Source organism: Podarcis cretensis, assembly GCF_951804945.1.
Source record: "Podarcis cretensis genome assembly, chromosome: 13".
NCBI classification, from domain to species: domain Eukaryota; kingdom Metazoa; phylum Chordata; class Lepidosauria; order Squamata; family Lacertidae; genus Podarcis; species Podarcis cretensis.
This window is the reverse complement of record NC_137182.1, coordinates 50,355,589-50,580,027: the sequence shown is the minus strand read 5'-3', so window position 1 is coordinate 50,580,027 and position 224,439 is coordinate 50,355,589. Positions and strand designations below refer to the sequence as shown.

Sequence of the window (224,439 nt, the reverse complement as noted above, 5' to 3'; positions counted from 1 at the left end):
GTAGGGCTGGGCTGAGAGGCAGTGACTGGCCCCAAGGCCCACCCAGCGAAGCTTCATGGCTGAACTGTGGGTCTCCCAAGACCCTAGCAGTGTGACACGCTAACCAATGCACCATACTGCCTCCCTGCTTCTTCTCTGTTTTGTGCAAGACAAACCAGCCTGCTCCCAGCTTTCTTTCTGATCCTTCCGCCCCATGAAAATCTCCTGCAGATGGGTCTCTCCCACCCTCCCTTCACAAGATGGAAAGAAAAACACAAGAAATCTTTTTTGTTTGACAGGGAAAAGAGAAACGAGCGCTTGAGCTTTATTGTTACCAAATCTAATGGATGTGAAAAATCCCGAGATATTGGGGGTTGCAGAGATCGGTCCCAAGTACTGTGAGGGGGTTATCGCCTCTTGCGGAAACCTGGGATGGAGTAGAATGAGAAAGAGAAAGAGAGAAAAAAAGAGTGAGTTAGTATAGAGGAGAGGACAGGATTTAGCACGTGTACATGGGTTATCTCATGCAGCTAGACCTCTGTGAGGAACTGGCATCAAGAAGGGTGACATGGGTGAGGGGGAAGACTCAGGTGCTACAGAACAGCTTCCAGAAAAGTTTTTTTTGTACCCTCCAGGTACAAATTTTGCCAACCTGCTTTTCATCCGGCCACATCAAGCAGCATGCGTTTAAAGCAGTACCCCCAGAACTTTATAAACAGTTACGGCTTCCCCCAAAGACTCCTGGGAATTGTAGTTTAAGGGAGCTGAGGGTTGCTGGGAAACCCCTACTCCCCCCCTGCCCCACAGAGCTACAATTCCCAGAGTTCCCTTGAAAGAGGGACTGAATGTTAGAGAACACTGGGAATTGTAGTTCCTGGAAAGGAATAATTCTCAGCACGCTTGACAAACAACATTTCCCAGGAGTCCTTCAAGGAAATTCCTGGCTGCCCAAGAGTGGTATCATAGAGCTTTAAGTGTAGAGTACGATAGGGCCTCTGTGCGGACGAGGGTGAGCTTCGCTTTGCCAAGAAAACCAGAATCTTTCAATGGCACTCACCTCTTTTCTGCTTTCCTCGTTTCATGCCGACTTTTTTCTTCTTCCTCTGGGGGCCTGAATCCTGAAAGGCGGGAATGCGAGGAAAGAAAACATGAAAACCTTACACGGAACTGCAGGCTGTCATCGAAAGGCATTTTAAATCGCATATTCTGAGGCGCAGCCAGAGATTTTTGAATTGGCTGTTAGCTGCATAAGCAGACCATCAAGTGACCCTTAGCTTTGTGGTTCACCTACACAAAGCAGGCCTAGCCAAATGTCATTTGAAAAGTGAATGGCGGGAACATTTTATGGCACCACTTCTCCAGCAACCAAGCGGGACAGAACACTGGTTCCATCTCCAGCATGCAAATCAGCACAATACTACTTTCTTATTTACAACTAATCCAGAATGCTGCAGCTAGACTGGTGACTGGGAGCGGCCACCGAGACCACACAACACCGGTCCTGAAAGACCTACACTGGCTCCCAGTACGTTTCCGAGCACAATTCAAAGTGTTGGTGCTGACCTTGAAAGCCCTAAACGGCCTCGGTCCTGTATACCTGAAGGAGTGTCTCCACCCCCATCGTTCTGCCCGGACACTGAGGTCCAGCTCTGAGGGCCTTCTGGCAGTTCCCTCCCTGCGAGAAGCGAAGTTACAGGGAACCAGGCAGAGGGCCTTCTCGGTGGTGACACCCGCCCTGTGGAACGCCCTCCCATCAGATGTCAAGGAAATAAACAACTACCTGACTTTTAGAAGACATCTGAAGGCAGCCCTATTTAGGGAAGTTTTTTTATGTTTGATGTTTTATCGTATTTTTAATATTTTGCTGGAAGCCTCCCAGAGTGAGTGGGGTTTAAGTATTATTACTATTATTATTATTAATAATAATAATAGTGAGTTGTTAGGAGGCCCCTATTCGCCTCTCCGAGCTACAATTCCCAGAGTTCCCACAGTCGGAAACGCACTAGAAATTTCCTCATGGGAATCAATGGAAACCATCAATCCGCTATGCAAAAACTCGCATCACAAACAATTTCCAGCGAATGCACTGAGTTCAGAAAGTGGGACTTGAATGAATACCTTCCAAATTTCTACTTTGTGTGATTCAGGCCAGAGCCGCCCACCCACCCACCCACGGCTCACCTCTCCCGATGGGGCCGCTGCGCCGGTCAACGCGGTGATGTCCCCAAAGTGGGTGAGGGAGCTGAGCTGCGAGCCCAGGTCCCCCACTCGTCGACGACGCGCCTTCTCCTTCCGGGTCACGTTGAGACGGACCATCATGCTCTCCTCGTAGTTCGTTCTGCAGAATGAAGCCACGGGGAAGGCAGGGAAAATTGTTACCAAAACTCAAGGCTTTAGCAGGTACAATGCCTCTGAATGTGGCTGCTCCACCAGCCGCTGTGGACCAATAGAAAGATCTCTCTTGGACACACACACACCCACTGCTCATTTTGAACATGGCCGGAAGAGCATCTCAGAGGCGGGACCAGTGGCTGTGGGAAGCACAAGCCTCTCCCCTGATAAGAGATATCCAGAGACCCTCTGAGGGGGCACTTCTGGCAGTTCCCAGCACCCCTGAGGTCCGGTCAGCCTTCACTAGGGATTGCGCCTTTAGTGCCCTGTGGAACTCCCTGCCACTAGGGGGTTTGGCAGGAATCAACCCTGCCTACTTTCAGACATCTTCTGAAAACTGCTTCAAAATGTGATTTTTTTCTTAAAGCAGCCAGCAGCTACGGAGGCTCAAACTGCAGAATCCCTGCACTCAACAGGGGCTGGATTAGACTGGCTAACAAGACCCCCCATCCTATGCTTTGAAAGGCAGTCTCTCCAACCTTCCCACAGGGCCTGTGGCTTTTACAGGTCTGGCGTGGAGCCCGGAAGCTCGATCTCCCAGCATGCACCACCCTCTGCCTGAAAACAGCCCCCAGAATCCCTTGCAACACCCACACTCCGCTCTGAGAAAACCCAAAACCACCAGACACTGAAGGGGGGGAGGGACCAGAAGAAGTGCGGAAAATTAGGCGTTGTGTGGAGGGAAGATTCTCTTCCCTCTCTTTTCATACCAGAATCCATGGTTAAACTATGGAATTCACCACAAGATGTAGCAGAGTCCAAACAGGCTACAGTGGTACCTTGGTTCTCAAACTTAATCCGTTCCAGAAGTCCATTACAAAAACAAAGCGTTCCAAAACCAAGGTGCACTTTCCCACAGAAAGCAACACAAAATGGATCAATCCATTCCAGACTTTTAAAAGCAACCCCTAAAACAGCAATTTAACATGAATTTTACTATCTAACGAGACCACTGATCCATAAAATGAAAGCAATAAACAATGTACTGCAGTCACACAATCAATCGGTCAGTAGCTGAACTGGGTTCAACACAGTCACAAAAACAAAACAAAACAAAACAGAGCCGCAGGAGCAAAAACGCAAAATAAATAGCATAAACCGGCAGACCTCAGCGTAACACTCAAAACAGAAGCGTGGCACTCAAAACGGAGCACATTCAGCTCCCGAAAAAAGTTCACAAACCGGAACACTTCCGGATTTGCAGTGTTTGGGTTCCAAGTTGTTTTGAGTGCCAAGGCGTTTGAGAACCAAGGGACCACTGTATTTCTTACCCCCGCTGTGCCTCAAAGTAATAGTTCTTGGGATTCACAAGTGAGGACAGCACGTTCGCGGGGTTTCCCATTTGCTGGACCACAGTGAGAACAGGCTGCTGGACTGAGACGGGCCTTGGCTTCACCCAGCCCCAGAACTCTTCCTGGCTTCTCACAGCGCTTCCACTTGCCAAGACACCCCCGACTTCTGCCCCTCTCTTCCCCAGGACTCCCCACCCCTCCAAACTAACCGGTGCTCATCCTCTCGGCTCTGCCGGCTGGCGTGAGCGTAGCGCCCTTCGCGGACCTCCTCCGGGGCATCCGAGTACTGCTCCTTCAGCTCCCGGATGATGGAGCTGCTGAGCGCTCGCTTTTTGGCCTGATCCAGAAGCTTCTTCTCTCTCTCAGCTTCCGTTTCATCTGAGGCAAAGAGAAGCAACAGTCTGACACGGCCTGACCATAGCTGTCAACTTACAGATTTGAAAGTAAGGGACCTGCAGCCTCGAAAATAAGGGATCAGCAGCCAAAATAAGGGATCAACAATTACTTTGATAAAATACATATTTTGTTGCGTGCAAATGGCTTTAGATACCTATTAGGTCCATAAATTACCATATAGCATATATTCAACACAAAAAAACAGCAACAATTTGTTGTTGACAAAGGACACCTGGACGTAGAAAGGGCCCCATTACCTTCAGTAGCTTATTTAAGGGACATCATCAATAAGGGACAGCAGCGGGACATGGCGCTGGCATAAGGGACTGTCCCACCAAATAAGGGACGCTTGACAGCTATGGGCCTGACTAAGCCAACTACCAGCTGCTCAATTGCAGCCACTTCTGGGGTGGGGCAAGGGCAAATTTGCCAGCACTGCGTCCCTGCTCTGCTCAGCAATGCCAGGCCAACCTTCCTCCACCGCCACCCAAATTGCATACCATAATATACAGGAACCAGGCGGGGTGGGACGTATTTCCTGCTCCCTCCTTTGGACGCCCCTTTCCGAGAATTCTTTGCGCCGCCAGCGGCTTCTTCATCTTCGCTCTCCTCCGAGTCGTCGAGCTGCGATTAAGAGAGGAAAATCACAAGGATCAAGCATTTTTTTTAGTTATTACTGTGGTACCTCAGGTTACATACGCTTCAGGTTACATACTCCGCTAACCCAGAAATAGCACTTCAGGTTAAGAACTTTGCTTCAGGATGAGAACAGAAATCGGGCTCCAGTGACATGGCAGCAGCAGGAGGCCCCATTAGCTAAAGTGGTGCTTCAGGTTAAGAACAGTTTCAGGTTAAGAACAGACCTCCGGAATGAATTAAGTAAACCCAAGGTACCACTGTAAATGCCTTCTGACAGGACCTCAATTGGTTCAATCCCAGGCAAGGCCCCAACCAGCCACATCGACATTTGTTTGCCGGGATTCTTCCCTTTTTAAAATAAACGTTTGGTTGCTGGGATTCTTGAATACATAAGCCTTGGCCTGGTCCACCGAGGAGTTATAAAATCTTTATTTATATGGTTCGTATCTAGCATCTGCTGGGGAGGCACTGTGCAGATGCAACAAGGAGGGCAGAATATAATTATTCAGTGCCCAGTGTCTCACAATCTAAAAATGACACAACCCTCTTCATGCCAAGCTGGCATAGCCAATGGCCAGGGGTGATGGGAGGCTGCTGTTCAACAACATACAGAACCCAAGGTGGGCAGGGCTGATCTTAAAATACATCAAACCCCAAAAAATGGAGCTTGAAGGAAGTGGGAAACTTTTTCACAGGCCACAGAGTAAGAGAGGGGAAGAGTGCCAACAAATACAAGAATTAATGTAGGAACAGGAAAGACCAAATAAACAAACAAACAAATAATGACGCTTTTAAGTAGTTTCTTAAAAGGGAAGCTCAGTCGGTAGAGCACGGGACTCTTAATCTCGGGGTGGTGGGTTCGAGTTCCACATTAGGCAAAAGATTACTTCATTGCAGAAGGTTGGGTTCCATGAACCTTGTGGTCCCTCCCAACTATGATTCTATGAATTGAGACGAGGCACACCTTAACCACTTGGAAATCTTGAAGTTTGTCACATTTTCATAAGGGCTCATTTAAAAGTGATGCAGTCACGCACACATCAAAGTCAGTAATGACGTAAGAAGAAATTGCATTTTTTAAAAATTCCTTAATTCTAAACTAAGAACAAAAAACCCTGCTAAATTACAGAACCTTATTGAGATGTAAAGTCCCACTGTAGACAAAGGCTGCTGGTAAAAGTATTGCGTTTGGTTGATGTCAGAAAATATACGGAGAGGCAAGCTCTCATGCTCCCCGAAAAGGAAACTCCAGAGAAACGGTGCCACCACCAATAAGGCCCCGCCAAACAACAGGCCCTGAACAGGCCCTTCTATTTTGTGTATCTAAAAATGAACAAGGACATGCCACTCCAGACCAATGCCAGCCCACCGATACCTCTGGCAAACCCAGAAGGCCTTGCTCCTGAACCAAAGCCGCCCACAGCACCCGTTTGTCATACCTTGCTCATCAGGTTGCCAGGATTCGGCTTGAATCGCAGCGGGTCGTTTTCGCCTGGAAAGAAAACAACGTCCCGGGATTGCAGATTAGGCTGCACCCTCGGAAGAGCCCCAGGATTGCCTCCCTCCTCCCCACTCTGAAGCTGCAAATGTCCGCATGTCTCACCCAGTGCCCCTGTGACAGCTGCCTTCACAAGTTTGTCCACCTGGTACTTCAACTTCTGGTCAATGGGACGCATCTTCTCCAAGACCTGCCAAGATGTCAAGGAGAGGGAGGGGTCAGCCTACAGGCTGATCAAAGACAGACCCACAACTCGTCTAGCTCGGCAGTGGGAACAGCGAGGGTCAAATATGCAAACAGTCACCCTTAATCTGGAGGTGCTGGTGACCGAAGCAGAGATGTTCCACGCAGAACAAGTGTCTTAACACTGCACTGCAGACCCTACAACTCGGCCACGCAGGTGGAAAGACCAACAGGTATCCCGCATGCAGGTAAGATCAAGGCACCGTTAGCAGGAGGGACATTAGACTGGAAGGATGGGAGCTTCCCTGCTCTTGATGGGGTTACGCTCCCTCTGAAGGAGTGGGTACACAGCTTGTGGGTACTTCTGGGTCCACTCCTGTCCCTTGAGGCTCAGGTGGTCAAAGTGCCTTTCATCAGCTTCAGCTGGTGGCCCAGCTGTGCCCTTCCTCTGGGCAAGGATAGACTAACTTCTGCTGTCTATGCTCTGGTAACCTCCAGGCTACATTACTGCAATGTGTTATACATAGGGCTGCCCCTGAAGATGGTTCGGAAATAATAGGTAAAGGTAAAGGGACCCCTGACCGTTAGGTCCAGTCACGGACGACTCTGGGGTTGCAGCACTCATCTTGCTTTATTGGCCGAGGAAGCTGGTGTACAGCTTCCGGGTCATGTGGCCAGCATGACTAAGCCGCTTCTGGTGAACCAGAACAGCGCACGCAAACGCCGTTTACCTTCCCGCCAGAGCAGTACCTATTTATCTACTTTGACATGCTTTCGAATTGCTAGGTTGGCAGGAGCAGGGACCGAGCAATGGGAGCTCACCCTGTTGCGGGGATTTGAACCGCCAACCTTCTGATTGGCAAGCCCTAAACTCTGTGGTTTAGACCACAGCACCACCTGAGTCCCTCTCAGAAATAATAATAATAATAATAATAATAATAATAATAATAATTTATTTCCCTAGCCACTCTGGGCGGCTTTCAACGAACATTAAAAGCAGAATAAAACTTCAAACGTTAAAAATTTCCCTAAACAGGGCTGCCTTCAGATATCTTCAAGCAAGTTGGATAGTTGTTTATTTCCTTGACATCTGATGGGAGGGTGTTCCACAGGGTGGGCGCCACCACTGAAAAGGCTGTCTGCCTGGAAACTTAAGTAGTGCAGAATTCCGCGACCAGGTTGCTCACCGGGACAAGACGGTTTGAGGATTATAAAGCCAATCCTGGCCTGACAGCATTGGCTACCAATTAGTTTCCGGGCCCAATTCAAAGTGCTGGTTTTGACCGATAAGGCCTTCGTTGGCTCAGGACCGCAATGCCTCAAGGAGCACCTCTCCTCATAGGAACCAACCCAGACCCTGCGATCAGCATCTGAGGCCCTTCGTCATGTGCCTCAATCACAAGAAGTTTGGAGGGTGGCAACACGAGAAAGGGCCTTTTCTGTGGTGGCTCCCCGTTTGTGGAATACTCTCCCCAGGCACCGTCATTACATTCCTCTTCCCGGAGGCCTTTAACGATCTGTGGCCTTTAGAAGTATATGGGATGTTTCTAATGTATTTCTTTTTTCCTATGTTATCTATGTGAGCTTTTTTTATTACCTGTCTGGTTGGTTGGTTTTAAGATGCTTTGGGTCGCCCTGGGCAAAATAAAGCAACTAACCAATTCAGTAAGGAATCATCACTGCAAAGGTTTTCCCTATTCCAGGCCTCCTCCCCCCGCCTACCGTTCTGGTTTCCACTAAGCGCAGCAAGGCAGGGTTGTCAGCCACAGAGTTCCCCGAAGTTTTTTCCAGGATCAGGTGAGAGAGGTCTTGGAGATAGAGGAGCAACAGCTGGTCTTTCACTTCCAAGAAACTGAGGCCCTGGGAGTGAGAAAGAGTAAGGGATGGTTTTGGAAGCACATGGGAAATCTGGTGTGGGACGGATTCTGGCCATGACAGAAAAGCTAATGCATTAAAGTTCATTCACACAGAGATATCAAGGAAAGACACACGTTATTCAATTTGGTTTGACTTGGTTAAATATATAAATGGGGAGCAGAGCCCCCTCCCCCCAATACACCAGCAAAAGAAATAATGGGACATTTTTAACTGGAAAGAAAGACTTTAAGTTAATCAGTGGCCAGTACCTTGGGAATTCAATGGTATTTTCTTTAAGAGAGCCTTCTCCCATGTAGGTGCCCCTCCCAGATGTTTCGGACTACAACTCCCATCATCCCTCAGGAGACGCCATGATGGCTGGGACAGGTGGGAGTTGCGAGTCCCATAATACTCAGTTCGTACATGTAAGAAACCAACATTTGGAACTCCCTGCCTATTGATTCCAGGCAGGGGCCTTTCCTGTACTGCCTCCAGCTCTTGCTAAAAACATTTTTTAGGCAAGGCTATCCAGACATGCAGAATGTTGATGTGTATTTTAATCTGCTTTTCCATTTAGAATTGATTCTGGTTATTTCTTGAATTTTTTATCACCTTTAACATTTATTTAAACTGAAATTTTCATTTTTATTCTTTCTGAAAAAGGCTTTGAGGTGTTTGCAAAAAATAATAATAAAGTGGTATAGGATTGTTTTTGAAAGAAAATTAAGTAGAAAAGTTTTGTCCATATAGATAGGCAGCTTATTTACTGTATTTTTCGCCCTACAGGATGCACTTTTTCCCCTCCAAAAATGAAGGGAAAATGTGTGTGCGTCCTATGGGGCAAATGCAGGCTTTCGCTGAAGCCTGGAGAGTGAGAGGCGTCGGTGCGCACCAACCCCTCTCACTCTCCAGGCTTCAGGAAGCTATCCGCAAGCCTTGCGAGCCCGGCAGGAGTTCCCATGGGCTCGCAAGGCTTGTGGGCAGCAGCCTGCAGCCCGAAGCACGGGGCGCCCTCTGGAGGACGCCCCGTGCTTCGTGCAGGTGTCCGCAAGCCTTGCGCGCCCGGCGTGAGTTGCCGCCGGGCTCGCACGGCTTGTGGATAGCAGTCTGGGGGTTGAGGCCTACCCCAGAGCAGAAGCACAGTAATGGGAAGGATACTCTTCACGTGCTCAGAGGCGCTTGCCTTTTTTGTTTGTTTCACATTACCAAACCAAGAAATGGAGCAGTCACTGAGAAGCCAGGGCCAGGTGCGAATTAGGCTCCCCACCCCAAATTCCTCCAAGAACAACTCACCTTCTCAGTGGGGTAGGCCCCTGCCCGAACCTTCTGCGCCAGAGTCTGTACATGATGGGTCACCGCAACCACCTGTATTTTGCAAGAGGCAAAATAAGAAAGAGGGTGAAGCTTAAAGAGGGATGGGAGATGGGATGTCTGCAGGGAAAGGGAAGAGGAAGGTGTCCTCACCTGGTCTTGGAGGGATTTCAAGAGGCCGAGGGCTGCCGGCAGATCCGCTTCCACTCTCTCCTGGAGCAAGGAGGAAAACAGAAATGAGGGGAAATTTTCAAAATATGCACCTCTCCCCTCCCAAAGCAAGGGGGGGAAGCAAACTGGCCATAAAAATGGTGAACAACCCCAGAACGCTCTGCCACAGCTTTTAACAAACCAGAAAGAGCCAGGGTTTTTTAAACAAACCTCAACTAGAGCCAGGGCTTTTTCGGCTGTGGCTCCGATCTGGTGGAATGCTCTGTCACAAGAGACTGGGGCCGTGCGGGTCTTGACATCTTTCTGCAGAGCCTGCAAGACAGAGCTGTTCCACCAAGCCTTTGGCCAGGGCACAGCCTGACTCCCTCCTTTGGCAATCTTTACAGAACTCTAGCCCAATGGTTGCCATTAATCTGATTGGAATTAATTTTATAATGAAATGATTTTAGAATGTTGTATCATTTTACTGTTGCTAGCTGCTCTGAGCCCGGCTTCGGCTGGGGAGGGCAGGATATATAAAATTTATTATTATTAAAGCCCTCCAGATATGGAAGACAAACCCAACCAGGAACAGTCAGCGGCCAGGAACGATGGAGGTTTTGTTCCAAAATCTCTGGAGCGCAGAAGGTCAGTCTTCTCTCCCCCACCAACCTCTCCCCCACCTCACAGCTCCCAACAGCAAAATGCACAATTTCCTCATATAAAAGGCCTCTCTGTTAGAACCTCACCCCAAAATCCCTTGGTAAATCATATCCGGCCACCATGGCCCCATCCAGACAAGGGCCCCATCCACACAATGCTTTTAAATCGCTAACAGTAGTTTGTTAAGGGTGCTGCAAGGGGTTAGGGGGTTTCCAATTCCCCTCTTGGAGCTACAATTCCCAGAGTTATTTCAGGGAAAAGCGTGAACGGCTGTTTAAAGCGGCGTCATCGTACTTTAAATGTGTGGTGTGAACACGGCTTAGATTAACGCAACACGTTCCATGCCTTAAAAAATGGTTCTGAAACCATTTTGAAATGGGTCTAAAAATAATATATAGCTGCAAACGCTTGCCAATCATTTAAATGATTTCTACGCAATTTTACACACGATTTACTTACCGAGCAAAACTTAATTATATCAACTCAACCAAACTATATTTTGAATTCCGAAGTCATGTTACAACATCTCAGCACCCCTGATTTTGGGAAGCTGAAATTCTACAAGTCCCAGTAAAGCGTGCACAGAGCTGCACTGCTCATTTCTAAAGCGAGAATACAGAAGTTCTGGTTTTTAAAATTACGTTTGCTATTTAGTTACAAACCAACAAAATTAGCTTTAAGCAGGTTATTCTGGGTATGAGAGGTTACTTAACAGCTTATTATCACATCTGTATAAAATCCCCTTTCCCTTCAAAATAGTCCTTAGGATTTCAAATCCTTCATTAAAAAAACATACCAATAGAAAAAATAAGGAACTTAGATGCTACTTTTTTTTTTTTAACACACACACACAAACGCCTCGTAGAGATAACGGAGAGATAAATCAAATGAGAACCCAAAAGGTTTTCAAAAGGCAGGACAGAAGAAAAAAAGAAGAGAAAACTGGACTCATTCTAGCCTACAGGATATCCTAATATCCTCCATCCTAGAAGCCAGCCAGAACCCCATTTGTTGGGATCAGCAGTTGGTAATGGCTTAAACCCTGCATGGCATTCTTTAATCAAAAGCATCTGTAAACCACTCTTTTAATATTTAAAGTCTCTAAGAGGAGCTACTAAGGTACAACACTAAAAAATAAAACCAACGTAAAATCAAGAGCTACGGCATAAAGACCGACAAGAAGAGCGTTGTAAAAACAGGACATAACATTTTAAATGTTTTTTTTTTTTGTGGATGGGTGTGCTGGTAAATGGTTTGTTTTGTTCTTACTGCGTATTTTGCGTTTTCATTTTGCACTTTTATGCCGTGAGCCACCCCGAGAGATCCGGTCTACAAACTTAATAAATAAACAAACAAATGCACATACAATAAACAACAAATGCACAAATGTGCATACAATAAACAATAAACAGGCCAAACCTTACGCCAAAGGATAAACGGACATAAATCTGACATCAGGAATCACAAGACAGAGAAACCAGTAGAACACTTCAGTCTCCCAGGACATTCTATACAAGATCTCAAATTAGCTGTTCTATTACAAAGGAATTTCAGAAATAGACTGGAAAGAGAAGCTGCTGAATTGCAACTTATTACCAAACTTAAAACCATGGAGAGACCTGGTCTGAACAAAGACATTGGATTCTTATCTCATTATACACGACAAAGCCATTTTTCACCTTCTCACCCCTTGCTTTTTCCTGTAAGACCTATTGCAGTCGTTAAGAGTCGTCAACAGGCTCATCACAGCTATCTGCCAATCACCCAATCCCACCACCCTTCTGAGTAATACCCCTCCCCACCTTCTCACTATATAGAAAGGTCTGGTGACTTCTGTTTCAGTGTATCTGAAGAAGTGTGCATGCACACGAAAGCTCATACCAAGAACTAACTTAGTTGGTCTTTAAGGTGCTACTGGAAGGATTTTTTTTATTTTGAATAAACAACAGGGTTCAATAATCTTATGGGGCTGGACAAAAAGGGGGGGGGAAGTTACATACTGGCATCATGAAGCAACTGAGCTGGTGTAAATTCAGGAAGGTGCCTGCAAGAACTGAGAGATCAAAGCAAGGCCCTCTGCACATGCCCAGGGGCACCCTTGCCTCGATTCCCGCCCCTCCCTCGCCCTTTCCCCTCCTTACCCCCAGGTCCGGAGAGGCAGGCGGCCCAGGCTGACTCTCCGCCATGGCCATCGCTCCTACTCCCACGTGGAAAGGAAGGAGCCTCCAATCATCTGGGGTGGAACACCCCGCCTTCTTTGAGGGCGCGGACCAATCAAAACGTAGCCTCCGCCTCCTTCGCGAGAGTTCGGGCCAATGGCCGGAAGGCTTCCGCCCCGCGGGAGACCCTTCCAGCCAATCGCGCGGAGGATTAGGTTCAAGGCGGAGCCGCGAATGTCCGTGTGCGAAGGGGCCTCGTCGACTTCCGCCTCTTTACAAAGAGGAACGCCCCGTTGCTATAGAAATGACCAATAGCGCCCGAAAGGCCGCCTCCTGCGGGGAAGGTTTGGCCAATGAGGCGACAAGGTTTGGGCCTCTTAGGCAACGCTGGCCAATCAGAGGCACGGAGAGGGGCTTGCGAAGCGAAACAGAGAAAAGAGGGGCGAGCAGGATTCTATTGAAGAGGGGCGGGGGAGGAGCAGGAGGCGGGGATTCTGAGTGCAGCAGCCAATTGGAGCTTGAAACCCGCCCCGCGGGAAACACGTAGCCCAATCAGCGGGACCTCCGATTTACAACTCCAATTCATCAAAGAGTTTTGCTTTGAGAATCGGAGTGCTTGGAATTCACGTGCGTTGCCGGGGGTTGGGCTAGATGCGCTTTGGGGGGTCCCTTCCAAGTCTTCAATTCCATGAGGGTCGTGCAGTCCTCTGGAGGTCCGCCAAAACTCTAGCCTAAGCATTTATTTTGTTAATGCTGTATTTTAATACTGTTTAAAATGGAAATCCGTGTCGCTCTTAGCATGCTGGGCTGGATTTGTTCAGTTGTTGCTTTTATTGAGGGGGGAGGTGTCTTCAAAATAAGTTTTCGAATGTTTCTTTTTTCAAGAGCTACGGTAAAAACCAACCAACCAGTAGGATGCAACGTATCGAAAATGGACGGTAAGAATGTGATCCTTTGCCGGTGGGACCTCACTGCGACACTCTGCTTTTCGGTGTGCAGTGCTCCTGGTCTGGGTTCCAGCCAGCCTGGTCCCTTCCCCGTTTGCTCCATATGATTCCTCCTCTTCTTTTTGTTTGCCCACCCCACTTTTTAGGATCCCCCCTATGGTTTTTTGGGGCGGGAGGGGGCGGCATATTTCCCCAAACCTGGTAGCCCTCTCTCTCGGGGGGTGTGGATGGCACCACCTGAGTAGCTCTATCTAAGCGGTTTTTTGGAGTGTGGGGAATCTAATATCCAAATTGCTGATTAAAATCAGATGTTAGAAAACAACTGATATTCCATATATAATTAAAACCAGCAGTTCTAAACACATACGCTATAAAATAAAATTACATGTTAAAAATCTGTCTGCATTTGCATGCCTGGTTTGCCGCTGACACTACATGGTGAGGTTTGGCTCGGCTGAGACTGGATTGAACACCCACTTAAGTCAGTCTGTCCCTGGATACGGATGAAATCTGAGGGATTTCTGAATGCTGGGGGTCCTGTTAGTGCGACTGGTGATCCTGCCGAAGGTCCATCAATGTTCCTACATACCCTGCTGGCCACAAGGAGTCCAGGGGATTCTTTGAAACAAAATAAAAAAATTCCTTCCAGTAGCACCTTAAAGACCAACTAAGTTAGTTCTAGGTATGAGCTTTCGTGTGCATGCACACTTCTTCAGATACACTGAAACAGAAGTCACCAGACCCTTCTAAATAGTGGGAAGGTGGGGAGGGGTATTACTCAGAAGGGTGGTGGGATTGGGTGATTGGCAGATAGCTGTGATGAGCCTGTTGACGACTCTTAACGACTGCAATAGGTCTTACAGGAAAAAGCAAGGGGTGAGAAGGTGAAAAATGGCTTTGTCATGTATAATGAGATAAGAATCCAATGTCTTTGTTCAGACCAGGTCTCTCCATGGTTTTAAGTTTGGTAATAAGAAGGGGATTCTTTGGTTTACTAAGAATCTCCAGGAGCAAGCTGGCTGATGTGGTCCAAAGAAATCAGAACAATACGTTTGGCACCAGCTTTGCTGCAGGAGATGCTGGAACAAGGTATACCAGGAACCATGCAACCATCTTAGGGACTCCACTGCGGATTTGTGTAGGGTTTACTCCTGAGCCTTTTCTTGAAGTAAATCAAAGAAGGCAGCAGAGGTTTAGCACTGGAGCTTCCCTTCTCCTAGAGGGGCTGCCTTCCCAGGCGGACGAGCCCCATCTGCCCCTCTCTGTTGATAACAGCACTGCGACCACCAGTACAGTCACACAGTTTGTTGCATATGTCAGGTGAAGACATGGCTGGTCATTCGTCGACAGCAAAGGTCATAGATATGACTTTTTAAGGAGTGACACTGATTGTGGCACGAGCTTTTGTGGACCGGAGCGCATTTCACCCAACTGCAACTGTACAGCAAAGAACGCCATGCAGAGTTTAATCCAGGGGTCGGCAGCCTTTTTCATTCGTGGGCCGGTCCACTGTCCCTTATAGCTTGTGGGGGGCCGGGCTATATTTTTTGGGGGGAAATGAACAAATTCCTATGCCCCACAAATAAGCCAGAGATGCATTTTAAATAAAAGCACACTTTCTACTCATGTAAAAACACCAGGCAGGCCCCATAAATAACCCAGAGATGCATTTTAACTAAAAGGACACATTCTACTCATGTAAAAATATGCTGATTCCCAGACCATGCGCGGGCCGGATTTAGAAGGCGATTGGGCTGCATCCGGCCCCCGGGCCTTAGGTTGCCTACATAGCTGTCAACGTTTTCCTTTTTTTAAGGGAAATTCCATTATTCTGAATAGGATTCCTTGCAAGAAAAGGGAAAAGTTATGGTTGCCTACCCCTGGATTAATCCATTGCCAACTACTGTTCTGTTTCATTAGCACAGGCAATTGAACTCTATTCTGGGTTCCTTCAACCCCCAAATTTTATATATTTGCAAGTCTTCACTCACCATTTATTACTGGTGAGACATTTTTATTCCGCCGTTCAAACAAGGTGGCATCTATGATGCGTGCCTTCTGCACCCCATTTGACTTCGCAACCACCCTGTGCAGTAGGCCCAACAAGAACAAACACAACTATTCCGTTCTTCGTTTTACCTTGGTCTGGAAAAACGTACCACCGACAGACCTCTCTTGACACTTCTACAGCCGCCATTAAGAAACCCTTGAGTGGAGCAAGCGAACAACCATTTTTTTGCGCTCAGAAACTCTGGGATAATTACAGCATAGCAAGACCCTGGTCTGTTGTATGTTTAGCACGATGTTTAAATCTAGGGCCAAGCTGGCAGCGCAACTGGTCCTCGGTGCCAGGCCTGCACCCGCGAGGACAATGGGCAGGTACCACCCGAAGGCCCAGCTGAGAATGTGCCTGGCAAGGGCTGGCGGTGTGGAGACCCCCATCTCTGGCAGAGTCTCTTCTGAAGCAGCGAGCGAGTGATGTCATGGCAGCTAGTAAAAAGTCAGAGAGAGAGAGAGACAATGGGATGCCAGGCATTCCTTCCCCTCACCTCCTGCTTCCAGGAATCTGCATTGCTATTGTTCGAATGCTAAATTTGCTGCCAAGAACCCCACTACCCTGTCTCTCTTCCAGGCTGTTCATAATGTCCCCCTCTTGCGCCTTTCCAGAGGCTGCTTGCGCACTCTACATTTAAAGCACACACCCCAAAAATACAATAATGGGAACGGTAGTTTTCCCCCTCACAGAAATACAACTCCCAAAATGCATTTCCCATGATTTAAAGCTATGTATGTCCTTTAAAGAAGGCTGATCGCCGAAGAATTGATGCTTTTGAATTCTGGTGCTGGAGGAGACTCTTGAGAGTCCCATGGACTGCAAGAAGATCCAGCCTCTCCATTCTGAAGGAAATCAGCCCTGAGTGCTCACTGGAAGGACAGATCCTGAAGCTGAGGCTCCAATACTTTGGCCACCTCATGAGAAGAGAAGAAGACTCCCTGGAAAAGACCCTGATGTGGGGAAAGATGGAGGGCACAAGGAGAAGGGGGCGACAGAGGACGAGATGGTGGGACAGGGTTCTCGAAGCTACCAGCATGAGTCTGACCAAACTGGGGGAGGCAGTGGAAGACAGGAGGGCCTGGTGTGCTCTGGTTCAGGGGGTCACGACTAAACAACAACAACAACATGTCCTTTAAATGTACGGTGTGTGTGCAGAGCCCAGTCCTTGCCCTAGAAACCCTCCCCCCAAAAAACTTTTGGCTCATTCTTCGATGGATTTATCATTATAATAAGTCAGTTTTAGTTGCTTGCTGTATATGACGTCTCCAATCGCCTTGCAAAATGTTAAGAGCATTAAGCGTAACCTAAAATCCGGGGTGGGGGGAAGTAACCTTAGAGGCCAAATCCAATAAAACAGCAGCAGGCTTGATTTAAAAATAAATAAATGTCCCCACCTTCCGTTTGGCTGTTTCCCACTTTCATGGGTTTAGACTCCTACGTGAAAAATAACAATTGCGGCCGTGCATTAAAATAGGGAGAGGGGTTTCCAATGTGGAAGGAAAGTTTGAGAGAGGTGGATCAGAGCATTCGCAGAGAGTTAGCCTTGTCGTTGTTTCAGCTCTCTGCTCCTATAATATGCAACAACGACGCAACACCAATGATTGAGAACCTTAATAAACCACTGATAGCTAGGTGGAAGCTGCAAGTATTTAAGTATTTCTCAGCAAGGGCAAAAATGTAGAGGGTATCACAGCCATCCCCATTTAGGGTCCTCGCAATATTTCATTACCTCTCGACCAACTGCCCTGCGTCCGCCACCCCCAATATTCCTCCTTCCCTCTGGCCGTTTCATTCCCCCCATTCTTTCCTCCCCCCTGAGCTCCCCCAGAACTTGGCCCCCTCCCAGCAAATAACATCCCTTTGGCCAACCAGAAGATGACATTACTGCTGTTCGCAACCCTGGCGTGCTTTATCTGCCTGATATTTTCGAAACAAGCACACCGGGGCTAAAAGAGGCGAATGACGGTCGCCTACGCCTTATACCAATTTAGACAGTCATCTGGCTTCTCCCCAAAAGATCCCTGGGAAGCATCCTCCTGGTCCTTTCTGCTGGGCCCTTCTGCAAGCAAAGCAGCTGTGCTCCCCCAGAGCCATTACCCATCTCAGGAGGTTGCTCTGGGTACTGTTGGGTAGATCTTTCAGCTGGTGCCAACTGAATTTCATGGGTACAGTGGTACCTCGGGTTAAGAACTTAATTCCTTCTGGAGGTCTGTTCTTAACCTGAAGCACCACTTTAACTAATGGGGCCTCCTGCTGCCGCCGCGCCACCGCACGATTTCTGTTCTCATCCTGAAGCAAAGTTCTTAACCTGAAGCACTATTTCTGGGTTAGCGGAGTCTGTAACCTGAAGCGTATGTAACCCAAGGTACCACTGTATAAGCTTTCGTGTGCATGCACACTTCTTCAGATATCTGAAGAAGTATGCATGCACACGAAAGCTTATATCCAGAACAAACTTAGTTGGTCTCTAAGGTGCTACTGGACAATGTTTTAATTTCTTAATTTATTTCGACTGCGTCAGACCAACACAGCTACCTACCTGAATCTGGATTTCATGGGTTGATCTGTGGTCTGGGTGATAGGGAGATGGGCCGAGGTGGCTCGCGACCCTGTCCGGACCCTGAGATTGTCACGCGAGGCCCTCCTCTGGGAGAGGTCTGGAGGGTGGCAACCAGAGCCTCTGCCCCACTGAGCTGCCAGTCTTCAAACTCTCCACCAAACTAGCTTTCTCCCTAGTGGCAGCTTTCATGAGGGATTGTCTCCCCAAGGAGACCCGCCTGGTGCCAGCCTTGCCATCGTTTTGCCGCCAGGCAAAGACTTAAAAAAAAAAAAGTTGGGCAGCTCCAGGGATATGCTCTATTACAGCTAAGTCTGCACTGTTGTAAACAAAATCAACCTGTCCTTTTTCCCTTATGGGGTATCCAAGAGCCTGTATAGAGTTCTTACGTGGGTTCCCTATTGGTTCTACGGTAGGAGAAAATAATAGAGGCCAACCACAAAATATTGTGAAGCAAAGCAGCTGGTAAGCCTGATCTTTATTGATCTGTTGCAACAGGGTGCTCCCCTCACACGCAGGAAAGGAGGAGGACCCCGAACAATGGCGCGCAAGGCCTTATATAGAGATAGATTAGATAGATTAGATAGATTAGATAGATAGATGATAGATAGATGATAGACATTGCTCCAGACCACCCCTCTATACATCATACATACATCATACATACATCACAGAAAAGGCGGTCTACAGCAGAAATCTGAGTGCGTTGTTTATCTTGTCTGACAGGTTACCTGTTAATGCTCACTTGATTGGATACCCTGGGAAGCCTGGGCAGTCTTTTGTAACGATAAATACTTATTTCCTGAGCCAGGTCACAGGCTCACCTTATTCAAACACAGACATACCCTTAAGACAGGATTTGTGAAGGAAAAGATAATGGGGAGGCTTTTCCATTTTCCTTTGACCTTGCAGAGAGAACATTTGGTCAATTTGGGAATCAAAAATGGTTTCAGGTCGGTCTTCCTGTGCTGATCTATGTATGTACTTTGGTTGGTTGGTTGGTACATTTATGAACATTTATTATATATCTAAGACTTTAAAATTCTTATCACAGAATGTAATAACTTTTACATGATCTAGATTTCATGGTTAAAAAAAAAAAAACTTTGGTTGCAAATAGATTTGGGACTTTGTTGAGCAGAAAGCGACACCAGTTGCCGGGGTTTGCAAGAGGGGGAAGCGCTCTTGCGTTCGAATCCTGCTTGCCGGCAACTGCCTGGCCACTGTGAAAACAGGAAGCTGTACTACAGGGGCCATTGGCCCGATCCTCTTATTTTCCTAAGATGTGCATAAACCTTACTGTTTCGCTTTGCAGGCGGATTAATTGGCGGGTACCTAAGTTGCTTCTTGCCCGCGAACGTAACCCAGGTGCATTTTAGCGGCGGTCTGTGCTGGCTCTGTTGACATCCACAAATACCCCGAGTGCTAGCCTTGTCTTGGCCGCCATGCCGCGCGGGTGGCGCAGTTGTGCGGTGGCGCAACGTTCCCTCCCGCTGACCTCTCGATCTTTTCCTGTCCTGTCGAGGCCTCTGTGCTATCCTGGCTCGGGAACAATAGCCAGGCGCATAGTGCCAGGGTGCGCCAGGAATCCCATTGTCGTCTCTCCAGCCCACGTTTGGCCTTTGTTTCACCTGCCTATTGTTTTCGAAGGCAATGGGGGGCATCTTGCCAGGGCTGCCCCCCCCCTCTTCCCCATCCCTCCTGTTAGCTGGGGACTCCCTTAAGCTGCTTCTGTTTGGTTTTCTTTTTTTGCATGGCTTTCGTGCCAATTACATTCCCAGCTGGGCTCCTGAAACAACCTTTCCTATTATCCTCGCAGCTGGAATTCTGGCTCCAAAAAGTCATCAGTGCCCATCAGGCAGGGGAGAGAAATGGCTCATTTGGGGGGAAGCCGGGAAAATTGGCTTGTCGGAAGTGTGAGCGTGCGTTACAAACTGCCGAGTCCTGCGTTCAGATTTCAAAATGGGGACCGTAAGGCCTAGTGGTCTGAGCAGAATGTGCGAGGAACGCTGAAGGCTAGGACTTCAGGGGTCTGTCGGAAGAAAACTGGGGTGCCTAAGGGTAAAGGATGGGGGTCAGGAGCCAGGACTCCTGGGTTCTTTCCTCTCTCCTCTCTGACGGAACCAGCAAAGCAAAGCAAAGCCTGAAGAGCAGGTTCAGGAGGCGAGGCAATTGGGCAGCAAGCCTTGTGGTTAGAGCAAGCTTGCGGAGATTCCTCCTTTTTTAGCTCAGCTTGGGATGACGATGCGAACTCCTGAGATAAATTTTGCGGTTCGGGGCTGTGTTTCTCAAGCTCCCCTGCCCTCTGTGGGTCACTTCACAATGACATACAGTGGTAACTCAGGTTACATATGCCTCAGGTTACATACACTTCAGGTTACAGACTCTGCTAACCTCGAAATAGTGCTTCAGGTTAAGAACTTTGCTTCAGGATGAGAACAGCGGGGCAGCGGCAGGGGCAGGAGGCCCCATTAGCTAAAGTGGTGCTTCAGGTTAAGAACAGTTTCAGGTTAAGAACGGACCTCCGGAACAAATTAAGTACTTAACCCGAGGTGCCACTGTATTCCTGCTTGTTGTGGCAACTGAATTGCTAGGCCCTGAACGACTCCTAATTGCGTCTTTATGGTCAGCTGAGTGATGCTCATACATCGCTGGTGTTCAGGGTGCACGGAGATGGAGCCCTCTTCCCGGTTAGGAGGCAGGGCGAGAGGGTAGCCGGGTGTAGTGGTTAGAGGAGGAAAGGCAACTCAACACAAAAACACAATTTCCAGAAACGGAAGACTAAGAAGCAGGGCCAGTTCTTCAGAGGCACCCGGTGTTTATCCCTCCCGCTTCTGCTAAGCTGGCCGGGGCTGTGTGGAAAAAAGAGAGCACCTTGGAAAGGCTATATTTGTGCTGCGCATTTGGACAGACAATGGACACATGGGAGCAGAGGGTGGGGGGTCCCGGGCGAGAGACAAAGAAGGGAGCAGGTGCGAGGGGGAGGCCGGAGCCAATTCATAATCCGGGGCAGGGCACAACGCCAGCAAACAGGGCGGCACCGTGCCAGGAGCTGCCACCTTCCGGCCATTAACTCCATGCAGGCCTCCCTTCGGCGTTGTCTGTGGGCATTTTCTGCCCTTTTGGCTTTTGGCCTCCTTTCTGCCTTCCAGGACACGGCCTGCCCCCCTCCCCCATATCTCACAGCATTCCCTCCCCAAATGTCAGGCCCTCGCCTCCCCTCTCGGCTTGCCGGCGGCCCCGCCAGGCCGTCACTCGATCCGACGGGTGACGTCCGCCGATGGCCCCCCTTGGCCCAGAACAAAAGGCAGGAATGGCATTGAGGCAGCCTGACCTTCGCGGCCGGCTCCTCTGGCGGCCCTTATATAGCAACCTCGCCACAAAGGCTCCTTATTATAGCCTCTCATCGGGGAGACGGGAATAGAACCCAAGAGTCCTGCCTCCCGGCCTGGGGACAAAGGAGTCCAGGATCCCAGCCGTCCCCTCGGCTAGGCTATGGAAAAACCCAGATTCGGGCTCAGAGATGGGCTAAAAGGCCTAGGCTTTTTTGGGGGGCAGGTTGTAATGAAAAGCAGTTTTTTTTTCTTTTCAAACTTCTCACGTTTAAAAACCAAGAAAGGGGGGACAGAAAACCCAGGTTCGGAAGCTCTTATCATAGCTGTCAACGTTTTTTCCCTTTTTTAAAGGGAAATTCCCTTATTCCGAATAGGATTCCTCGCAAGAAAAGGCGAAAAGTTGACAGCTATGGCTCTCATGCGTGCGGCCTCATGTGGTGGCAAAATGGCAAAGGAAAGCCACTCTGTGCATGCTCAGAGGTACACTCGCCTTGCCTTTCCAGAACGGAGCCCCGGTGGTTTGAAACTGGCTCTGCAGCTAAGCCCAGGGAAGGCTGGGTTTAGCATAGATCCCATGCTTTCCTCGCAACCCTGCAAATTCTGGATCCAAATTTTGAAATCGAAATCTTGTTGCATTTTGCAAAAAAACGGGTTGGGTGGGTGGGTGGAGAAGAATGCCAGTTCTGTTATTACTGTTTTTATGTCACTACATTGTAGCTCTAGATAGTTTTTGCAAGGATTTTTAAGCCCTTCCAGAGAGACAGAGGATTTCTCTAAAAAGAAGAAAAGACTTGGTTAAAACTTACTTGCTGGGGGAAAAGACATCTGGATTTTGCTGCCTATTAGCTCTCTCCCCTCAAATGAAAAGCCTCCTTTTTAGTATTAAAAAATGGCTGCCGTGCAGCTCTCCACATATTACTTAGCTGAGGTTTTGCCTAAGTCCTTCTCTGAGGGATTTTGTACCGTTTGAGAGATCACCCTCTTAACTTACATAAGTTTAAACGGGTTCATGTTTTTGCCTTGGGGCAATCGAAATATGAATCGAAAGACAACCAGAATGTGGTTTGGCTGTCAGCTGGACTTTTTGAGTCTCGTATACATAAACTTTCTCCACCTGAGTGAAAGAAGAGGAAAAGGCAAGTTTGTCCATTCAGGTAAACAACCCTCTGCTGCAGACCGAACGTGCGGCATTGCACAAGTTGTTTCTTCTGGCCTCAGTTCTCCAGCTGTAAAATGGGACTAGCGGTGCCATTCCCCGTGAAAGTGAGAGCAAGACAGCTGCTACATGTGAGATGGGCTATCAGATCTGCTGCTGCCTTCACAGTTGGGGGAAATAACGCTTTTCCTGCTGGAAACGACAGGAAGGGAGAAGGCTCTTATGCCTGAATCCTGCTTGTGAGTTTTCCACAGGCATCTGGGTGGTATAGTTCAATTTTGTGGCTAGCTTGGCATTGCTTACACTGGCTGGCAGCAGCTGTCCAGGGTTCCAAGCAGGGATCTCTGCCATTCTTACCTGGAGATGTCAGGATTTGAATTCGGGACCTTCTGCATGCAGAGTGAATGCTCTTATCACTGAGCTAGGGCAGCGTTCAACCTTCTCTGCCTCTTTCCCCCACCCCAAATCCCACTACCTGGAAGCTGCTTTTAGTCTCTCTGGGGGAGAAATGAAGTACCTCTATCACGCCTGTGTTTCTCCCACTCCTGAGTGGGTGGAAGTTTCAAGCACTGCTTAATCTTTCAGGAGCGGCCCTCCTTTCAACCAAATCATGTCCCTCTGCAACAGCTTTCAAATAATAATTTTTAAAATGGGAAAATATATATCCCTCTCTCAATAGAAACCCTCTTACGATATTTTCCAGGGAACGAGTCTGCACAGGGAAAGTGGCCAGGGGAGAAATGGGCAAACTTCGTATCGAAATGGACGCCTCCTCCTGTGATTATTCAGACAGTGAAAGCACAATGTGGGAATATCTAAAGTTGTTTCCCCGAGGCCCGAGGCCTGAAAATGGTTTGTGCTTACGAAAGGTGTGTCTTGGTCGCCTGGGGGGGAGCAAAAGACCTCAGGAGAAGGCAAACGAAAGCTTCACCCGAGGTGAGGCTCCCGTAATCGGCTTCACGTTGCCTAATTCTGTTTACCAGATTAAGGGAAGAATGGAGGATGGTGACAACTTTCAAGTGGGGTTGCTGAGCCCCCCTAAGCAACTCAGGGCTCTGGACATAAATCAGTTACACCTTCAAAACCAGGGGTCAGCAAACTTCTTCAACAGGGGGTCGGTCCACTGTCCCTCAGACCTAGTGGGGGGCCGGAATATATTTTGGGGGGGAAAAGTGAACGAATTCCTATGCCCCACAAATAACCCAGAGATGCACTTTAAATAAAAACACACATTCTACTCATGTAAAAACACGTCTGCGGGCCGGATTTAAAACGTGATTGGGCCAGATCCGGCCCCCGGGCCTTAGTTTGCCTACCCATGTTCAAAACCATCCCCAGACCCTCTGAGTTGCATCTTGGAGCTTGGGTTGCAGCGAAATCAACGGCACTTAATAACGCGATGCCTCGACGCAACATTTTCCTTTCTCTGGATTCTTCCCGTTACGTTTCTGCCAGGTGGGGTAACAGTAAACTATGGCTAAGGGTTGGGGTTTTTTTGGGGGGGGGGTTCAATAAACTATGGGTGAGGGTGTGCAAGAGATTACATGTGGAAACAGAGCATTGCGGAGGGCAGTGGAATATTCCTAGGTTGCCAAAAGTATGTGCAGCTTCTTTCTCTCATCTCCCCTGAGACCCCCACCTCTCCCCCCACTGGAATCTCAACCCTGTTGTTCCAAGATATTTTGATGTCCACTCCCCCCCCCTCCCTGAACCTGTTCTTATTCTTCATACCACAACAATGACGACTTGTTCCAATTGTTCCAGGGGAAGCACGATAGGATTGGGGTGGTGGGGAGGGAAGTGGTGGGGGGGGGAGAGAGAAGAATGGGTCCGTGTGCCCATATGAGGCTGGCCGGTGGGAGGGAGCGGGGGGAGCAGGGGTTTATAACCAGGGTGCTGGCCAACCACCCAGCTTACAACCCCGCCCATCTTGCACTGGTCTCAGGTAAGGCCCAACGCCAGCTGTTCCACATTGGAGGGTTTGAGGGCGGCTAAGAAGGTATTGTGTTTGCCAGTGACTGGGCTCTGGCCATCTGAGCATGGGAAAATATAGACAGGGAGTTTGCACCCATGGAAGGAACTCTGAAGGACATCTAATCCAACCCCCTGCTCGAACCCACGAACCTGAGATTAAGAGTCTTATGATCTACCAGCTAATCTATCCTGGGGGCAGGGAATGAAATCCAAGCTGCCAGGTGCGCTTTCAATGTACCTGGTGGTTCGTGATATTTACAATTTTTTTTGCACATTTGCAATGCAGGCAAATGGTAGAATGCTGCCTTTATCACCCACCTTTTTCTCCCAAGGGGCTCAAGCTGGAATACCTAGTTCTTCTCCCCCTCCCTCCTCATTTTAATTTCCACAACAACCCGGCGAGGTAGGCTAGGCTGACCGGCCCAGGGTCACCCAGTCGTGAGCTTTGTGGATTTGAACCCTGGTCTCTCCCAGCTCTTAATCCTGATGCTAGCAGCTCACAAGACAGTGGCTGGAATTGGGAATCGGCTGCGGTGTTTGCAAATATTTGCAGGCGGGTATGTTTGGGCTGGGGTCTCTGTGCAAAATTGGGGCTTTGTGCGTGCCCGTTGGTGGGTCGTGTGTTTGGAGAGAGATTTGCACGCGTGTAACGAACAGTATATGCAAATAAGCACACTTCCTAAGTGGGGCTTGTAAGGACTGGACGCGGCTCTCCAAAATGTGTTGCACGAAGGGGCTAGGATTGTGTCCCATCCGCACAGAGCCCTGCCTGTGTTTTCGTGAGTGTGTAAGAATGTGAGTTTGTAGTAGTGAGTGTGCCTGGTTGTGCATTTCCAGTAAATTCAAGAAGTGTATGTTAATTCTGCAAATCCTGAGATCTGAGAATTTCATCTGGATGCTGGTGGTTACACCATTAAATACCTCATCCATCCTTCTGAGAATGGTTACATCCTGAGAATGGGTGGTGTAAAGGCATTTCTTGTTTGAATTTTGAAGACAACATTCCGCTCTTTCCTTCCCCCCCCACCTCAAGTATTTCCATTAGATTTCCCCTACCAGCTGAATATTAAAACTTAAGTTCGAAATTTAGGCGTTGAAATCTTTCGGGATTTCTCTTGCCTACATGCGGCTTTGAGAATCGGGTGAGAATTTCCATGGGCCGTATGTTGAGAAACGAAGGACTTTCCTCCCGGGTTTGCTTCTGATAAACAGTGTGGCCCAAGGAGAGAATTCTGGAAAAAAATTTATAATAACGAATCGTCGTTCCGTTTTTGTGCTAGCCATAAGTCTAGCTTGTTTTCCCTCTGGAAGGAAAACTGGTGAGCTGATTGTATTGCCTCAAGAACCCATAGCTGTTCAGCCCCCCCTTTAGAAGTGGTTGTGCAAAATCACAACCTTGGCGCGAGACAAATCGCACAGGGAGCTTAGCAGTTTTCAGATTGCACGTAGTTGAGCTGTGGAACTCGCTGCCACAAGGCATAGTGATGGCCGCAGCCTTGAATGGCTTTAAGGGGTTTAGACAAATTCATGGACGGTAAATCTGCCTGCCATAATGGTTATGTGCTACTGGTTGCTTGGAATCGCAGGTGAGGAGCGAGTGCTGTTGAGCTTAAGCCCTGCTTACAGGCTTCTGATATGCATCCAGTTGGCTCTTATGAAAACAGGATGCTCGAACAGGTGGACCTGTGTTCAGATCCAGCTGGGCTCATCTTATGCTCTTATCTAGGCAGCCCCACAGCACAGTGATGGTTAGAGCATCACAGCTCAACAACCAAGCACATGAATCGCTGGCAGAAGATTCAGGGTTCCCTGGCATCTCCCATCAAAACAATATTTTAACTCGGATGGCGGCTGGGAAAGCCTCTACTTGAGGTTCTTGACTCTTTTTCAGACCAGGGATCTATCTAACTTTAGCCCAAAATTGCACGTGGGGACTGACACTTTCAAGGTGGTATTGCTTCTGCTGTGACTCATTACGGGGCAGGCTGTAACCCAGGAGTGTAGCCTTTTGTCGGTAGTTTGTTGAACTACAAAGCCCAGCATCTCCGGTGACCAGGGATGATGATGGGAGTTGTAGTCCAACAACAAGTTTCTTATGTCCGTATGCAGGCATGGGGCTAATTATATGTATTATTGCAGAACTGGGCGTGAGATGCTCAGCTCAGTTCAAGTTTCCTCTCAGCCGCAAACCCTGCAGGGTGACCTTGGGCCAGTCTCCCTCTCCCTGCCCCAGCTTCCTAGGTGGACACACCTCGCAGGGTTGTTGTACGATGATAAAATGTGTGTGGAGAACCGTGTATGCTGCCCCGAACTCCTCGGACGAAGGCAAACGTTTCACAAAGATTTATGTGCAAGGGCAACATGTACATAAATGTTTGTCTGGGGCTTTCGCTCCTCCAGGCCCACCATTCGCAATCACAGGAAATTCTATCCCTGGAGCCGCCTCCCTGCTGCTGGGGCCCACTGGGAATGGTGGGACTGGTGGGAGGCAGGGACGCAAGGCAGGAGGTCAGCAGTAGGTGGCGCCACAGCCAACAGCCGTTGCAACCGCAGCCAATGCTAGGTAGAGACCCTGAATTTTAGGTTTGCTCTTGCCTTCCTCCCTGTTGAGATGAAGGAGAAGGGAGCTGACAGGCAAGGTCACTCGCTTGACAGGGTATAAGTGAGAAGGCCGTCAGATGGGCTGGCTGATGGCAGACCGAAATCAGTCACAAAATCTGAGGTCACAAGATTTGGCAAGGTGCGAATTTAAAGGATTTTGTTCACATATTGGCTCAGGAACTGCAAATCAGGGAAATTCTCAGGAAACTGCAAGCAGAAGAGAATTATAGATATCGTATATGTTTGTGATGGGCAGGCCAGGGAGGATAAACATGCCTACATTTTGTGTTTTTCACCTACAGTCATCCGGCCCCAGGTAGCCGATCTCCTGTGGAACCCTAGGAAAATAAAAAAGGTAAATATGGGGTGCTTCTGTCCAGGAGCAGTTGCTTTTGCGGGCAGGTGTTTTATTCACAGCTTGCTTTTAGCTGGCATCCAGATTGCAGCCTCTTCTGTTTCTGAGGGGTGTTTTTTTTTTTTTTTTTTTGAAAGCCCACAAGAGGGCAGAATACTTGCACAGGAGGCAGCGGCGTTAAGCATGGCGCAGTCCTCCCAATGTCCACTTGGGGGCAGCAGCACCACAGCTTCCCTTTTGGAGAGGCGTGTTGGGCAACATGGAGCTCTCCCCCATGGGCATTTTGTGTACTGCATATATTGCATACCTCCTCCTGATGGGGTGATGGTCCCCCCTGGTGGCTGCTTGGCAAATTGCACCATCCCCAACCGCCGGGCCTTGGAGTCCTGGGTTCGAATCCCACGAGACCCGGGCTCCTGTTCACTGCTGCGAGGGCGCCCCTGCTTGCTGCATGGTTGTTACCTTTGGAAATGTTCCCGTTCCAGCTCCAGCCATGTCTTCAGATGCTGAGATGGCCGACTTTGGCCCCGCAGCCCCTTACCTGCGCATGTCAGAGAAGCAGAGGATCGAGGCGCAGAACCGGCCTTTCGACATGAAGAAGGATGTGTTCGTGCCGGATGAGAAGCTGGAGTTCGTCAAGGCCAAGATCACGTCCAGGGATGGTGGCAAAGTCACCGCGGACACAGAGAATGGCAAGGTGCTGGGCTGTTTCTCGTGCTCTCATGCCCATCCCATCGTATAATAATAATTTATTATTTGTACCCCGCTCATCTGGCTGGGTTTCCCCAGCCACTCTGGGCTGCTTCTAACAAAGATTAAAAATACATTAAAATGTCACACATTAAAAACTTCCCTGAACAGGGCTGCCTTCAGATGTCTTCTGAATGTCAGGTAGTTGTTTATCTCTTTGACATCTGGTGGGATGGCATTCCACAGGGCGGGCGCCACCACAGAGAAGGCCCTCTGCCTGGTTCCCTGTAGCTTTGCTTCTTGCAGTGAGGGAACCAGCAGAAGGCCCTCAACGCTGGACCTCAGTGTCTGGGCAGAACGATGGGGGTGGAGACACTCCTCCAGGTCTACTGGGCCTATGAGGCCGTTTAGGGCTTTAAAGGTCAACACCAACACTTGGAATTGTGCTCGGAAACGCACTGGGAGCCAATGTAGTAGCTCTTCTGAGTGTAGTGCTCCAAAAGTTCTGAAACTTTGGCATTAAAAAAATGCTTCCCACTCTCCCACAACCATCTTCCCTTCTGCCCGACACCGTGCCCCCATGATCTCTCCTCTGTCTTTTTATAAATGCTGTTCCGGCCACCCACCTCCCCAGTGAGGCGAGGTGCCAGCTGCCATGCCCTGACTGGGGGCTTCTAGTGCGGCTGCCCCTGTTCTGTCGAGCGGGCATCCCTGTTGTGTCCCTCCCATTTTTCATCTATGACTTCCTTCTATCCTTTCCCTGCTACCTAAGTAAAAAAAGAGGTGGTGCCCAATGCTAGTCCTACTCAGAGTAGACACCATTGGAATCCATGAACCTGAGTGGTGCCCGTTAACTTCATTGCATCTGCTCCGAGGAGGGCATTGGATGCAACCCGATGGGTTCAATTTGGGGGGCTGTTGGGAGGAAGAGGTTCCCCGTCCTTTGGGCGCTGGCTGCAGTGGCGTAGCATGGGTTGTCAGCCCCCGGGGGCAAGGCAAGTAATTGGACCCCCTAACCCATGGATTTGCGCCCCCTAACCCGTGGATTTGCGCCCCCTAACCCTAACCCCCAGATGTTGCGCCCGGTGCAGCCGGCCCCCCCTGCACCCCCCACGCTACGCCACTGGCTGGCTGTCCTGCTGGCCTGAGGCTGGTTGCCTTCTCTCCACAGACGGTGACAGTGAAGGAAGACCAGATCATGCAGCAGAACCCGCCCAAGTTTGACAAGATCGAGGACATGGCCATGCTGACCTTCCTACACGAACCTGCCGTCCTCTACAACCTCAAGGAGCGCTACGCCGCCTGGATGATCTATGTAAGTGGGCACAATCCTTCCTGGCACCCAGCAATCTGCCTTATCTCAAGCCAGGCCATTTTGGGTCCGTGTAGCTCAGTATCAAAAGGGACGCGGGTGGCGCTGTGGGTTAAACCACAGAGCCTAGGACTTGCCGATCAGAAGGTTGGCGGTTCGAATCCCCGTGACGGGGTGAGCTCCTGTTGCTCGGTCCCTGCTCCTGCCAACCTAGCAGTTCGAAAGCACACCAGTGCAAGTAGATACTGTATTTTTCGCTCTATAACACGCACCCGACCATAACACGCACGTAGTTTTTAGAGGAGGAAAATCCGTAGGCATGCCACCCGTAGGCATTTCCTCCATAACACGCACAGACATTTCCCCTTACTTTTTAGGAGGAAAAAAGTGAGTGTTATGGTGCAAAAAATACGGTAAATAGGTACCGCTCCGGCAGGAAGGTAAACGGCATTTCCATGCGCTGCTCTGGTTTGCCAGAAGCGGCTTAGTCATGTACACCGGCTCCCTCGGCCAATAAAGCGAGATGAGCGCCGCAACCCCAGAGTCGTCCACGACTGGACCTAATGGTCAGGGGTCCCTTTACCTTTAGCTCAGTATCGCCAGCACTGGCTGGCAGCAGTGGCTCTCCAGGGTGTCAGGCAGGGATCTTGAACCTGGGACAGTCTGCATGCAAAGCAGGTGTCCTCTCCCAGAGCTACAGCCCTTCCTTGTAGGAAACTTGCAGGCCTCCAGGTGACACTGGACGACTCTTCCTCCCGTCCATCAGGACAGCTGCTGGGCTGAGAGGCAGAGCAGACATTCCCCCTTACCTGGCACCTGAACATTATCCAGAATCTGCAATATTTCCACCTCGCTGGAGTGGACTTGTTGGGAACTGATAGTTAAGAGTGTCAAGAGAGCCCTGCAGGATTGAACCAAAATTCCACCTACCCCAGCTTTCAGCTTCCAACAGTGGACAGTCGTCGGGTTTCCTGGAAACCTGCAGGGAGGGTTAAAAAGTAATAATTCCAGGCCTCCTGAGGTTCTCGGCTTCCTTCCACAACCCACACCACCCTTCTTCTTTCCCTTTTAATTCCCCACAAGACATTTTCTTACAGAACGCCCTTCCTCCTCGCTCTCTCCTCTATAGACCTATTCCGGGCTCTTCTGCGTGACTGTCAACCCCTACAAGTGGTTGCCGGTCTACAATGCGGAAGTGGTTGCTGCCTACCGGGGGAAGAAGCGAAGCGAAGCCCCTCCCCACATCTTCTCCATCTCTGACAACGCCTATCAGTATATGCTGACAGGTAAGGAAAAGGGGGAAGGGATGAGGGTGGCGCTGTGGTCTAAACCACAGAGCCTAGGGCTTGCCGATCAGAAAGTCAGTGGTTTGAATCCCCGTGACGGGGTGAGCTCCCGTTGCTCGGTCGCTGCTCCTGCCAACCTAGCAGTTCGAAAGCACGTCAAAGTGCAAGTAGATAAATAGGTACCGCTCTGGCAGGAAGGGAAACGGTGTTTCCGTGCGCTGCTCTGGTTCGCCAGAAGCGGCTTAGTCATGCTGGCCACAGGACCCGGAAGCTGTACGCTGGCTCCCTCGGCCAATAAAGCAAGATGAGCGCCGCAACCCCAGAGTCGGCCATGATTGGACCTACCGTAACGGTCAGGGGTCCCTTTACCCTTTACCTTTTAAGGAAAAGGGGGAGGGTGCATAAACTGTGTGTGTGTGTGTGTGTGTGTGTGTGTTGGCAAGAAACTGGGGAGCAAAAATCCTGCTTTGCTATTTTCGACTTCCTATTTCTTCTGCGTTTTCTCCCCTTCCATTTTCCCCTCCTCTCTTCCCTTTCAACTCTTCTCTCTCTCTCTAGATCGTGAGAATCAGTCTATCCTGATCACGTAAGTCCTCCCTTCCCTTCCCCTCTCCTTTCTGTTTCTCCCTACAAAGTCTCCAGAACACTCTCAGGTGCAGAGGAAGCTGCCTTTGCCCGAGTCAGACCTAGCTCCATATTGCATGCACTGACTGGCAACAGCTCCTCAGCATTTTCCAACAGGGTTCTTTCCCAGCCGGGGAATGAACCTGGGATCCCCTGGATGGTAGAGCGTGAGACTCTTCATCTCAGGTGGCTTCGAGGCCCACGTTAGGCAAAAGATTCCTGGACTGCAGTGGGTTGGACTAGATGACCCTCGGGGTCCCTTCCAACACTACAATTCTATGATTCTGTGAATGCAAAGCAGATGTTATGGCCCTTCCACCCTAAAACCTGCCATTCTATCTAAGTCTGCCTCTTGGTCTATTCATTTTATTTCATAAAATTTACATGCTGCTTGATTTTATTTTTAAACCCTCCAAGTGGTTGGGCCATCAACTCTTGACACTGCTATTTTGGCTGTCTCCATCAAAATAATAATAATAATAATAATAATAATAATAATAATAATAATAATAATAATAATTTATACCCTGCCCATCTGGCTGGGTTTCCCCAGCCACTCTGGGCGGCTCCCAACAGAATATAAAAAATATGATAAAACATCAAACATTTAAAAATTCCCTAAACAGGTCTTCCCTAAAACCCATCGACACCATGGCAAACCTCTTTTCCCCCCTTTTCTCATTTGCCCTGTTCTGTCTCTGGACAGAAGGGAACAATAGCTTCCTCACCTGGTCTCCTGGGGTGAGCAGCAAGAATTGGCCAGGCGACCATCGGAGCAAGGAAGATTCACAAAATTGGGTGGTTCTCCCTCCCCGCTGCTGTCGTTTGTGCCACAGACTTAACTATTAAAAATCAGGTTCCTTGTCTTTGTTGTTTCTCTGCAAAGCTGCAATACTATTCCTTGTTTGCAACACAAAACGGCTGATGCTGTAGTGGCAGTCCATGAGGCCTGTATTCTTAAGAACAGCCATAGTATATTAGAAGAATAAATTACATTTTTTAAAAATACCCTTGATTTTGGGGTGGGGAGGATCACTCGTGAGCCACTGGAAGTGGGATGAAGATGTAGCTGATCGATCGGTTGATCAGTCTACAAACACACCCGCTCTTCAGCCTCGTTTTTCTGCCCCGCAGCGGAGAATCCGGGGCAGGGAAGACTGTCAACACCAAGCGTGTCATCCAGTACTTCGCAGTGATCGCTGCCATCGGCGACCGGACCAAGAAGGAGCAAGCCGCGGCTACCGGCAAGGTGACCGTTTTGTCAGCCTCTGGCTTCTTGTAGTGGTAGCTGGCCTCCTCCAGGGCTGGTAGGGCAGAAGGACAGGAGATGAACACCAGGTGGCGCCAGAGAAAATGATACGCGGAACTACCCAACCCCTGATTGACTAGAGGTGAAGCAGACAGGCAGGCGAGGGCTAGTGGAGAGCCTAAAGGCCCGGACACGTGAAAAGCAGCCCGACCACGGCTACCCAGAGCTACTAGCAGGCAAGGAAAGCCAGAGGGGCAAGGAAGAAGGAGCTGCCACTGTCCACCGACTTCTGTCGTCGTATCTTTCCCACTGCTAACCACGTTCCCTTCTCCTCCTGCTCCTCCGGCCTCTAAGCTGTTTGCTGATATTATATTCATATCCCACCTTTGCTCCAAGATGTTCCTCTCCACATTTTACCCCTGTGAGGTAGGCTCGGCTGACAGGTGGTGACTGGCCCAAGATCACACAGCGAGCTTTCTGGCCCAGAGGGGAGTTGAACCCTGGTCTCCCAAGTCCTAGTCTGGCACTCTAACCATGAAACCACACTGGTCCTCACGTGTTTAAACAGGCATTTCTCGAATCTGATAACTCAAACCTCCTTCTTCCATTGTTTTGGTTGCTATTCTAAATGGGCTTCCTTTACTGTACATTGCAATTATGGATTTTATTCAAGTCTGCTATACAGTGGTACCTCGGGTTACAGACACTTCAGGTTACATACTCCGTCAACCCAGAAATAGTACCTCGGGTTAAGAACTTTGCTTCAGGATAAGAACAGAAATCGCACGGCGGCAGCGGGAGGCCCCATTAGCTAAAGTGGTACCTCAGGTTAAGAACAGTTTCAGGTTAAGAACGGACCTCCAGAACGAATTAAGTTCTTAACCTGAGGTACCACTGTATCTGTGTGTCTACACACACACACACACACACACACAAATATATTGGTTTTAGACTTGTAAGCCACTTTGGGCGATGAAGAGGCATGCAAATGAATAAGGAATAATAATGAGCTGGTAGAGAGAATGTTTCTAACCTTTCGCTGTACCGACAGGGGACTCTGGAAGATCAAATCATCCAGGCCAACCCTGCGCTGGAGGCCTTTGGGAATGCCAAGACCGTCCGGAACGACAACTCGTCCCGATTTGTGAGTGTCGCTCGAGAGGGAATTTGAGGCAGGGGCGAGGGGGGGGGAACTACACTGCCAAAATAACTGCCTACGAGGTTGCATAATCCCATATAGGCCCACTCAAGTCGCTTCCACCTGCAGAACTGGCACTGCTACAGGGGCCCAATCATCCTCGTTCTGCGATGGTGAGAAACAGATATTATAGTGCTTCATCTTCTAACCTTTGGAACTCCCTGCCTCTTGACACCAGAGGACTCGTTTCAGCATCTGCTAAATGCATTTCTGTCTAGGCAAGACTCCCCAGAGATTTAGAACATTGCCGTGTGTTTTCATACGTTCTTGTCTTATCATTTGTACTTATTTTTTTGAATGTTTTAGATAGCTTGGTTAGAGCTGATTGTTCCAAGGTTGCAGGTTAAATTCCCGTATGGGATAGCTGCATATTCCTTCTCTCTGGGTCCCTTCCAACTTTATATGATTCTTTGAAATAGCTGTTCCAAACTGTTTTTACTGATAATTTCGTTGTTCTATTCTTTTTTGTAAACTTCTGTGAAGGTTTCCTCTGCCATCAAGCGGTATATAATTGGGGAGGGGAGAATAAAACCAATAGATAATTATTATTTTTGCTCCCCGCCCTGCCTGCACCTCCTGCTCAGTTTCTTCTTTTCTCTTCCAGGGCAAATTTATTCGGATCCATTTTGGGGCGACGGGGAAGCTGGCTTCAGCCGACATAGAGACGTGTGAGTTTCCCGAAGGCCTGTCCTTCTTTACTTCTCCTGATCTCTGGCCCTCCTCCCTGAATTAACGTAAGGACACAAGTAAGGCCCTGCCGGCCGGATCAGGCCAATGGCCCTCCTAGTCCACCCCTTCTTCTCACCTGTGGGAAGCCCCCAAAATGCAGAACCTGAGTGAAAGAGCATCTTCACCTCTTGCGATTCCCAGCTGCTCATTATTCCCTCCAACAGTGGAGACGGAAGTTTGGCTAGAAGCCTTTATCCTCCATTAATTTTTTAGAAGTACTGTTTTTTTAGAAGTACTGTTTTTGGGGGACAGGAGGCGGGCAGGTGTGGAGGATTCCCTGGTCCTGAATGGGGTAACCGTGCCCCTGAAGGACCTGGTGCGCAGCCTGGGAGTCATTTTGGATTCACAGCTGTCCATGGAGGCACAGGTCAAATCTGTGTCCAGGGCAGCTGTTTACCAGCTCCATCTGGTACGTAGGCTGAGACCCTATCTGCCTGCGGACTGTCTCGCCAGAGTGGTGCATGCTCTGGTTATCTCCCGCTTGGACTACTGCAATGCACTCTACGTGGGGCTACCTTTGAAGATGACCCGGAAACTACAACTAATCCAGAATGCGGCAGCTAGACTGGTGACTGGGGGCGGCCGCCGAGACCATATAACACCGGTCTTGAAAGACCTACATTGGCTCCCAGTACGTTTCCGAGCACAATTCAAAGTGTTGGTGCTGACCTTTAAAGCCCTAAACGGCCTCGGTCCAGTATACATGAAGGAGCGTCTCCACCCCCATCGTTCTTCCCGGACGCTGAGGTCCAGCACCGAGGGCCTTCTGGCGGTTCCCTCATTGCGAGAAGCAAAGCTACAGGGAACCAGGCAGAGGGCCTTCTCGGTAGTGGCGCCCTCCCTGTGGAACGCCCTTCCAGCAGATGTCAAAGCGATAAACAACTACCTGACATTCAGAAGACATCTCAAGGCAGCCCTGTTCAGGGAAGTTTTTAACGTGTGATATTTTACTGTATTTTTGGTTTCTATGGAAGCCGCCCAGAGTGGCTGGGGAAACTCAGCCAGATGGGCGGGGTATAAATAATAAATTATTATTATTATATTATTATTCCTTTCGTCATTGCTCCTCCATTTCAACTGCCCCACCTTCTCTTCCTCGTAATTCCTCAGACCTCCTGGAAAAGTCCCGGGTCATCAATCAGCTGAAAGCTGAAAGGAACTACCACATCTACTACCAGATCTTGTCCAACAAGAAGCCGGAGCTCCTGGGTGAGTTGTTGCAAAGGCGAGCCAGTCTTGCCCGGGTCTGAGATCTTGCTGAGATGTTCTTCTGTACGCGGAACAAATCTAAGCCTGTGCTAGAACGGCAGTAGGGCACCTGATCTGCGGGCAGAAGGTCCTAGGGTCATGTGCATAGTAGGGATGAGAGAGATTCCCTGCCTGAAAGGCTGCCAGTCAGAGTAGACAATGCTGAGCTACAGCATAGGTCGGCAAAAGAAGGTGCAGTGGTGCCCCGCAAGACGAATGCCTCGCAAGACGAAAAACTCGCTAGACGAAAGGGTTTTCCGTTTTTCGAGCTGCTTCGCAAGACGAACTTCCCTATGGGCTTGCTTCGCAAGACAAAAACGTCTTGCGGGTTTGCTTCCTTTTTCTTAAAGCCGTTAATACCCGGGGAATCCGCGCTCCGCAACACGAAAAAATCGCAAGACGAAAAAACTCGCGGAACGAATTAATTTCGTCTTGCGAGGCACCACTGTAACTGGATGCAAAAAAATAGGGGGAAATTGGAAATTTTTTAAAAAATGAATTATCATTTTTTAAAGAAAAGGGACAATCTTCCTTTTGCCTTATTCCCTGCCCAATGCCTTTCCTTCCCAGACATGATGCTGGTAACCAATAATCCGTACGACTACGCCTTCATCTCCCAAGGAGAGACCACAGTGCCGTCCATCGATGACGCTGAGGAGCTGCTGGCCACTGACGTGAGTAGCTGGGGGGGGGGCAGAAGCCGTATCCAGGCGAGTCACCCACCCCTTGCGGCCGTGCAGGCAGCAACAGCCAACCCTCCCTTTGCTTCCTCCGCCCGCAGAGCGCCTTTGACGTCTTAGGCTTCACCCAGGAAGAGAAGAACTCCATCTACAAGCTGACGGGCGCCATCATGCACTACGGAAACATGAAGTTCAAACAGAAGCAGCGCGAGGAGCAGGCAGAGCCCGACGGCACAGAAGGTGAGGGAGGATGCTCGCGATGAACCGCGAACGAGGCAAATGAATGCTGGGTCGCAGGGCAGGATACTCTATCCCAGCCTTCCCCAACCTGATGCCTCCTTTGCGTCAAGAAAACAGAACCCCACAACTTGTGTAAATTATAGATACATGTATATGCATATAGGGACACGGGTGGTGCTGTGGGTTAAACCACAGAGCCTAGGGCTTGCCGATCAGAAGGTCAGCGGTTCAAATCCCCGCGACGGGGTGAGCTCCCGTTGCTCGGTCCCTGCTCCTGCCACCCTAGCAGTTCGAAAGCACGTCAAAGTGCAAGCAGATAAGTAGGTACTGCTCCGGCGGGAAGGTAAACAGCGTTTCCGTGTGCTGCTCTGGTTCGCCAGAAGTGGCTTAGTCATGCTGGCCACATGACCCGGAAGCTGTACGCCGGCTCCCTCGGCCAGTAAAGCGAGATGAGCGCCACAACCCCAGAGTCGGTCACCTTTTGTTTTGGGCTTTACCTTTTGTTTTGGCAAATCCTGGGCAGGAGTCACGTGGGGCAATGAAACCCTCCTGCAGATGGAGAAATTCCAGCTGCCTCTCTTATTCATTCATTCATTCATTCATTCATTCATTCATTCATCCAAATAATAATAATAATAATATTTTCTACCCCGCCCATCTGGCTGTGTTTCTCCAGCCACTCTGGGCGGCTTTCAACAGAACATTAAAAACTGGATAAAACATCAAACATCAAGAACTTTCCTAAAGATTTCATCATGCCTTGCCTGCTGCCTCTGCCCTGTTGATAATTTTAATAATTTTAAATGGAATTTAAATGAAAGGAGGCTCTCTCGGTTTCCTGACACGTAGCAGAAGTCGGTAGCAGAATGCTGTGCATACTCAGAGCGCCCCCAAGTTTGGGAGAGGTGGGCCCGCTTCCCTCACGGGGTCCGCCTTTGACACTACCTCGCTTTGGAAGCCCTTCTGTCTTTTCTACTGCCGTTCCTCAACCAAGGTGAGCCATGGTGTAACCGAGTGGTTTCCTCCCCACCCACCCCCTGCCCCAATTCTGAATTTCCAGAAGCCGACAAGTCTGCCTACCTGATGGGCCTGAACTCGGCCGACCTGCTCAAAGGTCTCTGCCACCCGAGGGTCAAAGTTGGAAACGAGTACGTCACCAAAGGGCAAAATGTCCAGCAGGTGAGATGCAGTCCTGGGTGTGAAATGTCAGAGTGTGGGGGCATTCTTTTGAGGTTTTGAAGGCCGCAGGTTGGCCCCTCAACCTTCCCAGATTTGTTTTAGCTGGTTAATGAGATGTACCTCTCTCTCTCTCCCCCCCCCTTTTAAAAAAACAAACCCAGGTGTACTACTCGACTGGAGCCCTGGCCAAGTCTGTATATGAGAAAATGTTCAACTGGATGGTGACCAGAATCAATGTCACGCTGGAAACCAAGCTTCCACGACAGTATTTCATCGGGGTGCTAGACATCGCTGGTTTTGAGATCTTCGATGTAAGTGGTTCTCTTCCAAGGAGAATCCATTTTGAGTACCGTATTTTTCGCTCATAAGACGCACCAGACCACAAGACGCACCTAGTTTTTGGAGGAGGAAAACAAGAAAAAAAATATTCTGAATCTCAGAAGCCAGAACAGCAAGAGGGATCGCTGCGCAGTGAAAGCAGCAATCCCTCTTGCTGTTCTGGCTTATGGGATAGCTGCGCAGCCTGCATTCGCTCTATAGGACGCACACACATTTCCCCTTACTTTTTAGGAGGGAAAAAGTGAGTCTTATAGAGCCAAAAATACGGTAAATAACTGGGTGGTCCAGCTTGGCTTTGCCAGGTGGAAACCAGGAAGGACGAATGGGTGGTCCAGCGTGACCGACAAATAACCGCCTGGTCCCCATTTCTGCTGGCATTATTATTATTATTACTACTACTACTACCACCCACTCATGAATCTATGCAAAAGAGTTCATGGGGTAATTTTCAAAAGGCTTCCTGCAAAGACTGGCAGCCTTTGACATCGCTCCTGGCTAGTGAGCCAGTATGCTGGAGCAGTTAGAGTGCCAGACTAGGACCTGGGAGACCAGGGTTCAAATCCCCGCTCAGCTATGGAGCTCACTGAGTGCGCCCATCACTGCCTCTCAGCCTAACCTACCTCACAGGGTTGTTGCAGGGATGGATTGAAAAGGAGGGGGAGACCTGTATGCACCACTTTGGCTCCTTATGAGGAAAAAGGTGGGATAAGACACATACGTAGAGGGAGATAACCTGGAAGGGAGGATAGATTGCCAGTCCTTGATTTCCTTTCCCCCGTCTCTCTGCCCAGTTCAACAGCTTTGAGCAGCTGTGCATCAACTTCACCAACGAGAAGCTGCAGCAGTTCTTCAACCACCACATGTTTGTGCTGGAGCAGGAAGAGTACAAGAAAGAAGGGATCGAGTGGGTCTTCATCGATTTCGGCATGGACCTCCAGGCCTGCATCGACCTCATCGAGAAGGTGCCTCCTTGCCTCCGGCACGCCCTCCTTAGTCTCCAAAGGGCAACTTGCATCCATTTACGCCTAAGTTGGGGCAATTGCCTCCCAGAGTGGGCAAGGTTGTCGAAAGGTAGGGCAGTAAGAGATTGTAGGGTAAAGGGACCCCTGACCATTAGGTCCAGTCTTGGCCGACTCTGGGGTTGCAGCACTCATCTCGCTTTATTGGCCGAGGGAGCCGGCGTACAGCTTCCGGGTCATGTGGCCAGCATGACTAAGCCGCTTCTGGCGAACCAGAGCAGCGCACAGAAATGCCATCTGCCTTCCCACCAGAGCGGTACCTACTAATCTGCTCGCACTGGTGTGCTTTTGAAGTGCTAGGTTGGCAGGAGCAGGGACCGAGCAATGGGAGCTCACCCCGTCACAGGGATTCGAACCGCGACCTTCTGATCGGCAAGTCCTAGGCTCTGTGGTTTAACCCACAGCGCCAGCCGCATCCCATGATTGTAGAATCATGGAATTGTGGGGTTGAGACCCTCAAGAGTCATCCATTCCAACTGCCTGAGGTACAGCTAAAGAATCCTTTTCAGGGGGTCATCCAACCTCTGTTTAGAAACCTCCAATGATTACTAGATCTGTCTATTTCTCTTCCATCTCAGTTTCACATGTGCCACAATCATAGGCCCGTTCCATACCATGGATTTTTCAAAAGAATGCATCAGAAATTTGCATTTGTCCACCTTTCATGCATAATTCTTCCCCCAGAAATGTGCGGTTTTGCATCCTCTTCAGCACCCAGCTCCAAAATATGCATTCCCCCCCCCCCCCCATTTTAAAAATGTAAAATGCATTCAGTGGTACCTTGGTTCTCAAACTTAATTCGTTCCGGAAGTCCATTCCAAAACCAAAGCGTTCCAAAACCAAGGTGCGTTTTCCCATAGAAAGTAATGCAAAATGGATTAATCCGTTCCAGACTTTTAAAAACAACCCCTAAAACAGCAATTTAACATGAATTTTACTATTTAACGAGACCACTGATCCATAAAATGAAAGCAATAATCAATGTACTGTAGTATTAAATAAATAAGACAGTACTGTAGATGATAAAAATGAAAATTTTTAAATTAATAATTTTTTTTCTTACCTGCACTGATGATAGTCATTGCTTTTATCCATTTCTGCAGTCACAGGATCATTAGCTGAACTGGGTTCCACACAGTCACAAAAACAAATTAACCGAAAAAGCCTCAAAAACAAAAACGCAAAATAAATAGCAAAAACAAAAGCGCCAAACTTAATCAGTTCCGGAAGTCCATTTGACTTCCGAAATGTTTGAAAACCAAGGCTCAGCTTATGATTGGTGCAGTTGCACCGGAAACAATAGTTGACAACTGCATCAGACGTTCGGCTTCCAAAAAATGTTCGAAAACCAGAACACTTCCAGGTTTTCGGCGTTGGGAACCAAGGTGTTTGAGAACCAAGGTACCACCGTATTTTTGTATACATTTATTGGTGCTGAGAATGCATGGTGACGTTTGGACTTCTGCAAAATCCACTTAATAGTTGTGTTCCAATCTGCACATTCAGTCTGGAACCGGCAAATCAAGCTGGACCTTTTCCAAAAGCAGCACTGACAAATTTGACCTCCATCCCTAAATGAGGGGAACCACCTGAGGTCGTCTGGATGCCCTGGACATATGAACCTGTTGCCTCCACAATCTGCACAGTCAGAGCATTCCTTTCTCAGTGTTAGGAGGTTTTTAAGCGGAGCTTGGATTACCCGCTGCCAGGGATTCTTCCTGTGTTGCAGCGGGCTGGACTAGATGGTCCTTCCGACTCTACCATTCTTCGATTACATGCTGCTGCTGCTCTTTATGGCGAATGCCATAAAGAGAAGCGCCGTGGCTCAGTGGTGGAATACCTGTTTTGCATTCAGAAGGTCCAATCCCTGGCCTCTCTCTGTGCTGGGCCTGGGGGTAACCCGTGAAACACGGTCCAGGACCGGTCCAGAATCCGAAGGTTCTGCTGGGAGACAGTCTGACAGGGCCAAGGCAGGACATGAGGCAGGAAACCAGGCAAGGACGGGTACAGGATCTCAGGCAGGATCTAGCATACAGCAATATTGCTCCCGCAACCTGGGGCAGCGTCCGACAGCCTTTTATCTTCGTCGGGGTAGCGGCCGGTCCTGATCCCCTGGCGACTCACCTCCCTGTTTCACCCGAAGGCAAGCACTCCTCCTGCGAGTACTCAGGTCTCTCCTTCTCTCCGACCTTAGTCTCTGCAGCTTGGGAGACGTCGGTGGGTTACTAGACCCAGGGCTGCCTCAGCCTCCCCTGACCAAACTGGTAGTGGAGCAGCTGTAAGTGATGGCCCAGCTGGAGGCAACGAGGGAATCCCCGCATCTGGAGCCAGGGCAGGCTCAGGCCCCTGACTCGGCCCAGCTGGTGTTTGTTGCAGGGGAACCTGTACAGACTCTTCAGGATCCAGCCCCAGACTTGGTTCAGATGATGCCTGAGGCAAAGGATCAGGTGCAGACTGAGACTCCTCTGGTTCCAGGTCTGAGCCCGAGTCCCAGGCCATCACACTCTCCCTGCTCAGCCTCTGTGTGATCAAAATCCTGGGGGCCACTGCCAGTCCGTGTAGGCAGTATTGAGTTAGGTGGACCCAATGGCCTAGCTCAGCATAAGGCAGCTTTCTCCGTCCATAGCAAATGGCCATGGGGCGGAGCTGCCTGCTGGTGCCTCGTCCTCGCCCTCCATCCCCTGACGCCTGGTCCTCTTCCACAGCCCATGGGCATCATGTCCATACTGGAGGAGGAGTGTATGTTCCCGAAAGCCTCCGACATGACCTTCAAGGCCAAGCTGTACGACAACCACCTGGGCAAGTCGGCCAATTTTGGGAAGCCGCGCAACATCAAGGGCAAGCCGGAGGCCCATTTCTCCCTCATGCACTATGCCGGCACCGTCGACTACAACATCAACCACTGGCTGCAGAAGAACAAGGACCCCCTCAACGAAACCGTGGTGGGGCTCTACCAGAAGTCGTCCCTCAAGCTCCTGGCTCATCTCTTCGCCAACTACACCGGATCGGACGCACGTAAGGGAGGGAACGGAAGGGGGCAAGTCCGGGCTGTCCGCATCCCAAACTCCATTCCGGTCCGTGAGATTGGATCTACAGAAAACCAAAGGCTCTGGTTTGGAGTCATTTGCTTTGATACTATGGCAGCCCAGTGACTCTCAGTCATCGCAGCCGTTGGAGTGTGGGACTAGGACCTGGGAGGCTGGGGTTCGAGATTGGATCTACAGAAAACCAAAGGCTCTGGTTTGGAGTCATTTGCTTTGATACTATGGCAGCCCAGTGACTCTCAGTCATCGCAGCCGTTGGAGTGTGGGACTAGGACCTGGGAGGCTGGGGTTCGAATTCCCACTCTGCTGCAAGGCTTCCTGGGCGACATTGGGCCTGTCGCTCACTCTCAGCCTCACCTACCAGGGCACGCGAACAAAAGCAAAACGCAAACTCGTGCCTGCCCACAAACACCGGCATTGCGATGCAAACAAAACAGAGTTATGTATTTGCAATAAAAATCAGCAGCCCTTCGTCAGCCTCGTGCACTGCCCTTGTCTCAGCGCATATAGTTTCAAGCTAGCCGCCAGTAATAATAATAATAATAATAATAATAATAATAATAATAATAATAATAATTTATACCCCGCCCTCCCCAGCCAAGACCAGGCTAACAACCAATAATAAAAACAAGTTGAATAAAATACAACTTAAAAAACAAGATTAAAATGCAACATTAAAACATTAAGATGCAGCCTCTTCACAGGAGGAGAAAGGAAAAAAGAAAGAGGGGGAGGGAATCAAATTGGTTCTAAGCCAAAGGCCAGGCGGAACAACTCTGTCTTACAGGCCCTGCAGAAAGAAATCGGATCTCGCAGGGCCCTGGTCTCATGAGACAGAGCGTTCCACCAGGCAGGAGCCAGTGTTGAAAAGGCCCTGCCTCTGGTTGAGGCTAATCTGACTTCCTTAGGGCCCGGGACCTCTAGGGTGTTGCTATTTATAGACCTTAAGGTCCTCCGTGGGGCATACTAGGGGAGGGTTCCCGTAGGTACGAGGGTTCTAGGCCGTGAAGGGCTTTAAATTCATGGGAGTCCTCTCCAACCTTGTAGATATTTGAGCTGTAGCAGGGAAAGCCTGTGACCCTCTCCCGTTGGATCCCATGCCTTCCTGATTAATGCATTCCGGTATTTCTGCACATATCCTCACCCTTTAGGCTGCATCTTGAATCCCCGTTTTTCTCTCTCCAAACAGCTCCTGATTCCAAGGGGAAAACGACCCACAAAAAGAAGGGCTCTTCCTTCCAGACTGTGTCTGCTCTGCACCGGGTGAGGATATCCTGAGGCCTGCTTCCTTGGAGAGTCTGGCAGCACCATCCTTAGGCGGGAGCCCTTGGGCTGCGCTCCTTCCTTACTCCTGGGGCTCCTCTGCTTCCTTGCACCCCTTTCCCCAGAGGAGGATGAGCTTCTGTGGTGGGCTTCCTCTGGTTACAGCGCTCTCCTTAGGTCTACTTGCCCCATCAACACCAACCTGGTTGGCTGTCTGGAAACAAAAAGGGTTGCAAGGACGTTATTTGGGGACCCAGCGAGGGCTGAGCCAAGCTTGCCATGTTGCTCCCATCGCCCAAACTTCTCTTCAGTGGAGGCCAATGAGAGTTCCCACAACGAGGACCAAGTGGACAAACACATCTCTTCTCCCCAGCCACTGACTTATGTCCATCTCGATCTTTTCTTATTTCTTTTCATCCCATCCCAGCCTCTTCTATATTATGTTTTGGACTTTTTCTTTTTTCTCCTCTTTGGCGGTCCCTCGTAGCCGAGTAAGATTGTCTTCCACAAACAAGGTCTTAACAGTGAGTCTGTAAGAGACTGTGGAAGCCAATTCTGGATCCACATGTCCTTCCACAGTGGGGACATAGGTTTCCGGGCGGGAGCTGATAACAGTGAGGATTTGCCAAATGTGCCTTCCTCTTAGCACATTTCTCCCTTTCTTCCTGAGTTTGAGCGTCTTCAAAGTCCTTGACACCTTTGATAGACGCTGTTCTCCAACTGGAGCGCTTGCTGTATTTCCCAGTTCTCAGTGTTTATACTACATTTTTTAAGATTTGCCTTGAGAGAGTCTTTAAACCTCTTTTGTGACCAACATTACGCTCTCCATTTTTAAGTTCGGAATAGAGTAATTGCTTTGGAAGACAATAATCAGACATCCTGATTATTTCGGACTGCATCTTGGCTGGCTGGGGCTGATGGAATTTGTAGTCCAAAGCATCTAGAGCAGGCATGGCCAAACTTGGCCCTCCGGATGTTCTGGGACTACAATTCCCATCACCCCTGACCACTGCTCCTGTTAGCTAGGGATGATGGGAGTTGTAGTCCCAAAACATCTGGAGGGCCAAGTTTGGCCATGCCTGATCTAGAGGTTGGCCAAGCCTGCCTTGTGGCCTCCAATCCCTTTTTCTTGTCTCCAGCAAAACTATAACTCCTTTTCTCTGCCTGCTTTCCTTCCCCATCAATCAAATCCATCTACCCATCCTCTGCCTTGCCTGCCTGGACACCTCTCCTTCTGGCCTCTTTCATAAAACTCGTTCCATCTCAACTACCTGCCTGCCTTCTCCAGTTGTCCTTCCTCGCCTCTCACCTTTCTCCATCCCATCTCAACTCACCTGCTCTTCCTTTCCCACCCAGGAGAACCTCAACAAGCTGATGACCAACCTGCGCTCCACCCACCCTCACTTTGTGCGCTGCATCATCCCCAACGAGACCAAGTCTCCAGGTGAGATCCCAGGTCCTTCTTGTATGATGTGTCTTTGGGGCCCTAGCGCTCTCACGCTCTCCTGGACTCCCATCAGTCCAAGCCAGCACAGCCAATGGTCAGGGGTGGTGAGAGCCATAGTCCTTGCACAAGGCCTGTAGCTGAGTGGTAGAGCCACCTGCCTTGCACGCTGAAGGTCACAGGTTCAATCCCTGGTGTCTCCAATTAGGGTTTCCATTGTAACTGGGGTAACCCCAGCGAGAGAGATTTTTGAAGTCTTTTAAGTGGTTTAGAAATGCTTTTAAATCACTACATTTAAAGTGCTTACGTGGTAGGGACCGATTTCCCCCTTTCTTTTCTTTCTTTAAAATTAAATCTTTATTGGTGTAAAATACAAAGATACAAACATACAACGAAGGTAAGTATTTCAGAGTTAAATACAAAGAAAAGAAAAGAAGGGGGGGGAAGAGAAAATTTTGAAGCAAAGACAAAAAAATGATAAAAGGGGGGGGGGGAGAGAGACCAAAGATTTACACAACATTATATCTATCAAATAAATATTTTTTTTGCAAAAAAGTTCCAATCTTTCTCGTCATACTTTTTCTGTTGTCATGGTATTATCATGCAGTTTTGTTTTATATCCTTTCTTGTACATTCCACTATAACGTTTATATCATTTATCTATTATTCGTAAGTATCATTCCAATTCTGCTAAGACGGTATCATTTTTGCAATATAATCTTATATATTCCTTAAATATTTTCTCCGTATGTTTCCTGGTTTAAAACTCCCCTGACTTTTCCCGTCAGCTTTGCCAGTTGGAAATACTCTATCACTTCCACGCTCCCATCCCCTTTCTCCTGCTCTCTCAGGTGTGATGGACAACCCCTTGGTCATGCACCAGCTGCGCTGTAACGGGGTACTGGAGGGGATTCGGATCTGCCGGAAGGGGTTCCCCAACCGGATCCTCTACGGGGACTTCAGGCAAAGGTAGGCTTAACTCTCAAGTGGTGAAGATGGAGGATGCTTCAGAGCAGCTGAGAGTGTCACTGGGGGAAGGTACATGAATATGGGGGTGCCCCAAGCGAAATAGGGCAACACCGGAGGGAAGTTGCCTGCATGGCAGTTCACTGTCAGGGTTATGTCTGCTCAGTTCAAAAAGAAAATGCATTCTGCCTTCTATAGAATCCTAGAATTGTAGATGCGGGTGGCGCTATGGGTTAAACCACAGAGCCTAGGACTTGCCGATCAGAAGGTCGGCGGTTCGAATCCCCTTGACGGGGTGAGTTCCCGTTGCTCGGTCCCAGCTCCTGCCAACCTAGCAGTTCAAAAGCACGTCAAAGTGCAAGTAGATAAATAGGTACCACTCCGGCGGGAAGGTAATCGGAGTGCTGCTCTGGTTCACCAGAAGCGGCTTAGTCATGCTGGCCACATGACCTGGAAGCTGTACGCCGGCTCCCTTGGCCTATAGAGCGAGATGAGCGCCGCAACCCCAGAGTCTGTCACAACTGGACCTAATGGTCAGGGGTCCCTCTACCTTTACCTTAGAATTGTAGAGTTGGAAGGGGTCCAGATGACCATCTAGTCTAACCCCCTGCAGTACAGAAATCATAGCTACATATACAGTCGTGCCTTGCTTGTCAAACGCCCTGGAACTCGGACGTTTTGGCTCCCAAACGCCACAAACCCGGAAGTGATTGTTCCGGTTTGCAAACATTCTTTTGGAACCCGAATGTCCAACGGAGCTTCCGCGGCTTCTGATTGGCTGCAGGAGCTTCTTGCAACCAACCAGAAGCCGCGGTTTGGTTTTCAAACGTTTTGGAAGTCAAACAGACTTCTGGAACGGATTCCGTTCGACTTCCAAGGCACGACCGTAAAGACATTTATATACCGCTCGATCATCAACATTTTATCCAAATGTAAAAGGTACTCACGGTACAGTCCTTAAATGATTTTAGAGTTGGAAGAATTGACCGCTAATGCCTCACAGTCTCACAGCTTCATATCAGCAAAGGAAGCGTTCCGTTGCGTCGCAGCTCCAACCCCCTTGCACTCGGAGCTCAAAACAGAGCTTGCCGGGGAGGTGGGGAGCCTGCTTTTGACCCCCGCTGGATCCCACAACCTCAAAATGCTCGATTTGAGGTTTTTCCTGGGGGTCTGCTACGCTGGAGTGGTTTTCCCTGCCTTTGATGTACCGAGATCTCCTCCGACGAAGAGACCTCCGACTGTGATGGCGCACAATCAACCGGAAGCCCCTGATCATCAACATTTTCAGGTGGTTCTGTGGGGAACTTTGAAGTCCTCTTGAACATTCCTACCCAAATCTCTGGTTTCTTGAGATTTAGGCATGGGCCACACCTTTCCAAACTTGCTTTCACAGTTGTGAGGACTAGATGAGAGAGAGAAAGATGAGATTCTCCGGGCCCCAAGTATTCTGCCACAATTTAGTTGTGAAATATACACGGTCCTGGCCTTTGATCTGGGCATCTGCCCATGTTGAGAGGATAAAGCCCAGGGAAGGGAAGCTGTCAGGGGTCATCTAGCGCTGCTTCCTTTCCTCTTTCCCAGGTACCGCATCCTGAACCCAGCCGCCATCCCCGAAGGCCAGTTCATCGACAGCAGGAAGGGGGCAGAGAAGCTGTTGAGCTCCCTCGATATCGACCACAACCAGTACAAATTTGGGCACACTAAGGTGAGAGGCCGGATGAGCCACTTCCTCACCGGGAAAAGGCGGTGACATCATCATTCCGGGCCGCGCTGTAGATTGGCTCTTCACAACAGAGGAGGCTAGGGCTAATCCTGGGTTGGGGTATGTGTTTTCTCCACTGTCAAGGTTCCTGGTGAGGTTTGGCTTGGCTATGACATACAAACATAGGCGCAGGATCCAAGCTCCAACATGTACAGAGCAGGGTGACCAAGATCATATAGGCCCAGTAGCAACCTGGTAATAACCTGTGTAGGGACCTGGGCACAGGTTGTTTTTCTGAAAAATAGAAAACCCCCACAATGCTCTCTTTTTTTGCCCAGGTGTTCTTCAAGGCTGGTCTCCTGGGTCTGCTGGAGGAGATGAGGGACGAGCGTCTCTCTCGCATCATCACCCGCATCCAGGCCCAGTCCCGCGGAGTCCTCGCCAGGATAGAAGTCAGGAAGATCATGGAAAGGAAGTAAGTCCCTGAGTGGATTTTTCCGGGATTTGTAGGTGTGGTTAGATGGGGAACGGCTTGGGCATGTTGGAGCCCTCTGGTTAGAATTAGAGATTGGGGAGAAATCCAGTCCAGTTCTCATTTAAAAGTGAACCTGCCCAATTCACGGAAACTGAAACTGAAAGCTGGTCATTCTTCAAGATTCACAGCTGCCTGAATTTTGCAAATGCCATTCTCTAGGCAAGTAATGTGCCCCAAAATGCGTATAGCAGGGTGAAGTGTGCAGAGAAACGCACGCATTAGTGGAAATAAATACATTAACAAGAAGCTATGCATAAAAAGGGGGTGCAGTAGGCAAAATTGCATACTCTCAGGGTAAACACTCACTGGTGAATTTTTGCGAGGAATTTTCTAAAAAAAGAATTGCAAACTAATGTGGAGGATTGAACAAGGGGAAATTGGGAAGCTGAGAGACACCAAAATGGACAGACTCACTCCTCCCTTAGTCAGAACTAGGTGGACCCAGGAAAATGCTCGCATACAAACTAAGCCTATCTGTATAATCATGAGGACTATAAAATTTATGGAAGGTTACATTCTCAGGAGAGGACGCGGGTTAAACCACAGAGCCTAGGGCTTGCCGATCAGAAGGTTGGCCGTTCGAATCCCCGTGATGGGGTGAGCTCCCGTTGCTCGGTCCCTGCTCCTGCCAACCTAGCAGTTGGAAAGCACGTCAAATTTAAGTAGATAAATAGGTACCGCTCTGGCGGGAAGGTAAACGGCATTTCCATGCGCTGCTCTGGTTCGCCAGAAGTGGCTTAGTCCTGCTGGCCACATGACCCGGAAACTGTACGCCGGCTTCCTCGGCCAATAAAGCGAGATGAGCGTCGTAACCCCAGAGTTGGCCACGACTGGACCTAATGGTCAGGGGTCCCTTTACCCTTTACCTTACCTTCTCAGGATGCAGAATTCTGTGCTTCCTGCACTGAATGCAACTGCAAAATGTTGGAATAATTCCAACCTTGCTTGTTGCAAGTGAGCCTCCTGTTTCAGGCAGGGCTGCGTGGTCTCCCACTTGCCGAAGTGGCCTTTTCCGTATTCTTTACCCTGATGTGTCCTCCCTCACCATGCCACCCCAAACTCTCCCCTTCTCTGATTTGCAGGGAATCGCTGCTGGTGATCCAGTATAACATCCGGTCCTTCATGGTGGTCAAGAACTGGCCCTGGATGAGGCTCTACTTCAAGATCAAGCCTCTCCTGAAGAGCGCGGAGACCGAGAAGGAGATGTTGGCCATGAAAGAGGAGTTTGCCAAGCTGAAGGAGGCTCTGGAGAAGTCGGAGGCCCGGAGGAAGGAGCTGGAGGAGAAGATGGTCTCCCTGCTCCAAGAGAAGAACGACCTCCAGCTGCAAGTGCAGGCTGTAAGTTGGGACGATGGGGCAATATTATTATTAATGATGATGATAATAATAATAATAATAATAATAATAATAATAATAATAATAATAATTTATTATTTATACCCCACCCATCTGGCTGGGCTTCCCCAGCCACTTTGGGACTTTGGGCGGCTTCCAAAAAAAATATTAAAATACTGTAATACATCAAACAGTAACAGCTTCCCTAAACAGGGCTGCCTTCAGATGTCTTCTAAAAGTCTGGTAGTTGTTGTTCTCTTTGACATCTGGTGGGAGGGCATTCTACAGGGCGGGCGCCACTACCGAGAAGGCCCTCTGCCTGGTTCCCTGTAACTTGGCTTCTCGCAGTGAGGGAACTGCCAGAAGGCCCTTGGCGCTGGACCTCAGTGTCCGGGCTAAACGATGGGGGTGGAGACGCTCCTTCAGATATACTGGACCGAGGCCGTTTAGGGCTTTCAAGGTCAGCACCAACACATTGAATTGTGCTCGGAAACGTACTGGGAGCCAATGTAGGTGTTTCAAGACCGGTGTTATATGGTCTCGGCGGCCGTTCCCAGTCACCAGTCTAGCTGCCGCATCCAACAAAGATATTATTTGACCTTCTCGCTTAACTGTGAAAGGCAAAGTGGCTGAAAAGCACCATGAACTCAGGGTTTCATTGTAAAGCCTTGGGCATGTCTTCTTCCTTCGCCAGGAGCAAGACAACCTTGCAGACGCAGAAGAGCGCTGTGACCAGCTGATCAAGAACAAGATTCAGCTGGAGGCCAAGGTGAAGGAGCAGACGGAGAGGCTGGAGGACGAGGAGGAGATGAACGCTGAGCTGACGGCCAAGAAGCGGAAGCTGGAGGACGAGTGTTCGGAGCTCAAGAAGGACATTGATGACCTGGAGCTGACCCTGGCCAAAGTGGAGAAGGAGAAGCACGCCACGGAGAACAAGGTGAGCGGGGATGGAAGCGAAATCTCTCTTCGCTATGTAGTCCAAGGAGCTTTTGCTACTATCAGTTGGGTCTGGATTAAGGTTGGCAGCCGGGAGAGTTGATTCTCCATGAGATTCCTGCACTGGGTGGACTTAAGAGTTTTCTTTTGGGAGCCTCCAACCTTTGTTGTGTGCCACCTTGAATTTTGCCTACATCCACCTTCTTCTTTGGAGATCACTTGTAGCCGAGTAAGATTGACTTCCATTGAGAGCCAGTGTGGTGTAGTGGTTAAGAGCGGTAGATTCATAATCTGGGGAACCGGGTTCGCGTCTCCACTCCTCCACATGCACCTGCTGGGTGACCTTGGGCCAGTCACACTTCTCTGAAGTCTCTCAGCCCCACTCACCTCACAGAGTGTTTGTTGTGGGGGAGGAAGGGAAAGGAGAATGTTAGCTGCTTTGAGACTCCTTCGGGTAGTGATAAAGCGGGATATCAAATCCAAACTCTTCTTCTTCTTCCATAAACACGGTTTTAACAATGAGTCCGTAAGTGACTGTGGAGGCCAATTCTGGATCCACACATCCTTCCACAGCGGGGACAAAGGTTTCCAAGCAGGACTTGAACACGGTGAGGGTTTGCCAAATGCACCTTCCTCTTAGCACGTTTCTCCCTTTCGTCCTGAGTTCGAGCATCTTCAAAGCCCATGATACCTTTGGCAAAGGCTGTTCTCCAGTTGGAGGCCAGTGTTTCCCAATTGTTGGTGTTTAAACTACATTTTTAAAGATTTGCCTTGAGAGAGTCTTTAAACCTCTTTTGTTGATCACCAGCTTTACGGTTTCCATTTTTAAGTTGGGAATAAGTAGTTGCTTTGGAAGACAATAATCAGGCATACGCACAACATGACCAGTCTGACGAGGTTGATGTTGAAAAATCTTTGCTTCAACACTGGTGATCTTTGCTTCTTCCAGTACACTAGCATTAGTTCACCTGTCTGCCCAAGTTATGTGTAAAAATTTTCTGAGACACTGTTGATGGAATCTTTCGAGGATTCCATCTAATAACTCAAAATTATAATATGCCCATAGGCTAAGAACCTCACAGAGGAGATGGCTGGCCTGGATGAGATCATCGTGAAGCTAACTAAGGAAAAGAAAGCTCTCCAGGAGGCCCACCAGCAAGCTTTGGATGACCTACAGGCCGAGGAAGACAAGGTCAACACCCTTACGAAAGCCAAGGTCAAGTTGGAACAGCAAGTGGACGATGTAAGTGCATCGACTGCAGCACTCGCAGGGGAGACGGCCTGTTATTTTTCGCACCTTCCTTGAAGTAGTCGGAGGCATTCAGTGTAGTAAAAAAGCCCCACACACAAGTACCGTATTTTTTGCTCTATAAGACTCACTTTTTCCCTCCTAAAAAGTAAGGGGAAATTTGTGTGCATCTTATGGAGCGAATGCAGGCTATCCCAGAAGCCAGAACAGCAAGAGGGATTGCTGCTTTCACTGCGCAGAGATCCCTCTTGCTGTTCTGGCTTCTGAGAGTCAGAATATTTTTTTTCTTGTTTTCCTCCTCCAAAAACTAGGTGCGTCTTGTGGTCTGGTGCGTCTTATAGAGTGAAAAATACGGTACACTGTTGATCTTAGGAGTAGCAATTCCTTTCTCAGTTTCTGGATTCAGGGTCTCACTGTCTTTGCTCAACAGCTGGAAGGATCGCTGGAGCAAGAGAAGAAAATCCGTATGGACCTGGAACGAGCCAAGAGGAAGTTGGAAGGGGACTTGAAGCTGACCCAAGAAAGCATCATGGATCTGGAGAACGACAAGCAGCAGTTGGACGAGAAGCTGAAGAAGTAGGGGTGCTTTAGTTTATTGCCAACTCCCCGCCTCCCTTTTGTTGTGGATATTTGTTCTACTGCTGCCTGCCTCTCTGTGGTTGGATGTAGCAAGTTGGTTCTTGTCTTCCCCAGGAAAGACTTTGAGCTCAACGCACTCAATGCTAGAATTGAAGATGAACAATCTTTGGCCATCCAGTTGCAGAAGAAGCTCAAAGAGCTACAGGTAAAAGGTTGATGACAGGGGTGTGTGCATTGCAGCCAACTTCACTGATGTGGTCTCTCTCCCCCTCTGTCTGTCTCCCTCCCTCTCTATAACCCAGGACCAAAATGAGGCATATTTTTGGGCAGAGGATAGCTGCATCCAACAGAGCAATAACTTTCGAGAAATTCTGTACCTCCAATACCTGCTGTGAGGAATGGGGATGTTATTAGCAACCATGTTAGCTTTACATTCTGCTCAGTTTTCTGCCATTTTTTTTTAAAACCCACAAACCTCTCGCATTTAAATTATATGCATTTCCCTCTAAAATATACACGTTTGCATGCACTTTCCTACGAAATGCATTTCTGGATGCAAACTTACGAGCTGAGAATTGCATCGTTCATTCACTCCAAAGGATACAGTCCTACCTTGGATCCTGAACGCTCTGGAACTTGGATGTTTTGGCTCCCAACCACTGCAAACCCGGAAGTGATTGTTCTGGTTTACGAACGTTCTTTAGGAACCTGAACATCCAACGGGGCTTCCGGGGCTTCTGATTGGCTGCAGCCAATCAGAAGCCACAATTTGGTTTTTGAACGTTTTGGAAGTCAGAACGGACTCTGTTTGACTTCCAAGGTACGACTGTAACTGTATTCCGATCCATGTATTAGTCTAGGAAGTGCAAATTGGGTCAGTCCACTTAAAGATTCAGATTGAATGGAATCCTCCAGTGCCCCTAGATGTTACTGATCTTTGAACCTCCATGGAAGCTTCACGAATCTGGATCTAGGCCTGGGCTTTTGAAATGGAGGCCGCCGACAGAATTCCTGGAGCGTGCTTTTCTGGATCTTGCTGACCGAATGTCTCCCTCCTTCCCTGGTCCAGGCGCGGATTGAGGAGCTGGAAGAGGAGCTGGAGGCGGAGCGCACAGCCCGGGCCAAGGTGGAGAAGCAGCGCTCTGACCTCTCGCGGGAGCTGGAGGAGATCAGCGAGCGGCTGGAGGAGGCCGGCGGGGCCACGTCCGTGCAGATCGAGCTGAACAAGAAGCGGGAGGCGGAATTCCAGAAGATGCGCCGCGACCTGGAGGAGGCGACTCTGCAGCACGAGGCCACGGCGGCCACGCTCCGCAAGAAGCATGCCGACTCAGCGGCAGAGCTGGGGGAGCAGATTGACAACCTGCAGCGCGTGAAGCAGAAGCTGGAGAAGGAGAAGAGCGAGTTGAAGCTGGAGCTGGACGATGTTGCCTCCAACATGGAGCAGCTGCTGAAAGCCAAGGTTCTAAGCCAAAGAATGGGGGCGGGGTTTGTTTGGGGTGGGGCAAGGCAGGTGATGTCATGGTCTGAGGGCGGAGTCACGGTTTGTGGCAGGGTTGTAGCACGGCGGGAGAACAACCTGGAGACATCGAACCGGTTGATTTGGACTGGGATACAAAGATAGGGAGGGGGTGAGATTCAGAGGGAGCACCCTTCATTCCAGAATTAAAATTAAAATTGTTCCCTCCTCTGACCGGATGCTGCTACTCTCCATTCACCGCTACATTTATTCCCCAACAACTCCTCTCGCCGTTGGGTTTCAGGCCAACCTGGAGAAAATGTGCCGCACCTTTGAGGACCAAATGAACGAGCACCGGGCCAAGTCTGAGGAGAGTCAGCGAATGGTCCACGACCTCACCTCTCAGCGAGCTAAGCTCCAGACTGAGAATGGTGAGTCGAGAAGGCTGATGCACGTTCATACGACGTCTTTTTCATGGAGATTGAATTTAGGACATTTTGCATGTGAGGCTGGTGCTCTACCACTGAGCTAAAGCCCGTCTCCCATAGCTTGATGGCTGGCTCTTCTTGACAGTTTTCTGCTCTAGCCATTTCTCCTCCATCTTTCCTCAGATGCAACCAGGTTTCCACTTACCTAAACTTACATCCATCCATCCATTCAAAGTTTTCTTTCTTTTCTTCCTTCCTGCCACGCCCTACTTTCATCACCCCTCCCTCTTTCCCCCTTCTTTCAAAATGATTGCTCGTACAGTGGTTCCTCGGTTCTCGAACGTAATCCATTCTGGAAGACCGTTCGGGTTCCGAAACGTTTGACAACCGAGGCACAAAGGGCGGTCTGCAAATTCAATTGAGAAAATTGAAAAACACGCAGCGGAAGCCGTTCGACTTCCGAGGTGCATCCAAAAACGGAAGCATTTAGTTCCGGGTTTTTGGCGTTCAGGTTCCGAAACATTCGTCAACGGAGACATTCGAGAAACGAGGTACCACTGTACCATTTTCATTTACAGTGGTACCTCGGGTTACAGACGCTTCAGGTTACATACGCTTCAGGTTACGGACTCTGCTAACCCATAAATAGTACCTCGGGTTAAGAACTTTGCTTCAGGATGAGAACAGAAATCGTGCAGCAGCAGCGCACTGGCAGCGGGAGGCCACATTAGCTAAAGTGGTACCTCAGGTTAAGAACAGTTTCAGGTTAAGAACGGACTTCTGGAATGAATTAAGTTCTTAACCAGAGGTACCACTGTACTTTCCAAGCTTAAAAATCAACATTCTGATGCTCCTCTCCACTCCAAAAGAAACCCTGAATACATAAATGACCCAAGCTATCCTTCTTGCCTCAACTCCTGACCCTGCAGAGGGGAGGGGGAACCAGCTAGCCACTAACTTCTATTTTTTAAAAAAATAATAATCCTAGTCCACCTAATTTGGTGTTCATCTTCGATGGCACCCTCTGCAGAACATTTTCTGAAGAGAAGCGTGTAGAAACAGACACAGTCAGCCTGTGGGGTCCCTGTTCAATATGGCTGCCAATTCCGCTGACAACAAAACTCTTGGAGATAATGGATTCCTCCGCCCCAACTCTTCTTCCTAGGTGAATTATCCCGCCAGATGGATGAGAAGGACGCTTTAATCAACCAACTGACGCGAGGGAAGCTGACGTACACCCAGCAACTGGAAGATCTGAAGAGGCAACTGGAAGAAGAAGCTAAGGTAAGGGGGACCCAAAGAGCTTTGGGAAGGAAGTCCACAGGACTCAACGCAAAGGGTAGATACTGGTCCTGTCAGGACTGACGGTCACCGAGACCACGTGGCTGTTCCCTTCCCCTCAGGCCAAGAATGCTCTGGCACATGCGCTGCAGTCGGCCCGCCATGACTGCGACCTTATGAGGGAGCAGTATGAGGAAGAAACGGAGGCCAAAGCAGAGCTTCAGCGCTCGCTGTCGAAGGCCAACTCTGAGGTGGCACAGTGGAGGACCAAGTATGAGACCGACGCCATTCAAAGGACGGAGGAGCTGGAGGAAGCCAAGTAAGTGGGGCGGAGGGCAATGAGACCCACAACTTGCCTCAGCTCACAACCACAGGCCTGTTGCGCCAACCACCCTTTCTCACCCTTGTATGTTCAAGTTGAAACAATGCAATAGCCAATACAGTGGGACCTCTGGTTGCGAACGGGATCCGTTCCAGAGCCCCGTTCGCAACATGAGCAGAATGCAACCTGCGTCTGCACGGGTCGCGATTCGTTGCTTCTGCGCATGCATGTGGCATCACTTTGAGCGCATGCGCGAGCGGCGAAACCCGGAAGTAACCCTTTCCGGTACTTCCGGGATGCCGCGGGACGCAACCTGAAAATATTTAACCTGAAGCAAATGTAACAAGAGGTATGACTGCAAAGGGGGAAAATGCAATTGAAACAACAAAAACACGTAGAACAGTAAAACCGTCCCAGCCAAAAACAGGACAGTCGTTTCAGCAAAAGAAATGGGTCTCGTAAAACAAAACAGGTGAAAGTAAAGAGGTGTGTACAGCAGAAGCTGTACAATGAAGATGCTGGGCTCTGTGAGGAGGGAATTCAATGGTTTAACGGCTGCCACAGAGAAAGTTCTTGCCCTGCGTTTTAGAGGGTAGACCAAGTACCAAGGGGTCTGCCGATCTCAACACCTGAGAGAGTCCTTAGGGACGGAGGCCATCTTCCTTGAGACCTAAGTGGCCTAGGGTTTTAAATGGCACTATGAGCTCCTTGGGCCTGGACTCCAACACTTTTAACTCCAGCCCAAATTTAATTCCCCCAGATGAGTTGTGGTTTTAAGCAAAGCAGGAGGGGTGAGCCCCTTCTGATTATCTCCTTTCATTAAGCCCTGGAGGTGCCCTTCCTTGTCATGGATTTGGGCTCCTTCCATTGGCTCATGGTGCCTGTCACCTTGACCCGTCTGTGTGTCAGGAAGAAGCTGGCGCAGCGCCTGCAGGACGCCGAGGAGGCGGTGGAGGCCGTGAACGCCAAGTGCTCCTCCCTGGAGAAGACCAAGCACCGCCTGCAGAACGAGATCGAAGACCTGATGGTGGACGTGGAGCGCTCAAACGCGGCCGCAGCTGCCCTGGACAAGAAGCAGAGGAACTTCGACAAAGTACGGCGGGAAAAGCGGAGGGAATGATCCGGAAGGGATGGGTAGGGGACAGCTGTGGGTACCCCAGTTCTGCTTAGTGGGGATACTGGGCCCTACTGGACGCTTGTGAAGCTCAGCTCATGTCTGCGCCACATGCTCTTAACTCACTTTAATCAGTATGCCACAATGGCTTGGCTTCAAGGGTGTCCATTTGCTCACTGTGGAAGCAGTGGGTCTAGGCGTGCCTCAAAAAATAGCTATTCTCAAGCCTTACTCTCTCCGCTTCTCCATCACCCACCGCAGCTCTTGTCAGAGTGGAAGCAGAAGTACGAGGAGTCCCAGACGGAGCTGGAGTCGTCGCAGAAGGAGGCCCGTTCTCTCAGCACCGAGCTCTTCAAGCTGAAGAACGCCTACGAGGAGTCTCTGGAGCACCTGGAGACCTTCAAGAGGGAGAACAAGAACTTGCAAGGTGAGCCTTTTTCTCCCTCAGGGGCCAATCTGTTGGCTTCCGCTCTCTTCACTGTGCAGCGAAATGCTTGTCACAAGACAATGTTTACGTTCCAGTCAGAGTTGCTGTTGGAGTTTCTCACGGGAAAGGAGACTGGATGTGACGTACACTGGTTTCCTGTTTTTCACTGTTCACACAGTGTTCTCTCCGTGCTTTAGAGGAGAGAGGTTGCTTTCTCTGCTCCGGCAGAGGCAAGATGTTTTTCTGTAATCTACCAGCTTTGAAGTGTAAATAAAGTAATATAGAGTATGTGGCACGTACTCCTCATCATTCCGCTGTGCATGGGCTACTGCAATATCAACACAATCACCCTGTGCCCCGAACGAAACGCGTTCCTGTAAGATGCCACCTGACTCCCTACCATTTTGCTGTTCCCGGCAGAGGAGATTTCCGACCTCACGGAGCAGCTTGGATCCAGCGGCAAGACCATCCACGAGCTTGAGAAAGTGCGTAAGCAACTCGATGCGGAGAAGATGGAGTTGCAGGCGGCTCTGGAGGAGGCTGAGGTGAGGAGGGCCTTTGGCTGTGATCCTAAAGCGACACCGCGGCCATCTTGTTTTTCAGTTGGCCTTTCCATCTTCCTCTTTCCGTTCCCTCAGATTCTTTTCATCCTCCCCTCACGATCTTTTGCCTACAGATGTACAAATGTCCTTTTTGTCAGGCCTTTCTCTCCTCGCTCCTATTGTCATCTGAGGAATGTGGGAGGGCATGGCATGACCTTGTTCCTTTACCCAATATCTCCCTCCATGATCCAGGCCTCTCTGGAGCACGAGGAAGGCAAGATCCTGCGGGCCCAGCTGGAGTTCAACCAGATCAAGGCCGACATTGAGCGCAAGCTGGCCGAGAAGGACGAGGAGATGGAGCAGGCCAAGCGCAACCACTTGAGGATGGTAGACTCGCTCCAGGCCTCCCTCGACGCCGAGACCCGCAGCCGCAACGAGGCGCTGAGGGTCAAGAAGAAGATGGAGGGCGACCTCAATGAGATGGAGATCCAGCTCAGCCACGCCAACCGCATCGCGGCCGAGGCACAGAAGCAAGTCAAAACCTTGCAGGGATACCTCAAGGTAACACCAGAAAGTTCAGTCTTCTTGTCCCCCCGTCCCCCCCCCCGGCAATGTTGCAATGGGGTGAAGCTCCCTTCAGTTTGTACCTCATCTCTCCCTCCCCACAACCCCTGGCTACATCTTGCCTCCCTTCTTCTTTTTCTATAACTTTTATTAAATTTTCTGTTTTACATTTTATAATATTCATTTAAACAACCTTAAAATATCAGTGACTTCCCTTCTTCTCTTTCCACGGCTCATTGCACATAACACAAATCCTTGCATATTTTATATAAACTATTCAGTATTCCATTATTACATCCATCAAAACTTATTTACACCATTCAATTTATCTTAATGCCCACGTTTTCAAATATACACAATTTCCCCCATATACTCAATATCGTTTTCCAAACTTTTATAAATGTATGTTCTTCTTGTTCTCTTATTCTATAGGTTAAGTCTGCAAGCTGCGCATATTCCATCAGTTTAAGTTGCCATTCTTCTTTAGTTAGAACCTCGCTCATTTTCCATTTTGGGGCTAACAAAACACAGGCCGCCGTAGTGGCATACATAAATAACCTTTTTTGACACCTGGGAATTTCCATCTGAATTATCCCCAACAAAAAGGACTCTGGTTTCTTCGGGGTTTTTTTTTTTTTTTAAAAGTACTTTTAAACATTTTTTTCAATTCATTATGAATTATTTCCCAATGCTCTTTTGCCCTTTTACAGGTCCACCACACATGATGGACTGCAGCCTCAGTCTCATTTCATCTCCAGCACTTAACTCGGCTCTCTCCTTTTCCCTCCCAGGACACCCAGATACAGTTGGACGACGCCGTCCGAGCCAACGAGGACCTGAAAGAGAACATCGCCATTGTGGAGCGGAGGAACAACCTGCTGCAGGCGGAGCTGGAGGAGCTGCGTGCCGTGGTGGAGCAGACAGAGCGGGCCCGAAAGCTGGCGGAGCAGGAGCTGATAGAAACCAGTGAGAGAGTCCAGCTCCTTCACACACAAGTAAGAGCAGCCTCAGAAGCAAGGCTGTTACTAAACCTTCTGGATTGGTATCAGCCAGGAAACAGAAAATTTCTGCCCTCAGACATCCCTTCCTATTATGTACATTTTCGCTATACCCCTGTATATTGGCATTCGCAGGAGTGACTTAATTCTGATCCCGCATTTGTACTTTAGTGTGGCAGCACCTTATGCTTCAGAACTCCCTGCTGACTGACACCAGGGTGCGGCCTTCCCTGTGCTCTTTCCCAGTGCCTGCTTAGAATCATTTTTCTTTAGACAAGCCTACTCAGTTATGGGGACGCAGGTGGCGCTGTGGGTTAAAGCCTCAGCGCCTAGGGCTTGCCGATCGAAAGGTCGGCGGTTCGAATCCCTGCGGCGGGGTGCGCTCCCGCTGCTCGGTCCCAGCGCCTGCCAACCTAGCAGTTCGAAAGCACCTCCGGGTGCAAGTAGATAAATAGGGACCGCTTACCAGCAGGAAGGTAAACGGCGTTTCCGTGTGCGGCTCTGGCTCTGGCCAGAGCAGCGATGTCACGCTGGCCACGTGACCCGGAAGTGTCTCCGGACAGCGCTGGCCCCTGGCCTCTTAAGTGAGATGGGCGCACAACCCCAGAGTCTGTCAAGACTGGCCCGTACGGGCAGGGGTACCTTTACCTTTACCTTTTACTCTAACTGAGTAAACTGGAGCATGTTAATTGTTTTTGTTTGTTTGTTTTGTTTTAGCTTACAGCTGATTTTAATTAATAGTAGGGTTTTTTAAAATAAAAAATAGCTGTTTTAAACTCTTTATGACTGATAATTTTATGGTTTTATTGTTTTTGCAAACTGCTCTGAGGTGTTGTTTTTTTTAATCAAGCAGTGCATAACTTTTTAAAAATGAAACAAATACCGTATTTTTCCATGTATAAGACTAGGTCCCCCCCCCTCAAAAATAATGTACAAAATTTGGGGGCATCTTATACACGGATAAATCTCCCTCATTTTCTTAAACCGGAGTCCCCAAACCGGAGTCTTATACATGGGGGCATCTTATAGACAGGAAAATACAGTAACTTCTCAGCGATCGAGTCGCCTTATTGGGAGGCAGAGGCATCGGGGCATACAATCTGGGGCCCTCCCCAGTGCGGCCACGCAGCCCTGACCTCACCGACACCTCGGCAGTGATGCCACCTCTGTTGCTGCAGCTCTTCCCTGCCCGGTGAGCTGCTCCTGGGCTTTCTAGAACATTCTGAGCAGAGACCAGCATTCACCGTATAATCCTAATGTTTTTACCACTGCCTCAGGAGTGGTGTGGGGCAATGGATTTATGGTGTGACCTGCAGCAGAAGCTTGGTATGCCACAAGCATGGACCGGAGTCGGGAGATGATTTCTTAGCTGGGGGAGATGGTAGCAGTGCCACAGGCACTGGGTTGTGGCGCAGGACCTCAGAAATGAAGTAGCACCTAAGAAGGTCCTCTTTCCCCACGACTCTGGTCGGCCACTCTTGCCTCTGGTGTGGGGGCATGGACTTTCTGTCCATAGAAGATTCCAGAAAGCATGGGGACCAGCATGCTGTGGGATTCCTTAGGATGGTTCAGAAATTGGGGGTGGGGGCTACGAGGTCTAGAAAGAGTTGCTGCCTATGCCTCAGGCTATGAAGGCCGATGGAGCCGTTTTCTGAGGTCATATTTCGGCAGGTCCTCCTATTTCTCCCTGGAGGCCAGCAGCCCTAGATAAAAAAAAAAAAACCCACGGTGTATTTGTTTCACAGAACACCAGCCTCATCAACCAGAAAAAGAAGATGGAGTCCGACCTGTCCCAGCTGCAGACGGAGGTGGAGGAGGCAATTCAGGAGTGCAGGAACGCTGAAGAGAAGGCCAAGAAGGCCATCACGGACGTGAGTGGAATGAGAGATGCGCTCTTCTTCTTCCCCACGGAAGCAGTGGCTCCCACCTGCAAGGGTTCCTTATGAACATGGAAACCTGCCTCAAACCACTGGTCCATTGAGCTCAGTGTTGTCGACACTGACCGGCAGGGTTTAAACAGATGAGAAGCATTTGCTACTAAGGTTATTTAGGAGGAGCTGCCTCAGCTGCACACTACAACATGGGTGGGTGACCTGCGGCCCTGACCTCATTATGTGCGGCCCCCAACACCTCCCAAAAGTTGACCCATCTTCCCTTCTTTCCTGTTAACGTCCTCCGTGCTTTTCCTAGGTTCTTTCTACCGTGCTTCCCCCCTTTCTGTGTAGTTTCAAAACAGCTGGAAGGCGCAGTGTTTTATTTGATTAAAATAACTTGATGGGATCTTTTAAAAAAAACCATTACCTGTTTTATACGGCAAAGGTTTATTTTGGCCCATCAGTCTGAGAACAAGCATATAGGCTTCAGTCATCTGTGTGCGCGCGTCTGCTGAAGCACACTAAAGTACGAAAGGAATTTTGTTCATTTGCTGTAATTCTGCTGTATAGTTAATTACCTGAGAGTAGCAACATTTAACTCAGTGGCGCTTTGTTCTGAGTTGAATTTTCGCAGGACCAGGAATTCTAATCTGAGGTAGCCATGGTGAAAATTGAAGCAGAACAGGTTTTTTTCTTTTCTTTTCTGGATTAATAAACCAAAAAGAAAACTATTTTCATTGCTGGCTCCACCCACCAGCAGCTCTGCCCACTGCCAGCATGTAGACCCTGAGGGTTTACTCCTGAAGGAATGCAGCCCTGACAGAAAAAAATGTTGCCCCCCTGCCCAGAACAATGTATTCTTCCCTTCCCCATCCCCTTCACGTTTAGTGAAGATAATGTGAGCATATCCCAGAATTCGCTTTTTCCTTTGATTTATTGAGAGGAGGAGGGAGCCATCCTCTCTGTGGTGGAAAATGAGGAGAGGCCTGTTAGTCACATTGACGAGAATACAGTGGTACCTCAGTTTTCGAATGCAATCTGTTCTGGAAGACCGTTCGAGTTCTGAAACGTTTGAAAACAGAAAACTCAATAACCGACAGCTAGGCCTCAGGATCTTACATTCAGTGGAAGCCGCATGGCATGTTCGACTTCCGAGCATAGCTGTCAACTTTTCCCTTTTATTGCGAGGAATCCTATTCGGAATAAGGGAATTTCCCTTTAAAAAAAGGGAAACATTGACAGCTATGCTTCTGAGGCGTGTTTGAAAACCGAAGTATTTACTTCCGGGTTTACGGCTTTCGTAAACCTAAATGTTCATCAACGGAGACGTTCGAAAACCGAGGTACCACTGTAAGTGGTTCAGGGATATAAAGAGGAGTATGGGCTTCTGCCAAGAAGGCCATCACGGATGTGAGTACAAATCAGATCATGGAAAGGTGGGATCCACAACTGGCGACCCTTCACCAATTGCCTGTCCTCGCAAGTATTGACCCTCTAGCCGTCTATCTTGTTCTGCTGGGATTTGCACAAGCCCAGTTAGGTTCAGGACCATAGACAGCTCCCAGTGGGCCCTGTTGGCTGAGCCATGAAAGATGATGTTGTCTCAGCAAAGGACCGCCAACACCTGAAGGCTGAAGGGTCAGGGGTTTGGTGTAGCAGCGCCTGTTTAAGAGAGGAGTATGGGCTCCTGTCCTCATCACCTCCTCCCCTCAGGATTTTTAAGGCCTGCATTGGGTTTTCCAGACTGAGGTAGTTCTCTGCATTCTCTCTGCTTCCTCCAGGCGGCCATGATGGCGGAGGAGCTGAAGAAGGAGCAGGACACCAGCGCTCACCTGGAGAGGATGAAGAAGAACATGGAGCAGACCATCAAGGACCTGCAGCTGCGGCTGGACGAGGCTGAGCAGCTAGCCCTGAAGGGGGGCAAGAAGCAGCTGCAGAAGCTGGAGGCCCGAGTGCGGGAGCTGGAGAACGAGCTGGAGATGGAGCAGAAGCGCAACGCCGAGAACGTCAAGGGAATGCGCAAGTGCGAGAGGCGCATCAAGGAGCTCACCTACCAGGTGCGGGGGCTCAGAGACCTCCTTTCTATGCAGAACAGCATCTAGCTGAGCCAAGATCGAACATGGTTCAATTTAACTGCATTCCGAGCAAGTAGCCTCCAGAACACATTGTCAGCGCCATCTCGAACCCAGCTCAGCCTCTCCCCCACCCCGATTGCTAGTGGCTTTGCCCAGGGATCTGGAAAGATCTAGAATCAGGATGGTGATCTCACCAAGCTTAAGATCACCCAATCGAACTGGTGGCATACAAAATCTAATGAAGAGCTGCGTTGCTCTGTGATTTTCGAATAACAGGGAGAGTTGAAACTAGTTGAGAATTCAGAGGTACAGTGGTACCTTGGGTTAAGTACTTAATTCATTCCAGAGGTCCGTTCTTAACCTGAAACTGTTCTTAACCTGAAGCACCACTTTAGTTAATGGGGCCTCCTGCTGCCGCCGCGCCACCGGAGCACGATTTCTGTTCTCACCCTGAAGCAAAGTTCTTAACCCGAGGTACTATTTCTGGGTTAGCGGAGTCTGTAACCTGAAGCGTATGTAACCTGAAGCGTATGTAACCCGAGGTACCACTGTATATTGTATTTAATTAAGGGGTATCAGAGTTTTTAGGGGGCTAACCAGGGTGAGATAGCTGGGATAGCAGGCTTGTTGGTTTTTGAATGTCTGGTGTAGATTTTTTCAATTTTGTTGTTCTGTATGGGACAATGCCAATAAAGATTATCGTATCGTATCTGCCACCTGAGGCAAATGCTGATTGCTGCCTAATGGTAGGGCCAGCTCTAGGACGCAGTGTGAGCAGGAACGAAAGTCATTTAGGAATGGTTGTATGGGGGAGGAATCAATTCTGGGTGAACCCAGCAGGGAAAGGAAGCTAAGAAGGCCCGACTTGTTCCGCTTTTTGAATAGTTTGGTAGCCGTCTAGGGCTGCTGGGTAAAGTTTGTTCCTTCTAATCCAGCCTCCGTGGACCATTTGCAGTCCTGCAAATACTACATGGGAGGTGGCAAAGCTGTCAACCCAGCACAGTGTGTCAGTTTCCTTCTTCAGCTAAATAACCTGCCTGTTTCTCCTTTTTTTCCTTTTGTGCTGTAGACGGAGGAGGACCGGAAAAACCTCGTCCGTCTCCAAGATCTGGTGGATAAACTCCAGTTGAAAGTCAAGGCTTACAAGAGGCAGGCTGAAGAAGCGGTAAGCACGCAACCTTCGGGGCTAGCGTCCTTCAGCCCTGGGTCGTCGTCCCCAGGCGGTGTTGGACTACAACTCCCATCAGCCCTAGCCAGTTTAGGTCAGGGATGATGGGAGATGTAGTCAAAGCAACATCTGGGGGACCCAAGGCTGAGGAACACTCGCCTAGGCTTCCTCTTCCTCCTTGACACCTGGGAGAACTCATCATGACCTGCCTCCTACGGGGCCCACTTAGGAACACAGAAAACTGTCTTATACTGGTACTGAGATCAGTAATGCCTGCAATTTCTGGCAGCAGCTCTCAAGGGTTTCAGACAAACGTCTCTGCCAGCCCACCCAGAGATGCTGAGGAGCACAAGGCAGGTGCTCTAACCACTAAGCTCTGCATCCACTCCTCGCTTCTCCATTCCCCGTCATTATTGCCATTTACGCGCCTGAATAAATGGACCTGCAGGTGAGCATTTTGCGGTCACTGTGGGCGACTGCGGAGAGCACTTCCATCTTCCCTAGATTCCCCCCTCGCGCTACACGCACTCAGAAGTATTATCTTATTTCTTGTTTACGCCTCTCCCCACCCCGTCCCCGCCGACAGGGCAGCCGAACGGAAAAAAATGACAACAGAAGCAAATGAAAATCCAATATCCAATTCTATTAGAATCAGAACTTGTAAGCGGCGTAAAATCAAATAAAACCACATGTCAGCAGGATGTAAAATGACAAGATTAAAAACAGCCAGACTGTTAAAATCAACCGTCACCTGCTTTAACGCCTGTTGGGGGGAAGAAAAGAAAAAGAAGGAAAGAGGTTTTTGTTTTGTTTCTGTTAGTCAGGACAGAGGTGGTTTTTAACAATCTTTCCAGAGGAGGAAATCCCATTCTAGGGGCGCCCATGCCGATAAGGCCCTGCTCCCCGTTTGAGGTCTGTCTCAAAGTTCTGACAGAAAGGAGGAGCAAGGCTCATCTAAAGGTCTTTACTGTAGGGCCAGGGTAGGCAACATTTTTATTTCCCTGTTGAGGGCTGAATTCCCTTGAGGATAATGTGTCAGGGACTGCACTTTGGCAGTGGCCGGGGCTATGACAACAGTGGGCGGGGCTGGAGAAAAATGGGGCGGGGCCTCCCCTTCCATCCCTTTTCCTCCCTCTTCCTCCTCATCCAGCAACCTGCAGTTTCTCCCCACTGGCGATCCCAGCAGCCAGCAATACTGCCTTTGACAGCGAAGGTAGAACCTAAGCCTTTCGTCTCCGGTAGACGCAGACAGCCTTACCCTCCGTGAATTTTCCAGTCCTCTTCTAAAGCCATCTAAGTTGGTGGCCTCCGCTAACCCCTTGTGGCAGGGAGTTCCGCGGTCTGCACCGTGCGAAGAAGTTTCCTTCGTTTTGTCTCGGATCTCCCAACATTCGGCTTCGTTCGCTGCCCCCTGGTAGGACGAACTAGCTTTAATACACCACCCCATTGTGATTTCACCCCATCTCTTTCTCTCCCCCCCCCCAACCCCAATGCAGGAGCAGCAGGCCAACAGCAACCTGGCCAAATTCCGGAAGGTTCAGCACGAGCTGGATGAGGCCGAGGAGCGGGCGGACATCGCCGAGTCCCAGGTCAACAAGTTGAGGGCCAAGAGCCGTGATATCGGGGCAAAGGTGAGAAACCTCTGGTGCGTTCTCTCTCCTCACCAACTCCTATAATTTCGGTTCCCCCCCCCCCCCGCCTGATATCTGCATTTCTCCGCTGACTCCTCCTTCCTCTCTCCCTGTTCCCTTGCAGAAAGGTCTGAATGAGGAGTAACTCCTTTTGAAGATCAGACGCCAACCATCCCCGAATCACACGTATGCCCCCCGCCCCCGCTCCACACCTGAAAGGCAGTGGAAGACGCTTCCCCCCCCCCCCCGCTCTGTATATCAGCATGGCCCCCGAAATGTAGAATAAAGGCTATCAAACAGCTATTGCGTTCCGTGTGTCTCTGTACGTGTCAGGCGCTGTTTGCCAGAGTGGTATATGATATAAAGGCTCGTAGGGTACATGCGAACGAATGCCAGTTGCTGGAGGCAAGCCAAGAGAGGAGGTGTTTTGCTAAATCACTACGCTAGAGTAAGAGGAGCCTTTCGGTCTGGTGCTGCAGGATCACTTAAGTGAAACCGAACTGGGAGCTGCAATAAAATGTTGCAGCATGAAGTGCTCCAGCTCTGTCCTCCAACCAGCTGAGCTCGCCCCCCCCGCCCCGGAAACACCATTCCATTCCCTCTTTAGTAGTTTCCCCCCTCCCCTAAAGATTTTCTGTTGCCCTTTTGCAAATTTGCGGTTCCCCCTAAACATTATGATACTGCCTGGTTTTTGTGTGTGTGTGGTTTTGTTTGGGCTTCAGAAACAATGGCACTCATAGCCTGAACATCAGAATTATAAGGAATAATGATGATTTTACTAAGCATTTAGTGGCACGAAAGGTGCCTTGCTGCATAATAATAATAATAATAATAATAATAATAATAATAATAATATTTTTTTTTAAAAAAAATTGTACCCCGCTCATCTGGTTGGGTTTCCCCTTGGTACAAGGGGGTGAAAATCTGTGCTCTGAGGAAAAGACAAAATCTCTGGGCTCATCCAGGCGACCTGTTTATACCCCATTCCTCCTGTTCTCTTCTTGCACAAAGCTTACACAGCTGTCAGGCTATTCCTGGTCTTTACTGAGTGTTGCTTCTGATCTGTTTGTGGGGTATTTACCGGTATATGTATTCCCATCCGTCATTCGTTCGCCCCACACTTTCCAACGTATGTTCCCATCACTGCAAGAAGCCCTTTCCCTTTTTAAGAGGATTTGTGGCACTAGGGGGACAGAGCCCTTAAATCCATCATAATTGTGCAAACCCGAGTTTCCGGATATGTGTCTGAATCTCTCCATGCAAAATGCAATCTGGAGACGCCCTCTCTGTTGCAACCCTGGTCCTCTCAGGACAGCACTCTCGACCAAACCCTTCTCCCTGGGCGAGCCTACCTCTCCACTGATGCAGAAGCACAAAATTCACAGTAAAAGGCAAAGTTCCCTATTGTCCAAAGTATCCAGAGTTGGCGTTTTGCCCAGTTTTCTGGCAGTATCTCAAGCCCCTTCCTGAACAACGGCTGCCACCTTGTGGCTTTCACCTGTTACTGGCTAATTGGGCCTAATCTCTTTCCTTGTAAGGAAGAGAGATTTGCTAAAAGGATGCTTTTGAATTATGGTGCTGGAGGAGACTCTTGAGAGTCCCATGGACTGCAAGAAGATCAAACCTCTCCATTCTGAAGGAAATCAGCCCTGAGTGCTCACTGGAAGGACAGATCCTGAAGCTGAGGCTCCAAGACTTTGGCCACCATGAGAATAGAAGAAGACCCCCTGGAAAAGACCCTGATGTTGGGAAAGATGGAGGGCTCAAGGAGAAGGGGACGACAGAGGACGAGATGGTTGGATAGTGTTCTCGAAGCTACCAGCATGAGTTTGACCAAACTGCGGGAGGCAGTGGAAGACAGAAGTGCCTGGCGTGCTCTGGTCCATGGGGTCATGAAGAGTCGGACACGGCTAAACGACTCAACAACAACAACAGGGTCACAATCACACCATACAGAATTCCGGGAGCTGTAGTTTGTTAAAGGAGCTGAGAGTTGTTGGGGGCCCCCTCTTCCCCTCCTAGAGCTACAATTAGCAAAGTGGTTTAACGATAAAGCACTCTGGGAACTGTAGCTCTGTGAGGTGAATGAGGGGTCTCCAAGCAGCTCTCAGCACCCTTAACAAACTACAGTTCCCAGAATTATTGGGGGGCGGGGAGAGCCACGACAGTTTAAAGTGGTATCATAGCACTTTAAATGTGTAGCATGAATGTGGCCTGAATTCTACTCAGAGTTAGACCCATTGGAATCAACAGACCTTAGTCACATTCATTCTTTTTAGTGGATTTACTCAGTGGGGCACTAATATTGGTTATAACCCTGACTCTGAGGCTCAGCTTTCGATTAAATTTGTGTGTTGTGTGTCACTAAAAAGTCCTGAATTGATTTACAGTGGTACCTTGGGTTACATACACTTCAGGTTACAGATGCTTCAGATTACAGACGCTTCAGGTTACAGACTCAACTAACCCAGAAATAATACCTCGGGTTAAGAACTTGGCTTCAGGATGAGAACAGAAATCGTGCTCCAGCAGCACGGCGGCAGCAGCAGGAGGCCCCATTAGCTAAAGTGGTGCTTCAGGTTAAGAACAGTTTCAGGTTAAGAACGGACCTCCAGAACGAATTAAGTACTTAACCCGAGGTACCACTGTACAAGCAAGTAAAAAAGAATAATGCAGAAATTAAAAAAGATCTAACAGTATAATTGTGGCAGCCCCTAAATTTGTGGAATTCCCTCCTCTAAGTGGTGTGTTTTGCATCATTATGTAGTCTCCCTCACATGCTGAAAGCCCACATCTTTACTCTCCCTGGACTTGGATATCTAAGATTTAGATTTTCTTTGCAATTGTTTTAAGCTCTGGACTGTAACTCTGGGACCTTAAAGCAAAAGGTGGGTAAGAAATCAGATAACTGATAATTTCAGGTGCACTATTTGAATGTCTAGAGCAGGCGTCGGCAAGGCTTACCGGGCATGGGCCAGATCACTCCCGCGGAGAACTTCCGTGGGCTGGACTGGTGAAGCGCGATGCCAGAAATCACGTCTGCACATGCCCAGATGCTGAAAATCACTTCTGCGCATGCCCAGACACCAAAAATCGCTTCTGAGCAGCAGTGATTTTCGGTGTCTGGGCAAGCGCAGAAGCGATTTCCGGAGCCACAGAAGAGAGTTGCACTGTGCCAGTTTAGCGCAGTGCGCGGGGACTCGCCAAGCGGGCGGCTCAGTTTGGGGGCAGTTTATGAGCTGCTTCTGGCCCATGGGCCTTAGGTTGCCAACCTCTGGTCTAGAGCAGGGTTCCAAAGGCCAGTCTTGGCCTTCCAGGGCACCTCGTTTGGCCCACGAGGCATTTCCCCCCAAATTACACCCACCCACCAGCTGATGTCAGCTGAGGACAGGGTGAAATCGCGCAGGAAACAGGCTGGCTCAGACAAGGCAGCAGACATTATTATTGTTTAAAAAATTGTGTACTGCTCTTCATCTAGGGTCACAGAGCGGTTCATGTCATAATAATAGAAAATGAGAATGCAAAGTACATAATAAAACAGAAACAATCTGCAAGCACAATTAAACGGCCATAGAATGTTAATCAGTCAAAGGTCTGGTTAGAGAGAAAAGTTTACGCCTGGCGCCTAAAGATATGTAATGAAGACGCCAGATGAGCCCCCCTGGGGACAGTCAAAAGCGAAACTAAACTCTGCAAAAGTCCCTGTCCTGGTCTTATGGGGATACCTGGTGCATTGGACCTCAGCATCCCAAGCATCACAGATTTAATCCCTACTTGTCAGCTGATTAACGGGGGTTAAATCCTGCTCAGCCCAGCATTCCTCTTTGAGCTAGGGAGGCTCACGCAGGAGCCTGGCAGGGTTGCCAGGAAGCCCTTTGGCAAAAGCACTTCCAAGCAGTTTGGCATTCCTGATTGAGCCTCCAAAAACAGCAGCTGTGGGGCTTTGCGAGAGCCCTTTGCAAAAGGGCTTTCAAGCAGCCTGGCGTTCCTCTCTGAGCCTCGGTTCTCAGAGCTTCAGGCGGGAGCAGTGGGTGAATGAGTTCTGCAGCCAAGCGACACCCAGAGACCCGCAAGTGCCCACCCCAGCTATAAACCTGCGCCTGTGATTCCTGCGGTGTTTTGCCCCCAAGTCACAGCCCTTTGTGCAGAAAGCCTATAAGTCCCATGCTGTATCCAAAGCGCAGATAAATGATAGATCGGTGCCAGCCTTGTGACAGCAGGAATAGCCTTTCGCCAAATCACAGAGGTGGAAGGGTCTCAAAGGCCATTTAGCCTAGCCTTGTTGGCCAACACAGGAAATCCTCTGCAAGGCACACTTTCTGCTTAAAAAAACTCAGTGAAGAAGAACACCACCTTCCAACACAGTCTGGGTGGAGAGGGACATTTATGTGCATTTCTGCTCTCCAATATGCACCAGTTTCAGATACATCCATGCCATACATTTAAAGCACACAGCTCCCCCCCCACCCAAGAATCTTGGGAACTATAGTTTGTTGAGGATGCTGGGAATTGGAGCTCTGTGAGGGGTGGACTACAGTTCTCTCTCGCCACAGTCATAATGGATGTTGACTTTTCATACATTGCTGAACTACAACTCCCATCAGCCCCAGCAAGAATGGCCAATGGCCAGGGTCGATGGGAGTTGTAGTTCAGGAATACCTGAAAGGCCAAAGGTTCCCCACCCCTAGTGGGTTGATTGTACCACTTGTAATTAGCTTAGTCAGTGAAATCTGCACGTATTCACAGCAGAATGAACACAGAAGCCCCCCCCCCCCCGCTTCTCTCACCATAGCTGAACTTGCTGTAAAGTTTGGTGGCAGTGGTGATAAAGCGGTTGCTTTACACACACACATACACACACCACAGAATTAACTTGTGGAACTGCCTGCCACATGAAGCTGGTGGTGGGTGCTAGCATGGGTGTCTTTTGAAGGGGATTAGGCAAATTCATGGACTACAGGTGTGCTGATGGCTGTTATCCATGATAGCTAGCTAGATGAACTTCCATGTTTAGACGCAGTGTACCTCTGAATTTATAGGGACGCGAGTGGTGCTGTGGGTTAAACCACAGAGCGTAGGGCTTGCCGATCAGAAGGTCGGTGCTTCAAATCCCTGCAATGGGTGAGCTCCCGTTGCTCAGTCCCTGCTCCTGCCAACCTAGCAGTTCGAAAGCACGTCAAAATGCAAGTAGATAAGTAGGTACTGCTCCGGCGGGAAGGTAAATGGCGTTTCCGTGCACTGCTCTGGTTCGCCAGAAGTGGCTTAGTCCTGCTGGCCACATGACTCGGAAGCTGTACGCCGGCTCCCTTGGCCAATAAAGCGAGATGAGCACCGCAACCCCAGAGTCGGTCACGACTGGACCTAATGGTCAGGGGTCCCTTTTTACCTCTGAATTTCAGTTTCAGGGGTGCAACAGCAGGGGAGGACCCCCTTGTGTGCCTCCTGGAGGCATCCAATCTGCCCCAGTGAAAAGAAAAATGCGACCTTTGATCTAGCAGGACCCTGATATGAACAAAAAACAGGCACCCTCTTAGAAGACACATAATGTTAAGACAGGCACTGCTATTCACAGCTCTTTCAAACATTTGCATTCAAAACAATTCACACTTTTCTTTTTAAAACAATCAGATGCTAAGCTTGTCAAGTATCATAGCTATCTGTACTGTTCCTGTAATTGCTGGTTTGCGACATTTGTATCTACGGTATATATTTTTGTTTGTGCTGAGAACTGAAACCATGAAAATAGAAATAAAAGACAGCTGCTTGGTTAATCCAGGGCATTCCCCCCCTTTAATCGATCCAAATGACAATCAATCAATCAATCAGTCAATCAGATTGAAGGAATAAACTGAATAATGGAATAAGATAGCCTCACCAATTGTCTGGGAAAGTCCTGATTTGGGGAGTGTCAGTAGAGAGAACTGGAGGTTTTCCCCTAATGTAAATGAGACTCGCCATCCTGTTTCACACCCAGCAGAAAATTCCCATCGAAAAATTTGTTGGGGATGCAAAAGGAAAGGCGAGGGGGTGTCAGCTGCTGAACAAAAGGCAGATTAAAATATGCATATGTGCAAATGAGATTAGGCCAGGCTGGTAGGTGCCTAAAAGGGATCAGAGGCATTAAGCCCAATATTCAGGGAGATTAGAAGAGATGAAAGCACGCAGATGTATAGATTAGGCTGTCTTACGCCGGATCCCTTGATTAAACTGATTAAAATAGGTCAGCACTATTAAAATAGACTTGGGAGGATTAGAAGGGGGCTATTGATAGATATTGTTTTTAACAACAACCAAAAAAAAATACCCACGACGAGGCCATTCCTGGGCAAGTTGATCTGACTTCCTGCCTGAAACAGCTACGAAAATTGCACTGAAACATTCCTCTCTGGGAAAATGCCCAGGCAGTCCCTTGCATCCTGGAGCAGCTCTGTTTCTGCAAGGGAGAAGGGGTGCCTTTGGGCTCTTCGCTCCGAGAAAGAAAATGGAGAGCAAAGTGCTCCGCGCAGCTCGAGCGAGCGAGCCAAGCTACACATAAAGGCGGGGTGCATTTTCCAGGGGGGATCTGATCAGATCCCAGCCTTGCAAAGCGGCTCGGGGAAGGGCAGTGTGAGAAGGACGCCAATATGCCCTTAAATCGCAGTCTTGCCCCCTACCCCAAAACAACCCCCTCTCATGAACAGGTGCCCACCTCTTCCACTTCTATTAGCTGAGATTTCTGCATTGCAGGGGGGTTGGGCTGGATGACCCTCGGGGTCCCTTCGGACTCCATTCGTGTCATTCAGAGCCCGCAATATTTCAGGCTGCCTGGGACCCTGCGACAAGGAGAAGTACCGTATTTTTCGCTCTATAAGACGCACCAGACCACAAGTTTTTGGAGGAGGAATTTATTTTAATCTTATTTTAAAGTTGTATTTTAATCAATTTGTTTTTATATCGGGTGTTAGCCATTCTGAGCCCGGTGTAGGCTGGGGAGGGCGGGATATAAATAAAATGTATTATTATTTATTATTATTATTATTGACCTCTTTTGGGAGCAGGATGCTAGGCTAGAGGGACATTTGGTCCGAACCTGCTCTTCTTGCATATTATTTCTTATCAATCTGCCAGTTCCATTGCTAAGAGAAGGGACCACAGACGGACTTAATCCATACGGTGGATAACGTTCTTGTTCCCGGAGATTGGGATTAACTCCTGGACTTACCTCAGCCATCCAAGCAGTGTCTGTCGTACTCCTTCAGGGTGCTGTGGGGACGCAGGTGGTTCCTTGGTCTTGCCGAACGGCTGTGTGGCCTAGTTTTCCCTCACCAATGCTGCCACCTTTACCTCCACCTGCCAAAAGTCAACAATGAGGGACAGGCCTTTTCCTGCTTCCTCCACCCTCTCAGGTTGCAGGGGGTTGGACTAGATGACTCCCTTCCAACTCTATGACTGTTGTTACGGGACTTATGGTCTCTGTGTGTGGTTTGGGAGCTGCACGGTCAGGGGAAAAACAATGCTGTCCAGGGTTGTAAAGACTGCGGAGAGAATAATTGGGTGCACTCTTCTCACCTTCGATCAAATCTATGCTTCCAGGTGTCATAGGAAAGCTGCAGAGATAGCGCAGGACAGGGCGCACCCCGGAAATGATCTCTTTCAGCTTCTGCCTTCTGGAAGAAGGTAAAGGGTTATAAAGACTAGGACTAGCCGCCTGAGAAACAGTTTCTATCTAAATGCGATTTTGGTTTTAAACACATTGTAAGGAGCCTAGGAGGATGCGGGTGGCGCTGTGGGTTAAACCACAGAACCTAGGACTTGCCAATCAGAAGGTCGGCGGTTTGAATCCCCGCGATGGGGTGAGCTCCCATTGCTCGGTTCCTGCTCCTGCCAACCTAGCAGTTTGAAAGCACATCAAAGTGCAAGTAGATAAATAGGCACCACTCCAGTGGGAAGGTAAACGGTGTTTCCGTGCACTGCTCTGGTTCGCCAGAAGCGTCTTAGTCATGCTGGCCACATGACCCGGAAGCTGTATGCCGGCTCCCTCGGCCAGTAAAGCGAGATGAGCGTCGCAACCCCAGAGTTGGCCACGACTGGACCTAATAGTCAGGGGTCCCTTTACTTTTAAGGAGCCTAGGACTTGCCGATCAGAAGGTTGGCGGTTCAAATCTCTGCGACGGGGTGAGCTCCCGTTGCTCGGTCCCTGCTCCTGCCAACCTAGCAGTTCAAAAGCACGCCAATGCAAGTAGATAAATAGGTACCACTGTGGCAGGAAGGTAAACGGCATTTCCGTGCACTGCTCTGGTTCGCCAGAAGCGACTTAGTGGCCACGACTGGACCCAAGGGTCAGGGGTCCCTTTACCTTTACCTTTAAGGAGTCTGTATGGGAGTATATTGTATTTAAAAATGGGGTACCAGAGTTTTTACGGGGCTCACCAGGTTGGGATAGCTGGAATAGCAGGCTTGTTGGTTTTTGAATGTCTGATGTAGATTTTTCAATTTTGTTGTTCTGTATGGGACAATGACAATAAAGATTATCGTATCATCGTATCGTATCGTACCCGGTGGGAGGGAGCTGTCGGGGAACTCCCTGTTCAAAACTGCCTCCAAACAGCTCCCCAGGAAGACCCCTTGGTTATAAATGCAGACATCATTAACTTCAGGCAGAAAGATAACAGCCTAATCACAACACACGTTTAATGTCCACTTAAAAGTGCATTAAAACATTGATCAGCACCAACAGGATAATGAATCTGAATCTCCCAGCACCATCTCCTTAACCGGCGATGTTGCTCTCTTAAAGTGCCTATAGACAACCGGGAATGGAGCTGTCTTCCTGGCCCGTGTGATAAACTGTTCTGTGTAGCTCCAAAGCTTGCCTCTTCTTGCAAGCTTCATATACCACCTCTTATTTCTCTCTGTGTCTCTCTCCCAGGCAAGCTGAGCATCTTGTGAATGGAAAACAAAGGGAGCCCAAAATATTCCCTCTTTGCACCGAAATGCCTCTTTTCCCCAATAGAAAATCTCTACGCCGTGGTCTAAGATGAATGCTGCTGAGTAAGTTCAATACAGATATATTGTCAAAAGAATTGGTCTTGTATATGGTCTCGGCAGCTCAAATAGTCATTGCAAGTCAATGGAAAACAACCCAGAATCTTACCGCTCGCTCTGGAATATAGCAATAATGTAGAAAACTACTCATAATTTGAGATTTCGACAGGACACTTTTTATATCATTTGGCATTCCTTTTATTACACATGCAGAGGAACCATCATTTTCAAGACAAACCTCATCACAAGCCCAGAAAAATTGGAACTACGCTTGACAATCAAATCATGCCAATATTCTTTACTTGCACTTTTTTCCAAATTTAACCCAGGCACAACTCATTCTACCCCTGCTTTATAGTTTTGCCTCTCATCTTTTGATTTCCATCTACGGTTTTGTATACGTTACAGAAGGAAATAAAAATACATTTACAGAAAAGGAAATCTCTGCGCCTCCCCAACCCAGCCCAAATGTACAGCTTGATACATTTCTAGTATGCAAAAGTACCTGGTGGTCTGAGGGCTCCAGAACTCAATATCCCGTTGCCTCTTCTTGCTTGGGATTAATCTGACAGGAGGAGGGGATGCTGCCCTGGCTGGCGAGGGGAGGGTCTTAGGTCGTGGGGAGGGAGGGGCAGGAGACAGCTGTGAGCTGGAAGAAAAGTGGGGAGCAATGTACTTGTCAGTCCTCTGCCTATTAATCTGCACCAGCTCCGAACTGGTTCAGCCCCATGGAAGCCCATGACTCCCATCTTGTTTTGTCAGTTTATTTATTTCTCTAAAAAATACAGTACTTACTTTGCACATAAATAATAACCCATGCTCTGTACTTTTGCTTTTTATATATACATTTTTATTGGGTTTTTTTAACATATCATTTCCAACAATAATTTAACATAACTTCTTATCTCATACAATATTTTAGACTTCCGTCAACAACCTCTGAAGATTTTCTGTTCTTTATCACTTGTTCTGCATTTCTTTATTTCTCTATTACTTTTAATTATCTATTAACTAATAACTCTCTTAATAGTCTTTCATGCAATATTTCGAGTCGTCCTCCTTACAGAACTTCTTGCAAGTCCTACTAGCGTAATCTGTTAATTACAATTGCTTTTCAAATAGTTCAAATATTTACTCCAGTCTTCTAAGAATCTCTGGTCCCGCAGGTTTCGAATCCTTCCTGTTAATTTATCTAATTCTGCATAGTCCGTTAATTTCATCTGCCATTCTTCTTACGTCGGTAATTCTTCTTGCTTCCATTTTTGTGCGATAATAATATTCTTGCTGCCGTCATTGCATATAAAAACAACTTACAACATGCTCTGCACTTTTGCAACAAAGATGGAGCGAGTTTTTTTTCTCCTGCTCCAGAGGCCAGGACTCGAACCAACGGCTTCAAATGGCAAGATTCTTCTTCAAAAGGAGATTCTGACTAAACATCAAGAAGAACTTTCGGGTGGCAAGAGCTGTTCAACCCTTGAGAAGTGACTCCCCTTCCTTATAGGTTTTTTATTTTGTATATTTTTACAACTTAAGATACCTGTTTTACCTCCTTAAGAGATCAGTGACATCCTTTCTTCTCTTTCCATGGTTCATTTTACATATCATAAATCCCAGCATGTTTTACAAAAACCATACCATTCAGTATTCCATTATTGCATCCATCAAAACTGTTGAATTTATTTTAATGCTGCCGGTGTTTTCAGCTGTACACAGTTATTTCCCATATATAAAATAAACGTTTTCCAATCTTCTTTAAACGTATGTTCTTCTTGTTCTCTCATTCTATATGTTAAGTCTGCGAGTTGTGCACATCTGTCAACTTAAGTTGCCACTCTTCTTTAGTTGGGACCTCGCCCATTTTCCAATTTGGGGCTAACGAAACATGGGCCTCAGTAGTGGCATACATAAACAACCTTTTTTGGACACCTGGGGGTTTCAGTCTGAGTTATCCCCAACAGATAGAACTCTGGTTGTTGTTTTTAAAGTACAGTGGTGCCCCGCAAGACGAATGCCTCGCAAGACGGAAAACTCGCTAGACGAAAGAGTTTTCCGTTCTGGAGGTGCTTCGCAAAACGAATTTCCTATGGGCTTGCTTCGCAAGACGAAAATGTCTTTCGAGTTCCTGCGGGGTTTTTTTCCTCCCCCCCCCCTTTTTCTAAGCTGCTAAGCCGCTTATCCGCTTATCCGATAAGCCGCTAAAAGCCGCTAAAAGCCGCTAAGCCGCTAATAGCGCTAATCCGCTAAGCCGTCAATGGGCTTGCTTCGCAAGACGAAAAAACCGCTAGACGAAGAGAATCACGGAACGGATTCTTTTCGTCTTGTGAGGCACCACTGTATTTTAAAACATTTTTTCCAATTCGTTATGGATCATTTCCCAATACTCTTTTACCCTTTTGCAAGTCCACCACATATGAAAGAACGTTCCTTCCACCTCTTTGCATCTCCAGCACTTACCCGATTCTGTCTCATACATCTTAGCAAGCCTATACCATCTGTGAATCATTTTCAGGTAGTTCTCCTTCAAAGAACAACATGGTGTAAACTTCAAGTCACTTTTCCAATGTTTCCCCCAGAGGTTAACCTTCCTTGGAGGTTTCTAAGCAGAGGCTGGGTGTCCATCTGCCATGGGTGTTTTAGCTGAGATTCCCGAATTACAGGGGGTTGGATTAGACCAGGGGTCAGCAAACTTACCACACCTCGGGCCGGTGTCTCCAGTGCCGATCGCACGGCGGGCTGGAGGGCGGGGGAGCGCGGGCCCATACGTGTGCGCACACGCTATTTCCGGCGCACTTCTGGGTCGGAGGAGCACCGGAAATAGCTTGTGCGCATGTGCACGGGCCTCCTCTGACCTGGATGAGCACTGGAAATAACGCTTGCGTATGTGCAAATAACGCTTGCGCATGCGCTCAAGCTATTTCCGGTGCTCCTCTGACCCGGAAGTGGGCAGCTGTGCAGTGCAGCGCTGGTGAGAGCAGGTGGTGGGGGTCGCCGCAGGCCAGATAAACGAGTCCCTTGGGCCTTATCCAGCCTTAGTTTGGGGACCCCTGGATTAGACGACTCTCGGGTTCCCTTCCTAGTCTACAAGTCTATAAACAGAAAGTCGCTTACCTGCAGACAGAGCGCTTACCGGTGGAAAGGGCAGCAAGGTGAAAAGTGTAGAGACAAGCGCCCCCCCCCCATTTACAAAACTCATAACCTGAGCTCGTGCCCACTTAAGTTTCCCCCTTCCTAAGACATATTATTCTCTCTTCTTCCCATATATGTGTGACTCCATCAGGAACGTGTTCTTAAGTGCCCTTTGCTATATCTTGCAGTGTCCTGGGCCCCAGGGCAACTGCCAGAGCTCTCTAGCTGGCAAGTCTGGCGCATTCAATACCTATAGTTGCAAAGTTTCAAAACGATTTGTGTTTGCCTCGCCCAGTCGTGCCATGATGTTCTCAGTCTTTGGGTCTAGCAGGTGCTCTAAATCTGAGAATTAAAACAAGGACAACCCAGCCCCCCTCCCTTCTCCACTCCTCCCTCCGAAAGACAGTTGTCTCTCTCTCGCCCAACCCCATGCTGACCCTCGTCTTTTGTGGGTTTGGGGCCTGGCTTAGAAGGCGTCAGGCAAGCTGATACGAGGGATGAGAGGAAAACCAGAAGAGCCCGGCTGTATCAGAAACCCATGACCCATCGAGGCCAGGATCCCGTTCTCGCTGACTAGATTAAGGTTGCCAGACGTCCCCGTTTCCCGGGGACTTACAAATCAGTCCCCTGACAAAATCCATCTATTTAGTAGGAAGTTGAAAAGTGTCCCTGGGTTCACTGAAAAAAACCTGGTAGCCTTAGACAAGATGCCCGCGGGAAACCCGCAAGCGGGACCCGGGCACAAGAGCATTTTAAAATTTTTAATTAAATTTGTATACCACCCTATACTGGGGCGCGGGTGGCGCTGTGGGTAAAACCTCAGCGCCTAGGACTTGCCAATCGTATGGTCAGCGGTTCGCGGCGGGGTGAGCTCCCGTCTTTCGGTCCCAGCTCCTGCCCACCTAGCAGTTCGAAAGCACACTTAAGTGCAAGTAGATAAATAGGTACCGCCTTATAGCGGGAAGGTAAACGGCGTTTCTGTGTGCTGCGCTGGTGCTGGCTCGCCAGAGCAGCTTCGTCACGCTGGCCACGTGACCCGGAAATGTCTCCGGACAGCGCTGGCCCCCGGCCTCTTAAGTGAGATGGGCGCACAACCCTAGAGTCGGACACGACTGGCCCGTACGGGCAGGGGTACCTTTACCTTTTTTACCACCCTATACCCGCAGGTCTCAGGGGCTCACAAGATAGAATCGCCAACAGCATAAAAGGCATAATAAAAACAAGAACAAGAACAATCCAATAATCCCACACCTACCCAACACATTTTAAAAGGGTGTTGGTTGGATGTCAATCAGCCAAAGGACTGGTTAAAGAGGAACGTTTTTTGCCTGGCACCTAAAGGTATATAATTTTCACTTTCTGCGGTTTCCAGCAACTGGTATTCAGAAGCATTGGTGCCTCTGACCATGGAGGCAAAAGCATAGCCGCTGACATACCCTCCAACATTTCTCCAATGAATATAGGGATGTCCTATTTTTTTATAATAATGATGATAATAATAATAATAATAATAATAATAATAATAATAATAATAATAATAGTGTCCCACCTATCTGACTCAGTTGCCCCAGCCACTCCGGGTGGCTTCCAACATATATAAAAACATAATAAAACATTAGACTTTTTTTAAAAAAAACCTTCCCTATACAGTGGGTGCTCGGGTTGCAAACGTGATCTGTACTCGCAAACCACAGCATTCGCAAACCACAGCAGCACGTCTGCGCACACACAGGTTGCGATTTGGTGCTTCTGCGCATGCGCGACCGCCGAAACTCGGAAGTAACCCGTTCTGGTACTTCCGGGTTTCGGCGCGTCCATAACCCAAAAAAACGCAACCTGAAGTTTACAGGGCTGCCTTCAGATGTCTTCTAAAAGTTGTCTAGTTACTGTACTTATCTCCTTGGCTTGGGAGGGGGGGTCACATAACTCCATACCCTCCAACATTCTCCGGTGAAAATAGGGATGTCCAAAGGAAAAGCAGGACATTCTGGGATCAACTGAGAAACCGAGACGGCTTCTTTAAATCTGGGGCAGTCCCTGGAAATTTGGAGGGTCTGGTAAAAGAGATCAGCAGAACTGGGATAAAGGTGGGATAAACCTGAGGAGCCCTGATGTATCTCAATGCAGGCTGTGTGGGGTTATTTTTTTTGTGGGGGGGGATACTTGTCAGGGCTTGAGGATGGTTGTGGGGCACCGCTAGAGCTGGAAGGGGCAAGTATGGGGAAACTGAGCCTTCTGCTTCAGAGATAAGAGCTTGCCTCAGCCAAGCAAAAGAACGGAGTTCATGAGGTTGAGGGGCTGAGGGCCAGATTGGAGGAACAGAGGAGGGGCCCGAGTTGTGGGTTTGGGGGCTCGGGACAGAAGGGGCCAGCAGAGATGGCTCGGTGAGAGCTAATTCCCTATAGCAGGCGATGGGACACAGTTTCGGCGGCAGTGAGGTCAACTCAACCCAAATTCTGTTGCAGATGACATTAGGCTTGGGTTGCGCAGATGCATCTCTGCACCGACACCCTCTTTGTGCGTGTGTGCCCCCCCTCTCCAAATCCCCGGAATCTCACACCTCTTCCTGGATAACAGTTGCACTCTTGTTTGGGTATCACCACTTTATACCAACTAAGTGGACATTATGTTCAGGGAACCGGGCCAGATTCAATTCCTCCAGCCTCTCTCCTGCGGATGCTTTTTCCCTAGCACAGGAGGAGAGACAAAGGCCTCAAGATAATTAACTCTTCTCCCCCACCCCCACCCCACTGCCGCCACCCACCCCATAAGCTATCCCCTTCTTCTTTTTGTCTCGATATAAAAAGACCAGGATTCCAGAAAGCGAGCCAAGACTGGGAAGCTGTCAACAGCAGCTGGGTGTGAAGAGAGATATTTGCCAGAGACGAGGGAATGCAGCACTCCCAGATACCGACAGCGAGGATCCCAGCCTCCCACCCCTTGCTCCCCACATCCAACCCCCAACTGACGTGTGGCTCTCTCAGTTTCAACCCCCCCAAACCCCCAAATATCCCACCCTAAAGAGGCAGACGTTGGCAGACAGCTATGACTTAGCTAGAGCGACATCCCTGCAAGGGAGAGAAGGTTACGACATTTGGGATTTTTTTTTCCTTTTTATGTTTTCATTTATACTTTTTCAAGTTTATACATTTCATTAGTTTTACAATTGATTTAACATTTCGCAGTTGCACTTCCTTCCCCCTCTTCCTGCGGTTCCTTAAATTTTTTAAATATTTCCTGCATATCCAAATTCATTTAATTTGCTCCTTTAATTATCTACTTTCAATATATACTTTTATGAATCTGTAGGTTATTACAATAACCCTGCCAATGTTTTTATCTGTTTACAACTTGTCTGTAAATATTCAATAAACCATTTCCATTCTTTTATAAAAACGTTTGTTATTTTGATTTCTTATTCTTCCGGTAAGTTTTGCCATTTCCACATATTCCATAAGTTTTTGTATCCGTTCTTTCTTTGCTGGGACTTCTGCTTATTCCCATTTTGGGGCAAGTAGTATTCTTGCTGCTGTAGTAGCATACAGTACATGAATAAATTTCTATAGAATTTAGGTAGTTTTGTCCCTATAATTTCCAAAAGAAAAGCTTCTGGGTTTGTTTTTGTCTGTGTTTTTTTTTTTTTTTACAAATGTTATTTTGGGCTTTCCTGTTGGAAAATGTTAGATGTTTTACTGTGTTAGATGTTTAATGTTAGATGTTTTGATTTGTTCGAAGCTGCCCAGAGTGGCTGGAGCAACCCAGTGAGATGAGAAGCATAAAAATAAAATATGAAATGAAATGAAATTCCTCTCTCACAATTTTAGAACTTGGTGGCATCCAGCAAAGCTAAATTTTGGAAGATTCAGGACAGGTGGAAGGAAAACTACGCAGCGCGTAACTGTGGAACTCCCTCCTGCAGGAGGAAGAGATGGCCACAAACTTGGATGGCTTTAAAATAGGACTGGAGAAATTCATGGAGGAGAGGGCTATTGATGACTATGGTCAGAGGCAGCAGTGCTTCTGAATGCCCGTTGTGCTGGAAACCACAGGAGGGGAGAAATCCTGTGTTCGAATCCTGATTGCGGGTTTCCATGTGGTCAGCCACTGTGAGAAGAAGAGGCTGGGCTAGATGGCCCCAAAGCAGGCTCTTCCCTTGTTGTTGTGGCTTTTGCACATTCCTCTCACGCACCTGTCCAGACAGACCACAGAAGCGGCCTGTAGGTCTCCGATAGGGATGTCAGGTGGTTGGGGAGAAATTCAAACTGCCCAGAGCAATTCATTAAACAAAACGGTAGTTCTCATTCGAAATGTGCCCTCCTCGGGATTTTGCGATGTTGTTCTCTACCCGAAAAAAGAGTGTGAAATGTTGATACGGGGGGGGGGGGGCATTTCTTCTTCACCTTCTTCTTCGCTACAATATATCCATTTATTTCCAATTGTCAATGTCAAAAGGGACTAAAATCTATAAAATTCATAGAAAATCAACGTGCCAATTTGCTCAATTTCTCTAGGACTCCATGACACCTCCCCTGTCCTCCATAATCCCTCAGGCAAGGTGTCAAGACCCTAATCCTGTGAAATCACTCTGCCAAGCCTTTCCTCGGCAATGCCAGTACATGGACCATTGTCTTCTCATCACCGGTACTCAGGATGTGCTTATCTGCGCATATCTCCAGCTCTGCATATTCCTCCCTCCCTCCTCCATATGTTAATCCTGTGTAACCCAACCTCTTCTTAATGTATTCATGATGTAACTGGGATGTATTTTGCACTGTATTCTTGGACATGGAGGGAAGTTTCAAAAGTTCATGTCACCCCTTTCTCGCTGTTCAATCTTGCCTTTAACCTGTTGCGCTTTAAACTTGGATCTTCTGCTGCTTGCTCCTGTCTCCGGCTGAGCTCATTTTCCTCCGCAGGGACCCGCGGACTTAGTCCAACGGGCTGGGTGGCAGAGTAGCCTCGCACCCAGATTTTACCGTAACAATGTGAAACAGTGTGCCTTAAAATGCAAACGTTTCTCTGTTTAATTTCTAAGCAGATTCCCTCCCCCCTCCCGGAACTTGCAACACAAGAAGACAAAGCAAAACTTGGTCATCTATTTCTGAGAACAACATGCAAGCATGCACAGTATTGGGGAAACTTGCTTTTTTTAAAAAAAAGCTTTCTCTGGCTTTCACTTGTAGCCCAGTAAGATTGTCTTGCCTGAACACGGTCTTAACAGTGAGTCCGTAAGTGACGGTGGAGGCCAATTCTGGATCCACACGTCCTTCCACAGTCGGGATGTAGGTTTCCAGATGAGAGTTGATCACGGTGAGGGTTTGCCAAACATGCCTTCCTCTTAGTATGTTTCTCCCTTTCGTCCTGAGTTCAAGCGTCGGCAAAGCCCATGACACCTTTGGTAAAGACTGTTCTCCAACTGGAGCACTCGCAGGCCAGTGTTTCCCAATTGTCAGTGTTTATACTTCATTTTTTAAGATTTGCCTTGAGAGTCTTTAAACCTCTTTTATTGACCATCAGCATTACACTTCCCCTTTTAAAGTTCGGAATATAGTAGTTGCTTTGGAAGACGATAATCAGGCATCCGCACAACATGACCAGTCCAGCGAAGTTAATGTTGAAGAATCATTGCTTCGACACTGGTGATCTTTGCTTCCCAAGTGTCTTCCCAAGTGATGTGTTAGATTTTTCGGAGACACCGTTGATGGAATCTTTTGAGGAGTTTTTGAGGAGTTGGAGATGGCGTTTATAAGCGGTCCGTGTTTCACAAGCATACAGGAAGGTTGGTAGTACAATAGCTTTGTAAACTAGCATTTTGGTTTCCCTGCGAATGTCCCAGTCGCTATGACTAGATGGGCCATAATTAACTCTTCCAGCAGGCTCTCCTTATGTAGGGTTGCCATATTTCAAAAAAGTGAAAATCCAAGCACAAAAGTTATTAAGTTGTTGAGCTTTATTGGCAATTTCCAGACGTATCGCAACTCTACCGTATACCATTATTTATTGTTTTGCTAGTCGCTTTGTTTATTGTGCCTGTAATTCTGCTGCAATTTACTCCGGGAATATTCCTAACAGCCAATTTTTTTGCGGGGGGGGGGGGGTGAAAGTTACTAAAGACACACACATGCAAAGTCTCTCTGCATGTTCAGCAGAACCCCAAGCTTGGCCAAAGTTGGTAAGATTTAAAAAATCAACAGGCCAGCATAGTTGGCGCTTGGGTGATACAGAAAATGAGCAGAAAATGGGAACCAAAAGCATCTTATTCTTGCTCAAAGTAATGAAGGTGATTTTGGTGTGAGTCATTTGCTGTCTTCTGGTGAAAACCATGTGGCTTCATGTTGTATTGGTAACATGGGGGGAGGGGAGGAGGGGCGTTCCAGGTCACATGATCCTTTCCTGCCCTTGCCCCAGGGGACAAAAGAATGCAAGAGTGCGAATGAACTGCATTATCCCACATATTGGAACTCCCTGCCTGTTGACAACAGATATTCGCTTTCACTGTGCTCTGCTTAAAAATGCTGTTGTTTTAGGCAAGACTATCCATTGTAGTCCATTTAGGGACGCGGGTGGCGCTGTGGTCTCAGCTACTGAGCCTCTTGGGCTTGCCAATCAGAAGGTCGGCGGTTCGAATCCCCGCGACAGTGTGAGCTCCCGTTGCTCTGTCCCAACTCCTGCCAACCTAGCAGTTCGAAAGCATGCCAACTAGATAAATAGGTACCGCTGCGGCAGGAAGGTAAACGATGTTTCTGTGCGCTCTGGTTTCCATCACAGTGTCCCGTTGCACCAGAAGCGGTTTAGTTCTGCTGGCCGTATGACCCGGAAAGCTGTCTGTGGACAAACACTGGCTCCCTTGGCCTGAAAGTGAGATGAGTGCCGCAACCCCATAGTCACCTTTGACTGGACTTAACCTTCCAGGGGTCCTTTACCTTTTACCCATCCATTGTAGTGAACGATGGTATAACAGAACAAAGAACACTAGCCTGAGGTACGAGACAAGGATGCCCCCTTTCCCCAATTTTATTTGTATTGGGCATTGAATCTCTGGCCAATGTAATTAGAGATGATGGAAATATAAAAGGAAAAAATGGAAAACAGAAAATAAGCTTACTTGCATATGACACCTTGCTAACAATCGAAAATCCGTTGGAAAATATGCAGGTAATAAAGGCACCTTCGGAAAGAATGAAAAAAGTCTATCCAGACATGTAGAGTGTTAACACATGCTTTAGCGCATCGTTGATTTCAATTATGTTTTCTGAATGTTTCAAATAGTTGCCTTAAACTCCACCCCCACATTGCTTTATTCTTTCTGTAAACCACTCTGAAGTTTCGTTATATTCAAACCGTCCATAGTTCTTGCAAAATAAATAAATAAAAGCAAATACTCACTGGATCTGTAGGTTACCAATGCAATGTGCAACCAGACTGGGGGCAGTTCATCAGAGAACCTCTGAGCATGTGCCGTGTGTCATTCCCTCGCATCTGAGTTTCGAGGGCCATCTGACAAAGTGCCTGGTGGTCATAGGACAAAAATTCTGCATCAGGGAGTCAGAACTTCTACTGATTTAAAAGGAGAAAGATTTATACAATCAGAGAAGAAGCCAGAATATCTGCTTTAAGCCCAAGATATGCCTCATACGGTTTCTTTCAGTCTAAGGGAGGCATCCCAAAACACGGCCCTCCAGATGTTTTGGGACTACAACTCCCACCATCCCTAGCTAACAGGACCAGTGGTCAGGGGTGATGGGGATTGTAGTCCCAAAACATCTGGAGGGCCAAGTTTGGGGCTTCCTGGTCTAAGTTATGCGTATTAATTTTGCCTTTTAATTCTCCGAATCGCCCTGAGATCTTCAGATGAGGGGCGGTATACAAATTTAATGAATAACAATAAATAAAGTTATCCACCAGGAAGAGATGAATCTTGTGTACAGAAGGAACGAAGCGGAATAGACTGCAGTTTAATCGTAAATAAATTCAATGACAAATTATTCTGCTCCTACAACCTGTGGGGAGCTCTGCAGGATGGTTAAGGCCCACCTACCAGCCACAAGAAGACCTTCCTTGCCCCCTCCTTTAACCGTGCCAGCGATGAGGACTAGAACCTTTTTTTTTTCCAATAGATTTTTATTGAGATTTTAAAGGTTACAAAAAGAAAAAATAAAGAACATATTTAAACAGAAATATATATATAAAAAAATAAAAAATAAAAATACAGAACAATACAAGAACAAAGGGAAAAAAACACGAGAAAAAGATGCAGATAAAAAACAACAACAAATCAATCCTTTACATAACTTTCTTTCCTTTGCTTATTTCCTTGACCTCCTCACACCTCCCTTTTTTGTATTCTAATTCAATTAGATATTTCAGCAAATCCTTTCCATCTTTATTTTTATCCTAATGATTTATCTTAATATACTATAATTTTACATTCTGTTCTTTCACCAGTTAACAATCCATTTTTACTTAATCCTTTATATCATTTCTGCTAAAACCACATTACTTCATTCCAACATCCTTCTAACATTCCTTAATTTTACAATGTTTCTGTAGATAAACTTTAAATTTCTTCCCATCTTCTTCCACCAACTCTTCTCCTTGGTCTCGGATTCTGCCAGTCATTTCCGCCAGGTGAGGACTAGAACCTTAGGGCAAAAAGATTCTGCCGTCGCAGAGGCACCGCCGCAGTTCCGTGGGACATACAAAGGGCTGCGGATGCGTCAGAACGAAATCGAGCCCTGCAGTCTCGCACTCCACCTGCCTTTGTCCGGCCGTGAGGCACCCGTCCCACTCAGCACCCCACTCCAGCTGTTGCCATCCACCCCCACCTAAAAAGCATCTTAGCTCTCACTTCTCTGGGCCTTTTGGGCTCCCCCCCCCCATCAGCCACTGCACGCCAGCATGGACCGCTTCCTCCCCCCCCCCCCCCGGCCCTCCTCTGCGACAAAAGAGAGCCGGGCCCAGGAAATGATCCGAAAGCATCCTAGTGCCACAAACAAAACAGGTGTTAATCCCCAAACCCCGCCAAAACCGCCATCTCCCCCCTCTGGCCGCTTAAACCCACCCCTGGGCTTATCCTGGCTCCGAGCACCTGTCCCCCATTCCCCATCCCTCCCTCGGCCGGTCAACAATAGCAGCTGAGAATCAGCGCCAGTCAACAATGGCAGCTGAGAATCAGCACCCTGGTCCGAAAGGCCTTGGGAAGGCGTGAATTTCCCGGGGGGGGGAGGTGGAGGGAGAGAGCTAATTCCAGCTCCCCATCTCTGACCGCCCTCCGAGGCCCCCCGTTCCCTCAAACAACCCCCATGCCATCCGCCCAAGGTCAGGGAAGGTGACCGGGGTGGTTTGGAGGGGAGGGCAAAGGTCAAAGCCAGACATTTCCCTCTCTCCCACCCGCCCCCCACGGCATTCTTTGACCGTCATCCTTCCTTCGCAAGGGACATCCTGTCCGTGCACCGGTGACGATTGGCAGCCATGGAAAGAATTGTAGGACCGTAGAGTTGGTGACCAAGGGTCATCTAGTCCAACCCGCTGTGATGCAGGAACAAGGCATTGCACCTGCAAAAATTCGTGGCTGTCTTACAGTTTTCAATCGGTGTGCATTCCTTCCGAAATCTTGCAGCTTTTCGTGCCACAGATGCTCCCAAGCAGGACTCTACTGTACACCGTCCTGTGTTTTTCAGAGCAAGGGAGGTATATAAATTTAATAAATGAACAAATGACAAAGTCACACGAGTTGCGCTCTAAGTAAGACCCTGTTTGCGCCATACTGTACATTGAAAGCACTGTGAAGCCGCTTTATACAATCGTGATTCTACGATGGTATGATTCGTTTTATTCTACTGCATGTTAACAAAAAGGAAGAAGAAAGGTGCCACGTCAGCAACAAGAATAATCTGTCATTCCTAGATTAAACACCTATATCAGAGCTTTCCAAACTGTGTCACACGACACGTTAGTGTGTCGGCTGAAGTGTGTTGGTGTGTCGCACGAAAGCTCCCCACACTTCTCCCGGGACTGGAAAGGGGTTAGTTTAACCTCTGGTTTGCTACTAAAACTGAACTACAGTGGTACCTCGGGTTACATATGCTTCAGGTTACAGACGCTTCAGGTTACAGACTCCGCTAACCCAGAAATAGTGCTTCAGGTTAAGAACTTTGCTTCAGGAGGAGAATAGAAATCGTGCTCCAGTGGCACAGCAGCAGCAGGAGGCCCCATTAGCTAAAGTGGTGCTTCAGGTTAAGAACAGTTTCAGGTTAAGAACAGACCTCCAGAACGAATTAAGTACTTAACCCGAGGTACCACTGTACTGTGTCGCGAAACAATGCAAAACTCAATTACTGTGTCGCGAAATGGCGCAAATATAAGAAGTGTGCCAGCAACATGCAAAATTTGGAAAGCTCTGGTCTATATTAATGTGCAGCCTTTGGTGTCATCGTCCCAGAGGTCTGGAATGCTGTACCAGTAGACAATCAGCAAGCATCTTCCTTTTCAGTTTTTAAAGGTCTGCTGGAAACTTATGCAGGCAATTAAACATACCGTCTTTCCATAATAGTTATCTGCTTTCCTAATTTTTACATTTTAACATCGATGGATAATTGTTGCAAACTGCTCTGATTTTTAAAAAATGCATATCTTTTTTTAAAAAAAATAGATAAGATGAGCAGAACTTGTGCCCCCCAAAACCCCTTGTTTTAGAGATATGCACTTTTAACACATGATTCCTTCCTTCTGAGCCCACTTCTATGCTTCTCAGACTCTTCTCTCCACCGACAAAGTCTTCTCCTTATCATTGCATTGTCTCCCTCCCTGGCATCTTCACACACTTGCATAGACCTGAAACATGCTGTCATTCCAGCTCACTTCCCTGGCGCTTATCAGCCACTGACAGCACCGAGCCTCCTGTCCCCCCCCCCCCGAGGAATGTGCCTCCCTCCTCTGGGAATCAGGGGCTGCCGAGAGGAGAGGTTGTGGAGGGGGGAGGACAGTTGAAGGGATGAAGACGAGTGCCATTCATGGTCAGGTTGGTCCTTCGTGGAGCCATCTCTCCGAATCCTTGTCATCATGTCACTCACAGCTGCGACGGGCCTGTTTCAGGGAGTGGGGGGGCGGAAGACTGGGCTGGGGGGGTGATGCTATTTCGGACAGGAGGATATAAAGGGATGGGGGTTGGTCCAAAGGCTCAGATCTTGCTGGACTCCAGGCTGAGTTACCTCCGTGTCCTGGTGTAAGAGATTTCTGGTCTGGGGGTGTCCGGTGGGGCTTGTGGGTTGGGCGTAGTGGAGGGAATAAATAAATTGGGGGTCTCGGACGTGTGGGTCAGGAAAGGATGCGAAGGAAGGAAAATGTCTTTCGGCTGTAAATATTTTCTTCCAAGCTGGACCCGGAATAAGAGGACTGAGATGCTGTTTCTGTTGCTGCTGAGGTCATGTAAGCACCATGTTCCCCTAAAGATTATTGAGAACTGTAGTTTATTTCAGGTGCTAGGAATTGCAGCTCTGTGGCACGTGAACTACAGTTTCCAGGATTCTTTAGGGGAAGCCATGGGGGTGAAGGTTTCAGATTTGTAGTGCGGCTGTGACCCTAGATGAGTTGGTCCATGTTTGCTTTCGTAGGGATCAACGCTTATTTCTTTAGCAAGTTTGATCTATGATCTGAACAAATGATAGCAATAATCTGTAAGTGGCTTACATATTTGCGGAAGTGCCAGTGACCTCTCTGGCATACAGACACCTGCCTACCTACCTGTGTGGTTTAGACACACCTGAGTGCATCTCTCTGATGTCTGTAGGCCAGGCGTACGGCAAGGGCAATGAAGTCAGGGATGAGCAAACAAACTGTGAGGATGGACGTTCTGGTTTGTGGAAGTAAGCTTTTGAGTTTCACAGGTCTCTTCTCCGGAGCTCCCCAAGGGGGCTTTCAAAAAATCTATCGGTCACCTACGAGGGTGAGGTGTGTGAAGAAAAGCTTTGTGGATGACTGGGATTTTGAAGAAAGATGCTTGCCTACAAGGGGGCAGAGGGAGAGGCGAGTTAACAGAGAGGGAGGAGGTACTGATATATCATTGACTGAAGAAGGAGATAATATGGGGGTGCGCGCGAGTAGAGCTTGTAGTAAACAGGGAAGGAAAAGGAAGGGAAATAGAGGGCTCTGAGAGCACTGAGGACTGGAAACTTGAAATTAACACTTGGGCTGCGGTGCGCACCACACATTTAACGCAGATTTCAAGCATGTTCCCACCCAAAGCAATTTTGTAGTTTACCCACCACAGAGCTGCAGGTTGCTGCCCCCTTAAGGAACTACAGTTCCCAGAATTATTTGTGGGGTGTCTGCCAGTAAGATAGTCCTAGGGATAGAAGAGGGTCCCCCCCCCCCGCCGCCCCCAGAGGAGGTGTGTGACATAAATCGAAGAAAGAAGAAAAATATTTTTGTGGAAGGTGACAAAGGAGGGCTAGAGGAGGGGTTGGAGATGAGTGGCTAAGGAACTACAGTTCCCTGTATTCATGGGGGGGGGGAGCTTATGGGGAGGGGGCGAGTGAGGCCACGGCTCACAGTTGGAGCAGGGAAGAAGGAAGATGTTAGAGCATGGGTAGTCAAACTAAGGCCCGGGGGCCGGATCTGGCCCAATCGCCTTCTAAATCCGGCCCGCAAACGGTACAGGAATCAGCGTGTTTTTACATGAGTAGAATGTGTGTTTTTATTTTAAATGCATCTCTGGGTTATTTGTGGGGCCTGCCTGGTGTTTTTACATGAGTAGAATGTGTGCTTTTATAGAAAATGCATCTCTGGGTTATTTGTGGGGCATAGGAATTCGTTCATTACCCCCCGCTTCAAAATATAGTCCGCCCCCCCCCCCACAACGTGGTCTGAGGGACAGTGGACCGGCCCCCTGCTGAAAAAGTTTGCTGAGCCCTGTGTTAGAGGCTGGGTGGAGGAGTGGGTGACTATTACGGGAGAAGAAAAATGTGGGGGTTGCTTGGATGGAAGAAGGAGATGGGAGGCATTTATCCTCCCCAATAAGGCTATGAATGTTGTATTATTTTATAGTTGCTAGCCGCCCTAAGCCCGGCTTTGGCTGGGGAGGGCGGGATATAAATAAAATTTTATTATTATTATTATTATTATTATTATTATTATTAGTTTTTGCAACCCCATCCCCTTCCACCCACCAACCTTTTGGCCCAGACTTTCCTAAGAGGCAGCTGCTCCAGCTGTTTTTCCCACCTGCTCAGCGTGAAGATGCCAGCGACCGGTTCCTGACTCAAGCCTGCCACTCATTCTTCCTCCACCAACTCTTTTCATTTCTTTTCTCAGACTCCAATCTTCCTCCTCCAAGGCTCTAACAGGTAAGATGACCTTGTCTCAACCTTTCTGTCACTTCCCGCCCTGTGTCTCCCCATATATGAACTGAATTGTATGAAACGAATTGTATAGGGGGAAATTGCTCTGCAAAAATGTGTCTTATCAGGCAAAAGCTCATTCAAGCATCTATTACGATAGATTCGCCTTAGAATGCTTATGAACTTTCATGGGGACTTTTTTTTTTTTTTGTTTTCACTGCAAACTGATATGGAGATGCAGATGAGATGGAGATGAACTCAGCTATACAGCTGCAGATATAACGTTTTAAATGCATTATACAAGTGTGCCCCTAGATGGCGATGGTGAGCTAATGGGGAATTCCATATGTATTTTAAAACGTTTTTTAAAAAAGCATTTTCACAGTGTTTTTTTATATACGTCTAGATTCAGCGCTTAAGGCTGAAAAAAATAGAAACTGAGATATCGTACATTAAAAGCACATCAAACCCCTACGGGCAAATCGGCCGGGTAAATCTGAAGCCTACTATACTAAATATCTTCTGGACGATAAGTCTAATGATATCACAGTGGCCGTGGCAAAGTTTCTCTCGGTAGTCATGCGTATCAAAGACCATCATACTTAAGACTAAACACGTATCATCTCAGTCTCCTTCTCCCAGGGAGTTGTCTGTATGAATCTGCATTTTATTCTGTGTCTATGTTACGGGTTTTTGGACTGCAATAAAGATTATTATTATTATTATTATTATTAAAAGCACATTTCCCCCCAGCCCAGATAATCGTAGGAACTGTACTTTACCCCTTGCAGAACTACAACTCCTGTAACAAAATACAGTTCCCAAGAGTCTCGGGTGTGCGTTTGAATGCTTTAAATGTATGGTGTGTACATAGCTTGTGAGAAACTGGCACTGACAGATTCTCCCACGGCTAGGCATGAGCAGGCCACTGAGAAACGATGCAGTACCTTCCACAAGTTGTTGGACTACAACTCCCATCATGCTGGCTGCTGGCGCTTATGGGAATCGGAGTCCAACAGCTCTTAGAAGGTCACAGGCTCCCCATCCTTGCTGGAAAGTTACCGCTGGTGCTGTGTACCGGGGATGGCAGTCTTTCTCTCGCTTCTCTCATGCCCTCCCTGCCTTCTTCTGCCGCGCAGGATGGGTGATGCCGTGATGGCCGAGTTCGGGGCGGCGGCTCCCTACCTCCGGAAATCGGACAAGGAGCGGCTGGAGGCCCAGACCCGGATCTTCGACATCCGCACGGAGTGCTTTGTGCCCGACGAGAAGGAAGAGTTTGTCAAGGGCAAGGTCACGAGCCGCGAGGGAGGCATGGTCACCGTGCAAACCGAGAACGGCAAGGTCTGTGGCAAGGGCGGCGCAAAGAATCAGAGGACAGAATCATAGAATTGCAGGAAGGGACCCTAAGGGTCATCTAGCCCAACCCCCTGAAATGCAGGGTCTGGACTTTGCGAAAGAGGTGGGCCAGGACTTAGGAATCTGCCTCATCCTGAGGAGGGACCCACTGGTCCACCTAGTTCAGCACTGTCTACACTGAATGGCAGAGGCAGTCCAGGACTTAGCTGAATCTGGAGGCACCAGGAAATAATAATAATAATTTATACCCCGCCCTTCCCGGTTCAAAAACCGGGCTCAGGGCAGCTAACAACAAATTTAAAACACTTAATTATAAAAGCAGCATAAAATACAGTATAAAAACATGAATAACAATAAAAGTCAAAAATCAATTTAGGGGAAGCATTAGATAATCCCCAGGGCTAGCTGGCTGAATTGGTCCTACTTGGGCCAGCGAGGAGGCCAGGGGAGAATTAGCTGTGGGGTCTCAGAGCGAGTGATCTTCATAAAAAGGGGAGGGAGGTGGGGAGGGAAGGGAAATAAAAGATCAGGCTGAATTCAAATTAAAGGTCAGGCGGAATAGCTCTGTCTTACAGGCCCGACGGAAGGAGGTTAAATCCTGAAGGGCCCTGGTCTCATGGGACAGAGCATTCCACCAGGTCGGAGCCATCACTGAGAAGACCCTGGCCCTGGTGGAGGATAGTCTGACTTCCTTAGAGCCCGGGACCTCTAAACTATGGTTGTTCATGGACCTAAAGGTCCTCTGCAGGGCAGACCAGGAGAGGCGGTCCCGTAAATACGAGAGCCCTAAGCATTGAATCTGGGACCGTCCGGGTGCAAAGCAAGAGCCTGTCCCCTAATGGAATGAGAATCCTAGGGGCTCGAACAGTGAAGAAAGGTCCGGGGCGGGGGGCAATGGGCCAAGGAGGGGTTCATGTTTGTGAGGATGCTCGTCTCCAGCAAAGCCGAATATTGCAAGATTTGGGGCAGGGGAAAGAATGTACTTCTTTCCGCGGCGCATTGTTAAACTGCGGAACTCACTGCCACAAGAGGCAGTGAGGGTTGCCCATCTGGATGGCTTTAAAAGTGGGTTGTGGACCAGTTTGTGGAGGACAAAGCTAACCAAGGCTATTTTCAGCCTCCGCGGTCAGAGGCAGGAATGAGTACCAGCTGCTGGAAATGGCAGGAGGGGAGAGAGTGCACTCAGGTGCCGCTTGTGTGTATCCCGTGGGCATATGGTTGGCCACCGTGAGAACAGGACACTGGAGGAGATGGGCCTTTGGCCCTGATCCGGCAGGCTTTTCTCACGTTCTGATGATTTTTGAGGAGAGCGGGATAGTGGAAAGCCAACGAACTGGCAATTTTGGAAGAGGACAGCTGAAATGGGGCTATGGCTTTTGCGTCTGCCAAAGGCCAAAGAACCAGGGTCAGGACCCAAAAGGGGAAGGAGGAGGTGTTCTGGAAGCTGAAAGGTCCGATGGGAATGGGTGGGTCGGTCTTTTTGATTGTGGGATCTGGACAATGGTTTCTGCTACCCCCCCCCCAGACTGTGACAGTGAAGGAGGCGGACGTCCACCAGCAGAACCCGCCCAAGTTCGACAAGATTGAAGACATGGCCATGTTGACCTTCCTGCACGAAGCTGCTGTCCTCTACAATCTGAAGGAGCGCTACGCCGCCTGGATGATCTATGTAAGTCCACCGGGGGGGCACCCCACCATCTAGGGGGCTACCTTCCCCAACCAGATGCTCTTCAAAAGTTTTGGACTAGAACTCCCATCAACACCAGCCAGCACAGCCATCTCGTGACGGTGATTGTCTTGGTGCTGATGGGATTTGTAGTCTAGCTACTGACTGTGGCTGATGGGAATCGCAGTCCCTTTTGGTCAACTATGGTTTCTTTGCTAGATCTTCAAATTTTTTTCAGCGTTCCTATTTTCCTGATTTAGAGAAGCCATCCCAGTTTCTGATTTCATCCTGGAATGTCCCACTTTTCCTTAGGATTCCCCTATTTTCATTGGAGAAATGTTGGAGTGTATGGAGCTATCTGACCCCTGAGCCGTCTAAGGACAAACCTGTATAGAGAAGGGTTTTTTATGTTTAATAAAAACATAGTAAGTTTTTATACATGTTGGAAGTAGCCCAGAATGGCTGGGGCAACCCAAAAAGATGTCTGGGGTATAAATAGTAAAATTATAATGATGGAATGGGATGTCCCTATTTTCAATGGATAAATGTCGGAGGGTATGAAGTTCACACTTTATTCTAACTTGGACTTGGCGTGTCCCTCTCAGCTTTTGGTTCCCTCTTCCTTTCTCCCCCCCAGACATACTCCGGCCTCTTCTGTGTGACTGTTAACCCTTACAAATGGCTGCCGGTCTACAACGCTGAGGTGGTCGCTGCCTACAGGGGCAAGAAGCGAAGCGAAGCCCCTCCCCACATCTTCTCCATCTCCGACAACGCGTACCAATACATGTTGACGGGTACAAAAGGATTTGTTGCCCTTGTGGGGGGTTTTTATTTTGTGTGGCAGCAGGGACACGGTTCTCCCAGAACCCTCCTGGCTAATCTGCTCCGGGGAATTGTAGCCTCAAACATCTGGAAGGCGCTGGGCGGTAAAAAGCTAGTCTAATTCTCCTCAATGCAACTCATAATATGCTCAAATTCACTGCTACAAGGTATAAGTGGCATTTTAAAATAAATAATTGGAGAAGTGGGGAAACCCATAGCCCGTTTACTGAAGACATCTAACAATAGAACTTCCATGTTCCAAAGGACTCTATCTTCGACCTCCTGATATTAAGGGTAAAAGAGAGGGGGGCAACTTTCAGCACCTTATCTTGCATGTGAACATTTCTGAGCAACCTCTGGTTAGCCGCTCAATGCCAGAGACATTGGTCCTCAATCTCAACCAGCATGGCAATCCTTACATTTTCTCTTTCCTTCCAGACCGAGAAAACCAGTCTGTCCTCATCACGTGAGTGCCTCAAAATGACCCCCTTCTCCCCATTTGGCATGTTGTGAAAATCCAAAGTATTTTCTGACTGCATAAGCAGGCTTCCCCTCTGCCCGGCTACCTCACCGTCATATTCTGTCCTCATTCCAGCGGAGAATCTGGTGCAGGGAAGACGGTGAACACCAAACGGGTGATCCAGTACTTTGCCAGCATCGCTGCCATCGGCGACCGCAAGAAGGATGCCGCCAACACCAACAAGGTACCCACGAGCGATTGTGATCGTGTGCGAAGCGCAGGCCTTTCCCTCCTGCGCAAAGGCCTCCTGCCTCCTCTTCCAGCCGAGTAATGCTCTTAAATTCCTCTTGAAAGTCTGTAACGAGGAAGAGAGGCACAGGGAACGCATTCCACAAACGGGGAGCCACCACAGAAAAGGCCCTGTCACTGCCAGGCGGGTTGAGCCACCAACAAGGCCTCACCAGCTGATCGTAAGGTCCAAGGTGGTTGATACCGGGGAAGGCGCTCTTTTAAGCTATAGTTCCCAGGATTCTTTGGGGAAAGCTGTGACTCTCAAAGCGGTATAAGAGTGCTCAGCCGTGGCTGGTCCATTAGGGTGTATGGGGCATTGCCTCACCGACATCAGCCTGCCCCCAAATGTCTCCCTTTGCATATCCAGCTCAGGAACTAGCTTCCTTCTGCTTAGTCTTCGTGTTGCCCTTTGGAGAACTCAGTTTCCCTGAGAGCTGCTTGAAACGAAGGCATGGGTGTGAAAAAACTCTGGTTTCTGACATGCTAGCTTTCTTGCGTGTGAATCCATTCCGGGAACCCCTATTTACATCTGAAATTGGTGCAGCCCAGACGCAGGTTTCCCACCCTAGGGAGAGTTAGGCCCTTGGCATAGCTGGCTAAGGCCCCATTAACATCATACATTTCAATCACAGAGTGACCCCGAGGGTTGTCTAGTCCAACTCCTTTTGCAGGAATCTCAACACCCTGTCTCCCATCCACCTGGAAACCATATCAGACCCTGCTTAGCTTTGCGAATGTGCCAATGGTTTTATTGCTGCACCACTAGGAGGTCTCTTACTACTTTGAGCCGTCATGGCTTCCCGCCAAAGAATTCTGGGAGCTGCGGCTTATTCATGGTGCTGAGAGCTCTTAGGGGACCCCCCACCTCACCCCATTTCCCTCGCAATTCTCTGGGCAGAGGGATTGGGCAGAGGGATTGTACCTCTGTGAGGGGAATGGGAGTCTCCTAACAACTCTCAGCAAAAAGAGGCAGCTCCCAGAATGCTTTGGGGGAGTGGCGTAGCGTGGGGGTGCAGGGGGGGCCGGCCGCACCGGGCGCAACATCTGGGGGGGCGCGCTCGCACTCGCAGCTCTCTGCCCCTGCTAAAATCCACAGGTTAGGGGGCGCAAATTACTTGCCTTGCCCCGGGTGCTGACAACCCACTGTTTGGGGGAAGCCATGACTGTTCAAAGCGGGCGTCATAGTGCCCTAACCATGCAGTGCAAAATTCCCCACAGCGGACCCTGTCATGCTCTGAATTTCCCCACAGCAGTGCCCCACAGAGCATGCCGTGGGATCTGAAGATGTGTCGAGGGGGTGGATTTAAGCTGCCCTAACCGTTCACTCTGCTTTTTCAGGGGACGCTGGAAGATCAAATCATCCAGGCCAACCCTGCCCTGGAGGCCTTCGGCAACGCCAAGACCTTGCGGAACGACAACTCGTCCCGATTTGTGAGTGAATCTGGCTGGTTAGAGAGGTGTATGGAAGACCCCCAAATATCGAAGCCCTGCCTGCCCTCCATGTTGAATCCCACAACTGAGTCACGCATTTTCTCATCCATGCTCCCTCACAAGACCCCACGTGAAATCACAGACCCCCAAATACATGCTTTTTTGAAGGGCTGTGCTCTCACAAGCCGTCAAAAATGTGCATTTTTGGGTGCAGTGCGAAACCGCCAGGCCAAGAAAAGTGCTTTTTTCAGGGTGAGGTGTTGGCATGAAATCATACAACATCATAACACCCAAAATGGCTGGCATGCTCTCACGAGGGGGAAAAGGATGTCCCGGTTTTTCCAGGGCGCTTGCGGGGTGTGCGTCCTGTATATCAGCCTATGCCCTTGGGCACCTAGGAAGCTGAGTCAGACCAGGACTCCATCTAGCTTAGTATTGTCCACACTGACTGGGACACCCCTAGCCCAACCTGCAGGTGCCGGCATCAGACCTGTGACCTTCTGCATGCAAAGCAACCCGAATTGCAATTAAACATTGCTGTTCTTCTGTTTCTGTGTCTCACGTTCAGAACGGCATTGTTGCCTAACACCCCTGCTAGGTAGGCTTGGCAGCACATAGAGGTAGCTTCTGCCTTACCCGAAGCCACCCCGTGAACTTCACAGCTTAGAGAATGATTTGAACCCAAGACTTCTTTATCAGAGTCCAGCGCTCTCATGCCTTCTTTTTTTCTGTCTAGGGTAAATTCATCCGAATCCACTTCGGGGCAACGGGAAAGTTGGCGTCAGCCGACATAGAAACCTGTAAGTCAGACTGCAAAGGGAAGCTTGATTGGTCCGCCGGATCTGTGCGTCCAGCTGTGTTTCTGTCCCCCGCGGCAGCCATCTTGTGCTATGCCACACACCCCACAGCAGCCATCTTGTGTTATGCCATGCACCCCACAGCAGCCATCTTGTGTTATGCCATGCACCCCACAACAGCTGTCTTGTGCTATGTCACATGCCCCATGGCAGCCATCTTGTGTTATGCCACACCCCGCGGCAGCCATCTTGTGCTACGCCACACACCCTGCGGCAGCCATCTTGTTATGCCACGCACCCCGCGGCAGCAGTCTTGTGCTATGTCACACGCCCCATGGCAGCCATCTTGTGTTAAGCCACACCCCGTGGCAGCCATCTTGTGTTATGCCACACACCCCGTGGCAGCCATCTTGTGTTATGCCATGCACCCCGCGGCAGCAGTCTTGTGCTATGCCACACACCCCACAGCAGCCATCTTGTGTTATGCCACACACCCCACAGCAGCCATCTTGTGTTATGCCATGCACCCCGCAACAGCTGTCTTGTGCTATGTCACATGCCCCATGGCAGCCATCTTGTGTTATGCCACACCCCGCGGCAGCCATCTTGTGCTATGCCACACACACCGCGGCAGCCATCTTGTGTTATGCCACACACCCCGCGGCAGCCATCTTGTGCTATGCCACACATCCTGCGGCAGCCATCCTGTGTTATGCCACACACCACGGCAGCCGTCTTGTGCTATGCCACTGTTAAGTTGTGGGCAAACATAGCAGACGACACAGCGATTTCTCCAGAGTAGCTCTTTACTTGCAAGCTGGACAGAACTGAACAGCAAACAGCTCAGCCGGCCTGCTTTTATAGGCAGCTGGCTGTCAACATTGTAGCAACAACAACCCAGAGTTTCCCGCCTAAAATAACTGATGTGGACCTGAGTGAAAACTATATACAGTATCCCCCTGCTGGCCCAGGGTGAAACTTCACTACATAACAGCCACACACCCCGCGGCAGCCATCTTGTGACTGGCACCCACTGCACTTCCCCAAAAATTCCACTGGCCCAAAAAGCTTCGCAACTCCGGCCACCCTCTTCAAATTCCTTATCCCGCCATACATATTCCAGTTAAGAAAGAGTAGCAGTTGTTGTTATTAAAACAAATTTACAGGAAACTTCACGGTGTAAAGCCATTGGAGGGGTGTACACAGTAAAAACAGAATGAAACAGAAACACAAGCTCTGATAACAATAATATCAATTTAACAAACTCTAATGCAATGAAACCATCTCTACAAACGCTAAAAGAAACTAACCTGTTTCATCTATTAAAAATCTGATATTTCCCCTCTTCCCCATTTGCTACACTTGAGGGCAAGGAGTGTCTTAGAACTGATTTTGTACACTGCTCTGAGAGAGCCTAAAAGCATAAGCAATAGTTGCTGCAAATAAATAAATACTTATATATAGTAGTGATATCTAAATTTGCATCTAGGCATATAAATTAATATATGCCAGTCCTGTGCAACTATGTGTTTTTTGTGTTGTTGTTTTTTGGCAAGGTGTAAGTGGGTGTTCTAGATTTTACACAGCTTGCATCAGTTCAGTTTTCACACAGCCCCCTGCTCCTTCTCTCTCAGATCTCCTGGAAAAGTCCCGGGTGATTTTCCAGCTCAAAGCTGAGAGAAACTACCATATATTCTACCAGATCCTGTCCAACAAGAAGCCAGAGCTTCTGGGTGAGTATATGGGTTTTGTGTTTCTCCATAAGGGGGGAGAGTATATACCAAAGTTCCCAGTGGGTAATCGAATCAAGTAGCCTCTAGAGGGATTCATGTGCATACCAGACTTTAGGTTTGCACATTTATTTATTGTTATTTTAGATTTTATAGACTGCTCTGTCATTAAAAAAAAAAATACAGCAAGGCAGTATCCCATAAACATATTTACAATAGCATAAATAAAAACCCTCGTAAAGACATCAGTAGAAACATCAAATAAATGCTGATTAGCTAAAAGAAGGTTCCCGATTCAAAGGCCTGTCTAAACAACACCGCTATTCGGGGATGCCTAAAAGAAGGCTGGGGCGATTCCTGCTGAACCTTTAGTGGCAAGGAGTTCCACCGGCCAGGTCCTGCTGCACTCAAGGCTTGGTCCCTAGTGAAGACTGACCAAGCCTTTGGGGCATGGGGGAACCACCAGAAATGCTCCGTTGGAGGATCTCAGTGATCGAGGCAGAACGCAAGGGACCATATGGTCCTAAAGGGAATTAAGTCCCGAGGTGTTTAGGGTTTTGTGAATTAACACAAGAACCTTGCACCTGATTCAGTAGCAAACTGGCAACCCATCTCTAAGCAGAAATGTAGTGTGTTGACAGCAGCCTGCTCCCGTGAACCGTCTGGCCACTGCATTCTGCGTTAGCTGCAGCTTCTAGACTACCATATTTTTCACCCTATAAGACCCACCAGACCATAAGATGCACCTAGTTTTTGGAGGAGGAAAACAAGAAAAAAAAAATTCTGAATCCCAGAAGCCAGAACAGCAAGAGGGATCGCTGCGCAGTGAAAGCAGCAATCCCTCTTTCTCTTCTGGCTTCTGGGATAGCTGCGCAGCCTGCATTCGCTGCAGCTAACATTTCCCGTTACTTTTTAGGAGGGAAAAAGTGAGTCTTATAGAGCAAAAAATACGGGATATACAAGGGCAGCCCCACAAACAGCACATTGCAGTAGTCAAGCAGAATAAAGGACCTAGTGCAGCAAGCAAACTTTCTGTAGTATAGGAAAGGGAAATGCATTGAAAAGTGTGGGGTGAACAATCTTGATGTCCGTGGAAATTCAGGATTGCTATTCTTACCTCATCCACAGAACAGTACCGGTCAGTTGTAAAATTATTTATTTATTACATTTCTATCCCATCTTTCCTCTGAGGAGCTCATGGTTCTCTTCTTCCTCTCCATTTTATTCTCACAACAACACTGTGAGGTAGGTTAGGCGGAGGGGCATCAAGCGGCCCAAAGTCACCCAGTGAGCTTAATGGCCAAGTGGGAATTTGAACCTTGGTCTCTCCCAGGTTCTGGTCTGACACTCTAACCCAGTGTTTCCCAAACTTGGATCATCAGCTGTTTTTGGACTACAATTACCACCATCCCTTGTTAGCCAGTGGTCAAGGATGATGGGAATTGTAGTCTTAATACAGCTGGAGACCCAGGTTTGAGAAACACTGCTCTAACCACCAAACCACGCTGTCTCCTTTTTCCTTTAGCTACGCTGTATTTTCTTGGTCAGTTTCCCCATTAGGGGCAGTTACCAAACTCTGCTAAGCCAATTTGATAAGGATGCGAATCTTTCCGAAACCAGGCGATAACAAGTCTAACAATAAATCTACATAAGTTTAAATAGGTTTAAATGAATGGTGGAAGAAGATTGGAAAAAAATTAAAGTTTATCTACAGAAACATTGTAAAATTAAGGAATGTTAGAAGGATGTTGGAATGAAGTAATCTGGTTTTAGCAGAAATGATATAAAGGATTAGGTAAAAATTGATTTTTTAATTGGTGAAAGATGAGAATGTAAAATGACAGTATATTAAGATAAATTATTAGGATAAAAACAAAGCTGGAAAGGATTTGCTGAATTATCTAATTGAACTGGAATACAAAAAAGGGAGGTGTGAGGAGGTCAAGGAAATAAGCAAAGGAAAGAAAGTTATGTAAAAGTTTGAGCTGTTTTATTTCCCCATCTCTAACTGTTTGTATTTTCTCTGTATTTTTTATTTTTTTGTTTTTTCTAATTTTTCTCTTTGTGATTTTTAAAAGTCGAATAAATATTATTTAAATAATAATAATAATAAATGAAATATCCGCATTGTGACCAAATCTTTCTCTGAGGCGATGGTTTCTGGGGAGTCATGCCTTGAACACAGTCTGCTGTTAACCCCCCTCTTCATTCCCCTGTTTCTTCCCCCAAAAGACCTGCTTCTGGTCACAAACAACCCCTACGACTACAGTTACATCTCCCAAGGAGAGGTGACTGTTGCCTCCATCGACGACTCAGACGAGCTGATGGCGACAGACGTGAGTCTCTTTGTGTTTTTTTTTTTTTTTTAATATTTTTATTAAGTTTTGCATAACTATATTTCACAGACATACAACAAACAAAAGTAAATGAAATAAACATAAAAAGAAAAGAAAAAAAAGAAAGGAAAAAGAACATAAAATACGTACAACATAAACAACACAACTTTAACAACACAACATTAATTTTACAACTTAAACAACACAACATTAATTTTACAACAACATTGATTGACTTCCCTTTATCTCGATTTCGGATAATGTTATCTTAATTATCTTTCTGCTGTATCTATTCCAAAATAAAATTTATAACGTAGTAAGCGTTATCTCATGCCTACTGTGATTTTTTTATTTTAATACATCTACATTTCTGATTAACATTTTGATTTTCCCCTTGTCTCTATTTCCATATATATTCTAAATTTATCCCATTCATTACTAAATTTTGTACTTTTTTGATTTCTTATTTTCTGAGTCAATTTTGCCAATTCTAAGTAATCCATTAATTTAAATTGCCACTCCTTTAATGTTGGGGTTTTTGCTGTTTTCCAGCACTGTGCTATGAGGGTTCTAGCGGCCGCTGTTGTGTATTGAAGAAGGGTTCTATCTTCTTCTTTAATACCTTTGCCAATTATCCCCAGCAGGAAGGTTTCAGGTTTTTTAACAAACGTATATTTGAAGATTTTTTTTAATTCATTATAGATAGATTCCCAGAATTTTTTGAGAATCTCGCACGTCCACCACATGTGAATAAATTCGCCCTCTTTACTCTTACATTTCCAACACAGTTTGTCGCCTGTTCTATAAATTTTATGCAATTTTATCGGCGTTATGTACCATCTGTACATCATCTTGTACATATTTTCCTTAAGTGTCGTGAGTCTCTTTGCATAAACACAGGGAGGGGAAGGGACGTCATCCATTTCCCATGTGTTAAGAAGATCCATTTAGGGGTGCCAAAATTTGGGCTTTCACAGGGCGCCATATTGAAAAAGATGACCCAAATCCTGGGTGTAGCAATCCCTGGGTAGAGCTATCTTGTATTTTTTAAATGCTTTTCAGGTTTATATATTTCACTGATTTTACAATCATTTTAACATTTCAAAGCTTGACTTCCTTCTCCTTCTTTCTGCGGTTCCTTAAATTCGTTTTTGATCTCTTCTGCATATCCAAATGAACTTAATTTGCTCATTTATTCATCTGCTTTAAATATATACTCTTATAAAACTGCAGGTTATTACAATAACCCTGCCAGTGTTCTGACCTGTTTACAATTTATCTGTCAATACTCAATAAACCATTTCCATCCTTTTATAAAAAAAATTGTTATCTTACTGTAATTTCTTACTCTTCCGGTAAGTTTCTCCATTTCTACATACAGTGGTACCTCGGGTTAAGTACTTAATTCGTTCCGGAGGTCTTAATCTGAAACTGTTCTTAACCTGAAGACCACTTTAGCTAATGGGGCCTCCTGCTGCTGCTGCACCGCTGCTGCACGATTTCTGTTCTCATCCTGAAGCAAAGTTCTTAACCCGAGGTACTATTTCTGGGTTAGCGGAGTCTGTAACCTGAAGCGTATGTAACCTGAAGGTACCACTGTATTCCAAAAGAGAGAGCCATCTTGTAGCTACAGAACTGGAACAGCACCACCTGCTGGCAGCTCCAGGAGTGCAGGAAATGCGGTGGAGGTGTGTGTCAAAAGTGAACGGTGCCAATTTGAGAAGCGTCCTCTGTGACATTTTCTTTCTTTCTTTCTTTCTTTCTTTCTTTCTTTCTTTCTTTCTTTCTTTCTTTCTTTCTCTCCCCCCCCTTCCATATATACACAGAGTGCCTTTGATGTCCTGGGTTTCACCCCAGAGGAGAAAGTCGGGGTTTACAAGCTGACGGGCGCCATCATGCACTATGGCAACATGAAATTTAAGCAGAAACAGCGGGAGGAGCAGGCTGAGGCCGATGGGACCGAAGGTGTGTGGTTTTCAAAGGGCAGGAGAGATCTGTCGGATGAAGGGGAATGTCAGGGAAAAGCGGGAAAGGGATTTGCAGAAGGGGAAAGAAGCAGGGGCAGAGGAGAAAAGGGGTTTGGTGTGTATTTAAAGTTGGACCTGTGTGATTCGCACTTTCAGGAAAATACGTCAACCAAAGCATCCTCAGAAATGAGCACTTCTCTGAATTTTGTAGTTCTCCAGCCTAGTCACGTGCACGAAGAATACATATACTAGGATGGTGTGTATATTAAAATGTATGTGGGGGGAAATACCACCCCAAAATGCTTTCAGTTAGGGGGAATTGCTTTGCAGAGGTTCAAATATTAGGCAAAATGACGTACCATCGTGTTTGAAGTACCAGGAGAAATTTGTTGGTGAGGGCTTGCTTTAAAAAATAAAATAAAATTGCAGATTGAGGTGGAGAACTGACCTTAAGATTGAAGAAAGGAGAAACGTAGCAAAGCTGAAATGGACAGACGCCTACAACCCTTAAAAAATAATTTGCAGGAGTAGAAAATATAGGATCCCACCTGCAGTATCTACCATACGTATTTCCTTTCCTCCCCAGATGCAGATAAATCTGCCTACCTGATGGGCCTGAACTCAGCCGACCTCCTCAAGGGTCTCTGCCACCCTCGGGTGAAGGTCGGCAATGAATATGTCACCAAGGGTCAAAATGTCCAACAGGTGAGGATGTCTTTTTGCAGGCCGCGCTGCAGCGGGGCCTCGGGTTCCAGAGGGTGTGGTAGGCCATTTTTCTTCAGCCTTGGGTTCCCAGGTGTTGTAACACTACAGCTGCCATCAGCCCTGACTATTGGCTAAGCTAGCAGGGGGTGATGGGAGTTGTAGTCCTACAACATCAGGGGATGATGGGAGTTGTAGTCCTTCAACATCTGGGGGGTCCAAGGTTGAAAAACACTATTATAGGGTATTTACAGTTGGGCAAGCTGGACATGGGTGCAGCTGCTGGCGTTGATAGTGCTGGCCTCATTATTCGCATCAGTTCAGACTAGAGATGGGGAGAAATTTGACCCAGTTTCCATTTAAAGGCAAACTTAGGCAATTTGCACTTTCTGTAACATAAAATTTAAGCATGAAATTTAATGCGTGAACCGAAACACAGCCATCCTTTGAAATTTGCACTTCTCCTAATCTTGCAATGCGGTTCCCACATCCCATCACAATTAACATGCACAAAAATGTACATATATTAGTGAAAATAACACATCGGCATGCATTACGTTAGAGAAAGTTGCTTTGCAGCCGTGAGTGTTTTGGGCAAGGTTGCATTCCCAAAAATCTTTATATTAGGAGATTGGAGCACTAAAATGCGGATGAATTCCCACGAGAATTTTTTAAAAACAAACAAGCAATAACATCACAAACTGTTGTGGAAACGGGGAGAACCAACTTCTAATTAATCATGAATAGAAATGTAATGTTAGGCCCAGGGTTGTTGAACTGTTGTTGTCATAATAAAGGTTGGAACCCTTCTAAAAAAAGGAGGGATCGAAACCTTTCTTAAAAAAAACCAAACCGCTTAGCTGGAATGAGCCTGGTTGGATTTAGGGGCAGGTGACCCAGATGACTGCCTGGGGCGTTGGGTTTGGGGGGTGCCAGGCTGTGTTCAGGGTGCACCTGTCACCCAGATGATCTGCTCCACCCTGAGTTCGACAGCTGAAACTAACAGAACAAACAGTTCAGAGGCCGCAAATAAAATCCCTTATGCACAAGTTCATCATCATCAGCCACCATGGCAGGGATCAGTCTTACTTGCAGTCAGGTCATACAGCAAAGTCACAAAATGGGGTACGAGGTGTCTAAAAATGGCTGGTGTGGGGGTTAAAACAGAGGTCACCAAAGGAATTCTTGACCTGAGGAGCCATTTGGTCTAGGGCAGCGATTCACAAACATTTTCCCCCCTCTGGGTCACAGTTTCAGAATAAAAATTTGCCCGTGCCACACCAATTGATAAATTCAGTACATTGGAAAACAAAAAAGAAATGACTCCTACTAGCAGTGCTTGGTTTTGAAAAGATATCTATCCATACTCTGCGGATAAGAAGAAATATTTTGATTCTGTGCTATGCCACACTACACTGTAAAAGGTTGATATGTTTCTTTGATGGTCCTTGCCATCCTCTCCCTTTGAGAACCACTGGTCAAGGAATGAGCGGACAGTCTGCCTTCTTCTTTGAAGTCCTGCATCCCTGGGGCGTTTTTAAAAATGCTGTGGTTTTGGGGGGCTGGGGACTCGACAGCCTTTGAAAGATAAAGAGAGAGGTGCTCACACTGAAGGCAGCAGAACTCCTTGCTCAGAGCCCATATAACTTGATGCTGCTGAAGATTATGTCATTCTTTCCTTGAATTTTTATTAAATTTTCTCTTTTACGTTTTAGAATATTCATTTAAACAACCTTAAAATACCAATGACTTCCCTTCTTCTCTTTCCATGGTTCATTTCGCATAACACAAATCCCTGCATATTTTATATAAACTAAACCATTCCGTGTTCCATTGTTACATCCATCAAAACTTATTTACACTGCTGAATTTATCTTAATGCTGCCCACATTTTCAAATAAACACAGTTTCCCTCCATATATTCGATAAACATTTTCCAGTCTTCTTTAAGCATCTATTCTTCTTGTTCTCTTATTCTATGTGTTAGGTCCACAAGTTGCACATATTCCATCAGTTTAAGTTGCCATTCTTCTTTAGCTGTGACTTCACTCGTTTTCCATCTGAGGGCTAACAAAACACGAGCCACAGTCACGATGCTGGAGTCTTCTATGCCCTTCGCCATGAGGTCCCAGGGCAGCTTACAACACTGCAAAAACACAGTACTAAAAAGCAGTTTGAACAATTTACCATCAGAAGACTAGGCTCCAGTCACCTACTCTACTTGGCCAGGACATCAGGCCCTGCCATGCTTGTGCAGGATCTGGTGCTGAGAAGAAGATTTTGGATTTGATATCCTGCTTTATCACTACCCTAAGGAGTCTCATAGAATCATAGAATCATAGAGTTGGAAGAGACCACAAGGGCCATCGAGTCCAACCCCCTGCCAAGCAGGAAACACCATCAGAGCACTCCTGACATATGGTTGTCAAGCCTCTGCTTAAAGACCTCCAAAGAAGGAGACTCCACCACACTCCTTGGCAGCAAATTCCACTGTCGGACAGCTCTTACTGTCAGGAAGTTCTTCCTAATATTTAGGTGGAATCTTCTTTCTTGTAGTTTGGATCCATTGCTCCGTGTCCGCTTCTCTGGAGCAGCAGAAAACAACCTTTCTCCCTCCTCTATGTGACATCCTTTTATATATTTGAACATGGCTATCATATCACCCCTTAACCTCCTCTTCTCCAGGCTAAACATGCCCAGCTCCCTTAGCCGTTCTTCATAAGGCATCGTTTCCAGGCCTTTGACCATTTTGGTTGCCCTCCTCTGGACACGTTCCAGTTTGTCCGTGTCCTTCTTGAACTGTGGTGCCCAGAACTGGACACAGTACTCCAGGTGAGGTCTGACCAGAGCAGAATACAGTGGCACTATTACTTCCCTTGATCTAGATGCAATACTCCTATTGATGCAGCCCAGAATTGCATTGGCTTGTTTAGCTGCCGCGTCACACTGTTGGCTCATGTCAAGTTTGTGGTCAACCAAGACTCCTAGATCCTTTTCACATGTACTGCTCTCAAGCCAGGTGTCACCCATCTTGTATTTGTGCCTCTCATTTTTTTTGCCCAAGTGCAATACTTTACATTTCTCCCTATTAAAATTCATCTTGTTTGTTTTGGCCCAGTTCTCTAATCTGTCAAGGTCGTTTTGAAGTGTGATCCTGTCCTCTGGGGTGTTAGCCACCCCTCCCAGTTTGGTGTCATCTGCAAATTTGATCAGGATGCCCTTGAGTCCATCATCCAAGTCGTTGATAAAGATGTTGAATAAGATGGGGCCCAAGACAGAACCCTGTGGCACCCCACTAGTCACTCTTCTCCAGGATGAAGAGGAACCATTGATGAGCACCCTTTGGGTTCGGTCAGTCAGCCAATTACAAATCCACTGAGTGGTAGCATAGTCAAGACTAGTCTCAAAGCAGCTAACAATCTCCTTTCCCTTCCTCTCCCACAACAAACACTCTGTGAGGTGAGTGAGGCTGAGAGACTTTGGAGAAGTGTGACTGGTCCAAGGTCACCCAGCAGCTGCATGTGGAGGAGCGGGGAAGCAAACCTGGTTCACCAGATTACAAGTCCACTGCTCTGAACCACTACACCACACTGGCCTGCTCTGCACCTGCCTATGCACTCTTGATTTATTTTTCTGCAACTCCAAGCGTGCCAGCTGGGACTGATGGAGCTGAGTCTAAAAAAATATGGAGGGCGCCACCAGGCTCAGGGGCTCAGATTGCTTTCCCCGAAGTGTTGCTCACTTTTCTTTTCCTTTCCTTCCTCCCCTGGCTCCTCCGCTCAGGTCTACTATTCCATTGGGGCCCTGGCCAAGTCTGTGTATGAAAAAATGTTCAGCTGGATGGTGGTCAGGATCAACAACTCATTGGAGACCAAACAACCCCGGCAGTATTTCATCGGGGTGCTGGACATCGCAGGATTCGAGATCTTTGACGTGAGTACATTGCGGTGGGTCTAACAAGATAGGATCATTGTCCTTAAGTAGATATCCCCTACCTGGAGGACTGGTCTCTTCCTATTGGGGGCGAACACGGTTTGTTCAGCAGACCGCAAGCCTGTCATGTTTTGTTTTTTCCAAGTGTGACTTGTTTTCTGAGCTGCTCATCTGTCCTCAGCTTGGCTAGGTTAGGCTAAGGGTTTGTGATTTGCCCAAGGTCGCCCAGTCAGCCTCATAGTACGTTTCTGAGCACAATTCAAAGTGTTGGTGCTGACCTTTAAAGCCCTAAGCAGCCTCAAAGGCTCAGTATACCTGAAGGAGCGTCTCCACCCCCATCGTTCAGCCCAAACTCTGAGGTCCAGCTCCGAGGGCCTTCAGGCAGTTCCCTCCCTGTGAGAAGCGAGGCTACAGAGAACCAGGCAGTGGGCCTTCTCGGTAGTGGCGCCCGCCCTTGGAACGCCCTCCCATCGGATGTCAAGGAAATAAACAACTATCTGACTTTTAGAAAACATCTGAAGGCAGCCCTGTTCAGGGAAGTTTTTAATGTTTCGTGTTTTATGGCTTTATTATTATTATTATTATTATTATTATTATTCTGTTGGGAGTCGCCCAGACTGGCTGGAGAAACCCAGCTAGATCAGCGGGGTATAAATAAGTATTATCATCATCATCATCATAGCTGAGTGGGGCTTTGAACCCTGGACAGACTGGTTTTTCAAATTGCTCGAGTCCTTGATTTCGTTTCCATTCCTCGCTCCCTGTCTCAGTTCAACAGCTTTGAGCAGCTGTGCATCAACTTCACCAACGAGAAGCTGCAGCAGTTCTTCAACCACCACATGTTTGTGCTGGAGCAGGAAGAGTACAAGAAAGAAGGGATCGACTGGGTCTTCATCGACTTCGGCATGGACCTCCAGGCCTGCATCGACCTCATCGAGAAGGTGTGGTTATGAGGTGCTCTCTGAGGGATGGAATCACACCTGCATACTGAGATCAGGGAAACAGGAGGGAGGGGAAAGGTTTATCATTGGCTTCCCAATTTGCCCCCTCTGTCCCACAGTCCTTTGGACCTAAAGAAAAAACAGCAACAGGGAAGATTCAAGGTTTGGGGTTTGGTGATCAGGAGTGCCCTCCAAGCAGTGCCGGATTTATGTACCGTATTTTTCACTCCATAAGACGGACTTTTTTCTTCCTAAAAACTAAGGGGAGATGTCTGTGTGTCTTATGGAGCAAATGCGTGGTCCCTGGAGCCAAATTGCCCAGGGGCAAAAAGCAGACCATGCTTTTTTTTTTTTTTTGAAAGAGGGAAGTGGGTGTTGAAACAAAGCCACTGATCGTTTGCTGATCAGGGAGAGAGATAAGGGACGCTAGAGATAATGGAGGCTGCCTAGGAGGGAGGAGGAAAAGACAGCAAACTTGCAAAGGGGGAAAACAGGAAGACTAAAGCAACAAGGAGAGAAATTAGAAGAAAAGGAGGAGTGAAAAACTGCTCCAGCTAAGGAAAAGACACTACACTAAGGCAAACAAGAGGGACGGGAATGTTGAAAGGAAACAGCTGATCGGTGGGATCGGAAGAGAGATAAGGGTCCTAGGGAGGCTGCCTGGGAGGGGGGAGGTAAAAGCCCATGGATCCTCAGGATTTTTACATTGGGTCACCCCAAATTCACCATCAGATCACATAGCATGTCCATGGCTACAGCCTGCACCCAAAAAAATCATGCACCCACTATTTCCTGGGGCTGCAGTGGTGCAAAAATGTGGTTACAAAGCACGGATCCACATGGATCCTCAGGATTTTTGCATTGGGTCACCCCAAATTCACCATCAGATCACATGTCTGTGGCCACAGCATGAACCACAAAAATCATACATCTACTTTTTCGTTCAGAATATTTTTTTCCCCTTATTTTCCTCCTCTAATAACTAGGTGCATCTTAAGGTCAGGTGCGTCTTATGGAGTGAAAAATACGGTATAAGCTAAACAAGCTATGGCTTAGGGCCCCACTCTCTCGGGGGCACCCCCAAAAAAAATTAAAGGGGAAAAAACTGGATGTACATTTCCAAAATATAAGATAAAAAACAAATAAAACAAAACCTACATGCAGCAACAGTGTTTTGTGGCTTTAGATACCTGTTAGGTCCATAAATTACCATATGACATATATTCAACACAAAAAACAGCGACAATTTGTCGTTGACAAAGGACAGCTGGACATATAAAGGGCCCCATTACCTTCAGTAGCTTAGGGCCTCATCAAACCTAAATCTGGCCCTGCCTCCAAGCCTCACCCAGTCAGAGCCTCTCGCTTTCCCTCCTTCCCTCTCTTTATTAATTAGCTGAGCCTTCCCCCACCTGGTGCCCACAGATGTTTGGGACTACAACTCCCATCAGCCCCTGCCAGCATTGGCTGAAGTGGATGGGAACTGTAGTCCATGACATCCAAATTGGTGAAACCATCGTTACCACTAACCATGGTTTACTCTCAAAGCAGGATTTGAAACCAGAATCTATTCCTGTTTTCAGTCTCTGGTTTGTGAGCAAAACCTTGTTATACAGCAGCTGTTTGTGCCAGTTCAGACATCATGATAAATTATAGTTCTTGCTAAGGGAGGGTGGAATGGAAGAGGGAAGGGAGTGCAGGAGCATCGGGAACACTGCTGATCACCAAACAATGGTTTGGCAATTGCTAGTGTGAATTTAGAAGTGGGCCAGAGCATCTTCAGAATACTTTCTGTATTTACAAAGGTGCAGATGCAACTTTACTTCATTTATGTAGCTGCTGTTTCCTTGCCAGGCTTTTCAAACAAGTCAGGAAGAAACAGTTAACTGTGGTTTGCCATTACATTTGAACTGGGAAACTTAATTTACTAATAATTTACTAACAGGCCAGACTATGAAGCTATGCTGTTAAGGTGCTAGGAAGCCATTAAGCATCGTCCCTGGTTCAGAGGTAGCAGGAATCCACAGTTAACTGTGGGTCCCTGCCTTGTTTGCATGAAAGGGGTGGGAGAAAGCGAGGTTGTACGAAGCTCATGCACCTCTCCATTTATTAAGCTGAGATGTGATTGTGGAAGCACAGCCTAGACCACTGCCACATTAAGGGCTAGAAACTTGTTTGTTGTTTTAAAGGCAAGTAATATTTCTTCACCCAATGCCAGTTACTGGATTTGCTTTGCCCCTTACCACTGTGTAACACAACCCTGAATATAAGGGGACTGGCCATTAGCACCCTTGTTGTGGCTTGCTAAAATAAATTCGCTTTACTGTACACTTTCTGGGAGGTGGGTCATGGTTCGACCTCTTCTGGGTTCTTCCCCCGTCCTTCCAATTTCTTCTGTGGTTTCATCTGATTTCACTACGGCTAACGGCTTCCAAACGACTTTAAACCATTTGGCTTCATATTCTGACTTGTTAGGGAACTATTTGCTATAGTTTCCCAGTTCGGATGCAACAGGAAACCATGGTTAGCCGGGTCTCCCTGACTTGATGCTTTGGCTCTGTTTTCCCCCTCTTTCCGTGCAGCCGCTGGGCATCATGTCTATCCTGGAGGAGGAGTGTATGTTTCCGAAAGCCTCCGACATGACCTTCAAGGCCAAGCTGTACGACAACCACCTGGGCAAGTCGAACAACTTTGGGAAGCCTCGCAACACCAAGGGCAAGCCGGAGGCCCATTTCTCCCTCATCCATTACGCCGGCACCGTCGACTACAACATCCTTGGCTGGCTGCAGAAGAACAAGGACCCCCTCAACGAGACGGTGGTGGGGCTCTACCAGAAGTCGTCCCTGAAGCTCCTTGCTACGCTTTTCTCCAGCTACGCCAGCATGGAGGCTGGTGAGATAATAATAATAATAATAATAATAATAATAATAATAATAATAATAATAATTTATTATTTATACCCCGCCCATCTGGCTGAGTTTCCCCAGCCACTCTGGGCGGCTTCCAATCAAGTGTTAAAAACAATACAGCGTTAAATATTTAAAACTTACCTGAACAGGGCTGCCTTCAGAAGTCTTTTAAAGAGAAGATAGCTGCTTATTTCCTTCACATCTGAAGGGAGGGTGTTCCACAGGGTGGGCGCCAGTAGACCGGTCTGATTCAGAATGAGTTTTCCGCCACCAGCGCTCTAGCTGCCTCAACGATTGTTTCTTCGCCCTCAGCTCCGGGGAAAACCACGGGGCTTTCCGGGCTCCATGCAATCGGAGAGGGCGCTTCGGAGCCAGACAGTCAATAGCCCTGGTTAACTCTGCATTCCAGCTGGCCACCAGGGAATCAGCTGAAAGGCCATCAACTTGGGATAAAACATCCCCTACCACTCTCTGGAAGCCATTTGGATCCATTAAGTGGCGGGGGCGGACCATCCGAATCGGTCCCACCTCCCTGCAGAGGGGACGGGTCACAGAGAAGTCCAGTTGCACCAGGAAGTGATCTGACCATGGCACTTCTTTTGTTTCGCTTTTTGTTAGTGTCAGATCACCAACATCCATAGAGGTAAACACCAGGTCTAAGGCATGTCCGCGGCTATGAGTCGGGCCAAACTTATTCAGGAACAGCCCCATGGAGGCCATGCTTTCCACGAAGTCCGGAGCGGCCCTATAAGGTCGTGTCGGCGTGGATGTTAAAATCCCCCAGGACAACCAAGCTAGGTGTCTCCAGGAGCATATCCGCCACGACCTGAAGCAGCTCAGGCAGGGAATCCTTGGTGCAGCGGGGAGGTCAGTACACCAATAGGAATCCTGTACTGCCCCTATTGCCCAACTTCCAGAACATGCACTCAGAAAACTGGGTTTTCCCAATAGGACGCCTGGTGCAGACTAATGACTTCCTAAAAATCACTGCAACCCCCCCTCCCCGCCCACATGACCTGGGTTGCTGTGCGTAAGAGAAACCTGGTGGGCAAGCAGCGGCAAGGACAGGCCCATCTGCTTCATCCAACCAGGTCTCTGTCACACATGCCAGGTCAAATCCTCCATCCACAATCAGGTCATGGATGGCAGTGGTCTTATGAATCATTGACCTAGCATTGCACAGCAACACCTTCAGGTCATGTGGGTTTCCCTTGCTGATTACTGTATCCTTCCGGTCAGGACCAGACCTGGAGGCAGGGATAGTCCTCAGACAATGACTAAACCTGCCTCCTTGGCAATGACATGGTCTGGTCTTAGCATAACTCCTCCTCCTGCCCATGATCACTGAGATCGGGTGTCCCAATACATCCCCCCCTGTGGAACCTGCCCCAGCCAGATTGATGGGCGAGCATGAGAGAGGGAGAAGGAGGAAAGGAGAAAACTAGGCCCAGCACTCAGAATTCTTGGGCAGTTGCCATGACATCAGGGCACTCCGGGGGCAGGGTGCATGGCTGCCATTTTAATTTCCCAAAACACTCCAAATTAGGGGGCAGATGACTCTATTAGCTTTGGGTTCTCTTTGTTTCTTCTCATTTTTCCAGCCTCCCTACATTTCTGTTTCAGTTTGCAATTTATCTTTTTTTTATTTAGAAGAAAAGCCTCACGGAAATTTGTCAACATTCAGAGCAAATTTCTCCCAGCGATGCACGTTTTCAGTATTCAGTTTTGCCTGACAAAAACATCACAATGATCATTTTAATTTGTATATGCCGCCCATCTGACTGTGGTTCCCCAGCCGCTCTGGGCGGCTTCCAAAATAGTAATTTAACACAAGCAATTTCCACTAAAGCCATGTGTTCTTTTTCACACATATATGCATGTCTTTGCACAGTGCATGCCTTCCCCCAGCACACACATTTTTGTATCCGTTATTACACCAGAGAGCAGCATCATAAAATGCGGATAAGTGCAAATTTAAAAGCCGTCTGCGTTTCAGTTTGCGTATTGTTTCAGAAAGCACGGATGAGGGAGGTTCATGTTAAAATCTACCCTGAACTGAATTTCTACCAGTCCTAGTTTGGCATGATGCTACATGCCCAAAGTGCCTTCCATCAGCTTCAGCTGGTGGCCCAGCTATGCCCCTATCTGGACAGGGGTAGCTTAACTACTGTTATCTATGCTCTGTTAACCTCAAGGTTAGATTACTGCAATGCGTTATATGTAGGGCTGCCTCTGAAGATGGAAACTTCATCTGGTACAGAATTCAGTGGCCAGGTTGCTCACCGGAGCAAGACGGTTTGAGCATATTATACTGATCCTGGTCCAAGTGCACTGGCTAACAATTAGTTTCCGGGCCCAATTCAAAGTGCTGGTTTAGACCAATAAAGTCTTAAATGGCTCAGGACCGCAATACCTCATATGGAATGCCTCTTTCCATATGAACCTACCCAGACCCTGAGATCATCTTCTGAGGCCCTTCCTTCGTGTGCCTCCTCCTTGAGAGGTCCAGAGGGTGGCAACACTAGAACGGGGCCTTCTCTGCAGTGGCTCCCCATCTGTAGAATGCTCTCCCTAGTGAAGTTCGCCTGGCGCCTTCATTATAAACCGTTAGGCGCCAGGCCAAAATGTTTCTTTGGTTGATTTGATTGACATCCTATGCCTTTTTAAAAGGTTTTTTTTTTATGTGGAGGGTATATTGGGTTGTTGGTTTTATTTTGATTATGTATTTTGTGGTTTTACATTTTGATTTTATTCCGTGAACTGCCCTGAGACCTCCGGGTATAGAGCTGTATATCAATTCAATAACTAACTAACTAAAATAAAATAAAATACATTGAAGGAAGCAAGTGGCACTGCAGGAAATGAGAGCAGCGCAGTGTAGTGGTTAGTTAAAGAGATTTCAATGACAGGAGAGATTTCAATGACAGTCATTGGGAAGGAGACCAGTGTAGGAGAACTGAAGTTAAGATTGAAAATGAATAAGAGAAACTGAAAGAAACCAAAATTGACCTGATTTGCTTATGCCTTTGATGAGGGAGGCTTGCCTGAGTTTTCAAAGCCTTCACTCTCTGCACTTCTGTCTTCAGGTGGAGATGGAGGGAAGGGAAAAGGATCGAAGAAGAAAGGATCGTCTTTCCAGACCGTTTCCGCGGTTCATCGGGTAGGAACCAAAGGCTGCCCCACGAAAAAGATGGGAGAGGGGTTGCTTGTTTGATTTTTTTCCGAAGTCAAACAAGGGGGAGCAAAGAAGACATTGCTGGAAACTAAATAAGTATTTACACACATTCCTCCCTCTCTTTTCCTCCTCCTCTCCTTTCGTCTTCCCCCTTTCCCTGCCTCTTCCTCCCTCTCTATTTCTGTCTTCCCTCACCTCTTCTTCTCTTCCTTTCTCCTTTTCCCTCCCACCCTCTCTCTCCCATTTCTGCCTCTCCCTCTCTCCCTCCTCTGTCTTCTCTCCTTTCCCCTCCCTCTTTATCTCCCCTCCATCTGCTTCCCTATCTCCCTCTCCTTCTCTCTCCCTCTTTCTCTGGCAGGAGAACCTCAACAAGCTGATGGCCAACCTGAAAACAACCCACCCTCACTTTGTGAGGTGCCTCATCCCCAATGAACGAAAGGCCCCTGGTAACCGGACAGGGACAGGGCTGGTGGACCGGATTGGGAGGTGCTGGTTGTGCTGGTTTGGGGAGGCCCTTGGGCAGCTAACTCACAGACAGGGACGTGTCTACGGTTTCACGTTTCTCCAGCGGTGATTACCTGAAATGCGTACCAACAAAAGGAACGGTGGTGAAAAAGCCAGGGAATCTGCCTCTGTTTGCATACTTAGCACAACTCTAGCGGCAAATGGAACAGGACAGGAGCCAAACAGAGCAATAAGTATGGGGGTTCGTCTCCAAATGCATTGCCCAGGATCTCTAGAACCATACAATTGTGCAGTTGGAAGGGACTCGCAAGGGTTGTCCAATGCAGGAATCTTTTGCCCAACGCTGGGCTCGAACCCACATCCCTGAGGTTAAGAGTCTCATTCTCTACAGACTTCTGGCTCTGCAGTTCTGGAGCAGGAGTGTGGAGTCCTTTTTCTGCCTGAAGACCTCATTCCATCCTGGGCAACCTTCTGGGATGGAGTTGTGGGTGGGGCCAGAAGAAAAAGAGGGCAGAGCAATGGATGCAAATTGGGAGGCGGGTGGTGCTGTGGTCTAACCCACAGAGCCTAGGGCTTGTAGATCAGAAGGTTGGCGGTTCGAATCCCCTAAACGGGGTGAGCTCTCGTTGCTCAGTCCCAGCTCCTGCTAACCTAGCAGCTCAAAAGCATGTCAAAGTGCAAGTAGATAAACTTGCCGCTCTGGCGGGAAGGTAAATGGCATTTCCATGTGCTGCTCTGGTTCGCCAGAAGCGGCTTAGTCATGCTGGCCACATGACCCGGAAGCTGCACGCTGGTTCCTTCGGCCAGTAAAGCGAGATGAGCGCCGCAACCTCAGAGTCGTTTGCAACTGGGTCCCTTTACCTTTACCTTACGGCAGGCTAGTTTCAACACACCCACACACCTCTCTCTCCTCCAACCAGGCAAGCAAGAGGCATTAATGACACATTCCATCCAGGCAAAGATATTCAAGGAGGTTGCAAAACGGTGTGGGGTGTGGCCATAGCTGTCAACGTTTCCCATTTTTTAAGGGAAATTTCCTTATTCCAAATAGGATTCCTCTCAAGAAAAGGGAAAAGTTGACAGCTATGGGTGTGGCCCCTGGACCTGAGACTTCCCACCCTTGTTTTAGAGAGACGCTATGGGATGTGTGGCTACATAAACTAAGCTTGGATGGGACCCCAGCCAAATTAAGGGCACAGAGGAGGCCCATTTCTAACACGGCTGATACCTCCCCTCTCTCTTTCCCTTCGCCAGGAGTGATGGATAATGCTCTGGTCATGCACCAGCTCCGCTGTAACGGAGTCCTGGAGGGCATCCGGATCTGCCGGAAGGGATTCCCCAACCGGATCCTTTACGGGGACTTCAGGCAAAGGTGAATCTGCTTTTGGGGTCACGCTGGGTGGAGCGTGGCCCTTCCCTGCACTGTGCCTGTCGCAACCTGTAACATTTGCTACCTTCCCCACCATTGAAAAATGCCTTTCATAACAGTACTTTTCTTGTGAGGGCAAATGGCTCTCTTTGGAGGTCATGAAACGGCCTGGTCATCGATGGCGGACAACGGACAGCAACATGCAATTAATTAGCCAGTAAAAATATCTGGAGCACAAGTCGCATTTACACACCAGCATGGTAGCTCTGCTCAGTCCGATGGTTCTTTAAAAGGTTTTGGAGGAGATGGAATTGCAATCTAGAATTCTGGCGTTCTCTTAGGACTAGAACGGCCTCCTGAGCAGGGCCAGATTTAGGTTTGATGAGACGCTAAGCTACTGAAGGTTAATGGGGTCCAGCTGTCCTTTGTCAACAACAAATTGCCGCTGTTCTTTGTGTGGAATATATGAAATCAATCAGTAGGCATAAGACTCCTACCCTTAGTCTGTGCTGCCTGATCATCAGTCTACAAGCACTCTTTGAAGTTAGATAACAGGTACAACAGCTTGACCTATATTCAACTGTGCTGCGCTCCAGTCTGCAGCTGCTACATGTTACTATGCAACCAGTCCATGCAGAATGTAGGCACCCTATATATAGGAATGAGCAAACCAGTGATATTTTAGGGAGCAGGCTAGCAGGTGGGACCCATGACTTACATCATAGGAGCCTACACAACACAAAACACTGTTGCTGTATGTAGGTTTTTCCCCCTTTAATTTTTTGGGGGGCCCCCAAGAGAGTGGGATCCTACGCTATAGCTTGTTTAGCTTATACGTAAATCCAGCACTGGTCCCAGGCACTTGTTTCTGCGCCCCCCTAGCCATATAGCCAAATATTATAAGTAATATTTAAGAAGAATAGTACATTATAACATGCTTTAATGGGACTGCTTTATTTTGTGTTTTCATTATGGATGCTTATTTAATGATCGTGCCATTGGCCTTTATACTTGTAAACTGCTTAGAAGGCTATTTCAGCACTAAGTGATATATAAATTAACAACAACAATGGCTCAGAAAATAAATAAATCATTAATCGTTCACTGACCCAAATTGAAAATAGGCCTAAAACAGGTCAGTTAAGAAATATGCCGTCCTGGTTTTACACCCCTATACTTTCTTCCCATCAGAAGAATCTTACAGCTTTGGCAGGGGAATCTAACAGAATATTTCCCTCCCCACCAGGTACCGTATCCTGAACCCAGCTGCCATCCCTGAGGGCCAGTTCATTGACAGCCGGAAGGGAGCAGAGAAGCTCCTGGGCTCCTTAGATATCGACCACAACCAGTACAAGTTTGGCCACACTAAGGTGAGAGGGCCGCTTCCAGACAGCCTGTTTATTCAGCATCCATCCTGATTAACTTTCACATAACTTATGTGGTCATTAGACAATATCCAGTATTTATTGAGCATTTGTTCTGATTTGTTTTCGTAGAGCGGTTTAATCACAGTAATTTGCTGGTGGGGTGTCTATGCATTCCCTTTCATATTATGTTCAAACACCCTTTTCGGTGTGTTTCTGAGTCAGTTTCTGAACTGCAAGAAGTTCACATGGATTTGTTGTGCTAAGCAAGCAGTCCGCAATAAAACTTGGTACCGCTGGGGTAATTGACACCCCTCAGTCGGAGAGGGAAGTGTTGTCAGCATTGAGACTCAGATGTATAGAGCTGAACTCAAAATGCTTGTTTACATAGCTGTTGTACTACCAACCTTACTGTATGCTTGTGAAACATGGACCACTTATAAACACCACCTCCAACTCCTCAAAAGATTCCATCAACGGTGTCTCTTAAAATTTTTACACATCACTTGGGAAGACAGGCGAACTAATGCCAGTGTACTGGAAGAAGCAAAGATCAACAGTGTTGAAGCAATGATTCTTCAACATCAACTTCGTCGGACTGGTCATGTTGTGCGGATGTCTGATTATCGTTTTCCAAAGCAACTACTCTATTCCGAACTTAAAAATGGAAAGCGTAATGCTCATGATCAACAAAAGAGGTTTAAAGACTGTTTCAAGGCGAATCTAAAAAAATGTAGTATAAACACTGACAACTGGGAAACACTGGCCTGTGAGCGCTCCAGTTGGAGAACAGCCTTTACCAAAGGTGTCATGGGCTTTGAAGACACTCCAACTCAGGACGCAAGGGAGAAACGTGCTAAGAGGAAGGCACGCTTGGCAAATCCACACCATGGTCAAATCCTGCCTGGAAACCAATGTCCCCACTGTAGAAGGACGTGTGGATCCAGAATTGGCCTCTACAGTCACTTATGAACTCATTGTTAAGACTGTGTTTATGGCAGGCAATCTTACTCAGCTACGAGTGATAGAAGAAGAAGAAGAACAGGAGGAGGAAGAGGAAAAAGAAGAAGAGGAAGAGGAAGGAGGAGGAGGAGGAGGACTGGTACTCATCTAGTGCTCTTGTGGACAATATTGTATGATAGATAGATGATAGATAGATAGATAGATAGATAGATAGATAGATAGATAGATAGAGATAGAGGCTTAGCCAGAGGTGCTCATGCTGACACCCCTACCACCTTTCCCTCTCCTTCCAGGTATTTTTCAAGGCTGGGCTGCTGGGCCAATTGGAGGAAATGCGAGATGAACGCCTTTCCCGCATCATCACCCGCATCCAAGCGCAGGCCAGGGGTCAGCTCATGCGCATCGAGTTTAAGAAGATTATGGAGCGTCGGTGAGCGCCGTGATTATCCCTTCTTATCTTGCAGGTTGGGCGGGAGTAAGAATTGATTTTCACGGTATCTGGAAGAGGGAGATTCATAATAACAAGATTTCCATAGGGGTACCTGTTATTCCATTTCAACAAACGTGCTACAGGCACTTCCTGACTGTGCTTTCAGAACATTTCAGCTTGATTTGGTTCGCAGGGAATCTTAGTCAGCTTTGGCTATTGAATGAGCATTTGGCCCGATTTGTTTACAGGTGCGTAGATGGTGTTGCATCAAAGCAAGCGCATTACCCCATCATTTTCCTTATCGCAGAAAAAAGAAGCCTGGTCTTTAGGGGCAGGCAGGCTTGTCTCCTCAAACGACTGTAATTGTGCACCCGAAATTTAGCAGCATGCGACAGAACCCTATCTGAAAATAGGGACAGCCTGGAAGCACCTTTTGCAGTTACAAGAAGAGCCGCTCTTGATGGTTGTCGGAAATGCTGGTGGGCAGTTGCTTTGCTAGGCAACGTGACTGTTTAAAAGATATTTGGCTAGTACAGTGGTACCTCAGGTTACATACGCTTCAGGTTACAGACGCTTCAGGTTACAGACTCCGCTAACCCAGAAATATTACCTCGGGTTCAGAACTTTGCTTCAGGGTGAGAACAGAAATTGTGCTCTGGCAGCGCAGCAGCAGCAGGATCCCCATTAGCTAAAGTGGTGCTTCAGGTTAAGAACAGTTTCAGGTTAAGAACAGACCTCCAGAACGAATTAAGTACTTAACCCGAGGTACCACTGTACCTATACAGTACTTATTTATTTGCACTTATAGTATGTCCTTTGCCAAATGGTTCCCAGGGCGAGTTACAAGCACACGCAATTAAAATAAGCAAGAACGTACAGTCAGAATCATTTTTAAAATCATTTTATATTGCATTTTATACCATAAACTGTCCTGTGATCCTCGGATGAAGGGCAGTACAGAAACTTAATAAAATTAATAAATGAAGTGAAAAAGGGGGCCCATGGGAAGAAAAAAAACCCCTGTGGAACTCTACAACAATGACCACCAAGACCTCACGAATTGCAGTTTCTTTTTTTTCTCCTTGTCTGGAACCTCGTTTTCAAAACCAAAAAGCAATCCGTATCAGAATAAATGAATAAAAGCAGTGGCGCAGAATACAATGCACTGCAATGGAAGAGGAGGCAAGGCAGCCAATTGGTCAAAGGCCTGGAGGGTCAAGAGTTGCAATTTTGACCAATCACTGAAAACCACAAGGATATAGAGGGCTGTCTCACCCCAAATTGGAATATTAAGTCCCCTGGCTCAGCATTGCCCACTGTGACAAACAGAGTCCCTCCAGGGTTTCTGCCTGGGAGCTGGGGGAGACACTTTCCCCCGCTTAGGGGCTAAATCCCCCTTCTCCTTACCCTCCTTTCCCCAGGGATGCGTTGCTGGTGATTCAGTGGAACATCCGGGCCTTCATGGGGGTGAAGAACTGGCCCTGGATGAAGCTGTTCTTCAAAATCAAGCCTCTGCTCAAGAGTGCAGAGACTGAGAAGGAGATGCAGGTAATGCTTCTCGGATTACGACTGAAATTTATCCAGAACTGCTAAGGGTTAAACAAACAAAAAAAAATTAAGGGCTGCCACACTTGAGTCCACCCAAAAACATCTGGAAGGCCATCGAGTTCACCAGGCTATCCCTGATTTGCTCACAGGGGTTCACTGCAGGCAGTTTATGCACTCCACAAATATATAAACACCTTGCACAACAGTGTAATTCATGCAGAATTGGCCCTGTTACATGTTTGACACAATGCTCATTCCACATTTGTACGAAATTAAGTCTTTCAGTGTGGCAGCTCCCACACTTTCCTGCCTATTGACATCAGGCCTTTGCTGTTACTCCTTCCAGTGCCTCCTGGAAATGTTTTTTGTTTAGGCAAGCATATCCAGATGTGTAGGGTGTTGACGCTTTAATCGTAAGTTTTAGCTGATCGGTTTTAATAACTTTTTTTGGAAGGTTTTCAATTTATTTAAAAACTGTTTGCTGGTAGTTTCATGTTTTTAATTCTGTTTGTAACCTGCTTTGAGGTCTCTGGGCTTTTATTTTACAATCAAGTGGAATATACGGTAATTTTTTATGAAATAAATACACAAACAGTGAAGGCCAGGCTGAACCCTTTGCATGCTAGTCTTCTACAAACGAGGGCTGTTATTTTCCGGTTGCGAAACCGTTCAAGCACCCAACCTCACACCTCCAATCTGAAGTTGAAAAAGGTCCCGAAGCAGCCTTGCTCTACCAGCTTTGAAATATCCCTTCCCAATATATAAACCTGCCATTCGCGTTTCCTTTTAAGCAGCTACCGCTGGCTAGCTGGTTGAATCCATCAGTCTTGTTTTCTTCTCCGCAGACAATGAAGGAAGAATTTGGGCGGCTGAAGGAAGCCCTTGAGAAATCGGAGACTCGGAGGAAGGAGCTGGAGGAAAAGATGGTCTCCTTGTTGCAGGAGAAGAATGATCTCCAACTGCAAGTTCAAGCTGTGAGTGACTTTATAAAGCCACCAGGACAAACTGCAAGGTCCTGGAGAGAGAGAGTCCTCGGTTGCTTCCATGTGACCTCATTGAGCATATTTCCGGATTTGTTTGCATAAGGTTTGTGGGGAGGTTAGACGACGTTGGTGATCTGTTGTGCATTGATTCTGGTTTGCTTGCAGAAAGAGTCGGTGCTGCTGCATTGAGTAAGCATCAGCTCACATTTTGAAATTTGTTTCCTCATCTCTCTCCTTATTGCTCTTGTTATGCGACGGGTCAACTTTAATGGCGTAACCTGAATTGACCGGTATATGACTGAATCACACCCAAAGTTGGCAAGAAGCCGTGGTCTAGCCCCACTGATGGGCCCTGCAGATTTCCCACCACTACCCTGGCTGCCAGCAGCTCTGCAGGATTCAGATGGGAGTCCTTCCCTGTCGTACCTGGAGATGCCAGGGTCAGAATCTGGGATCTTCTGAATGCAAACCATCAGCTCTGCCACCGAGCTACTGACACCAAAGGATCCCATTTGGCAGCAATACTTGACTCTGCAATCAACGGCCTCTATTTTTAGCTTCCTGGTAGATGGTAAAAAGGTAAAAGGCAAATGACCCCTGGACGGTTAAGTCCAGTCAATGGTGACTATGGGGTTGCGGCACTCATCTCTCTTCAGGCCAAGGGAGCCGGCGTTTGTCCACAGACAGCTTTCTGGGTCATGCAGCCTGCGTGACTAAACCGCTTCTGGCGCAACGGGACACCGTGACAGAAACCAGAGTGCACGGAAATGTCGTTTACCTTCCCACCGCAGCAGTAACTATTTATCTACTTGCACTGGCGTGCTTTCGAACTGCTAGGTTGGCAGGAGCTGGGGCAGAGCAATGGGAGCCCCGTTGTGGGGATTCGAACCACCGACCTTCTGATTGGCAAGCCCAAGAGGAGGAATCGGCAAACTTTTTCAGCAGGGGGCTGGTCCACTGTCCCTCAGACCTTGTGGGGGGCCAGACTATATTTTGAAAAAAAATATGAACGAATTCCTATGCCCCACAAATAACCCAGAGATGCATTTTAAATAAAAGCACACATTCTACTCATGTAAAAACACACTGATTCTTGGACCATCCGTGGGACGGATTTAGAAGGTGATTGGGCCATATCCGGTCCCTGGGTCTTAGTTTGCCTACCCTTGCCCAAGAGGCTCAGTGGTTTAGACCACAGTGCCACCTGGGGCAGGGACGGACGGACAGTGTGGACAAAATGCATCCTTCCAACCTAATCGCATTGGCCTCTATAGAAACAAGCTGTTTGAGCAAAGGGTCGTTGCTCAGCGGTAGAGCATTTGCTTAGCAAGCAGAAAATATCAAGTTCAATTCCAGCATCTCCAGGTAGGGCTAGGAATCTCCCCCTGTCTGAAACCCTGGATAGCCACTGCCAGTCAGGGTGGAAATTACTGAGCCATACGGGCCAATAGTCTGACTCAGTATAAGGCAGCTCCCTATGTTTCTGTGAAATGGGCGCATATGGAATTGACAAAACGGTTCAGGACACTGGGCAGAGATGAAGCAAAGGTCAAAGTGCACTGTTGGTATCTCTTAAGAAGACAGGAAGGTGCACTGGGATCAAAACAGCCTTTTATATTGTCAAAAAGTCCTAACGTATTTGTTTTATTTTTATTTATTAAATTTGTATGCCGCCCTCTACCCATAGATCTCAGGGTGGTTCACAACATAAAATCACAATGTAGAAAGCACTTTTGACCTTTCACATCCCATCTCTTTGCAGCACCTCCTTGTTCCCGTTTACTCCGTCCTCCTCAAATGCCTAATCAGATGCTCGCTTTTCCGAAAACCCCTTTCTTTCCTTCCTCTCCTCTCGCAGGAACAAGATAATCTGAATGATGCTGAGGAACGGTGCGACCAGCTGATCAAGAACAAGATTCAGCTGGAGGCCAAGGTGAAGGAGCTGACCGAGAGGATGGAGGACGAGGAGGAGATGAACGCCGAGCTGACGGCCAAGAAGCGGAAGCTGGAGGACGAGTGTTCAGAGCTCAAGAAGGACATTGATGACCTGGAGCTGACCCTGGCCAAAGTGGAGAAGGAGAAGCACGCCACGGAGAACAAGGTGGGCTTAGAGTGGCAGCGAGGCAAGTTCCCTATGTGAACCTGCCAAGGTGATAAGGTCCTTAGGTGAGCACCTGTTCCCAGCCCCTTTGACATTAGTGGCACAGCTGGTGGGGACACAAGAGAGGGCCTTTTCGGTGGTGGCTCCCTGTTCTGAACTGCAGGCCCAAAGGAGGGCTTGTGGGAGTGGTTGGGTGCAGGGAGACCAAAGAAGGATGTCAAAAACATCGGAATGGCCAGTTCTAGAGAAGGTGTCGACTTAGGCAAAGCAGCCTGCCATTTCTCCTAGCCTTTGCAGACACCGCAGCAAGGAGATGGCTTTGCCCGCACCCAAACAAACCTTCTTAATACAGCAGAGCAGCATATGTCATTTCACTCGACTAGATGAGGTCATAGGTGGCAAATACCCAAACTGTCAGGATGCTTTCAGTGGCTCCTGGTTGGTTGCCCAGGAAAGTATAAAGACAAGGGAAAGTTTCTTACTGTCCTTTTTCACTTCAATATTTACAGAAAGAGGCTATAGAACCCAGCCTCTTGGATAATGGTGTTGTCCTGAGTGAATCTCCACCCTCCGTCTCTCCTGCTTCCTTATTCGTCTTCTACGGGTGTTGCTACGTGCCCTCTGCCTTCAAGCTCTTTGGTCTCCTACTTTTAAGGCTCACCAAATTCTGGGAGATGGAGGGTCTGGGATGCTTTCTAACGACAACGTGTCAGCCAGCTGCCTCTCCAGTTCTGCCTCCCCCTCTCCCATTTTTTCCCAACTTTCCCCCTCATCTGCCTCTGAGCTGTGACCTCCCTCAAACCCCTGTTGTAAACCTACACTGTCTTCCTCCTCCCTGGAAGGGTCAAGATGGGGAGGCGGTCTCCCCTATTCCACCTCTGCCCAGTCCCTGACAACACCTTACTGGGCTCAGAGCCCAGCCCCCAGTTCCGCAGATAAGGATTGCATCAAAGCAGGCCAATTAGTGTATGAATATAAACATATGTGAGCCCATTACTGCAATCACTACCAATTAATTTTTTTAAAAAATGAATATTTATTGGCATTTTCAAAAAACATATACAAAACAAAAAACAAAAATTTAACAAAAATTAACAAAAAAAACCATACAAAAATCCAAAACAATTAAAAACACATAAAGTTTCAATTACTTATTTTCTTTTACCTTATTTCTCAGACCTCCTCACACCTCCCCTTCTAGTATTCCCATTTAAAGATTATCAGCACAGCAAGTCCTTAACATATTTCTCCACTTTAATTTAAAAATTTAATCTAACATAATATTATTTTACTTTTCTTCTTTCTTCCAATTCCCCCATTTTATCTTTGCAAGCCTTATTTTTATTTAATTTAAACCCCAATTTTAACTTATCCAAATTTACACATTAATACTTATACCTCATTGATAAATCTTAAACCTTTTTCCTAAAGTCGACCAAAATTTCCCTTCCACGATTTTCCCAATTCCCATACAAATAGCCAAACAAAAAATAAAAACAAAACAAATTATATTTATATACCCTTTGGATTCCCAAACTCCACCCACCCTTATCCCGGTTTCAGTCCCCAACAAATGTCCACCATTCTCTATATACTATATAGAGAATCACTACCAATTAATTGTGGGGTTTTCTTGACTACCAAGATGCTTCCGGAACAGTTTGCCTTTGGTTCAACACACTCCCAGATTGTGGAATTCCCTCCCAAGAGAGGTCAGACTGGCTCCCTCTTTTGTTATCCTTCCACCAGCAGGCTAAGGCCTCTGCAGCATATTCTACCGGCAGGCTAAGACTTGCTTTCTGTCCCACCGGTTGCCACAGATCAGGCTGAGTGATCTGAGTGGGCTGCCCTCCAGCTAAGAGCTTCTCCCCACATGCTCCTGAGACCCCCACATGTTGATTCAAGGTTGTCCCTTCCCCCACAACGCCTTACATCTCTGGGGTTTGGCCTTCCCACCAGGTGAAAAATCTCACGGAGGAGATGGCCGGTCTGGATGAGATCATCGCCAAGCTGACCAAGGAGAAGAAGTCCTTGCAAGAGGCCCACCAACAAGCTCTGGATGACCTGCAGGTCGAAGAAGACAAAGTCAACACGCTCACCAAAGCTAAGCTGAAGCTGGAGCAGCAGGCGGACGATGTGAGTCATCAGCAGAGACTGGAGAGTCTCGTGAATATGAGCATATAAGAAGCTGCTCTCAGAGCTGGAACCTTCCAAGTGCTGGCGGACTCCAACTCCCATCAGCCCTGACCATTGGCTGCACTGGCTGCTGGGGCTGATGGGAGATGTAGTCCAGCAACATCCAGAAGGACACAAATCCTCCATCCTTGCGTCCAGCCAAAAATCTCTTGCTCTGGCAGATCTTCTTGGTGGGAGTTTCTAAGCCACAGCGTTGGGGGACATTTTATTAATTTTTTAAAATATATTTTTTATTACATTTCCTGTTTTACAATTTAGAATATTCATTTAAACAACCTTAAAATATCAAAACCTTCCCTTCTTCTCTTTCCGTGGTTCATTTTGCAAAACATAAATCCCTGCATATTTTATATAAACTAAACCATTAAGTATTCCATTATGACATCCATCAAAACTTAATTTACACTGTTGTATTTATCTTAATGTTGCCAGTGTTGTCAAGTGTATACAATTGCCACCATTTTTTTCCAGTAAACATTTTCCAATCTTCTTCAAACGTATATTCTTCTTGTTCTCTTATTCTGTATGTTAGGTTGGCAAGCTGCGCATATTCTGTCAGCTTAAGTTGCCATTCTTTTTTAGTTGGGACCTTGGGGGTAGGGGACATTTTATGTCCTCTGGGCCACGTTGACAACTTTCCCAAGGCCGCACGCCAGCAGTGGATGGGGACAGAGGTTAAACTGGGTGAATTAAGAGGTGTGCTCCTGCTCTGCCTCCACAACTGGAAGGCAGCAGAGCTTCTGAATGCTAGTTGTTGGAAACCACAGGAGAAGAGAGGGGTCCTGCTAGCGAGCAGGGTGTCTGTTTGGCTGCTGAGAGACTGGGGCGCTGGGCTAGGTGAGCTGTTGTCCTGATCCAGGAGGCTCCCTCTTTCCATACTCGATCCAGGCAAATGTGCCCCACCTCCCCAAAAAAGATGGCCAACCTCTGATCTAGTAAAAGGTAAAGGGGCCCCTGACCCTTAGGTCCAGTCGCGGACGACTCTGGGGTTGCGGCGCTCATCTCGCTTTATTGGCCAAGGGAGCCGGCGTACAGCTTCTGGATTCTGTGGCCAGCATGACTAAGCCGCTTCTGGCGAACCAGAGCAGCGCATGGAAATACCATTTACCTTCCCACTGGAGCGGTACCTATTTATCTACTTGCACTTCATGCTTTTGAACTGCTAGGTTGGCAGGAGCAAGGACCGAGCAACAGGAGCTCACCCCGTCGCGGGGATTCGAACCGCCGACTTTCTGATCGGCAAGCCCTAGGCTCTGTGGTTTAACTCACAGCACCACCCGCATCCCATCTAGTAGACTCCCCCAAATGAATTCTGCAGTCCAAAGCACAAGAAACCACCTGTGAGTAATGCCCGTTTCTTCTTATTCTTCTTCTTGTCTGCCTCTTTCAAACCAGCTGGAAGGCTCCCTGGAACAGGAGAGGAAGATCCGTATGGACCTGGAACGGGCCAAGAGGAAGCTGGAAGGGGACTTGAAGCTGACCCAAGAGAACATCATGGACCTGGAGAACGACAAGCAACAGCTGGAGGATAAACTGAAAAAGTAGGGGACGTGCCTCATCTCAGCATGCTTTGTAGGAGCCTCGGGAAACAGGAGAGAGAGAAAGAGAGAGAGAGACAGACCGAGATCACCCTTGGGAAACAGGGGAGAGAGAGAGAGAGAGACCACCCCTCTCTGCCCGCCACTACCAAACTCTTTTCACTGTTTTCACTGTTTATTATTGGGTAGCATATTATTGGAGGAGGAGGCTATGGATGGCTAGTAGCCCTGACGGCTGTGCTGTGCCTTTGTAGCTGGAGGCAATCATCATCATCATCATCATCATCATCATCATCATCTAGTATTTATACCCCGCCCATCCGGCTGGGTTTCCCCAGCCACTCTGGCTGGCTCCCAACAGAATATTAAAAACACATTAAAATATCAAACATTAAAAACTTCCCTAAACAGGGCTGCCTTCAGATGTCTTCTAAAAGTCAGGTAGTTGTTTATTCCCTTGACATCAGATGGGAGAACGTTGCACAGGGCAGGCGCCACCACTGAGAAGGCCCTGTGCCTGGTTCCCTGTAGCAGAAGGCCCTCGGAGCTGGACCTCAGTAATCTTTCCCAATACCATTTGCTGGAAACCACAGGAGAGGAGAGGCCTCTTGTGCTTGTTGGCTTCCCACTGGGTGATCTAGTTGGTCACCGCAAGAACAGGATGATGGACTAGGTGGACCATTGGCCTGATCCAGCAGGCTCTTCTTTATATCCTTATATATATCTAAAACAAATGCATGTGAGCTGTGCCCAGTTCTGCCCACCAGGGATTAAGGAGGGTGTTGTTGACACTATTGCAACATGCCTGGAGACCCAAGGTTGAAGAGCCCAGGTCTAGATCAAAGAGCCTCATTCTGGTGGCGGCTCTGGGAATGATGCAGTGGTCAGGTGAAAATCATGCAGAACGGGGGGGGGGGTGGAAGGGAGGGGAGGGGGAGGGATAGATAATTTATTATGGTCAAAGACCAGGTCACATAACATAACACAATAAAAACAGCGTTCATAAAGATAAAATATACAATCGGAGCAGATTGCAGCAATAGCTCATGAGTTAAAATCGAGATATAGCCACTTCCTCCTTCAAAAGGAGGTGTTGCGGGCTTCACGGCCCCACCACACATGCGGTGGCTGGCTCTCAGCCTCCCCGCGATTGAGGGAATCCCCAGCCCCCTATTTAATGCAGGCGCGACTGGGGATCTCCCTCTTTTGCCGCCTCCAGCTGCTGCAGCTGAAGGGCAACTTCAGCATTTCCCTAGTGAGCTATTTTATTCTAGAGGATGATCTGTATTCTAGAGCAGTGTTTCCCAACCTTGTGCCTCCAGCTGTTTTTGAACTACAACTCCCATCATCCCTGACTAGCAAGACCAGTGGCAAGGGATGATGGGAATTGTAGTCCAAAAACAGCTGGAGGCACAAGGTTGGGAAACACTGTTCTAGAGGATTATCTGATGTATGAATGGGGTGGGGGGAGGGAATGGGAGGATGGTAGTGTTTACTTCCCCAAATGCCTTTTTCAGGAAGGAGTTTGACATCAACCAGCAGAACAGCAAGATCGAAGATGAGCAGGCGCTGGCTTCACAGCTTCAGAAGAAGTTGAAGGAACTGCAGGTGGGTGCCCTGCTTAGACCTTCAGCTTTCAGGTGTCTCTCTGCTCTAGAAATGCCCAGGGATGGACTTTGCCTCTTTCCCCAGCTCTTGGCTTTATGTTCTAGAACCACCTTCTGGCCTAGAACCAACCCCCTGTGAGTTTGGCCCTGGGACAAGCCGCATGCCACGCAAAGGTTCTTGCCCCTGAGCCAATATGCTGGATGGATTGAGGGAGCCGTCTTCTTTTTTTCTGTGGTCCAGGCGCGGATTGAGGAGCTGGAAGAGGAGCTGGAGGCAGAGCGAGCATCCCGGGCCAAGGTGGAGAAGCAGCGCTCCGACCTCTCGCGGGAGCTGGAGGAGATCAGCGAGCGGCTGGAGGAGGCCGGCGGGGCCACCACCGTGCAGGTGGAGCTGAACAAGAAGCGGGAGGCGGAATTCCAGAAGATGCGCCGCGACCTGGAGGAGGCCACTCTCCACCACGAGGCCACGGCGGCCACGCTCCGCAAGAAGCACGCCGACTCGGTGGCCGAGCTGGGGGAACAGATTGACAACCTGCAACGCGTGAAGCAGAAGCTGGAGAAGGAGAAGAGCGAGTTGAAGCTGGAGCTGGACGACGTGGGCTCCAACATGGAGCAGCTGCTGAAAGCCAAGGTGCTGGATGGATGGAGGAGGAGGAGCTAAAGTTAGCTCAAAGGGGTACCTGGATACCTGGAGGTGGAAGCTGGGGAGAGGGGGAAGCTGGGAAGGTATTATCCTGATACCTTCTAGAGACCAAGCTGAGCCAAGGGGCGTCCTACAGGGATGTCGTTTGGTGGACTGTCTCCAAATGACGTATTCAAGCCAACCGAGCGACACGGCAAAGCCGTATTGTCCAGAGCACTGTGTACAAATCCAGCATGTCCCTTTAAACTGAGGGGCTCAGTTAAGCCCGATTAAGATTAAAAGTGCAGCATGTGGCCTGTTTGCTTGAAGGTTTTGTCCCACCTTCCTCGTGTTGCTGCCTTGCTGGCATCTGGAGCTGGCCTCCTCGGTCCTCTCTCACCTTCCTCGCTTTTCCCCCCTTCCCCTCTTGGCCGGCAGGTGAATTTGGAGAAGATGTGTCGCACCGTGGAGGACCAGGCCGCAGATTACCGGGCCAAGTTTGAGGAGACCCAGAGGACCCTCAACGACACCAACACACAGCGGGCCAAACTCCAGACGGAAAATGGTATAACACACATTGTTTTCCTACTGGCTTTCTGTTTATTTACATTCCTAGAGGGAACAAAATCCAGGGCTGCCCTGCCGTTAGGCATAGTGAGCACCTCAGGTGTTAGTTATTTGGGGGCATTCCTCTTTGTTGCCCCTCACTTTTTCTTGGGGCCCCTAACCTGGCCATGGCTTTAGGTGCCATGGAGGTGGTTCAGCCAGTGTTCATCCTCCAGTCCATTTGGTTTCCGTATGTGGAATGGAGAGTGGGCGGCCATCTTGGCCATCTCCTCAGGCCACGAAATGTCTTGGGCCCCGGACGGAGTGCATCAGCTTTGCAGAAGCAAACATGCCATCTTCCCTGCCCCTCAGGAGAACTCGCCCGCCAACTCGAAGAGAAGGAGGCACTCATTTCTCAGCTCACTCGAGGGAAGCAGTCGTACACCCAGCAAATGGAGGACTTGAAGAGGCAGCTGGAAGAGGAGGCCAAGGTAAAAGAGCCATGAGAACTGTAGGTCTGAGGCAGAAGGACGCTGAGAGAAAACAGAACGAGAGAATCGCAGGAACTGTGGGTCAGGGATCGGAACCTGAGGGAAAATCAGTGGAATCTGAGAATCAGGGGGATTCAGAGGTTGCAGTGGGAGAAGGCATGAAGCAGGTGTTGAGAGAGATCAACCAAATTTTCTCATGTCCGTCCTTCACTCAGGCCAAGAATGCTCTGGCGCATGCGCTGCAGTCGGCCCGCCATGACTGCGACCTTCTGAGGGAGCAGTATGAGGAAGAAGTAGAGGCCAAAGCGGAGCTCCAGCGCTCCCTGTCCAAGGCCAACTCCGAGGTGGCGCAGTGGAGGACCAAGTACGAAACCGACGCCATCCAGAGGACGGAGGAGCTGGAGGAGGCCAAGTAAGTGAGAAGGTCTGGAATGGATGACTACCTCAGCCCTGCCAGCTCACAGGCCTGCCTGGCTCTTGCGGAATGGCGTCTGGACTCAAGGGTCCAGGCGGAGATGGACAAGCCAAGGCACTTGAGCAGTAGGAGGCTCAGACCAAAGAAAGAGGCCTGGCCTGGCCTGGCCTGACCGCTCTGATAGCCACATGGCCTCCTCTGACCTATCAGGGGTTTTGGCGGCTGCTGAAGCAGGTGGCCGGTTTTCTTTCCTACTCCTTCCCTTGGCCGGCACTCAAGATGGGGATGTGGGCCCCCTCGGCAGCCTTTGGGGCCTGCTGTGGGCCTGACTGTCTCGCACACCACCACTGCCCCCCCTCCAGCCCTGCCCACCCCCATCCCCCCAAAGCCCCACGGACATCGCTCTTCGGTTCCTCTAACGGCGAAGCTTTTGGCTCGGGTTATATTTTAAAATGGCAGCGTATAAGACGAGCAAAAAGCTTGTTGGTTGGAGGAGAAATCCCCCACTTAAAACCAAACCAAACCAAACAAACAAAGGAACTAAGGTAGGTTGAGGTAGGAGGAGCTGCGGTGTTGGAGGCCGGGGTGGGGGTTACATTCACTGTGCCCAACGAGCAGAGCTGGGGGTATGACACACAAGTTGTGGGCCTCGCCTGTGCAGCCACACTCTGCCCCCCTATGATGGCTGCTGTCCCAGGTTGAGCAGGGGTGGGGGACCCTCATGTGCCCCCCAGCAGCCTCTGTTCCTCCTCTCTCTCAGTGTGTATAAAACCCTCTGACTTCTGTATGGCTGGAGTGCAGCCTACAGTACAAAGGTAAGAATCGAAGCCATTGGCCCGCCTGCTTTTGCTCTGTCCCGAATCATTGGCATTCGGCCCTCGGAAGGTTGGCCATAAGGGAATGTGGTCCCCGGACTGGGAAAAGAAAGGTCCCCCACCCCTGAGGTAAGACCATTGAGACGACTTCCTGGAGTGACCTAGCGTGGTCATTGTGGAGGCCCATTTTCTCTCTGCTGTTCCTCCTCTCCCTCATCTGTAGACTGAGGAAGGAAGCCAGCCCCTCCTGTGGTAATAATAGATTCACTTTCCCCCCACCTACCTGCAAACTTGCACGTCAGGAAGAAGCTGGCGCAGCGCCTGCAGGACGCCGAGGAGGCGGTGGAGGCCGTGAACGCCAAGTGCTCCTCCCTGGAGAAGACCAAGCACCGCCTGCAGAACGAGATCGAAGACCTCATGGTGGACGTGGAGCGCTCAAATGCGGCTGCAGCTGCCCTGGACAAGAAGCAGAGGAACTTCGACAAAGTGAGTGAGAAAGGGAAATGGGCGCAATTCAGAGTGAAACAAGCGTCACGTCCTCCAGCTCAAGTTAGAGTTGTTGTTGTTTGCCCTCTTTCCCCTCAGATCCTCTCGGAGTGGAAGCAGAAATATGAGGAGACCCAGGCAGAGCTGGAGGCCTCTCAGAAGGAGTCCCGGGCGCTCAGCACCGAGCTCTTCAAGCTGAAGAACGCCTATGAGGAATCTCTGGAGCACCTGGAGACCTTGAGGAGAGAGAACAAGAACTTACAGGGTGAGTTAGGGTGAGGACGAGGCCTTTGGCAAAGCCTTGCTGCTTCACAGCCTATCCCTCACTTGAGCTTATCCTTCTCTCCGGTCTGAGCCAAGTCTCCCGCTTCCTCCTCTCTCCCCACAGAGGAGATTTCCGATCTCACTGAGCAGTTGGGCGAGGGGGGCAAGAGCATGCACGAACTAGAGAAAGTCCGGAAGCAGCTGGAGGCCGAGAAGATGGAGTTGCAGGCAGCTCTGGAAGAGGCTGAGGTGATACCAGACGCCGTTCTCCCTTAAACACCAACCTTTGCCCCTCCTTGTCCTCCTATCTGTGCTTCTGCTTCTTTTCTCTGCACCTCCTCTTCACTTCCGTCCCCCACCCCTATTTTAAATCATTTTAGTCACCACAGTTTTCCCACACAAGGAACCCTGGCAGTTCAAAAATTCTTCCTAGCCCAACGGTCTGCTCCACCATGAGCCAGGCTAAGAGGGGGCAGTTTGGGGCACCATGAAAGGAAAGCAAACAACCAGTTATTTAATTTATCATTGTTGTTTTACCGCAAGAGGCACCACTTGAAGTCTGGACCTCTGGGGGCCAAATAAGCTTTTCCTAACAGGTGGTGCTGTGGGTTAAAGCCTCAGCGCCTAGGGCTTGCCGATCGAAAGGTCGGCGGTTCGAATCCCTGCGGCGGGGTGCGCTCCCGCTGCTCGGTCCCAGCGCCTGCCAACCTAGCAGTTCGAAAGCACCTCCGGGTGCAGGTAGATAAATAGGGACCGCTTACCAGCGGGAAGGTAAACGGCGTTTCCGTGTGCGGCTCTGGCTCGCCAGAGCAGCGATGTCACGCTGGCCACGTGACCCGGAAGTGTCTCCAGACAGCGCTGGCCCCTGGCCTCTTGAGTGAGATGGGCGCACAACCCCAGAGTCTGTCAAGACTGGCCCGTACGGGCAGGGGTACCTTTACCTTTTACCTTAACATTTCCTACTAAGAGCTAAGAACCACAATCATCCATAATGTTTACAAAAAACTCTCACAACACAAAGGTCCCCTGCAAGAAGAAGAAGAAGAAGATTTTGGATTTGATATCCCGCTTTATCACTACTGGTAGGAGTCTCAAAGCGGCTAACATTCTCCTTTCCCTTCCTCCCCCACAAAAAAACACTCTGTGAGGTGAGTGGGGCTGAGAGACTTCAGAGAAGTGTGACTGGCCCAAGGTCACCCAGCAGCGAACCTGGTTCACCAGATTACGAGACTACCGCTCTTAACCACTACACCACACTGGCCCTGCAACATTAATTAAACTCTTCCTCCATTCTGGTTCTGTCCATCCCCCCCCCCCCCGACTGTGGGATAAGTGATGAATTGCCCCTTATTTCAGCAACCTCTGCTCCTCACGTGGGGTGTGAGAACTATAATTGCCAGTTTACTTGTGTTGATATTTTTTTTCTTTATGTCTGTATAAACAGCATTTGTAGGCCCACTAGCACCCCAAGGTAGGGAACAGAAGCCAATAAGGAGCAATTCATCACTTATCTTTAGCCACATCCCAAAAGAAACCATAAAATGAGCAGAACTTGCAAACAGGAAGTGTTTAACTAAAGGCACAGTAGCCCTTAAAAGTTTCAACATTGCTTTGCCCCTCTGTACTGGGCAGGTTGGCATTTCAACTGCATTTCATTGGCGCAAATCAAGTCAGGGGGAAACCCAAGACGAAAACACTGGAATGCAATGACTTGACATCAACATTGTCTTGAGGACTTTCCTGTAAAAATAATGAGCAATTCTGGACAACAGGCCCAAAATAGAAACAACTGTGTAACTGTTGACATGATAGAGCCTTGGCCCAACAGAAAGCAGCTGCCCTATCTGATAGAGTTTGAGTTGAGGAAGAAGCTGGATCATGACACCATCAAACCTCCAGTCTTGTCTCCTCCTATTCTCCTTCCACTTCTTCCCTCATCCATTTGTCCTCTTGCTCTAACCCATCATTTCCTGACCTTCCAGGCCTCTCTGGAGCACGAGGAAGGCAAGATCCTGCGGGCCCAGCTGGAGTTCAACCAGATCAAGGCCGACATCGAGCGCAAGCTGGCCGAGAAGGACGAGGAGATGGAGCAGGCCAAGCGCAACCACTTGAGGATGGTAGACTCGCTCCAGGCCTCCCTCGACGCCGAGACCCGCAGCCGCAACGAGGCGCTGAGGGTCAAGAAGAAGATGGAGGGCGACCTCAACGAGATGGAGATCCAGCTCAGCCAAGCCAACCGGGTGGCAGCTGAGGCCCAGAAACACCTCAAGATTGCCCACACCCACCTCAAGGTAATGAGGCTCAAGGCCTTTGTCCCCGCCTCAGTGGACCACAGCATGAGAGGCTGGGAGGGGAGGTTCACACAGCCCCACAAAAAGGGCGGGGAGGTATTTATGAGGAGGCTTATACCTGCCATGGGAAGAAAGAGGCTTACTTATATAATAATAATAATAATAATAATAATAATAATAATAATAATAATAGTTTGTTTGTTTGTTTGTTTGTTTGTTTGTTTGTTTGTTTGTTTCTTTGTTTGTTTATACCCCACTCATCTGGCTGAGTTTCCCCAGCCACTCTGGGCAGCTCCCAATCAAGCTTTAAAAACAGTACAGCATTAAATATTAAAAAGCAGGGAGGGTGTTCCACAGGGCGGGCGCCACTACCAAGAAGGCCCTCTGTCTGGTTCCCTGTAACCTCACTTCTCGCAATGAGGGAACTGCCAGAAGGCCCTCGGTGCTGGACCTCAGTGTCCGGGCAGAACGATGGGGGTGGAGATGCTCCTTTAGGTATACTGGACCGAGGCTGTTTAGGGCTTTAAAGGTCAGCACCAACGCTTTGAATTGTGCTCGGAAATTGTAATTGTACTTACAGCCTGAAACAATATAAATGTGTGTGTGTGGTTGCCCAGGACAACCAGATCCAACTGGATGACGCCCTGCGAGCCAATGAAGACCTGAAGGAGAACATTGCTATAGTAGAGAGGCGGAATTCCCTGTTGCAGGCCGAGCTCGAAGAGCTACGCAGCGTGGTGGAGCAAACAGAGCGCGGCCGGAAACTCGCCGAGCAGGAGTTGATCGAGGCCAGCGAGCGGGTCCAACTCCTCCACTCCCAGGTGAAGAGGGAATGACCCTGATTTCATATGTAAAAACAAACAAACAAACACTAATTTGAGGGGGCTGATACCTTCCTTTTGCAGAACGACAGGGTCTGCTACTTTCAAAGACCAGGCGAGTCCCACGGTCTTGTGAACTTGGGTGCTCTTGTCATTGTGAGATTCTGTCCTTGGTTCATGTTCTGGACTACAGAATTCCTCTGCCTGAACCGAGAGAATACCTGAGGTTTTCTGGACTGTAGAGTCCCTGCCTATACCCACTCTTCTATCTCCTCCTCTTTGACTCCCCAGTGGGGTTTCCTGCCCCAGTCCTTCTCTCACCCTTCCGCTGGCCAACTCCATTCCTGCCGGTCACTCTCTCTCCCCTCAATCTTCTCATCTCCTTCATTGCCTCCATCTTTCACCCCTCAATTTAGCCAGCTTCCAGTGATAGCCTCTCCTCCTGCCCCTTCATCCTCATCTTCCTCTAGCTTGCGGCCTGCTACTGAAGCTCAGCCAGCTGCCACTTAATCCTCCAGCTGTGTTTGCTCCTCTATGTCTTCCTTGTCATTGCCTCTTTTCTTCCACTCCACCCAGATCACCTTCCAGTTGGTTTGAGGGACTGATGAAGCCACAGAGGGGCAGCTGTGCTAACCACTCCTGACTCCCAATTTCACATACCCAGTAACGGGATCTGAGCTGAATTGACCAGGAATGACTACTAGCCACTGTCGGAGGCGGTGTGCCTCTGAATCTGCCCATTTCTAGGAATCACCAGTAGGTTGAGCTAACGGCCTGCTTGCTGGCTTCTTATAATGGGCATCTGGTTGGCCGCTGTGACAACAGAATGATGGACCAGGTGGACATTTGGCCTAATACGTTCCATGACGCTACTCCACCTTCTCTCATTCTGACTCACCCATCTCCCCTCAGAACACCAGCCTCATCAACCAGAAAAAGAAGATGGAGACTGACCTGTCCCAGCTTCAGTCGGAGGTGGAAGAGGCCATTCAGGAGTGCAGGAACGCTGAGGAGAAGGCTAAGAAGGCCATCACGGATGTGAGTACAAATCAGATCATGGAAAGGTGGGATCCACAACTGGCGACCCTTCACCAATTGCCTGTCCTCGCAAGTATTGACCCTCTAGCCGTCTATCTTGTTCTGCTGGGATTTGCACAAGCCCAGTTAGGTTCAGGACCATAGACAGCTCCCAGTGGGCCCTGTTGGCTGAGCCATGAAAGATGATGTCTCAGCAAAGGACCGCCAACACCTGAAGGCTGAAGGGTCAGGGGTTTGGTGTAGCAGCGCCTGTTTAAGAGAGGAGTATGGGCTCCTGTCCCCATCACCTCCTCCCCTCAGGATTTTTAAGGCCTGCGTTGGGTTTGCCAGACTGAGGTAATTCTCTGCATTCTCTCTGTTTCCTCCAGGCGGCCATGATGGCGGAGGAGCTAAAGAAGGAGCAGGACACCAGCGCTCACCTGGAGAGGATGAAGAAGAACATGGAGCAGACCATCAAGGACCTGCAGCTGCGGCTGGACGAGGCTGAGCAGCTGGCCCTGAAGGGCGGCAAGAAGCAGCTGCAGAAGCTGGAGGCCCGAGTGCGGGAGCTGGAGAACGAGCTGGAGATGGAGCAGAAGCGCAACGCCGAGACCGTCAAGGGCATGCGCAAGTGCGAGAGGCGCATCAAGGAGCTCACCTACCAGGTGCGGGGGCTCAGGTGGCATCCGTCCAGATGAGCTGGGGGCGCTGCGAGGCTATGTGGCAAAACCATGTATATGGCGATCAAGGTGCATCGTATCTTCTCTGAGCATAGAAGAGACCAGCGTGGAAAATACACAGGAGAGCCGTAGAGCAGAATTGGGACCTTTTCTCAGCTGGAGGGCTGCATTCCATTATAAGGAACTTCTTTTCAGGGGGTCACCTGCCAGGGGTGGGCAGGGCTAGGGGCAGCGGCCGGAACTCTCACCTTTTGCACTAGAGCAGGGGTCAGCAACCTTGTTCAGCCGTGGGCCGGTCCACCGTCCCTCAGACCATGTGGTGGGCTGGACTATATTTTGAAAGAAAATATGAACGAATTCCTGTGCCCCAAAAATAACCCAGAGATGCATTTTAAATAAAAGGACACATTCTACTCATGTAAAAACACCAGGCAGCCCCCACAAATAACCCAGAGATGCATTTTAAATAATAGGACACATTCTACTCATGTAAAAACACACTGATTCCCAGAGAAGGCGATTGGGCTGCATCCGGCCCAAGGCCTTAGGTTGCCTACCCCTGCACTAGAGGTTACATTGCAAAAGTCAGAGGTTTCTACACATACATCTCTGTACCCTCTCTTCCTCCAGGAAAACAAGAAGCATTATTAGAGATTAAGGAGACATCTCAGCCTGGCCAAAGCCCTCAAGGGGTGTGGCTTGGGGAGGGATGTAGCTAGGGAAGAGTCTCAAGGGTCAGATAGAGAGTTCTGGAGGCCACATTTGGATCCTCCCCCTTGTGGCAGAGGATCAGCAGGCTGGCTGTAGCCAGGTTTCATTTATCTGTTTACATTGTTAGAGACAATATAAATTCACATCTCACCATTGCTTTATTACCTAATACTTTTGTTGTGGTTTTAGGACTACATGAACTGCTTTGGTGTTTTCATTGTAAACAGAAAGCAGTATACAAATGAAGTTTTGCAGAAATTCAACATTTGGACAAATTTCTTTATTTAAAAAAAAACCACTGCTGTTGTTTCTTTTTTTAAAATCCCATGGATACTTTTAAAAGAAAGCAAATCTTAAGGCTAGTGGATGAATGCTAGAACCATAACACAAAGTATTCACTGGTGACATTTGATCCCATCTTGCAGTTTTGATTGTTTTAAAATTCCTAAATTAACTGATTTCCATAGTTTGGAAAGTCAAGGGAAATTCTGATCAGGAGACTTTGCAAAGTGCAAGCCCATCTGAGTCAGGCTGGAGGTTTGCTGCATATGTATGCACACCAAAGATGATTTTACCCAGTGTTTTTTTCTGGGGGGACACAGGGGGATGCATATCCCTAAACATTTTGTAAATCTTCGTACTTTTGTTCATTTACTGTATTTATTTTTCTCGATTTGAACTATAAAATGGTGATTTTCTTGAGTCAAAATGAGAGTACCCCTAAACATTTTTAAGGGAAAAAAAGCACTGATTTTACCTATAGAAAGTTACACATAGGGTTGGTTCAGCTGTAACTCCAAACTGTGATTTATGCCATCATTTACACACCAAACCTGTGTTCTAGGTTTACAGGCAAAATGACTGTTTGTGCAGTTTCTTTTTTCTCTGAGAATCCCCTTACCCTATCCAAAATAGTGACCTCCAAGGGCAGGAGTACTATTCCAAATCTCATTTTGTAAACTCAGTTGTAATCCCAAAACACAGTCTGCCCAAAGTGCGGTTTGCAAACCAGCTTCAAAACTTGATTTCGGATCCTGGTTTGGTGGCTACTTGCAAACTATGGTTTGTCAGATGGCGTTAGTTTAAACCACGGTTTGGTGTTGCAAGCAAACCAATTTATGGAGAAACAGTTGTGGATGCCAAGTGACGGTTTCCCCCCCATTTTCCTTCCCATTTCTCCTCATCTGCAGACTGAGGAGGACAAGAAGAACTTGCTGAGGCTCCAGGATCTGGTGGACAAATTGCAGCTGAAGGTCAAAGCCTACAAGAGACAGGCAGAGGAAGCTGTGAGTTCCTAGCTTCTCTCCACAGTTATCGGCCAGCCTTGTCAAAAACAATGGCTGCATAATAGCCACTAGGTCAAATTACAGCGCCTTCCACAGCGCCTACTCCTTGGCAAATCAAGAAAAGCTTTGCTAAACCTGAGCTGCCAGGATGCTTAGATTGAACTAAGGTTGCCTGATGCTTTGCAAGATACAGTTTGCTAGACTGTATAAACAGCCGGCCTTATGGTGCGTGAGCTCCTTTGCAGGATAAAACTTCCGTGAACCTGAGCAAAATAGTGACTCTCATTTGAAGTCTTCTGAACAAACTTTGCAAGACCTTAGCTGGCTTTTCGTGATCAAGTTCTACAGGTCAGGTTGGGTGGAAGGTGATGAAATGAAGCAGGTTGTAATGTTTCGGTGGTGGTAAAGGACGCACGCAGTTAATCTGGAAACCCTTGGCTGAAATTTCAGACAGTCTGGTGAATTACCGTATTTTTCGCTCCATAAGACGCACTTTTTCCCTCCTAAAAAGTAAAGGGAAATGTGTGTGCGTCTTACGGAGCGAATGCAGGCGGGAGGCTCTGCTCAGCGCTCCCTTTAAAGAGCTGTGCGGAGCTTGTGTGCGGTTCTTGGGGGCTTTTCTGCAAGGTGGGAGAAGGAACTGACAGGCTGCCCTCTGTCCCTTCCCACACCTCCCGGAAAAGCCAGCAAGAGCCGCTCCCAGGCTCTGCTCAGCGCTCCCTTGTGAGGGCTCCCTTTCGTCTCATCCCGCTTTGCTCTTGCTCTGCTGGCTTCTCAGCAAAGCGGGAGGAGGGACGGAAGGGTTTAAAGCAAGAAAAGCAAGAGCCGCTTACATGCTCTGCGCAGAATTTTTTTTTTCTTGCTTTCCCCCTCTAAAAACTAGGTGCGTCTTATGGTCAGGTGCGTTTTATGGAGCGAAAAATACAGTAACCACATTCCTTTTTCCCAGTTCCATCTCTCTTACAAGTGGATCAGTAAATACCTTCCGTTCTCCTCCCCAATGCTTGCAGTGGGTCACGCAGGTCTGATGAACACCACCCACTGTGGTGTCCTTAAGAACATAAGGAGATCCTGCTGGATCCTACTGGATCCACAACTGGCACTCAGAAGCATTACTGCCTATGACTTTATTGCCCTCCCCTCCTTGAATTTGCCTAATCCTCTTTCAAACCCATCGAAGCAGGGGGCCATCGCGGCCTACCCTTTATCCTTTGCCAGGCAAAATTTCATAAACTTCTATGTCAGCTCTTCCCAGTGTGCTTTCTCCAAGGTGTGGCCCGAGGGCCGCATGTGGCCCTCGAAGCCTTTTTTGGCACAGCTGACACCCAGCCCTCATGCTGCCTTCCCAAAGCCACTGCAACCTTCGCTCATCGAGAAGTCTGGATCATTTTGCCTGCCCTTTCTGAGCTTCCCCACCTTCTCTTCCCCTCTACCCCCCGCCCCACCCACAGGAGGAGCAGGCCAACAGCAACCTGGCCAAGTTCCGGAAGGTTCAACACGAGCTGGATGAGGCTGAGGAGCGGGCGGACATCGCCGAGTCCCAAGTCAACAAGCTGAAGGCCAAGACCCGCGATGTGGGAGGGAAGGTGAGTGTCGTGGCCAGCTAAGGGGGGCAGGTGGGCTCTGGGGAGAGACCCCCAACTTGCCCTTTGTCCTGTTCACACATTACATTCAGCCAGGCCGCAATCTGTGTACACAAACAACTGAGTTGTGCACGTGACGTGCAATGCATGTACAGTCTGTGTACACATATTATTATCATTTCGTTATTAATTGCCTTATACCCTGCCTTGGAGCTCAAGGTGGTCTATGCAGCTCTTCTCCCCAGTGTGGGAGAGCCAGTGTGGTGTAGTGGTTAAGAGCGGTGAACTCGTAATCTGGTGAACCGGGTTCGATTCCCCGCTCCTCCACATGCAGCTGCTGGGTGACCTTGGGCCAGTCATACTTCTCTGAAGTCTCTCAGCCCCACTCACCTCACAGAGTGTTTGTTGTGGGGGAGGAAGGGAAAGGAGAGTGTTAGCCGCTTTGAGACTCCCTAGGTTAGTGATAAAGCGGGATATCAAATCCAAACTACTACTCCTCCTCCTCCTCCTCCTCCTCCTCTTCTTCTTCTTCTTCTTCTTCCCCCTCGTTTAATCTCCAACAACAGCCCTGTGATGTAGGTTAGGTTGAGGGGCAGAGACTGACCCAAGTCACCCAGTGAGATTCATGGCCAAGCGGGGATTTCAAACCCTCATCTTCCAGGGCTTAGTCTGATGCTCTAACCTCCACCGCTCACTGCGCTGCACAAATCAACGAGTGTATGCCCTTTCACACAAACACTTGTGCATGTGTTGAGGCAGCTTGTCCCTGGGTTCAGCATATTGTGTGAACAAGCCTTTGGCGTCTCCTTTCCATTCCAGTGAATCAGGCTGCGCATTTTCACTTAAGCGCCACCCCCTGCACATTCACCCCCATCCCTCCCTCCCAAAATTCACAAAGGTAAAGTAACTTTTACTCAGAGTAGATCCACTGAAATTAATAGTCATGGTAATTCATTTCAACGGGTCTTCTCTGAGTCAAAAATGTTAACATATTGGAGAGCGGCTCCAAAATGTTGGGAGGTAACTTTTGGTATATTGGTGATGTCATTGGCATGAGCCAATAGACCCCCCTGTTTAAAGCTAGCTTTTCTCCAATACAACGAAAAGTTCCAGAATTGTTTAGGAGGTTTTTCCCTAGGGCATGAATACATATGCACATTTTCATTGCAGCAAAGGTGATTTCAGAGCACATCTCCTACCCTTTTAAATGTTGCATCCTGCTTCTGTCTCCCTTGTTTTATTTCTGTGCTCATCATACTCTCCTCCTTTTAATTTTTCCCCCTTCATCCTTTCCTTCTATGCTTCTCTCTTCCAGAAACTTCATGATGAAGAGTGAGGAGGTTTTCAGATTCTCGGTTGAACTGAAAGGCTTTATCTCCAGCCCCTTTCACTGAATAAGATGTAGCATTGATATAATCCAATTAATAAAGTTGAACAGCAAATTTAATCCTGACATTGCCGGCCTCATCATGTGCTGCTCAGCTGAACAGAGAGAATAGGGTTGCTGCGCTGTGCCACTGACAGCCTGGCAACAGGCAGAAATTAAACATGAATAGATTTTTAACATCACCTGTTGAATGGAGATATTGAAAAAGCACAAGAATCTTCCCGGGGGGGGGGGGGAAGAGGGCAACTCTTAACACAAAGCTGCCTCTCTCTCTCTCTCTCTCTCTCTGCTTCTTATGTTGCTGTTGAAAGAAGACTTTCATTATTCTATTAATGTGGAAATTGGTTTTCCAAACAACTGTGATAGCTTGAAGTTTTCTCAATAGCTTTCTCTGGCTCGTACTGGTGTCAGTTGTTCCCTCTTGTGGTCAAACTGAACATTGACAGGAGACGTCCCTGCCAGGATTTCCCCCTTCCTCCCACGCTCAGAAGTTAGAGCAGGGGTCAGCAAACTTTTTCAGCAGGGGGCTGGTCCACCGTCCCTCAGACCTTGTGGGGGGCCGGACTATATTTTGAAAGAACCCGAAAACAAACGAATTCCTATGCCCCACAAATAACCCAGAGATGCATTTTAAATAAAAGCACACATTCTATTCATGTAAAAACACGCTGATTCCCGGACCGTCTGCAGGCCGGATTGAGAAGGCGATTGGGCTAGATCCGGCCCCCGGGGTTTAGTTTGCCTACCCATGAGTTAGAGTGTGAACATTATGTGGGGCCTCTTACAGGCCATGGTTTCCAACTTAATACAGTGGTACCTCGGGTTACAGACGCTTCAGGTTACAGACTCTGCTAACCCAGAAATAGTACCTCAGGTTAAGAACTTTGCTTCAGGATGAGAACAGAAATCGCACAGTGGCGGTGGCACAGCAGCAGTGGGAGGCCCCATTAGCTAAAGTGGTGTCTCAGGTTAAGAACAGTTTCAGGTTAAGTACAGACCTCTGGAACGTAACCCAAGATACCATTGTACATGGACCTGCCCACCTTTTCATCCTGCCTTAGCATTATCTCATTTCATCTCTACCAAGAGACTATCCCCTCCGCAATGCTCTGCTTCTCTTTTTCCTAGCCGTCACCCTCCTTCCACACCTCTTTCTCAGCTCACACTTTTGGCACACTCCCTCAGATTTGCACATCTCTGCGCCTCCCTGCGTGCCACCCGCAAATCCAGGCACTTGCGAGCAGAGACAAAAGCCCAAGATTTTTTGTGCACCCCCACTCGTGGGACGTGCTCCTTGCACGGTCGTAAGAGCATCTGAAGAGTCCTGCCGCAGGATCGGGCCTGCGACCCATCCAGCCCAAAATCCTGTTATTACAGCAACGACCAGAAGCCCACAAATGGGACCTGAGCACCGCGGTCGTACATTCATGCACTCACACTCACGCATGTGCATTCCCCACTCGTGCGTGTGTAGACACATAAGAGGCTAGCGTACCATATTAAAAGCACCTTTTAATTTCGTCTCCTCATCAAGTTAAATACAAAAGGGAAGAAGGGGGGGGAAACACCCAGGAGCTCAGCCACCCAGGATCCATGTTCCAGTTTGATGGGGGGTGGGATTCAGCAAAGGTGCACCAAGAGGGTCTGTTGTGGGGTGGGCCTTTGCTCCCACAGAAGCATTGAGCAGCAGCCCACTGGCCCCTGGGGAAGAAGGTAGAAGCATTGTCTTCAGAGCGAGGAAGAAGGGGTCAAGGAAGCTGCAGAAAGGCTGTGGGGCAGGGGAGCGAGGGATGTAGGGCAGCAGCAGCAGCTGTGTGTTGATCGCAGGGACCCTCAGCCCAGATCTGGGTCTACAAGAGAGAAAGAGCATTCACAAGGTCAGTTGCATCTCTGGGTCAGAGAAGAGTCAACCGTGCCGTGAGGACAGCAAGTTGTACATTGTTTTCTTCGTCATCTGTGGGTCTGCCTTTCCTCTCTGTCCCTCCCTCGGCCAAAGCTCAATGCTGCTAGCCCAACTCAGAGTAAACCCAGTGAAGGAAGGGCGAAGCACCTGGGGGCTTTTTAGGTTCTGAGAAAAGGAGAGAAGGAGGCAACACGGTGGAAGTTTAGAAAAAATTGTTGCATTGCAGGTGCTGAGAGAGAGAGAGAGAGAGAGAATGAATGCAGGCATGCACACTCTGCTTTTCCAAAAGATCTAGGTACCGTATTTTTCGCTCTATAAGACGCACCAGACCACAAGACGCACCTAGTTTTTGGAGGAAACTAGAAAAAAAAAATTCTGAATCTCAGAAGCCAGAACAGCAAGCGGGATTGCTGTGCAGTGTAAGCAGCAATCCCTCTTGCTGCTCTGGCTTCTGGGATAGCTGTGCAGCCTGCATTCGCTCCATAAGACGCACACACATTTCCCCCTACTTTTTAGGAGGGAAAAAGTGAATCATAGAGCAAAAAATACAGTACATGTTGAATCCGGCAGGACTGACCTGAGCCTTGAAAGCACATAGAGCTGAAAAAGGAAATGGGACAGAGCGTCACTCTTCCAACTTCCTCCTTCAACTCTTATGTAATCCTAGGGGGCAGCGAGGAAGGGCTCAGGGGAGTCGTGGGCACCAGGGGAAGAACTCACGAGCACACTGTTGGAGACCCCTGACATGCTGCCTCTCGGTTGATCCACCCGCTCCACTTCCCTCCCCCTCCCCTGTTTCCGCTGTGTCAAGCTTTAGACTGTAGGCTCAGTGGGGCAGGGACCTGCCCTCTTAAATTCGGTATAAAATGCCAGGCACGTTGAGGATCGTTCCGTTCACCGCTGCAGGGAGGCCCCCGTTTTCTGCCCCAGACTTCATCCATGCCACCATTGCACCCACCCCTTGGCAGCACCCTCTCCCCGGCGCCACTCACCCTGGTCCGCCCCCATTTCTGCCCTATATGTTTTGTAGGCGTCGAAACAGAAGACAGCAATGAGAATCAGGCTGAAGACCTGCGAAGGGACCAAGAATTGTGAGTGAATGGCAGGAGGTAGGAGGGGAGGGAACGATAACAGATTGGGGGAACGTGGAATTTTTTTGGGGGGTGGTACCCCTAAAGCGCCCCACATTTGGAAGGACATCTTAGGTCGAGCCAGGGCTCTGACAGAACCCACACAGTCCTGCCTTGCAGTGGGTTGGCTGTCTATATGCCACACCCCTTGGGGAGGGGCTTCGATAAGGGGTGTGGCCATAAAAGGGGAGTTTGTAGAGAGGGTTGATAACTCACAAAGGCAGACACGGCAGATCCCTCGTGGCTGGCAGCAATGACGGCAAAGGCCACTACCGTGAAGACTATTGCGGCGCTGATGCAGCGAAGGAAATCCTGTGACGGGAGGAGAGAGGAGGGTCATCGAGGGCTGAGCTGCGGGCGGGAAGACCAGTTGAAACCAGCAGAAACTACAGTGGTACCTCAGGTTACATACGCTTCAGGTTACATACACTTCAGGTTACAGACTCCACTAACCCAGAAATAGTGCTTCAGGTTAAGAACTTTGCTTCAGGATGAGAACAGAAATTGTGCAGTGGTGGCACAGCAGCAGCAGGAGGCCCCATTAGCTAAAGTGGTGCTTCAGGTTAAGAACAGTTTCAGGTTAAGAACGGAGCTCCGGAACGAATTAAGTACTTAACCTGAGGTACCACTGTACCAGAAAGTGTGCAAATGGCAAAATCCAATCCAGGAAGGCAGACAGAGCTACAGTCCTGCCGCAGCACGAGAAGTAAATCTGGCACAGAGGAAGGCATGTCAATGCGCTTCGGTGTTGCTCAGTCGACTCCAATGCCTCTTTTGGCAAGACATTGGCTGTGGGGAGCACGACCAAGCTCTGCAAAGGAGATTATGGGGAAAGCATGGCTACCCACCAGGCAGGGCCAGTTGACGCGAGTCAGACGCTCGTAGTAGTGCGTCGCCCGCAGTCCCAAGAACGCCAGTGTCACGAGCACTTCCAAGAGGGCTGCACCCATGTAGGCGGAAATGGAAGCTGTGAGCAGCAAGAAGACCAGGAAGCAGAGGCCCTGGAGGAAGGGGGCAAGCGGGAGGCAAAAGGACAAGTGTGATGTGCATTCCCAAGGGGGGCTCACTTTCATATATATAAAATATAATCCTACTCTTTTGAGATGGACACACACACACACACATACACACTCCTTCCCAGCAATTCGTGATCCCAGATGGCAGAATTCGTAGCCTGATTTCATCTTCACACATACAAAAATCCCACACCCTTGCTCTGGATTTATGATCTCTCCTCTTAGCTCTGCGCTCAGTGTTGCAGATTTGGAACTTTTCCTTTGGAAAAAAAACCACAGTGGTACCTCGGGTTACATACGCTTCAGGTTACATACACTTCGGGTTACATACACTTCAGGTTAGAGACGCTTCAGGTTACAGACTCCGCTACCCCAGAAATATTACCTCGGGTTAAGAACTTTGCTTCAGGATGAGAACAGAAACTGCGCAGCAGCGGTGCAGCGGCAGCGGGAGGCCCCATTAGCTAAAGTGGTGCTTCAGGTTAAGAACAGCTTCAGGTTAAGAACGGACCTTCAAAACAGATTAAATACTTAACCCGAGGTACCACTGTACTCCCACCACTTCCATCCTTCTAAAATACCTTTCAGGTGAACCGTCCCGTCCCCCCCCGCTTTGAGTGACATCTCCCCCATGAAGATTTCTGGAGAACTCAAAAGCGGACCCCACTGCCATGATCTCCACTCCATTGGAGGTTTTTAAGCAGAGGTTGTGTGGGTCTCTGTCAGGGATGTTTTAACTGAGATCCCTGTACTGCAAGTAGCTTGGGCTAGATGCAATTCTGTGATTCTACATTTTGGCTGCTCTCCCCTCACCCAAAAAAAATTTGGTTTCCGCCCCGCAAAATATTTGAATTGAAATTTAATACCTGTAACAGCAAACGAATTTCAGAAAAAAGAAAAGAAAGAGAAAGAGAAAAAGAAAAAGAAAAAAAAGTTTTGGGGTTTTTTGAAAAAAGAAAAGTTGTCGTAATTGTCAGTAAGAAGTATTGGAACTAGCTATGTGATTTACTGAGCTGATAATAAAAGATACCAAGAGGGAATGGGAGTGTGGTCCGTAATTAGAAAGGGGACCATGATCACAATCAAAGCAATTCATTTTTTTAAAAGAGGATTTAAAAAAAGAAACTTTGAATGTATAGGATCCAGACACTCGCACAGACCTGTGTATTCGTTTTTTGGATTCTATAGATCAGTATATATAATAATGATAATAATGTATATATGATTTATACACAAAGATAATCAACCTGTGCTCAGGGCCAGTGGAAAATCAGTGGTTTTGTTCAAAGCAAAAACTTGTCCCCCTCTCATTTCTCCATCCACCCCACTGCACAGACTTTTGGAATAAAATCTCCCAGAAGCCCTTTCCCCCCACAGTCCCTGCCTTAAAACCACTGTCTTCCCAACTCCAGCTCTGGGCTATGCATTTTGGATAAAGAAGTGGACCCCCATCCACCCAAGCATTCACAGGTATCAGCAGGGAGGGAATGAAAATAAAGCCAGCCAGATGGAAGGATTGAAAGACAAACAGAGGAGAAAGGAAAAGGTCTGCAAAGGAGGAATTAAGAAAAGCAGAGGTTTCTGCACTGCAAGGGGTTGCACTAGACGAGACTTCTAACTCTCCAATTCTTTAGTTTTATGGGAAAAAAGAGGAACGATTGGGGAAAGGGGAGAAGAAAAAAAAGGTAAAGTTCTAAAAAGGAGGGGATGAATCAAATGAATGAATTAATGAAGAAAGGCAGAAGGAAAGCAAGGAGAGAGGGGCCACCAGGATAGGGCCCCACTCCAAAGAACGAGCCGGACCTTACCCCACCCCCCACAAATAACACCCCCCCAGCAGGATTGGCTAGCTGGCAGACCCACTTCTGAATTCGCTAAGTGAAACCTGATCCCTGAACAGTTGAGAGAGGGGCTTCCCCAGAAGACCATTTTAAGTCCAGACTCCGGAGTTTAAAAAATATTAGTTCATGGCACCACCGACTTAAGAGGATGGAGAGAAAGTGTTGGGTGAAAAGAGAGGGGGGGAGCAGGGAAGAAGGAGAAGGAGGGTGCGGTGGGTGGGGGTCTTCCGTTACCAGCTCTGCCTCCATCACCACCCCCTTGGGGGAGCGCAGGAAGTCCTTGTCGAGGGAGAAGCCCCGCAGCCCCCCAGGTCCCTCCTGGGGCTCGCCCATCCTGCTGGCTGCCTCTGGCCGGAGGGAGGGCGCTGCTGGGGGAAGAGGGTCGAGGGTGGGGGGAGAGAGATGAAAGACGGAGCCTGTTTCTGTCCACCTGGCACCCAGCCGGATTTCCACGCCGGGGAGGCGGGGAGGAAGCCCGAAGAAAGGGGGCTGGAGGGAGAAGAGGAGGAAAAATGAAATGAAGGGAGAAGGATGGAGAGGAACGAAAGGGTCCGCCCCGTCCAGGCTCCAGAAGGGAGACTCTGCCTTCTGGCCCCCGGGGGCCTCTCCGGCCCCCAGGACCACGAAGGGTGGCCGTGGCGCGAGTGGCGGGTCTCTGGGCCCACCTGCCCACTCAGCCCCCCACCCCATGGCCGGACAAGGAGGGGGATTGTCTCTCGAGGGCCAGGAACGGGCTGCCCCGGGGAGAACAAGGGCCGCATTGTCTGGGGGGGGGCGGGAGGCCGGAGGGCAGAAGTGAATGGACTACATTCTCTCCGCCGCGACCCGTTCAGATGCTTTGCAAGAGCGTGGGAGGAAAAGAAAGAAGTGTGGGGCGCGGGGCGGGGGGGGGGCATGGACGGGCCTGGGGGCTGCAGTGACGAGAAAAGGCCGCCAGGGGGCGGTAGAGAGCAGGGGAGGCGCCTCGGGCACTGGGGAAAGGGACTTGCGCTTTTCCGCCAGTAGGGGTCGCGGGGTGAAGAGGGCAGGGCGCGTCCCGCTCTCTTGGAAAGGAGAGATTTTACTTTTTGGGGCTCCATGATCACTGCAGATGGTGACAGCAGCCACGAAATTAAAAGACACCTGCTTCTTGGGAGAAAAGCAATGACAAACCTGGACAGCATCTTAAAAAGCAGAGGCATCACCTTGCCAACAAAGGTCCGTATAGTTAAAGCTCTGGTTTTCCCAGTAGTGATGTATGGAAGTGAGAGCTGGACCATAAAGAAGGCTGATCGCTGAAAATGGATGCTTTTGAATTCTGGTGCTGGAGGAGACTCTTGAGAGTCCCATGGACTGCAAGAAGATCAGACCTCTCCATTCTGAAGGAAATCAACCCTGAGTGCTCACTGGAAGGACAGATCGTGAAGCTGAGGCTCCAATACTTTGGCCACCTCACGAGAAGAGAAGACTCCCTGGAAAAGACCCTGATGTTGGGAAAGATGGAGGGCGCAAGGAGAAGGGGACGACGGAGGACGAGATGGTGGGACAGTGTTCTCGAAGGGACCAGCATGAGTTTGACAAAACTGCGGGAGGCAGTGGAAGACAGGAGTGCCTGGCGTGCTCTGGTCCAGGGGGTCACGAAGAGTCGGACACGACTAAATAACTAAACAACAACAACAATGATGATGTCTTTAAGGTTCTCTGATTTAGAAAGCCAGGCGCAGTGGATCGGGGGCAAGGGCACAAATTGGTCAGGAGTGATCAAGAAGAATCACAGAACTGTTAGAAGGAGCCCCCCCCCCCCGACTCTAATCCAGCTGTCCCATCCGGGATTCGAACCTGAAACCCTGGTATTATCAGCACCATGCTCTAACTAACTAGGCCATCCAGGCAAATGCAAGTGTTGGGAGTCATGGATTCAAAAAGGTAGAAAACCACTGCCTTGCTGTTTTCTTTTTCCAGGATTCCCTTTGCTCTAATGTGTCATGGAGGCGTTCCTGGGTGGGGCAGGTGGGGCAGAGCCCCCTTCACCCCCCCCCCACTTGCCAGAGGTTTTTCTCCTGTCTCCCAGGGTCACCCGTGTCACTTTGTTTCGGAAGGAAATCCCAGCCGGCTTTCCATGGCTACTGCAGGAGATTTGCATCTCACTGCGCGGTTTAGACGGGCAGGAAAATACCTGCGATAATACGCTGGGTAACCATGGCAAAGTAAACAGAGTGGGAATCCCAAGAACGGGAATGCTATGGATGTGAATTATGGGGCACCGGGGGATAGTGAGCTCTCCTTTTCCCTGGGCCCAAGCAGCCTCGGATTCCACCTTCCAAAATCTCAATCCCGGAAGCCAAAGTTCCATCTGAGAATATGTACAGTAACCAACACAGGCATGGCCTCTTTGAGCATGTGCAGAGTGCCACCACCCCATCACTGTGCAGCCACAACTCACACACAAATGGAGGAAGTTCCAGGAAGGTTCCCACACCTTTCCTTCCCTGGAAAATGTTAGCACTAATACGGGGGAGTTTGGTGTCTGTAATATCCAGCTTACCATCTCTCTGATTGAAGCCAGATAAGCCACACAGACCTTGGGGGGTAGCATTGCCCAGTGGTTAGAGAGAGGGATCCCATCTCCCGCCACCCTTGCTGGACTTCTGAGCCTGGATCTTGTGTGCAGCAGGAGGAAATGCAACAGGTGATGCCTTCTCTTTCCTGTGTACCGTCTTGCATCACCTGTGATATTTCTGTCTGTTTGACAGCTGCTCCCTGCACCAGATTCTTGCCCCAAACAAAGCTGAGTGACATTGAAACATGGCAAATTCATGGCACAAGCTGGTTCTCTGTGCTCTTGGGTGGTGGCAAGTATGATGACATCACGCGGCAGGCACCATGACATCATGGTTGCAGGTAGCAGGGTGGCTCCATTAAGCCTTAAGTATATTCCCAAAGGAAAAGTAGCGTAACAGCTTCATTTGGGAATCATGCAAAAAATCTAAGGCAGGAGCAGTGAGCACACTTTGGAGAGAGATGAAAGCGGAGGGAGAGGAAAAGATATTCCTCGGGATAAGTCTGGGACTCTCAAGACAAGGGAGAGTCAGCAGCAGAGGGGTGGGGGCCATGATGTATCAGCCGCAGGGAGTCACAGAATCGTAGAAGGGCTGAGTTGGAAGGGACCCAGTGGATCATCTAGCCCAACCGCCCGCAAAGGGAGGGGGAGTCCTGTATCCTCTGGATTAAAAAGGCAAGACACATTCTGCTGTCTTTGGAATGTTTAATTGAAAATTTTAAAATAAAAAAGGCAAGATGGATAAGTTTCTTTGAGACAGCAGATAAGAGACAGCGGATTTTAGTGCAAGTGTACAAATAGCTGAGAAATGATCCTGACCTAGAAATGTGGGCATTGCTAGCTATGGGGATGAGCAGACGGTCACAAGCCAGGATCGGGGATGGCAAGGCTTATCAGGGGATATTCTTCTGTAACAAGTTGCTCCTGCAACAATTCCTTCCTGAACATTTCCCCCCTTGCCTTTTCCTTTGCCTCTCGCTAACTTTATTCTCTGATGTCACTTAGAGTTGCCAGCTTTTTCTGTAGACTCAGCTCCTATATCTTTAGAAGTATCTGGCCAGATGTAGCGATATTTAGTGGGTGGCCAACTTTTTTTTCTTGCGAATGCTCCTCTGCGTCTAACAGAAAATTTGCAGCTAAGCACAGAGGAGCTAAGGCAGAGGAGCGTTTGCAGGAGAAAAAGTTGACTCCCGACTTTTGGCAGAGTGGGCAAACTACAGTAAGAGAGAGACAAGGATTTACTTAATCCGGGTTGATCTGCAATAGAATCCAATATCCCCCAATTGATATATCTGAGTGTGTTAGAACAAGCCCTTTCGCTTTCTCCCTGTATGGTCTCCACTACAAAGCCCGACCATCTCTAGGATACGCTGTCCTGACAGCCCCCAAAGGGCCCAGAGGGGGCTGGGATTCTGCAACAGCGCCAGAAATGCCATCCCCGATCTCTGTTCCTTATTGATGCTGTTCCAGCTGGTCCTCAGCGACCTTTGGGGGAAGCCAAAGATTTGAATCCGAGTTCAACCGGTCAGTTGAGGGAGCTTTTCCTTTTCACTGCAATTAATTCTGAAGTTAGAAATGAGCAAAGAGACAGTGAGGTTCTGGTGTACCCAGGTCCTGTGGGTGGACATGCGGGTGGCAGCCTGTGAGGGAAATGAACTCTGCACATGTTCAGAGGCTCCCTCCCTCTGAATGCCATCCATGGTTCTGCTCTGGGGATCGCCTTCCCGCTTCGAAGCCTCACTGTGTGGCCACACAGGTGCAGGCCACGGGCAAAGGATATTTCCGCCGCTCAAGGTAGAAGGACTTGTTGACATTCGCACAAGGCCTCCGATAGTAGACGGTTGTGTTGGCAAAGATTGGGACGGACATCCCGTTTCCCTCCTTCTGAACGAAGGTCTTTTGGGTGGCATTTTCCACAGGGTTCCTCAAGGAGACGCAGGAATCTTGGCAGATACACTGGGCTTTCCAGAGGAGTCGAGGGTAGCGGGAATCTTCAATGTCTTCCCTGGGGGAGGGAACAGAAAGGACGGGTCTGTCTTTGAGCCATTATGACTGGATGGTGGTCTGATGGGGGAATGCACTGGGAAGCTGGTTGCGGGGTGAAAGGGAAAATAATAAAATAAAATAAAATAAAATAATAAAAAAATAATAAAATAAGTGTTGGATGAGGAGCTTTCGGGGACTAATGCTGGGTTAGATTAGCCTTCCCCAACCCGGTGCCCTCCAGATATCTTGGAGAGGAACTCCAGTCACCCCTGAAACTGGTCTGACTGGAAGGGACCCTGTGGAGCAACCAGTCCCTGCAAGGCAGGAATATGCAGCTGTCCCATTCGGGGATCAAAGCTGCAACCTCGGCCCCCTCAGCCCCCTGCTCTGACCAGCTGAGCTGTCTGGGAAATCTAGAGGGCATTGTTGTTGGTGCCTGGCAGGGCCAAAGGGGTGCCTCTTTCTTTCCAGTGGGTGGGGCAGCAATAAAACTGCAAGCACATTTGGAAAGCTAAGCAGGGTCCGGTATGGTTTCAAAATGGATGGGAGACCACACTTTAAGATTCCTGCATTGCAGGGAGAGGGGTGGACTAGAGGACCCTGGGGTCCCTTCCAACTCTACGATTCTATGAAAATGGGACGGATAACGGGGCAGAGCAATAAAAGGTACGGTTCTTCTCTCTTACACATATCGCCAAGGAGAACTGGAGGCCATGTTCTTTACACCAGGAATTGAGCGGCAGTCGTCAGAGGAAGACACGGACCGGGAGGAACGGGCAGAATGGGCAGACTGGGCGGACTGGGAGGAATGGGCAGTGAGTCCCTTCACGACTTCATTGAGTGTCGTCTCTTCACAACAGTTGGAGGAGGACATGCATTGGAAGGCCTGGCTGGCCACCAACGTGGAGAGCAGGAAGCACATCGCAGCCTAGAAGAAGGAAGGAAGAAGGAAGGAAGGAAGGAAGGAAGGAAGGAAGGAAGGAAGGAAGGAAGAAGGAAGGAAGGAAGGAAGGAAGGAAGGAAGGAAGGAAGGAAGGAAGGAAGGCGGGCGGGCAAGAGAGGGCAGGGTCACAACTGGTCATGGTGGAACAGCCCAAACAGGACTGCTCCAAATATTATCTTGTCTTAAAGAGAAATCTAGCAGCCCATTCCCCCTCCCCCCTTTTCCACGCAATCTTCCCAAGTTGGAGTATTCTATTCCCAGAATAACGTGGGCAGGGATCTCTCCAAAAACCTGCCTGCAAAATTGGCAGAATCAAGTGGTAGAGTCTTTCCTGGACTGTGTCATTGCAAACTGCTGGCAGGGATGGTGCACATTTTTGTAAAATAGAATAATTTATAATTTATCTATATAGATATACAGATATAGATACACACGTAAAATTTAAGCTGTGTTTTATGTGCATTTTCCCTCCCCCACACACACACCACTTGGAGCTCTTTGATGAAGCTGCTTGTCAATCTTGCTAAGTAAATGCGTGAAGAAGACAACAGCCGCAACTTCCTTGCACATCAAAACCTAGCATATAAGGAACAAGGCTGAGTTAGTCCTATTTCCCTGACATTCACTGACTTTTTTTTACATTTAGGGTGCTCACCCCTTAGTGTGGGGGATTTCAGACTCACAGCCCAGCCATTTGTCCCCCAGTTGGAAATCTCATGTCCCACAGTCGGGACAATGCTTGCCCTTGGGACAAAGTGGCCTTTGCTCTCCCCCCTCTTTTTCTAGCTCACCTCACTGAGCCAGGGAGCAAAGTGGGGCAGCCCCACACAGGCGCTAGACCGAGTGAACTGAGAGTGGATATTCATTCCCGTCTCCAAAATACAGGGATCAATATGGCTGCTGTGTCCCTAGTCCCACCTCACGCCTACCAAGTTTCCAGACGGACAGAAATTAAACAGATGAGGAGTCAATGAATAATATAGAGCACAACAAATGATCAATAATCAGATTCCATTTAGATCGGGTGATTCCATTTAGATCGGCTAGACTACAACACCCATCATCCCTGACCACTGGTCCTGCTTCCTAGGGATGATGGGAGTTGTAGTCAAACAACAGTGGAGACCCAAGTTTGAGAAACGCTAGCCTGGGAGTCATGGCAGAAAGGAAACTTGAGAAAGGTGGACAAGGTGATAAATCAAGGGGTTGCCCTCTGGTTATATTTACAGCTACCACTCTCACCAGTCCCAGCCAACTTGCCCCAAATGAGGAATGATGGGGAGGAGGCGTTAAAAATAAATCCCCACACTCCACAAGATGTCCGAAGGCCACGGTCTGACGTGGCTTTGACGGGGGGATCAGGCGAAGCCGTGGCGGAGGAGGGAAGGCCCTTGGACAGCTCTCAGCCTTAATGACAAAAATGGAACCTCCAAGACCAGCAGCACTCTACCTCTGAATAGCAGCTACTGGCAAGGAAGAGCGGGAGGGGGCTGGGCCTCCGAGTGCCTCAGAAAGATCACCTGGTTGCCCCCTCTCAGGAGCCGAATGGATCTCCGCTTGGATCCAAGAAGACCCTGCTTAGGTTCTTATGAGAGAGGGTTGAAGGTTTTGAGCATGGGGGCTATTCATCTGTTATTATGCTTGGAAGTCAACAGCACAATTCATAGCCCCCCAAACATCTCTGGGAACTAGCAGCAGAACCCAAAGGGCCTCCCTGTGGACCCTGCTTCAGCCTTCCCCCTGCCCCTTCCCTCCGTGTAAGGAGCAGGATTGGTGCACTTACCAGCTGAGTCTTCTCCATGTCAGATCTCCGGGAGCAGGACCTCGTGTCTGTAGATGGCTCAGGGAACTGCTGTCACTCTGAGCCTCGGGATCCCTATTTTATCGCCTGCAAGATTCCATTCATTTATTCCATGCAAATTTTGGAATAATAAAAAAAAGAACTGAGCACCTATTTCCTGAACGTATAATCAATGTCTCTTTTGTGTACCTTATGCTGGATGGGTAATAGAAGGTGCCCCCCAGGATCAAGGGGGCATCAAGCCCTGTGCGATATTAGCACCTGAGAAAATTGAATTTGCCTTCCTTCCTCCCTTCCTCCCTTCCTCCCTTCCTCCCTTCCTTCCTTCCAAGATGGGATTAACTTTCAAATTGCACGACTTTTCCACCTATTCATAACTTGCTCTGACTTTTTACAGATTAAATCTTCGGGTCCAGACATTTGACCCACAAGCACCCAGGAGTTTGTGCCATGAGTTCAATAAGGATGGAGAAATTCTCGCTTGGAGCATCCTCTCTAGAACAAACGCACCTTGCAATTTCTCTGAGAAGACCAGAGGAGCCCTCTTGGATCAGGACCAATTGCCCAGCGTCCGTCTGTTGTGCTCAGGTCCTGTTTGCCTGCTTCCCTCTGGGACATCTGATTGGCCAGTGTGAGAACAGGATGATGGAGCAGGCAGGCCCTCGGCCTCATCCTGATGGACTCGTCTTATTGAACTCTGAATCCAGAGTCTTTCCCCTGAGAGCGGACACTACTCAAGAAAACCCAAGATGAGCCATGAGAGTGCGAGTTCTTCCCTGTCGGCTCCTCCCTGCTAAATAGCATTCAGAGAAGATAGACTGCCCCTGACCATGGAGGTTCTCTCTGGTGCTCCACAGCTTGCTGCAAGGCTCTCCCTCAAAGGGCTGTTGCACCAGCACTGAGCAATGGGGGCTGAGAACGTTTAATGCCCCCTCTCTTCTTGGAAGCGCATGGAGTCATGGACTGGGGAATAGCTTCATGGGGTCGAGAGCGAGCCAGCAGTACATCACAATGTGCTTGTTCCAGTTCACTCTTCATTCGCAAAAGTATGTTCTGCAGAGGGGTGTCAGGCCTCGTGAGCACAGCGACGCCTCTCTGGCAGGTCTTGCCTCCAGGAAGCAGCGCTGAGACTGAGGGCTCCTGCCTCCCCACAGCTGCCTCTCCTGTCCAGGGCTACCCCCTAGCAATCCGAGACTGCGCCAGCGTGAAACCAACCTCTGCTCCGCCCTTTTCATGCCTCTACTGGCTCCAGGAGACCAGGTGGAGGGGAGCTTGTTGCAGGAGGCGGAGGAGACATCCAGGACTCTGTACCAGTCTGACCCCTCTCTGCCTCTTGGCCTCCCTTCTCTCCTGTTTCAGCTTCTGCCAGACTCTCCCCACTCACTAAACCCTGTTGCCTCTTCCGTCCCTGACACCTTCCCCGCCCCACAGTCTTCTCCCTCCGACTGCTGATCCTCAGGCTGTGAGCCATCTTCCCTTGGGGGTTTCCCAGCTGCTTCCTCCCACCATTCCTCTGGGGCCACCCAGTCCATTACAATGGGGTTGGCCCCCCAGCTGGGCCAGGAGGAGGGGGCCCTGCAACCTGGAAGTGTGTGGCTAGCCTTGACCTTCGCCCAGCCCCTCTGGGTCCCTGGCATCTCAGCTCCCAGGGGTGGCAGCACACCAGCCAGACCCCACGGCCTCCGGAAAGATCTAGATGCTGAGCTCAGGAGCCGAGCTGCCCCCCGTCCACCTGCTCGGTCCAGAGTCCACCCCCTCCTGGTTCTGGCAGAGAGCCCAGGCCGTGTGGTCAAGGTGTGGTCTTGGCGGAGGGATGTCCCCTCAGGCAAGCAGTTGGATGCGTGGGCAGCCATGTTGATCTTTGGCCTGGGCTCTCCTGGTGGTTATGAAAATTCGGAAAGCTCTTTTGTTTTTCTAGGATTCCCTCCGCCAAAGGTGCTTCTCAGAAGGCTGCTGGCCCTTCCCTGAAAGATAAGGCGGCTGTCCCTGAGTCACTCAGTCAAATGAGGAGCTGCGGCAGGGAGGGTTGACCCCCGTGAGACACCGTCGCTGCACATCACCCCAAAGCGGATACAATCGGGGGGTTCCATCTTTGTATACCACAGCTGAACCCCAGGATCTCCCTTTTCAGATCTCCAGGGCTCAGCGGCGACCCATTTTTCCTCTGCCCTGAGTGAGGCTTCTCCTCTGCTGCCTTTCTCCTTTGCTCAATGCCACGAGAGGCTGCAAAACACAGGGGAACCTTCCTCAGCCAGGACAGGGCTACATCGCTCGTTGCATATTAAAGTGCTGTCCTGTTGGAAACGTATAGAAATATTAGTGAATTTCAGTGGCGTGCAGGAATCGTGAATGGCCTGGCAGCAGCAGAAGGGCACAAAGTGTGCAGACATGCAGGCCCTGCAGGGATGGCGTGCAATGTTGGAAACGCCCCCTGACACTTCTGGGGCCCAGCAAGTGGGGGCCACACAGGGGGGATGCAGGAGAAGGGTTCAGTTATTCTGGAGGACCAGGAACGCCATGCAGGGACACAGCACAACATCCCTGCCACGCAAGGGCGAAAGCATCTTGCAAGGGAAGCAGATCTGCTGGAAGAAACACAGCAAGAGGGAACTGGGGGTGGGGGGTTAAGCCCCAGGAAGCGGAGAGGGCTGCTAAAAGGCAAAGCTCCCTTTGGGGGGGGCTCTGCCAGCGACAATGATTTTGCTTCCTGCTCTGTCACCACATATATGGAAAGGGCTTAGCGGTGGAGTTTGGTCCTTGAGCAAAATAGGGTTGCCAACTTTTCTGCGCTCGCAGGCTCCTCTGCAACGTGACTTGCATAAGCAGAGCTTGCTGATGATGGATGGGGTGAGAAAATGCAGAATGCTGGAAGAGTCTTGTAGTTGAGTGGAGAGCCAGCATTCCTTGGTCTTCACAAAAGGAGTCTATAATAAGATGAGCTCGCTGGTTGCTGCTGTTCTGCTTTTGGAACCCCTTGGAAACAGGCTGGGATGGGTATTTCCAAATGAGGGTACCATGCACAGGAACACAACCTCCAACATTTCTCTGAGGAAAATAGGGATGTCCTATTCCATAATGGAATAATAGTTCCAGCCACTTTGGGCAGCTTTGAACATATGTAAAAAACAAAAACCTAATAAAACATTAAACATTAAAGAAACTCCCCTATGCAGGGCTGCCTTCAGTTGTCTTCTAAAGCTCGTATAGTTACTGATTTCCTTGGCTCGCTGGTTGCTTAACTCCATACCCTGCAACATTTATCCAATGAAAATAGGGATGTCCTAAGGAAAAGCGGGATGTTCTTGGATCAAACCAGAAACTGGGATGGCTTCTGTAAATCTGGGACTGACCCTGGAAAATAGGGACACTTGGAGGATCTGCAGGGGCACACACACACACACACACACACACACACACACACACACACTTGCAACAGTCTAAACACTGGTAAATGTCAACAATCGCCACATTTCTGACATTATCCAGATTGTATACTCATAGATGCATTTGTGCGCATTATATTTCCTGTCAAAGCCAACATCAGGTTATATAATATTTCTATGAGGATAGGAGCAAGAATTTTTTCAACCCTGTCGCTCCTCACCAACGCCGCGTAATCCTTATCTGTCCATCTCTGGGGTTCAATCTGCAGTCAAAATAGGTGGTAGTCGGAAAGCTGCTGCTGAACAATTGTCCTTCCCATTTTCTTCTGCCTCACCAAGGTGTTTCTGGGGAAAGGGTGGAGCGAGCTTTTCGGGGAATAAACTTTTCCTCCCCTTACCCCCCTGATGGAGGCTTCCCTCCTGTGTCCCAGGGACACGTCGCCCGATTGCTTTGTTTCGGAGAGAAATCCCAGCCAGCTTTCCACGGCTACTGCCGATTTGCATCTCACTCTGCAGTTGAGCTGGCCAGGAAAATACCTGTGCGGTTGGTTGATAATACGCTGGGTAACCATGGCAAAGTAAGCAGAGTGGGGATCCCAGGAACCAGTGGGTGGGTGGCGGTCAGGGGTGGGCGTAGTGCTCCTCATTTTCACATTGATTTTTGGGAAAGGGGTTCCTTGTGGTTATGGAAATCCTGCACGCTGTTTCCTTTTTCCGGGATTCCCTCAGCTAAAGGCCCCACCCAGAGTTAAGGTGGAATCACCTTTAGGCCCATTATTGGTGAGTGAGGACTGTGTCACGTACGCAGGAATGCGACCCGACCACAAGGCTGGTAAGAACTGACCAGTGTTAGTGGGAAATGACTCCAATTAAGGTTCAAGGAGAGTCCAGACACGTACAATAAAAAACAGGGTACTTTGGTTTGTTTGTTTTTTTAGATTACTTCTTTATTCAAAATTAAAACAAAATATACTGCTGCAGGAGACTCTTGAGAGTCCCATGGACTGCAAGAAGATCAACCCTATCCATTCTGAAGGAAATCAGCCCTTAGTGCTCACTGGAAGGACAGATCCTGAAGCTGAGGCTCCAAGACTTTGGCCACCTCATGAGAAGAGAAGACTCCCTGGAAAAGACCCTGATGTTGGGAAAGATGGAGGGCACAAGGAGAAGGGGACGACAGAGGACGAGATGGTGGGACAGTGCTCTCGAAGCTACCAGCATGAGTCTGACCAAACTGCGGTAGCATAGCTGTCAAGTGTCCCTTATTTGAAGGGACAGTCCCTTATTCCAGGGCCATGTCCCGCTGCTGTCCCTTATTGATGGATGTCCCTTAAATGATGTCCCTTAAATTTCAAAGGAAGCAACTCCTCTCCCTCCCTCCCTCCCTGCCGGCCAGGGAGGAGGGAGGCTCCAACTGTGTTGCTTGGTTGTGTTGCTCACCCAATAAGAAGTCTAAGAACGACTGGGGGGTGGAGCTTGCATGCCTTGTGTGTGGCTAGTTAATGCAAGCTGAGGAGGGTTTTGAATGCTGGACGCCATTTTGTTGCACGTGCTGCTGCAAACTTTGCAGTGCAAAGCCAGGCCAGGGAGCCATCTTAAGTTGAGGCTGCATAGGCCTTGTGGTGCATGTGATTCAGATTCTATTCAGTTGAACCTCTGGTTACAAAGTTGGTTGGACGGTGTTCTCGAAGCTACCAGCATGAGTTTGACCAGACTGCAGGAGGACAGGAAGACTGGAGTGCCTGGAACAGGTGAGGCTGCAGGTCCCTTATTTTCAAGGCTGATGGTCCCTTATTTTCAAATCTGTAAGTTGACAGCTATGTGCGGGAGGCAGTGGAAGACAGGAGTGCCTGGCGTGCTCTGGTCCATGGGGTCATGAAGAGTCGGACACGACTAAACAACTAAACAACAACAACAAAACAAAATATATTATCCAAAAACATATCATCCTTATTTTCCCCCATTTTTCCTCTCTCCCCCGAGCCCACCCACCCCCGACTTCCCTCAGTTCCAGTCTTTGATTTCTCTAAAAATGCTGTTTTCTGCATGTTACACAGTTGTATAGATCCTCAAACTATTTAGCTGATAATTATCAATAAAAAGTTTGTGAATGTTTATTCAAAACCAGCCAAGGAGTCCAGTTCGCTTTGTTGCATCTTCAAATACTTTGTAAAGGGTTCCCATTCATCTTTAAAGTCTTAGTTATCCTTGTCCCGTAGCTTATGTGTCAGTTTTGCTAGTTCTGCATAGGCCATCAATTTTTCTTGCCATGATTCTTTAGTTGGGGTTTCTTCAGTCTTCCATCCTTGTGCTATTAAAACTCTCGCGGCTGTTGTTGCATCCATGAAGATGTAGTAAAAAACAGGTTGAGCAAGTTGTACCTCATGGGTTGTGGCCGGCGGAGAGATGGTGAGGTGCTGGGGTGTTTGGGTGCCAGAAGCAGGTCAGGGGCAACACACATGGCATTAGTGAAGTTAACGCTTTATTCAAAGAAATAAACAGTTGAGGCCGGCCTGGTGAGCTCAGCTTCTCTTCCCAGTAGATCTTGCCCCAATGATGCAGTTGCAAGGGCCAAAAGTCTCCGCCTTCCCTCCTCTTCTCCTGAGTCCTTCCCAAGCAATCTGAGACTCCTTCAAGGGGTCTGGCTCTGCTTCGCCCTCTTCATGCCTCTCCTGGTTCTGGGAGACCAGGAGGGAGGGGAGCTGGTCGCCCTGGTTCCTTCAGCATCTCTGCCTCTTGGGCCTTGCTCCTCTCCAGCCTCATCTCCTCTCACTGGACTGCTTTCTGCCACCGACTCTTCCTGCTCCATGAAACCCTGTACCTCTTCCTCCCAGTCTGCTCTCTCTTCACCCTCTGGCCACTCATCATCATCCCAACACCACCAACCCCCTGGCTCTGCCTTCCCCTGGGGGTTCTGCAGCCAGTCCCTGCCACCGCTCCATGATTTTGGGTAGAAGCTGAACAGCTAAGGGCTCACCTACACTTCTGCTTTCGCCCTTGCAACACTCCTTTCCCAGGGAAAATCCACTCTTTAGTGCTAAATCGGAGCAAATGTCAATTCGGACAAAACCCAAATTACCGTTTGCTCTGATTAAGTGCTGAAGAGCGCTTTTCCTTGGGGCAAAGCAGAGGGGCGTGAATGAGCCATAAGATGACATGTTTGCCTATAGTGTTTGTCCCAATGGAAATGTTCTCACAGACTCTTGGGCTCTGTCCTGTAATGCATCCCTGAGTAAATTCTGGCTGACTGGGAATATGAGAATGAGCCTCCATACTTGAACCCCCAGAAGCAATCTTCCCACTGACATGTGGCATGAAAAAACGAGGTGTCCTGTTTTGGGGGCACTTGGAAGGTATGTTCTCATTTTCTCTGGGTCTCAACAGCCTCTGGTTCGACCTACCAAACTTCACCACAGGAATCTGTTTCGAAGTCTCAAAGCGGGCTAACGTTCTCCTTTCCCTTCCTCCCGCCCAACGAACACTCTGTGAGGTGAGTGGGGCTGAGAGACTTCAGAGAAGTGTGACTAGTCCAAGGTCACCCAGCAGCTGCATGTGGAGGAGCGGAGATGCGAACCGGTTCACCAGATTACAAGTCTATCGCTCTTAACCACTACACCACACTGGCTCCCTAAAGGAATAGCCTGGCCTAGTGACAAGAGAGCATGGCACCACATTCCACACACAAACCCGGTTCAAGGCCTTTGTGCCCAGGTCAACTGTGAGCAGGAAGAAATTCAACAGGTGAAGTGTTTGGCTGCCACTGCCTTGCTGAACACCATTTCTTATGATATTTCTGCAGGGCAGCTGTTCTGGGCATCCTATCTGCCACCAAAAAGCAAATTACCCGTTGGATTTCTGCCTGCTGCTGAGCAGATCGAGTTGCAGAAGCCTGACAAAGGGGTAAAGGTGGTTCCCTGCTCTCTAACCCTCGAGGTACGGGTTGGCATCTTTGGGAAACCTCGGTGCCACTGAGCCGGGGGCTGATCTGGGTCGTTCTCACCCCGAGTTCTCAGAACCAGTGGTTGTGCATGCAAAGTAAGGAAGGGTATCAGATCCTTCCTGGAAAAACCTACATTTGTGTGGGGGTTATGAGTGAAGGGGGGATGGCACTCTGCACACGTCCATTGAGGCCTTACCTCGGATATTGAGGCACACATTCCAGGGCGGAGATTTCAGAGATCCGAGGGGTGAGACTTGAGGCTGCTTAAACCCGAAGAAAATTAGAGATCACTGCTCCCCCAGCTTCATTCCCCGTGATCCACCCATCCCTGATATCCCTGTTCCTGGGATTCCCACTCTGTTTACTTTGCTATGGTTACCCATCGTATTATCGCAGGCATTTTCCTGCCGGTCAAAACCTCAGAGATGCAAATCTCCTGCAATAGCCATGGAAAGCTGGCTGGGATTTATCTCCGAAACAAAGCGAAACAGGTGTCCCTGGGAGACAGGAGGAAATCTCTGGCGAGTAGGTGTACCTGGGGAAAGGGCATCCCCTCACCTGATCCACCCTTTCTGCAGAAATGCCTTGGTGACACATAAAAAAATGGGTCGTGTGGTTGTTAACGTAAATATTTTCCTCCAGCTTCGACTAGGACATAATTTGAATGAGGGATGGACAGACAGGAATTATGGGATGGTGAGGAGGAGGAAAAGAGGCAGGGGAGTGGGGGGGGGGCAGTATGTATTATTGTGAGTTTGGGCAGGGGTAGGCTGTGTGCCTGAACCCCCTTCTAATTCCAGGATACTGCACAGGTTCAATTCGTGGAATAGCCAGGCTACCTTTCAGGTGAGGAAATGGCCTAAGGATGGATCCTCAAGGGAACAAAGGAAATGGCTCTGTGCTGTAGCAGAGCAAGAAGAAACATTGTTATCATTGGCAGACAACTCGCCATCCCCCCCAAAAGTCAGCTCTGCCTTTTAGCAGCCCTCTCCGCTTCCTGGGGCTTAACCCCCCACCCCCAGTTCCCTCTTGCTGTGTTTCTTCCAGCAGATCTGCTTCCCTTGCGAGATGCTTTCGCCCTTGCGTGGCAGGGATGTTGTGCTGTGTCCCTGCATGGCGTTCCTGGTCCTCCAGAATAACTGAACCCTTCTCCTGCATCCCCCCTGTGTGGCCCCCACTTGCTGGGCCCCAGAAGTGTCGGGGGGTGTTTCCAACATTGCACGCCATCCCTGCAGGGCCTGCATGTCTGCATGCTGCCTGCCCTTCTGCTGCCACCAGGCCATTCACGATTCCTGCACGCCACTGAAATTCACTAATATTTCTATACGTTTCCAACATGACGGCATTTTAATATGCAACGAGCGATGTAGCCCTGTCCTGGCTGAGGAAGGTTCCCCTGTGTTTTGCAGCCTCTCGTGGCATTGAGCAAAGGAGAAAGGCAGCAGAGGAGAAGCCTCACTCAGGGCAGAGGAAAAACGGGTCGCCGCTGAGGCCTGGAGATCAGAAAAGGGAGGTCCTGGGGTTCAGCTGTGGTGTACAAAGAAGGTACCCCCTGATTATAGCCGCTTTGGGGTGATGTGCAGCGACGGTGTCTCACGGGGGTCAACCCTCCCTGCCGCAGCTCCTCATTTGACTGAGTGACTCAGGGACAGCCGCCTTATCTTTCAGGGAAGGGCCAGCAGCCTTCTGAGAAGCACCTTTGGCGGAGGGAATCCTAGAAAAACAAAAGAGCTTTCCGAATTTTCATAACCACCAGGAGAGCCCAGGCCAAAGATCAACATGGCTGCCCACGCATCCAACTGCTTGCCTGAGGGGACATCCCTCCGCCAAGACCACACCTTGACCACACGGCCTGGGCTCTCTGCCAGAACCAGGAGGGGGTGGACTCTGGACCGAGCAGGTGGACGGGGGGCAGCTCGGCTCCTGAGCTCAGCATCTAGATCTTTCCGGAGGCCGTGGGGTCTGGCTGGTGTGCTGCCACCCCTGGGAGCTGAGATGCCAGGGACCCAGAGGGGCTGGGCGAAGGTCAAGGCTAGCCACACACTTCCAGGTTGCAGGGCCCCCTCCTCCTGGCCCAGCTGGGGGGCCAACCCCATTGTAATGGACTGGGTGGCCCCAGAGGAATGGTGGGAGGAAGCAGCTGGGAAACCCCCAAGGGAAGATGGCTCACAGCCTGAGGATCAGCAGTCGGAGGGAGAAGACTGTGGGGCGGGGAAGGTGTCAGGGACGGAAGAGGCAACAGGGTTTAGCGAGTGGGGAGAGTCTGGCAGAAGCTGAAGCAGGAGAGAAGGGAGGCCAAGAGGCAGAGAGGGGTCAGACTGGTACAGAGTCCTGGATGTCTCCTCCGCCTCCTGCAACAAGCTCCTCTCCACCTGGTCTCCTGGAGCCAGTAGAGGCATGAAAAGGGCGGAGCAGAGGTTGGCTTCACGCTGGCGCAGTCTCGGATTGCTAGGGGGTAGCCCTGGACAGGAGGGGAAATTGGCAGCTGTGGGGAGGCAGGATCCCTCAGTCTCAGCGCTGCTTCCTGGAGGCAAGACCTGCCAGAGAGGCGTCGCTGTGCTCACGAGGCCTGACACCCCTCTGCAGAAGATACTTTTGCGAATGAAGAGTGAACTGGAACAAGCACACTGTGATCTACTGCTGGCTCGCTCTCGACCCCATGAAGCTATTCCCCAGTCCATGACTCCATGCGCTTCCAAGAAGAGAGGGGGCATTAAACGTTCTCAGCCCCCATTGCTCAGTGCTGGTGCAACAGCCCTTTGAGGGAGAGCCTTGCAGCAAGCTGTGGAGCACCAGAGAGAACCTCCATGGTCAGGGGCAGTCTATCTTCTCTGAATGCTATTTAGCAGGGAGGAGCCGACAGGGAAGAACTCGCACTCTCATGGCTCATCTTGGGTTTTCTTGAGTAGTGTCCGCTCTCAGGGGAAAGACTCTGGATTCAGAGTTCAATAAGACGAGTCCGTCTGGATGAGGCCGAGGGCCTGCCTGCTCCATCATCCTGTTCTCACACTGGCCAATCAGATGTCCCAAAGGGAAGCAGGCAAACAGGACCTGAGCACAACAGACGGACGCTGGGCAATCGGTCCTGATCCAAGAGGGCTCCTCTGGTCTTCTCAGAGAAATTGCAAGGTGCGTTTGTTCTAGAGAGGATGCTCCAAGCGAGAATTTCTCCATCCTTATTGAGCTCATGGCACAAACTCCTGGGTGCTTGTGGGTCAAATGTCTGGACCCGAAGATTTAATCTGTAAAAAGTCAAATCAAGTTATGAATAGGTGGAAAAGTCGTGCAATTTGAAAGTTAATCCCATCTTGGAAGGAAGGAAGGAAGGAAGGAAGGAAGGCAAATTCAATTTTCTCAGGTGCTAATATCGCACTGGGCTTGATGCCCCCTTGATCCTGGGGGGCACCTTCTATTACCCATCCAGCATAAGGTACACAAAAGAGACATTGATTATACGTTCAGGAAATAGGTGCTCAGTTCTTTTTTTATTATTCCAAAATTTGCATGGAATAAATGAATGGAATCTTGCAGGCGATAAAATAGGGATCCCGAGGCTCAGAGTGACAGCAGTTCCCTGAGCCGTCTACAGACACGAGGTCCTGCTCCCGGAGATCTGACATGGAGAAGACTCAGCTGGTAAGTGCACCAATCCTGCTCCTTACACGGAGGGAAGGGGCAGGGGGAAGGCTGAAGCAGGGTCCACAGGGAGGCCCTTTGGGTTCTGCTGCTAGTTCCCAGAGATGTTTGGGGCGCTATGAATTGTGCTGTTGACTTCCAAGCATAATAACAGATGAATAGCCCCCATGCTCAAAACCTTCAACCCTCTCTCATAAGAACCTAAGTAGGGTCTTCTTGGATTCAAGCGGAGGTCCGTTCGGCTTCTGAGAGGGGGCAACCAGATGATCTTTCTGAGGTACTCGGAGGCCCAGCCCCCTCCCGCTCTTCCTTGCCAGTAGCTGCTATTCAGAGGTAGAGTGCTACTGGGCTTGGAGGTTCCATTTTTGTCATTAAGGCTGAGAGCTGTCCAAGGGCCTTCCCTCCTCCGCCACGGCTTCGCCTGATCCCCCTGTCAAAGCCACGTCAGACCGTGGCCTTCGGACATCTTGTGGAGTGTGGGGAATTATTTTTAACGCCTCCTCCCCACCATTCCTCATATGGACCAAGTTGGCTGGGACTGGTGAGAGTGGTAGCTGTAAATATACCTGGAGGGCAACCCCTTGATTTATCACCTTGTCCACCTTTCTCAAGTTTCCTTTCTGCGATGACTCCCAGGCTAGCGTTTCTCAAACTTGGGTCTCCACTGTTGTTGGACTACAACTCCCATCATCCCTAGGAAGCAGGACCAGTGGTCAGGGATGATGGGTGTTGTAGTCTAGCCGATCTAAATGGAATCACCCGATCTAAATGGAATCTGATTATTGATCATTTGTTGTGCTCTATATTATTCATTGACTCCTCATCTGTTTAATTTCTGTCCGTCTGGAAACTTGGTAGGCGTGAGGTGGGACTAGGGTCACAGCAGCCATATTGATCCCTGTATTTTGGAGACGGGAATGAATATCCACTCTCAGTTCACTCGGTCTAGCGCCTGTGTGGGGCTGCCCCACTTTGCTCCCTGGCTCAGTGAGGTGAGCTAGAAAAAGAGGGGGGAGAGCAAAGGCCACTTTGTCCCAAGGGCAACAAGCATTGTCCCGACTGTGGGACATGAGATTTCCAACTGGGGGACAAATGGCTGGGCTGTGAGTCTGAAATCCCCCACACTAAGGGGTGAGCACCCTAAATGTAAAAAAAAGTCAGTGAATGTCAGGGAAATAGGACTAACTCAGCCTTGTTCCTTATATGCTAGGTTTTGATGTGCAAGGAAGTTGCGGCTGTTGTCTTCTTCACGCATTTACTTAGCAAGATTGACAAGCAGCTTCATCAAAGAGCTCCAAGTGGTGTGTGGGGGGGGAAATGCACATAAAACACAGCTTAAATTTTACGTGTGTATCTATATCTGTATATCTATATAGATAAATTATAAATTATTCTATTTTACAAAAATGTGCACCATCCCTGCCGGCAGTTTGCAATGACACAGTCCAGGAAAGACTCTACCACTTGATTCTGCCAATTTTGCAGGCAGGTTTTTGGAGAGATCCCTGCCCACTTTATTCTGGGAATAGAATACTCCAACTTGGGAAGATTGCGTGGAAAAGGGGGGAGGGGGAATGGGCTGCTAGATTTCTCTTTAAGACAAGATAATATTTGGAGCAGTCCTGTTTGGGCTGTTCCACCATGACCAGTTGTGACCCTGCCCTCTCTTGCCCTCCCTCCCTCCTTCCTTCCTTCCTTCCTTCCTTCCTCTAGGCTGCGATGTGCTTCCTGCTCTCGACGTTGGTGGCCAGCCAGGCCTTCCAATGCATGTCCTCCTCCAACTGTTGTGAAGAGACGACACTCAATGAAGTCGTGAAGAAACTCACCACCCATTCCTTCCAGTCCGCCCAGTCCACCCAGTCTGCCCGTTCCTCCCGGTCCGTGTCTTCCTCTGATGACTGCCGCTCGATTCCTGGTGTAAAGAACAGGGCCTCCAGTTCTCCTTGGCGATATGTGTAAGAGAGAAGAACCGTACCTTTTATTGCTCTGCCCCGTTATCCGTCCCATTTTCATAGAATCGTAGAGTTGGAAGGGACCCCCAGGGTCCTCTAGTCCACCCCTCTCCCTGCAATGCAGGAATCTTAAAGTGTGGTCTCCCATCCATTTTGAAACCATACCGGACCCTGCTTAGCTTTCCAAATGTGCTTGCAGTTTTATTGCTGCCCCACCCACTGGAAAGAAAGAGGCACCCCTTTGGCCCTGCCAGGCACCAACAACAATGCCCTCTAGATTTCCCAGACAGCTCAGCTGGTCAGAGCAGGGGGCTGAGGGGGCCGAGGTTGCAGCTTTGATCCCCGAATGGGAGAGCTGCATATTCCTGCTTTGCAGGGACTGGTTGCTCCTCAGGGTCCCTTCCAGTCAGACCAGTTTCAGAGGTGACTGGAGTTCCTTTCCAAGATATCTGGAGGGCACCGGGTTGGGGAAGGCTAATCTAAACCAGCATTAGTCCCCCAAAGCTCCTCATTCCACACTATTTTATTTTATTTCCCCCTTTGCTCCGCAACCAGCTTCCCAGTGCATTCCCCCATCAGACCACCATCCTTTCCTAAATGGCTCAAAGACAGACCCGTCCTTTCTGTTCCCTCCCCCAGGGAAGACATTGAGGATTCCCGCTACCCTCGACTCCTCTGGAAAGCCCAGTGTATCTGCCAAGATTCCTGCGTCTCCTTGAGGAACCCTGTGGAAAATGCCACCCAAAAGACCTTCGTCCAGAAGGAGGGAAACGGGGTGTCCGTCCCAATCTTTGCTGACATGACAGTCTACTATCGGAGGCCTTGTGCGAATGTCAACAGGTCCTTCTACCTTGAGCGGCAGAAATATCCTTTGCCGGTGGCCTGCACCTGTGTGGCCACACAGTGAGGCTTCGAAGCGGGAAGGCGATCCCCAGAGCAGAACCGTGGATGGCATTCAGAGGGAGGGAGCCTCTGAACATGTGCAGAGTTCATTTCCCTCACAGGCTGCCACCCGCATGTCCACCCACAGGACCTGGGTACACCAGAACCTCACTGTCTCTTTGCTCATTTCTAACTTCAGAATTAATTGCAGTGAAAAGGAAAAGCTCCCTCAACTGACCGGTTGAACTCGGATTCAAATCTTTGGCTTCCCCCAAAGGTCGCTGAGGACCAGCTGGAACAGCATCAATAAGGAACAGAGATCGGGGATGGCATTTCTGGCGCTGTTGCCGAATCCCGGCCCCCTCTGGGCCCTTTGGGGGCTGTCAGGACAGCGTATCCTAGAGATGGTTGGGCTTTGTAGTGTAGACCATACAGGGAGAAAGCGACTCAGATATATAACACACTCAGATATATCAATTGGGGGATATTGGATTCTATTGCAGATCAACCCGGATTAAGTAAATCCTTGTCTCTCTCTTACTGCAGTTTGCCCACTCTGCCAAAAGTCGGGAGTCAACTTTTTCGCCTGCAAATGCTCCTCTGCCTTCTAACGTGTGCTTAGCTGCAAATTTTCTGTTAGAAGTAGAGGAGCATTCGCAAGGAAAAAAAGTTGGCCACCCACTAAATATCGCTACATCTGGCCAGATACTTCTAAAGACATAGGAGCAGGGTCCACAGAAAAAGCTGGCAACTCTAAGTGACATCAGAGAATAAAGTTAGCGAGAGGCAAAGAAAATGGCAATGGGGGAAATGTTCACGCATGAATTGTTGCAGGAGCAACTTGTTACAGAAGAATATCCCCTGATTAGCCTTGCCATCCCCTATCCTGGCTTGTGTGTGTGACCCTCCGCTCATCCCCATAGCTAGCAATGCCCACATTTATAGGTCAGGATCATTTCTCAACTATTTGTACGCTTGCACTAAAATCCGCTGTCTTTTGTCTGCTGTCTCAAAGAAACTTAACCATCTTGCCTTATTTTTTTTAAAAAAATCAATAAAACATTCTAAAGACAGTAAAATGTGTCTTGCCTTTTTAATCCAGAGAAAACAGGACTCCCCCTCCCTTTGTGGGTGGTTGGGTTAGATGATCCACTGGGTCCCTTCCAACTCAGCCCTTCTACGATTCTGTGACTCCCTGCGGCTGATACATCATGGCCCCCACCCCTCTGCTGCTGACTCTCCCTTGTCTTGAGAATCCCAGACTTATCCCGAGGAATATCTTTTCCTCTCCCTTCGCTTTCATCTCTCTCCAAAGTGTGCTGACTGCCCCCGCCTTAGATTTTTTGCATGATTCCCAAATGAAGCTGTTACACCACTTTTCCTTTGAGAATATACTTAAGGCTTAATGGAGCCACCCTGCTACCTGCAACCATGATGTCATGGTGCCTGCCGCGTGATGTCATCATACTTGCCACCACCCAAGAGCACAGAGAACCAGCTTGTGCCGTGAATTTGCCACGTTTCAATGTCACTCAGCTTCGTTTGGGGCAAGAATCTGGTGCAGGGAGCAGCTGTCAAACAGACAGAAATATCACAGGTGATGCAAGACAGTACACAGGAAAGAGAAGGCATCACCTGTTGCATTTCCTCCTGCTGCACACAAGATCCAGGCACAGAAGTCCAGCAAGGGTGGCGGGAGATGGTATCCTGCTCTCTAACCACTGGGCGATGCTACCCCCCAAGGTCTGTGTGGCTTATCTGGCTTCAATCAGAGAGATGGTAAGCTGGATATTACAGACACCAAACTCCCCCGTATTAGTGCTAACATTTTCCAGGGAAGGAAAGGTGTGGGAACCTTCCTGGGACTTCGTTCCTTTGTCTGTGAGTTGTAGCTACACAGTGATAGGGGTGGTGGCACTCTGCACATGCTCAAAGAAGCCTTGCCTGTGTTGATTACTGTACATATTCTCGGATGGAACTTTCCAGGACTGAGATTTTGGAAGGTGGAATCAGAGGCTTCTTGGGCCCAGGGAAAAGGAGAGCTCACTATCCCCCGGTGCCCCATAATTCACATCCATAGCATTCCCGTTCTTGGGATTCCCACTCTGTTTACTTTGCCATGGTTACCCAGCGTATTATCGCAGGTATTTTCCTGCCCGTCTAAACAGCGGAGTGAGATGCAAATCTCCTGCAGTAGCCATGGAAAGCCGGATGGGATTTCCTTCCGAAACAAAGTGACACGGGTGTCCCTGGGAGACAGGAGAAAAACCTCTGGCAAGTAGGGGGGGTGAAGGGGGCTCTGCCCCACCTGCCCCACCCAGGAACGCCTCCATGACACATCAGAGCAAAGGGAATCCTGGAGAAAGAAAACAGCAACCGTAAGGACAGAAGAAGGCTCTGTCTCTCTACATGTCTTTCCTGCTACTTGTATTTTTATAAATGTCGGTCGTGTCACTTTGACCACATTGCCAGCCTGTCTGCCAGAATCAGAATCCAAGGGATGGGTTTGGGACAGAGCAGGAGAGTTTGGGGAAGCCTGGAAGATCAGGAATGGGAGTTATCTGCCAGAACCAGGTGGAGTGTGGACTCTGGACCGAGCAGGTGGATGGGGGTTGGCAGCTGGGCTCCTGAGCTCAGCATCTAGATATTTCCGGATTCTGTGGGATCTCACTGGTGCGGTTGGGGGGTGCCTGCCCATGATTTGTGACTTGTATCAATATATTGAATATATTTTTAAGCTCTTGGGAGTAAAAAAAATGGCCTAAAAATGCAGTCAAAACAAAATAAAACAATTCCTTCCAATAGCACCTTAAAAGGTAAAGGTAAAGGGACCCCTGACCATTATGTCCAGTCGTGGCCAACTCTGGGGTTGCAGCGCTCATCTCGCTTTATTGGCTGTGGGAGCCGGCGTACTGCTTCCGGGTCATGTGGCCAGCAGGACTAAGCTGCTTCTGGCGAACCAGAGCAGCGCACAGAAACGCCATTCACCTTCCTGCTGGAGCGGTACCTCTTTATCTACTTGCACTTTGACAGTGCTTTCGAACTGCTAGGTTGGCAGGAGCAGGGACCGAGCAACGGGAGCTCACCCCGTCGCGGGGATTCGAACCACCGACCTTCTGATCGGCAAGTCCTAGGCTCTGTGGTTTAACCCACAGTGCCACCCGCGTCCCAAGTAGCACCTTAGAGACCAACTAAGTTTGTTATTGGTATGAGTTTTCGTGTGCATGCACACTTCTTCAGATACACTGAAATAGAAGTCACGAGACCCTTATATATAGTGAGAAGTTGGGGAGGGGTATTACTCAGAAGGGTGGTGGGAATGGGTGATTGGCTGATAGGTGTGGTAAACCTGTTGACGACTGTTAAGGACTGCAATTGGTGTTACAGGAAAAAGCAAAGGGTGAGATGGCTAAAAATAGCTTATCATGTATAATGAGATAAGAATCCAATGTCTCTATTCTAATCACCCTTTCCCACCACCCTTCTGAGTAATACCCCTCCCCACCCTCTCACTATATATAAGGGTCTGGTGACTTCTGTTTCTGCATGCATACCAATAACAAACTTAGTTGGTCTCTAAGGTGCTATTGGAAGGAATTTTTAATTATTTTTTTTTACTACAGCAGACCAACACGGCTACCTACCTGTAACTAAAAATGCAGTTTACCAACAAACAAACAAACAAACAAACAAACAAACAAACAACACTTATAATCATTCTTGGTACCTTTGAGGCAACCCACTGCCATTATTATTCCATTATTATTTGTTAAATTTATATCCAGCTCTTCCTTTCAAAGGAGTGCAAAGCAGCCGACAATTACAACATCTAAAAGTGATTCCAAGACAGATGTGGACTTGGGAAAGGTTGGTAATAAAAAGGATTGTTGGGAGCTCAAATCTAAACCAGATAAACACAGAGGCCATGTTGAGCAAGAGCAAGGGTCTAAAGCATAGCCAAGAATGCCCGGCTGCCCATGAAAGTGAGTGATCATTGTGTGTTTATCTCACAGGCATTGTAGCTCCGTAGAGAAATGTCCCCAGACTGGATCTCATGCAAATCTAGTCTCTTTTGAACTCACTGTTTACCATTCTGGCCCCCACCCCCTCCTGTCGGTGTGCATGCGCTCACGTGTTTGTGTGTGCCAGTCAAGGATAACAGTTCAGATTGTGGGCTTCAGTCTGTGAAACAGGGCCGGCCCTGCCGTTTGGCAAGAGGGTTGGGTGGGGAACGGGCCGTAGCTCAGGGGCGCAACACCTGCTTTGCAGGCAGAAGGTCCCAGGTTCAGTCCCTGGGATCTCAAGGCAGAGGCCTGGATCCTTGGAAAGCATAGGCAATACTGTCCTAAATGGACGAATGGGTTGACTCACAAGAAGGCTCCTGTGTATGGAGTGAATGGGCTGCCTCAGGTGGCAGATTCTGAGGAGCGGTGGATAGTGGTGTGGGCCACATGGCCTGGCCTTCCCTAGGCTAGCCTCCTGCTGACTACAGATATTTGTGCAGTGGTACCTCAGGTTACAGACGCTTCAGGTTACAGACTCCGCTAACCCAGAAATAGTACTTCAGGTTAAGAACTTTGCTTCAGGATGAGAACAGAAATTGTGCTCCGGCGGTGCGGCGGCAGCAGGAGACCCCATTAGCTAAAGTGATGCTTCAGGTTAAGAACAGTTTCAGGTTAAGAATGGCCCTCCAGAATGAATTAAGTACTTAACCCAAGGTACCACTGTATTTGTACTTGGAATGTGGAAAGTGCCATCTCAGCCCGTTGCTTCAGGCAACAGAAAGTCTGCATGTGCAACTGTACATTTATTATTTTGTGTTTTTATCTTGAATTTTTATGTCGCAAACTGGATGAAGGTCAGTATAGGAATTTAAATAGATAAATACATTTAAAGCACACAAAGAGAGAGAGAGAGAGAGAGAGAGAGAATGAATCCTGCAGTTTGTTAGTGGAACTAGGAACTGTGAGGCAGTGGTGGTGTAGTGGTTAGAGTGCTGGACTAAGACTTGGGAAACTAGGGTTCAAATCCCCACTTGGCCATGAAGCTCACTAGGTAACTCCCTCTCAGCCTGACTTACCTCACAGGGGTGCTGTGGAGATTAAAATGAGGAGAGGAAGAACCATGTAAGTCGCCATGAATACCTTAGAGGAAAAAGATGGGATATAAATGCTGTTATTTGCATCTTTCTTGGGAGACAATGGAAGAATGTGCCTTTGGGGGAAATGTCAAACCGTTGGAGAGTTATGAGAGAAACTTTGTTTTATATTAAAAAATTATTTATATTTTTCAGGTTTATATATTTATACATTTATTACAATTTTCAATCATTTTAACATTTCAAAACTTGACTTCCTTCCCCCTTATTCTGTGCTTCCTTAAAATTTATTTTTAATACCTTCTGCATATCCAAATTAACTGAACTTGATCATTTATTCATCTACTTTAAATATATACTCTTATAAAACTGCAGGTTATTTCAATAGTCCTGCCAATGTTTTTATCTGTTTACAATTTATCTGTAAATATTCAATAAACCGTTTCCATTCTTTTATAAAAAGTTTGTTATCTTGATTTCTTATTCTTCCGGTAAGTTTCGCCATTTCTGCATATTCCATAAGTTTTTGTATTCATTCTCACTGGCGGAGGAACGGGGGGGGGGGGGGGGCAGGGGATGTGCATATAGCTTTGCAACTTTCCATTCTTCTTTTGCTGAGACTTTTGCTTCTTTCCATTTTAGGGCGAGTAGCATTCTTACCGCTGTAGTCGAGTACATGAATAAGTTTCTCTACAATTTCGGTAGTTCTGTCCCTATAATTCCCAAAAGAAAAGCTTCTGGGTTTTTTGTTTTGTTTTGTTTTACAAACATTTATTTTAAACATCCTTTTCAATTCATTATACAGTGGTACCTCAGTTTAAGAACAGTCCAGTTTAAGAACAATTCGGTTTACTAACTCCGCAAAACTGGAAATAGTGTCCCGGTTTGAGAACTTTACCTCGATCTAGGAATGGAATCTGAACGGTGGAAGGGCACCGATGGCAGGAGGCCTCATTAGGGAAAGTGCGCCTCACTTTAAGAACGGACTTCCAGAATGGATTAAGTTCGTAAACCGAGGTACTACTGTATATCATTTCCCAGTAAGCTTTAACCTTACCACAAGACGCCACATACGATAAAAAGAAACTTCTTTCTCTTTACATTTCCAACACTTATTTGATTTCGATTTATACATTTTTGCCAATTTACTCGGTGTTAGATACCATCGATTTATCATTTTCATATAATTTTCCCTTAGACCATAAGATGCTGTAAATTTTATATCCCTATTCCACCATCGTTCCCATGCTCCCATGCCTCAGTTATGCCAAATATCTATTGCCCAATGTATCCTTGAGGATTTTACTTGCTCATCTTTTGTCTCCCATTCCAATCATATTTTATACATTTCAGACAGCACTTTTACATTCCATTCCAACAGTTCTCTCTCCAGTTGTGATATAATAATAAGCTGTAGGTCTGTGATGCTTCAGTTCCTAGGATGTGTGTGTGTGTGTTAAAAATGTATGGTGCATGCATTCTTTCTTTCTTTTCTCCCTCCTTCCGGGGGGGGGGGGAATGTAGCTCTACGAGAGGAAAACTACAGTTCCCAGGATTATTTGGGCAGGTGTGTTTGCTTTAATAATAATAATAATAATAATAATAATAATTTATTATTTTTACCCCGCCCATCTGGCTGGGTTTCCCCAGCCACTCTGGGCGGCTTCCACAAAGACCAAAAATACACTAATATGTCATACATAAAAACTTCCCTGAACATGGCTGCCTTAAGATGTCTTCTGAATGTCAGGCAGTTATTTAGTGCTTTGATGTCTGATGTGAGGGAGTACCACAAGGCAGGTGCCACTACCAAGAAGGCCCTCTGCTTGGTTCCCTGTAGCTTTGCTTCTCGCAATGAGGGAACTGCCAGAAGACCCTCAGCGCTGGACCTCAGTGTCCAGGCAAAACGATGGGTGTGGAGACGCTCCTTCAGGTATACTGGGCCGAGGCCGTTTAGGGCTTTGAAGGTCAGCACCAACACTTTGAATTGTGCTCGGAAACGTACTGGGAGCCAATGTAGGTCTTTCAAAACCGGTGTTATGTGGTCTCGGCGGCCGCCCCCAGTCACCAGTCTAGCTGCCGCATTCTGGATTAGTTGTAGTTTCCAGGTCACCTTCAAAGGCAGCCCCACGTAGAGCACATTGCAGTAGTCCAAGCGGAGATAACTAGAGCATGCACCACTCTGGTGAGACAGTCTCAGCCTGCGTACCAGATGGAGCTGGTAAACAGCTGCCCTGGATACAGAATCGACCTGCACCTCGATGAACAGCTGTGAGTCCAAAATGACTCCCAGGCTGCGCACTGGGTCCTTCAGGGGCACGGTTACCCCATTCAGGACCAGGGAGTCCTCCACACGCGCCCGCCCCGTCCCCCCAAAACAGTACTTCTGTCTTGTCAGGATTCAACCTCAATCCATTAGCCACCATCCATCCTCCAATAGCCTCCAGGCACTCACACAGGACCTTCACCGCCTTCACTGCTTCTGATTTAAAGGAGAGGTAGACCTGGGTGTCACTTGCATACTGATGAACACCCAGCCCAAACCCCCTGATGATCTCTCCCAGCGGCTTCATATAGATGTTAAAAAGCATGGGGGAGAGGATGGAGCCCTGAGGCACCCCACAAGTGAGGGCCCAGGGCTCTGAACACTCATCCCCCCCCACCACTTTCTGAACACGGCCCAGGAGGAAGGAGCGGAACCACTGTATAACAGTGCCCCCTGGTAGAGGGCCAATGTTTGGAGCTGCCGTCTTCTTCCAACCGTGCGCTAGTCCTTAAGATTCTGCAAGATCTTCATCTTCCTCTCTTTCCGGGGAGGCTGCAGCCTCTAGGACCCGGGACTTGGAGGCAGGAGAGAGGGTGGGGTCTGGAGAAGGAATAGACGCGAGTGTGAGCCCAGGGAGGGGAGGGAGCTGGGCTGGGAGCCAAATCCAGCTGCCTGCCTTTTTTTTTTTCTTCTTCCTCCTTCCCCCTTTCCCCCCCCTCCTTTCTCTGCCTTTTTCTAAAGGTCTCTCTCTCTCGCTCTGCACGTTTTGGAGGCGAAGAAAAGGAGGAAGGAGCCGATTGCAAAAGGAGGAGAGCAGAAAAGAAAGAAGAGAAAGGAAAGGACGGGCGAGAGAAAGAAAGGAGGAGATTCTCCCGGCAGCTGCGGGAGGGAGGAGAGGAAAGAGAGAAAGAGAGAAAGAAAGAGTGGCAAAAGCTGAAAGGAGAAGAAGTGGCACATCCGGCATCCCGGAGCCGGAGAGGGGGCGGGAAGCGAGACTTTTGCAGGGAGAAAGAAGGGAAGAGGACAAAATGGGAGAGGGAGGAGGAGGAGGCGAGGGCGCCGCTCGCTCTCCAACAGATGGGAGCGAGAAGAAGTAATCCCTTCGCCCAAACTGGGAGGCGGGGAAAGAGAAAGGAGAGACGCGCGAGGAGAGAAGGAAAGACGGAAAAGAAAGAAAGAAAGGAGGAGACAATGATGGAGAAGGCGCTTTGAAGTCCTCGAGGAGCCTCCGCTCTGCTTCCACCTCCTGCCCTCTTTCTGCTTTTCTTCTCCAACTCTCATTCATTCCTTTCTTTCCCCACGACCTCCTTTCCCCGGGTCGCTTTGCGCACCAGGATTGCGCACCAGGATCGCCCGTTTCCCTCCTTTCCACCTGATCCCTGCTTTCTCCTGCTCGTCCCCTTCTTTTCCTCTTCGTCGCCTACTTTCTGCCTCCCAGCCAGCTGTAATTTTCCTTTTCTCGACTGGCCTCCTTTCTCTCCCCTCACCCAGTTTCCATCCAGCAACTTGGTTTCTGACTTGGGACGCTCCCTGGGCCGGATAAATTGCTACCTTGCAAGGAAAGAGCAGGCCGGACCCTTCTATTAATGGCTTGAGTGGGAGCCAGGATCCCAGCCGAAGGGGGGGGGGAGGCCAAAACCCTAAATTTGTGGGTGTGGGTATCTGCTTTTCCTTGGAAGAGAGTTCCCCCATAATTAAGCCTGAAGCAAACCCAAGCTGCTTGCCTCAGCATAAAATAGATTTGTGTAGGAAAGAGCCAATATTTTTTTTTCAAAAAAAAAAAAAAGGAAAAAAGATGGACCTGCGACCTTTTGAGAGAACTGGTCTCCCTCCAAAATGCAGAGCATCTGGAAAGCAAACCGCCAATCCCTCATTTTAAACCCACAGAAGAGGGAAAACATAACTTGGGAGTCTTGAGAGAGAAAATTGCTACTTTAGGTTAATATGGAAAGCTGGAGTCTAGTTTATCCAAGCTGACTGTTTGGACTTTGCTTATGGCAAATGACAGAGAGGAGTACGGTTGGTTTGGATCAGCTGCTTTTTCATCTGGATTGTGCAGTCTTTTTCTGGATGCTGAAGATTAATTCAACTTCTAAAGTCCACCTGTGTCCACTTGGGTTGGGGTTGCAGCACATATACATTTTCTGGATGTTGGACTCTGTCATTTGTCAACACTGATTCTGGATTGAATATTTGTGCTAACAAGTTATTTTTCTAGATTTTGGCAGCCCTCCAAATTACTTTTTTTGTTTGTTAGGAAAACACTGCTTTTTCTGGATCATAAAGGGTGTGGAAATAACATCATGTGGAATTCCTCAAAGTTTACAAATGATTTTGGGGGTTTTCTGAAGAGCCTCAAGTTTCCCATGCTTTGAAAAAGTTAAAATTATGATGTGTCATCTCCCCCATCACCAAATCTTACATCTCCCCTGTAGTTTGAGGGAGAAAACATGGGTCTTTCTTAGGCAATGAGCTTACATTAATGTGCATCGTGATTTTTGAAGTTTGATTTTTGTCAGTATTAGCATTTTCAAGCTTCACGTCTCCTGAAGATTTGGAGCTTCCTGCAAAGCAGGCTGGATTTGTACACAGACGTTTTTATTATTATTATTTGGGAGAAAACTGGATCAAACCTCAGGATTTAATGAAGAATTTAGTGTCCTGGGGCCTGGAGAAAGTCTGCAAAACATCTGGAAATTTCAAGACGTGGTAAATACTGCTTGCATTCTCAGGAAAAAACTGACCTGCTGGATGTGTGTGTGTGCTTTTTTAATCTATTTCGGATATGGTATTTTGGATAAGTAGGAAAGTTTGTTAGCATCTGTGGATCTACAGACTCTGCTGGCAAGCCTTTTGGCTTGAAAGGAATAGCTCGGGCTTTCTGGATTTCATGACGATGCAAAAATCCCTGGTCGTTCTTCTGAGCGTGCCAGGTTTTTTTTAAACAAGGACCTTTGGAGAGAAGTACAGTATTGCAAATGCCTCTGTTTTGGGTTGCAATTCCACTCTGTGGTTGCAACACAAGCCCATGTTCCAACTTGTTACTCTTTCGCCTCGCCTGCCTCATCAGTCCATGCAGCCTGCACGGCCTGGAAGCAGCCAGGCCTACTCAGATGCTTTTTCTGGGAAGCTTTTGCTGACCAAGAGATTTGGGAAGGCTTACAAAAACTTCTGGGGCGTGGGGCAAAGAGAATTGCAAATTGAAAGTGGCTGGACTTCTGAGAAACCAGAGTCGTAGCAATCAAAGGACAGGGAGTGTTTGAGTTCGGTTGGAAATTACCTTTCCCTCCCACTTTGCGTTGGGATAGTGTTTTGCAACAAATTTGCCAACTTCTGTTGTTTTTGTTTTTTTGAGAAACTCTTGTTTTGAATCTGTTCTTGCTTCTTCCATCCCCAAAGCATTGGATATATATTTTTCAAGGATATAAGAAACCAGTGTTGAATTTCTCAGGAATCTCTTCTTCGTTTCGGAACAACCGAGTGCATGGACAAATAATGCACCTAGAGGCAGGGATATTGTTTTCAGAAGCCAGCGGAACAGAGGTGTAATCTTCGTTCACAATCTCCTGGGTCTGTGGTTGTTCCTTTTCCACTTCTCGGTGTTCCACAGCCTGCCTTTTGCAAAGCAACATGTCTGTAAGTATGCTCAGCTAGGAAAGAGAGCCAGATATTTAGCTAGCCCTGAGAGCAAAGTCTAGAGTTGAATCGGGAATCGAGAGCTCTTTTAACCTTGGACGAAAGATTTGTTTCGGGGTCACTGGGCCACAGCACGTTCCAGGTGTACAAACAGTGAAGACTAGGGGGGAAAGTACAGAGCTGTAAAAAAAACCTCTCCTGGGAACGTTTGCCAATGGAAAACCATTTTTAATTTCCCTCACAATTCCCTGCAGATGTTTAATCTGTGTGTGGGGGTCCCAAATTCACCTGAGATTTTGCTTCAGGTGAAATTGGATGGCGTTGCTCAGCTTGTTTAGTTGAAGGAGGGCTGTTGCTTTCACTGGGCCTTGGGCCTCCGCACCTGTTTGAATGCTGAAGCTCAGAATAGCCAAGTGTCGCCAACTATATTCAGTAGGTCTTTGCTTAATAACGTGATTTAATACATTCGGGGGCAGAGGATCTGGCTGCTTTTGTAGGTTTGAGCCCCCGGGTCTTTCAAATTTCTCAAATCAAGGCACGTCTCAATTTATTTTATCTTACTTTCTGCAGCTTTACCAAAGAGAGAGAGAGAGAGAAGGGACAGGGATCCCTCAGCAGGGACCCTCCCCCTATAGAGAAACACATGTTAACTTCTTGAACGTTGCCCTCATTTCAGAGCAGTCATGCACCCAACTCCCTAATGAGATCATCCCTGGCAAAGAATTATCTGTCAGCACCCAAATTGGCTCTTTCCCTCCCCCTACCCACCCACCCCTCGATTGCCAAATACTCTGAATTTCTCCTCCAATACTGAAATAACAAGGAGCAGATCCTATTAGTGGCCAAGATCTGCATTATATTTTAATCTGATTATTTTTATTGTCGTAGGCCACTTTCGGAACTGGTTTGACTGGAAAGCAAGTTAGCAGTAGCGACAGGGATCTGGCGCCCTAAGGGCTATTTTATCTGCCCCTGCCCCCCCCCCCAGAAACTCTTCCTAAATTTTAATCAAGGGATCAGCAACACAATAGAATGCCCCCTCTTTTTGCACATAATGTAAAGGTCACTGCTAACCCTAGGCAGAGCTGACCCATTGAAATGTATGGACCTAAGTTAGTCATAGCCATTAACTTCAGTGGGTCTTCTTTTGAGTATTGGGTACAACCCATTGCTTTTCAGAGTTGTGAGGGATTTCCAGATGAGTCAGTCATTTCAGCAAAAAACAAACCCAAAGTCTCGAAGATTTCACAGATTCAGTGTCACATCTATCCTCTGGGATTTGAATGTTCACATTTGCAAGTCATGCAGAGTGTGAATATGCATGTTCCATAGCATCTCTTACTAATGTGCTCTGACTGATAGATGAGGCAACTTTACTGCAGAGCCTAAAGGTAAAGGTAAAGGTACCCCTGCCCGTACGGGCCAGTCTTGACAGACTCTGGGGTTGTGCGCCCATCTCACTTAAGAGGCCAGGGGCCAGCGCTGTCCGGAGACACTTCCGGGTCACGTGGCCAACGTGACATCGCTGCTCTGGCCAGAGCCAGAGCCAGAGCCGCACACGGAAACGCCGTTTACCTTCCCGCTGGTAAGCGGTCCCTATTTATCTACTTGCACCCGGAGGTGCTTTCGAACTGCTAGGTTGGCAGGCTCTGGGACCGAGCAGCGGGAGCGCACCCCGCCGCAGGGATTCGAACCGCCGACCTAACAATCGGCAAGTCCTAGGCGCTGAGGCTTTAACCCACAGCGCCACCTGCGTCCCTACTGCGGAGCCTGGATACCAGCAAAGGGCTGCCGATTTGTGTTGCGAAATGCAACTGCCATCTGGAAAATGGGTATATATATCTCTGAGCAGTGCAGTCGTACCTTGGAAGTCGAACGGAACCTGTTCCGAAAGTCCGTTCAACTTCCAAAACATTCGGAAACCAAAGCGTGGCTTCTGATTGGCTGCAGGAAGCTCCTGCGGCCAATCGGAAGCCACGCTGGGTGTTTGGCTTCTGAAAATCATTTGAAAACTGGAACACTCACTTCCGGGTTTCGATCGTTCAGGAACCAAGGCGTTCGAGATCCAAGGTACGACTGGATAAAATCCCCCTCTTAGGAAGGCATCTGTTGAGCTCTTCCACCCCAGGAAGAGTCTCAAGGGAAAGCAGATGCATGCATCCAAAAATAAATAAATCATGGTACAGCCTTCCTTGGACTATACCACTTCAGAATATTTGGGGGGGGGGGTTGAATCCTGCTCTGCAACTCTCTGCTCTTTAAAGTGGCAGAGCCCCACTTCCAAAAGGCAGGGAGGGTTGTACCTGTTTTGTGTGTCTGTTTGTGTCTCTTTGTGTCTGCATGCACTTCCGCTTAGCCAGTCGCCCCCTCCAGGAGTCCCTGCCACATTTGGACTTTTGCCTGCCTGTGCGGGTGGCCGTGAATTATAAGCTATGACTTGGGAGAAACAGATGGCAGCCTGGGATTTAGGGGGATTTGGGTGGCGAAAGCGAGAGTGTTGGAGAGAATGCTTTGCTCCGCACCGGATAGGGGTCTCGCCCTGAGCTCATTTATCGCTTCCTGGGTTGCATCTAACTAACTGGGTTACCGGCATCTGGGCCCGTCGCTATCCAGGGTTAACGCAACAGTGTGAACATCTGCATTTGGAGCAGCTTTGTTTGGGAAACACCCTGGATCGAGGGACAACTCTTGTGATGCAGTATATATCCCATGTGGCGAACGGGTGGGTTCTCCAGCTCCCAGCCAAGGAGTATAGAACCACAAAGTATAGAATCACAGGACTTTAGACCCCGCAATGCAGGAATCTCTCGCCCAACATGGGGCTCTGCCAGCATGACAAAGAGCCAGGGAGGATGGAGGTTGTGGTCCAGAAGGATACAGGCATCGCACCATTGCAGATTGCAAAGGCAGCGCAGCTTGCGTCCTCTTTCGGGGGAACGATCTGTCTCCAGGCGGGCGAATCCTGAGTCATTTTTAGGGTTGTCAGGAGGAGTGCGTACAGACTCTTTGTGTTGCTGTTGATCCGTAGGTGAAGTTTCGAGCGCCTGTCTTGGACACAGGGTTGTACGCAAAGGGTTTGTTTCCTGCTGAGTCTCGCTGTGACTGAGCATCCCCCAAAAAAGGACAGCGTGTGCCTATCTGGCTGTGGGGTGGCCTGTCCTTACGGCTGCGTGTTACGTCCTTAAAACTACCACCAAGCAGGCAAGTCTGGGCGTTCGCCTCTCCTGGGTCTGCTCAAGTGCCTGGGGCCAAATCAAGAACTGACCCACCCTCCCGAAGGCATCTCGCTGGTGCCGATCAAACTTTATGGCGCTTAAGCAAGCGAGGTCTTTTGTTTGAGGCAGTGACCCCTTTCCACCTTTCTGTTGACAGTGAAGCTGCCTTATCAAAGGCCTTGGAGCTAAATGCAACCTCCATGCGTCAGGGCAGACAGGGACAAACAGCGTGGAAGGGGGGTGGTGGTCTTTGTGCCTTCCTCATGTGCTTCCTGGTAGCCTCTGATGGTGGTTGTGAAATGCAGGGTGTTCCTGAAAGCTGGGATTCTGGCTGCCGTTGGGACTACAACTCCCATCATCCCTAGCTAGCAGGACCAGTGGACAGGGATGATGGGAGTTGTAGTCCAACAGCAGCTTGGGAGCCAAGTTTGAGAAACACACTGGCTAGGCAGACCCTCAAGAACCTCTCAGGTTCTCTGTGTGTGCGCGATTTGCACATCTGTGGGAGAAGACTGCAGTCTGTACTGGGATATAATTTCATATTTTTGTTTCTTTAAATTTATACACTGCTTGACTGGGAGGGGGTGGACTTCAAAGCGGTTTGTGAAAAGAGCGAAGAACAGCAATTCGAAAAGTAATTAAAAACAACAGCAAGCCAGAAGTATATCAAAACACACACCGGCATTCCACATATCTGGGTAAAAGGTAAAGGTAAAGGTACCCCTGCCCGTACGGGCCAGTCGTGTCCGACTCTAGGGTTGTGCGCCCATCTCACTTAAGAGGCCGGGGGCCAGCGCTGTCCGGAGACACTTCCGGGTCACGTGGCCAGCGTGACATCGCTGCTCTGGCGAGCCAGCACCAGGGCAGCACACGGAAACGCCGTTTACCTTCCCGCTATAAAGCGGTCTCTATTTATCTACTTGCACTTAGGGGTGCTTTCGAACTGCTAGGTGGGCAAGAGCTGGGACCGAAAGACGGGAGCTCACCCTGCCACGGGGATTCGAACCGCCGACCATACGATCGGCAAGTCCTAGGCACTGAGGTTTTGCCACAGCGCCACCCGCGTCCCTTTACATATCTGGGTAGGCTTGCCTAAACGGAAATGCTTTCAGCAGGCGCCCAAAAGAGTGCAGCGAAGGCTCCTTCCTGATTTCAAGAGGCAAGGAATTCCAAAGTCTAGGCACTGCCACACAAACGGAACAAGTATTCAATGCAGAGCAAGTATTAGAGGGCATCCAGAGCAAGTTGGGCGGATTGAATAATAATAATAATACTTTATTATTTGTACCCCGCCCATCTGGCTGGGTTTCCCCAGCCACTCTTGGCGGCTTCCACAAAGACCAAAAAGACACTAATATGTCATACATTAAAAACTTCCCTGAACAGGGCTGCCTTAAGATGTCTTCTGAATGTCAGGTAGTTGTTTATCTCTTTGACATCTGATGGGAGGGCGTTCCACAGGGCGGGCGCCACCACCGAGAAGGCCCTATGCCTGGTTCCCTGTAGCTTTGCTTCTCGCAATGAGGGAACCGCCAGAAGGCCCTCAGAGCTGGACCTCAGTGTCTGGGCAGAACGATGGGGGTGGAGACGCGCCTTCAGGTATACTGGGCCGAGGCCTTTTAGGGCTTAAAAGGTCAACACCAACACTTTGAATTGTGCTTGGAAAGGTACTGGGAGCCAATGTAGGTCTTTCAAGACTGGTGTTATGTGGTCTCAGCAGCCGTCACCAGTCTAGCTGCCACATTATGGATTAGTTGTAGTTTCCGGGTCACCTTCAAAGGTAGCCCCATGTAGAGCGCATTGCAGTAGTCCAAGCGGGAGATAACCAGAGCATGCACCACTCTGGCGAGACAGTCTGCGGGCAAGTAGGGTCTCATCCTGCGTACCAGATGGAGCTGGTAGACAGCTGCCCTGGACACAGAATTGACCTGCACCTCCATGGACAGCTGTGAGTCCAAAATGACTCCCAGGCTGTGCAGCTGGTCCTTCAGGGGCACAGTTACCCCATTTGGGACCAGCAGTCAAGTTGGCATACGTGGAGTTTTGTGAAGAAGATACAGCTCAGTTGGCAGAGCAGGAGACTCTTAACCTCAGGGTTGTGGGTTCGAGCCCCTCGTTGGGCGAAAGATTCCTACACTGCAGGGGGTGGGGCTAGGTGACCCCCATGGTCCCTTCCAGCTCTGTCCTTCTGTGAGCTCAAATGTAGTGACTTTGTCAGCATTTTGAGGGATGCCTGACCTGCCCTCTGCTTCCCGCCAGGCCCAGCTCTGCCGCGCCCTGTACGACAACGCCGCCGAGTGCCCGGACGAGCTCTCCTTCCGCAAGGGCGACTTGATGGTCCTGCTGCAGCCCGAAGCCCCCGGCCTGGAGGGCTGGCACCTCTGCTCCTTGCACGGGCAGCAGGGGATTGTGCCAGCCAACCGGGTCAGAGTCCTCCCCGAGCCAGGGTCTCCAGGGCCCACCCCTCGCCGGAACCACATCCCGGCGGACGTCTACCAGGTGCCCAGGAAGGAGGTGGCGGCGGCCGGGACGGCCTACGAAGCGCCCCAAGATGAGCGGAGGAGGAGGGGGCGCAGGAAGGAGGAGCAGGAGGTGAGGAAAGGTGCTGGGGGGATCGTTTGTTTATTGACTCTCCAGAATTTCAGAGGCGGAATTTCTCCGGGGTCCTGCTTGGAACTGCTGTCAGAAATTGAACTTTGAACCCTCTGCATGCAAAGCAAATTGAGCTCTATTCCCTAGAACCCCAAACTACAGCGAACCTTGAGATTCGAGGCCAATATTCCACTAGGTGTAACCCGTGGGGGCGTGCAGCTGCTGGTTTCTTAGCTCCACCCCTTCTCTTTTAGCCACGCCCCCATAGCGCTGCCACCTCCCCTGGACATTCTTGTCGTTATTAATTAAAATTGTATACTTTAGCCGTAAATCTCGGGGTAGTGCCCAACACAAATATAGCAAACACAAAATGCACAGTGAAAAATAAGAACGAAAATGAACCAGTAATTCCCCCGTCCACAATACATTTAAAAGGCCATGGAATATTAAATCAGCCAAAGGCCTGGTTGAAGAGGAACGTTTTTGCCTGGTGCCTAAAGGTGTATAATGAAGGTGCCAGGCAGGCCTCCCTGGGGAGAGTGTCCCACAAATGGGGAGCCACCGCAGAAAAGGCTCTGTTCTCGTGTTGCTGCTCTCCGGGCCTCTCTGGAGTAAATTTATTTAAAGCAGCCTTCCTCCACCAGATGTTTTGGCCCTCAACATAGCTGAGGCCAGTGGGAGTTGTTTTCCCTTTTTAAAAAAAAAGATATTTATTGAGTTTCCGTTTTATAACATATAAATACAATCTTTGTTTTTTCACATAAGTTCAAACTCATTTGAGCTCACCGACTTCTTCCCGTCCCACCTCATGGTTTCTTTATTTCTTTGCTGTATCATCACATTTGTAATTTCCCCATTTTTGCCTTACATTATTCCCATGTCCTATTTAATTTATCTGTAAAAAGGTAGAATTTTTGGCCTTATAAGCCTTTTAAAGTCATTCCTGTCAGTGTGTTGTTTTCCAAAACACCTGGAGGGCACCAGGTTGGCGAAGGTTGCTCTTAAGGTATTCCTCTGGGACTACGGCCAAATCTCACTGCTTGTACCGGCTGGCTTTTGTTACTGCAAAACAATCCCAACCATGAACCTCAGGATGAAGCCACAACTTCCTTTTGTCAATCCTGGTTTGATTTCTCTCTCTTCCTCTTCCTCCCCCAGGTTTATGAGGTGCCACCACCCGCCAGACCCTGCCCTCTGCCCCCCGAGGGGATCTATAGGGTGCCTCGCAGCACCAGACGAGACGAGGACCCTGCTGAGGTTAGTGCTTACACTCAATGGGGGAATTGCACGATGAAATCCGAGCGGCTGGCTGCATTATCGTTGACTGCGACGGCGTACTGTGTTTAGTTAATTAACGCATTTTTTAAAATCACAATCCCTTCAAGGAGATGGGAGCTATGCACACGGTTCATCCCTCTCTCTTCCGTTCTCTCAACAACCCTGAGAGGTAGGCCGGGCAGAAGGTGTGTGACTGGGAGCTTCATGGATGATTAGGCCTCGGTTCTGTAAATCTGAAGGAGCGTCTCCACCCCCATCGTTCTGCCCGGACACTGAGGTCCAGCTCCGAGGGCCTTCTGGCGGTTCCCTCACTGCGAGAAGCCAAGTTACAGGCTACCAGGCAGAGGGCCTTCTCGGTGGTGGCGCCCGCCCTGTGGAACGCCCTCCCAGCAGATGTCAAGGCAATAAACAACTATTTTACTTTTAAAAGACAACTGAAGGCGGCCCTGTTTAGGGAAGTTTTTAATGTCTGATGCTGTATTTTTTTTTAATATTCTGTTGGAAGCCGCCCAGAGTGGCTGGGGAGACCCAGTCGGATGGGCGGAGTATAAATAATAAATTATTATTATTATTATTATTATTATTATTATTATTATTATTAGAAGCAAGGTCTTCTTGGCTGTCATCTGACACTCTGACCATAGTGCCACACTGCCTGTAGGATTGGCACAGGGGCTGCAGATGGCGGAAGCAGAATTTTTCAGTTAGAAAGAGGGTTTCGGTTTGCTGGGTGCCTGCCGGCCAAAGTTTGAGGAACCCTGTTTCTGACTGAAGGCTGGTTGGGGCAGGGAGCCATTGCAAAGCACCAACGATTCCTGTGTTGCCGCAGGTTGGGCTAGATGACCATTGGGGGTCCCTTCCAACTGAACGACGCTTTTGTGTGCGGTGTTGCAGTAGTAAAGCTAATAACAGCCTTCCGCTTTTCGCACTAGCAGTACATTCATTCGAAATCTAGCCCATTAATCCCTCAGCTCCCAGGGCTTTCCCCCACCCAGAGTCCTGTTTTAACCTTTTCCCAAGGGTGAAGGCCCTGCCTTGTAGCCCAAGCTGTGGGTGGGAAGATGCATTTGATAACGGTGCCATTTAAGACAACTGGGATTCGGCTGCCTGCTGTCGAGCAACCCCCCTCCGTTGGAGACCTGCCTTTGTGGACAGCTGGACCCGTCTGTTGCTAAAGACAGCTGTGGCCGTGCCGGTCTCCGAGGGTAACTGTATCTCAGCCCAAATGCGGAGACTGCTGTCTCCGGACCAAACCAGTGTCCTTTTCAGCCCCTCAGCTGAGGCAGAGGTTGCCCTAGATGGACGAAAACTTGGTGGGGAGTGGCAGGTGGGGTTGGTTGGAGAGGGGGCCAGTGGACCTGAAGGGCTGAATGTAAGAGATACACTCTTGAGTTTAGGGGTGCCGAGTGTGTGGGTCTGTGCCAAAGGATATGGGGCAGCATCTTGGGGGAACAGGTCACAGAAATCTGTCATGGGGCTCTTTGGGTTTTTTTGGCGGGCGTCTCTTCAAGACAAATTTGTTTGAGATTGGGAAGCTGGGAATGGCTACTTAAAATGGGGGGAACGCCGGAAGCCATCGTATACTAAGTTGCTCCATCTAGGTCAGAAGTGTCCCTATTAGGGGTGGGCAACCTGCAGCCCATGGGTCAGTCATGGCCCACCAGGGGTACCGGTTTGGCCCACAAAGGCCATATCTTCAAAGCCATGCCCACTTGTCAATCAGTTGGCATCGCTCCAGTGGGCGGGTGAGACTCACTAAGAGGTGGGGTTCAATTCTGCGTGCGCCAGTTCTTTGCAGGGTTTCCCCCCTCCGGCCCTACCCACCTGACCCGTGGCCCTTGGAGGTTTGCCCATGATGAGATATACCCTCCCGCCGCTGTCAAGAGTTGTCAACGATCCAGAAATCCCCTCCCTCCCAAATCTGTAGTTCTCTTCCTTTCTCTCTTGTTTCCTCTCTTGTAACGTAGTACAGAATTCCTGGGAGGCTACCATTTCAGTCTGATGTTAGGGGGTTGTATATATCCAAACACTTCCCCATATCTCCAGATAAGACACCTCCTCCTATATACATAGAAACGTAAGGCTGTTGTCATGCTAGAGTTTGAATCCAGGGTGACAGCAGGAAGGCAGGCAAGCAAGCAGCGGGGGAGTGGGGCAGGCAAGCTGTTTGGCAAACCCCTCTCTGAAGCGCCACCCCCTCTTTAAAAAGGGTTGTGGGGGGTTGGTCGAGCTGTGTGGGGATAGGTGAGAGAAGGGGTGACATGTAAAGGGAGAAAGGGCAGGCCAGGTGTTTGGGAAACAGGGTTGGCGGGTTAGCGGAGTTGGTAAGCGGAGCAAAAAGGGACAGCAAGTGTGTGTGTGTGTGTGTGTGTGTGTGTGTGTGTGTCCACAAGTAGGTGAAGCCTCGAACCTTCTCACAAGCAGGCTAGTTTTCAACAGGTGAGGAGATTTGGATGTGAAGAAACACTCAGAGGTGCGACTCCTCATTCCCTACGTGAAACAGTGCGCTCCAGGCAACGTTATAAAAAGTGACGGATTTGAACCCAAAGTTTGGCGTTTCCACCCAGCACCTTAAACCTCGTTCTCTCTCTCCTTCGTCATCATCACCATCCCTGTTCTTCTGTGCTCCTCAGGTTTACGACGTCCCCTCCTCCCTCATCCGAGACTCTCTGTCCGACACCTACGACTCGCCTTCCCCTTGCCCGAAGAAAGTGGCCCGCGTTGCCCCTCAGCCCTCAGCCCCTCCGCCCTCCGACGACCCCTACGACGTGCCCCTCGCCTTCAAGAAGCCCGCTGATCCAGAGGAGGACGGGGAGGCAGACGACGGGGGCCCGGAGAGCCCCCTCGTCTATGCCACCCCGTCAAACCTGCGTCGCGCCTCGGCCTTGCTGAACTTGTACGAGTCGCCTGAGGAAGTGTTGGCGGGAGGCGGAGAGGAGGAAGAGGACGGGGGCATCTACGACGTCCCTCTGCTGGCGCCCGGCTCCCCGCCCCTCGAGGGGACTCTCCAGGCACTGAGCTTGCGGGATCCAGGACACCCTTCGAGACCCCGCTTGCCCTCAGCCGAAAGCCTGTCGCGGCGCCCCCTACCCGCCCTACCCAGCGAGGAACGGCTTTCCGTCGAGCCCCCGCCGCCCTCCCCAAGTATTGTGCGGAAAGGGAGCATCCAGGACCGGCCTCTGCCCCCGCCCCCACCCCGGCTGGGGGGCCTTGGGGCAGGAGAGCAGTTGGAGCAAGTCGCAGATGACGGGCACAACGAATACGAGGGGATCCGTCTGGCGGAGGAATACGACTACGTTCACCTTAAGGTGAGTTCAGCGGCGAACGGTTTGCCACAATTTGTGTGGGTCGGCCTTTGGCCCCAGGGCCAAGGCAGGGTCAGAAACCCCTTCATCGTCGCTATGCGTTTGCATTTGATCCGACCAGGCTCTCACACACAAAAATCATTTCTTTTCCTGCACTGAAATCAATTGTTTTCATCGGTTTAATTGTACTGCTGTTGTTATTGTTATTTCAGTGAAGTTCAATAAGTGGCGGTGATTTTCCAGAATAGTGATGGGGAAAGCTAAATCTGCTTAACCGCTGAATGGCAGGCAGAAATCCAACAGGTTTTTCCATCACTGTATCCTCACTCTGAAAAGCCCAAGGGATCCTGGGAAATGGTACCAGCGTTCTCTAAACATAGCATCCTCATGAAATCCAATCCCTTGGGTGTCTTGACGGCTGAACCAGATCTTAAAACACCTGAGCCACATTTGCAGTGAAGCTATGCCTCAGTTCTGCTTCCGTCCCCCAAGAACCATTAAAAGTATTATCACCAACACCACGTTTCTGTGGTCTTCACCCAAAATCCGTGGCAAAAAAGTTGAACAGTGCATCATTTACATGGTGTTTTTTAAAAACATTTAGAAAGAAAGATTTTGTACATTTCTTAATCACAAAGCTCTAATAAATAAAAACTACCTGTGAAACACAGCTGAAGAGTACGAAACTGTCACCGAAACAAATATATACAAGATAATTATCAATAAAACACAGATAAAATTGGTAAAACTCTTGAAACAAACAGAGAGAACTACATTATATGTCTGAGGAGGCAGATCTCTGAGCAGAGGGTCTCATTCTGTGTGGATAGCTAGATTGTGTAGCAATTTTGGAGGTCAGATAAAACACTTCCCCCCCCCCCAAGGCATGGACCATGGTACATTCCCGCCAAACATGAGACCGTTACGTTTCTCGAGGAGTCTGGGAAAGGGGTGGGGGGACAGCGTCAAACCATAATAAGGCATAAAGCATCAGGAACAGGTTGCAAGGACCTGTGGAGGCTACCTGAATGTACTGGATATGTGGCTGGTTTCTGTGTTGTGTTACTGATGGCATTTTCTGGATCTTTTGATACGAAATTTGATCTTCTCAGGAGACCAAACACCTCATCACCTTCTAAGCTTTCTGTTCCACTTCCCTTCCACAATCCTGCCTCTCTCTTCCTTCCCAGGGAGCAGATAAAACGCAGCCCAAAGCTACAACTTCTGAAGGAAGCCTAGGACTCGCCCTTTCTGCAGACACAGCCCAGGCTGAAGAAATGGTACGTCTCGCTTTTTAAAATGTACTAATGTCTTCAGCTTTGGCTGGGGACGGATGCTGGCATTTCCTTATGAAATTTGTCCTCCCTGTGATGCAGGCCTCTTGGTTTTTTTGGGTCCCCCCCCAAAGGAGAGGCAAGACTGTGAAGAGACTCTGCCAAGGCCACAGAGTCGGTCTGTTGTCTAGATGGGGTGGGATGTGGGTGGCGCTGCAGTCTAAACCATTAAGCCTCTTGGGCTTGCCAATGAGAAGGTCAGTGGTTTGAATCCTCACGACGGGGTGAGCTTCCGTTGCTCTGCCACCGGTCCTGCCAACCTAGCAGTTCGAAAGCACGCCAGTGCAAGTAGATAAATAGGTACCACTGCAGCGGGAAGGTAAACGGTGTTTCCTTGCGCTCTGGTTTCCGTCAGAGTGTCCCATTGTGACAGAAACGGTTTAGTCCTGCTGGCCACATGACCCAGAAAGATGTCTGTGGACAAACGCTGGCTCCCTTGGCCTGAAAGTGAGATGGGAGCCGCAACCCCATAGTCGCCTTTGACTGGACTTAACAGCCCAGGGGTCCTTCACCTTTGCCTTTTACCTAGAGGTAGGGTTCTAAGGTGGTCTTCCCACAAAACACGCTCAGTCTTGGTCCAGCAGTGTGCATGACACACATGCACTCTTACAATATAAGCAGGCAGAAGGGGAAGGCGGCTGCCATCTTGAATTTCCCATAATGCCCCGGAAGGGATGCTACATAACTGCATTTGGTTATGTCCCAAGAGCCAAGGAGACACACATACAACAAGGCAGCTACAGATGAGGCAGTTAGCTCCCACTGAAGCCTTACGTAGACCAGGATTTTGCTAGGCTCTTCCTCCCGGTGAAAACTTTGGCATCCTCCAGCCAGGAAGGCCCAAAATAAGACACAAGCAAGAAGTGGGGCCTTTTTGACAGCTTGGGGGCCATGTTCCAGGGCCAGAGGCAGCAAGTGGAGGTAGCCACAGACTCTTAATTCCAGGCCATATTCCAGTCACATAGAAGCACTTGAGGAGATTGGGGAGCAGGGCTGAGGAGGGACATGGCCTAGAGCGGGGGTCAGCAAACTTTTTCAGCAGGGGGCCAGTCCACTGTCCCTCAGACCTTGTGGGGGGCCAGACTATATTTTTTTTGGGGGGGGGGAAATGAACGAATTCCTATGCCCACAAATAGCCCAGAGATGCATTTTAAATAAAAGCACACACTCTACTCATGTAAAAACACGTTGATTCCCAGACCGTCTGCGGGCTGGATTTAGAAAGCAATTGGACCGGATCCAGCCCCCGGACCTTAGTTTGCCTACCCATGGTTTAGAGAGTGACCCAAGGGCCTGATGTGAGGGCATGGAGGGCCACATACAGCTGCTGGGTCTGAGGCTCCTGTTCCCCCCCCCCCAAGGAAGAAGCCTGGATCTCATCCTCACTGGGTTCCTCTGACATGTGCAGTGCAAGAGATCCTCTGATCATGGCAGCTAGGGTAGTTCTGGGGGCATTATGGGAAATTAGAGTTGGGCGCCAGCAGCAGCAGCGAGGAACAGAGAAGAGCATTGGGAATTTTGATGTCCTTGGCCTCAAAAGAAGAAGAAGAAGAAGAGTTTGGATTTGATATCCCGCCTTTCACTCCCCTTCAGGAGTCTCAAAGCGGCTAACATTCTCCTTTCCCTTCCTCCCCCACAACAAACACTCTGTGAGGTGAGTGGGGCTGAGAGACTTCAGAGAAGTGTGACTGGCCCAAGGTCACCCAGCAGCTGCAAGTGGAGGAGTGGAGACGCGAACCCGGTTCCCCAGATTACGAGACTACCACTCTTAACCACTACACCACACTGGCTCTCTCCATCAAAAACCATCGAATTGCCCCCCTCAAGTCTTCTCTTGTGCCAGTGAGGGAGATTTTCGTTCTGTTGTAAAAAGCATGCCACTTCTCCCCATGTTTGATCTGCTTGAATTTTCAGAATTGCACACAGACATGTTTCTCTGGCGCCCAACAGGAAAGATTTTCCAGGCGAAGGAAGTAGGCAGCCATCTCTCCTCTCTGAAAATAATGCACACAAACACACAGCCAGAGTGAACAAAATGGCAGCCGTCTAACCTTTTTCTCTTTGGTTTATAGGCTCCTCCTTCCCCTGAGGACAGCCAGCTTCTTCAGTTCTACACGGGGCAGTGCCAGACACATTACACCACCCTGCTCTCGGCCATCGAGGCACTCCTGGCCAGCGCCGGGGCCCACCAGCCCCCGTGGGTCTTTGTGCCCCACGGGAAGTTCGTCATCGTCACGGCGCACAAACTGGTCTTTGTGGGGGACACCGTGTCCCGCCTGGCGTCCTCTGCCACCGTGCGGGCGAGGGTGGGGGCGGCGAGCAGCACCCTCTGCCAGGCCCTGAAGGACGCCGTGCTCTCAGTCAAGGGGGCCGCCCTGCACTACCCCTCGCCGCCCGCCGCCCGGGAGATGCGCGAGTGCGTGGCAGAGCTCTCCCGGCAAGCCTTGGCCTTCACTTCCTTGCTTGGCACCCTGGCGCCATCTTGAATCCCGCGTCAGTGCCGATTCGCCACCAGCAAACTCCTGCCCTGAAGCTGTGAGACACTACGACCCCTTCCTGTCGCAATAACTGCAGTGCTGCTTGGTGGTTTTCTGGAACCGAGCAGGCCCGAACCTGCCCCCTGGATAACTCAGGCCCTCGCCTAAAAACAAACGTTTCCCTTGAGTTCCAGCTGCCATCTTGTCAGGGCCTCTTAACCGCCATGGCGTTCAGGGTCTGCAGCCAGAAGCAACGTTTAGTGACCTTTGACCCCCGGGTGCTCAGTTTTGACCCACAGAGGAGACAGCCTTGCTCGACTTCATGACAAGAAATGGTCCTTGTCAGTGCCAGACCTTTGCCTCTTTGCTTTTACTCCCTCGCCCTTGCACCCGCAACCAGCCATCTTGGACGGTTTCCTAACCAAAGAACGTTCCGGGCCTTCGGCCTCTGACCCAACACTGCGCATCATGACACCCATTTCCCCGCTCCAGTTAGGTTTTGCTAATTCTGACATAGGTTCCTTCCTGAAAACATCAGGGGTTTCTCAGACGCCCCTCGATAAAGATGGTGGCGTGAGGTCATAAGACCAAAGACACGTCTCCCCACTGGCTCTTCGTAGACTTGACAACAGTTCTTTAAGAGTGAAAAAAAAAACCCAAAACCCCTGAATGGGAAAGGAGCTGAAGGGAGACAGAATTGATGGGAAATGACCCTTGTCATCCTGTAACAAAAGATTCTGGAGCAACGGCTGGAGAAAGGGGGGGGGGATTGGGAGAATGGCCAATATCGCTGCAGCAGAGAGGGTTATGGGAAATTGCCAACAGGGGCAAAAGAAAACAAAATGCAGAGAGGCAGCCAAATGAGAAAAGAAGCAAATTAATCTGGGGCAGAAGCTGAGGGTGAACAGGAAACGATAAAAAAAATGGACAACGGGGACGGGTCAGTGTGGACACTTATGATGCACAGTGAGAACTAGCAACACAAATAACTTGGCAGGGGGGTTATTGAGCCACTGCTAGGTCAGCGGAATAGAGCCAGCACCTGGAAGGGGTCAGTAATCTTAATAATAGAAGTCCTTCAGCTTGATCTATGGATTCATTCCTCAGGTTTGTTGTCTTCCTCTGAACCCCCCCCCCCCCCTCTAGATATTGGATAGGCGCCAGACAATTCTGCAGTTTACAGCATCCGGTCCCACCTGCTCCCTGCGAAGACCCTCATCTCACTTCCTCACCAGGAAACAAGCGGGGTCAAGAATCTCTCTCTCAGGAAATATTTGCCAAGTTATTTTCTAGGTTTGATCATAATAAAAATGGGTGAAAAAACAAACACCCATGTTGTGTTGCTTCCTTCCACATCCAGATTGGTTTCCCTCTCCACTCCCCTCAAATCTCCCCCGACAACTTTGGCGTGCTTTGATTCCATTTCTGATTATTGATACACTGATGTTCAGGAAATATAACTTGCGGATTTAAAATAAAAGCAACAAAAAACCAATAAAGCAGCTGTTAAAAGCAGACACACCCCCACACAAGAAACAACACAGCGAAACAGCCATAAACTAGGGGGAGACAGCAATCCATTTCCAACGGCAAACTGGGAATGAATTTAAAAGTTTTACACGAAAAGGCTCTGCGAGATCTAGATGTGGTCTAATAAAAGTTGACCACCTGGCAGCCTGGGAGAATGATGTGTGGGTCCAAGGTCATTAAATGCCAGAATGAATTTAAAAGCTGCAAAATTAAAAACTGGGTGATATTCAACTAAGTTTAATTCAGAGTATAACCACTGAAATATGACTTAAATTTGGTCTATTTGTTTTGACAGGGCTGCTCTGAGTAAAGTTTAGTGAAGTACCACCCTGTAAAATTTTGAAAAACCTCAATTATATTTCTATATCTGTCTCTTGCAATTCCAGTTCTTGACACCCTTGCCCCAGGTCTATGCTTTAGACACGGGGTCTACAAGACGTGCCTATAAACAGTTAAGAAGCGAAGGAACGTGAACACTGATCTTGTTTATTAGCCTAGAATGATTGGTGAGGTGCAGAGGCAAGAGTTTGCCCAAGGCCAGCAAGAGGCGAAAACTGCACTGCAAAATTAAGCAAGAGAATCTCTCCGCCCTTTCAATGGAGTCTTAAATTCACGAGATTTTCAATGTGGTGTTGCATTTATTTTTCACCAAATACATTTAAATTAATAATTTCATTTATGTCCCTTTCTCTGAGGAACTTGGAGCAGTGCCCACGCCACAACATTGCGAGGTAGCGTAGGCTAAGAAAAAGGCTCAGTTGGTTGAGCATCTGCTTCACCTGACCCGGGTTCAATCCCCGGTGTGTCCAGTTAGGTTTGACATAATAATAATAATTTATTATTTATACCCCGCCCATCTGGCTGGGCTTCCCCAGTCACTCTGGGCAGTTTCCAAAAAATATTAAAATACTGTAATACATCAAACATTCAAAGCTTCCCTAAACAGGGCTGCCTTCAGATGTCTTCTAAAAGTCTGGTAGTTGTTCTTCTCTTTGACATCTGATGGGAGGGTGTTCCACAGGGCGGGCGCCACCACCGAGAAGGCCCTCTGCCTGGTTCCCTGTAACTTGGCTTCTCGCAGTGAGGGAACCGCCAGAAGGCCCTCGGCGCTGGACCTCAGTGTCCGGGCAGAACGATGGGGGTGTAGACGCTCCTTCAGATATACTGGACCAAGGCCGTTTAGGGCTTTAAAGGTCAGCACCAACACTTTGAATTGTGCTCGGAAACGTACTGGGATCCACCGTCAGGCAGTGTGGACAATTCTGAGTTACACAGACCCGCAGTGCGCCTACCTGAGAGGTCGCCCTGGGAGCCTTAGTGGCCAAAAAGCCATTTGAACCCAGATTTAGCCCAGCACTCTAACCACTGCGCCACACTGCCTTGGCAAGGCCAAACATTTCCAGGAGATCCCTTTGACCCAACCACCTGCGCCAGCGAAACCTGAGCTGAGCTAGACCTTAAAAAGAGATTCTGGAGCAGACGGGTTGCGATTAATCCGGATTCGCTGATGTGCCAAGAGGCGCGGGGCGCATGACGCACCGGCTGAACGCATTTGGAGAGGGAGAGAAGCGGCGGCGGCGGCGGCGCGGATCGCGCTCTCGCCCTTGGCCGGTCTCCCTGCCCGGCTGGAGGTTGCGGGGCGGAGCGGGCTGTGCCGGGGGACGCGGCCGTGTGGGGCGGAGGCAGCCTCGCTCCGCCCCGGCCTGCGTCGCCCCCTTGCGCGATCCCAGCCTCCGGAGGCGCACGGAGCCCGATCTCGGGGCGCAGCGTCCCCCCACGGCCGCCTCCGCCGCTCCAGCCCCCTTCTTCGCCCATGGGGACCCTCCCGGAGCGCGGACACCCGCCCTCGCCCCGCGCCTGGTGGTGAGTCTGGGCACCCGGGGCGCCCGTCCTTTGTCTCCCTTACTCTCCCTCTTTCCTCGGCGCGCCCCCCTCTCCATCCCTCCTCCGGCCTCATCCATCCATCCACCCTTCTCTCTTTTCTCCCCCAAGACTTCTACTCCTCCCCCCCCCCCAATGTCCCGCCTCGCTCTCCCTCTTCCTATTCCTATTTTTTCCTTTTCTCCGCCTACCTGGGACCCGGAATGCGGAAACAGGAGGCCTGTCTCGGCTCTCCACGCCATGGGACCCCCCCTCCCTCTCCCGGCTCCCTCCATCACCCACACCCCCTTCTCCCCCCCCCCTTTTGGACCCACCCCACCCTTCAAACACACGCAGTTATTATGAGTTTCGCTCCCTGCAGCAAAATCGGCCCCACCCACCCGATTTTTTGCCCACCTCCACCTCTGCCCCCTGTATTTGCATTTCTATCCCCACCTTTTTCTCAAGGGGGTGGGTCCAATGGGGCTCCCCATGGGGCTCCCCATGCCGCCTCACTCCTTTAATCCGCAGGACAACGCTGCAAAGTAGGTTAGGCTAAGAGGTGGGTGGCTGGGCTCAAGGTCACAGCTTCCTGGCCAGGTGGGGATTCAAACCCAGGTCTCTCTCCCGGGTCCTAATCCGAGGACACTCTAACCACTACACAACACCACAGTGCCCGCCCCCTTCATTCAACCCATAGTTCACCCTAGACATCCCAGGGATTGAGTTGGGGGCGTTCTGCATTCAAGGCACATGCTTTACCCCTGAGCAAGATAAGTGTGGATCCCTTCTCCTCCTCTGCCCCACAGTCCAGCCCCCTTGTGTGTCCTTTCCAGGCCCTCCCTATTGCTGCCACCTGCCCAGGTTCGAACCCAGGTCTTCCTGGCCATAGTCTGACGCTCGCGAACAACTGGGGTCAAAGTTTGGGGACCCCTGTTCTCAACTGAAGGCTCCTTGGTGCAGAGAGACGTTGCTGAGCGTCAACGGTTTTTTCATGGTAGCGGGTTAGGCTAGATGACCCCTGGGGATCCCTTACAACTGCACGATTCTACGTTCTGTTCTTTCTCTCACTGCAGACGCTGCCCCATGGATACCAGCCCCCCGACTCCGGACCCCGGGGGCCCGCGGAGGGACTTTGCAGCTTCTGACCAAGGACCCCCATCTTTTGAGGGGCTTCTGGGGCGGCTGGGGGCTGGGGGGCGAAGGCAGCGCCTCCTCCTGGCCCTGACCTGCCTGCCGTGCCTCCTCCTGGGGCTCGGAGCCGGCTCGGACGCCCTCTTCACTCTGACGCCTCCACGCCACTGCCGGGATCCCAACAGCACCCAGTTCCCGGACAACGCAACCTGCTGGGACCCCCACTGCCAGAGCTGGGAATACGGGGGCCTCCCGGCCCTCACCAACAATCCGGTGACCGAGGTGAGAGGCCCAAATCCCCTCTTGACATTGCCACCCAGGTCCATTTCCTGGCCCCCCCACCCTCGCCGTACCCAGGAGAGGCAGAGGGGTGCAGTGGTTTTCGTGCTAGGCCAAGGAGACCTGAGTTCGAATCCCCGGGAATTTCACAGAGTGTGCTCTTGGGCCGGCTACATTACATGGTGCTTGTGTCTGTAAAATGGATGGAGTGGGAATAACCAGTTATGCCTGTTCTTAGCTCTTTAAAGGGGCAGACACAAACACACACACACACACACACACACACACACATATAGTGCCAGAAACTTTCTTACAGAACATGTTCCTTCACTCCTACACAAAGCAGTTAATTGGAGCCAGTCCACAAACTGGCTTTCAACGCTTGGCTCAACCTGAGTTACATGATATAATAATAATAATAATAATAATAATAATAATAATAATAATAATAATAATAATAATATTGCACCTGAGCCATGGTGACAGGAGTGCTCCTGAGCATGTATGGGGTATTTTCTCCCTGTTCCTGTGCTGCTGGATAGTCACTGCCAGATCCTGAAACCAGGATCAGGGAACATGGGGGTCACACTTGTAGATCACACTTGCCCCATCCTCCCTTCCAGCTCTTTGACGTCTGCTGCCGCAAGAATGCATCCATTCAGGGCTAATTTGACCCCGGACTTCTAGGATCTCAAATTTAGATCCTTGTTCATTTGGGGGTTATTGGTAACTTTTGCAACCCGTTTTTACATGTGAGCCAAAATGCGTTGCAACTCTCTCAACTCAGAGCTGCAAATTTAAGCAAATAAGAGAAGCATGGGTTAAAAAATCTGTATCGCTGATAAAGATTTTGGCATATTAAATACTGAGAAATGTGCATATAAATGTTAATAAACATATTGGTTCTGATGGCACAAGATTAGACCTTTCCCATCAGCTGATTATAGAAACAAACCACTCACTCTTTGGGACGGGGGGAACCTGGATTTGTTTTTTGTGGGGGGTCGCGGAATCATAGAGTTAGAAGGGACCCCGAGGGCGATCTAGTCCAACCCCCTAATGTGGGGCTTGAACCCACAACCCTAAGATTAAGAGTCTCTTGCTCTACTGGCTGGTGGTCCTTTTTATTTTTATTTTATTTACAGTTCTGGGCCTCAAAAAGGGACGCAGGTGGTGCTGTGGGTTAAACCACAGAGCCTAGAGTTTGCCGATCAGAAGGTCGGTGGTTCGAATCCCCGCAATGGGGTGAGCTCCCGTTGCTCGGTCCCAGCTCCTGCCCACCTAGCAGTTCAAAAGCACGTCAAGTGCAAGTAGATAAATAGGTACCGCTCCCGCGGGAAGGTAAGCGGCGTTTCCATGCGCTGCTCTGGTTCACCAGAAGCGGCTTAGTCATGCTGGCCACTTGACCCGGAATATGTATGCCGGCTCCCTCAGCCAGTAAAGCGAGATGAGCGCCGCAACCCCAGAGTCGGTCACAACTGGACCTAATGGTCAGGGGTCCCTTTACCTTTTTCTATGGGCCTCAAAAGCTGGAAGTGACCCGGGCCTCTCTGGACCTCTGAGAGGGGCTGAATCCACCCACCCATATTTCTGCGCTCTTATAAATGTGATGTTCTCCATTGTTCCGCTGCTTTTCATCTCTTTTTCTCTTCAGTGGTCCCTGGACTGTTTCCGTGGATGGATTGTTCCCTTGGAGCAGCTCTGCTTCCTCCTGGGTTTTGCCGCAGGGGCGCTGCTGCTGGGACACTTGGCAGACAGGTAAGCCAGAGGCTGAGGCAGCGGGCCTGTCGATGGGGCAGCTGGCAGGGGAAGCCATTTGTCATGAAGACGATGGCATTTGCTCCCACAAGATCCATAAGGAAAGCCTGCCGGATCGGGCCAGTCGAGCACATCCATTCCAGCTTCTATCCTACATGACCAGTGCTGGATTTACGTACAGTGGTACCTCAGGTTAAGTACTTAATTCGCTCCAGAGATCCGTTCTTAACCTGAAACTGTTCTTAACCTGGAGCACCACTTTAGCTAATGGGGCCTCCTGCTGCCGCCGGGCCGCCGGAGCACAATTTCTGTTCTCATCCTGAAGCAAAGTTCTTAACCTGAAGCACTATTTCTGGGTTAGCGGAGTCTGTAACCTGTAGCGTATGTAACCTGAAGCGTATGTAACCTGAGGTACCACTGTTTAAGCTAAACAAGCTATAGTTTAGGGCCCCACTCTCTTGGGGGCCCAAAAAAAATTAAAGGGAGAAGAAACTGGATCTACATTTCCAAAATATAAGATAAAAAACAAATAAAACAAAACCGACACACAGCAACAGTGTTTTGTGTTGTGTAGGCTCCTATGATGTAAGACATGGGCCTAGCCCGCTCCCTAAAATATCACTGGTTTGTGTTGCATTCCGATGCCAAAGGAAGGATTGGACCCTGGTTAATAAAATACACACAAGGCTTAGCCAGCAAGACTCTGGGAGGAAGTGCGAATAATAATCCTGCCCTGGTCCCTTTTATTAACAAAAGCACTCTTAACACAGCGTTTGTAAGAACCAATCAGATTTCCTCTGAGCATTTCAAAAAATCCCCCACGTGGGACAAAGTCAGAAATCCTTTTAACTACAAAGAAACTATTTCCTACTTGAGCATGCATACATGGTTAAGCTAAATAAGCAGGAACCAAGGACGAATGCATTTAGTACCCCCGAAGGTCATAAACCCATAGTAAAGAAAGACACATTTACCATCTCTGTGTAAACTCTGTTCTTGGCCCTTAAGATCTATCTAAAGATTAACAAAACTAGCAAAAGCTACATCAAAGCTACCTTCTATCTTTATGGCCTGGTGAAGCAACTGGTCTGTATTTTAGAATGCTTATCCGTGCCTGTCAGGTGTAGAGAAAGCAAATGGCAGAGGTGCAGAGGCTTGTAGGATTAGATCAGAAATCGTGTCAAATGACGCAAGCCCAGTCAAAGCACAATGGCATGCTGCATTCTTCATAATTCCTCATACCAATCTCCCCTGACCACCACATCTTTGTTCCTTTCTATATATAGGGTGCCTACATTCTGCATGGACTGGTTGCATGGCAACGTGGGCAAATGGCTTGAGATACTTATGAGGTCCATAAATTACTATATAGCATACGGTATATTCAACACAAAAAACAGCGACAATTTGTTGTTGACAAAGGACAACTGGACATATAAAGGGCCCCTTTACCTTCAGTAGCTGAGGGCCTCATCAGACCTAAATCCGGCCCTGTACATGACCATGCCCAACGCTCTTTTAAAGCCATTCCAGTTGGTGACGTCACTTCCTCCTGTGGGAGTGAGTTCCACAGTTTAACTTTTTTTTTTTGCCTCCTGAATCTCCCAACATTCCTCTCATGGCCACAAGTGGCTTCAAAAGAGGATTTGACAGGTGAATGGAGGCTATAGGGCTATCGTCGGTTACTAGCTACGATAGTTATGTTCCATCTCCCTTGTTGGAGGTAGCATGTCTCTGAGTGCCAGTTTTTGGGAGCCACAAATGCGGAGAGAGTGCTGCTATACTCAACTCCTGCTTTGGAAACGGGGGAAATAAAGATAGGATACCCTTCAGTGCTGGTGGTGCTGTGGGTTAAACCACAGAGCCTAGGACTTGCCGATCAGAAGGTTGGCGGTTCGAATCCCCGCGACGGGGTGAGCTTCCGTAGCTCAGTCCCTGCTCCTGCCAACCTAGCAATTCGAAAGCACGTCAAAGTGCAAGTAGATAAATAGGTACCACTCCGGCGGGAAGGTAAATGGCATTTCCGTGCACTGCTCTGGTTCGCCAGAAGCGGCTTAGTCATGCTAGCCACATGACCCGGAAGCTGTCTGCGACAAACACCGGCTCCCTCGGCCAGTAAAGCGAGATGAGCGCCGCAACCCCAGAGTCGGCTACGGCTGGACCTAATGGTCAGGGGTCCCTTTACCTTTACCTTTACCCTTCAGTCAATGGACTGACGATAAGACATCACTGACAATTTATGAACACAGCCGCAGACTCCGTATGGATAAATACAATAACATATGGAATGAGTTTATGCAAAATGTGGTAGGCTATTTACATTTACATAAGCAGTGGGACAATAACACTATACTAATTTATACAAGAATGTATGGGAATATCGTATATTGATTATACAATATATTATATATTGATTATATTTTATATATGGGTATATATGAAAAATTAAGTTTTCTGTTTTACAATTTAGAATACTCATTTAAACATCCTTAAAATATCAGTTACTTCCCTTCTCCTCTTTCCATGGTTCATTTTGCAAATCTTAAACCCCTGTGTATTTAACATAAACTAAACCATTCGGTATACCATTATTACATCCATCAAAACTTACACTGTTGAATTTATCTCAATGCTGCCAACATTTTCAAGTGGACACAATTTGCCCCCATATATTCAATAAACATTTTCCCATCTCCTCTGAATGTATGTTCTTCTTGTTCTCTTATTCTGTATGTTAGGTTCGCAAGCTGCGCATATTGTGTCATCTTAAGTTGCCGCTCTTCTTTAGTTGGGACCCCCCTCGTTTTCCATTTGAGGGCTAACAAAACATGGTCCGCAGAAGTGGCATACATAAATAACCTTTTCTCATTTATTTATTGCATATTTTCTCTTTTATGTGTATCTTTGTGGTGGTTGTTTTACGCCCTCTCACTTTTCCTCCCCCCCCCCCCCCGGTATCTCTTTATTTCTTTTAATTAAAATCACCTTAATAAATTATAAATATTTAAAAAGTCCTGCTTTGGGGCTTCTCCTTGGGACGTCTGGTGATGGGCTAGAGATGGAAACCCCTTTTGGCCTGTGATCCAGCACCCAGCCTCTTCTTAATGGTTGCTGCTGGCACCCTTCTGTCTCAGTGGAGTGCGCCTCCGGGGGTGAAGTCAGACTGCTGCGTTAGCAGCCCCAGAGTGACCCCCCCCCCGGGCCCCAGCCTGAGCAGTGGAAGTCCTGGGCTCCCCAGACTTCAAGACCCCCATCTCAGTCTTGCTGGTGTAGCACAAGGAAAAGCAGAGCGAGACTTTCAGCGCCATCTTGGCTGCAGGAGTTGCCGGAAAGAGGCGTACCAGATGCCATGCGTCCCCCTTAGGGACTCCGCGCTCAGGATTTCATTTTCCCCCATTTCATTTCACTTCTAATTTGTGCCCCGCCTTTCCGTATTACAGTGGTACCTCAGGTTACATATGCTTCAGGTTACATACACTTCAGGTTACAGACTCCACTAACCCAGATATAGTACCTCGGGTTAAGAACTTTGCTTCAGGATGAGAACAGAAATGGTGCTCCAGCGGCGCGGCAGCAGCAGGAGGCCCCATTAGCTAAAGTGGTGCTTCAGGTTAAGAACAGTTTCCGGTTAAGAACAGACCTCCGGAACAAATTAAGTACTTAACCTGAGATACCAGTGTACTCTGCACAAGGCAGCTTGCAAGCTGAAGAAACAACAAAATAAGACAGCAAAAAATCACACCCGTAACAACAATCTGATCCGGTTCAAAAAAAGTCGTAATAAAAACATAACTTTAAAATGAATGACTTAAACCAAACAATGCAATATTCAATAACCCATTCAAATATAGGAAAAAGTAAAATTAAATATCAGCAAGTAATAATTGAACGGTTTACAATGAAGACCCAGAATACAAAAATTACTACACTACGATCAATAAAAATAACGGCAAGTCACAATGCATGAAATACAGTCGTGCCTTGGATCCTGAACGCCTCGTGAGTCGAACGTTTTGGCTCCCAAATGCTGCAAACTGTTCCAGTTTGCGAACGTTCTTTGGAACCTGATTGTCTGACGGGGCTTCTGCAGCTTCCGATTGGCTGCAGGAGCTTCTTACAGCCAATCGGAAGCCGCGCTTTGGTTTCCAAACATTTTGGTAGTCAAGTGGACTTCTGGAACGGCTTCCGAGGTACGACTCTACCACAAAACATACAAAACCATTTAAAAGGATCAAACCGAGAAACGAGGACACACAACTTACAATTAAAAAATAAATAAATCCCCGAACCTTGATGAAAATAATAATAAAAATCCCTGAGCCTGGATTTGCATAGGGTTTACTGCTTAGCTGCTTCCTCAAGAAAGTCACAAAGCTGACCTTTTTATCCAGACCTTTGTGGAAGACTCGGAGGAGCTTGGGCTAGGAAGGAGAGAGAGAAGAATCGGCAGAGCAACCTCTCACTCTCTTTGTCTTTTCATCCACAGCGTGGGGCGGCGTGGGACCCTCCTTCTGGCCCTGGCCCTGGGTTGCCCTGCGGGCGTCTTGGCTGCCTTTGCCGCCTCGCCCTCCGTCTTCATGTTGGGCCGTTGCCTCTGGGGGGCGATGCTGGGGGGCATGCAGCTCTCCCTCTACCTTAGCCGTGAGTATCCTCTCGTACGTTGTGCAAGCGAATCCATCAGTTGGGAGGGTTCCTCCATTGCAGGCCGCGGCGTAGGAAACACAAGATGCTGCCGTGTGCTGAATCAAGTCATTGGTGCACCTAGCTCAGTGGTTCTCCAAATGGGTGTTGCAGCCCCCGGAAGGCGGTGAGTAGCACTAGGGGGGTGCGAAGAGGCAAGGGACAGCGGGTGTAAATGACCACCCGACTTGTCAGGCTGCCGGCGCTGAATCAAGCTTTGTTTGGTTGCATTAATTAAAACAAATCATTTTTGTTGCATTCATTCAATAGTTTTAATTGGGGTTTGAATCAAGGTGCAATGGATTGTTGGGACGCGGGTGACACTGTGGTCTAAACCACTAAGCCTCTTCGAATCCCCGCGACGGAGTGAGCTCTCATTGCTCTGCCCCAGCTCCTGCCAACCTAGCAGTTCGAAAGCACACCAGTGCAAGTAGATAATTAGGCACCGCTGCGGCAGGAAGGTAAACGTGCTCTGGTTTTCATCACGGTCCTCCATGTGCCAGTAGCAGTTAGTCCTGCTGGCCACATGACCCGGAAAGCTGTCTGTGGATAAACATCGGCTCCCTCGGCCTGAAAGCAAGATGAGCGCCACAACCCCATAGTCGCCTTTAGTTGGACTTAACCATCCAAGGGTCCTTTACCTTTTTTTTTACCTAAAGGTGCAATGGATTGTTGCTGTTTTGTGTTATTATATTCCTTAGTGGGTTGTGCAAACCACGGTTTATCGTGCATTTTTACAGAATAAGCACTGGAGATGAGTTGCTGGAACCAAGGGGGCAGTTGCGAGAAAATGACCTTATCTAGCAGACTGGTAAATGCTCTCCTGAATTTCAGGCAAGGCTCTCTCATAGTCCTACCCGGAGATGCCTGGAGGGATTTGAATCTGGGGTCTCCTGCGTCCAAAGAAGACACTTTAACCCTGAGCTACGGCCTTTCAGGAGTTTGACTATGTAAATATTAACTCTGTGAGATACGGTCAAACCTTTGAAGTTGAACGGAATCCATTCCGGAAGTCCGTTCGACTTCCAAAACGTTCGGAAACCCAAGCGCGGCTTTTGATTGGCTGCAGGAAACTCCTGCAGCCAATCGGAAGCCCCATCGGACGTTTGGGTTCCGAAAACCATTCGAAAACCGGAACACTCACTTCCGGGTTCCGATTGTTCGGGAGCCAAGGCGTTCCAGATCTAAGACTGTACTTAGTTTTGCTCTTTTACTTAGCTTTAGGGCCGTGGTTCCCAACAATTTGATTTTTAAGGGGGGAAATTCGAGAATGTGTTATTAACAGTAAATGGCCTTTTAGGCTTCCTCCACATGAATAGTTCATTTTTTGAATATTATAAGCCATGGGGGGGCACATCAGGATTTTAGAGATGCTTAGGTGGGGCATGGCCAAAAAAAGGTTGGGCACCACTGCTTTAGGGAGTTTCGTTGATGTTTTCATCTGGCGTTTTCATCGTTTTCCATGTCAACCACCGCTCTGTCACCCCTGGAAAATATTTACAGTGGTAACTCAGGTTAAGAACTTAATTTGTTCTGGAGATCCGTTCTTAACCTGAAACTTTTCTTAACCTGAAGTACCACTTTAGCTAATGGGGGCCTCCCGCTGCCGCTGCGCGATTTCTGTTCTTATCCTGAAGCAAAGTTCTTAACCCGAGGTACTATTTCTGGGTTAGCAGAGTCTGTAACCTGAAGCGTCTGTAACCCAAGGTACCACTGTAATTGCAGCTTAGAAATTTGCCCCCTATTAAGTAGTGGGTTGACAAAGCAGACGACACAGAGATTTCTCCAAGTGGTTCTTTATAGTAAGCTGGAACTGAACTGAACAGCTCAGCTGACCTGTTTGTATAGGCAGCCGGCTGTCAACATTGTAAGAACACCCCAGGGTTTCCCGCCTAAATTAACTGACGTGGACCTGAGTAAAAACTATACAGTCATACCTCGATTTGAATGTGCTTCAGGTTGAGCGCTTTTGGGTTGCGCTCTGTGGCAACCAGGAAGTAATGGAGCACGTTACTTCCAGGTTTCGCTGCTCGCGCATGCGCAGTTGCACAAAATGACGTCATGCACATGCGCAGAAGCAGCAACACGCGCAGACGCGCCGTCGCGTTTTACATTCCATTCAGGATGTGAACAAGGCTCCGGAACGGATCCCGTTCGTATCCCGAGGTACCACTGTATACACAATACCCCTGGTGGCCAGGGTGAGAATTTCAATACATAACACCCCCCATCCTTTTTGCCTGGCCATGCCTTGACTTAGCCTCTGCCTCTCTTCCTTTCCAGGCTTGGAGCTGTGCTGCCCCCCACAGCGGCTGCCCGTGACCATGGCGGCGGACCTTCTCATGGTCGGGGGGCACTTCCTTCTTCTGGGGCTGGCATTGGCGTGTAGAGGTTGGAGGGTCTTGCAGGGCGTCATGGCGGCTGGGCTGGGCCTCTGCCTCCTCTATGGGTAAGTTGTGGCCGCGTCACTGAAACCTCTCGCCAAAACCAGGCAGAAGGCCTTTGGGGGGGGGTGGAAATAATATTTTTATTAGTTTTCAATTACAATAATGCAATAATAGCCTCATTATAAGAAAGGGATATTAGCTCCACCGAAGGCATGAAGGAGAACAGCAACAACCAGGAAAAGGTAAGCATAAAATTTTACAAGGACAAAAAAGAAACATCGCGGACAGGCTATAGTTTGAACGCTTCACCTGTAGATTTATAAATCATTTAATGTGTCAATACAAATGGAAGTCATTAATATTGCTGTTGTTGTATAAGGGATTGCTATTTTGCCTGGAGCGTAATTGAAATTCATAAGATTTGGGGACGCAGAAATAAAGTACATCATCAAACCACCAATTCTAGCATGCGGGGGACCACCTAAATTACATAATTTGGCATCTGAATGATTGGTATTAGTAATTGTATTATAATTTGGCGTTGTTATAATGAGGCTGAAAGCCTTTTTGCTAGTTGCACCTGGCACGGGAAGCTACCGCCCGGCACAATTCCAAGTGTTGATGCTGACCTTTAAAGCCCTAAACAGCCTCAAATGCCCAGTAGACCTGAAGGAGCGTCTCCACCCCCATCGTTCTGCCCGGACACTGAGGTCCAGCACTGAGGGCCTTCTGGCGGTTCCTTCACTGCAAGAATTAAAGTTACAGGGAACCAGGCAGAGGGCCTTCTCGGTGGTGGCGCCCACCCTGTGGAACACCCTCCCATCAGATGTCAAGGAAATAAACAACTATCTGACTTTTAGAAAGCATCTGAAGGCAGCTCTGTTTAGGGAAGTTTTTAATGTTTGATATTTTATCGTGTTTTTAATATTCTGTTGGGAGCCTCCCAGAGTGGCTGGGGAGGCCTGGCCAGGTGGGTGGGGTATAAATAATAAGTTGTTGTTGTTGTTGCTGCTGCTGTTTTCTGCAGTCTTCAGATGAGGATTAGACTATGCAAAAAATGAATACAGTCATACCTCGGGTTAAATATGCTTCAGGTTGAGCGTTTTCAGGTTACACTCCGCGGCGACCCGGAAGTAAAGGAACGCGTTACTTCCGGGTTTTGCCGCATGCGCAGACGCTCAAAATGACGTCACACGCATGCGCGGAAGCAGTGAATCGTGGCACGCGCAGACGCAGATTGCATTCGCTTTAGGATGAGAACGGGGCTCTGGAACGGATCCCATTCGCATCCAGAGGTACCACTGTATAAAATTTTAGCTGCAGTCCATTCATTTTCAGCTTTGTATTCTTTTTATTAAAAAAGTGTGCCTAGACATTCCGTTGTTGCGCCCATAACCTAGGTTTAAGGTGTCATTTAGCTCCTAGCTTTCATATCTCAGTTTCTAACACTGCCTGATACCCCGATTTCCCCCCCCCCCGCCCCGATCCTGCTTAGGTGCCCTGGATTGTACCCAGACTCACCCCGGTGGCTCTTGGCCACTCGACGGACAGCCCAAGCCAAAGAGATCCTGATAGCCCTGGCTCAGGGCAGTGGCAGCCAGGAGTCGGAGGCTCAGGAGGCCTTGGAAGGTGAGTCTCAAGAAGAGCATGCCGAGGGAGCTTTGATCCAAAGATTTTACAGAGGGCATGCCAATTTCTGCTTGAAGAACTGGGCTCTAGGTGAAGTGGAAAGCCTCTGCCCTCCTTTCCACCTGCCCCTTTAAAATATTTATAAAAATATATACAAATCTCTCAAACCTTTATTGAGGCGGACAATAACCAGCATTAAGAAAGCAAAGGGATTTTATTTTATTTTTAAGGAAATGAAGCATATTTATTCAGATACATATTACAGGGCAGAGCAACATAAATGAAAGTCGCAAGAGATTATATAGGCAGCAAGAAAATTAGAATTTATAGGCCTGTCACAAACTGCAAAGAGGGAGGCTGCAAAATGTCTGGGGTCAATTCCCGGCGAGTTTTGAAAGCAAGAGATGCCTTTTGATTGTCCTGGCAGATTTAATAAATGGGGCTCAATGAAGACTTTGCACAGATTTCTGTAAAAGGAGCAATACAGGAGGAGAGCCATGTGACTGTAGCTTCTCCTCATGGATGGAATGCCCTTCTTTTCAACTCCTTTATTTTGTGTGTTTTCCCCCAAATCTGCTTCCGAAGAACTTGATAATGCCTGCCACCTCCCCGCTGCAGCCCAGATTTCGTTCCGGGCCGTGCTGTCCTGCAGAAACATCTGGAAGAATGTTCTCATCCTCGGTTTCACTACGTAAGTCCACCTTTCTTTGTCCTGAACCAGAAAGTCTTGGCATCGCTGGGGGTCAGGGAGGAATATACGGGGTTTTGAGATGAGGAAGTTATTCAACGGTGAGGGAAAACCTCGTAGAGGTGAAATGAGCAGTACCTTTTGGGGCTCCTTGGCACTCGCATGTTCTCCCAGATTTGTGAGTTGGGTGTGAGAGCCAAGAACCTGGATTTGGAGTCTCCTCTCTTGATTATTATTATTAATTATTATTTATTTATACATACATACATACATACATACATACATATATACCCCCATCAGGCTGGGTTTCCCCAGTCACTCTGGGTGGCTTCCAACAGAATATTAAAATACAATAGTCTATTAAACATTAAAAGCTTCCCTAAACAGGGCTGCCTTCAGATGTCTTCTAAAAGTTTGGTAGTTATTTTTCTCTTTGACATCTGATGGGAGGGTGTTCCACAGGGCGGGCGCCACCACCGAGAAGGCCCTCTGCCTGGTTCCCTGTAACTTCACTTCTCGCAGTGAGGGAACCGCCAGAAGGCCCTTGGCGCTGGACCTCAGTGTCCGGGCAGAACGATGGGGAATGCAGCCTAGCGGGGATCACAGACCACCAGGTGGCTTTTAACATAGGGATCCACTCTTTTGGAACTTTTAATCAGCCATTGCACCATGCAAGGATCTATAATGCATATAACCATTCCAGTGGTCCTAATTCCTTTCTTTTTTATAACATACAATTTCATCTCAACTTCCCTTGAGAGAAACTATGAGATTTATGCACTACCGTTTACAACTTTATCACATCTGAGTGGATCACTGTTTGGTTGGTCTTTTTAAAATATTTTTAAAGGTATTCGTCAGTTTTCCCTGTTATTTTCTCCCAACTCTACGTTTACATGGTTTTTATATTTAAAAAACTCCTGCTGCTTTAATTTTTGTTCTTCTGTTTTCTTTTTGTTTTCCATTGGGGTGCTTTTGGGTTGGATGCATTTTCTTCCCGCAAGCTGCTTTCAATATTAATAATATTAATATTATTTGTTATTTGCACCCTGCCCATCTGGCTGGGTTTCCCCAGCCACTCTGGGCGGCTACCAACAGGATATTAAAAACACAGTAAGACATCAAACATTAAAAACTTCCCTAAACAGGGCTGCCTTCAGATGTCTTCTGAAAGTCAGATAGTTGATTATTTCCTTGGCATCTGGTGGGAGTGTATGCCACAGGGCAGGTGCCACCACTGAGAAGACCCTCAGCCTGGTTCCCTGTAACCTCACTTCTCACAGTGAAGGAACCACCAGAAGGCCCTCAGAGCTGGACCTCAGTGTCCAGGCAGAACGATAGGGGTGGAGACGCTCCTTCAGGTATACTGGGCCAAGGCTGTTTAGGGCTTTAAAGGTCAGCACCAACACTTTGAATTGTGCTCAGAAATGTCCTGGGAGCCAGTGTAGGTCTTTCAGGACTGGTGTTATGTGGTCTCGGCGGCCGCTCCCAGTCACCAGTCTGGCTGCCGCATTCTGGATTAGTTGTAGTTTCCGGGTCACCTTTCATTCCCTCCAATCCCCCCAAAATTGGATATACAGTGGTACCTCGGGTTACATATGCGACAGGTTACAGACTCCACTAATCCAGAAATATTACCTCAAGTTAAGAACTTTGCTTCAGGATGAGAACAGAAATCGTGCTCTGGCGGCGTAGCAACAGCAGGACCTAACCCTTAGCTAAAGTGGTCTTCAGGTTAAGAACGGACCTCCGGAACGAATTAAGCACTTAACCTGAGGTGCCACTGTAAAAAACAAAAAACTAAACTGCGTTGATGTTGATGTTGTTGTTGTTGTTTTCTGCATGGCACCTCTCCAGATTCATTGCCCACGCCATCTGCCACTGTTACCTGCTGGCCTGGGAATCCCTGGAGGATCCACGGGCCAACTTCTACCTCTGCTACCTGCTGTCATCTGGCTGTGCGGGCCTCGCCTGCCTCTTCCTGTGCCTGAGCGTGGACCGTTACGGACGCCGCGGGATTCTCCTCCTCACTACCACGCTGGCCGGCATCGCTTCCCTGATCCTGCTGGGCCTGGGAGAGTGTAAGTCGCTTTGAGTTCCTTTTCCTTTTTTTAAAAAAAAGCCGCTCATGAGTTTAATTTGCAATCATGGTCACGCCCAAAATGAGGATGTGTGTCGCCGGCCTCCTCTGCCCTTCCAGAAAGATGCACTAGGCAGATTGCAGAGACATGACCGCAGATCGAGGACTCAGTAGGCTGATAACAACCAGTCCTGTTTATTCTTTTCCCCCCATCAAATGCAGATGGGAAGCTGACCCAAAAGTCCAGGGGTTGCATTATTATCAATTTACGATGGGGTGGAAGGTTCGCAAGCTAAGAAGGACTTGCTCACAAATTTATTGACAGCTGCATGAGTTATTATAGCTAGGAAGTGGAAGGGGCAAGCAGAATATAAAATAGAAGAATGGTATAAAGCGGTGTGGGATATAGCTATGAATGATAAATTAACATGTGCCATTAAGGTAAGGCAGGAGAAACATGCAGGAGAAATTATTCTGAGGAGATATGGAGGGTGCCTGTAGAATAAAACGGAAAGGGGTTGAAATTTTTGGAGGTTGAATAGTTGGAATGGTCTCAGTGGTGGGGTGCACATTTTTGTTCTTACTTATTCATGATTATCACTTTGTCAAAATAAAATACAGTATCTTTTTTAAAAAAATGTAGATGGAGAAGTTGCTGCTGGGCAGAAACGGCCCCTCAGATTAGTAAAATGAAATCCAGCAAAGTGAAGCTAGATCCATAGAAGTCAGAGGTAGAGTCGGTATGCAATTCCTGTAATTAGAGAGCCTGTGTTCAGTCTGTTGCAATCTAGAATGGGTCGCACCCCTTTGAAATATCACAAGTTGCAGGTGAGGAGGTACTGCTTGATCGAGGCCTGACTCTCAATGTCTTCTATGCATGTGATAATTTTTTAGCCTCTTGCGAATGAATTTAAATGTTCATTTCCTTTAGTGATGCTTTCTTTTGACATGTTTAAGATAACGATGCTGTTGTTGTTGTTAACTTAGCTGTGTTATATGTGCATTCTGTACATAGCTGTCAACATTTCCCTTTTTTTAAGGGAAATTCCCTTATTCCGAATGGGATTCCTCGCAAGAAAAGGAAAAAGTTGACAGCTATGATTCTGTAGTTGCCCTCGTTTGCAATGTTTCCTTTTGAAACCTTTTAAAGATATTATCTCCTGTTAAGTATGTTGCTTTGAATGTATACTTGACTTTCTTCAGTCGTGTTTTATTCGATGTTTTAATGTAGGTTGTAAACCGCTTCGAGGTTTTTCCCCTTAAAAATATAAAGCAGTTTAGAAATGAAATTAAGTAGAACAACATTTAAAGCCCTGTTGAGTCACACCTGTGCTCCATCTCGTACAGGGCTAATTAGTGTCATGTCTTTGCACGTAATTTCTATATTTCAAAGGATATATTTTTCTTGTTTTAATTTGCATATTATTATTATTCATTATTGTTATTGTTTGTTGGTGGGTTATGTATTTTTGTGTTTTCACATTTTAAACCACCATAAGAATAATGATCATACATTGGTACCTCGGGTTAAGTACTTAATTCGTTCCAGAGGTCTGTTCTTAACCTGAAACTGTTCTTAACCTGAAGCACCACTTTAGCTAATGGGGCCTCCTGCTGCCGCTGCGCCGCCAGAGCACGATTTCTGTTCTCATCCTGAAGCAAAGTTCTTAACCCGAGGTAATATTTCTGGGTTAGCGGAGTCTGTAACCTGAAGCGTATGTAACCCGAGGTACCACTGTAATTGGTTAGTTGCCCAGGGCAAAAAGCAACTTACAAACAAACAAACAGACAGACAGACAGACAGAAGACCCCACATAGATATATTAAAACTAAGAGGATAACGAAAAACATTTAAAACACCCCACCCGCTTTGAAAAGACCACAGATAGTTAAAGGCCAAAAGTATTATTATATGCTTTTGATATATTATATAGAGGTATAGGTGAACAGATAAGCTTCTTCTGCTTTGAGTGGAAAAATATTTGGAGCCACTTTTGTTGGTTGAGACCTTTTCACCCTGTTTCTGCCCTTTCCCTCCCTCCTCGTTGCAGATCTCAACGATGCTGCACGGAGAACCTTCTCCATCCTTGGCCTCTTCTCCTCCCACGCAGCTGGATCCCTCAGCATCTTCTTCGCCTCCGAGGTCATCCCCACCGTGATCAGGTGAGGTGGAGAGAGCAAGAGGCCTCTCTCAGGCCCTTAACAAACTAGGATTCTTTGGGGGAAAGAAGCTGTACCATCATGTAAGGTGCAGTTGAGGACGGGGAGTTGTGAAACTGTGAGAAGGTGGCCCTATTTTAAAACTCCACCCTGGCTATATCTCCTTTGGTAGTATAGTCCACCCTTCTTTTGCCAACTGCTTGGGAACAGCCACCCTGGCCCGCATTTTTCTCTTTCATGTTTCTAGCCCTCATTCTGTGACCATTTTGTTGCTCTCCTTATTTCGCTTCCCCAACAGCTGCAAGTGAGGAAGTGCCATAGCTCAGTAGGGTCTAATGCAGGCGTGGCCAAACTCGGCCCTCCAGCTGTTTTGGGACTACAACTCCCATCATCCCTAGCTAACAGGACCAGTGGTCAGGGATGATGGGAATTGTAGTCCCAAAACAGCTGGATGGCCAAGTTTGGCCATGCCTGGTCTGATGCCTGCTTTGAAAGGTTCCAGGTTCAACTCCTCACATCTGAAGGTAGGTCTGGGAATCCTAGATGGACCAGCAGTATATTCCTGTGTCTCCATAAATTCGTGCGGCATTGCCACACATGCACAGAATTTGGTACTCAATCAATCAAATCTTTATTACGGTCGTAGACCAGCATAAGTAGGGTGGAGCGCAATCATTTAGAATCTATAAAACATTTTGGAAAGTTAAACAGTATTAAAACAGAAGGTATATCTAAAGAACTATAAAAATCAAAAAGAAACTAAAAGAATTTGGTACTGGTATCAGGACAGAGTTCTGCTTCATGAAAACCATGCTGTCCTTTTAAATAAAAAGTTTCTAGTCCCTGGAAAATGAGCGAGGTACCAACTAAAAAAGAATGGCAACTTTAGCTGACAGAATATGTGCAGCTTGCAGGCTTAACATATAGAATAAGAGAACAAGAAGAACATACGTTTAGAGAAGATTGGAAAATGTTTATTGAATATATGGGGGCAAATTGTGTACACTTGAAAACTTTGGCAGCATTAAGATAAATTCAACTGTGTGAGTAAGTTTTGATGGATGTAATAATGGAATACTGAATGGTATAGTTTTTGTAAAATAGGCAGGGATTTATGATACGCAAAATGAACCATGGAGAGAGAAGAAGGGAAGTTCGCTGATATTTTAAGGATGTTTAAATTAGAATTCTAAATTGTAAAACAGAAAATTTAATAACAATTATGTGTATATAAAATAAAATAAGTTTCTAGTCCTTAAGACTGGGAACATAGGCAAACCTTGTTGAACTCTCTAAAATGCCGAGAGCGAGGAAGGCAGGCGAATGGCAGGAGCTGAGGTGTATTTAGCAGTCGGGATTCATCTTTCAGTGCCCTGCGTAACCTTTTGTGACTAACCCGAGTAAAATGTCATGCAGAGCCCTTCGAAACTCCATAAGCCACCGAGCACCTTAGGAGCGCAATAATTTTCATTTTCCCCTCATGCTTGTTTACTCCCCTTCCTCTGGAGGTTATTAAGCAGAGGTTGGACGGCCATCTGGCATGGCGGCTTTAGTTCAGATTCCTGCATTGCCAGGGGTTGGGACTCGATGACCCTCAGGGTCCCTTCCAAGTCTACAATTCTATATTCTTTTTCGTTCCATTTACAGCAGCCTTGGGAAAAGGACCCCCCTTCTGCTCACAGCTCTTTCTCTAGCCTTCGCCGTCCACCTGTTTTGGAGAACTTTGTTAGATAACGCAGGAGCAAGGATTAACAACATCCGCAGAGCCCTTGTTCAGCCTTGTCCTTGAGGCACGCTGAGCTCCGCGACCTTGGCGATAACGTCCCTATGGCAACTGGTTTCAGGTTCACGTCACCAAGGCCCTCTCTCTTTCTCCCTCCACAGGGGCAAAGGCCTGGGCCTCATCCTGGCCGTGGCATCCCTGGGCGGCCTGAGCGCCCCTCTGCTGCGGCTGCGAGAGCAGCATGGCTCTTTCCTTGAGCACATCGTCCTGGCCTCCCTCAACATCCTGGCTCTCCTCTGCCTGATGCTACTGCCCGAGAGCAAGCGGAAGGGGCTGCCCGAGGGCCTTCGCGACGGGGAACTCTACCGGAGGCCTTCGCTGCTACGCCGGGCCGGAGGAGGGGAGAGCCGGGACTCGGAAGGAGCCACCCGGCGGGACGACGTGCCTCTGCTGTCCACGCCGAACCCAGCCAGCTGATGCACCCTCTGCCACCGCCGTACACACGCCCTGGCTGGATCTGGACCTCCTTTGCCCGCTGCCTGGTTTGGGACTTCACTGAGGCCTCGCAAGGGCAGAAGAAGACATTGCCAAGCGGCCTCCACATTTTCCAGTTTCGTTCTGCAGCCTAGCATGAGAACCAGCAGCCCGAGAGCTGCCCTTTCCTCCGTGTCGCAGGCTGGGTGGGGGTAAACCATTAGCAGCACTGATCATTTATCTTTTTTCCTTTCTTTTGTTTATAATAAGCCTACGAACTGGCTCGCCCCCGCTCCTCGCACACACGCAGTTCAGTTGGCGATTCGGTGTGGCTCACCGGACGAGGCCCGGCCCGAGACCACACACCCACCCCCTGACCATGCAGGCTTTCGTGGTTGGGACAGTGAACCCTCACAAAACAAGCCCGCTCCGTGTGCAGTAATAATAAGCTCCTAGGTACAGTATTTCCAGAAAGCCAGGTCCTTTCTCCGAGTTCCCTGCCCCGAAAGAGCAGCTATCTGCCTTGATCCCTCGTCTTGACCGCCTCTTCAAGTGGAAATTGACAGGTGAAGCTCTGTCCAAATTGGAGAATGGGGGACCAGGGAAAGCTACCCAGCCAGATGGGCGGGGTACAAATAATAAACTATTATTATTATTTCCCTGCCAGATTTCTGGCAGTCAGGTGTTAAAAGGCCCAGGAGCCCGGGCAGAAATAATAGGGTGCCAGATTTAGAGAGGTGTTTCCTCACCTCCCATCTGTTTTTGTAGTTTTTTCCTTAAAATGCTTGGCTGCTTTCCAGTCTGGAAAAAACATCCGTTCAGTATTGGATATTTAACCATCTTGGGGGTATAACTTGCCCCAAGATACTGAACCGTAGATGATTCATTCGGATCAGATTGTTTCTGTTCCTATTTCACAGATTTAGGAAACTGAGGCCAAGATGGAACATTTACGGGCCGGTTTCAAAGTCAGGGCCAGAGCTTTCAACCTATGCACTACATTCAGTCATCGTTTTGATAGCACATCTCCGTGTACAAAGGGCTTTGAATGTCACTCTTGCCAGAGTTGACTTAACCCCAAAATGGAAGCAAGAGCCTTGTAAAAGTGGGCTGTTCTATATTCTTCTCCATGATCTTGCGAAAGATGGCTGCTCACTCAATCCCTATCCCACAATCCCTTGCTGCACTCCATGGCCATTACTCAATTCTTGGGGGTCAGGATTGCCTCTTATAAGCTGGGCAGCATTTCCCCGTTTTACCATCCTGGAGGGAGCAAATCCCTGTTTGATTTCTGCTTCCTTACTGCCAAAAGGAAGCAGTGAGCTGCAGCCTTACTTCCAGCACTAAGAGCAAGAAACCTAATTCCTTCTCTTCCCTCCTCCCTGCCTATTTGTATACTTTATAAAGCATTGACATGCACACCACATCAAGTACAACTGGTTGTTCCACCCCTCTGGGCCCAAAGAAAATGCTAATTTTTATCACCAAGGAGGAAGGGGGGAAAAAAGATGCCTGAATGTGGGAAGGAACAGACTGGGCCACTCTACTTGCTCTTTTGGCAACTCAAAACACAACCCACACAGGAGACTCTGGGAAGACGGTTGGCTGCTTTCTACGGGAAACAAACTACTGACTGTTAATAAGCTAAATACAAATTAAAGTGGGGGGACACTTCTTGAGAATCCTTTGCTTTGCCCCATTTATTTTGGCGGCGCTAGAAACGTTTGTCCGGGTTTCTCATGGAGTTGGGGTGCAACTGCAGCTGATGCCCTTCCTCAGCATGGAGCAGCAACTGTCCCAGGACCCTTGACCCCCCCCCCAAAAAAAAAATGCTAGCATTTCCCTCAAGCGCAGGTAGGGAGCCTACAGCCCTCCTGATGTTACAACATTTCAGCTCCTTCCCACTCCAGGCAGTATAGCCAATGCAGTGGCGTAGCGTGGGTTGTCAGCACCCGGGGCAAGGCAAGTAATTTGCGCTCCCTAACCCGGGGCAAGGCAAGTAATTTGCGCCCCTAACCCCTAACCTGCCGCCGCTGCCAGCTTCTTCTTGCTGCTGCCTGGGCTGGGGTATTTGTGGTAAGGTAGCCACGGCGGCGGCGGCGGGTCCGTGTCAGGTGATCTGAGGCGAGTTGCCGCTGGTGCTGCCGCCCAAACGACGCCACTTGCCTGGAGGAGGAGGGCAGAGAGGCGAGGAAAATGCAACATGGCCCAGCCGCTGCAGCAGCAGCGGGGCTGTGAGGAGGGGCTGCCTGGCGCGCCCTCCGCGGTCCTGATGCGCGGGGACCGCGGCGAGCGCTGAGAGCCGCTGCCTGCCGGACGCCTTCAGCCCGGATGCGCGCACAGCTCGTCGGTTCCACGAGGCATGGGGCTCTGCTACAGCCTGCGCCCGAGGCTCTTCAGCGACTCCGGAGGCGGCGAGCGCGCCCCCCCCCCCCAGATGTTGCGCCCGGTGCGGCCGGCCCCCCCTGCACCCCCCACGCTACGCCACTGAGCCAATGGGCAGGGATGGTGGGAGTTGGGCGTTCTCAAGACCTTGGGGTGTGCAGAGGCTCCCCTGCCCTTAAGCATCCTCTCCTAACCTGGGGCTGATGGGATTTGTAGTTCGAAGCATCTGGAGAGAAGGCTGCCCTGAGAGGTCCTTGCATGGAAAAGCCAACTGGGTCTCCTGTATGGCATGCCCAACAAGTTTGCTGCTCAAATGCTGGTAACAGGGCAGGTGCAAAGTTGCTGCAGAAACACATTTCCCTGTTCGATGCGCAAATGAGAGAAGTCTCCAAACTCTGCAGTAAATGGGAGCTGCTCTTCTCTCCTTGACTCGCCGTGTAAAAATTCTTTAAACACACCTAAGCATCTCTAGGGACGCAGGTGGCGCTGTGGGTTAAACCACAGAGCCTAGGACTTGCTGATCAGAAGGTTGGCGGTTCGAATCCCCGCGACAGGGTGAGCTCCCTTTGCTCGGTCCCTGCTCCTGCCAACCTAGCAGTTCGAAAGCACGTCAAAGTGCAAGTAGATAAATAGGTACTGCTCCGGCGGGAAGGTAAACGGTGTTTCCGTGCGCTGCTCTGGTTCGCCAGAAGTGGCTTAGTCATGCTGGCCACATGACCCGGAAGCTGTACGCCGGCTCCCTCGGCCAATAAAGCGAGATGAGCGCCACAACCCCAGAGTCGTCTGCGACTGGACCTAATGCTCAGGGGTCCCTTTACCTTTAAGCATCTCTACTTCAACTTCCTTGCTTTCTATCATGGTACCCGAATGTGCATGTTTTCAGTCAGCTGTAGCAGGGGACTTCTGGCACCTCTTCCATCATTCTTCATGCTTTCCAGAGCATGTTTTGTCCTTTCGACGTGTGAAAAGGCAGGGCTGCACTCTGACAAGACCCACATTTACAGCATCCCACAATACTCTTCCCCACACATACCCCTTTATTGTAAAAAAATATTTGGGACACCCCCCCCCCCCCGTTTTTCTGCACCTGTTGGTCCAGGACTCCCACTCCCATCAAATCCAAGCAGTGAGTTCAGGGAAGATGGGACAGATAATCCTGTACCCCCGCAATGGTCATTTGTGTGAAAAGATCCTGCTCCTAATAGGGGGGTCCTGCTCAGCTCACTGGACAAGTTAACACACTGCCCCTCTCTTGCATCTCTGTTGTTGGGGCATCCAGCAATCCAGTTATGCAACATGCCGTTTTGCTGAGAAATCTGTGCTGCACTGAAGTAGGGATTTTTTAAAAATTCCTGCAGCAAGAAAGCATTGAGTAGGAGGGACGCAAAATCTGCAGCCTGCAAGCAGAGCATTTCTGGCAGTGATCCAGCCACTTTGAAGACAGAAGAGCTGTTTTAGAGAAGTATGTAGACCAATAAACCGCGGCCAAGCTCAGGCAATAAGTTTGGGGCTTGCTTGTATATTCTCTGTCTCTGTCTCTCTCTCTCTCTCTCTCTCTCTCTCTCTCTCTCTCTCTCACACACACACACACACAAAAAAAAAAAAAAAAATACTGCAGATTCCTCAAAAGATGGCCAGAATTTCCAGCAGAAGCTAATTCCATTGCACCAGACTTCTAAAGCCCACAATGGTAGCATTGCTCCCATGGGACGACATTATTACTATTTATTAAATTTGTATACCTGAAGATCACGGGATAGTTCACAACATAAAAATACAACATAAGAACACAAAAAGGGTAATAAAAACAAACCAATACACACACCCAACACATTTCCAAGGCGGTAGAATATTGGTCATCCAAAGGCCTGGGAGAAGTATGTTTTCATCTGGGACCTAAAGAATGAAGGAGAAAGGTGAGCCTCTGGCACACACAGCCACCACAGAAAAAAAGGCCCGTTCTAGTGTTGCTGCCCGACCAGACCTCTTGTGGAGGCAGATGAAGAAGGGCCTCAGGTGCCGATCGCAGGATCAGTTCATATGGGTAGAGGTAGTCCTTGAGGTATCGCAGTCCTGAGTCGCTTAAGACTTTATATGTCAAACACCGGCACTTTGAATTGGGCCCAGAAGCTAATTGGCAGCCAGTGCGATTGAGCCAGGAGTGGCTCAAAATGCGCCTCCTAATTCGGCATGAGCTGAAGTTTCCAAACCTGGTTATGAGAGCAGAGACAACAGGTTAGGTTATCCCTGCCCAGATAGGGGCATAGCTGGGCTTCAGTCTTAATCTGGATTGAGCTTCAGTTTGTTGGCTCTCATCCAGCCCATCACCAAGGCAAGGCAGCGGCCCAGCACATCCGCTGCTCCACCTGCAGATGTAAAGTGGAGCTGGGTGTCAGCATATTGTTGACAATGAAATTCCAAACCTCTAGATAACTCAGTGCTCCACCACATGAGGAATAAAACTGAACCCTGAGGAGCCCCACACGCCAGGGGCCCTCGAGACCGCTCCCCAAACTTTGCCCTCCAGAAATGAGCATCCAAGTAGGACCAGAACGACCCCAAGCGGTGCCACCCACCCAAAACTTGGTATCGAAAGCCACCGAGAGGTTGAGAATTAACAGGGGACATTTCCTGTCTCAATCCCAACAGGCTTGATACAGGGCAATCAAAGCAGTTTCTGTGCCAAAACCCTGATTGGAATGGATCTAGAAATTCAGTTTTTTTCTAAGAGCTCCTGGATCTGGTCCACCACCACCTGCTCTAGAACCCTTCCCAAAGGGAGACTGGCAACTGGCCAGTAGTTACTTAACATTTCCCTGATATATAATGAGATGAAAAAGATGTTGAAATACATATTCTTAAAAAAACCAGAAGCATTTTTACTTGGTATTATAGGCCAAGACATTAAATTGTCTTGGCAAGATGTTGAATTGTTCTTATATGCAACAACAGTGGCAAGAGTACTGTTAGCCCAGAAATGGAAGCAAGAAGAAATTCTGACGAAAGAAGAATGGCAGACGAAATTCATGGACTATGCAGAATTGGACAAAATGACAGGAAGGATTCGAAACCTGCGGGACCAAAGATTGGAAGAAGTATATGAATTATTTGAAGAGCAACTATAATCAACAAATTACGCTAGTAGGACTACAATAAGTTTTGTAAGGAGAAATATACGAAGTGTTACAAAGTAGAAAAAGATAGAGATATTGGTTATGAATTTGAAATGTAATAGGGAAAATAAGAAATGCATACTAAGAGATTAGACTGGAAAATTTTCAGACAGGACTGATGGAAGTCAACAAAATT

At 48.8% G+C, this 224,439-nt stretch overlaps 8 protein-coding genes and 1 long non-coding RNA gene across 11 annotated transcripts; 5 read left to right on the top strand and 4 right to left on the bottom strand.

The window, feature by feature from the left end:
- Positions 1–250: 250 nt before the first annotated feature.
- Positions 251–12,640, bottom strand: NGDN (neuroguidin). Its single transcript, XM_079952104.1, has 11 exons — positions 12,501–12,640; positions 9,700–9,759; positions 9,529–9,600; positions 8,101–8,238; positions 6,301–6,385; positions 6,137–6,189; positions 4,559–4,682; positions 3,872–4,040; positions 2,161–2,317; positions 1,037–1,097; positions 251–406 (listed from the first exon to the last, which is right to left on the bottom strand). Exons 1-11 carry the CDS (start codon positions 12,549–12,551, stop codon positions 387–389), a joined length of 990 nt encoding a protein of 329 aa, XP_079808230.1. The 5' UTR covers positions 12,552–12,640; the 3' UTR covers positions 251–386.
- Positions 12,641–24,446: 11,806 nt separating this feature from the next.
- On the top strand, positions 24,447–66,526 carry LOC307202094 (myosin-7). Of its 2 annotated transcripts, none has more exons than XM_079951708.1 (40): positions 24,447–24,514; positions 27,447–27,499; positions 27,985–28,196; positions 29,361–29,504; positions 30,631–30,787; positions 31,346–31,373; positions 32,546–32,660; positions 33,712–33,804; positions 34,463–34,526; positions 35,698–35,796; positions 36,406–36,509; positions 36,617–36,755; positions 37,816–37,934; positions 38,096–38,245; positions 39,065–39,235; positions 41,998–42,307; positions 43,526–43,599; positions 44,956–45,043; positions 45,895–46,012; positions 47,591–47,714; positions 48,050–48,186; positions 49,329–49,584; positions 50,276–50,518; positions 51,584–51,760; positions 52,197–52,342; positions 52,460–52,550; positions 53,415–53,804; positions 54,106–54,232; positions 55,395–55,513; positions 55,633–55,829; positions 56,742–56,925; positions 57,208–57,373; positions 57,794–57,918; positions 58,168–58,476; positions 59,271–59,474; positions 61,223–61,348; positions 63,133–63,408; positions 64,496–64,591; positions 66,091–66,225; positions 66,350–66,526. In XM_079951708.1, the coding sequence occupies exons 3-40, from the start codon at positions 27,993–27,995 to the stop codon at positions 66,368–66,370; spliced, it is 5,826 nt and encodes a 1,941-aa protein (XP_079807834.1). In that variant the 5' UTR covers positions 24,447–24,514; positions 27,447–27,499; positions 27,985–27,992; the 3' UTR covers positions 66,371–66,526. The 2 variants fall into 2 exon arrangements, with proteins under 2 accessions (XP_079807834.1, XP_079807835.1); XM_079951709.1 differs by having other exon boundaries at positions 66,091–66,239.
- On the bottom strand, positions 52,518–92,876 carry LOC307202366. The gene is made up of 9 exons (XR_013832854.1): positions 92,778–92,876; positions 87,959–88,045; positions 86,417–86,477; positions 85,765–85,932; positions 73,427–73,554; positions 65,853–66,005; positions 61,930–62,054; positions 52,651–52,734; positions 52,518–52,616 (listed from the first exon to the last, which is right to left on the bottom strand). It is a non-coding gene; the product is annotated as an uncharacterized lncRNA (long non-coding RNA).
- MYH6 (myosin heavy chain 6) lies at positions 89,519–144,270 on the top strand. The gene is made up of 41 exons (XM_079951710.1): positions 89,519–89,602; positions 91,690–91,721; positions 92,855–93,056; positions 94,597–94,740; positions 95,375–95,531; positions 95,998–96,025; positions 96,155–96,263; positions 97,649–97,741; positions 98,478–98,541; positions 100,173–100,271; positions 102,501–102,604; positions 104,431–104,569; positions 105,158–105,276; positions 109,057–109,206; positions 109,977–110,147; positions 112,730–113,039; positions 116,143–116,216; positions 116,590–116,677; positions 117,951–118,068; positions 119,312–119,435; positions 120,686–120,822; positions 122,244–122,370; positions 123,216–123,344; positions 125,212–125,454; positions 127,414–127,590; positions 129,046–129,191; positions 130,706–130,796; positions 131,037–131,426; positions 131,856–131,982; positions 132,336–132,454; positions 132,670–132,866; positions 133,987–134,170; positions 134,270–134,435; positions 134,559–134,683; positions 136,417–136,725; positions 137,343–137,546; positions 138,459–138,584; positions 138,953–139,228; positions 141,145–141,240; positions 142,692–142,826; positions 144,139–144,270. Exons 3-41 carry the CDS (start codon positions 92,856–92,858, stop codon positions 144,157–144,159), a joined length of 5,817 nt encoding a protein of 1,938 aa, XP_079807836.1. The 5' UTR covers positions 89,519–89,602; positions 91,690–91,721; position 92,855; the 3' UTR covers positions 144,160–144,270.
- Positions 144,271–145,704: 1,434 nt separating this feature from the next.
- CMTM5 (CKLF like MARVEL transmembrane domain containing 5) lies at positions 145,705–150,946 on the bottom strand. Of its 2 annotated transcripts, XM_079952141.1 has the most exons (5): positions 150,335–150,929; positions 148,092–148,244; positions 147,460–147,555; positions 147,106–147,184; positions 145,705–146,060 (listed from the first exon to the last, which is right to left on the bottom strand). In XM_079952141.1, the coding sequence occupies exons 1-5, from the start codon at positions 150,788–150,790 to the stop codon at positions 146,044–146,046; spliced, it is 801 nt and encodes a 266-aa protein (XP_079808267.1). In that variant the 5' UTR covers positions 150,791–150,929; the 3' UTR covers positions 145,705–146,043. The 2 variants fall into 2 exon arrangements, with proteins under 2 accessions (XP_079808267.1, XP_079808268.1); XM_079952142.1 differs by lacking the exon at positions 148,092–148,244 and having other exon boundaries at positions 150,335–150,946.
- A 2,458-nt stretch (positions 150,947–153,404) lies between these two features.
- Positions 153,405–157,379, bottom strand: LOC307202320 (interleukin-25-like). Its single transcript, XM_079952204.1, has 3 exons — positions 157,352–157,379; positions 155,312–155,553; positions 153,405–154,644 (listed from the first exon to the last, which is right to left on the bottom strand). The coding sequence occupies exons 1-3, from the start codon at positions 157,367–157,369 to the stop codon at positions 154,377–154,379; spliced, it is 528 nt and encodes a 175-aa protein (XP_079808330.1). The 5' UTR covers positions 157,370–157,379; the 3' UTR covers positions 153,405–154,376.
- Positions 157,380–167,292: 9,913 nt separating this feature from the next.
- LOC307202319 (interleukin-25-like) lies at positions 167,293–171,567 on the top strand. The gene is made up of 3 exons (XM_079952203.1): positions 167,293–168,328; positions 170,042–170,283; positions 170,920–171,567. Exons 1-3 carry the CDS (start codon positions 168,311–168,313, stop codon positions 171,185–171,187), a joined length of 528 nt encoding a protein of 175 aa, XP_079808329.1. The 5' UTR covers positions 167,293–168,310; the 3' UTR covers positions 171,188–171,567.
- A 7,647-nt stretch (positions 171,568–179,214) lies between these two features.
- On the top strand, positions 179,215–197,690 carry EFS (embryonal Fyn-associated substrate). The gene is made up of 6 exons (XM_079951944.1): positions 179,215–182,162; positions 187,637–187,969; positions 189,128–189,226; positions 191,881–192,555; positions 193,743–193,832; positions 195,959–197,690. Exons 1-6 carry the CDS (start codon positions 182,157–182,159, stop codon positions 196,370–196,372), a joined length of 1,617 nt encoding a protein of 538 aa, XP_079808070.1. The 5' UTR covers positions 179,215–182,156; the 3' UTR covers positions 196,373–197,690.
- Positions 197,691–199,589: 1,899 nt separating this feature from the next.
- SLC22A17 (solute carrier family 22 member 17) lies at positions 199,590–220,427 on the top strand. The gene is made up of 10 exons (XM_079951942.1): positions 199,590–199,756; positions 200,830–201,169; positions 202,821–202,924; positions 207,411–207,565; positions 209,888–210,053; positions 211,487–211,620; positions 212,206–212,311; positions 214,166–214,389; positions 216,440–216,551; positions 218,433–220,427. Exons 2-10 carry the CDS (start codon positions 200,840–200,842, stop codon positions 218,746–218,748), a joined length of 1,647 nt encoding a protein of 548 aa, XP_079808068.1. The 5' UTR covers positions 199,590–199,756; positions 200,830–200,839; the 3' UTR covers positions 218,749–220,427.
- The last annotated feature ends 4,012 nt before the right edge of the window (positions 220,428–224,439 follow it).

Coding starts and splice junctions, on each gene's coding strand:
- SLC22A17 (XM_079951942.1), top strand. CDS start 200,840: ATGGATACCAGCCCCCCGACTCCGGACCCCGGGGGCCCGCGGAGGGAC. Junction 201,170..202,820: donor CCAACAATCCGGTGACCGAG/GTGAGAGGCCCA, acceptor TTTTCTCTTCAG/TGGTCCCTGGACTGTTTCCG. Junction 210,054..211,486: donor GGCCTCTGCCTCCTCTATGG/GTAAGTTGTGGC, acceptor GATCCTGCTTAG/GTGCCCTGGATTGTACCCAG.
- LOC307202319 (XM_079952203.1), top strand. Junction 170,284..170,919: donor AGTTCTCCTTGGCGATATGT/GTAAGAGAGAAG, acceptor TCCCTCCCCCAG/GGAAGACATTGAGGATTCCC.
- EFS (XM_079951944.1), top strand. Junction 187,970..189,127: donor GCAGGAAGGAGGAGCAGGAG/GTGAGGAAAGGT, acceptor TTCCTCCCCCAG/GTTTATGAGGTGCCACCACC. Junction 192,556..193,742: donor ACGACTACGTTCACCTTAAG/GTGAGTTCAGCG, acceptor CTTCCTTCCCAG/GGAGCAGATAAAACGCAGCC.
- NGDN (XM_079952104.1), bottom strand. CDS start 12,551: ATGGCCATGGCGGAGAGTCAGCCTGGGCCGCCTGCCTCTCCGGACCTG. Junction 8,239..9,528: donor GGGCCTACCCCACTGAGAAG/GTGAGTTGTTCT, acceptor TCTCACTCCCAG/GGCCTCAGTTTCTTGGAAGT. Junction 4,041..4,558: donor CCTGGTTCCTGTATATTATG/GTATGCAATTTG, acceptor TCTTTGCCTCAG/ATGAAACGGAAGCTGAGAGA.
- MYH6 (XM_079951710.1), top strand. CDS start 92,856: ATGGGTGATGCCGTGATGGCCGAGTTCGGGGCGGCGGCTCCCTACCTC. Junction 109,207..109,976: donor CAGGATTCGAGATCTTTGAC/GTGAGTACATTG, acceptor TCCCTGTCTCAG/TTCAACAGCTTTGAGCAGCT. Junction 134,436..134,558: donor AGAGAACAAGAACTTACAGG/GTGAGTTAGGGT, acceptor CTCTCCCCACAG/AGGAGATTTCCGATCTCACT.
- LOC307202094 (XM_079951708.1), top strand. CDS start 27,993: ATGTCTTCAGATGCTGAGATGGCCGACTTTGGCCCCGCAGCCCCTTAC. Junction 28,197..29,360: donor CGGACACAGAGAATGGCAAG/GTGCTGGGCTGT, acceptor TTCTCTCCACAG/ACGGTGACAGTGAAGGAAGA. Junction 29,505..30,630: donor ACGCCGCCTGGATGATCTAT/GTAAGTGGGCAC, acceptor TCTCCTCTATAG/ACCTATTCCGGGCTCTTCTG.
- CMTM5 (XM_079952141.1), bottom strand. CDS start 150,790: ATGGGGTGGGGGGCTGAGTGGGCAGGTGGGCCCAGAGACCCGCCACTC. Junction 147,556..148,091: donor GCGTCAACTGGCCCTGCCTG/GTGGGTAGCCAT, acceptor CTCCCGTCACAG/GATTTCCTTCGCTGCATCAG. Junction 147,185..147,459: donor GATCTGCCGTGTCTGCCTTT/GTGAGTTATCAA, acceptor GTCCCTTCGCAG/GTCTTCAGCCTGATTCTCAT.
- LOC307202320 (XM_079952204.1), bottom strand. Junction 154,645..155,311: donor AGTTCTCCTTGGCGATATGT/GTAAGAGAGAAG, acceptor TCCCTCCCCCAG/GGAAGACATTGAAGATTCCC.